The sequence below is a fragment of the Ursus americanus genome, chromosome 11, assembly GCF_024610735.1.
Source record: "Ursus americanus isolate L20-20 chromosome 11, mUrsAme1.1.p, whole genome shotgun sequence".
NCBI lineage: Eukaryota > Metazoa > Chordata > Mammalia > Carnivora > Ursidae > Ursus > Ursus americanus.
In genome coordinates this window covers 33,120,336-33,408,693 of record NC_142137.1, presented here as the reverse complement: position 1 = coordinate 33,408,693, position 288,358 = coordinate 33,120,336, and the positions used below count along the sequence as shown (strand labels likewise).

The 288,358-nt window shown below is 40.7% G+C and overlaps 4 protein-coding genes and 2 pseudogenes across 8 annotated transcripts; 2 read left to right on the top strand and 4 right to left on the bottom strand.

Annotated features, from left to right (window-relative positions):
* The first annotated feature begins 50,159 nt into the window (after positions 1–50,159).
* On the top strand, positions 50,160–50,719 carry LOC123792904 (ferritin light chain pseudogene; annotated as a pseudogene).
* A 24,840-nt stretch (positions 50,720–75,559) lies between these two features.
* On the bottom strand, positions 75,560–105,416 carry NUS1 (NUS1 dehydrodolichyl diphosphate synthase subunit). The gene is made up of 5 exons (XM_045798547.2): positions 104,838–105,416; positions 90,300–90,425; positions 89,238–89,387; positions 83,249–83,348; positions 75,560–78,360 (listed from the first exon to the last, which is right to left on the bottom strand). The coding sequence occupies exons 1-5, from the start codon at positions 105,250–105,252 to the stop codon at positions 78,270–78,272; spliced, it is 882 nt and encodes a 293-aa protein (XP_045654503.1). The 5' UTR covers positions 105,253–105,416; the 3' UTR covers positions 75,560–78,269.
* A 10,616-nt stretch (positions 105,417–116,032) lies between these two features.
* LOC123792926 (nephrocan-like) lies at positions 116,033–143,905 on the bottom strand. Of its 2 annotated transcripts, XM_087865419.1 has the most exons (5): positions 143,634–143,905; positions 142,006–142,138; positions 134,684–134,831; positions 125,039–125,940; positions 116,033–116,886 (listed from the first exon to the last, which is right to left on the bottom strand). In XM_087865419.1, exons 4-5 carry the CDS (start codon positions 125,938–125,940, stop codon positions 116,439–116,441), a joined length of 1,350 nt encoding a protein of 449 aa, XP_087721545.1. In that variant the 5' UTR covers positions 134,684–134,831; positions 142,006–142,138; positions 143,634–143,905; the 3' UTR covers positions 116,033–116,438. The 2 variants fall into 2 exon arrangements, with proteins under 2 accessions (XP_087721545.1, XP_045654378.2); XM_045798422.2 differs by lacking the exons at positions 142,006–142,138; positions 143,634–143,905 and having other exon boundaries at positions 134,684–134,978.
* Positions 143,906–144,048: 143 nt separating this feature from the next.
* On the top strand, positions 144,049–184,244 carry GOPC (golgi associated PDZ and coiled-coil motif containing). Of its 2 annotated transcripts, XM_045798544.2 has the most exons (9): positions 144,049–144,543; positions 163,760–163,924; positions 165,466–165,489; positions 168,854–169,029; positions 170,079–170,244; positions 173,664–173,759; positions 175,235–175,399; positions 177,874–178,054; positions 181,190–184,244. In XM_045798544.2, the coding sequence occupies exons 1-9, from the start codon at positions 144,256–144,258 to the stop codon at positions 181,318–181,320; spliced, it is 1,392 nt and encodes a 463-aa protein (XP_045654500.1). In that variant the 5' UTR covers positions 144,049–144,255; the 3' UTR covers positions 181,321–184,244. The 2 variants fall into 2 exon arrangements, with proteins under 2 accessions (XP_045654500.1, XP_045654501.1); XM_045798545.2 differs by lacking the exon at positions 165,466–165,489 and having other exon boundaries at positions 144,050–144,543.
* LOC123792994 (glyceraldehyde-3-phosphate dehydrogenase pseudogene) lies at positions 157,490–158,529 on the bottom strand (annotated as a pseudogene).
* A 4,787-nt stretch (positions 184,245–189,031) lies between the features above and the next one.
* On the bottom strand, positions 189,032–260,625 carry DCBLD1 (discoidin, CUB and LCCL domain containing 1). 3 transcript variants are annotated; one of them, XM_087865417.1, is made up of 17 exons: positions 260,452–260,625; positions 237,510–237,722; positions 222,412–222,546; positions 220,504–220,555; positions 219,709–219,759; positions 216,970–217,042; positions 210,744–210,877; positions 205,657–205,697; positions 204,443–204,652; positions 203,751–203,875; positions 203,328–203,475; positions 203,132–203,239; positions 201,236–201,320; positions 200,953–201,002; positions 199,937–200,056; positions 196,683–197,181; positions 189,032–193,024 (listed from the first exon to the last, which is right to left on the bottom strand). In XM_087865417.1, the coding sequence occupies exons 1-17, from the start codon at positions 260,528–260,530 to the stop codon at positions 192,928–192,930; spliced, it is 2,220 nt and encodes a 739-aa protein (XP_087721543.1). In that variant the 5' UTR covers positions 260,531–260,625; the 3' UTR covers positions 189,032–192,927. The 3 variants fall into 3 exon arrangements, with proteins under 3 accessions (XP_087721543.1, XP_087721544.1, XP_045654499.1); XM_087865418.1 differs by lacking the exons at positions 237,510–237,722; positions 260,452–260,625 and adding an exon at positions 223,910–230,029; XM_045798543.2 differs by lacking the exons at positions 189,032–193,024; positions 219,709–219,759 and having other exon boundaries at positions 195,170–197,181; positions 260,452–260,617.
* Between the last annotated feature and the right edge of the window lie 27,733 nt (positions 260,626–288,358).

Genomic DNA, 288,358 nt, shown 5'->3' with positions numbered 1-288,358 from the left:
CCATGACCAACACCAATAAAATAGGAAGGATTATTAGAAACTTTCATCAACAGCTTTACGCCAATAAATTAAACAACCTGGAAGAAATGGTTGCTTTCCTGGAAACCTATGAACTACCAAGACTGAAACAGGAAGAAATTGATTATTTAAACAGACCAATTAATTATGAAGAGATTGAAGCAGTGATTAAAAACCTCCCCAAAAATAAGAGTCCAGGGCCTGACAGATTACCGGGGGAATTCTACCAAACATTCAAAGAAGAAATAATACCTATTCTCCTGAAGCTGTTTCAAAAAATAGAAACAGAAGGAAAACTACCAAACTCATTCTATGAGGCCAGTATTACCTTGATCCCCAAACCAGGCAAAGACCCCCATCAAAAAGGAGAATTACAGACAGATATCCCTGATGAATATGGACGCCAAAATTCTCAACAAGATCCTAGCTAATAGGATCCAACAGTACATTAAAAGGATTATCCATCATGACCAAGTGGGATTCATCCCTGAAATGCAAGGGTGGTTCAACATTTGTAAATCTATCAGTGTGATAGATTATATCAACAAGAAAAGAATCAAGAACCATATGATCCTCTCAATTGATGCAAAAAGAGTATTTGACAAAATACAGCATCCTTTCCTGATTAAAACCCTTCAGAGTGTAGGGATAGAGGGTACATTCCTCAATTTCATAAAAACCACCTATGAAAAGCCTACGGCGAATATCATTCTCAATGGGGAAAAGCTGAAAGCCTTTCCCTTAAGATCAGGAACATGACAAGAATGCTCATTCTCCCCATTATCATTCAATATAGTACTAGAAGTCCTTGCAACAGCAATCAGACAACAAAAAGGGATAAAAGGTATCCAAATCAACAAAGAAGAAGTCAAACTGTCGCTCTTCGCAGATGACATGATACTCTATATGGAAAACCCAAAAGACTCCACCCCCAAATTAGTAGAACTTATAGAGCAATTCAGTAATGTGGCGGGATACAAAATCAATGCTCAGAAATCAGTTGCATTTCTATACACGAACAATGAGACTGAAGAAAGAGAAATTAGGGGGCGCCTGGGTGGCATAGCGGTTAAGCGTCTGCCTTTGGCTCAGGGCGTGATCCCGGTGTTATGGGATCAAGCCCCACATCAGGCTCCTCCGCTGGGAGCCTGCTTCTTCCTCTCCCACTCCCCCTGCTTGTGTTCCCTCTCTCGCTGGCTGTCTCTATCTCTGTCGAATAAATAAATAAAATCTTTAAAAAAAAAAAAAGAAAGAGAAATTAGGGAATCGATTCCATTTACAATAGCACCAAAAATCATACAATATCTCGGAATTAACCAGAGATGTAAAGGATCTATATTCTAGAAACTACAGATCACTTTTGAAAGACATTGAAGAAGACACAAAAAAATGGAAGAACACTCCATGCTCATGGATCGGAAGAATAAACATAGTTAAAATGTCTATGCTACCCAGAGCAATCTACACTTTCAGTGCCATCCCTATCAAAATACCAATGATATTTTTCAAAGAACTGGAACAAACAGCCCTTAAATTTGTGTGGAACCAGAAAAGGCCCCTAATCGCCAAGGAACTGTTGAAAAGGAAAAACAAAGCTGGGGGCATCACGTTGCCTGATCTCAAACTATACTACAAAGTGTGATCACAAAGACAGCATGGTACTGTCACAAAAACAGACACATAGACCAATGGAACAGAATAGAGAACCCAGAAATGGACCCTCGGCTCTTTGGGCAACTAATCTTTGACAAAGCAGGAAAAAACATCCAGTGGAAAAAAGACAATTTCTTCAATAAATGGTGCTGCAAAAATTGGACAGCCAAATGCAAAAGAATGATACTTGACCACCCTCTCACACCATACACAAAGATAAACTCCAAATGGATGAAAGACCTCGATGTGAGACAGGAATCCATCAAAATCATAGAGGAGAACATAGGCAGCAACCACTTTGACATCGGCCACAGCAACTTTTTTCATGACACATCTCCAAAGGCAAGAGAAACAAAAGAAAAAATGAACTTGTGGGACTTCATCAAGATAAAAAGCTTCTGCACAGTCAAGGAAATAGTCAAAAAAAAAAAAAAAAACTAAGAGGCAGCCCACGGAATGGGAGAAGATATTTGCAAATGACACTACAGATAAAAGACTGGTATCCAAGATCTACAAAGAACTTCTCAAACTCAATACACGAGAAACAAATAATCAAATCAAAATATGGGCAGAAGATATGAACAGACACTTTTCCAACGAAGATGTACAAATGGCTAACAGACACATGAAAAAATGTTCAAAATCATTAGCCATCAGGGAAATTCAAATCAAAACCACACTAAGATACCACCTTACGCCAGTTAGAATGGCAAAAATTGACAAGACAAGAAACAACAAAGGTTGGAGAGGATGTGGAGAAAGGGGATCCATCTTACACTGTTGGTGGGAATGAAAGTTGGTACAGCCACTTTGGAAAACACTGTGGAGGTTCCTTAAAAAGTTAAAAATAGAGCTACCCTATGATCCAGCAATTGCACCACTGGGTATTTACCCCAAAGATACAGACATAGTGAAGAGAAAGGCCATATGCGCCCCAATGTTCATAGCAGCATTGTCCGCAATAGCTAAATTGTGGAAGGAGCCTAGATGCCCTTCAAGAGATGACAGGATTAAGAAGTTGTGGTCCATATATACAATGGAATATTACTCGCCATCAAAAAGAATGATAACCCAACATTTGCAATAACGTGGACAGGACTGAAGGAGATTATGCTAAGTGAAATAAGTCAAGCAGAGAAAGACAACTATCATATGGTTTCATTCATTTATGGAACATAAGAAATAGCAGGAAGATCGGTAGGAGAAGGAAGGGAGGACTGAAGGGGAGGTAAACAGAAGGTGGAAGGAACCATGAGATACTATGGACTCTGGGAAACAAACTGAGGGCTTCAGAGGGGAGGGGGGTGGGTGATTGGGACAGGCTGGTGAAGGGTATTAAGGAGGGCACATATTGCATGGAGCACTGGGTGTCATATGCAAATAATGAATCATGGAACACTACATCAAAAACTAAGGATGTACTGTATGGTGACTAACATAACATAATAAAAAAATAGCATATGTAAGGTATCTGGGAGAACATATGTGGAGTCCCTTACCCACAAGTCATTTTAAAAAAGACTCCTCTCCTCTTCCCCTTCTCAAAATCATAGATCTAGTTTGTTTCAAAAAGCAGGATGAAAATTTGGATCTCCTAAATTTTCAATTAAATAAGGTGTATTTTTAAAAGTCAGGTAGTTCATTTAATTTACCCAAATAAGCCAAAGGTCTATGTTTATAACCACATGTTTCATTTGTTTGTCATTCGGGCATAATACTTAAACAATCTTTCCCTGTGAGTCCTAAATATTGAAACTTTCATTCTCATAGAAAATCCTTGATGTTGAGTTTGAAACAAATGTTTGTTGAATCAGAAAAACATTTTTATTTTGACAGGGTGTTTAAAAATTAATTATTATATCAGAGGTCTCAGAACTGCTCCAGCAGCCCTGAAGCCCTACCAGACCAGGATCCTCGAACATGTCAATAAACAACGGTGACAATACAGCCTAAAGGGCCACCCCACATGTTTGAGAACAGAACTCAGTAAACAGTCATTTTTCTTTTCAGCTGCTGAGAAAAGAAGAATATAATTTTTCATTCCACCCCCAGGACTAGATTCCAAATGCTAAGATGATTCCCAGAAATTAAAATAAAAACACCATGGACTCAAAAATGAATCACAGGTGATTACTAGGTGCCTCTAGCTTTGTGTTTCCTTTTTCCATTGTATACATGTCCGGTTTGTTTGTCTTTATCAAGTTGACGGCTCATTTAGATCTGATCTGCAGAACACCACTTCGGATCTCTAGTGTAATAAAGTGAAAAAGTGGAGAGTTGCATCTGTTTCATTTCAAGCCCTTAATATGAAACTAACATACTATCTGTGGTGCGTATTTCATGAATTAAGATGTTGTTCTTCAAATCGTGAAAAATATCGTTAAATGCTCCATTAGAAACTGCTTCCATGTTTTATATATCTGTGTAAGTCAGTGGTTCTTAACAGGTTGTGTGGGGGGAGGGGAACAATTTTGCCCCACAGACAACATCTGGCAATGTCTGGAGACACTTTTGATGGTAACAACTTGGGAAGGTGTATGCTATTGGCATCTAGTGTGTAGAGAACAAGGATGCTGCTAAACATCTTTCAAGACCCAGGACAGCCTCCCAAAGCAAAGGATTATCCAGCTCAAAACATCATTAATGTGGAGGTTAAGAGGGCCAGGTGTAAGTTTACATGTGTAAATCTGTATTTGTTTTTCTGACAATTATGCATTACCTTTGGGTTTATATCCATTTCTTCAAAATAAAAATGTTTTTTTTAAAAGATTTTATTTATTTATTCGACAGAGATAGAGACAGCCAGCGAGAGAGGGAACACAAGCAGGGGGAGTGGGAGAGGGAGAAGCAGGCTCATAGCAGAGGAGCCTGATGTGGGGCTCGATCCCATAACGCCAGGATCACGCCCTGAGCCGAAGGCAGACGCTTAACCGCTGTGCCACCCAGGCGCCCCTAAAGACATATCTTTAATATATGCCCATTTATGATGTTTCTCCACCTCTATACTTAACCAAAAATAAGTTTCCACAACAGTTTAACTGAAGATACAAAAACTGGCACCCCAGCAACTGTGGCGCTAGTAAAAACAATCAAATCTTTGTTGTTCCTGAAAGTAAGTGCAGATGACAGAATCCCGTCTGGCTGGTTGATAACAAGTTCTTTTAGAAATAGTACCTGGCTTAGAGACTATCTTAGAATGTTCAAGTCCTAGGTTTAATACCACACAGCGGGAAGAGAGAAGACAGGGGAAGAGCTGAAAGACACCACTGGACAAAACACAACGGTACTGCCTCCATCTATACCTGTGACTCCAAGCCAGAAACACGGCAGAACTAGGCACCTCTACCATCAGTCATGCTGGGAGGTACACCTGGGCACAGCCAGCACCCATGCTGCCCACTGCTACCTCTGAACTGACAGTAGGTGGGTGAGCTCGCGGAAAACTCGGTTTCGTGCAGCACCATAGTTGCTAGGGAATGTGAAAATGTAGATTTTAGCTTTGTAGTCTTCATGGTTCTAGACGTCAAGATAAAAGGGATTGGAATGGGAACTGAGCCAAATTATAGTATCTGCTATAGTCACCAAATTATTTTAAGACACATCGGCATTTTATTTATTTATTTTTTAAATGTTTTTTTATTATATTATAATGTTTTTTTATTATATTATGTTAGTCACCATACAGTACATCCCCAGTTTCCGATGTAAGGCTCGATGATTCATTAGTTGTGTATAACACCCAGTGCAGCACGCAATACGTGCCCTCCTTACTACCCATCACATTGGCATTTTAAAAACTATTTATTTTATAGCAGTCTAATTTGGTTCTAAAGCTATTCATAATCCTGTTTGTTGGGGGTGTTGCTACTCTTCATGTTTGTGTTCTTTCTACAGATGGGTTCTTTTCTAAAATATTAAACTTAATTGCCATATCATTTATTTATTCTATCAATAAACATTGAGTGCCTACTCTGGAACAAGCATTGTTTCATTCTGCACATACAGCTGTGAATTGAAAGAGGCAAAAATCCTTGTCCTCATGAAATTACCTTCCAATGAGAGCTCGGTAAGTCAATAGGATTAGGGACAGCTACATATAACAAAAACAAAATTAAACTGAACTGAGTTACAGTAACTTCAACAAGACAGCAGTTTGTCTCTGACATAAAAGAAGTCTGAAAATAAGAAAGACTGCAAAAACAGCCCTATTCTTCCCCCTTCCTATATCATCCCCTTTGTCATGTAACCTGTAGTTCGTCTCACTAAGGAGATGGGATCCATGTCTTGAATCTGAGCTGGCCTTGTGACTTGCTTTGGCCAATAGAACAGGGCAGAAGTGCTGGTGTTCCAGACCCTAAGGGGTCTTCATGTTTCCACTTGTTCTTTGTGTCTCTATCATTCCATGAGAAGGATGTGCCCGACTGCTGTGCTGGAGGGTGAAAGACACCTGGAGCAGAGGTGAGGCATACCAACTGTCTCGTTTGAGCCCAGCCTACACCAGTCAACTCTCACTTGGCCTCTAGAAGCCAGAGAGAGCCCAGATGAGTTGAACTCCATAGATGTGTGAGAAATAAGTGTTTTTGTAGACCATTGAGGTTTTGTGAATATTTCTTATTTGGCATTATTGTGGCAATAGAAAACCGATACAGGAACAAAGCAGTCTGGGCAGACATAAAAGCTGAGAAGTGTAGGGACCCAAGCTCCTTGTGTTCTGCAGCTTTGATCCTCAATTGGTGGCTTCTGTTTTATTGTCCAATATTGCTGCCGAGCCATCACATTGAAATCACACATCCCAGCCAGTAGGAAACCAACAAGGGGTGAAAAAGGAGACAAATGTTCCTTTTAAGGAAACTTCCTGGAAGTTAGTTATAGACACATCCAGCTATAAGGAGTGAGAACCAGAAATTGTAGTCTTTATTCCTATTGCCTAGATAAAACGTGGGGGTTCTATCGGTAAGGAAGAAGGCAAGACTACATTCTGGGGACGACTGGTAAGCCACCAGTGCCAATAAAACATACTGACAGAGGGGTGCCTGGGTGGCTCGGTTGGTTAAGTGTCTGCCTTGGGCTCATGTCTTGATCTCCAGATCCTGGGTTGGGTTCTCTGCTCAGCGGGGAGTCTGCTTCTCTCTCTCCCTCTGCCCTCCCCCCCCCATGCTCTCTCTATCTCTCTCAAATAAATAAATAAATTCTTTTTTAAAAAAAAACATACTGACAGAAAGAAAGTTACCTATTTCCCTATTTAAGGCTCTTACCAAATGAAAGCAGTTTTCTACTAAATGGACTGTGCAATCATAATAATAATTAAAGAAATATTAATATTCATAAATCCAAAATAGAATTTTTTCCTATGGCACTTTACTGCTTATGCAATTTTGCTTTTTGATAAAGGGACAAAGCCTTTTTTTCAATAATAGTTCCAACATTGTCCAACTGTCTAAATAATTCAGCTGGTGTGAGCAAGTCTTATAACAAAGCAGTGTTCGTTCTTATCATAAGTGGTCATTAAGCATAACAGCAGAGTCCATCTGGGCTGAAAGACTAGTTCCAAAAAGACATTTTGGGGTAAAAGGACGAGAAACAGGAGTATCGCTTCTGCACCTACAGGGCCACGGTTCACCCCCACACTGTAGATTTCACCTGGCAATAAGTATTTAACTATGCTTTTGAGTAAGGAATCCAACCATGGTAAGAAAATATATGCCAATAATTTAAACTATAATTTAAAATATAACTTTCCTATTCTTGGGTTCTTAATTCCCAAATAAAATCTTTTTTTTACGAAATGATTTTTTATTATATTATGTTAGTCACCATACAGTACATCCCCAGTTTCCGATGTAAAGTTCGATGATTCATTAGTTGCGTATAACACCCAGTGCACCATGCAATATGTGCCCTCCTTACTACCCATCACCGGTCTGTCCCATTCGCCCACCCACCTCCCCTCTGAGGCCCTCAGTTTGTTTCTCATAGTCCATAGTCTTTCATGTTTCATTCCCCCTTCTGATTACCCCCCTTTCTTTATCCCTTTCTTCCCCTACCGATCTTCCTAGTTCTTATGTTCCATAGATGAGAGAAATCATATGATAATTGTCTTTCTCTGCTTGACTTATTTCACTTAGCATTATCTCCTCCAGTGCTGTCCATGTTGCAGCAAATGTTGAGAATTCGTTCTTTCTGATAGCTGAGTAATATTCCATTGTATATATGGAACACAACTTCTTAATCCAGTCATCTGTTGAAGGGCATCTCAGCTCCTTCCACGCTTTAGCTATTGTGGACAATGCTGCTATGAACATTGGGGTGCATATGGCCCTTCTCTTCACTACGTCTGTATCTTTGGGGTAAACACCCAGTAGTGCAATGGCTGGATCATAGGGTAGCTCAATTTTTAACTTTTTAAGGGACCTCCACACTGTTTTCCAGACCAAATAAAATCTTAAATTCACTTGAGCAGAGCTGTATTTTTAGGATGTGAAATGAAATGTACAGATTAACTTTGTTTTACTTACCTACCCTGTGCGCTCATGCATGCACACACACGCACACACACACACACTGGCAAGAAATTGAAATTATTTCCTCCTCAACTCCACATACTCTTACAGAACCTGTTTGTATCTATTCTTCAGTCCTTGCAAAGTGAGCAGAGGGGCAAATCATTGGCTATTGCTAACTGAAACAGTGATAGACACCTAACCTCAGATGGGAAAATCATGTAGTTTTCACTTCCAGAATTTTCTAAATGAGACACAGCAACTCTAATCTCTTAAGTTAATGACTTGAGAGAATTTTGGTGGAGCCATTTCTAATCACAGGCCTGCTTAAGCATTGGATGTCAGCCTTTAGACAATAAAGAATGAAGCAAACAGGCAGAGGTATAAGAAACCATGAAGTTCAAGAATGACCGAGAGAGAGAGAGAAAGATAACGAATAGCTGTTTCTGATGACTTTCCTGGCTTCAGTCCCTCATGAAGACAGATCAACCAAGCTATTTGCATCTGGATCAAATTATTGTCTTCTTTCCTGTTATAAGCTCCCATGATCCACTATACAAGCTACTATCTAAAGCCATCTCTCCACTTGGAAATTGAATCACATCCATTATCTCCTAATCAAGGACATCGTTCCAGATATTATCCTCAATTTCCCCCACAACATCAACTTTTTCTTAATACTAAATCATTCCCCCAGTGCTAAAGCAGTACCTGGAACATAGATGTTAAATAAATATTTGTTGAATGAACTCACCAAAGGGGAAAAAGCATAGTCAACAGAAATCAGGCTTCAAGAAAGTAGATTGGAAATAGTGCAGGGAGAGGAAGGAATGGGGAGCAAAAGGGAAAAGCTATAACACTGGAGAAATATTTAGGATTGTCATAACCCAAGACACAGACCCACTAAAAGACTGAGATTTAATCAGAAGATGATAGAATGCTATTTCACTTCCACATTTTATCACAATACCAACAGGATTCCAATATAATAACAGTGGATTGCAGCTGAAAACTTCAGGCTCGTTCTGAGGGGGAGCACTTAGGGAAGTCTCAAGTCAAGAAAGGAGACAAAAACAAGATCATTAGAGGAATTTTAAGGCTCTGACACCTGTAGCAACAGCAGAAACTAATACAGTTCAACTTCTAGACCAATTAATATAAATCCACCCACTACAGGCTTACTCCGCATAGCTCCTATTATTTGATATAACATGTTCAACTTTTAGAAGTAGCCTAAAGAGACATGATGATTAAATGTAATGTAGTATCATTACATTTAAGGATGACATTCTGGAAAAGAAAACGGACAGTGGAGGAAAACTAAGGAATTCTGAATAAAGTATGTCTTTAATTAATTATATCTCTAGTGATTCATTAACTGTGACGAAGGTACCATAGTAAGATTATAATGAGAGGTACTGGATGAGAAGTGTATAGGAAATGTGTACGATTTTTCTGTCAACCTATCACTATTTTAAAATTTAAAAGCCTATTTAAAAATCCAAAACAGAAGATGAAAATTATTGTCAGTAATTGTCACTCAGCATCATATTGCTTCTTTCTCTATCCATTAAAAATATCCCTCTGGGCTCTGGGGATCACGGAATACCGACACACGGTTTTCTCACAAAGTGAAACATCCTAGAGGCAAGTGTCCTAACAAATAATATAAAATACTTCGTTTTTATAATTAACTTTCCTCTTCCACATCAACAAGGCATTCAGTAAGGCTGATAACGTCATGTAGAAGAGGAAAACCTTCTCTCACTTCTATTCTAAAGTCTAAGCTAGGCTTACTGGGGGGCAGGGGGAAGAAAAATCATTAATATTTACAGCTCTTAGCTTTGACAGTTTTTGGCATATTCTGTTATTTCACAGAGAATATTCTCCTTGGGGTGGAAGGTAGACGATAAGCGTCTATGTCGGATGTCTATGGATCAAGGCAATAGTTCACATTCAGGCAGACCTGTTTGGTTTCCATGCCAGGAAGTGGCATGTTGTTCTTTTGCCTTCCTTAGGCTCATGGAAAACCGCAACACCTGAGCCCCCACTGTTCTATTTAGCTCTGTTTTTATAGCTCAAGAAACATTTCTTAAGTGATTACTAAATATAAGCTAATAACCAAGGATGATTCAAATTTCAGCTTTGAAGAAGTTTATAACCAAAAGAGATTATATCATATACCTAAGAGCTATAACAAAATATATCAAATTCTGTACTATGTAGTGAGGGATGGAGAAGTAGATTCACAAATTGGAAGTATGTTTCCTGAAAGGTAACAGCTTCCATATTACTTAAGAAAAAAAAAAAAAAAAGATGGCAGAGACACAAGCATGTGAAAGGATTTAAGGTCACATTCATATGTGGTAAGAGGATAGTTCGAATTATCACAACCCAACTATTTCAGAAATGCATTTTCTGAAGTACAGACTCTTTCTGGCCATCCTCACTCTCCAACATTTCTCCTTTCTAATTGACAGCAAGCAGTATTGACCCCAATAGCATTCCCAGGAGTATTTTTAAGAAATAGCTGAAGTCCAGGCATCTCCAAAACAGCTTTTGCCTACAGCTCATGTTGGAACCTGGAAACCAGTTAAATATTCCTCACATCACTCTGCACGGTCATCCAAAATGCAAGCCCTTGGGATCATCCTTCTTTTTCCCTACCCTCATTTCTACCTAGCTGGCCTTCCACGTTCCCATCTCCTCACCTCTGAATTTTACCTCCACCTGTTCCATTGTGCCCTTTGAACCCCCAGATCCTCTGCAAATAAACTCCTCCTTCCTGAGTGCTTTTCCTCCTCCCTTTACTGTAAAGTCTGCCCTCTTGACTCCAATCGGGTCTTAGGCACTTTCTCCTCCATGCTCCCACATCCACTCCCTAAATTTACTCTACAGCTTATTACTTTGTTACAATTCTGTTTCCTATTCATTTTTGCATTCCCAGGACCTAGCAAAGGCCTTATTAAACATTAAATAAATGACTGAATGAACACAAGAACAATACCTAGCAAATGCAAATTTTTGTGGTAGAAATTGGTTTAGAGGAAGAGTTGATTGTATTTGGATTAGAGTTAATCAAGCAAAGCTGCAGCTCTCAGTTAAGTGACCTGGAGGATTCATCTATGAAAATATAACTTATATCACTTAACATGAAAAAAAAGAAAAGGTGATTAAATTTTCCCTTTTTTCCCTCCAACCCTCTTAAGTCCCTAAGGAAATGGAACGATATTGTCAGTTTGACAGCTTCTCTCTACGAACCTTCCACACTTACACATCATGATGACAATGCTGATGCGGTAAGGGGAAGCAGCAGTTTTCATAGCACCCACGTGGTCAGTAAGAGGCAATTCACACATTGGGAGGCGTAGCCCTGGTCACCTACTGCGCGCTGACAGCTGCGCTGCTCAGATGAGAATAAAGAGCCAGAATGTTCGCTGAGGTCAGAACTTCCTGGATTCATTGACAAATGGAGAAATCAAAAAATATATAAAAACACAAAACTGTCATATTATTTTCTTCAACAGAATTTGCACTTTGAACAGTTGTCCAGGGACAACTCAAAGAATTCAGTAATTCAATTCATGCTGGTAGGCATTTCTATTTTGTGAACTTTTCTGTATGAATGTTATATAATGATTAAAAAATGAAATGAATCTCATGGCTTAATATTACAGAACAAGGAAAACCTATTCTTAAGTCACAAGTCAAATTTACCATGAATAATTATATAAGAAGTAAAGGTCAAAGGGGAATTAGAGATCAATAACTGAACACGGAACAGTTTTTGACTTTTCATTCCAGCACTACTTTTTTTCAAAAGTTGCTGTAGGAATGACATTGCTGGAGGAAATAAAATAACAGGCAGTAATCATTTTGACAGTTGGGTTAGGAGAATAATTCCATGTTTCTTAGTCTTCCCCTAAAGTAGAGATGTTTTAGAAGATACTTGTTATGATCAGTACAGAACTTAATTTACATCAATCTCTCCCACGCTCAAATGCTTCTCTGAGCCACTTGAGAAATAGTACCAGAGAGTAAGATGCCCTGGGGTGAAAATATCACCTTTAGTATTCTTTAAGTCGATATGGAAGAATGTGGCTTGAATGTTCAGCAACGATGTGCTTCTAATACTGCACAGGGGAATTAGACTCACCCGCTCAGCCTCAGGCTGGGCTGAAATCCACAGGCCTTCCCACAGGGCGGGGTCGGAGCGTGGAGAAGCAGACAAGGGCATGTCGTTCCAGTGGGCAGAAGCTCCCAAGGAGAAAGGGAATGGAAGGAGTGGAACTCTACGTGCCTGGGTCCTCCTCCCAAACTCACCAAGCAAGTAAGATTGAACGGGAAAAGGTGAGCAGCAGAAATGAAGACAAACCAGAGTGACTTCCAGAGAATGAAATACAAACTGAAAAATGTTGGCTATTGTGCTAATTCATGTCCCCCAGCCAACAGGGAAACTCCAGGAGTTCGGAGGCGCTGTGCCCTCACTCCCAAAGGCTATTTGCTTCTGACTTAGGTTTTGTTACCACTTGTAAAACCTCCATCTTCATATATATCGAAATGGGCAATACCTATGCTCCTACTGGACTAAAAGCTCCCTGAATTCAGGCAAGGAATACATGTGCAGCTGTGCTTGTAACTACAGAGCATCCAGCACAAAGCCCGGTGTAGAGCGGACTCCAATATTAGTCACTGAACAAATGAATGAACGAGTGACTATCACTAATATCCAGGCACGACTCAGGAAAACCTCAGAAGTAGGGCCTGGGAGCTACCACCTTTGCCGGGGAGAAACCGATTGCTCCCTTTGTATGTGTCTTGTTAAACTTAGCTCTGCTTGGACCTAATCTCCCTCTCTCTCTCTCTCTCTCTCTCTCTCTCACACACACACACACACACACACAGTGGGACATTTGTAATGGAAGAACAGAGTCCCCTGTTGAACACGGCTTGTCTCATGACTGGGTAGCCAGGGAACTTTCCAGGATAAGGGACAGTAGGGGACAGGCTAATGAATGGCAAGCTATGTCTGAGGTGTTAGTGTACGAGGGTGTAGAAGATATGGAGGATAATTATGCAAATGAAGAGAAAAAAATTTAGCCAGGCAACAGCTTTTTCCATTTTTTTCCCCTTATGTAAATATATTATTTTTCAAACTATAACAGTATACAACACTTCGCAGGCACGAGAGGGAGCAGCTACAATTATTGAACACGAGAATGTATTTGCTGTAACACCAACGAGGTGGTTTAACACCATTTTTGACAATGGACTTTGTGGTCACACTCTTGCCAGTTCCAGGATCTCAGTTTAGTTGCTTCATCTCTCAAAGCTCAGTTTCTCATCTGGAGATTGTGAAAAACAATGGCTACCTGACAGAATTGCTGTAGGAGTTAAACCAACAAAGTACATGCAATGCCCTTAAGAAGGTTCCTGAAACACACACACACACCAGTGATAAATGGTGGCCGTTGTTATCCTGTATCTCCAAACACTTCGTAAACTGTCAATCACTAAGTAAACATAAGGGATTATTATCATTACTATTATTGTAGGAAATTTCACTGCTGTTTCACCGAAAGGCAACCGCTAAATAGAGGTGGTTTCATTGCATATCCATCTACTACATGGAAGCTAACAGCTGCACATTAATGGCCGCCTCACTCCCCAGTGGGGTGTGAGCAGTATTATAATAGAAAAGGTTATATCGTCACTAGGCAAATAAGGTGTGTTGCAGAGCAGAAAGTCCCATGTCAGATGTGTCTTCTCACTTGTCATCTAGTCATACTTGTTAAGTCAAGAGATACATATAAATTCATAACAATATAGGTGTTGTGATTTTGTTCTTTGTTTTTTAAAATTTCTCTCAAATCCGCGTTTTCTGTTTGATAGCTCTGAGGTTAAATGTTTAATGTGGGACATTGTCATTGCTGTGTACTTCAATATATTGCCATCGTAATTAAGATTTCAAGTGACTCTGGTTGTGAGGTGCATAGCCTCTGGTTTGCATAATGCACAATATATTCATTGTTGCGGCTTCCTTTGCATAAATCAATCTTATTAATATCTTATTCATCTTCTTGCCTTCCAGAGTCTTGAATCAAATTAATTCTCTGAAGCAAGAAATGTCAGGACTCAGGCAGCTAGGGAGATCTGCATAATTCTAGTCCGTTTTTCAATAAAATTTGTACTATAGGCGGTCACATGATTTACTAGCAAATTTTAACTCTGCTGCCTCTTTGTTTCTCTAGGAAACAAGAACAGAGATTTGTATCTACATATACTGTGCAGAGAACTGGAGTAAAAGGGTTAAAAAAAAATAAGAGTGGGCATCAAGCTATGACAGTGAATCCCAGCTGGTTCCTCTAACAGATATTCTAGCGGGAGTCCCAGTTTGAAAAGAAGGAAAGGGAAAGCATTGCCATGATGAAAACTTGAAGCAATGAATATTCTATTCTGTTAGCATAAAGGTGAGGTATCACCATGCTGTGAGTGGTGGCAGACCCTCCACTGAGGACTAAGCTTGACGCTGACAGCTCCCACCCTTGCTGGTGATGTGGAGTGAACTCGTAGGATCCCAAAACAGAAGGACTCCCCCAGCCCATTTTGCTTAGACACACCTGGGCCACGCGTGAAACCACAAAAAATCCCTCAGAAAACAAGGTGAAAATTGCTGAAAAGGAGAGAAGGTTGTCCTCTTTACATAGCTCCTTGAAAAGCTGATCATGACATCCGCAATCAAATAAGAGATGAATCTCTTCGCAAGACCCCGTTTTCTTATTCCCTACAGGAGGTCATGTGTACTTCTTTTGTTCTCAGCAACATGGTTGTTTCTCCCCGGTCAAGTCTGCTATAGATGTCAATTTTCTCGAGGGCTGCCATAACGAAGCACCATGGACTGGATGGCTTGAACAACACGGATTTATTGTCTCACAGTACTAGAGGCTGGAAGTCCAAAGTCAAGGTCCTGAGAGAACTGGTTCCTTCTGAAGACCATGAGGGAATGTGTTGGCTTGTCAATGGCTGTCTTCTCACTACGCCTCTTCACATTGTCTTTCCCGTATGTACCGCTAGGTATCCACATTCCATCTCTTGCTAAAGACACCAGTCGTATTAGACTGGGGCCCCCTAGTGACCTCGTTTTAATCTGATTACCGCTATAAAACCCTATCTCCAAATAAGGCCACATTCTGAGGTATTGGGGATTAGGACTTCAACATATGAATTTGTTGGGGGATGGAAGGACATGCAAATCAACCCATAGCAAAAGAAAGTTTCATAAACCTCTCAAACTCTAATTCTATATCCGGTGAAAATATGCTTCAAAAATAAGGATAAAATAAAGATTTTTTTTTCAGATAAAATAAAACTAAGGGAACTTCTTTGCAACCAGACCTTTATGTTAGAAATTGCTAAAGGAAGTTCTTTACATTAAAGGGAAATTCTACGTAGAAAGATCTACAAGAAGAAATGAAGAACTCCAGAAATTTTAAGAACGTTAGGTAGATATAAAAAGTATTTTCTTTTTTCCCTTAAATTCTTTAGAAACATGGTAATATTTATAATATATACAGAAGAAAAATATATGACAGGAGCACAAAAGAGTTCTACTGTAACAAGTCTCTTAAATGTTAGTTAAACCGGTACAATTTTGATTCTAAGTAAGATGTGATAAATAAAGGACGCAAAACATAATTCTGGGAGCAGCCACTGAAAGAATACAACAGTTAGAGATAAAAGAGAGGAAAAACGGGGGCGCCTGGGTGGCACAGCGGTTAAGCGTCTGCCTTCGGCTCAGGGCGTGATCCCGGCGTTACGGGATCGAGCCCCACATCAGGCTCCTCCGCTATGAGCCTGCTTCTTCCTCTCCCACTCCCCCTGCTTGTGTTCCCTCTCTCGCTGGCTGTCTCTATCTCTGTCGAATAAATAAATAAAATCTTTAAAAAAAAAGAGAGAGAGGAAAAACGAAATTGTAAAAAGTAATCAAACTACAAGAAGCCAAGAAAAGTGAGAGGTTAAGGGGTGGGAAAGGAATATAAAAACAGATGGGACAAATAGAAAACTAATAGGAGGTGGAGGGCTTTCACCGAACTGTAGCAGACTGTTTTCCATATAGACCCACAATAAAACACCCCAACTTCTGCAATGGGTCTGCGTCAGTTTTCCAGGGCTGCCATAATACCACAGACTAAGTGGTTTAAACAATATAAGTTTATTTCTTCACAGTTCTGGGGGCTTGAAGTCCAGAATCAAGGTGTCCGCAGGGTTTCCTTCAGGGAGACCTCTCCTTGGCTTGCAGATGCCCGTCTTCTCCCATTGTCTTCACTTGGTCTTCTTCTTTACCTTTTTTTTTTTTTTTAAGTAGGCTCTGTGCCCAACATGGAGCCCAACGTGAGACTTGAGCTCACAACCCTGAGATCAAGACCAGAGCTGAGATCTAGAGTCTAGATGCTTAATTGACTGAGCCACCCAGGCGCCCCTACATGGTCTTTTTCTTAAAGGCTCTGTCTCCACATACAGTCATATTCTATGGTCCTGGGGATTAGGAGCTCAACATACGAATTTGGAGCGACACAGTTCAGTCTATAACAGGGGTTTTGCCACTCAGATCAAGAGGCAGAGTTGTTTCTCCATCCCTCGGAATCTGGGCACATGCTGTTACTGCTTTGACTGACAGATTATGACAGAAGTAACGCTGTCAGCACCAGTCATGGCCCTGATCTGACCTGGCAGCGTGCTTACAATGGCATACGATTAAGCAATAGAAGGGGTTGAACTACCGATTAGCTCAACTTGGATGAACCTCAAAACCAGTATGCTGAAAGAAGCCGGACATAAAGAAATGCATATTTTATGACTACATTTACATAAAATTCAAAGACAGATGAAAGTAACTTAACTGGTAGAAGTTAGAACAATTAGAAATTAGTAATACCTTCTGTTTGGGGGAGAATGGTGTGACTAGAAGGAGCCAACGATGGAAGTTTCTTGATGATGGGAATGTCTGTAGTGTCGTTGGTTATATAAGTGAAGATATCTGTTAAGACTTATCAAAGTCTTATCAGTTAAGATCTGTAAATTTTATTGTGTGTCTTAGTTTAGGTTTTCATGGTTGTTGCAACAAATTACTACAAACTTAGTGGCTTAAAAGAACACAAATTTATTCTCTTACAATTCTGGTGTTCAGAAGTCCAAAATCTGTCTCGCTGGTCTGAAATCAAGGTGTCACCAGGGCTGGTTCCTTCTGGAGGACCTAAGGGAAAATCTACTTTTTTGCCTTTTCCAGCTGCTAGGGGCTGGCTGCCCACATTCCTTGGCTCTTACTTCCCTTCCGTCTTCAAAGCTAGCCATTCCAGTCTTTCTCCAATTGCAGCACTCTGACACTGACTCTCTTCCCCACCTAAAGGATCATTGTGGTTACACTGTGGTTACATTGGACCAATCCAGATAACCCAGGATCATTTCCTCACCTTAAAGTAGTTCATAGCAATCTTAATCCCATCTATACCTTAATTCCCTTGTCAAGTAACATTCACACGTTGCAGGGATTAGGACATGGAAATCTTTTGGGGGTTGGGAGGGGGGTAGGGTTGTATTACCTACCACATTTTATGTGAATTTTACTTCAATAAAGACCATTTTTGTAAAAGCTACTGAATGCCTATTATATGCCAGTCACTATTCTAGATCTCTCTATATATACACATACGGTTACATATTTATTTATTTTTGTGTGTCTTCCCTATTAGAATCGAAGCTTCTTGAGGACAAGGAGGTTTGTTTGGTGTATGAATTAGAACAGCATCTAGCACATAGTAGGAGCTCAATAAAAACTCATTGAATGAACGAAGGCAAACTCAGTTTCATTTATTTCTGATGATTTTGTGGATAATGTTGATTGAATGACTTCTTGGCAGACCTTCATGTAGATAAAATCACAAGAATTAAGAGTCTACAAACCCCAGTGAAAAGTATTTGGTTTTGAACCATTGAATGTCTGTATTCGAGTATCATCATCACCTAATAGGACAGCCTAGTCATAATGCCAGGAAGCAGAGAACAGAGCCATCCACAGAAAGAGTCAGTCTCTATAGTAAAAAATAGAATTTTCTCAGAACATAATTTGGTTCAGGAGAAATACTCAAGAATTTATTTCCTGATATATTTTGGTTATTTATATTGTTACTCCTTATGATGCTAAATTACATTTTTTTTCAAACTCAAACATATGGTGTTAGAAATGTCACCAAAAAGAATATATTTTCTTCTTATTTCTTAAGGTTTTTTCTAAAGGTTTATAAAAGTCGACACCAGAGAGCCTTATGTTTTATATCATCATTTCTAATATTTTGAAACAATCGAAGCCTTGGTTTCCTTCATAACTTCAAAACAACAGGCACAAACACATATTGTGTTTGAAAAAAAATAAAGACGTTGCATTTGACTGTGCTTGGCAGGAAATACAAGTGTTGCTTCTTTCTGCCCCCTCCTAACGTGTTTGTGTCCCTTAAGAAATAAATGCAGCAACAATATGTAAATTCACCGGCAGCTTCTGACTTCCCTCTTACTCTGGTTTGTGTTTCAAGTATCACCACTAAAACTCTGATTCTTTATAAGTTTGTCCATGAGAGAACAAATAATATTCCATTGAAGAGTTGATGAAAGATTGATGAAATTTATATTACAGAGTGATCCTAATTGAGTTAGCACGCAGACATACACTGCAATGATCTCTTACTTTCAAAGATCTACTGATCAAAGATGTCTTAAGATAATTTTTATCTTAAAATTTATATGACAGGTGATCTTGCCCAATATTAATGATCATCATAATCAGATCGCTTTCCTTTTTTAAAAAAATATTTTAATTATTTATTTATTTATCTGAGAGAGAGAGAGAGAGAGCACAAGCGGGGGGGAGGGGTAGAGGGAAAAGCAAACCCCCTGCTGAGGGGGGAACACACCCCCCCCTCCCTGCCACCACCAATGCTGGGCTCCCTCCCAGGACCTTGGGATCATGACCTGAGCTGAAGGCAGACACGTAACTGACTGAGCCACCCAGGTGCCCCAGATTTTTTCTTCTTAAAGCTTTTCTTATAGAAAAACTGGGTGTATATGTATTCCTAAAGCTTTCTGTGGAAAAAAACAATCAAGGGTTTTCATGTAATAGGCATCTGCTATGGAAGGAATGTTTCTGCTCCCCCCAAATTGTTTTGTTCAAGCCTTAATCTCCAATGTGACGATATTTGGAGATGAAAACTTTGGGGAGTAATTACGAGTAATTAGGTTTAGATAAAGCGGAGCTTCAGGATGGGTTTGGTGCCCTCATAAAAAGGGGAAGAGTCCTTTCTCTCTGCCCTGTGACGATACAGCAAGAAGACAGCTGTTTGCAAACCAGGAAGAATTTCCTTACCAGACATCGAATCTGCTAGCACCTTGATCTTAGATTTCCTGGCCTCTAGAACTGTGAGAAATAACTGTCTGCTGTTTAAGCCCCACAGTCTATGGTATTTTGTGACAGCAGCTCAAGGGGACTAAAACAGCATCTTAGTGCCTTGAAGACATAAGGACAGCCAATGGAATTTGGTGGGGCCAAGAATTTTAAAGGACACAGATACATTTAAAAGGGGGATTAAAGGGGCACCTGGGTGGTGCAGTGGTTAGGCTCTGACTCTTGGTTTCGGCTCAGGTCATGATCTCAGGGTCGTGAGATCGAGCCCCAAGTTGGGCTCACTCTCAGCATTGAGTCTGCTGGAGATTTTCACTTCCTCTCCCTCTGCCCCTAACCCTGTGCATGCTCTCTCTCTCTCCCCCTTTCTCAAATAAATCTTTTAAAAAAGGGTTGGGGGACTAAATGGACTGTATCCAAGGGGGAAAAAAAGAAACAACATAGAAATGTTGCAAAAACAAGTTGCCAGACCAAAAAGCAACTATAGGACCTCTGTGAGTAGTTCTGTGCTTGACAAAATTAACTTAGACTGGACAACTGATCTGCAAAAGTTCTAGGACATTGAGAAAGTAATAATAAGTCAGATAAAAATAATGGAAAATTTTTGTCTCATCGTAAGAGATTGATAAACAAAGTTAGTAAAGGACAGATAATTAACTTTTAGAACAGGAGACTTCTAGAGCCTTAAGAAGCCTAGAGATAACTTAATACAACTTTCCGAAGTCCTCTAATAAATATGGGCCAAGTCACAAAATAATGAGACCTGGGGTGGGGGTGGAGGAGTATTATAAAGAAGAAAGCATCCTTTTAAAACAGAAAGATGGCTAAAGAGAGGAGAAAAAGTGAATTCAAACTAGAAATTGAGGGCAAACTAGAAATTATGCAGAAACCAAAAGAAGGAATTCTAGGACAACCTTGCAAAGGAGTGAAAATGCATTTTAAAAATTTCAAAGAGAGATAACCAGGTTCAGATTCTGAGGGAACATCTCATAATCACAGAGCAAAGGGGGCAATCAGTAGATTTAAAGGCAAAAGCAACGTGTCTTTGGTTGTTGCTGGGAGCACTTAGCATAGTGCCTTGAACATGAAGACCACTCCATTTTTCTTAAAAGCAGACTCATTTGATATCCTTTTTGTTCTTGTCTTTAGAAAAAGGAAGATTTCCACTTTCAAACTGTCTTTTGAAGCAGAGAGATCTAAGATATTACACTGGATAATAATAATAATAAACACACTGATCTCCTACACCTAATCAAAAGACACTAAGAAGTAAGTTAGAGATAAAAAAAATAATAATTTGTGGTAAACTTTTGAAGAAACTCAAGAGTTTAATTGTAGGATTAATGACAAAATGAAACATATTCCACAGGACTCATGGCTGGAGGTCTGATGGCTTTGCCCGTAAGATTCAACCCCATGAAAGACTGCAGTGGAGACCCTGGTCTCTGAGGTCAGTGGGTCTCATTTCCTTACTAGCAGGGAGGGCCTCTGGACACACCAACAACATCCAATTGGGAAGAGGGAACCTGTTTCTCGTTAGGCAAAATCCTGCCTCACTGATTGAACGCTTCAGAGCACTTGCAGATGTTATTCCAAACGCTGGTCCGATACGAATTTGCTAAGTTCCTACTTGCACATATTACTTTACTAAGCTCTATGTATACAGTGATTTTAACACAAAGGCTCTTAATCTAGCATAAGCAAATCCCTACGACGTATTACATTACTTTGTCACCAGTCTGTGCCTTGAGCCTTTTGTCCGTTTGTTCTTTCAAACTCCACACTCCAAATACCTCATCCTTGAGCCAATAGTGTCAATAAAGTATCTGCAATAGTTCTAAAAAAAAAAAAATCCACATTGGCACCCATGCAGAGATTCAAAATGTTCACCCTTTTAAAATCATAAACCTGTAAATAACACTTATGGAATAGCTTAATTAATAATTGAAAAAAAATAAAAGTTCCAAATAAATAGTTTTCTTTGGGCATTGCAATACTTGCACTAAAAACAAAAAAGCCTTTCTACGCCTGAAACGAATGTAACATGTTGTGTCAGCGATAGTGCAGCTACAAAAATTGTTTTCAAATTGAAAATGAAAAGAATGTCTTTCTGACCTGTAGGCTAGAAACTCGAAAAGTAAAATAGACTTCCACAGTTTGTGGAAGCATCTGGAAGAATCTGACTCACTGAGCATTAAATAATCAAATGATTGTCCCCATTCCTTCTGCACATCACTAAGGACCGTTTTCAGTGCCTCACACCTACTGTTGTGATCATCCTTGAACCAGGATCCCTCTGGTTCAGGACTCACAGTAATAAAGAATGATTTCTTTGCATGAAGAAATATCTCAAAGTCATGTCTGAAGTTCTTTGCATACATAGTTTGTTAATATGCTTTCACACTATTTACGTGGTTTGGGTTTGTTGATGAAAACCTACAATCCACTTGAGAACCGCTCCTACAGCTTGAAGGGTTAATGAAAGATACAGAATGAAGTTGTTACATTCAGAGCAGGGCCTCCTGAGGTTGACAGCGACAATTAGAGAATTGAGGACTGTGGGTCTCCTCCCCACCACCTGGCTGCCAGATTGTATGTTACACAGAAATAAGTCAGACTGAATTGTGCCACATGTGCCAGCATGTCTTTACAGGCAGGTACAGAGATGGACAACCAGCTCCTGTAAGCTAGAGAGTCCTCCCTCAAAGTAACCCTGTTATGGACGGAAGGTTTGTGTCCTCCCAAAACTCACAGCTGATGCCCGAACCCCCAGTGTGATGGTATTTGAAGGTGGCGCCTTTGGGAGGTGATTAAATTTAACTGGAGTCATGAGAGCGAACCCCCCATGATGGAATGATGGCCTCATAAGAAGAGACAACAGAACCGCAGTGTACTCTCTCTCAGTCTCTCTCTGGCTCTCTCTCACTCTGCCTCTCTGTCTCTCCCTCTCTCTGGGTCTCTCCATCATGAGAGGACACAGCGAGAAGGCAACTATCTCCAAGTCAAGAAGAGGGTTCTCACTAGAGTTCAGCCATGATGGCAACCTGATCTCGGACCTCCCAGCCACTAGAACTGTGAGAAATCTGTGTCTGTCATAGCACCCTGAGCTAATTAAGATAACTCTTGGCTCTGACAAGTATCCAAAGCAGATCTAACAAAATCTTGAAGATGGGATCAATAAGCCTTTTGGTTTCCACTACAGGAGACACCAACGACTAAACGGAATTCTAGAGCTAAGGACTAAGCTAAGCAGCATTTTATGTGGTTGTACTTTCCAGCTGTTTGCTGGGTTCCTTTTTTATATATATGAAAGGATAAAAATGCCTGTGTGATCTCTCTAGCCAACTACACACCGTGAACACGACGCATTTCTCCAATGAAGAATTATTTGTAACATCCCTTTGGCTAAATAACAAAATCCTCTGGTGCAGATTTAGATAATAATATTTAACTAGCTACCTCTGAAGTTTGGACTCATTTTTCAAATGCTAACTTATCACTTTAAAGAAGACTATAAATTACATATAACAGAGACCAAGCTACTTCCATCTTTTTTACAAGGCTACCATTATATTAAAAATAAAATGTTACAAGTTTTCTGTACATTTGAACGGTTACATTTAATAAATAAGTCTTTTGATATAAAATATATGCAATAGAATATTAATTCACAGTACACTATAGTCAATGTGGTCTGGGAATGGGACACAAATGAAAGTTAGTGATAAATGTCATCTTTCAATGTTGTAACTATATCTCTGTGATATTCGTGAGGCTGATTTGGCAATGACATCAAAATCTGCAAAAGCCCTTAGTATGAAGAAAGTTAGGACTGGGCCAAACAGCATGACCCGGTACCATCTCTCTAACCCTAACTCGGCCTTGATTCGTAAAATTCCAAAGGTTTTGACGTTTTCCCCAAGAGGTCTGCCGAAATCAAGATCACTATCCTTTCCACCGAGTCATGCTATCCCTCGTGTGACAGCACAGTGCTAGGCTCGACTGATGTCACACATGTAGGCTGACCCAGGGCGGTGCTTCTGCTTTGCGCAAATATAGTCCTCTTCTCACCACTTATTTAGTTCTTTTTACCACTTATGAACTGGGAACATTTTACCTTTACTGCATTCAGGACCAATGTGAAAACATCAGGTAATAACAGAGTCAGGTAGTAATGGGGGAAATTCACCAAAACTGGATGAATTATTTTTCACTTAATTCACAAGTAGATTGAGGTGGGCATATTTTGATCACTCACGCTTTTTAATGTCTCCAGTGGGTTGTTAATGAGCTGCCAATCACTAATCCCCAGTGAATTCTTTGGGAGTTGTTATAACTAAGATTAAGGTAAACTTCATTGAAGTGTCAGGAATAAATCTTTCTCATTTCATAATGACTTTATAACCTCTACACATAGGCCACCATTCAGAATTGTTGCTATTTTGTTGCCTATTGGTAATTAAATCAAAATGCTAGAGAATCCTCTAAAAATGCCAAGTAAATGCTCAGCAACAACCTGGGACTCTATTTCAAACAGTATCTTAAATCAAAATCTCTAGCAACCCTACTATTTACAGAGTCTAGTACCACAAGTGTTCATTGCACTGTGTCTATCACAGAAGCCAGAGAATAATCAAGAGAATGGAGGAAAGAAAAGATGAAACAGAAAAAACACAAGTGAGTTTTCAGTTGTCCTCCAAACTAAAGTGAATCTTCTTTAGTTTCACAACCCCTTTCTACCCTATTGTCCTTTCTGGTTATAAAGCTCTTGGTTTGGTCACCCTCCTGGCTTTTATGAAAAGTTTACTAGACAGAGATGGAAAAGCAGCATATTCCTACTCAAATAGCCGCAGGTTTCTTCTGGTAGCTCTGGCTTCTTGTGGTTGCACAATCTAATTCACACATTTAACTGGACTGACTTAAACCCTGCCAAGCCCCACAGAGCAAATTTCCTCCAGTCCTCTTCTGGCTGAGGGTCAACCCTTGGGCTAGCAACATTTCTATCTGACTTCACTCTCCGTTGAAAAGTGTGTTAGAATCCACAGCAATTGGCTCACCAATTAGCTCCATTCTGGTTGAGATGTGTCCAGAGAGCTTATTAAAACAAAACAAAACAAAACAAAACCTATTACCAAGAACAGGCTAAATGTATTCTATTTTATGCCAGGGTAGGTCTGCTGCTAGGTTCAGGTACAATTATGCTATGTTAAATCATGTAAGATTAATGATTATTTCTTCTGGAACCAGTAGATTGCTTGGGGTCTCTCTCTTACCTAGAATATGTATGATTGGTAAGAGCTATTTGGCTTTTAATATTTAATGTGTATAAGAGACGTGGAGTTTTAGAAAACATACGTCCTTGAATTCACATTAAAGGAAACACATTCTCATGGTTTCCCTTTGTGTGTAGGCGTCAATTGCATCTTATGAAACCCACATCACAGAGCCCCTGAATGTTCGGTCATTACTATAGCGCAAATACTCTCCTGCTACAAATAGAACTGCAGACAAGTTGCTCCTTCCAACGCGTACATGGCAAAATATGAAAGAAACTGCCAGAAAATTAACCTTGCAGAGCGGTACGGTTGCTCCAGATGACAGTTGGCTGAAGCACTGTTTCCCTCCTACCCACTCCAGCAAAACCTCCTCAACAGCTTTCAGTGAAGTGACAAGAATCCTACAAAGACAGAACTAACAAAATGGCTCTTGTTTCAAAGGCCCATGTGGGGGGCAAAATTAACAGTCATCAACTTCAGTTATATGTTTAAGAACTCAAAGATTCGTCACACAGATAGAGATTCATAAGAAATCTACACAATGCACCTCCAGTTAATTTATGTGTCTGTATGTTCTGCGTTGACAAGGTGATATCTGTTCTGTATTCATAATAATTCAATTATATTCATAAAGTCATCATATTGATATAGTCTCAGTCATTTTCCTAGCCCAGGAAAATCGTCTTTCAGATCATTTACGTGACAAGAGAAGAAGTAAATACAAAACAGAGACAAGCAAACTGGGAACGCAGAAGTAAAAAAAGACATCTTTGACCTTCTAGTTCATAAGTGACTGCTATTTAACTCAACCGCATACGGTGCAAAATGGATCGCTGGTTTGAAATGCTAAGCGTGTAGATCATAGTTAAGAACAAGTGACATGACTCATTAATATAGAAATTAAATGTCAAATTCTTTTAAGTTTCCCATTTTAAATTCTGCTTTGAGTACTTGGAAACCACGAGACAGATTCCAAACCTCAAATATCTCATTTTCCAAGAGATGGGGAAAGAAAAAAATCTGAATTTCTACTCCTCCCTCCTTTGCAGAGGTACAGATTGAAGTCATGAGCAAGGAACCGAAAAAGATTTTCTATCGGGGGGACACTGGAATTTACAAACTATATAAATCAACTGAACAGACTTGAAATCTTTTTCAGATGATGCTAAATATTCACATGACAGCCCAAGGTCCCGAATGCTAACTGGCAAGGGCCAGTTCTACTAGATTTGCAACAGGACAGCGCCTCCTGCAGACCTGCGGATGAAATCGGCCTTCAACAGCAAGGCCTGGCGCAGGGGCCTCTGGGAAGACCGGAAGTTTTCCGCGTTCACAAATGAAACAGCGTTTATTGGTGCTTGCTAGGGAGTTATGACAGTGTCTACACAGCCAGCTGTGCATACATCGTACCTTTTCCTAGAAAGAAAGGAAATCTGTAGAACCATCAGCGGAATGATAATGGGCTTACCTCATTATCATGGGACACAGCCCAATCCTGCCTAGTTCAAGAGGGGAGAAAATTCGCTTGATAACTTGTGTTTTGTTATACCATCAACTCTGGAACAGTCATTCTTGGGATCCTCATACATGCTAATGTGACAGGTTACAAAAGTGCTAGACCCATAATAGCCACTATTTATAAAGCATTTATTAGGGTGTCTGGTACTATTCTATGTGTTTGCTATGTGTTAACCAATTCAATTCTCAAAATAACTTTATAAGGTAGGTTCTATTATTATTCCCGTTTTACAGATGAGGAAACAGAGGAATAGAGAATTTAAGTAACTTGAGTAACTTAAGTAACCTACAGTGACCTGTAGGATGGGAACTGAGGTGATCTGGCCCCACAGTCCCTTCTACACTGTTCTCATGGAGCCATTCCGTGACTTTTCTTTCTCAGCGCTGCCTCTGCAAATCTGTTGTCTCCTTTCTAAGTATACCCGGTACCCCACCCCCTACTTGAACGAAATCCTGGGCAGGATTCACAGCCCTTCTCCTAGAGAATAAAAGGCTTCCAGTAACTTGGAGACGTAAGAACAGCCACTATTAAGTAAATAATAGATGGAGTACAATGTAATGTTAACTTGGGAAGCTCCAAACAAGAATCTCCTAGCACCTAGCGCTTCTCCGCTAGTGGCTGTAGCAGGCATTGCGCCAGGAGAGGGGCCCAGTTGGCTGCTGCTTTGCTCGGCCTGCCAGCTCCTCCAGCTTCCCCACTAGCAAGTTACGGTGATTTGGAGGAAAAAGAAATCAGGTAAGGGGGAGCTGGGGCTGTGAGCTCTTGGAGAACTCCCAGTCACCGGATGACACATCTGCTGTGCTGTCTGTGTGGGCCATGCCCTCTGACTGGCTTTTTAAAACCCCTCTGGCTCTGAATCTCAGTAATCCACCTTCACAGACAATCGTTTTCCGGTTTTGATCTCCACTTCAGGCAGCCATCTTGAGCCAAGCCCTTTTTGAGGACTCCAGGTGAGCTCTCTCTCAAGTCCACTTTGGAAAAAAGTCGCTTTTGTCCCATCACTGGTGGGATTGCAGGTACTCCTAAAGCATGGCCTTCTGATCCGCAGCTACAGGCTGATTTCCGGCCTCCATTTGGCAGGAAATGTGAACCAGCCCTTGGGGTAGTCCCTGGAAGCCACTGTGACTTTGCCTGAAGGGAGAGGCAACACCCCTCATTATATCAGCACAACAGCCACTCTCTCAAGACAACTGTCTGGTTTCCAACTTCAGCGTCTTGGTGAGAGCTGCTTCCTGGTGCTCAGCCTCACCATTTGGGAATCTTGCTCAGAGGTCTAGCGTCACTTTTTGGAACATGGGCATAGTTTGCTTTTATTGTTTGAGCCTCAGCTGAAATTGAGACCAAAAATTTTTATTTTAACATCCCCTCAGGATTACATGAGAGAGGCAGCTAGACCTCATAGGAAGTACGGGGAAAAAATCAAGAGCCCCACGTTCTAGTCCTGATTCTACCAAGAGTTCGTTCTGCCAGCTTTGGAGTTACTTTTTCTATTTGAGACTCAGTTTCTACAGATGTCTCCATTGTAGCTTCCCAAAGGGCTATCAAAAGAACTCTAGCACTGTGAGCTACTAATGGTTGTTTCATGGGAATAGAAGGATTCCAAAATCAAATAAATTTGGATAACGATCATTAAGCTAAAGTTAAATTATGTTCCTTTCAACAGAATTTCTCATGAATATGCATGACAAATCTCCAAAGAGAAATGTTTTCCTAAATGTTTCCGCCCTGGGAACTTTGCTGCTGGGAGTGCTCCTTAACATCTCCTTCAGAATACAATTTTTAAAAATCTGGACTTGATGAACTCAAAGGACCCACAGCCTTGGTTCTCAATATCTTTGAAATCCATGATTTTATGGCCCCACCATGTTATGTACCCCCCCCCCCCCACAGGCCACTGCTCTGGGATATAAAGAAGTCACAGCTTAGCTTGGCATATGTGGTTGACTGGAAAGGGAAAGCCTTGCTTTGTGTTGCAGGTTGGGTTATCCAAAAGCAGATGCTGAGACAGAGTTGGCATAGAGGGAATTATGAAGGCTCAGCACCTAGGAAAGGGAGAGGAAAGAAGCGGTACTGGGTGAAGAGAAAAGTCTGTGATGCAAGCATGATAAAGCCTAAGCCGATCCCATGAGGACCTCAGGAGCAAATATTGCCCATCAGAGTCAGCTCACCTCCGGTGCAAATGTTCAGGTCTTTATATCCCTGTCTTGATCAGTTGAGCCCTTGTGTGAGGCAGCTGAGGCTGAAGGAGCAGTGAGAGGCTTTCTGCAGACATCTGGCAATAAACACTCCACTGTAAAGAATTCTGAGTGTTCAACACACTCTTGCTTACTCAAAGTGAACACAGTTGTACTCATCTGCTCATAGAGAGAAGAATATGGAATGTGGAAAGAAAAATCCACTTCCCTTTTTATTCTGGAAGGCACTGAAAGTGCTCAACGGGCTCCAGGGGGTCAGTAAGCTCTGTAAGATATGGGGTCTCTCTATAGTCAGGTATCCAGTTCCGAAAACAAAGGAGGACAAAGAGAAGCCACCCAAACTGCCATGCTGCATTCAGCTCTCGCCCGTCGTGGTGAACGGCTAGCCCCATTACAGAGGGCGCGCGTTCGTCCCTGGTCCTCCTCCTCTCTCCTCCAGTACTGGAGAGAGATGCTGAAATCTCATACACCATTCAAATGGAAGAGAGTGAATAATGTACCAAAAATAGGGAGAACTAACTACAGTACACCCTGCGGAGTACTTTTTGTTCTCTTTCATTTCTATGTTTATAGAAATTGGCTTAATGATAGACGCAAATTATTTATTACTTTACTTAATTAGAAGTCAGATTGACACAGGTGCCTACATAAAGGATCTAGGCAGTTCGGAGAGTGACTTATGGGAGTGCTGGTTTCTAAAGATAGGCAGAAAAAGTCGAAGATCACGCCAGGGCAACATCAAAGCCAGCTAGAGCTCTGACTTAATTATAAGGCCAGCTCCAAACCTAAGAGCCTTAGGGATCAAGGAAGGCACTAAGAAAATAGCCTCAGGTACTCACCGCCCTGGCTCAAGAAGAGTCACAAAGCCCCCAAACTCTATCTTCCCATGTGTTCAATCGAGGCACCCACGCTGTGAGTGCAGAAACAACTAGGCTGTCAACTCTTCATCCTGAGCTATTTATGGAAAACCAAAGGGGTAGGTGATGCTGAGTGAGCAGGTGGATTTGAGTAAAATATTTCCCTGGCTGCTTTAACTTATGCAAAATCCAAACTGAAGAAAGCAACATAATGCTAATTAAAGCTGTAGCTCAGAGTTTGCCAAAACTGCTGGCTTTGATGAATGAGCCTTTCAAAGCCTCCCAAACTCGTGGATGATCTCCCAGTCAGCATGCACCTCATTCAAAGACTCTAATCAAAGAGCTTTATTAAGTCACTAAGGGGTAATCCTAAATACTTTTAAAAGAATAATTACAAACAACTACTCTTTAAGGTTTACTTTTTTTAACCCAAAATATTCTAGACACTTGTACAAAACCTTCAAAAGATCTGGAACCACTCCAGACTTTCTTTTTGAATCATTGTTAGAGAAAATCCTGGTAACCTCTGCTCCCGTCTGGTGATTCTGTGAAATGAGCAGTTAGGATCTATGGAGGCATTCAAGGCATTTGACGACAGATCAATCCTTGAAGATCCAATGATCAAGGGATCCAGAGAGTTTGAATTATTGAGGAGTTTCAGGCCAATATAGGGTTATTTATTCTGGATCTAAGTGTGGTCTGTCTACATTTAGTTTACAGGCCAAGTGTGGGGGAACAACACTAGTGCTCATCAAAAGAATGCCCTCCCCCACACCCAGTTCCTTTACAGGTGGGTGGCAGCACGCTGCTGACTGCTTGTCTGCTGCTACAGCTATATGGTGGTCTGCACTGTGGTCTGAAAATATGCAGGGAATGATCCCAAACTTTTGGTACTGGTTGAGGCCTGATTTGTAACCCAGTATGTGATCTATTCTGGAGAATGTTCCATGTGCCCTCAAGAAAAATGTGTATTCTGTTGTTTTAGGATGGAATACTCTGAATATATCTGTGAAGTCCATTTGGCCCAGCGTGTCATTCAAAGCCCTTGTTTCCTTGTTGATCTTCTGCTTAGATGATCTGTCCATTGCAGTGAGGAGGGTGTTAAAGTCTCCTAGTATTATTGTATTATTATCAATGTGTTTCTTTAATTTTGTTATTAATTGGTTTATGTAATTGGCTGGTCCCATATTAGGGGCATAAATATTTACAATTGTTAGATCTTCTTGTTGCATAGACCCTTTAATTATGATATAGAGTCATTCCTCATCTTTTATGACAGTCTTTGGTTTGCTATAAGGATTGCTACCCCAGCTTTCTTTTGATGTCCATTAGCATGATAAATGGTTTTCCACCCCCTCACTTTCAGTCTGGAGGTGTCTTTGGGTCTAAAATGAGTCTTTTACAAGTAGCATATCAAGTGGGCCTTCCTTTTTTATCCATCTGATACCCTGTGTCTTTTGATTGGGGCACTTAGCCCAACTACGTTCAGAGAAACTATTGAATGATAGGAATTTAGTGCCATTGTATTACCTGTAAAGTCACCGTTTGTGTAGATCGTCTCTGTTCCTTTCCGGTCTATGTTACTTTAGGGCTCTCTCTTCACTTAGAGGATCGCCCCTTTAATATTTCTTGCTGGGCTACTTTAATAATCACAAATTCTTTTAGCTTCTGTTTGTCCTGGAAGATTTTTACCTCTTCTATTTTGAATGACAGCCTTCCTGGATAAAGTATTCTTGGCTGCATGTTTTTCTCATTTAGCACCCTGAATATATCATACCCGTCCTTTCTGGCTTGCCAGGTCTCTGTGGATATGACTGCTGCCAGTCTAATGTTTATACCCTTGTAGGTTATGGATGTCTTGTCCCAGGCTGCTTTCAGGATTTTCACTTTGTCTCTGAGATTTGCAAGTTTTACTATTACATGTTGAGGTGTTGACCTATTTTTATTGATTTTGAGGGGGCTTCTCTGCACCTCCTGGACTTGAATGCCTGTTTCCTTCCCCAGATTAGGAAAATCCTCTGCTATAAATTGCGCCAATATACCTTCTGCCCTTCCCCTTTCCTCTTCTTTTGGGATCCAAATTATTCTAATATTGCTTTGCTTTATGTTATCACTTATCTCTCCAATTCTCCTGTCATGATCCAGTACTTGTTTATCTCTCTTTTTCTCAGCTGCTTTATTCTCCATCATTTTGTCTTCTATATCACTAATTCTCTCTTCTGCCTCATTACCCTAGCAGTTAGAGCCTCCATTTTTTATTGCATCTCATTAATAACCTTTTTGATTTTGAATTGATTAGATTTTAGTTCTTTTATTTCTCCAGAAAGGGATTCTCTAGTGTCTTCTATGCTTTTTTCAAGCCCAGCTAGTATCTTTATAATTATTATTCTGAACTCTAGTTCCAACATTTTACTTATATCCATACTGATTAGGTCCCTGGCAGTCAGTATTGCCTCTTGTTCTCTCTTTTAAAGTGAGTTTTTCCATATTGTCATTCTTGCAGAAAGTGGCTCTTTTCTATTTGTAGACTTGCTGCTATTCTTTTCTTAGATCTCCAGTTGAGTTCGCAGGTGTTCAGGATGATTTAATAGCTATCTAGCTGAATTCCTTCCTAGGACCAAACAAAACTAGGATCTCCTACTCTTCTGCCATCTTGGCTCCTTCCTGAATATCTATTATAATGAAAGAGCTTTTCAACATTAATATAATCAAATTCATCAAACTTTTTGTTTATGCCTTTCATGACTTTATATTTAAGAAATATTTCCCTAACAGAGATTATGAAGATAGTCATCTGTATTCTCTTCTAAGAGTTTTCAAATTCTGTCCTTCATATTTAATTCTCTAATCTGCGTGGAATTTATCTTTAAATTTATCTAACACTATTAAATTGTACTGTCACTATTTAATAAGGCCCATGCTTTTTTCTGCTGATTTGTGGTGGTGTCCCTGTCATGTATCAACTGCTCATATGAGTATGGGCTTTTGCTGAGCTCTATTTTGTACCAGTCTGTTCATTAATCTTCCTGTTTATATCTGGAAAAAAAGCACCACCTTGTGTTACCATAGCGTTACAATTTATCTTCATATCTGAAGGCTGAGCCTCCCCTCCTGCCTTCTTCAAAATTGCTTTAGCTCCTCCTGGCCCTTAAATGAGAGGCCTCTTGGCCTTTTTCCACATGAATTTCAGGATCAATTTGTCAAGTTCCATGAAAAACTCTATTGAGATTTTATTGGAATGTTTTTGAGTTTGTAAGTTTTTGGGGGGGAAGAAATGACTTCAAGTATCTTAATGACAATATCAATTGTTTTCATCTATTAATACAGTATATACCTCTACTTGTTCAGATTTTTCCCCTTAGGTTCTTCAGTAATGTATTTTTATATTCTTCATGGATAACTCACACATATTTATTTCTAGGTTACCTTCAGTTTGTTGTTATTCTTGGAATGGCGTCTTTTCTTCAGTTCCTATTCTTACTTGTTTATGGCTGATGGGGCGATACAAATGAATTTTGTATGTCAATCTTGTATACAGTAAACTTGCTGAACTAGTTCATCATAGCTAATAATTTATCTGTCAAGTCATTTGGGTTTTCACCATATATTATGGAGTACAATTAGAAAATGTTATCTTTTCCCCTCGCTTTTGCTCCGTGTCTTTTGTCTTCTCACATTGGCTGGGACTTCCAGTAAAGACTTGGGTCAGAAAGAGGGAGGGACATGCTCCAAGTCACCCAGCTAGATAATGACAGATAACTCAATGTTGAATACCAAAGTCTTTGTTCCTTGTCCCTATATAAACATTTTTTCTCTGAAAGATATTTCCTCCTTCATCTTTGGTTAGATTATTAGATCAGTTTTAAATGCCTGTAAAAAACTTTTAATTAAGAAAGGAAGAAGGATGCAATCACACAAACATTAAAAGTAGATCGACAATGAAGTAGTAAAGTTAAGACAGCACTTTCTTACATTTTAGTCACCAGAAAGCTTCATACATGCTTCAAGTTATATTGCTTAGCAACAGCTCTTCAGAAATTTCAGTTTATCAACATGATCACTAAAAAAGAGAATAAGCTGCAAAATGAATTTACACAAGCTAGACACATTTGCATCTAGAAATAAATGAGTAAATATCTAATTGCGGTTTAAAAAATAGTCATTGTCATTTTTATAGCTATCGTTTTTGAGGCATTTGTAAGGCTAAATCTTCCCAGCATCGTTCTACTCTACTTTTCTCCATTCAGAGTTTCCCTGAATTGAAAAATAGGCAAGTTATCAAGAAAGTCCAGTCCTTCTTTCCTGCGCATCACCTGCCCGTGCTGTGTTCACACCCGGAAAGGGCCCCAGACTGGGCTGAGGGCTGAGCAGAGCGGGCTGCGTGCCCCAACGCTGCAGATTCGGCCTCGCTGCGCTACGGAGACCGAGAGAAAAGGACACCAAATGGCCCGGCTTTCGTTACCACTTTCAATGGCCATCTCGGAGTGTCATGTTCGTACTAAGGTACAAAGATGAACAAGGCTATTCCCCGCCTTCCATGGGCTACATGTCTAATGAAGGAGTCAGCCCCCCAAGCGCCCAGTACCGAGTGACAAGTACTCTAGGAAAGGCACACCTGCAGCGCCAGAAAGAGAAGGCACCACCTAACTCCACTTGCTTCCCCAGAAAGACTGGGGCCTGTGAGTGACTGACCTGCCACACACTGGATCAGTAATCTCCAATAAGCAAATAACTGCTGCAAACAAAAACAATCGAGCCCTTTCATATATAAAAACTCGCACGTGTGAAAGATTAACCCTCCTACTGACGACAGGCAAAGGAAGTGCTGAAGCGATTAACAAAGTATGAAATGCAAGTGGCCGATAAACCAATGAAAAGATGTTCAACCTCACTAATCATTAATTAAATAGCAAAACATCAGTGATATTAGCTCTCAGGCGGGCAAACATTCAAACAATTATTACCACTTGCAGTGGTAAAGATATTGGGAAAGGGGGTCATGTCATTTACTGTGTACAAGAGTGTAAATTGAAATAAATTTTCTAGAGAAATTTGCCAAAGGGTATTAAAATTTTAAACCACTACCCTTCAATACAGTCATTCCATTTCTTGAAATGTAGCCGCAGAAAAATAATCCAAGTTTATGAGGACGCAGGTATATAGGTGTTACCTGTGGATTTGTTTAAAACGGTAAAAAAAAAAAAAGTTTCTAAATGTGTATTTGCTTGATTAAATAAAGCATATCTACCCATTGAACTATTATACATCTGTTTTAAAAGATGAAGTATGGGGGCGCCTGGGTGGCTCAGTCATTAAGCGTCTGCCTTTGGCTCAGGGCGTGATCCCAGGTTCCTGGGATCAAGCCCCACGACAGGCTCCTTGCTCAGTGGGTGCCTGCTTCTCTCTCTCCCTCTGCCTGCTGTTCCCCCTGCTTGTGCTCTCTCTCTCTGTCAAATAAATAAATAAAATGTTTAAAAAAAAAAGATGAAGTATGTAACTTCTGAATTGAAAAGATGTTCAAGATATGTATTTTAAGTGACAAAAGCAGTTTATAAAACTGTATGTTAAGATCCCATTTATATAAATATATTATGCATGCATGCAAAACTGGAAGTCTGTGCGCTAAATAGCTAGTTGTGGTTGTCTCTGGGAGATGCGCCTACAGGGGACCTCCAGCTCTACACTTGAACGTTTGAATATGTAGTTTGCATTTTTGTCACAGAGCATATGTTACTTTTATAATCAAAACAAAACCAAGATAGCTCTCTTTAAAGAAGAGATGCTCCTTTTCAAGTTTACAGGATGTTTTTGAAATGGTATTATGTATAAATATCGTATCGTATGGAAATTGTTGGAATAATAACTTTTTCTAAAACTTATTAAAAGTGTACATCCAGTCAGGTTATCTGAGCAAAATTTCCAGCAGTTTCTTTGCCCATTCTCAACTCTAAAATATATCAGGGCTAGAAACATATAACAAGGTCTTTATTGTGGTTAAACAGAGGTCACAGTGTCTTTCTACGGGAAGCCTGTTTCCTCTTCTCCCAAAATATATGGTGTAAGCGTCTTTGTGGATTCATGTAATCCTATGAAATATTTTCATCGAAGAAGAGTGGCTTCACATGTGGGTGGTAACATCCAAGCTTATGTTGTTAATCAGTCTGTAGTTGAGATTTTTTTCCCACTTCATGTAATTAGCCATTAGGGCAAGCAAAACACCATCTTTGTGCCGAGCATGAAGCAGATTTTGAGAATTAAAAAAAAGACAGGATGACCAAAAAAAAAAAAAAAGGTTGTAAAGAGCCAATATTAAGAATAAAGAAATATAACTATCAGGAATATGTTCCTCGGGCTTGGGTGGGGGGGCCATTATTTGTAGAATCAATTACTGAGGCTGTGACAGCAAGCATGGCCTGTCTGCACCAACTAACAATAATATAACTGAAGTCCTCTCAGTATGGAAGTTTCTGCTGTCCCAACACAATTGTGCGAATAAGCTTATTTACCAGAAACACACCAGGGTGAGGAACCGTCACACTCCACATAATCTCCCTTTGCACCAGACTGATTCAGAGACAGAAAATATCTACCAATGGAGACAGATTCCTTTGTCGTGTATTTTAAAGCACAGTCAGGTACAGAAAGTATAATGAGAAAAATTGGGGAGGGTCACTCAAGTAGATACTACAAATCAGACTTGGTACAAATTGTCTCTCAAACTCTGACCAGGACATCATACTGCATCCAGACTGAATCAGAGTCAAAGCAGTACCACAGACTAGCCCTCTGAGTATGATCTCACTTAACGACGAGCCTGGAGGTCGGCACTTTTGGTGCGGGGTCATAACGTAAGAATGCTGCCTGCATATCTCCGTGGTTCTCTTGACCTGAAGGTTGCAAGATGGTCGCAGCAGCACCAAGCATCACAACTTCTCACAACATTGACAAATTCCAAAGCAGGAAGGATGGGGTGAGTCTCCTCTAGCAGGAAGGAAGATCTTTTCTAGAACCCCTCAGCTGACTTCTTATGTCATTGGCTAGACCTCTAAACCTTTCATTAGCAAAAGGGAACAGGATTGCTATGACTGACTTATTTCAGTCATGACTGGTCCCCTGAGGCTGGACAAGCTGTAGGCCAAATGAAATTAGATTCTTTTAGCAAGGAAGAAAGGGAACAACCACTGCATGGGCTATCCTCAGTGTGTAACACAGAAGATAAGGCTCCCACTTAATGGACATGACAGCCCTTTGACCACTCTGATGTTCAAAATTTCTCCACAGGTTCCCTCTCAAGAATCATTCCTGGGTATCTGTAGGCATATCCCCAGAAACAGCCCTTGTTTCAGGGAGACTTTCTAAAAAAAAATTGTTGATGAGTTAAGACTTTCCCCAAAAATTGTCCCCAAACTCAAAACTGGTGCTCTACTGAGAAAGTGGAACACATTTATCAGCAGCCTTTTGCAGTCTACTATGAAGTGGTGGTGACATTTGCCTATCGGGAAAGGTCTGTGGAGTTTCCCCGGGCTCCTCCTAACGTGCTCCTCTCCTGCTCTCTCCTGAACACCCAACCATCACCGCGGCTGGCGGGAGTAAGTGGCCATTTTCTCATCCAGTCCTCAAAGCAGACCTCTGGGTTTGTGTCTCAGGAGAAGAAGGCACAGCATCTAGTGACACAGACTGGCCCTGACCCAGGCAGTCTCTCAAATTGGTGGATTGGCTTAAATTGGTAATTTGGACCTTCATGTCCTTAAGAGGTATACCTACAGGCCAAGCCACATTAAAAATTCAGGAATGTAATGGCTATGTTTTTGTTGGACACTTACCTATGTCTGCCAATCACTAAGCTAAGAGCCTTATATATATATACACGCAGGTTATCTCACTTAATCTTGTACAAAAATCTTATAAGGTTGTTGCTGACATTTTATCCACATTCCAGTGAGAAAACTGAGACTCTGTGAGATTAACCTGCGGGTCATAAGTGGAAGAGCTGGATTCACTCAGATCTGTCTACAACTTACGTGCAGATCTGCTACACTTTCTTTTACTGTCAATGTGTACAAAAAAAACCCAAAACAACCACAACAAAAACAAAACACCTACAGATAGCATCATATAACTGCTCGCTGTGGCCACAAATACCCAGCAAAGTGAAATCCACAAGCACTCCCGACCTGTCTGCCCTGTGTCCTCGCCGGCAATCGGCAGTCCCTCAGGACAGAGATTCTGGAACTCTGGTCACCAGAATGTCCATGTGGCTTATTGGGCATAGCCCAAAGCTATGGATGGACAGAGGTTTGAAAGACATAGTTTTCAAAAGATGACTAAGACTTTGAACTCCATAATCTTGTTTCAGTTGCAGAGAATGGAAATCACTTTGGCTATTTTAATCAGAAAGAATTTTAAGGTAGGAAATTTGGTGCTTCCTGAATTGAGAAGGGCAGGGGGAGAGTCTTTAAGTGGAGGCTTCGCAATACTGCCTAGAGGGCACCTGGGTGGCTCAGTCAGTTAAGAGTCTACCTTTGGGGGCACCTGGGTGGCTCAGATGGTTAAGTGTCTGCCTTCGGCTCAGGTCATGATCCCAGAGTCCTGGGATCAAGCTCCGCATCGGGCTCCCTGCTCGGTGGGGAGTCTGCTTCTCCCTCTCCCTCTGCTGTTCCCCCTGCTTGTGCTCTCCCACTCTCTCTGTCAAATAAATAAAAGTCTTTAAAAAAAAAAAAAAACAAAGAGTCTACCTTTGGCTTAGGTCATGATCCCAGGGTCCTGGGATGGAGCCCACTCAGTGGGGAGCCTGTTTCTACCTCTCCCTCTGTAGCTCTCCTGCTTGTGCTTGCACTCCCTCTCTCTCTCTCTCTCTCTCTCTCTGTCAAATAAATAAAATCTTTTAAAAAAATAAAAGGAATACTTCCTAGAACAATTCTGCAGAGCTAGCCTGCTAGTGGAGAGGATTCTCTGCCATGCTCGGAAGTAAGATGTGTCAGTCATGTTCGATCAAGAAAAAAGATTCTTAATTTCAAACAGAGAAAATTTAATTTTTAAAATATTGTATTTATTTATTTTAGAGAGAGAGAGTGAGCATGAGCCAGGGGTGGGGCAAAGGGAGAGGGAGAAGCAGACTCCCCACTGAGCAGGGAGCCCGAGGAGGCAAGGCTTGATCCTAGGACCCCAGGATCATGACCTGAGTGGAGGGCAGATGCTTAACCGACTGAACCACCCAGACGCCCCTCAAACAGAGGAAATTTAATATAGGCAATCGTTGCAAGGGTGTTGGAACTGCTGGAAGGACAAAAGAAGAAAAATAATGTTCCCCGGAGAAATGTAATTGTGGGAAGCCATAACCGGCCATAGCTAGAGGAGCCAAAAAGGGAAAACAGCATTCCCGTAGCCCAGGATCAATGTGCCGCCGAGATTCCCGTGCAGAAACCAGGGCGCGTGCTCCTGCTCGTGCAGCCTCAGCCACTGCGGGCCCCACCGCTCTTCCTCCAAACCCTGAGAGAAGGATCGAATTCACTTCTCTATTCCCGCCTTGCCAGTCTCCTGACCTTGTCACTCTTTGGCCAAAGATAACCAGGAACCTGGTGGGGAGGGAATCTGCAAAGGGAGCTTGCCCCTACACAGAGCACAGAAAGTCAGGGGGCAGCGGAAGCAAAGAGGCAAATGACCAGCACATTATGGAATCAGAGAACGGCTGCTGCAGCCCTTGGCTCCAGGAAGCTCCTTCCTTAGGTCTGATGCAGGGATCAAGAAACCACTGCTTCTGCACCTGTTGGGTCCAGAGTCAGAGTGCACCTGCTAGCTCTGTACAGACAGAAGCTGCATGTCTCACCATCCTCCAAATTATATACTCTGTTCTTCTAAAGACACAGTTCTGAAAAATGAAAAGGCAAGCCACACACTTGAAGAAAATATTTCCAAAACATATATCTAATAGAGGGTTATTTTCTAGAACACATAAATAACTTTTACAACTTAATAATTAGACAATCAACCCCATTTTTAAAGGGCACATAAGATTTGAACAGACACTGCACCAAAGAAAATGTATGAAAGAGGTGAAGAAGAACAAGAAAAGATGTTCAACATCATTAGACACTAAAGAAATCCAAATTAGAGAATCCTCTACACAACTACTAGCATGGCTAATATTATGAAGCTTAAACATAACGAATGTTGGCAAGGATTAGAAGCAATCAGAACTCTCCTACACTACTGGTGGGTATGTAACTTGGTTTTACGACTTTGGAAAACAACTTGGTCGTTTCTTAAAATGGTAAACATACACATATAGCAATATGACCTAGTATTCCACTCCCAGCTATGCACCCAAAAGAAATGAGAGCATACGTCCACACAAAAATTCCTATACGAATGCTCACAGTAGCTTTATTTGATGGAAACCATGAAAATTCTCACCAACAGGTGAATGGATAAACAGATTTTGGTTTACAGATGATAAGACATTAGGAATAAAAGAAATAAACTTTTAATATATGGAACAACCTGGATGAACCTCAAAATAGTTGTGCTGAGTGAGAGAATCCCCTCCAGTAAAGAGTATTTTTTGTATGGGTCCATTTATATGAAATTCTAGAAAATTAATCTATAGTAACAGAAATAGATCAAAGGCTGCCTGGGGATGAAAGGTCAGAGGTGAGGGTGGGGGAGGGAGGAATCAGAAAGGGGCAGAAAGAAACTTTTAGGTGAAGGTTATGGTCGTGTTTATCTTAATTGTGATGATGGTTTCATAGTGTATACATACGGCAAAACTTAATCAAACTGTGTACTTTAAATATATGCTAAGGGCACCTGGGGGGCTCAGTCGGTTAAGTGTCTGACTCTTGGCTTTAGTTCAGGTCATGATCTCAGGGTTGTGGGATTGAGCCCAGCATCGGCTCCGCACTCAGCATGGAGTCTGCTTGGGATTCTCTCTCTCTGCCCCTCCCCCCACTCATGCTCTCGCTCTCTCTCTCTCTCTCTCAAACAAATAAATAAAGCTTTAAAAATAAAAAATAAAAGAATAAAAATTGTGTGTTTATTATTTGCCAATTATACTTCAATAAACCCTACCTATGAATATGCACATATATATATACGAACACACGTACGTATATAGGAAGAGAGTGAGGAAATCTTAGCAGTTGTTGAGTCTAAGAGAGTGGTGAGTATAAGAGTGTTCATTGAACTAGTCTCAACTATTTTGCATATTTGAAACGTTCCACGATAAAGAGTTGGGGAGGGAAAAGAAAAAGAAAAGAAAAGAACTCACAGCTGCTGAGCACACTACACATTATGCAAGGTCTCATCCGAAGCTGACGCTGGGCTCCTGCTAGGATCCCGCACTGTGCCATCTGAAAGCCTGCTGGGGGTGGGGTTGGAACCACCGAGTTCTTGCAAGAGAAGCACAGGGGTCCAGTGAGGAAGACCTCACCCCGAATAAGAGGGAGATGAGGTGTACAAATCTTGAATGCGCACAAATGGCTCAGATGTGCAAAAAAGTCAGTTGTTTTCTGTAGCTCACCTATTCTTTGAGCCTCGTATGTGACAAATACCAGGGGAAAAAGTTAAACATGTCAGTTAATGTTCCTTTCCAGTATAAAATAGTGTCTTTCAGGTAAACACTTGGTCTCTTTTGGATAAATACAGTTGACCCTTGAACACAGCAACACAGGTATGAGGGGCACTGACACCTACATAGTTGAAAATCTATATATAACTTTTGACTCCCCCAAAACGTAACTACCAATAATAGCCTTCTGTTGACGGGAAGCTTTGCTAATAACGTAAACAGTCGATTAACACATATTTTGTATGTTATGTGTACTAAACACTGTACTCTTATTATAAAGTAAGCCAGAGGAGGGGCGCCTGGGTGGCTCAGTCGGTTAAGCGTCTGCCTTCAGCTTGGGTCATGATCCCAGGGTGCTGGGATCAAGCCCCACGTCGGGTTCCCTGCTTGGTGGGGAGCCTGTTTCTCCCTCTCCCTCTGGCACTCCCCCTGCTTGTGAACTCTCTCTCTCAAATAAATAAAATATTTTTTAAAAAATAAATAAAGTAAGCCAGAGGAAAGAAAATATTAAGAAAATCATAAAGAAGAGAAAATACACTGAGAGTACCGTATAGTATTTATGGGGGGGAAATCCTCTCATAAGCAGACCCACATGGTTCAAAACCGTGCTGTTCAAGAGTCAACTGTACTCAGTTTTCAGGCTTTCTTTCCCCTTCATCTCTGCTCTTCTTCCAGGATAACAGAACACCAAAGGCAGCTCACAGCACCTTGGCAGTAGACAGAGAAGTTCCTGGGCCACATACTTCCTCCAAGGTCCTGAGGATTTCCTCGATGACCACCATTCTTCCTGGCAGCTGGGCAGCCACCTGCTGTACTGGGTTCTTACCAGTTGCTCTGTGGAGTAGCCGAGCTGTTTCTGCACCAGGCTTCTGTCACTAAAAATGGGGGAGTCCAAGCCATCGCCCCTGGGCTTCTACACGCTTATTCTCCCTTATCCCGGCCTCAGGCCTCTTCTGGGCTGCTCCAGCTCTCTGCTGGAGAACCGCACCGCCGGGCTGGGACACTCAGGGGCCGTCTGTGCACCGATTTGCAGGGCGTGACAGGAAGATCGCCCGCAGGTCCGTGCCTCGCTGTTGCAGTTCGTGGGCTAGTTTCCTAGAGCTGCCGTAATATTATGGCAAACCGGGCAGCTTATAACAACAGAAATGTATCTTTTCACAGTCCTGGAGGCCAGAAATCTGCAATCAGGATGTTGCAGGTTTGGCTCCTTCTGGAGGATCTAAAGAAGAATCTGTTCTGGGACTCTCTCAAAGCTTCTGGTGGCCACTGGCAACCCTAGGCATTCTTTGGCTTACGGCTGCATAACTCCAATTTCTGCCTCCCTCTTCGCAGGCTCTCTTCTCCCTGTATCTCTCTTTCCGTCTCTAATAAGGATGCTTATCGTTGGATTTAGGGTCCAGCCTAACCCTGGATGATATCATCTCAAGATCCTTACCTTAATTACACTAGAAAGAATTTTATTCCACATAAGGTCACATTCTGAGGTTCTGAGTGGACATATCCCTTGGGGCCCATAATTCAACCCTCTACCATGCTGAATTCAAAGCTTCTCTTTGTCTTGGCACCCTCCCAGGCTATGTTCAGTACCCTGATTCCTCTGGATCACTCTGAGAGTTTCTGCTGCAAACATACACCTCTCAAGATGTGATCCCAAGAGGGACAGGAGAAAGGCACCTGCTTCTTCTCCAGGCATAGGTTGAAAACCAATTAAACCATAGATTCAAAATGAATTTTAAAACAACAGATATTCCAAGTAAGCACTCAACAAATGGTCCCCATCATGACAATGTTGATAAGTATTGCTGTGATTACAATTATGATGTAAAATGAAAACCGAACATTGAAATCATCTTACATCATTGTATATCAAAAATAACCACCTTCGAGTTATGAACAAATGTAGTATTTCCAGCTCATATAAAAACGCTATTGATACCTGCCTGTGCCCGTTATGATTGCAATCAAAGATATGAAGACACAACAGATGAGATGTATAAGCCTGTGTTTTATAAAAACAGATGTCACAGTGGAAGCCTGCCATTGAACATTGGCTTATTATCTTCTGAGCTTCACATCCTAACAAGGATGAGAGTAAGCCTTCACAAAGGTGATAGTGTTCTGACATTAGTAATTATTATTTTAAGACCAGTAGCTAATGTTGTCTCTCAGGAAATAGGTTCAGTGACATTCAGTTTTTTCACTTTAGAAGAAAAGGACAAGATCCCTAACAGAAGACTCTCCCCACTTGGTTCTCTGCTCTTGCTGATGTGAAGTTATTTCCCACAACCATCACGATAGACAGAAACGGAACCACTCTTCTGTTCACAGACTATTTATTTGTTCACATGTTCATTAATAGTCGTTGAGCGCCTAACATGAGCAGGGCATTGGTGACAACCTGGTGAACTGGACAGGCCCTGCCTCATAGAGCTCACAGTACAGCAGGAAACACAGACAAGCAAAAGAGGGAGTGGGGATGAATCTTGCTTCTCATTCTCAGTGGTGAATAGATAGATAGATAGATAGATAGATAGATAGATAGATAGATAGATAGATGTTTCTTAATTTTTTTTTTATAACCTAGCTTATTTCCCATTTCCAGCCCCCATTCCCCAGAGTAACAGAAACTTCGTCCCAGCCCGCTAGAGACCTCCCCTTTCCATGGTTGCATATAATTTTGTGGCTGGGTCTTACAAAGTGTTGAGGCGTTCCTGGGGCGGGGGCAAGGCAACAACGTCCCTTGAGGCCACTTGAGGCTACCCAAGCACGTGCATCTGCCGAGACATCCAGCATTCCGTCTGATGCTTGATACCAGCCTACACAGTCACCACTGAGAAGTGACCCCCGACCCATCTGTGCAGATGTTTATGTCCAGCAGTTCTGCATTCTGGGCCTAAGCTGCGCTTGTGGGGATAGGAATCGTTCTGCCACATGGCGTTCTGGGACCCTAGACTCACTCCATACCTGTTCATCTGCTAGAGTTCTGCTATGAACCTGGGTCTCCACGTCTGTTCTCAGATTCCACAAACCTGTCTACATCAGGTCTTTCTGCCCCCCACCCCTCTTCTGTCACTAAACAGTCTGTTGAAGGTGTTTAGCCCGACCTTCCGTATGGTGATGCAGAGACCTACTTTCCTTCCATTTTGTGGCTTCACTGTCCTCTCCGTCCTTAGCGGCCTCTCCATGCAGCTTTCAGTGGAAAAGATGGAGAGTGGAGGACTGATTGGGGGTCTCTGGGTCCAGGTATGGAAGAGCAGAGATCACTTTTGTCAACAGTCCATGGGTCACATTTAGTTATGGTCTCATCTGACTACAAGGGAGTCTGAAAAAGTCAGCTAGCTGGGTGTCCAAGAGAAAAAAAAACAGGTTTTGGTGAGCACAATAGCAAATTCTGCCACAGGGGGAAGCCCTTCTCCCTCCAAAATGTTGAAGGAGCCTTTTGCCTTCTGTTCTCCACGTTGTTCGTCTGAAGCAATGAGCATATAATAGCTTCACAGGGAGGTTATGATAGATGACCCAGCCACACACATCATTTCAACTATTGTAAGTGCCTTGCCAGCAGAGGTATGGGATGCTCTGGGAGCACACATAGGCCCTGAGGTAATTCAGCAAGTGAAAATGGAGAAAAGACGGTGGCTGGGGCTGATGGCACAGAGCAGGTGTTAGGAGGCCAAAGCACTGGGTTTGTTTAGGACAGAAGAACGACAAGGCTGGAAAGATTGGGTAATGTGAGGCCTACTGATGACTTATATCACGTCATCTAATTAACGTGGCACTTAAATAATGCCGAAGTATTCCTTGTATTAAGGAGCCTTTCTTCACTAAAGATTTTTACTCTAGATATACTTGTCGGATGGTAGGCCTCACCCCATTCACTGGGTTGGTCACTTTCGAAGTGTGTGACATGGAAACCAACAACAGTTAAAATATGCCATTTTCAGGGTATGTGGGTGGCTTGGTCGGTTAAGCATCCTACTCTTGATTTCAGCTCAGGTCATGATCTCAGGGTTGTAAGATCCAGCCCTGCATTGGGCTCCACACTCAGTGGGGAGTCTTCTGGAAATTTTCTCTCTCTCCCTCTGCCTCTGCCCCTCCCCACCCCCTCTCTAAAATAAATAAATAAATAAATAAATAAATAAATAAATAAATAAATAAATATAAATAAATAAATGTAAGTATATAAATATAAATATAGTATATATATGCCGTTTTATGTAGCACTGCCTCATAGGCAGCCCTGACCAACAACCTGGAAATATCTGTTGAGGGTTCACCATACACCAGCATTGTCCGACCACTGAGGATAGCTTTAAAAAGAAAAACAATTCATAAACCAATGTCCTTTGCTCTTTTAATTTAGTTGTAGAAATACTGCTAACAATCACTTACCCTTTCTCTCACTGTTTCACCTGGATGGTTCTGACTACGAAGAAATCAAAGATGAGAGTAGACAGAGAAAGTTTTCATAGAAAAGGACACAAACCAGCCCAGAAAAGAGAAGGGGGGAAAGGCGTGAAGTAGGCTGCTAAGAATTGATACCGACTGAGACCAAGTCACAAGGCAACACAATGCAAGTAGACAAAAATGAGGTCGGAAAGCAATGAGGACAGATGAAGAAGAGAAAAGGAATTTGGACTCTGTCAACTACTTCGGAGTTTGTGCCAATAAGCCATTTATTAATCCACATCTTGATTTTGTAAGTTATAGGCCATTTTATAAAATTCTCAAATTGGGAAGTATAGAAAAGGGAACAGTTCTCAGTATAAATGCTATGGGTTAAATACCCTAACGTATAGGGGCGCCTGGGTGGCACAGCGGTTAAGCGGCTGCCTTCGGCTCAGGGCGTGATCCCGGCGTTATGGGATCGAGCCCCACATTAGGCTCCTCTGCTATGAGCCTGCTTCTTCCTCTCCCACTCCCCTGCTTGTGTTCCCTCTCTTGCTGGCTGTCTCTGTCTAATAAATAAAATCTTTTAAAAAAAAATACCCTAACGTATAAACAAAACTCTCTCTCATTTCTAACGCACACCCATGCACGTGTATGTGCGCGCACGGTAGCCTCTGACACACACTGTTTAAGAGACGTAGAGAATTCATTAGAAACCACAATGAAATTTTTAAGAGAAAAACTTCATAACAGAGAAATTAAATGCTAAATCTGTGATACTGCCTGGTCATAGCACGACAGAGCCTGGATAATAGAACGATAATGAGTTTTCAGAATCAACCATAATTGGATTCAAGTCCAGGCTCCATTCTGTGCTCTGTTGGTCAAATCAAATTGCTTAAGCTCTCTGAACCCCAATGTACTTATCTAACAGGATGAAAATAATCTCTTCCTCACTAGAAATGTGGTGAGAATTAAATGAGATAGCATCTGTGAGCACCCAGCACGGTTCTAGCCCGCCACACGTGATCAATGAATGCTGGTTCCCTTACATCCTGTAATGCTAATGTGGAATGATAAACGCCAGCCTTGCCATTTGGACCTTCACAACACAGCACAAGGCCCAGCGGTGGTTAGCCTTGGAAAGAAAGATACTGAGAACAGTCGGTCTGAGATAGACAATAAGGTGAGGAAGCCCCAGCAAGGATCACATGAATGACGGAAGGAGTTACTTTGCATTTCAATCATAAGAAAAATTCAAATTATCACCAATAGCATTAGCACAAGAAGGATAAAATGCTCTCATATAATAGGCTTGAACTTCTCTCTTCTTAAGAGTTTGAGAAATTAATTTTGTCCACTTTTTGCTAATCTCCCTTGTGGGGCAGTAAGAGATGTGAATGGGAAGGGCAAGTGAGCGAATGTTTTAACCACAATTTGGACAATAATTTAAAAGTTGGTTCTAAAGAAAGAGTCCTTTACTACTGTGCAGTTAATCTGCTCCCAAATACTTTGTCTGCCCCAATGACTAAAGGTGACCTCTTCCTTCACCGCTCACAGATTTGCACAATTTTCCCCACACGTGTGCCACCCCACCCCAGACACAGTCACTTAGCCCCTGGTAAGTGCAACATTTCCCTCTCAAACTTTAAATCAAATGACTGCAGGCTATGCAAGATCCAGAACAACACGTGCTAAATCACAATTTGTGTCTGGAACACACTTTGATGTAACGAAAGTACGGAGCAACAGAGAAACATTAAAAGATAAATTATGCCGTTTTACTGAAACGATTCAAATAGGGACGGGATTTGAGAGAGCACCCAAAATACAAAACAAGGTGATTTGGGAATGTTACATATGTCCATTTCCACTCTATGAAAAAAAGAATCTAGAAAGGTGGGCAGTGGCAAACAAAACTAATCTAAAGCATTATGAACCGGTTTGTTTTGGCAAAGCACCGAGAGAGGGGTAGTCAGTCAAGATTCATTAGGCACTCACAGTGCCCACAGGGAGGCAGCAGGTGCTCACAGAGCCCTCTCATCAGCTTTAGATTCTCAGAAACTCCTGAGGGACACTTCGTGTGTCTTGATAGTTTCTCCAGACTCTGAACAAAGAGCAGGCGGTATTATCTGCTTCACTCATTTCAAGCCTTCTCAAACGATAAACAAACCTACATCCCAACAACGAACAGGAGTGACGTGTTGGCGTTCGTCATTTACGACCTTCCTGCTCGGTGCCATCAGCCCTTCCATCCATAAACCCTTGAGCTCCTACTGTGCACCGACCACTAAGCTGAGGACCTTTAAAGACTTCACATTGCAGGGAGGAGCTGGACAGGTGAATAGAGAGATGCCATGCTTTCTGATCAGTGAAATGGGAGAGGTAACCATGAGCCGTAATGAGAGCAGGGGGAGTGTGTTTAACCCCAACTGGACAGTGGGGAGCTCAAGAGGACTCCTAAAAGAAATAACAGCTCTATCTAGCTTTTGTTGTTGTTGTTTTGTTTTGTTTGCGGAGGGGAGAGGGGGGACTAGGTTTTTAAAAGGAAGCAGGAACTATTCTAACAGGTCAGGGCAAGTTAGTGGTAATAATAATGGCTCAGGTAGCCAAGAGATGCTGGGGAAAGGCACAAGGCAAAAGCTAGCACAACCTTTAAGAGATGATATTTGGGGTTCCATCTAGCATGGAGTGGAGGGTACGAAGGGGCAAGGGTGCCAAGAGAAGTGCTGAGAGGTCAGTCAGGCTGAAAAGCCTTGTATGCCCTAAGGAGTGTGAATTTTAACCTCAAAGCAGTACAAAGTCATTGTAGGATTTTATCAGGGAAGTTCACAGTTTAAAGATTTGTATTCTTCTCACTGCAGTCAAGGTAGAAAATGCCACAATCACAGTGGTGAAACAGTTTCACTCCAGATAGAATAGGACGCTGTTCCCCTCTCTGTAAGTCCTCGAAGTACAAGCCATGCAGGAGAAGAAACGTTTGGGGAAAGAGGAAAAGAAGAGCTCGTTTACCACATGTCGAATCTATGGGCATGTGCTGCATCCCAGGAAATGCGTCCGCTCTGATTTATGAAAGAGGTTCGGGGGGGGGTGGAGATTTGGGACACAGGTGACTGTGGATGCCATGGAGTCAGGGCTAATGTTCAGCTGCTGTGCTCCAGCATGGCTCTAGCAGATGCTTTATGGCCAGAATCCGTTCCGATGCGTCAGTGGCCACCCATGCCAGGTGCTAAATATGGTGACTATCACCTCTATAGGGGATGATCCAGAATAACCACAGAAAAGGTTTGAGGATGGAACCGTACGAAATGTGCATGGGCTTACCAGAGGACCAAAGATGAAGGGGGGGGGGAGCGAGGAGGAAGAAGGAGAGGTTGGAGATTTAGAACAGTAAACACCAGGAGGAATGTTTCAAACTGAGAGACAGTAGTGTCCAGGGAAGGGGAGCGTATGAAGGAGAGAAGACCCTAAACACATTTATATTTTGATAGAGAAAGTAAGTAGGTAGAGGAAGGGTGATGCAACAGAAGAGAGCAGAGATGAACGATAGAATGACATCCTTAAAGAAATAGGAAAAGATGAGGTACAGAACCTTCTACTATATGGGTCTTTGTCATTAGAGGGGGAGGAACTGAGAAAGGATGGAGAGAAAGGATGGAGAGAGGGGATGTAGCAGAAAGTTAGGGAAGTTCCTCTCACGTTGCAGATGGCTAGAGTTTGAGCTGGGAGCTTTCAGAAAGGTGATGTGTAGGAAACTCAAAGAGAATGTCCTAGGTCGAAATGTGAAGAGCACGGAGGAAACCTAGCAGAGCTAAGCTGCAGAATGTATACTTACAGATCTCACCAAAGTTGAATCTTGTTTTTCTAATAGCTCTCTAGAGACTGGGTATAAAAACAGGAGGCAAGCACCTGGTTTGATTTAGCAGTGGAATTCTGCTGGAAAGCAAGAAAGGTGTCAAAGAATGTTATTAATGACATCATAAAGTCTCTACTTTGAGACACAGGAAAAGAGATGAGGAGAACAAGGAGGAACGGAGGATCAAGAAAAATTGGAGAATAGGCACAACCTGAGTATAAAAGTAAGAGGGCTAGAATAATAGGAAAACGTCATGGAAAAAATGCAGATCTTTAGGATTTTGCTGGGGTGGCCATTCTGAGTGCTGTGAGGTGGTCCAAAGCTGAAAGTGACTGCATGCTGGGGAGCGTGATAGCGCTGCGTGATGCAAGAACTGCGAAGACAGGGTGCTGGGTAAGCTGTCCACATCACAGCAATCCTCCCAAGCACCATTTATCCCTTTCTGTGAGTTTCCCATTGTGGTGTGCAGTTTACAGGCCTAGTCGCACAGCCTTCAAGTAAGCACCACTGCTGTGCATTACATGTGACAAACTAAGGGTCAGAGAAGTTAGGCCACTCGCCTCTGGTCACACAATTGGTAGTAGGCCGAGCTGTGTTTCAAACCAAGTTCTCTTTGATTCCAAAGCCCATGTTCCTTCAGTGATGGTGGGGCTTGAGTTGAAAAGGGGGACAATGAGCCAGTGCACCCAGCGGTCCCACGGATCTTTCTCTTGTTTTAACAGTATGTGGATGGAACAGACCCAGGGATGCCCCTTCTTCCAGCTTCTGACCACCCTCCAACCTTTTTCCAGTCTCAACCTTCAGAACCATCATCTCTGCCACCCCGTGCCTCCAAGACCAGCCAACACCCTATTTCGAGCTTAGTTCCTAATTACCCATCAACCATGAGCTCCCAGATTCGTCAGTATTATTCCTCCAGGGTGGAGGCCACGGTCAGCTCCCTGGTCAGCACACATCTGCGGGCCTCCTACACCTACCTCTCTCTGGGCTTCTATTTCCACTGCAAGGATTTGGCTCTGGATGCTGTGGGCCACTTCTTTCACCAGTCGGCTGAGAAGCTTGAGGGTACTGAGCTTCTCTTAAAGACGCAAACCCAGCACAGCAGCCACTCCCTCTTCCAGGATGTGCAGAAGCTGTTCCAAGATGAGTGGGTAAGACCCTGGACGCCATGGAAACCACCCTGGTTCTGGAGAAGAACCTGAACCAGGCCCTTTTGGATCTGCAGGCCCTGGGCTCTGCCTGCACAGACCTCCAGCTCTGTGACTTCCTGGAAAACCACTTCCTGGATGAGGGGGTGAAGCAGGTGAAGCATATCAAGGAGATGAGCGACCACCTGACTAATCTCCACAGGCTGGCTGGCCCCCAGGCTGGCCTGGGCAAGTATCTCTCTTCCAAAGGCTCACCTGAGCATGACTGGGAGCCTCTGAAGCCCAGCGGCCTTTGAGGGCTCCCTCTGGCATCCCGTTGGTGCCAGGGCTTGTGGGTGAGCCTTCCCCGCAGCCACCAGGCTTCCTTTTAACCACCTGGGAACCCTCTCCCAAGCCTTGAACCAAATGGAAACAATACAGCTTTTCGAAGAAGAAGGGAAGGGAGGAAGGAAGGAAGGGAGGGAGGGAGGGAGGGAGGAAGGAAGGAAGGAAGGAAGGAAGGAAGGAAGGAAGGAAGGAAGGAAGGAAGGAAGGGAGGGAGGGAGGGAGGGAGAAAAAGTGAGGGGAGGGAGGGAGGGGGAAGGGAGAGAGGAAAGAAAGAAAGGAAGAAAGAAAGAAAAAAGAAAGAAAAAAAGAGAGGAAGAGAGAAAGGGAAAGAGAGGGGCAGTGAGCCACAGCCATTACTGAGTGTGGGAGAGCGATCAGCTATGACAACTGTGAAGAAGAGAGAGCTGAAAGGGCCGAGCCCTCAGAGAAAGGCTTTTGCAGGAGCGAGCAGGAGTAGCGGTTTACTAGGAGTGCTGGCGATTGGAGAATGCCCTTCTGCCCCCATCCTGAGATGCTTCGACACAGCACACTGATGAGTCCTGTGGCAATCAGACCTTTCCAGATTCTAAGCAGAGTATTGGTAAGAAACAATCGTGTTGTCTCTAAAGAAACCTGAGTCCAGATTTGAAGGCCAAGATGAGACTGGATGGTTCATAAGCCTGACCATACGCTGCAAATTCCTGGCGTCCCCAGGTAAACAGAAGCGTTCAGGAGGACTCAGGCATCTGTCGAAGGAGCCTGCTGTGGCCCGAATGATCACATCGCCCAGGGCATGGAATGCTGGCTGACAAAAACCAGTCAGGGAAGCTATCGTGCTGGCTCCACAGGGAAAACAATGAAGGCTTTGGCCGCTCCGCAAATCCTCTCATCATTGAAGACTCTTAAGGGTTTTGCCGCTGACCTCAGTTCTCTTCATCGCCATCCTTTTGACTCCTGTGATCTCTGATTTTGTCTTCCGTCATGCTTTGTATTTGACTCATACTATCATTGTTGCATATATGTCATTAGTGAACGCCCAATAAATGGCTAATCCATCCTAACCGAGTGCTAAGCACCTTGCGGGTGCCTGAGAGGCAGTTCTTTGACTCTGGAGGAAACTATGCCAGCTTTTAATGCGCCATCGTGTTTGTTTTCCTCATCTCGTTAATATATATTTTCGTGGTTTACACATTGTCTTATATTTTCTTTTGAGAACTTGAAGCCAAGGAGGCAGGATGTGTCTGGGAGAGCTCCAGGGAGTCCTAACATAAAGCGTCCAGGAAAAGTGACCTCAGGTTGGCCTCAACTCTGCCCACCGTGCACAGACAACTGGGAGAAGGGAGTGGGCCCTATGGAATCTTCACAGACCTGAGTTCTCAGGCATGACCCAAAGGTAAGGAGAGTTTACAGGCCACTTTTGTTATTTAACTAAAGAGAAATGATTTGCTTTGCTGAAATAGAAATTGCATTTTCCAAAGAGCATTGAGAATGATTAATAACTCCATTGTTTCCCATCCCTTTCACGTCTGCCCGGTGTGACAGTATATTGTTTAATCAAGAAAATGTATCTCCTCTCTGAGGCCCTACCCAACTGGGGGATTCCAAAGTTGTTGACAGGCTATTTTTGAAAACTACCTGTCTGCTCATGAGGATTGATGAGCTGAAAGAGAGAGAATTCAATAACAACTCAATTTGCCCCCAAGCTCACAGTCCACTGCCTAGTCTCTAAATACCATGAAATATCTGGCCCACAGATATTACTGCTCGACTTCATCAAACAGATATATTATGAACCTTTTAATTCTCCTCAAAGGATTAGCTGAACAGCCAAACAGGTCATTTTCACTCACCTTGGAGAGTAATGGCAGAGAAGGCTGTGTTAATCTGCTTCCCACAGTAAGTCCTCAATTATATTCAGTCATTTGACAGAATGAACCAGAGGCTGTAACACAAGACAGAGCCTGAAGGGATCCAGGCAAAAGCTAATGGCAAATTCGCCTGTTGAAAATCATCAGTGTGCATACTTTGACTACCTCCAGCAGATTTGCTTTCTGTTTATTCATTTGTTTGTTTTTCAGTGGGCTTGACTCGTCTGAATTAGGCTCTAGAAGTTAGTAAATGTGAGGACCAGAACACAGGATGGAGGAGAGTGGGAGGAGAGAGGGGTTGATGTTGGAGAGGCTGGCTGGGGAGATCTGAACCATTTGTGCTTTGTTCAAAGCCGGATGAGAAACTTTGGGTGGGTCTTGAGAAAAGAGTCCTGTGATCTGACTGTTGAGATTCCAGGTAGAAGAATTTTTTCTTCTTTTTTTTCTTGAGGAACAATGTTTATTATCATAATTTTTACATGGTAAAAAGGAATTACACTGAAGCACAGTATATCATTTATTCTCGTAGCTTTCTTGTCCAAAAGAGACCGATACAATACCTTTATTTATTTATTTATTTATTTATTTATTTATTTATTTTACTATAAATTTGTTTGAAACAGCTTTCCGTTTTGCAGGGTGGAGGGACATTTTTACATCGAAACTCCAGCGATACAATGGTGGCAGTCATCGTATGAATTCTTGATTCTTGCGCCAAAGTGTTTGCTTTTGCCAACGCCTCTTCTTTTTTTTTCCCTCCCCCAAATGGAAGAAGCAAGAGAATTAAAAATGAAGCATGGAATGTATCATTATTTTTTTTCATTTTACTAAGATTTTATCTCAAACCCAAAAATATTTGTAACATTTTTATCTCCCAAGTCCAATAAACACTGTATTCTGATAACTAAAAATAGAAAGTGAAATTAGCAAAAACTCATTTGTTCTGGTCTTTTTTTTTTTTCTCTCAGAACTTCATGTATTGGAAAATAATTATGAAAAGGAATATTAAGTCTGGTGCAAGCATCAATAATTGTTCTGGAACTAATTCTACCTAACATGATTTAATAGGTTTTACAGAATTCTACAAACACCAATTTAAATTAGACACACCAAGATTTAAATCCATAAACTAACCACGTGGTTCCTTTAAAGTGTCGGCGCCGGTCCTCTCTCCATCATGTGTCTGCTCTCACAGTGAAGAAACATTAACAAACATCAGAAGTGACTGACTCTCAGCCCACAAATCTACATGGGTGTGTAAGACATATCCACTTAATGTCTTCTAAATCCAGCTAAAACCAACTCCGACCCCTCCCCCCACTCAACCAGAGAGCAGCAGAGCTCACCAGGTTCCTTGGCTGCCAACTTCTTTACTTGGGACATCTCTCCTGCCTCCCCGACCCTCTCCTTCACTTAAGAAGCGTTCCCCTCAAACCGGGGATGTACTGTATGGTGACTAACATAATATAATAAAAAATCATTTAAAAAGAAAAAAAAGCGTTCCCCTCTATCCCATTCTGTCAAGATAATCACTTCAATGACGTCAGACTTTCTAGAAAACAACGCCAGAAATTACAGTAGAGGTGACTTCAGTTTTTGCTCCTAAAATTAATTTCTCCTAAGGACTGGACTTAAAGGCTTCCTTTTAACAAACAGAATATAGCAAAAGTATGAGGGTGTAACTTTTATGATCGAGCTACGAAAGATTGCAGTTTATTGCTGTCACTCCCTGGCCCTCTCGCTTGCTCTCTGGGATAGAAACTGGCTGTCATGTTCTGAGCTGCAGTATAGACAGGCCTATGTGAAAAGAAACTGAGAGCAACCTCCAGCCAACAGCCAGTGAGGAACTAAGCCCCTCAGCCCAACAGCCCTGGAGGACCTGAATCGGCCGGTGAGCACATGAGGGGGCTGAGAGCGACTCCTTCCCCTCTCAAGCCTTGAGGTGTGACTCGAGCCCTGGCCAACGGGGGCTCTGGAGCAAGGACCCAGCTAAGCTGTACCCAGATTCGTGAGCTATAAATGCACGAAATCTTGGGTGGGTCCTGAGAAAGGAGTAGTAAGATCTGGCTTTGTTTTAAGATCGCTCTCCTGCTGTGCAGAGGGGGTGTTTGGGGGGCCGGAGTGGCCACGGGGGGCTGTTGGGAGGCTCTGGTGGGAATCCGCAGAGAGAAACGGCTGGCTCCCACCTGGACGGCAGCACTGGGAAGGGAGGGGTAGTTAGGCGGTGCAGGGCAGAAGGGGGGAAAAGGTAATACTAAATATTTGAATCATTTTTACAGAAACTGTGAGATATGAATGCTGTTGACTTGGATTAATTTGTTAAATAGAAGTAGTGAATATAAACCAGCAAGCATCGGTGGTGCCTTGTCGAAGCATGAAGCTGAGAGCCAGTGAGGGCGTCTTACACTGCGTACTGTGCCTATCAAATGTCACTTTCATTATATGTATTAAAAATATGTGTTAGTGAATGAAGAGTAAATGAAAACATAACGAAGAGATAGGTACACCACAGACAAAGACTTTGAGTAAGGGTATTTTGGGTATTTTTATAATTTTTTGATCTGGTCAAAAACTGAATAACTAGCAGTGTTTCAATAAGGTCTGAGATAAATGATGATATATGAAAATTTATACCAGGGTATAAGCAATATGTCAAATTAATTAAAAATGACGTGATTAAATATTTATTATTGATCATCAATAAATAACATTAAGACAGTAAAGTTGAGACTGAAAATGATGCAAATCATAACAAAAATTTCTCCTTTACTTTTTTTTTTTAAGATCCATTTATTTATTTGAGAGAGAGACAGAGAGTGAGGGGAGGGGCAGAGGGAGAGAATCTTCAAGCAGACTCCTCACTGAGCTCGGAGCCCTATGCATGAGATCACTACCTGAGCTGAAACCAAGAGTTGGACACCCAATGGACTGAGCCACCCAGGCGCCACACCTCTTTACTTTCTATTATTGCTCATAATCTGGATCTTACAGAAACAAGTAAAATGACATTGCAACTGTAAATGGGGCACCTGGGGGCTCAGTCGGTTAAGCGTCTGCCTTCGGCTCAGGTCATGATCCCGGGGTCCTGGGATCGAGTCTTGCATCTGGCTCCTTGCTCAGCGGGGAGTCTGCTTCTCCCTCTCCCTCTGCCTCTGCCCCAGCTTGTATGCACGGGCACTCTCTCTTTCTCAAATTAATCAATTAATTAAAAAAACAACTGTAAATGGTAATATTTGTTCTTTTCACATCCCAGGAAGGGCATAGCTGCACTTGGAACAAACATACCAGTGCTAATAAAGAGAAGTTTCCTCAAGTGACAAACAAGCAATGGGAAGGAATATGGTTTTTAGGTCAAATCAGACCTGCCCTGTAGAAGTGTGACCCTGAGTCAACCAGGTTGCTCTCATGTTTTTGACCCCATTTTTCTACGATGTTGGTGCTACTAATATCACTAATGGTCCGAGGAGTAGAGTAGCCAGATTAAGCATATAAAAATACAGGATGACCAATTACATTTTAAACTTCAGATAAACAATGAACACTTTTTCACATAAGTATGTCCCTGCCCCCAATTCTTATGATTCACTTGGTGGGGAAGAGTGGAGTTCCCCAAGGAAGGGCAGACTCGATAAGAGGGCTTGAAAGAGGCTGAAGAGAAAAACAGAATAAAGAAGCGCTCACAAGTGACACCCCGAATAACTAAGTGAACAGGCTTTGGGGTTCCTTGCTGAGGCAACCATGGCTCCATAGTTATGTTAAATCATCAACGTTGTGCCTCTGACTTTGCTGTGCTTTGAGTTGTTGACTTCAATCCACATCTAAAGCGTCACATTCGTTTTGGAGACCTAATAAATGTATTTTGCTTACCACAAACTTCCAGCAGAGGGCAGTAAAACGTCACTGAGGGAAAAGCTGGTATGAGGCAGGCACCTAATAGGAAACTGAGTCCAGCATTCAAGTCGAAAGACTTCAATGAAGAGATTACCTCCCCACCCTTCCCGTGTGTGGACAAGGCTAAGGAGACCAATGAGGGATATTGCACTTGGAGACTGGCAAGAGCTGGAAGCCATCACCCTTCCTAGAACCCAGAGCGCAGAAGGAAATGGTGCTCAGCGCATCCCGTGACCGCTGAGCTCGAGACTCCTTACGGGAGGTGGCGGTGTGGGCAGCCGCAGTCCCTGCCAGAGGGGCAACCCTGAGCAGGGAGGAGCGGGAATACCTGCTCCATCTCTCCCTCTGTCCATTCACTCTCCTCCGGTCTCCCATTGGCAGAACTCAAGTCTGTTGACAAGGGAGCCCACGTGATGCAGTCAGGAGCAGTCAGCCACCTGAGACACCGACCACGGCCGACTGGTCCCAGAAAAAAACAAAACAGAGCTAAACCAGGGCAGTGTCCTTTCCCGAAATTGTACAGAGGTACACTTTGGACCAACGGCAGTCTGCCTTTTGTTAAAGAAGTGCTTACACGTTCATCGGGGTTCCATAAATCTGGCCTGTGAAGTCAAGTATAGTGGTATATTTATTAATTAAGTACTTAACAAGTACGGATCAGTGCGCCAGATACTGGGGCGAGACAGACTAGTAGTAACAATAGTTCGCTTTTCTGGCTCACTCATGTTACAGGCACTGACCGAAATGCTTTACAGGAAATATTTTATTACCTCTTCATGTCAGCCCTCTCAGTTAGGCACTATTATTATTGACATCTTACAGATAAATAGCTAGGATACCTGGAAGTTAAGTAACTTGCCTATATCATGAGCTGCCCAGATGTGAAATCACTTTAATCTGACTGCAAACCTTGGTCCCTGACCGGAGGGAACCTAGTCCAGCAGCAAAAACACTGGTTATAGACAAATGGAAAAAAAAAAGGTTAGTGATAAATATTATGTCTACAGTAACTGTAGGGATTTATGGAACAAGATTGGTAGAGCAACTAACCCAGAACACAGTGGGGGAGAGGGCCAGGTGCTTACGATCTCAGCGATGGTGTCTGTCTTATAATTATAGCGTCAAATTATATTCTGCTTTGTAGCACAGCCAGTTTGCGTATAGCTCAGGTGCCTGCCTCAGGGGTCCTCAGCTCTGGCTGCATAGCGGATCACCTTACAGAAATGTCCTTGGGGCGCCTGGGTGACTCAGATGGCATCTGACTCTTGGTTTTAGCTCAGGTCATGATCTCAAGGTCGTGAGCTGGAGCCCCGTGTGGGGCTCAGCTCGGAGTCTGCTTGTCACTACCCCTCTACCCCTTCCCCAACCTCCCCCCCCAAATTAATTAATTAATTTATTTGAGTCTTTAAAAAAATGTCCTAGATGCCACACCAAACCATTTGTCAGTTCCTGCCAACAGACCACTGACAGTGTTTTTAAGTCCTCGGCAAGTGATTCTTCTGTGCAGCCAAAGGAGAGGTAAAAATGTATTACTCTAAAATCTCATATGAGTAGGAGTAGTGTCTTATTTATTTTACAGCTTACATATAGCTCAATATTTAATTGAACTAACTTGAATCAAATAGCTAGAGGGAATAATTCATGAATGGGAAGAAACATAACTTGGAAGGACTCAAATTAAAAAGGAGGACTAATTTCCTTTATCAATGCTCTTTTCTTTGAATCCGTAAAGGGTATAGGACCCTCGTAGGTGTCGCAATGAATTATCAGCACACACTATGTTCTCAAGAACCACCTATTCATCCACGAGTCCAGAAATTAACTGAGCTATTTCCAACTATATCCAACAGTAGGTAAGTCAGAGATTAAAAAAAAAAAAATCACAGAGGGGAAGACGCTGTGAGAGGTCATCACCAGCATGGGTGCATTCTGGCAGAGACACTGTGACCTAATAATGGTAGAAAAGAGAGCAGGGGGTGTCCGGACTACCTGGCATGGGATATAGCCCTGGGGCTGAAGAGAAACAAACCAGAGGGGAAGAAAATAGAGCAAGTAGGGTCATTCTCCTGTGCTCTGCGGTCCATTTCTTGACTTCCTAGGTTGGATTAACTTGTAGTGTGAATCCGGGTTGAGCTAAAGGATTTCAGGAACTTTAATGAAGTGGTGCATTTGCAAGCCTGTGATATCTATTTGCATGAGTTGCTCTGAATGGGAGAGAGAGGGGGTAGAGAACTTGTGCTTAGAGAAGCACGTGCTCACGTGCACAGGAGAGGAGAGAGGGAAGGAGAGGGCACGGAGCAGTGCACAGGTGTCAGAGCCCAGTGGAGAGAAGTCAGGGACAGGAGCCAGCGAGACCTGGGCTATCTTTGCGGGTGGGAATAGTTCCTCAAGTTCCTGAAGCCTGGGTAACACCCTCACCCCATCTCCAATACTCTTTGATTTAATGTAGGCAGAGTTAGACCCACTTTTTTAGCACAACCTATATGTGACAGGTTAAACTTTTCAAAAACTAAAATAAGCAAATGAGAAAATTGGGCTTCATGAAAAATAAAGCCAAAAATTATAATATGAAGGCGGAGTTAATAATAATACTTAATAAAAGTGGAACACCCATTTTGATGTTGAGCATCCTAGGAGCTAATGCGAAGGAAGAAACAGGATCTAGTGCATGAAGATGCACAGTGTTGATAGGAAAATACTAACTAGTAACTCGGAAGTACAACAAATTCTTTCCAGAAGCCCCATACCTGAATATTCTCAGGAGACACCAAAAGAATATTTTCTCTCCAATGAGATAGATAGATAGATAGATAGATAGATAGATAATGAAACCAATTCCCATACTCCAATGGAAGAATTCATTCCTTCCTATTTCATGTAGCGTATGTAATAGAAATGTGATTTCTCCAAATAAATTTCCCTTAAATCATGTGTCTTGCCATGAAAACAAAAGAAGAAAAAACGAACACACACACACACACACACACACACACACACACACACACATATATATATATGACTATACCCCTAATGAAATGCATGGACATTAAGGTGACCTCAGAATTTTGTTGCAATTGACTGATTTTGTCAAAAGCTATTTGATACTCTAACACTGGGAAAATAAAGGAAACATTAGTATTCACTGCACCAAGACGAACATACTCAAGATTTGCTGGTTTCAGTCTGATAAAGATCATCAGGAAATAAATCTGCCTTCATCAGAGCCAATATACTTAATAACCAATTTGTCAAAATTTGCTCATGTGGCAACTCTTTCTGAGAAATGGGATTTCCAACAATAAACCATGGATAGCAACAAGATTACTGCATCAAAAAATGGCCTTGTTTTGTCTTGTTTTAAAATAGTTTGGAGTGACATCAGCAAAATGGTAAGGTAGGGGTTTCCAGTGTTCATCGTCATAAAGATGGCATCTTAAATCACTGGACAAAAAACGGACCTATTGAGGGGCGCCTGGGTGGCACAGCGGTTAAGCGTCTGCCTTCGGCTCAGGGCGTGATCCCGGCGTTATGGGATCGAGTCCCACATCGGGCTCCTCCGCTGGGAGCCTGCTTCTTCCTCTCCCACTCCCCCTGCTTGTGTTCCCTCTCTCGCTGGCTGTCTCAATCTCTGTCAAGTAAATAAATAAAATCTTAAAAAAAAAAAAAGATGGACCTGTTGAAAATGTAACAATTGATTAGCCATTTGGAAAAAGAGGCGAGGAGGGAGAGTGAAAAACTATAGAAATAGTAGAAGAAAACTCGGGTGGATTCCTCTATAGATAGTGTTAAGCTACTACTGACTTTGTGGCCGTACGTCAGAACGATGACCGGCTTCCAGATGGTGGGTGACTGCCAGGAACTGAAACTGTGGTAAAATGAAACCACGGATAAACAGGGGCTACTGTACTTTCTTTTGCTGAATAATTTGAGAGGAACCTGCAGACGGAAGACACTAGATGCATAAATACTTCGGCAAGTTATCTCCTAAGAATAGAAACATTCTCCCACAGAACCGTAATATTCTTCTTATGACTCCCTGACCCATACCCACAATGCCCCAACTTTGAGTGGGCCTGGTATTTAAAAACCAAGAAATGGACAAGAGATGTGCTATGATTGCTGTCATTACCTCTAGGTCCTTTTAGTAAACAGAGCAAGAAAAGAAGTTTGCTTTATTTTTTTTAATCATGAGGCAAATCATGATATTGGTATTTCCAATATCAGTGGGTTGTTCTGCATCTTGCTATTTTGACTTCTCCTGGAAATATTTCTTTGCTGTTACATAGAAATCTTCCTGATTATGGCTAAATGGTACTGTGTGGTTTGGATGCTCCATAGTTAATTCCAGTCGCCCCTAGTGATAGATCTTTGGGTTGTCTAGGTCTTTGCTATTACAAATAATACCACCTATATTCTTGTTATTACAAAATAATACCTGGGCCATATTCTACTCGTGGAGGTAGAAGTAGGGGTATGATTGTGTGTCAAAGTGTAATGATTGCCAAATTGTATTCCAGAAAAGGACAATTTGTTTTCTTAGCCTATAGGTGACATAAGTAAGAAAGTACTATGCTTTCCATTGGCGTGATCAGGGCGAAAGGGGATGTTAATATCAGTCCTATCCCAATAGCGCAGGCTTGAGTCCAGGTGCATTTATGAGGGTGTGGGTTGAAGTATTTCTCCTCTTTCATATTCAAGGGCTGGTCTAAGTCCTATGTGGTAAGCTAGTGGCAAGATTTACCTGTCTCTCTCCTGATATAATTGGGACGTAGGGTCTAAGACTTGGGGTTCACTAGGAATGATTGCCTTAAGTACAAGGCATAGCCAGTGTCTGTGGAATTTTCATGTTCCAATTCCCTCTCTGGGAGCAGATCTCTAGGAAATAAATACGAGAAAAACTAACAAAGACCATTATGTTATCATTTAGTATTTATTTCACTATATGTCTATATAAAATTCTTAAAAATTTGAAATGGTTTCCAATGTAAGTCACCATCTTATCCTTTGAATCCAGTCAATGTGAGAAAATTATTTTTATTGTAACACTTGAATTTGAATGTTTTTAGCATGGAAAAAGAGAAAAATACAAGTTATCTCTAACAGGCAGTAAGTGCCTTGGATAGCGAATCTGCTTCCCTGTGGGCAAAACAGAGTGTGCTTACTGCAACTAATTTTCTGCACACAATATGCTTCTGTAAAGTTGCTGAATCTAGTTTTTGTTGTGTTCAATTGATCTAACAAACAGTAGTAGGTGAAACAATTTTGACAAATCAGTAAGGTATAAACTGATTCAGGATAAGAAATCAGAAAGGAAGACACTGTGGGGATCTGGTGAGGATGGTTTTTTAAGTAATTTCTTCATATATTTGAAAGTAAAATATAAATTAAAAATGAAATATTGGTAATCCTCTTTGTTTCATGCTTCCTAATTTTTCAATAATGTGTATTATTTTTTTTATAAATGAATACCTATATAGTAAATATATTTTATATTAAAAGAGCCAGGGTTTGATATTTTCTGTGTATGGTATGTATTTTCTTTTACTTAAACAGGGGTTTATACTTTTTATTTTTAAAAGTTCTTTTTTATAGTTTTGTAGTTTTCTTTGTAGTTTTTGTTGATTGGCAGTTTAAAAAAATCAAATGTGTTTGGTATTTTCATTGACTACAAAAGAAGAGACTTCTGTTTTTTAAGCCAACAAATTTGTAATTTATTGCAACAGCCACAGGAAACTAGTACAGATGGAAAAAATGGAAAAGTTACTAAAGTAATCATTAAAATGATCATGATGGGAGGAAATAGCCTGACTTGGTCAACGTAGGTGTGTCAACTGATGTGGGGTGTCAAATAAATTTATAAATAACCCATTTGTTTTATGGGGTAACTAACATTAAAATATTTATATAACCTGTAACTATTTATCTATACCATCTCTGAATTGATTCAAACTATTGCACTGATATAGACTTAACGTTTTTAAAACAAATTGCTTCAAAGGCAGAGTTCATGTGAGGCTGAGGGGACCGTGAATTTGGCTTTCTCGGTAAGGTACGTGTGGCTTGCCCTCAAAGGTCATTGAACCGACAAGCAGTTAGAGAAAATTACTTTTTGAACAACTAATTATAAGGCAGATGCCAGCCTCACGTTGCTAGGTCTGAAGTTCAAAGCTGTAGTGGATGGTCAGCACCGCATGTCTACGGCTGTGCACCCTCCAAACTTCTGCTCCTGCTTGGGATAAGCCTCCATTGGTCTCGATGGAACACAGGGTCCTCCCTCCCAGTATAGTTACCAAAATGGCCCGACTCTCCTCTTTTCCCAGGAGCCAGGATGTGGTCATATCACCCGGGCTTAGTTAATCAAACCTTCCGCCCAGGACTCTGACTCCTGAGTGACTGACATACACACAGGGACACTGAGGCATGAGTCGGAGCAGCAGGGGCGGCCATCTCTGCCCAAAGCTTCCTGCTTCTGCCCTTCATCACTGCATTGGTGTTCACCCATATTCCAAGTTCAGTCTTCCAGAATCTCACTAATGACAAGAGCTCCCAATATCCTTCCGATAAATTCCCATTTTACTCGAGAGAACTGGCGTCATTTCTGTTATTTCCAGTTTGGAGGTTTCTAACAGATACAATGTGGTCTTTCTTAGTATTTTCGTATCTGTCTTCATATCTTAATTTTTTCTTAGGAGTTCAGGCTTCGTTAATCCAAATAGTATTTCTAACTCAGAGATAGTGAAAGTACAGCCCTAAAATTATTAATGTTGATTATCTTTTCAAGACATACCAAAATGAATAAGGTACTTGAAACATCTACACAGGTCTTCGTGACAAGCTAGCAAGTGTTTTAACATCCTTATTATCCCTCAGGATAATTAGAATTCTACTTGATACTTAATCCATATAAGATAAAGGTGATAAGATATTTTTGTTGATTAACAAAACAATATAATAGATTAGATTTATTATCCAATAATGCATACTTCATACCAGTCATTGTCTGAAACATTAGAAACATATTATCTTATTTAATCCTCATAGTAATCTTATGAGACAGGTACCATTAAAATTCCTTTTCTCCAAGAAATTGGAGACACTGGGAAAAGATAAAACGAGGGGGCGGTGAGGAGGGCGGTCGACAGTCCTGTTATTCCCCAGTGCTCACAACTTTAACCGGTCAGTTTAGTAAGTCAGCTCTGTAAGACTTTCTGACTTCTCAGGAGCAACCAGGTCTAGACAATGCAATCACTGCAAGACTTTGTGTCCTTTATCTACAGTTTAAGTGCTCTCCAAACAGCACCAGGTAGAGATGGTATGGCTGGCCGAGCAGATGGAGATTGAAGTCAACTGCAGAATCTCAAAAATGAATCTGTAGTTTAACTTGCTACAGATACAACGATTATTTAGAAGTAATAGTAGTGTGCTATCTTCACGTATCATTTTTTTTTTTGAAGAAATACCTCCTTCATCTAGAAAATCATTTGGGATTGCTTAAGGCAATCTCCATTTTGTAGCTCAGCTGAAAACCATATGGAGACTCTCAATATAGAGGTGCAGACTAAAAATAAATTTTTAAGAAGTCAGTGTGGCTTGGGTTTCACGGTCAAACTGGTAGAAATAGCTGGCTTTTAAGGCCGTTCTGTCCTTGTCCCATACTTTGACCCAATGATAGTTGACCTCTGGGGGCCTATCACATCGGTGAAGTAGATTTTCTGAAGCACAGGCTATGATTCCAGCATCCTCCTGCTTCCTTGGAAGCACCCATCTGCCTCAGTTTCCTTTGTTCTTTCACTTTCTGTTCATTCTCCAATTGTCTCTTACCTCCTCCTCCTCCTGGCCCCAACTTTCCCCCTGGAGCTTATCCCGTGAGGTGTGTTGCCGTTGTTTACTGCCTCATAGTGAAGCACCCCCAGATTTACTGGTGGAAAACCAGAACTGAAATGCATCTGTTTAGTTGAGGTATTACTAGCTGGTTCCTTTATTATTTGTTCCTTATAATAATGTTCCAACTGATGGACATTTTGGTTGTTTCCAGTTTTGGGGCTACTATAAATAAGGATGCCATACACATCTGCTCCATTTCTCTTACACACATACACATACTTGCTGAGTCAAAGGGTAAATGTATATTTAATTTACAATAAATGGCCAGAGAATTCTGCAAAGTGATGGTATAATCCCAACGGCAATGATGAGAGGTATTTTAGTTACTTTGTATTATCAGCAACATTTGGCGTTGCCAGTCTTTTTGGCATTCTAATGGACATGAAATGATGTTTCACTGTAGTTTTATTTTTGCATCTCTTATGTCTAAATATGTTGGACACCTTTGTGTGTAATTATTGGTCATTTGTATGCTTTCTTCTGTCAAGTATCTTTAAGGCGTTTACCCATTTTTATAGCTCTTACATATAAATTCTGATACAAGCCCTATGTGTTAAAATTATTTTTATCCCATCTGTGGCATGCCTGTTCTTTTTCTTAATGATATCTTTTGATGAGCAAAAATGTTTAATTTGGTTAAATCCAAGCTATACATTTTTAATTTTATGGTTATTTTGGCTAAATCCAAGTTACACATTTTTAATTTAATGGTTAGTGCTTTTCTGTCATCTAAAAATATTTTAATAGTCTAAGGTCACAAAAGGCATTTTCCAACTTTTTTGGTAGATACTCTATGCTTTTAGTTTTTATATTTAGGTCAATTTCCATTTGAACTAATTTTGAAATTCCATTTTGAACTAATATTGTGTGAGATAAGGCCTGAGGTCCATTTTTTTACATATGAATATCCAGTTGCCCCAGGCATGTTTTTTAAAAAGACTATTCTCCTATTGAATTACCTTGGCACTTTGATCAGAATAATTGGCTATATATACACGTGGATTGTTCTCCAAGTTCATTGTTCTGCTTCATTGATCTTATTTAAGCTCATACCAATGTCATACTGTCTTGACATATGTACTTTATATTAAGTTTAAAATCACAGAGTGTAATTCCCCCAACTTTGTTCTTTTTCGAGCTTTTTTGGCCATTCTAGACCTTTTGTTTTTTCATATAAAGTTTAGAATCAGCTCTTCAGTTTCTGACAAAAAGTTTCCTGGGATTGTGATTGGAATTGCATTGAATCTACAGATCAATTTGGGAAGAATTCAAATCTTAAAATTTGGGAGACTACCAATCTATGTACATGGCATATCTGTCTATTTATGTAGATATTTGTTAATTTCTGTCTGCAATGTTTTGTGTTTTTTTAAGTGCACAGGTTTGCACATCTATTAAGTTTATTTCTACATAATTGATGTTTTTTGGTATGCTGTGCTTTCGCTAATTTCACTTATTAGTTTACTAGCTGTTTTGTAGATGCCGTCGTGTTTTCTTTATGTACAATTATGCCACTTGTGATTAAGGGTAGTTTAACTTCTTTCTCTCCCATGCTTGTGCTTCTTATTTCTTTTGCTTGCTTTATCAAACTAGCTAGGGCTTCCAGTACAATGTTAGACAGAGTATACATCCTTATCTTTTCTCCAGTCTTAATGGAAATATTGCAATATTTCACCATTGAGTATGATGTTGGCTGTTTATTAGATTAAGAGAGCCACCTTCTATTCCTTGTTTGCTGCAGGTTTTTATTTTTTAATTCATCAACTGGTATTAAGACTTATTTTGTTGTTATTCTCTAGTCTCTTCCCTCTCCCCTCCCCCTCTCCCTCCGCCTGCCCTCTCCAGGAAGATAGACCTCAGTATGTGATAGCTCAGGACTCCAAGACCAAGGAAAAGGAAGCAAGATCTTTAAGGTGCAGCCTTGCAACTTGCAGGGCGTCCCTTCTGGCACATACTGGTGATTAATCATAGTCACAGGGGCAGCCCAGTTTCAAGGAAAGGGGAAACAGACTCTACTTCCTTATGGGAAATTGGCAAGGGAACATTGTTTAAAAAGCATGTGGGGTGGGAACTATTATTACAGCCATCTTTGGAAACACAATCTACCATAAAATGTAAATTAAAACTACAAAAAAATTTCTCACTCATCAAATTGGCAAAAATCTACAAGTTGGCAACTGACTCTGAAGAAATAGGCACTCATATACTGCAAGTGAGAGGTGCCAAGAAGGGGAATTTGGCAATCATTACACTTTGACACACAATCATACTCCTACTTCTACCTCCACGAGTAGAATATGGCCCAGGTATTATTTTGTAATAACAAGAATATAGGTGGTATTATTTGTAATAGCAAAGACCTAGACAACCCAAAGATCTATCACTAGGGGCGACTGGAATTAACTATGGAACATCCAAACCACACAGTACCATTTAGCCATAATCAGGAAGATTTCTATGTAACAGCAAAGAAATATTTCCAGGAGAAGTCAAAATAGCAAGATGCAGAACAAACCCACTGATATTGGAAATACCAATATCATGATTTGCCTCATGATTAAAAAAAATAAAGCAAACTTCTTTTCTTGCTCTGTTTACTAAAAGGACCTAGAGGTAATGACAGCAATCATAGCACATCTCTTGTCCATTTCTTGGTTTTTAAATACCAGGCCCACTCAAAGTTGGGGCATTGTGGGTATGGGTCAGGGAGTCATAAGAAGAATATTACGGTTCTGTGGGAGAATGTTTCTATTCTTAGGAGATAACTTGCCGAAGTATTTATGCGTCTAGTGTCTTCCGTCTGCAGGTTCCTCTCAAATTATTCAGCAAAAGAAAGTACAGTAGCCCCTGTTTATCCGTGGTTTCATTTTACCACAGTTTCAGTTCCTGGCAGTTACCCACCATCTGGAAGCCGGTCATCGTTCTGACGTACGGTCACAAAGTACTTAGTACTACTTAGTGGTGGCCTAACCCCACATTACAATGCCTATGTCATTGTATGACCTCACTTCATCTCACCATATAGGCATTTTATCATCTTACATCATCACAAGGTCAGTCTGTGAGATTTTGAGAGAGACCACATTCACATAACTTTCATTACAGATTATTGTTATAATTGTTCTATTTTATTATTAGTTATTATTATTATTAATCTCTTACTGTGCCCAATTTATAATTAAACTTTATCATAGGTTTGTATGTATAGGAAAGCACATAGTAAATGTAGGGTTCAGTTCTATCCACAGTTTCAAGAATCTGCTGGGGGTTTTGGAGTGTATACTCCACAGATAAGGGGGAACTACTGTATATACTTGTATACACACCCATGGGCACACACACGGGCACACACACACGGGCACACACCCATGGGCACACACCCATGGGCACACACACATGGGCACACACACACGGGCACACACCCATGGGCACACACACACATGGGCACACACACGGGCACACACCCACGGGCACACACACACGGGCACACACACACGGGCACACACACATGGGCACACACCTATGGGCACACATATGGGCACACACCCATGGGCACACACACATGGGCACACACACACGGGCACACACACACGGGCACACACACATGGGCACACACCTATGGGCACACACACACGGGCACACACACGGGCACACACACATGGGCACACACCCATGGGCACACACACATGGGCACACACACACGGGCACACACCCATGGGCACACACCCATGGGCACACACCCATGGGCACACACACACGGGCACACACCCATGGGCACACACACACGGGCACACACACGGGCACACACACATGGGCACACACCCATGGGCACACACCCATGGGCACACACACACGGGCACACACCCATGGGCACAGACACATGGGCACACACCCATGGGCACACACCCATGGGCACACACACATATACTGTAAGTATGTATACATACATCTATCTATCTATCCACACACAAGATGGATAAATAGATAAATCCTGGAAAATATTTACATGAATCATGGAAAATATTTAGCAATTGTTGGATCTAAATGGAGAGTACATGGATGTTTGTTGTACCATTCTTTCAACACTTTTAAAGGTTGAAAATTTTTATTGAAAGTATTTGGGGAAATGTTTTTTGCTCTCAAAAAAAAAAAAAAGATGACCAATAATGCAATAATGTCCATTCTCTAGAAAGATTGGAAAAAGAAGGGGGATAAACTAGCAGGTATTAAGTACCTAGATAGATTAGGTATACTGTTTCACTTAAACCCATGGCCACACTTCGTGACCACTATGTTGTTACTGTACAGATAAGAAACGAGACTCATAGAGATTAGGTAACTTGCCCACAATCACACAGTAAAGTTGGTTTTTAAACTTTGGTTTAACTGGATCCAGAGTCCCTCCTATTTCTACTAAACCATCCTGAAGAGGAGGAAAAGTGGCCTAAAATGGTCAGGCAAGACAATGTAACGGAGATAAAACTTGAGTTGGATGCAACTTTGGAGATGAATAGAATTTGGAAGGGCACAGGCATGGAAGATGTTGTGACGTCCCAGTCGTGAAGTTGGCCGTGACTTATTTAGGTAGCAAGGAAGAGACCAGCCCACCAATAGACAGCGATGGTGTCATCGGTGCATAGATTAACTTTCGAAGAGTTGGAGAACTTGGACTTAGGTATCCAGGATTTTGGATATACACGTTGTAGATTGGAGGAAAGTGATATGAAAAGAACATTTTATTTTTTTTAAAGATTTTATTTATTTATTTGACAGAGATAGAGACAGCCAGCGAGAGAGGGAACACAAGCAGGGGAGTGGGAGAGGAAGAAGCAGGCTCATAGTGGAGGAGCCTGATGTGGGGCTCGATCCCAGATCACTGGGATCACGCCCTGAGCCAAAGGCAGATGCTTAACGACTGCGCCACCCAGGCCCCCCTGAAAAGAACGTTTTAGAAAGATGAACATGGTAGTTTAACCACAGGAGATCCCAAGGCATCAAGTTATTTTAAACAGTCTTTTGATCTCTTACTGTATGCCAAGCACCACATTATGTATGGCAAGAAGTAGAAAAATAACATTAAATCTCTGTTCGCAAAATACTTATAATTCATTAAAAATATTTATTGAGAACCTAGTATGTGCCAGGTGTGGGTTTAAGCAAGACAGATAATGTCCCAGCTCTCATGAAGCTTACATTTGAACAGGACAAAAAGAATACAAAAATTACTATATCATTGTAAAGTAATTCCAGTAAAAAGGAGGAAAATGCTCTGGGGGGGGGGTGGTCAGATGAGGACAAGATTGTGTCTAGTTTGAAAAAATGGACAAGACATCACAGAGGAAGTAGCACTGGTGAGACGGGTTTTGAAAGACAAAAAACACTGCGACAGGCAGAAATAGAAGGGAGGCATTCGAATTAAAAGCAACAATTTGAGCAAATGCAAGGAAGTAGGAGGTCGTTGCAGGTTGTTATGAGATAGAAAGTGGTACCTCATGGTTGGACTATTGGATGTTTTTAAAGAAAGTAAGAGGAAATATAGCTGGACACAATGCCTGGACTCCTATAGGACTCATATATAGGAGTTTCGAATGGCAGTATATAGCAGCTGAACTTACTGAGCAGAGAATAGGAGGCCTTAAGCTGGGGAACAAAGAAAGCAAAACGATGATTTAGGAAATTCTTCCAAAGCTGGTCTGTAGAAGACAGAGGAAAGGAGATGTAAGGCTGGATAGTTATTGGGAGTTTAGTGTAACAGTTTAGTGAGCAGACATAATGATTTAGAAAAAGTCTTGAGCATGGAAACTGAAAAGCCAGAAGTTTGGAGAATGAAGAATTGATCAAACTTAAGTGAATTGGGGGGCAAAGAAATAGTTATTACAGGAGTGCCCGGGTGGCTCAGTCGGCTAAGCATCTACCTTTGGCTCAGGTCATGATCCCAGGGTTTTGGGATCAAGCCCCACATGAGGCTCCCTGCTCAGCGGGGACCCTGCTTCTCCCTCTCCCTCTGCCTGCACTTCCTCTCTCTCTCTCTCTCCCCCAAATAAATAAATAAAAATCTTTAAAAAGAAAAAAGAAAGAAATAGTTATTATAAACGTGACTCTGAGATGTTGAAGAGAGGATGACTGGGTGGGTTTGAGATGAACTAGGGGAGACCGACTTCAGAAAGTGTGCGGGGGCAAGGGCTATAAGGGAAGACTGGGTGAGACAGGTAAGGTGTCTGGAAACATCACGTGAAGATGTTCAGCATGTGGTAGAATTAGGCACCTGGGAGTCTGTAGAGACCGTGGGGAGAAACACAGACTGAGTCATTTATGTAAAGTGGTGGTGGAAGCCATGAGAACGGGTGAGATGGTTCAAAGAACACACGTAGACATGAGAAGGGCTCGAAGACTGGTTTCCTTCCCCAGAGTGCTCTGTCTGTAGCGTCCCTCCCACGTCTCTGCTTCCCACGGCTGCCTGAGTGATCCGAGGTGCAGTTCTGGCCGTTTCACTCCCTACCACCTACGAAAGGAGAGGTTCAAGCTTTGAAACTCGGCAGTCAAGACTGAGTCCCTCTGGAGCCTCCCTATCATTACTTCCTACCTCACACTTTATATTCCAGTACCAACTGTTGGCTCCCATGCTCACTTCCTCTTGTTGTTCTTCCTGAGATGTTGTACTGGCCCGGCTGCCTTTGCCATCAATAAGCACTTCTTACGCAGCTCAGACACCACTACTGGGAATCCTTTCCCATCCCTCCACCCGCCGCACTGGAGTAGGTAGCCTTACTCCAGACTGGTGCAGGGACCGTGATTTTGCTTATCACACTGCAGCCCCAGCCCGATGATCCGTCTAGGTACCCATTTCCCACGACCGCAGCCTATCTTGACCTGTCTCTGGGATCAGAGTGCCGCCTTTTGTCATACTGCCACTGCACAAAACTTAAACAAATGAAGCATAAACCCCAAGTAAGTGGGAGAGTATAGAATCCCAGAAACTAGAAACGTAAAAAAAAAAAAAAAGCTTAACTTTAAGAATTGTAAAATACAATAGTAAGTTATTAGATTTGACATCCGTTAACTTTCAGGATGATTGTTTTAACAGAGCAGGTTGGCAAAAGTTAGATTTAAAAAATAGTAGAGGGGTGCCTGGGTGGCTCAGTCGTTAAGCGTCTGCCTTCGGCTCAGGGCGTGATCCCAGCATTCTGGGATCGAGCCCCACATCAGGCTCCTCCACTATGAGCCTGCTTCTTCCTCTCCCACTCCCCCTGCTTGTGTTCCCCCTCTCTCTGCCTCTCTCTCTGTCAAATAAATAAATAAATAAATAAATAAATAAATAAATAAACAAACAAACATTAAAAAAAATATAGTAGAGGGGCGCCTGGCTGGCTTAGTCCGTATAGCGTGTGACTCTGGATCTCTGGGTCTTGTGTTTAAGCCCCACGTTGGTGGGGAGCCTACTTAGAACAATTTTGTTTTTAAAGTAGATATTCATTCCTTAAACAAATATTTACTGAGCCCTTGGTATGTGAATAAAAATCTAACAAAAATTCCTGCCCCGACTGAGCTTACACCCTACAGGGAGGCAGGCTACAAAAAATAAACGTAAGTCAGTCACATGGTGTGTTAGACGCTGATAAGTGGACTGGGAGCAGGGTAGCGGGATGAGGAATCCCAAGGAAATAAGGAGATGGGCAGTTACAGGCTTTCACGAGAGTTAGTGGTGAAGGTAAGAGAGAGGCCATCACTCGAGGGGTTGGAAACCTGAGCACATGTGCGCCTCAGGGCGAGAATCCCCCATATTTAGCAGAGACCGGAAATGGGAAGGAAACAGTAATCCAAGTCCTGGAGAGAGGAGGAGACGGTATCAGAGCTACAGTGTGGCGGTAGCTGTGACATGGAGAAGAAATGTCTTTTCCTCACACAGGGTGAAGACAGACAGATTCTGAGACAAAAAGGAATGATGTTGACACCTAGACTGGAGAAGCCCTCCCCATGCCAGGCCTAACACCAAGTTTTAGGTCCATCTTTTTGGACAACAGGCTAGATCAAAAAAATACAGAGAATTCTTGGATATAATCACCAGTTCAGAAATCAAGGAGTAGTACTAGTTTATGCTTGATATCTGTTTCTTCTCTTCCCGTGACAAAAACTCACATTCCAAAGCACGCTTAACTTCGTTTTCCTTTTTCTGGGCCCACAGGAGTAGGCAGCAGGGAAGCCACGATTTTCTTTTAAATTAATTAAAAGCATCACCAATTGATATGCTGTGAGCATTGTGGCTGGCCTTACCCATCTGATAAGCTGAGGACCTCAGAGGACAGCGGATAGGGTCTGATTTTGCAAGCAATGAGATATTCTGCATATTTATGTGGAGATGAGCTTCTGCTTCCAAGGAACTCATAAATTAATATTTAATGAAATCATTTGCCTGGAGATGTTTTGTGCATTCCTGTTAATCCGAATGCTTTATATTGGTGTTGCATCGCAAACTCCAAAGTCGGTGACAGACTAGTCAGGACTGTTTTCACGTACACATATATATCCCACGTAAGCAGGTTTATTTCTCTGTAATCATCCCTCAGAAAAGACATCTTTCTCCAGGCCAACCAAAGTCTCTTCATGAGAAGCACTCTAATTACGTATTTGAATCACAGGTAATATTTAGGAAGATCACATTAGATTGAAGCCACTTCAATATTACTTTCAGAATACCAAAAAGGGCTACCAGATAAATTATTTAAAATATTAAGAAAAAAAAGCGGGTGCCTGGGTGGCACAGCAGTTAAGCGTCTGCTTTCGGCTCAGGGCGTGATCCCAGAGTCCTGGAATCGAGCCCCGCATCAGGCTCCTCCGCTGGAAGCCGCCTTCTTCCTCTCCTGCTCCCCCTCCTTGTGTTCCCTCTCTCGCTGGCTGTCTCTGTCAAATAAATAAATAAAATCTTTAAAAAATATATTTAAAAAAAGAAATTTAACAATGTTTAGTCATTATTCTTGGATATATGACCTCCAAAGCACGCATAGGGTATATTACGACAAGCATTCTCCAGAACAACGTAAGTGGTTCTAATGTGGAAATGAACCACCTGCAGGATGAAGGAAAGAAATTGCTAACTTGAGGTTTATACAATGGGTACTTTGAAGCATGGGATTTCTTGTAACATCATACGTGGGTAAAACATTTACCATTTTCAAAAAACACTGCTTTCTTTCAAATAAGCTTAGACAACAAGCTGACATGCTTTGGAAAACTGGTGTCTCAAAACGTCAAGGGAAAATGTGAAAATAATGGCTAGAACTCACAAGTAGGAAAAAGTTAATATGTGTTTTTCACACGCTTCAATTATGCACATAAAAGTGAATGTTTATTTCATTTCTCCAAACCATGATTTATAGATTCACATCTAAACAAGCTCGAATGGTTGTTTAAAATTGTGCTATAGCACCTTTTGGACGACATGCATCGCCACCCCGAGCTGGGCCTCTTTCTACTTGGTACCAGTAGTATTCCCCTACTTGTGACAGACAAAAATGTCTCCAGCTGTTGTCAAATGTCCACTGGGGGGTGTCGTCACTGCGGCTGAGAACCTCAGCACTAGACAAATGCTGTCAACATCTCCAGTTAAGTACCTCCCACGTTTTTCTTGATTCCCCATTTTCTAAATATCTGAAATCTAATTAAAATATTGGTTCCTCTCTGGTGAAAACAGTGGATTACTATTACCACTATTTACTTCTCCATTCTATTTTTTGTAAAAATAAGAAATTTAAGGCAGATATGCGTAACAGTTACCAAGGAATAACACTGCAAAATACACATTTATTAAAAAAAAAGAAAGTGTTCATCAATCCAAATCCGTAAGATGTAGCAGTTAAGTCAATCTTCATCGGAATGGAAATATGAGATACTCTGTACAACTATGCTGTTAATGACTAACCTACATTCAAATCTTTTCATTTAGCTCAGGCTTTCCTTCTCTGAACCAAACAGCGTTATTTTTTCCTTGTCCTCATTAAAGCAACTTAAATTATTACTACTGCTGATGGGAAAGTACAAACATGGTCAATAGCAGATGACCCAAGTAGTCTGATCTGGGAGTATATCTCATTTTTATTTTTTGTACTCATCTGTGTGTATGAATCCAGATGCTAACATTTATTTTTAGGTCCTGAATCTCTATAAGACAGATGGAGGGGAAAAAAGAGGAGTATAAACAAGAACTTGGACCAAGGCTAAATACTCATTAAGGGTAACTGAATGTGGACTTCAATTTCTTCCAAACATTTTATTTTCATGTGCTCATGTAATTGTTTACTTCCAGACACAATAACTAAATACAGAACAGAAGGCAAGACTCTCAATTTATAGTTTGTGGCTTAAAAAGAATCTCTTTATTAAGCCTGTTACAGTAGAATTCAATTTTTTCAAATATAAGTACAAAAAAATTCTAGGATTGTCACCAAAGTGTAACCAATGAGTGATGGTATTAAAGATTATTTTCCTTTACTTTTGCTTCTCTGAATTTTCTATTTTTTTTTACAATCAATGTGTGTTTCTTTTAAAACCGTAAGAAAATTCTTTTTGTACTCCCTTTTCCCACCAATTTTATCACAGTTTATGGTCTATCAAGTAGGATTCTTGGACAACTGCTGACATTAATCTTATTTCCTGGGTTTTATTTCAAACTATACTGAACTCTTCCTAGTTTTTGTTAAATGCATTTCTTATTAACCAAAGTTAAAATGTACCCTTTGAAAATCCTGATTTCAGATAAAAATTATGCATAGAAGTCAACTGTCTTGTAACTAGATACATAGAAAGTGAATATTCTATGCAATGTAAGACAAACCAGGGTTCTTACCTTTCTATTTTCTAGCTTAACAAGGACTGTCAAATTTCTTAGAAGAGTACACATATACATTTTTAATTTGGCTTTCCATATTCAATAAAAATCAATTTAGATTTTTATTGTGGAATTTTGACAACTCTAGCATGGCAAAGCTGAATTTTATCTTGCTGTTATCTAACAAGAAGCAAATACCATTAAGATTACAAATGTTTAACCTGGTAAAAATGAGAATATATTTCAATCAAGAACATACCATCCAAAAAACCCCCCCAAAACAGTATTGCTATCTATTTATGAGTTTCTCAGTATATTTCTGCAGGCCCTAAATGTTTAGAATAAATGTAGCATTCACATAATACTATAGTCCATGAAAAGAGTATATTCTTTTATTGTTTTTGTTCATACATGTTGTTTCAACTTTCAATAATAAAATTCAATAAATTTGATTCCTCAATCATAAAAACTTGCTTTACACATTATTTACATGTTGCCAAAGTCTACAGCCATACAAAACATCACAAGGATTTGACTCTATGCAGGGTACCATCACGCAGGAGGGAGCTAATCAAGTAACAGACATTCAAAGATTAAATTGTAGATACGCACAGTGTATTTGGCACTGTTCATCAACATCATAACAGCTTTCTCTCAGAGACAAGTATTCTTAAGCCTTAGCCCCAATATACTAGAATTTTGCTATTCACATCAAAAGCAGCTTTCAAACTTCGTTATAACAGTAATCAGTTTTTAAGAAACAAAATACAACCAGAATTGGGAATGGAATTCAAACACTCCAAGTGTTTGCTAAGCTCCAAGCTGCCATCCTTACAGTCGGTTTAATTTGATTTTTCCATTGTGGGGAGTGTCAAGAAGAAACAATGTAAAGACAAACACTTTGAGCGCACATAAAGACCAATAACAGTTCTCTTTAAGGTTATCAGCTCTTCTTGGGAGTGCAGAGCCCTGATGATGCGTAACTCGTGACGATTTTGGCAGGAATTACAGAATGACCAATGCCAATCAAGTTGTGGAGATTGATACCAGCAGTTAAATTCATGAAGAAAAGTATCTGAAATGCCTGTATCTGAATTCAGAATCCTTAGCAACTTGCTTTAAGGGTCTCTTCCTAGGACTGTAATAGACTCAGGTCACAGGTTATAGATTTACTTTGATGTGTAATACTAAATACTACATTGCTATGAAATGGAAGGAGAAAAGTGTAAAGACTCAACCATTAAACTTTTAGCAGCTTTGGCTATATCCCAGTGGGTAATCTAACTTCATTTTAACAAATATTAAATCCCTTCACTTCAATCAGGCCCATTAAATTTAATTCATTAAAGCCATACATATTCCAGAATGTTTATAAAAGACACATATCGTGTTTATAAAAGACATAAATTCAGTCCCAAACTAAGGCAAAAAAGCCTCAATAGAACACGGATCACAGTACGGGGGACAGAAATCAGAAATGGTCTAGTAAAGTTCAGAGATGTGCTACAGTTTCACACAAAACTTTCAGCAATAAATTAAGACTTAAAAAAAAAAAAAGTCTTACAATGTACAAAGGACTATGAAGTGCAAAGTAATGTCAATGGACCAAAATTTAGTTTAATCGTTTTATTTCAAGTGTAATTTTTAAAAATCATGAATGGGGTTTTGTAATCCAAAGTGGAAACATTTATTCTTCATAGCTTCAGAATATGACAAGCAACTTCAGACCTCACTTTCCAAACCCAGTGTTCTTTGCTATTTTTCAGACTTCTGAGTCCTGGTATTTAAGCTACTCCATTCTAAACATACAGTTTTAGACAACTATTTTACACTTAAGATTTTTCTGAAAACAGTCCATCAAATATAAAGAATGGTTTCTGTCCAAAGATCAGCAATGAGGGAAGAAATATTAAATACCTATCGAAAAATCATTTATTCATTTAAAAAATAACAGAACCAGTGCTATTCTCTGTCATGAAAGAGAACATGTAAAATTAATTTTAATTACTTTTGTAGACTTTGGTGATATTTTATTACCCACACAGGCCTCAATCTTACTTAAAGATCTTTTAGGCAAAGTCACCGTCCGGATTTACTGAGTAAAATGAGTAAAAATCCTGGGTACTAACATGGCCCAAAATGTGCTATTCCAAAGAGGAACAGGTTACTACTTCTGAAGAGCTGCCTTGATAACGTCCCTCGAGTGCTTATTTTAAATAAAAATAGTTAATGGAAATATTTTTTAAACCAACTTTGGGCACACACTGCCCACCAAACAAAAAAGGAAATCACTTTCTTTCCTATTTTAGGGTATTTTCCAGCTTCACTTTTAAGATTATCACCTTTTCACCTTTTTTTGACTGATATAGTATTTAAATTTTTTAAATTCTGCATTGCAATGTAGTGAGAGTTCTTTTTCAGATGATCTTCACAATCCAGAACACAGACACCAGAGCAACACTCGCAAGTCACACTGTTCAACTACAATGAGATGGAAATGGACGGATATCCGAACATAGGTATGCCCTCTGCTCCAAAGCTGATTAAGCTTTTAACATGTGACCATCACAGAACTCCATTCCTGTGGAGATCCCTCAAACGCAAAACAGTTCCATTTAATAAGTCAATATATTATTCTTAAAAATTAAATTTGGTCACTAGGAAAGACTGAACAAAAATTATTCCCTTCCCCCCAAAACAACCAAATAGCTCTAGTCACCCCCTCTGCTCCCCACAAAAACAGGGAAGTAGTGGAGGCTGAAACCTTGAAATCTGAAATTTCAACTTCTAAAACATTGCTGCTATTTTTAAACTGCAGGCCCACGTCTTTCCTTCTCCAATACTTCCCCCATTTATAAATTTATTTCCACACACACAGACACACACACACGCACGCACGCACTCATACTCACACATACTCTTACTCTCAAGTAAGACACTTTTTTGTGTTTGTTGATAAATTATGAGGATTATGAACTAGGTGTGTACAGGGTTTCATAGGCGCTTTGTAAACATCAGAGTCACTTGGGTCCTTTTCTCCAAAAGCCTGAAATCAAATTACACAACCAGGGATCACTACTTTCCCAGACGCTGTTCACAGGCTGCATATTGACGAAGGGCAGAGAAAAAGTCCTCATAACTGATGTTCAGGTGGGAAGGCAAAGAGCTGAAAAGAAAGCACAGAGGAAAAAAGGCAATTAAACGATATGCTGTGATTTGGAGGGGGAACCAGAAGGATAATAACCCAAAAGAGGTTACGAACAGAAGAAAGTAAATTATAAGCATGGAGTAGGTCAAACCTTTTCTATTAAATGACTGCTAAACTCACTGTGAAACAGTCTAAGTAAAAGACGATCTCTTTTTCTTTCCATAAAGAGGGAAGAGCAACCTGTAGTGACATAGAGATTCAGCACCTATATTAAAGCCTAAGTCTTAATTAATACAAAACTGGAGCTCTATTTATAAAGAATCTCACTCAAATTCATTTTAAGAACTCCTTTCTGGCGGGCACCAGGGTGGCTCAGGTCACGATCCCGGAGTCCTGGGATCAAGCCCCGCTGAGAGTCTACTTCTCCTTCTGCCCCTCTCTCCTTGCTCATGCTCTCTCTCTCTAATACATAAATAAAATCTAAAAAAAAAAAAAAAAAAAAAAAAAAAACCACACAAACTCTTTTCTGTCAGAGTAAAGCCAGTACTACTTGAACGGTCTATGAAAGCCAGGCTTAGCCCTGGCAGAAGAGCACAGCACCCTCCTACGACTGTATGTTAAAGCCATGTGGTGAGCAACCAATGAATGAATATTTATCTCTGCCAGTTCTAATTGCTTGAGGAGGCAATTACAGTGTCATGTGACAACAAACACTTTAAAGGCAGCATGAACGTACAGCCAGAGGGTTCCCCTTCAAGTATTTTAAAAACTTAATATAATTTTCAATAATTAACACAAACAATTCTCTAATTTATACAGCTTTATTATGAGGCTTTGGAAATTCCAAACTGTACCAGAGCCAAACACCTGGTCGTCAGAGTACAAGCCACATTCAGAGTTCCAGTCACACGCACCACAAAAAAAAGACTGAGCAAACCTACCATGAATGAACTCCTGGCCTGACCCTGTGGTACTCATAGCTATGCTTTCTTTATCCTTCCTTTTCCCCTCCCTAGCTTTACTGAAATACAATTGACTTATAATTTTTTCCTTTCCTTTAAATGCCCAAAATTCTGAAAGAAGTCTCCTTTCCCTCCATTTCCTTATTTCTGAATAACCTCTGCCCTCAATCTTTTATCCTATTCACTCTACTGCAGTGATACGTTCAACCTCACCACAGATCACTGCTACCTTTCTTGGAGCCCAACCTAAAAGGCACGTGAAATCAAACTCAGAAAACACCTGGAGAAAAAGAAACGAGAGAAACACACACCCCTCCTACGGAAACCTGGAGTACGGAGATGCGGGTTCTAATTCCACTTTCTTACAAGCAAGAATAAGAGCAATGCCTCTTCTCCCTTTTCCTCACCTATAAAACAAGGAGGTAGGACCATATGATTTACAGCTCTTTCTGACTCTACCACGCTATGTGTTCTTTTCTGCCTTTTGATTTGACAAACCTTTTCCCTGTCCGCCCCTGAACTTGAAGCATTTCTTTAAAGCCCAAAAGACCCCTTGGTACTGTGCTCTTCTACATACACTTGAGATAGTTCCTCTATTCTCACAGGTTCAACTATTACTACTTCCTAGGTACTATCAATCTCCAAATATCCATCTTTTGCCTTGACTTCTCATCCACAGACCAATTATTCTACATCTTCATCTGCTCTCCTAAGTGTTTCCACTAAACAGACTATGGTCTCAAAATCACCTTATCCTTGAATTCAACATTTTCTCTTCAAAAATCAATGTTCTCTTCACTTTCTAGTCTGCTCAGCGGGGAGCCTGCTTCTCCCTCTCCTCTGCTGCTCCCGCTGCTTGTGTGCTTGTGTGCGTACTCTCGCTGTCAAATAAATAAATAAAATCTTTAAAACAAAATAAATCAAATCAAATCAAATCAGGGGTCAGCAAATACAGCCCACGAGCCTGCCACCTGTTTTTGTGAATACTGCTGTATTGCAACAGTCACACACATTTGTTTACGGACCGTCTTTGGCCGCTTAGCTACACTACCCATGTTGAGTGGCTGCAACAGAGAGGAGTAGTTTTGAGACTGTACGGCCCACATAGTTACCTGAAAACAGTTACCACCTAGCGCTTCATACAAAAAGTTTGGCCAACTCTGTTCTAAATAAGCAATTTCATTCTCATCACTGTATGAACCCCTAAATCACAGGTACGGCCTTTTCACTTGTCTCTTTACCTCATCCTTTCCCAAATCCAATCTACTCTAGTACACAGGCTCGGTGTTTCCTACTTCCTGTCTAAACTGTTATACATATTCTTTCTGCTGGTATTTAAAAGCCTGCCCAGAATCAATACTCCCAAATTATCTGTTTTCACCTTACAGAGGTCACCCTTGAACAACATGGGTTTGAACTGCATGGGTCCACTTACACCCAGATATTTTTCGATAAATGCAGTATAGTACTATAAGTGTATTTTCTCTTCACTATAATTTTCTTAATAACATTCTTTTCTCCAGCTGACTTTATTGTAAAAATACAGTATATAATACATACAACACACAAAATTGTATTAATTGCTATTCAGTTAGGCTTCTAGCCAAAAGTAGGCTATTAGTAGTTAAGTTTTTGGGGAGTCAAGTTATATGCACACTTTTGACTGCACACGAGGGTTCCCCCCATAACACCCACACTGTTCCATCTAATGCTATAATGCTAAGTCTCTGCTCTGGTATGGCCAGTTCCCTCACTATTTCTTAAAAATGAGATATTCAGAACCACAAAAGGCCCCAAATCGCCAAGAAATTGTTGAAAAGGAAAAACAAAGCTGGGGGCATCACAATGCCGGATTTCGAGCTGTACTACAAAGCTGTGATCACAAAGACAGCATGGTACTGGCACAAAAACAGACACATAGACCAATGGAACAGAATAGAGAGCCCAGAAATGGACCCTCGGCTCTTTGGGCAACCAATCTTTGATAAAGCAGGAAAAAACATCTGGTGGAAAAAAGTCTCTTCAATAAATGGTGCTGGGAAAACTGGACAGCTACATGCAAAACAAAGAAACTTGACCACTCTCTCACACCATACACAAAGATAAACTCCAAATGGATGAAAGACCTCGATGTAAGACAGGAATCCATCAAAATTCTAGAGGAGAACATAGGCAGCAACCTCTACGACATCGGCCAAAGCAACCTTTTTCATGACACATCCCCAAAGGCAAGAGAAACAAAAGATAAAATGAAGTTGTGGGACTTCATCAAGATAAAAAGCTTCTGCACAGCCAAGGAAACAGTCAAAAAAACTAAGAGGCAGCCCACGGAATGGGAGAATATATTTGCAAATGATACTACAGATAAAAGACTGGTATCCAAGATCTACAAAGAACTTCTCAAACTCAATGCACGAGAAACAAATAAACAAATCATAAAATGGGCAGAAGATATGAACAGACACCTTTCCAATGATGACATACAAATGGCTAACAGACACATGAAAAAATGTTCAAAATCATTAGCCATCAGGGAAATTCAAATCAAAACCACACTGAGGGGGCGCCTGGGTGGCACAGCGGTTAAGCGTCTGCCTTCGGCTCAGGGCGTGAACCCGGCTTTATGGGATCGAGCCCCACATCAGGCTCTTCTGCTATGAGCCTGCTTCTTCCTCTCCCACTCCCCCTGCTTGTGTTCCCTCTCTCACTGGCTGTCTATTTCTGTCCAATAAATAAATAAAATCTTAAAAAAAAAAAACAAAACCACACTGAGATACCACCTTACGCCAGTTAGAATGGCAAAAATTGACAAGGCAAGAAACAACAAAGGTTGGAGAGGATGTGGAGAAAGGGGATCCCTCCTACATTGTTGGTGGGAATGCAAGTTGGTACAGCCACTCTGGAAAACAGTGTGGAGGTCCCTTAAAAAGTTAAAAATTGAGCTACCCTATGATCCAGCCATTGTACTACTGGGTATTTACCCCAAAGATACAGACGTAGTGAAGAGAAGGGCCATATGCACCCCAATGTTCATAGCAGCATTGTCCACAATAGCTAAATCGTGGAAGGAGCCGAGATGCCCTTCAACAGATGACTGGATTAAGAAGTTGTGTTCCATATATACAATGGAATATTACTCAGCTATCAGAAAGAACGAGTTCTCAACATTTGCTACAACATGGACGGCACTGGAGGAGATAATGCTAAGTGAAATAAGTCAAGCAGAGAAAGACAATTATCATATGATTTCTCTCATCTATGGAACACAAGAACTAGGAAGATCGGTAGGGCAAGAAAGGGATAAAGAAAGGGAGGGTAATCAGAAAGGGGAACGAAGCATGAGAGACTATAGACTCTGAGAAACAAACTGAGGGTTTCAGAGGGGTGGGGGGTGGGGGAATGGGATAGGCTAGTGATGGGTAGTAAGGAGGGCACGTATTGCATGGTGCACTGGGTGTTATATGGAACTAATGAAACGTCGAACTTTACATCAAAAACCAGGGATGTACTGTATGGTGACTAACATAATAAAAAATCATTTAAAAAAAATGAGATATTCATTCCTCACCTCCCAGATCTTCTTTCTTTCCCTGTCCATCATCCCCTACACTTACTTTTTTCTCTAATTATAAAAATGCTATCCATTTTACATGCCCCAGAGCAAGTCACATCTTTTTTGCAAAACCAACAACTCTGGCCCCCAGAGGTATCCCTCACTTCTGGTCTCCTATGACAATCTGTATCAATGTCAAATACTTGTACAACCATACTCTCTTGTGTCTGAGTCATTTATATATGTCTTTATCTTACCACTGATACTGTGAAATACCTGAGGGAAAGGACCAGTACTCTTTAGTCTTTGGGAATTCTCACCATACCTAGTACAGTGCTAGGCTCGAGAAACACTTGAATTGAACCAAAGTCAGTACACTTTAATTACTTACATAATCTCAGTCAATCTGATGTGCCAGGGAAGAAAGCCTAACGTGCTGTCCACAGGACCAAACTTCAATACTAAATCAGGATCAGGAAAACCAGCTGAACCTTAAAAGAAATACACAGGAATTTAACATGCATTACTTACAAATAAAATGACCAAGGGCAAAATCTTTTAATCAAATTGGCTTTTTAAGCTCTGAGTATGTTTCCTTCAGAAGGTTCATCTGTATGTTTCCAACCCCCACCTCACTGCCCAACATATACTTTAAGATATCTGTGTTATTTCCATATGTCAACGTTTTTCTAAAGACCATTTAACTGATTACCCGATAAGAAGGGCGCCCACTCCCATTCTAAACCCTTTCAACATAAGAGTTCTCCTGGCATCCTGGGAACCACACTGCTTTAGGAGCACAAATGCTTATAGAATCACTATGTTCATAGAATCATATAACTTCAGAGATGAAAAGGAACTATAAAAGTAACTACTATCCTCCCTTCCCCAATACCCCTCGTTTTATAGCTAAGGACCTAGAAAGACCAACTCCTAGCTATCCAGTATAAATGTTTTCTCCAGAGTCCCTGCCTAGGGAGGGAAAACACCATATACCTGCCTCAACAAAGGCATGGCCATTTGGTCTCACAAACTGGTTTCCATACAAGACCTGGTTTGAGAAAAAGACGGGATAAGGATAGTGCAACTACTTAAAAAATAAAGTAAAATAAATATTAAAATAGTCACTGGTAGAACACAAAAGATGCTATAATCCAAGAGACCCAGGCCCTAACAGTTTCTAATAACTTCAGTTTTGCCACTAACTTTTGGTCACACAACCTCCCCAGGGCTTAGTTCTTTCAATTTGTTAAATAAGGAGACTAGATTAGACAGGCCCATCCAGCAGAAATAAAGAATTATTTCCATAACAAAGTCTCTTTAAAGTCCACACTGGTAAAGTAAGGAGACTAAGAAGAAAATATATTCCTCGGGGGCGCCTGGGTGGCACAGCAGTTGAGCGTCTGCCTTCGGCTCAGGGCGTGATCCCGGCGTTATGGGATCGAGCCCCACATCAGGCTCCTCTGCTATGAGCCTGCTTCTTCCTCTCCCACTCCCCCTGCTTGTGTTCCCTCTCTCGCTGGCTGTCTCTATCTCTGTCAAATAAATAAAATCTTTAAAAAAAAAAAAAAAAGGAAAGAAAATATATTCCTCGGCCTGGTAAAAAGCAAATTCTCTTTAGTTAAAATCAATCAGTCAATCAATCAATCAAAAATGGCAAGAAGGAACTTCTCGCTAATGGTGGTGTGAAGGTGATGAATACTCCCCACAAAGAAACACATATTAAACTGGACAAAACCAAACATTTAAGGGCACTGGATACTGGCCAGCAGCAGACAGTTATTCTTTTAATAACAAGAGAGAAAAAAAGATGAAACACCAGACAGAGGTTCAGGTAAGAACAGTGGTAAGGGTCTTTGTCTCTCCTGCCTGGGAATAGTCCTGTTACCCCATGCCTCTACCCCCAAACAAACGGAGAACTACAGTTTTACCAGCATGAAGCTGAGAGCAAAACTAGCAGATTTGCTGCTTGTAGCCAAAAGATATGGACTCAATTTGGAACTGGAGATTTGGGGCCAGAGAGAGGGGGCAGTGATGAAAACGCAGGGTTTTGCCAGCTAAGAGCGGCAAACTCAAAAGTGAACAAATGAGGAAAATCCACAGCCTGTTAGCCTGATGCTGTAGTCCCAGTGAGGACAAGCAGTGTAATGGTCAGAAATTTACCAGGAAGATCCCAGAAACAAGGGCTGAGATTAGCTCTCCACACATCCATGGCTGACCAGGGAACTCCACACATGCAAAGAAGGAAAGAGGGCAAGGGAAGAGGGCAGCAAGAAAGCCCACTGAAAAGGAACAGCCAAGAAGACTTGAGAACTGGTGGCAACTCTGAATGCACTCTCACATCACACAGAGACCAAGGAAGCCTTACAAACTTCAGGGTTTGAGCACAATCAGTGTGCATATCATTGTCTGACACATAAAACTAGACAGACACAGGCAGTCAGACTAAAAAATAAAATTAAAAATAGAAAATTTGAGCAGAGATAGCAGTTGTTATCTTTATACACAGAAAACATGTTCTTGTATTTAAAAAATCTTAAGCCTCTGTAAAATGAACTACCAGAACTATTAAATGAATTTCAGCAAGGTGGCAAGATACAAAATCAATATTAAAAAACCAACAAATTTACATGAAAATGAAAGTAGCCAAAGTTGTTTAACTCTGAAAAAGAAAATCAAAGTTGAAAGACTTACCCTACATGACGCCAAAGCTTACCATAGTAGGTGCTTCAGTAATCAAGATAGTGTGGCATTTGAAGGACAGACAATACAGTCCAATGGAACAGAATAAGAAGTACAGAAATAAACTCAAGGATTTATGGTAAACTGAGTTTCAACAGAGGAGTCACAGTAACTCAAGAGAGAAAAAAAATGGTGGTAGAAGAACAATTGCTTTGGTTTACCTCACATCATTCACAAAAACTAAGTTGAAGTGGATTACAGATTTAAACTTAACAGCCAAAGTGATAAAAATCTAGAAGAAAAGAACTGTGACTCTGGGTTAGGCAAAGATTTCTTAAATATGACACCAAATGTGTGATCCAGAAAAGGAAAAAAAATGATAAATTGGATTTCTTAAAGATTAAACACTTTAAAAGAACTATTAAGAAAAAAAAGTAAGCCATGGATTGTGAGGAAGTATTCATTCATAAATCATACCTTACTACTGAAAAAAGATGTGTACCAAAATATATAAAGACCTCTTAAAACTCAATAAGGCAACAAACTACCCATTAAAAATAGGCAGAATGTTTTGAACAGATTCTTCACCAAAGAAGATACAGATGACAAATTAGCACATGAAAAAAGTTCAATGTCATTAGTCATTAGGAAAATGTTAATTAAAACCACAATGAGATACTATTACACACCCCCTAGAATGGTTAAAATTAAACACACACACACACACACACACACACACACACACACACACACACACACACAACTGACAATACTAAGCCCTGGTAAGAATTTGAAGAATCTAGACTCCTCTACGTTGCTGGTGGAATGTAAAAATAGGATAGCCTCTTTGGAAAATAGTTTGGCAATTTCTTAAACGTTAAACATTCACTCACTGCACAATCTAGCAACTCCACTATTAGCTATGTACCAAAGAAAGGACAACATGTCTGCACAAAGACTTGTATGTGAATGGTCACAAGCATTATTCAAACAAACCTAATGTACATCAACTGATCAGCGGATCGACAAAATGTACAATCATAAAACTGAATACTATTCACCAACAAAAAGTAATGAACTACTAATACATGCAACGTGATGAACCTTAATAATATGCCAAAGAAACAAAGCAAGACATTAAATTCTATATATGATTCCATTTATATATAATTTCTAGAAAAGACAAAAATATAGTCAAAAAGTAGATACGTAGTTGCCTTGTGCTGGAGTAGGAATGGTGATTAACTGCAGTCACAAGAGAACTTCTGGGGTGACAGGAGTCAGAGGGTTTGCTTCTGTTGGATTAGTAAGTTAACTTATGGACTGTGTACATTTTCACTTATTGTGGATTTACTACCCCTGAAGACAAAACATGGCCTCAACACTTTAGCACGTCTCCACAGGCTACCTGAAGGACCACCTTTGGTCCCTGCATCCTTTTCAGAACACCCTCATAAATTACTCTCTGGTTGAGGCCTTACAGAATCCAGGAAACAGTCAACACTCCAATAACCTACAATAACCCCTACAATGGTCTATTTTAAGTCTATTCATTCAGCCTGAATACTGAACACAACAGGCAATAAGAGAGAAGAGGATAGTAGAGTAGGGGAAGAAGTGAGTAGTCAGTGAAAATCAGGAGTTAGTTGAGACCACATGGCCAGAGACTATGGACTCTGGGAAACAAACTGAGGGCTTCAGAGGGGAGGGGGGTAGGGGAATGGTATAAGCTGGTGATGGGTATTAAGGAGGGCACGTATTGCATGGAGCACTGGGTGTTATACGCAAGTAATGAATCATGGAACCTTACATCAAAAACTAGGGATGTACTGTATGGTGACTAACATAATATAATAAAAAAATATTATTAAAAAAAAGAAAAGAAAATGAAAAAAAAAAGAATGGAGAGTCAAATAAATGAATGAGTTAGAAAATGCATGATTAATGAGTAAGGTAAATGGAAACTCTATGTGAATGAACAGAAAATATATGTCTAAAATTGTATGACTACAGAAGCTACCAATGGACATGAACTCTAAAGTACTGCCTTTCTTCAAAAGGACCAAGGATAATGCCAGTAAGAAGAAGGACCATAAAGTTAAGGCAAAAAGTTCCTAGGGGGCTCCAGAGAGAATAAGCAAATTAAAGACTTTTTTATAAATAAAGGGAAAAAAAACATATAATGTTACACTTGGTACAACATGAAAAATATAGTGAATATATCTGGTATCACATAATAGAAAGAATACTAAAAATAGAGCGATGAATAAGAATATTTTCTGGGAATGCCTCCTAAATAGCTGTTAAATTCAAACTTAACAGAGAGGTCAAACTAAAAAGACACAGTGAGAGGAGTATGATATTGTAATATAATAAAGAATATATATTTGGTCCCTGTCCAGGTTCCTGGCACAGAGTTCCTAAAATCCTCACAATTTCCTGAATGATAGGAGTGAGAGGAGTATTTTTCATAATAAGCCCCCTTCCACCATACCGGAGTTTATGTTAATGATGACTCTTGGTGGGCCTCTAGACCTATACACAGCTTTAGGACGGGAGCCAGTTGCCAGAGAAACCAATCACATGAATAGAAGGTTGAAACTTTCAGGGGTTCCTGGGTGGCACAGCAGTTAAGCGTCTGCCTTTGGCTCAGGGCGTGACCCCGGCGTTCTGGGATCGAGCCCCACATCAGGCTCCTCTGCTATGAGCCTGCTTCTTCCTCTCCCACTCCCCCTGCTTGTGTTCCCTCTCTCGCTAGCTGTCTCTAACTCTGTCGAATAAATAATAAAATCTTTAAAAAAAAAAAAAAGAAGGTTGAAACTTTCAGCCCTCCCTTCCAACCTCCAGGTAGGGAGGGGAAAAGAAGCAGAGACGGAGTTCAAACCCTAATAGGCACTGATTTAATCAATCAGGCTAACATAAAGGCACCTCCATAAAAACCCCTAAAAGACAGAGTTCTGAAAGCTTCCAGGTTGGTGAACACAATGAGGCGCTGAGAGGATGACTCGCCCAGAGAAGGCACGGAAGATGACTGCACCCGCCCCTGCCGAGACCTTGCCTTAGACTCTCTTACCCTGGACCACTCCTGAGCTGGAGCCTTTCCAATCAACTGGTAAACAGAAGTAAAGTTCCCTCCTGAGGTCTGTGAGCCATTCTAGCAAATGAGCAGATCTTAGGAGAGAATCATGGGAACCCCCTATTTATAGGCAGCTGATCAGGTGGCCTGCACAGGTGGCCAGTACAGGTGGCTGAGAACTGCACCTGGCATCTGAAGCGGGCGCAGTCTTGTGGGACGGAGCCTTTAAACCTGGAGAACCAAACATGGACTCTGGGAAGTTAGCATCAGAAGTGAAATGAATTGCTGGACACCCATGTGGTGTCTGGAGAACTGGAGAACTCACTGATGGTATAGGAAAGAATCCAGAAGAAGGCTGACAACAATATATTCAAGAATAGTCATCACTTCCTCCCCAAATCCTCTCATATCCTCTCCTTTACCAGTAAGTCCTCATGCAAGTGAGTTGACTACAAATTTCATTATCTCAAAACCATTTTCACATGTGGGTCTTTAAAATTTCAGAAACATTACAAGCATAACAACAACAAAATCACGCTTTATCGTGCAAATGGAACCTAGATGTTCTCCTTCATACTATACCCTGGTGGGACAAAACTATAAACACACACACACGACTTACTAAGTAAACTATTGAACATGTCTACATCCAAATCTGTGGATTTCTTTTGCTGCTGGGCTACTAATTGGCAAAAGTCCTGAGCAGCTCTCACAATATCTGCTTTTCCATCTTCTGGGGAGAGCACCTTCACTGCCGAATGGCAATTTAAAACTGGAGGAAAAAACAAACAAGTTATTAAATAAAACATCCTGTTCCAGACATATTTCAAAATCTGTTTCAAGAAATATTAAGACTAAAATAAAAGTATAGTTCTTATAGTAAACAAGAATCATTTAAGTCCTTCAAATTCAATATCAAAACATACCTATCTACTCTCCTCTAAAAGGCCTCACACATCACATTTGTGTATATATATATACACTGCCTTCCTTTTAGAGTGCTCAGAGACCTTTGTTATCTCTGAATGAATCCTCTAGAAAATAGGAATTATAGGCTAGTTTACAATTTTCACTCATTTAAAATGTCATCTACAATCATAGTACAGTTGGCAATAACATGAGAGAAGATCAAAATGAAGACTGTAGGGAAAACAATGTGTTTCAGTGGAATAGGTATTGTCCACCTTATCAGACTCTGACTCTAAGGGACCTATTTTATAACTGACAGGATTCTAGGTAACTGACAGCAATGCCAAATTCTTATTTATCGACATGCAAATTCTCTCTCGTCTGGTAGAGGTTCAATTATCTTATCTGTGACCACATAGAAAAACCAGTTTTGCCTCCATTTACATAGTCATTTCAGTATTCCTGATCTGTGTGTCCACTCTCTGGACTCTTTTTTGAACTGGTTACAAAATCTGCCTGGTTCCTGGTGGTTTATGAGTTAAATAAAATCTTTAACATGTGTTTTTTTTTTTTGGTATCTATGAAAATCATAATTTTATTTTTTTCTGAAAATCATCTTTGAACACGATGAAGAAAGAAAAGTCTAAATCTGATGATTAAAGATGGTGACAATAAAGACCTACAGGGCAAAATGAATGAACAAGTGATAGAATTTGCCTTGAAATACAAAACATATCTGCGTAAGTTAGATACTCAATTTTACACTCATGCTTACCTTGATCATCTTTGTCATTACTATTTGCAAACTCTGGTGAGTATTTCGAACAATCTAAGCCCAGAAGTTCCTGCTGTTGTTTTAAAATTTCATCCATCAATCTGGAATTATTTCTTTTGAAAATACCTTAAAAATAAAAAAAGCAAGTAAATCCCATCTAGGTTAACTTATCCTCTTCAACAATTAATGGATATTTGTTGTGAAAACAACACTACTCCCAGAACTGAACAAATTCCAAATGAAGCAGTGACTGACTGAACCTAACTAGAATCTAAAAGAAAAACACAACAAAATTTTGTTAACACAAGAGTCTGGAGTCAGGCTAATGTTTAAAAAAAAAAAAAAGAAAGAAAGAAAAGAAAAGGACAGGGTGATTACTTAGAGTCTGTATGAATATGATAAAATTAGACTGAGAAAGACATTTTAAGAAATCGTTTACTTGAAACCTTAATTTACAGATTAAGAAACTGAGACCCAAAGTCCTGAAGAGACTTGTCCTAGAATTTAAAAACTGCAGCAGTGATCTAGAGCCCTTATCTTCCTGACTCCTAGTCCAATGAACTTTCCTTGCAGATCCACTACGTGCATTCAACACTATTACCTTAATCTGATTAGGTTTTTTTTTTTTATGATTTTTATTTATTTGAGAGAGAGCCTGAGTGCACGCAGGGAGAGGGGCAGAGGGGGAGTCTCAAGAAGACTCTGGGCATAGCATGGAGCCCAACGTCGGCTTGATCCCACAACCCTGAGATCACAACCTGAGCTAAAATCAAGAGTCAGACGCCCAACCAACTGCGCCACCCAGGTGCCCCTTGATTCTTTTTTTTTTTTTAAAGATTTTATTTATTTATCTGACAGAGAGAGAGATCGATCACAAGTGGGCATAGGGGCGACAATGGAGAGGAAGAAGCAGGCTCCCCGCTGAGCAGATGGCCTGATGCAGGATTTGATCCCAGGACCCTGGGATCATGACCTAAGCCAAAGACGACGCTTAACTGACTGAGCCACCCAGGCGCCCCTTGATTTGTTTTTTTAATGATAAGAGGAACTAGTACAAATTATGTAAAATGTAGAGAGAATACACAAAAGTAACAAAACCAAAATTTAGTAAATTCAAAGCATGGAAAATATACTACATAAAACTGTGTTTGATCCTTCAACTGTGCACAGAAAAGTTAAAACTTTTAATTATTAGATTATTAGATAATTAATAATCATTGAGAAAGATGTGACAGAAGTTTAATATAAGGGAGCTCTAAAAACAAGTTGACAAGTTTTTAGCTGTTTTCAGAGGGGCAGCTTTCCAGGGGCCATTGGCTTTTTAACCTTTATCAAGTGTTCCTACTCTGCACTCTCAGTCAGATTTGACTTTAAAGCACTTCAAAGATTAACTGGGAGAGGGAACACAATAAATATACATGAAATAACACAGAATCTGCTATATACACATGTCAACTTGGTGGTATATGTGTAACAGCAGTCTCCTTTATTCAGTAGGGAAAGGCTTTGTAAAACAAGCAAGACTTGAGCTGAGCTGACTTGAGCAACTTAAAGAAAATGGAGAGGATACTGTTCTTAAGAAAAAATACTGAATACTCAAAAGACAGACAAATGTTGCCGGTGCAAAGGATTTAAGAAAAGGGGACAGACCTAATTTTCATTTCATGTTGTCTACCAAACAGGCAACCAACAATTTCTAAGCAATGTGGGAATGGTGGAAATTTATAACTTTAGGAAAATAACCTGACAACACTACAGAGAAAGTCAGGCAGGAGAGTACTCATAACTTGAAGAAGCAATGGAAGGAGTTCATTATAAAAAAACTGAGAGAATGAAGAGCATGACTTAATTAGAGGTGAACACAGAAAATTCCACGGCTTTAATCCTAGCTAATAGAAAATAATAACTTTTAAAGTGGGGAAATTCTAGCAGAGAACTGGTTTGCAGGAAAATAAGCTTAGTTTTAGACAGCTGATGATAGAATATTTAGGCAGGGGGTACTGAAAAAGTGATTAAGACACATGAGGGAATGACATTCAAAAGAGGTCATGTAAGTACCACGTGGGTAGAAACCTTAACTGTTCTGCTCACCAGGGGCCAGCACAGTACCTGGCACACAACAAACACTCAACAATGTCTGCTGAAAGAAGACAACAGGTCAGACACTGGCTGGGGGACTTCAAAAGACCTCTTTAGGGTACATGACATTTCAGCTGGCCCATGAAAAATTAGGAGAATACTACAGGGGCGGGGTTGGGAAGATAACCTAACACAAGAGGGAGGATGGAGATGGAGACATACATTTGGGAGTCATCCTCCTCAAGGTGAAAGTCAAACATACACACAAGAAGTGAGAAATAAGATCTCCAAAGGTAAGGAAGCACATATGGGGGAGAGCAGGAGGCTAAGGCTGTGGCTTATGTTCCCCCCCAAAACATATGATGTGAGTCCAACCTCCATCCTTTAGATTACTTTCCCAGCCCCACACCTACTAAAACTCTTCAGAGACCAGCTAAAATGTCACTTTCTCTCAAGAAGCCCTTCCCAATCCCCCAGCCAGATATGCCCCATTTCTCCTCGGACTCACCCTCGCTCCCTTCAAACTCCATAATAAGTAATATTCTACTTTTTATTATAATTATAACTTAATCCCCCTACTGAACTGTAGTCTTACTTATGAACTTGGGTCTTACTCATCTCTTTTCCCCTAAGGCACCTTCCACACAGCAGGAGTTCAACGTTTATTTAATAAACTGAATTATCAGTGCACAAAGTGCCACCTAACAAAACCTAAATGGACATGTCACTGAATGGGATTTTTAAGAAGTTTCCAGGAACCTCTCAAAATAAAAGCAGGCACTTCCTTAATGCACACAGGCAGAAATTCTGTTAAAAAGGAAGATTATAGAGGTACAGTTACGAAGTATCTTTTATAAAGATGTTCATAAAGTTATTTTAAACACAACCTTTGTCTTGGCTGATCTGGATGGAGAAATCAAATATACAAGTATAGCTTCCGGGAAGTGCTAAATACATAGACGAAGTACAGTATCAGCAAAATGATTCCTGATACCTCGCAGCTTGCCCCATCCAGAAATCTTGATTATATACTGTACCTATCTCACTTACCTATAAGCAATACTATCAACTTAAAATTTTCTTCAGGACTCAAAGTATACCCACACATATTTCATGTGATTTCAAGAAATCCAACAAGATGTAAGAGTGTCTTTGACTAAGATAGGCAATTCCTCTAGTAATATCATAGTATGATATTACACAAATGATATTACACAGTATTTATACTTATGGAGTTCTTTTTTTCATATCATAATTCATCTTGTTTGCCTTCACAGAATCTCAACAAAAGCCAAAATGTTGTAATAAAAGAAACTATCACAAAGTCATTTTATATAAAAGGAAGCTGGGACCACATTCATTCAGAAATAATTGACCCAAGGGAAAAACAATTGCAAATATATTTTTAAGAAAATTATACCTTACAGAATCCTTCAGTAATAGGCTGAAATAATTATTTTATCCCATCTTTTTACAGATGAGGAAATAGACTCAAAAAGGTCAAGCAATTTTCCTTGGTCAAGAGTCTTTTAAGACTTCGGCCTGAAATCCACGTCTCTTGGATTCTACTTATTCAGTTCAGTAACTATTTCTAACATTGATAAACTCACAATGCCAAACCCACTTTACTAATATACTCATTACATTTTGAATTCCCCTCCTCCAAAGTTGAACTCTATTAAATATATACAACTACCCTTTTTACAAGTAGGCAGCATTTTCTGAAAAAAAAAAAAAAAACTACGACTAGAGCTCTTTTTTAAAAGGCTTTTAAGAAGGTTTCACAGGGGAAGACATAAAAAGATGGAAAGATATTCCATGCTCATGGATCGGAAGAATTAACATAGTTAAAATGTCCATGCTACCCAGAGCAATCTACACTTTCAATGCTATCCCGATCAAAATACCAAGGACATTTTTCAAAGAACTGGAACAAACAGTCCTTAAATTTGTATGGAAACAGAAAAGGCCCCGAATCTCCAAGGAACTGTTGAAAAGGAAAAACAAAGCTGGGGGCATCACAATGCCGGATTTCGAGCTGTACTACAAAGCTGTGATCACAAAGACAGCATGGTACTGGCACAAAAACAGACACATAGACCAATGGAACAGAATAGAGAGCCCAGAAATGGACCCTCGGCTCTTTGGGCAACTAATATTTGATAAAGCAGGAAAAAACATCCGGTGGGAAAAAGACAGTCTCTTCAATAAGTGGTGCTGGGAAAATTGGACAGCTACATGCAAGAGAATGAAACTTGACCACTATCTCACACCATACACAAAAATAAACTCCAAATCGATGAAAGACCTCGATGTGAGACAGGAATCCATCAAAATTCTAGAGGAGAACATAGGCAGCAACCTCTACGACATCGGCCAAAGCAACCTTTTTCATGACACATCCCCAAAGGCAAGAGAAACAAAAGATAAAATGAATTTATGGGACTTCATCAAGATTAAAAGTTTCTGCACAGCCAAGGAAACAGTCAGAAAAACTAAGAGGCAGCCCACGGAATGGGAGAAGATATTTGCAAATGACACTACAGATAAAGGACTGGTATCCAAGATCTACAAAGAACTTCTCAAACTCAATACACGAGAAACAAATAAACAAATCAAAAAATGGGCAGAAGATATGAACAGACACTTTTCCAATGAAGACATACAAATGGCTAACAGACACATGAAAAAATGTTCAAAATCATTAGCCATCAAAGAAATTCAAATCAAAACCACACTGAGATACCACCTTACGCCAGTTAGAATGGCAAAAATAGACAAGGCAAGAAACAACAATTGTTGGAGAGGATGTGGAGAAAGGGGATCCCTCCTACATTGTTGGTGGGAATGCAAGTTGGTACAGCCACTCTGGAAAACAGTGTGGAGGTCCCTTAAAAAGTTAAAAATTGAGCTACCCTATGACCCAGCCATTGCACTACTGGGTGTTTACCCCAAAGATACAGACGTAGTGAAGAGAAGGGCCATATGCACCCCAATGTTCATAGCAGCAATGTCCACAATAGCTAAATTGTGGAAGGAGCCGAGATGCCCTTCAACAGATGACTGGATTAAGAAGTTGTGGTCCATATATACGATGGAATATTACTCAGCTATCAGAAAGAACGAGTTCTCAACATTTGCTACAACATGGACGGCACTGGAGGAGATAATGCTAAGTGAAATAAGTCAAGCAGAGAAAGACAACTATCATATGATTTCTCTCATCTATGGAACATAAGAACTAGGATGATCGGTAGGGGAAGAGAGGGATAAAGAAAGGGGGGGTAATCAGAAGGGGGAATGAAACATGAGAGACTATGGACTATGAGAAACAAAGTGAGGACTTCAGAGGGGAGGGGGGTGGGGGAATGGGATAGACCGGTGATGGGTAGTAAGGAGGGCACGTATTGCATGGTGCACTGGGTGTTATACACAACTAATGAATCATCGAGCCTTACATCGGAAACCGGGGATGTACTGTATGGTGACTAACATAATACAATAAAAAATCATTAAAAAAGAAAAAAAAAAGAAAAAAAAAAAAGGTTTCACAGGACTAACAGTTATTTAAATTCTTTAAGAATGATTTAATAAGAATGATTTAGGAATCTAAAATAAGTTTTTATAATAATAATTTAAAGAAGTTTATATTATGTTCTGTTGCTCTACAAGTATATCTCATGTACTCTCAAATTCCTAAGTGCAAACTACATGTAAATAGAAGAGATATATGAAAGAACTATTTTTAGAAACACACATATGCACATCTATAATTTCCATAAAAACCCAAAATATTATGCCAGTAAAACTGGATCTCAGAAAGGCTCCAATGTTTTCGGTATTTGATAAACATTAGCTGTGCACTTCGGAGGCCAAATGTAAACTTTTTATAGTCTTAAGAAATATCTATTTTAAATTCTAGTATTCAAATCTACTTACAACGCTCAACGTTAAGTCAACAAAGTAAGGTAACGTCCCCTAACCATTCATCCTAAACTGAATGTCCCCAACCTTACCATCATAACACTTCCAGTTTTTAGTATTTCCTAGTCTTTTATATTCTGGTTTATATGATCATGCATGTGTAATCCTGGTTTATATGATCATGCAATTGTGTACCCTGTTTTTTTCACTTGTGTAACATGCATCCTTCCTTAGTGCTAATCTCATGATTATTATAACAATGCATTATGTAACAAAAAAGTCTTTGCTATTTTGTTCAGCTCTCAAAAGACAAAAATCAATACTTTCAGAATTGAGATCATTACTACTATAGCTACTGCATATTCTCTCAGCATTTAGGTTTTCATCATATTCAAGGAAAAGAAAAATGCCGGTATAACTGGTGAACACAGAAATTAAGTGGAGTGGAAGAGCATTATGAGGTCAGACAGAGACGTAGGCAAAAGTGCAATACAAAGGGGTCTGAGGGCCTTAGTAATGAGCTAAGAAAACATTCCAAGTACGATGGGAAGCTGTTGGAAGGTTTTATTCAGAGTTCAAATGATGTTAACAAAAAAAGATCACCTTGCTGGTAAGTAAAGAATGGATTATACAGGAGCCAGAATATAAAAGACCGATCAGGTGGCTACAGCAATAATCCAGGTGAAAGATAATAACTCAAACTTAGGTGGCTGTAATGGACAACTAAAAGAAGTGTCCAATTTGAAACATATTCTAGAAGTAAGGCCAAAGAGGCCTGCTGATACATTACAGGTAGAATATGATGTAAGAGACTCACAGAGGACATCTAAGTTTTTAGTTGAGCAATTGGCTGGAAGGTACTAGTATTTTTTTTTTTAAAGATTTTATTTATTTATTTGACAGAGAGAGAGACAGCCAGCGAGAGAGGGAACACAAGCAGGGGGAGTGGGAGAGGAAGAAGCAGGCTCCCAGCGGAGGAGCCTGATGTGGGGCTGGATCCCAGGACTCTGGAATCACGCCCTGAGCCAAAGGCAGACGCTTAACGACTGAGCCACCCAGGCGCGCCAGTACTAGTATTTTTTTAAGATAAGAAAAACTAGAGAAACAGGTCTGGGGTGAGGGGGAAACTCAAGAGTACTATTTTGGACATGTTAAGTATCTGTGATGTCAAATAAAGGTGAACCTATTAGGCAGTGAGTTGGATACAGGAGTCTGGAATTATGGGAGAGATCAGGACTAGAGGTACAAATCTGGGTAGGAGCATTTAAAGGATATCTAAAGTGATAAGAGTGGAGACATCACCTGGGACAGGGGTCAGCAAACTACAGTCACACCCACTCATTTATGACTGTTTTTTGGCCTCACTGGCAGAATTGAGGAGTTATAATAGGGACCTCTAAGCCACTAGGCCTAAAATATTTACTAGTTGGACCTTTAAGAAAAAGCTTGTTGACCCTTGACCTAGGAGACAGAATGAACAAGAGAATGACAACGGGATACATACATACAAGCAACACAAAACTCTAGGACACCCCAACATTTAAAAGTGGAACAAATGAAGAGAAGCCAGAAGGCTCAGAAGGGACAGAGAACAAGACAGGAAGAAATCCAAGCATACATGATGTCATGGAAGCCAGGAGAGAAATATTTCAAAGAGAGTGGAATTAAGTATACTCTATCCACCCATCAGATTATATACTGTATTCAGGACCCTTACTGTAGCCTTATATACTGTATTCAGGACCCTTACTACATTAATTGACATTTTAGAATTCTAGGTTTCAATATTTAGTCTACTCCCTTCCACTCAAGCATGCATACATGCACTGGTAATACAACCATGACGTACATACTTTTTTCAAATTAAGGGAACCAAGTAAGAAGGAGTTTAATTAGACTAGTATTCAGTCAGCAAATCTTATCTGTATTCCTTAAACACTGCTTCTTTTAAAATTTATGTGAAATGAATAATCAACTCCATAAAATGAGACTTTTAAAGCACATATTTAATCTTCTTCTAAATCTGAAATTAGAATTTTTACCATGGTTATCCCCTCCCTTCTACAGAAACAGGCTTCAAGAAACATCTAACAGCAAGTTTTTATAAGGACAAGGAATGGGGCATGTGGGGGCTCAGTTGGCTAAGCGTCTGCCTTCAGCTCAGGTCAGGATCCCAGGGTCCTGGGATCAAGTCCCACATCGGGCTCCCTGCTCAGCTCCCTCTGCTGCTCCCCCTTGCTTGGGCTCTGTTAAATAAATAAATAAAATCTTAAAAAAAACAAAAAAAAAACAAAAAAAAAAAAAAAAAACAAGGGAAGGGAAGAGAGAAAAGTGGGATAAACATTAAAACAATCTCTCCTAATTATAAAGCATCTAACCAGCTATGGAATTAATGTAATACTTCCTTATAAATGCCCATCCTTCAAAATGGCCTACCTTTTATCCTTTTAAACTAGACACCTAAGTAAGTTACCTAGTGGTTACCTCATTTAATTTCTCTAACAACTCAATTACACCATCAGAGGCAATCTTCAGAGAAGAAAGCATATACTTGTGAAGCAATTATTTAAAATTTTTAAAAATACCATTAAAATTTTAATGACTAGGGGCGCCTGGGTTGCACAGCGGTTAAGCATCTCTACCTTCGGCTCAGGGCGTGATCCTGGCGTTATGGGATCGAGCCCCACATCAGGCTCCTCTGCTATGAGCCTGCTTCTTCCTCTCCCACTCCCCCTGCTTGTGTTCCCTCTCTCACTGGCTGTCTCTATCTCTGTCAAATAAATAAATAAAATCTTTAAAAAAAATTGTTTTAATGACTAAAGCAGTCATAACAAAACAAATCTTATAAGCTACTAAACAATTTTACTTTCAGGAAGAGCCCCAGGATACGTCACAGAACAAGATTACACTGGAATAAGCACGCTGTAGAAAGGGAAGGCACATGTGGGACAGTGGCAAAGCATAATGCAACAGGTGCTGTGCTTTCAGTCCCAGCTCTTCAGCAACAGAGAGATGTGAAATTAACAAACCACGTGGGCTTTCACAGCCTCAGGGTGCACATTTTAACAATGAGAAGAGCGTCTTCACAGATTCTGCTTCCCTGACAAAGAAATAGTTCAACACAGAGTAGGAGTTCCATAAAACCAAATTTAGTTGATTAAAAAGGTATGTCCTATGATTCGCAGGATTAACCTTTGTGTTACTGGTATGAAGAAAATTCTATTTGCCTTCAAATATGTTACAAATCATTTCTATTACCTGTAGTTAAGTACCACTTTAATTATGGCTTTAAGCTAACCCAACATAATTAGGAATAGTACTAAAAGTGACTGTATTAGTCACATTCTCTTACCAGCGGAAGTCAGTACAGCAAAAGGTTAAGCACAAAACCTTTGCAATAAACTCTAGTTCAAATTCTAAATCTGCTCCTTACTAGATATGGGTGCTTGGCTTTCTACTTGTCAGTTTCTCGATGTGTAAAACTGCTAAAGATTTAATAAAGAGCCATTCCAGTGGGAGGGAACATCAAGTAACCTAAACGTGGATGCAGCAAAAGGCATATAAAATAGTGAGAAGTAGGTTGGGGATGCTGGGAGTACATTGGGCAGGCATTTTTAACGCCAGTGTGAGAAAGCTGTCCCCAAAAACAATTTCAGACAGAGGCCTCTGTACACTGAAGTTTGAGGCTAGCACAGATTAAGGGATATTCTGCTACTTGCCTTAACTTCAAATTATTCATCCTTCATGTTCCTTTTCATGAGGGAGGCAATCTGGATAGGGTTTTAGTATTAGCGTAAATTGGAGTGATCCAGATTAAGGCATTTCCTGTTTGATAAAAACAGAGACACTCAGGTCCCACTCCAATTCAGTCTGATCTATAACTGTGTTGAATCTCTAGTTGTTTTTTTTTTTTAAGATTTTATTTATTTATTTGACAGAGAGAGAGAGCGAGCGAGCGAGCATAAGCACAGGGGGAATGGCAGGGTGAGGGAGAAGCAGACTTCCCACTGAGCAGGGAGCCCAATGTAGGGCTCAATTCCCAGACCCTGGGATCATGACCTGAGCTGAAGGCAGACGCTTAACTGATTGAACCACCTAGGTGCCCCTGAATCTCTATTTTTTATAAGCATCCCCAATGACTCATTCTCAGATGGCCCATAGGCCACATTTTGAAAAACAGCCCCACAGCAAGGTCCTCCGCATGGCACCAATAGAGCTGGGCAATAAGAACAGGTCCCATCACTGAAGACAATAATACACACCCAGATAACGTGGAGCTAAGCATACTTCAAGCGAGACCCAGGCAAGCATAGCACCCAAAAGCCCCTGAACTCCAGTTTTTGTGCCATCCCAATTATGGTCATTTCTTCAATTATAAATGGAGACAAGTTAGGCAAATCTCTTTACTAGAGTTCTGATCTTAAGAAATTCCTGAGAAAACAACTCCAATTTCTAATATATGAAAGAATTACTGGCAGAAATTATTATAATCAAAAAATATGGCAGGTAAATGAAAAAAAGTTCAGTTTTCCTGGCAGTCAAACCAAATACCGTTTTGTTTTTTTTTTTTTAGTCTAAGGACAAAATATAACCTAGACCCAATTATAATTAATTAGAATGAATACTTACTTAAACTCAAATTTTTATTTTTTTATTTTAATTTTTATTTATTTATTTTTTTAGATTTTATTTATTTATTTGACAGAGAGAGACAGCTAGAGAGAGAGGGAACACAAGCAGGGAGAGTAGGAGAGGAAGAAGCAGGCTCCCAGCAGAGAAGCCTGATGTGGGGCTCGATCCCAGAACGCTGGGATCACACCCTGAGCCGAAGGCAGACGCTTAAGGACTGCGCCACCCAGGCGCCCCTAAACTCAAATTTTTAGATGAAGGGGTATAGGACAGGGAAAAATATAAGATAGTACAGTAGCTTATCTCTAAGATGCCTGCCATCAATTCCCTGCCTATCCCCCATTCTTCCCATGCCTGGCTCCCTCCTCCCTTTCTGCACAAGCTATTTTCTCATGGAGAGGTGGAGTCAATTTCGGCATTTTCTTGACTTGGGGCAGACCCCTGACTTCTCAAACCAAGAGAATATAACAAAAGTAACACTGCAAGATTTCCTAAGCTCGGTCAAAGAAGCCTTGTAAGCTCTGGCCTTTGGCTAGGTGTTTGGGAACACTCTTGGAGGGAAGGCAACTACCATCTGATTACCCTGAGGTCACTATTAAAATGAGAAGTCCAAGCCAGCCCTGTAGAAGACTATGTGAAGACACAACCAACCCGCCCTCATTCATTCCAGCCATCACAAACCACGAGTAAGGCTTATAACAAGAAATTTTTATGTCCTAGCCACTATGTGACTGCAACCTTATGAGTGACCAATCCCAAAAAAGAACTGACCAAATGACCTGAGTCAACACATAAGTTGTTTTAAAATACTATGCTTTGGAGTAGACTACAAAGCAATAGAACAGTTGCCCAAACCTTCACCCCACCTCATTTCTCAACTTTTTCTTTACAGAAACTTACTTATATTTACTATTCCCAACACTACTTGGTGCTGTTGTTCAAGCCTGTCTAATAGGAATGCTACCAATAGGGAATTCCCTATTCACATACAGAGAGGGAGGGTGGGAGAGATGGGGAGGAGGCCAGGGGCAGGTGGGGGCGGTGGAGGATGGAGAACACTACTGTTCATGCTAATCCAAATTCTACCTATTTTTGCAAGGCCAAGCTCAAGTGTCACCTCCATCATTACAGGCATATGCGGGTAACCCTGCTCTACCAGGATTTTTTCCTTCCTTAAATGAAATCTCTGCCACTCAGCATTTATATATTAATTTTTAATAGACAACCTTAACTTGAGATATTTTAACTCCCTGAGAGACACAATTTCTTATACTTCTTTGTATCCCAGTGCTTTAATCCATAGTAAGGTACTCAATAAATGTGGCATTTGTGATTATTTTAAAATTAAATACCTATACAGAAATAGATTTAAATAAAAGTTTGTTTGGGAAAACTGAATAAACCTTAAGTAGCTAAAACTTCCCCTGAAAAGGACAACTTTTCTCATATATCCACACAGCTTCCTTCCTCACCTTTCAGGTCTATATTCAAAGGTCAGTGAAGCCTTCTTTGGCTACCCTATTTAAAACTGCACCTCCTCTTCTACCACTGTCTTCCAACATTCCTATTTCCCTTCCGTTTTATTTTTCCTCATTTCACTTATGATCTAACTTACCACATCTTTTACTCATTTAAAATATCTGTCAGGCTTCTACTAAAATGTAAGTTCCATGAGGATAGGGATTTTTGTCTGTTCTATTCATTGGTACTCTCATGACCAGACCAGTACCTGATATTTAATAGACATGCAATTCTCACTGTTGAATAAATGAATGAATCAATCAATCAAAACCAAGAATGGGTAAACCAAAAGTCTCTTATTTCAATGAAATTATCCCCGAAAAAATAATTAAAACTGCTTTTACAGTAGGGCACAAAGTACCCTAGGTCTAGTCACTGGAAATAACCTTAAAACTCCTTTCTGGGGCGCATGGGTGGCTCAGTTGGTTAAGCGTCTGCCTTTGGCTCAGGTCACAATCCCAGTGTGCTGGGATCATGCCCCACATTGTTGGGCTCCCTGCTCAGCCGGGAGTCTGCTTCTCCCTCTCCCTCTGCTCCTCCCCCTGCCAATGTGTGTGCTCTCTCTCTCACTCATTCACTCTCTCTCTCTCTCAAATAAATAAAATCTAAAAACAAAACAAAACAAAACCTCCTTTCTGTTTTCTGTCAATACCTGGTTAGCCTGACTTCTTCCTTTTCATTAACAATCATTTTTCTTTTAGCGAATGTGACACACTGTATTTCTGAACCACATCAGCAATTCATTAACAGGAATTACCGAAACAAGGAAGTGTGGCAATATTACAATCTGTGTTAGGAGGCACAGTCATCAAGTTCAACTGTTTAGCTATACATCCGCCTGCCCTTATGGAATGTAAATGTACTTGCTTGAAAAGAATCACCTATATATAAGGGATTCACTTATAAGTCAATTCGCCACATTGTTTAATGGCCTCAACTAATTCCCATTTCTGCTTCCCTTCTTTCTTTCCCCGGGCAATATTTCTATTGCATTGGTTTAAGCAAAGATTGTGTCCCTTCCTAACAGTCTTGTGATTTCTACTGATCCGCTGACTTCTTTGGGAAGTTGCATAAAATGTCGGCCCCTATTAAACTTTACCCTACAGGCTAAATCATCATTTGATGATGACAGGCTACTGATTCACCATATTCTTTGCTGACTGCAAGGAAGGTAACAGGTTGGTCAAAGATGAATACCCTCTAAGAGTCACTGTTTGACCTTGACCTACTCTTTCTGACAAAACTCCACACTTACATCCAACTATTTGACAAAGAGTCTAAGGAAAAAAATCAAACTGTAGCTTCCGTGGAGCATACCAGTAATCTACATTACGAACAGAGAATAAAACATTAGTTTCCTTTCCTTCACCCCAGTACATCTAAGTCATTGTTACCACATCTTTGTCACTAAGAAAATTACACTGCTTTCAAATCTGACTGAACCCAAGCCTGACAGAGCCTTCCTCAACCTTACCTCCAGCTTATAATTCAATGTCCAGCTGAAAGCCCATTTCCTCTGCCTGAACATCTCAAGTTCCTCCATTTGGGATTTCTTTCCCCCATTATCATAGTGGTCACTTACTCTCGACACTTCTTATTAACCATGTCACCTACGTAAGTGTCTACTCCCCATAAGCCTGAGAGTCCATGGAGTTAAATGCAAAATTACAAGGAATGTGCTTAGCACAGTGCTTAAGGTTTGTAGCCACCCACTTAAGTGCTGAATTCTTACACTTAACAAAATTCCCCATGGTGAAATTCATTCCCTCGATCAGAACTTAAAGAAGGGAATTATTCTATCAAGTACTGTGTTGGCCACTAAGGATCAAGGGCTGCACACTATCCCGGACCTCTGAAGACTAGGTACCTAGCTCCCCAGTCTCTCGCATACTTTTCCTAGGCCCAGTTCAAATGCTACCTGGCCCCAACCCCTCAGCTTATGCCTAAATCCTTCACAGCCTGACAGGGACTTAAGGGCAGCTCCTTGAATGTCTCTGAAGAAACACTGTGGTGTGACAAAGGGCAAATATGTGGAAAAGCACAGATGCTGGTGATCCTCACGTCCCTCTTTTGTGAAACGCGGGTATACAAATACCATCTACCTTACTGAGACATAATAAAGAATACTAAAGTTTTTTTTTTTTTTTTTTTGACGCATAGAAAACGACTGAATCGAATACAGGGGCTTAGTAGGTGTTCAGTAAATCTTATCTCCCTTCCTCGAAAGCGCTGGCACCGTAGTAATATGCACTTAAGGACCTCTGGACCTGACAACTGGAAGTGCCGGGAACGCGGCGGTGGGCGGCACGCCCCGGATACATCTGCCGGATGTGCGCTCCCCGCGGTCCAAGACGCCCCGGCCCCCCTACCCGCGCCGGACCTCACCTTGGTGGTCGTAGACGCTAATGTAGGAGATGCCTACAGCCATACACCACACCACGAGACTCGCGATGTCCGAGAAGCTGTGCTCCTGCTCCTCTTCGGTGACCACCAAGCCCATATGCACTGGCAGCTTCTCCAGGGAACGGCCGTCCGCGCGCCAGCGCAGCCGGCGGTGGGCGGCGGCCGGACCCGGCCTCCCTCGCGGGTGCCGGTGCTGACGGCGGTTCCTGCCGACAGCCGGGGGCTTGCGGAGCGTGAAGCCGAGCGGCGCTAGGACCGCGGCGGAGGCGGCGCGGCAGCAGCGCCGCCAGATCCAGTTCCAGGTGCCGAACCGAACGCGGAGCCAGGAGGTGAGCGTGCGGTGCAGACAGAGCAGAGCGTGCAGCACCCGCCACACCAACTCGTACAGCCCCGTCATACTCTCGTGGCGCCCGGGCGCCCTCTCCTCCCTCCCTCCCACACCCGCGGCGCGACGGCTTCTTATCCAGCCCTGCGGCCGGCGCGGGCCATCGCTCCACGTTCCCCCGCCCCCCACGCCCGAACCCCTTTCTACTGCCAACACCTCACCTCGCCCCCGCCGCCATCTTCCTCCTGCCTCGGCAGCCCCGCCCCCGCTAGTACATGGACAGTTCTGATTGGCCGGTGCGGAACTCTGACGCGGCCTCTAGGTCCGAAGATGTGGCCTAACCCGGCGCGGCGAGGGAGAGCGAGCGCCTGCGAACTAAGGGGGCCGGAGACCGAGCGCGCCCCCTAGTCGTGCGGAGGGCGAGGTGCAGACGCCACCAATCCTTGGCTGCAGGATCCCAAAAAGGTGCATGTCTTGGAGGTTGGAATGGGCGATTTCAGGGATTCCGCCTCCTTGGGCGCCTTAGGCGTCTTATACTGTCTCCTTTCATGGCCCTGCCAGAAGCGGTTTCCAAGGAGTAGAAGTGGCCCAACTGGATTGGAAATTACAAACGCCAGAAGGAACCTGGAATGGAATGTAGCCCGCAGCAAGTGTTGATGCTGGGGATCAACGAGGGTTCCCAAAAATAAGTCGTGCAGAGACAGGAGCGCGCCCCTTAGAGAGCTTCTTTGGTCAAACCTTGTACCTGAGGTCAATTCTTCCCCAAAGAGTGAATGAGGATCTCTAGTAATGCTCTTGAGACACAATTTTGCCTGTGTCATTCCCCTCTAAGCGGAATCCTTACAGCCTGTCCGTTACTTAATACATAAAAGGGGGTTCCAAGGCCTGGCAATCCATTCAGTTTATTCTTTTCTTCATTCAGCAAGTGATCACCGACAACCAGTATGACGGACCCTAATAACCATCATTTGGTGGAAATTGCGCGTGTAGCCACATCATGCCCTTCGCGCCTCCTAATGTTCAGCCAATCTGGACTACAACAGTGTTCCTCCTCCAGGCCAGTGCTGTACTTCCTGCAGCAGTCCTATCCCATTTCTGCTCCTTTTGCTCTCTTCCCTTTGCCTCAATTTCTGTTTCCCAAGTAAGTATTCCCCAAGCCCCAACCCATTTCCCAACCATCATCTCACTTGCCAAATCCTCAAGGAAAATTCCCTTGATTCCCCTAGCCAGAAGTTATTTCTTCCTCCTTGTAAATCTCACCATTCCTTATAAATTTCATGGCTCTATTTATAGGACTTTCCATTTTCATATACAGTTAACCCCTGAAGAATGTAGGGGTTTAGGGGTGCCCAAACTCCAGTCCCCCCAGTCAAAAATCCGAATATAACTTCTGACTCCCCAAAAACTTAACTACTAACATCCTACTGTTGACCAAAAGCCTTACCGGTAACATAAAGTTGATTAACACATATTTTGTATTTTATATGTATTATAATTTGTATTCTCCAAAAAGTAAAATAAGCTAGGAAAAGAAAATGTTATTAAGAAAATGGGGGGCGCCTGGGTGGCACAGCGGTTAAGCGTCTGCCTTCGGCTCAGGGTGTGATCCCGGCATTCTGGGATCGAGCCCCACATCAGGCTCCTCTGCTATGAGCCTGCTTCTTCCTCTCCCACTCCCCCTGCTTGTGTTCCCTCTCTCGCTGGCTGTCTCTTTCTCTGTCAAATAAATAAATAAAATCTTTAAAAAACAAAAAAAGAAAATGATAAGGAAGAGAAGTTCCAGTACTGTACTATATCCAAAAAAAAAAAAAGAAAAGAAAAACTACACAAGAGTGGACCTGCACAGTTTAAACCCTGGGTTGTTCAAGGATTAAATGTACATGTGGGCATATATATATAATACTATTGCATGTTATATGTAATATATATAAAACAATTGCATTTGTGTAATGCCTACCTACTCTTTGTTCTCTTAAGCCCCCTTCCCCTGGGAAACATCTGTTAACACCTTGGCTACATACCTTAATGTTTCAATCATTGTCACTTTTTGGACCAGTCCCATTTTTCTAAGACTCACTTCACTTTATTTTAAAACTGGAATCTCATGTCCATCTCAAAGTTCTCCTCCCTTTGGCAGTTCAGCCTGAGGAACCGAAGGCTAGGCAGCAGACACACCCTTCACATACTTCTACCTCTCTCGGTGGCCTCTGCACTTGCTTCTCTGGTGCCGGACAAAGAAGAGGGGGACGGGAAAGGCAGTGACCAGGAAAGGCTGCAGTCTTCTCCCTCACTAGCCAGCGCTGTTGTTTATGTGACTCCAGATGTTCTGCTAAGGAAGCTCCCAGGCACGAGCTTGCTTCTGAAATGCGGCTGTGGATTCCGAAGGACATCCCCTTACACACACACACACACACACACACACACACACACACACACACGGTTACATTTCTCTGGTGTACTCTGTGCCCCAGTGTTTGCTGCTTCTCTCAAGATTAAAGCCATCAATCTCATCTCCCCATGGCCAACTCCCAGCTCCGCAGGCACATGGGGGCTACAACTTTCGTACTTCCTTGAATTGCAAACTTAAGCAAAGGGGTTCTGGCCCCATCTCCATCTGACAGTACCCACCACCACCCCCAACATGCAGATCCTGGCTCCTCTCCTTAACTGTTTGGTTTTTTTCCTCCAAGAGTAACCAGAGGTAGATTAACAGGTCTCCTGGCTTAAAAATGTCCAGCCTCCTGGGGCGCCTGGGTGGTTCAGTCGGTTAAACATCTGACTCTTGATTTCAGCTCAGGTCCTGATCTCAGGATCATGGGATCGAGCCCGGCAATGAGCCCTGTACTCTCTCTTAAATAAATAAATAAATAAATAAATAAATAAATAAATAAATATTCAACCTCTACAAGGGAGTAGAGAAGGGGCCCTCACTTTCCTTCTTTGGCATCTTTCAGTAGGCTAGGGATGGAAGTGTCTGGTGGTTGCTCTCAAATTCTGACTACTTCTCTGCGCTTAGAAGGAGGTAGGTTTCCTGCACCCCAGTGTGTATGACAACAATGTCTACAATAGCCGAACTACGGAAAGAGCCCACATGTCCATCGACAGATGAATGGATTATATATGTAAAGGAATATTACTCAGCCATCAAAAAATGAAATAAGAGACTCTTAACTATAGGAAACAAACCAAGGCTCACTGGAGGGGAGGTGGGTGAGGGAATGGGGTAACTGGGTGATAGGCCTCAAGGAGGGTATGTGATGAATGAGCACTAGGTGTTATATGCAACTGATGAATCCCTGAACTCTACCTCTGAGACTCATAATACACTATATGTTAATTAATTGAATTTAAATAAAATAAAATTTAAAAAAAAGAAGGAGATAGGTTTGATGCCTTTTGTTTTCTGCCACAATTCTGGGATAACAGGAAAACATAATAATATCCTGTTATATATATCCATTCAATCCAAAGTTTTTGCACTTCTCTCTTTTCTAAAGGATTTCTTATTTTGTCATTTTCAAAAAAAAGTAGTGAATGTGACACTTCTAGGAATGTTAGGTGTTCATATAAATATAATATAAATTTTGGACTTCTTAAGCATAATTCCCAATACCCAAGTTCTACCAGGGGCAGAAAAATGCAGAAAGACTTCCACAGCCTCAGAAAGTTAGTAAGTCTCCAACATTATGGGGACATACATACTGTGTGATTCCAAGCATATGACATTCTTGATATGTCATATATCAACGTCCCTGCTATATCTCAGTCTGGTTCTGATGCTTGCTGTCTCTCTTCAAACTGGTTTTGCTTTGTTCTTTGCTTTTGCCTTTTAGAATGTGTTGTAATTTTTTTTTTTTTTAAAGATTTTATTTATTTATGTGACAGAGAGACAGCCAGCGAGAGAGGGAACACAGCAGGGGCAGTGGGAGAGGAAGAAGCAGGCTCACAACGGAGGAGCCTGATGTGGGACTCGATCCCGGTACGCCGGGATCACGCCCTGAGCCGAAGGCAGACGCTTTAACGACTGCGCTACCCAGGCGCCCCAGAATGTGTTGTAATTTTTACTTGAGGATTAGATGTACTGGGGCAAAGGAACTGCTGTGAACAGTCCTTTAGTAATGCGGAGGTGAGATGCAGAGGGCGGGGAGGGTTCTATAATTCCACGATCAGGTCTTAATCTTTCAGGTGAGCCTGTGCGCTGGTCTGTGAACTCACAAGTGTTTTCAGTTCCCTAACCCACCCCCTCTTATGTGGGCCAGGAGGGCGAGACAGGGCTGGAGTTGGGTGTTTCCCTTCCCCTAGACCAGATAAAACCCCAATATTTAGACTGTGGTAAAATAGTTTCCCTTGAGAGCACACCTGGTTGAGGACAGAATGCTCTGGCATATTTCAAAGGTTCCTTTCCACCTGCTGCTGCCAGAAGCATGTGGTGATATTTGTCTCTAATATCCACTTGAGAACCTGGGTGAGTTCCTGAAGGGAAAACGTATATAAGTGTGGGAGACCTTCCGTGTTTGCCCTCCCCAAACCCCCCCGGGGTTTTTAATTCTCAGACTTGTCCACTCTGAGCCTCCAGCAATTTATCAATTACAGTTCGGGTTTTTCTGCCATAGCACTGGTTCCTGCCCAGCTCTCTGCTCAGGGCTTTTGGCTCCAATAAATTGTGATTCTCTGCATTCAACTGTCTCTCTAATTTGGGGAGCGTCAGTCTGCCTTGTGACCTCACTTCTCTTGTGGATCAAAAAAGAGTTGTTGATTTCTGAGTCTGTTCAGCTTTTTTATTTGCTGTTACAACAAATTGATGGCTCCCAAGCTTCTTACATGATGGATCATAAACCATATGTCTACTACTAGTTTTTAAAAGTTTTGTTAGAACACAGCCATACCCATTTATTTATGAATTGTCTATGACAGAGTTGAGTGGTTGCAAAGAGACTGCAAGGCCCATGAAGTCTCAAATATGTACTCTTAGGTCATTTACATTAAAAGTTGGTCAATCTGGCTTAGATTGCAAAATTACTTAAACAAAAGGCACCTTATCCTGATTGGTTTCTAGAGCTATAAAGTACTTACATAAGTCTAATCTTCCTAGAATTCCCCCTCCCCCAAAAAACTATGTACTAGCTTTTTAAAGAAAAAAAAAAAGTCCCTTTCTCACAGAAACTGCTAAGCCCAAAATCAAAAAAAAAAAAAAAGCATCCAAAATCTTTGGGTAAATCACACTTTTGGGACAGTTCGGGTTTTTAAAAAGTCTGTAAGATTATTCCCTAGACTTGTCTTCTCATAAAGACACTAGTTAGTCCAAACTTCCTGAGTTCTTGCACTGTGTTATTGATCAGATACGTTTACTCCTGTGTAATGCTTAAAGTTAGGAAAAATGTAAAATTATATATTCAACAATTTAGCACTATATAAATTCTGATGAGCTTTTTATGTCAACATTAATTCTGATCTGTAGTATGTCATTTTAGAGAGTATTTCCAAGATCCTTAGTTGACTTTAACAGTTGGAAAGAATATCAGATCAGGTTAATTGATTAATTGGTATGAGTTACATAGAAAACTTCTAAGTAATATAGAATAGTGAAACATATGTCACCAGGTTATATATCTATCCACAGAGTAGATAGGTATCTTATGTGTACACTATGCATATATATGCACATATACACATATTGTTTAAACACACACATATATACACTAAAATATATCATAGGGTATATACATAAATGTGCATAGCTTGTACTTCATATATAAAAGGTTGACCAGGAGTATCTGCGTGGCTCAGTCAGTTAAGCGTCTGCCTTCGGCTCAGGTCATGATCTTAGGGTCCTGGGATCGACCCAGGATGGGTCTCCCTGCTTGGCAGGGAGTCTGCTTCTCCCTCTGCCCCTCCTCACAGTCATGCGCGAGAGCTCTCTCTCTCTCTCTCTCTCTCTCTCAAATAAATAAATAAAATCTTTAAAAAAGTAAGGATTGGGCAATTGACTATGTAAAGGTTAAATTTTTTTATAAGACCAAAGACGTCATAAACCACATCAAAAGAAAAACGATCCTAGAGAAAATGTTCGTAACATATCTGACAAAATAAAGGTAATATCCCTACGATATGAAGAAATCCTACAAATTGCTTTTTATAAAGACACCTGAATTTTTTTGAATGGCCAAAGTGGATGAATAGGTCATTAACAGAAGAGGAAACGCAAAGCCTAACAAATACATAGAAACGTGCTCGACTTCACAAGTCATCTTCAAAGTGAAAATCAAAACAATGAGATACTGTCTTTTCACTCATCAGACTGACAAAAAGTAAAGACCAAGGGTAAATACTGATGACCATATAGAAACAGGTATCTACAAACATGGCTGCTGACTTGATACATAGATTATAGTTAACAATACACGTAGCCCGAAAAACAGGGATCCCATTTTGAAATTTCATTACATTTCCAAGTGAACAATTATCATGAGCTACTATTCATATAATACATGGACATTGATTGTCTATCAGACAGTATTATTTTTAGTGGCATTTGTGAAATCTTTAAAAAAAAAAGTGGTTGGTAAATTAATCCTAAAGCAGAAATGAGTACTGTAAGCCTGAATAACGATGATCCAACACTGGGTAGGGCAGCTTGTAGGGGGTTTGTGTTGTGGGGAGAGCATAGGTGGGAAGGAATTACTATATGCTAGGTATTTTTCTGAAACAAAGATAGTTTGGGATAAGAACACTGTAGAGGCAATTGTCAGTGACTGTTTTAAAAGTTGAAGACTGGCTATTAAATAAAATCCTCTGTATTGGGATCCTAAAAACAGTGTTCTGTGAAAGCCTATAGAACAATATTCTCCCTTAGAAAAAGATGGGGAAATCCATCATACTAGCTCTTCCCTGTCAAAAAGAGATACCATCCAGAATAAAGGCAATTCTAGAGTTCAGAGACAGTGCCAGTAATGTTACTAAATCAAACTGCTAAGATAATTCATTGGGTGATACCAGTTCCACAAAGTTCATTCTTACAAAGCTATGCTTTGGGACTTTTAACCATTCCCTGAGGTTTCAGACAAATAAGCTGGCAAGAATCCAATTTTTAACATTTACTACACCATTATACGATGGAAAACGATTGAATTTCTGATTGACATGTAAAGATAGTAGTTTTTCATTTATGTGCACATTTGTTTAAGCCAATTTGGCTAAGAGTAAAATATCTAATTGACTAAATGATGAGTGACATAACTGAGCTGTGACCTCTGGCACAGTAGAGCTTAAAAAGGATAATGACTATTCTGTGTCTCAGGGCTGGTGAAATCTACATAGTCTGTATTTTAAAAGCATGAAAGCATTAGATGTCAACTGACGCCCCCCACCCCCACACGGTTGTTTTATAATGAGGAAACCACAATTTTTGGTTACAGTCTCAACACCAGCACATTATTTGATGAGGGAACATAATGAACAAATAGGGGGGGGGGGGGGAAATGACTTTTTTTTTTTTGAAGGACTTCTTTAGAGAAAGGAGAGTTCCCTGAGCATTGATTGCCCTTAGAGACATCTTTTTCATCTAAAACCAGGACGTCCATGAACCATGAAGTCAGGGAGGAGATTCAGAGGTGCAACAAGGCGGAGAATTTGAGACTTGTGAGCCCCTTGCAAAGGCATTAGCAGAAAGCCTACGCATCCGAAGAAGGCAAGTCCAGAGTTCCTGCTCTTGCATATATCGCATAACAGAAAGTTATAAATTCTGTGAGGAAAAACTCTTTAAAGTTTGTACATTTTTAGCATTTCCAGGTAGAAACTAAGAATGCTCCTGAACAAGACTATCAGCTCTAATAAAAGTAGTACTTTCGTGTGTGACCCTGTGTGTGCGCCAAAAAGGAGCACCCATGCCTTCTAGTCAGATCATTCTTTGCGGTTATTCATTCATTTTGGTTATTCTCACTCCCTTTCCCAAGGCTGAGTGGAAGACTTGTCTTTCATCTAAGAACAATCAAGCCTGTACAGGGGCAATATAAAGGCTTCAATCAGGATTTGTATTACAAAGGGAGCAGCCACTGGGAGGGTTATGACCAGGCAGTGGTTCAATTCTGACTTTTGGCGGGTCTAAGCAGGCATGCTTTGAAATGGGAGAGGGAAAGCAGCGAGAGAATAAAAACGCTTTCAGGAGGGACACATGCTGTCCGCTGTGTAATCGCAGGACGCGTCATTTACATATGCCACTGTGCGATTGGCATCTGGGATACAGAACAATGAATGTCTCCATTTAGAGAAAGAGGAAGATTTGCAAATCATAGGGGCAATTAAGAAAATGTTTTTCTTCCATATGGGTTTAATTCAAAAGAATTAACGCAAGGAGCGATTACTACAGTCCCCACTTTACAGATGAGGGAACAGTGGCGCTAAAAGGTAACATAGGAAAAACTAGGCTCGGTCAGTTTATCTCCCCTTTTCCTTATCTACCACCAAGGGATCCCTTTTTTCAGGCATTAAATGGACCCGTGTGCCCAAGATGACGGCCCCTTCTCCAACTCCAATGACACTTAACCTACACCTGCCTTCCGGGATCACGAAGCATGATCTCATAGTCTGTATTTCACCCTTCCTTCCAAGTTTCACCTGCCCTATAGCTCATTGGTGCCCTCTAGCGCCTTCTCAGATTAGTAGCTAAATACCTGATTTTTAAAAATCTCTACGTAAGTATAAATGTGTGATAACCGGGCCTTAAAGTTTCCTTACCCTTTCCTACCTTGTCCGCCCCCACCTTTACCTTTTCCTTATTTCTTTTTTTGTAAGTTTATCAATAAACTTAATCAAGAGCCCAAAACTGAGATAGATAGTATAAGTAGGTAGATACATACATACATACCTGCATACATACATATACATACTGTTATGGACTGGATTGTGTCCCCCAAATTTCTTATGTTAAGCCCTAACCCCCAATGTGATTGTATTTGGAGATAAGGTAATTAACATTAAATGAGGTCATAAGGGTGGGGCCCTAATCCAATAGAACCGGCATCCTCATAAGAAGAAGAGACACCATAGATCCCTGTCACTTTTTCCCTGTGTGCACATGCCCACACGCGCACAGAGGAAAGGCCACGTGAGCAAGAAGGCAGTGGTCTACGTGCCAGGAAGAGGGGCCTCACCAGAAACCAGCCCTGATGACATCTTAACCTTGGGCTTTCTAGCCTCTGGAACTGTGAGAAAATAAATTTCTGTCATTCAAGCACCCAGCCTGTGATATTTTGTTATGACCACCAAAGCAGATAAATTCCCATAGTTTATGGAACATTTTACTCTTCTGGACGCTGTCTGTGAGTAGAGTGTCCTAAGTGAATCTTACAGCAAATGCTGTAGTAGGAGTACTGGACGGAAGTAAAAAACCCAGATGCAGTCAAGTACTGGTTCTGCCACTTTCTCTGTGTATGAAACTGACTGCGACCTCACCCCTGAGACTGCGTTCTCACATCTGTAAAAGACTAGATACTTTCCCAAGGCCCTATTAACTCAGGAATTCTGATTATTAATATCCAGGCAATGGCAGTAGGTATAAGTTATTACTTATCACAAATCAATGGGCTTTCTTAGGATGGTAGGTCTGACAGATTACGAGAGTTGAAATCCACACAATAACAAGAAAAATCATATGCAAGTTCCCTTATTTCTGTTCTTCTGTTTTATGTAGTTGGGATATCTGTCTGTGTGCCAAGGAGTGCTAGTAGCCACAGTAAAAATCAGACTCTTTTCAAGGGATGTCCATGTCGTAAAGACTTTAGGAGAAGAAAATATGGACATAAAGCAAGTAATACAAAATCTGCATAAAATTTGAAAGCATGACACTGTAGAGAAAGTTCAGGCTTCTGGTGGGTATAGTACTCCTCTGCTCAATCCCTACTATTTACTTTCTCTGCCTTTAGGAGCATTTTGGTGGAAAACTTTCTAAAATAACTACCGCAACAGGTAAGTCTTACTAATTAGAAAAGAAGCCAATTTAGATGGGGTTTCAGATTTAAATGCTAGTAGATCATATACACCTCTATCCTCAGATGGGCAACTCTCAAAAGCATGCAGTTTATCAAAAGGAAGGGAGTGTGGGGATTGTGGTCCGCTCAGGGAACCCCGAATGTAACTCGGAATACAACTCTTCTAGGAAGGCCATTGTAGGGACATCCGCAGTACATAAGGTGCCAGTTTACACTTCCTTTTTTGGTTTCCCCTTGGTCTTGATAAGACTGTCAGACAAGACCTACTGTCCCTTAGCCAAGGGCAAACATGTGACCCGAGTTAGGCCAATTGGCCTCTCCTTCTGAGGCTAAGAATGTGGAGAAGAGGGAAGCTAACACTGATAATAGTGGGGGCTCTTCATTCTGCACAGAGAACCTCGAAGAAGCTGAGGGCCCCTCCATTACGTCCTTCTGCCTGGTGCCCTGGAGCAATTTTGATCCCTGTGCTTTCCAGATTCTTCAGCTTTTCCTTTGATTCTGTGAGCTATTCCCAATCTTTCCAATACTTTCTTTCCTGCTTCAGCTGGAGTCTGTTTCTGTTGCTTAGTCTAAAGCCTGTAGCGTAGGACAACAGCCACCAGCTTCATACACAGAAGTCATCACCTTCTGTGATAAAAAGAACTACTCTATTTGCAGGAACTTAACCGGATGGCAATTGTATTTGGCATCTTTATTTATGTAGATTTCAGTATAAGACACACATTACCTTTTAAGTGTAAAGAATCTTATGTCTTTTTACCACTGTCCCTTTCTCCTTTCCTCCCCCACCTCACCTTATCTTAAATCTCACATCATTCTTTAAAAAAAAAAAAACAAAAAAAACTTACAAAAAAAGTTTTGCATATCTAAATTTATTGTATATTTCTGCTTAAGAGATTGAGCACTATAAAACTTTTTCTGGTACACAGAGCATTTTTAAAGCGGTGAAACTATGCTGTGTGATACTATAATGATAGATACATCTCATCATACATTTGTCCAAATCCCCAGTATGTGCAGCACCAAGAGCGAACTCTAGTGTGAACCATGGACGTTAGGTGATGATGATGTGTCAATTCAGGTTCTTCAGTTGTAATAAACGTCCCACTCTGAAGGGGAATGTAGCAATGGGGGAGGCCCTAGAGGTGTGGAAGTAGGAAGTATATGGGAAATCTCTACACCTTACTCTCGATTTTGCTATGAACCTAAAACTGCTCTAAAATGAAGTCTATTAAAAAAAAGCTTTTCCTAAACTGTAAACAAAGCTCATACTTAATCTATTTCATAATCATAATAATCATCATCCATGTTGATTCTGATGCTGGAATGCTCTTCCGGTTTTGATTTCTTTTTGGTCTCTTTGTTTTTCTCGGTCAGTTGTAAGTGATGCTCACATTGTCTCATGATCTTCTTGGAGGACATCCAGCTCTCTCCTTGTTGTTCGGCTGGTGCAGCACATTGTCCTCCCCTCACATCCGTGCCCTTGGCCTTCAGGATCTCCCTTGCTCTTACGAGACTACAGGTGCAATTCCACGGATTTCCGTCCAGATACAGGTGTCTGAGGCGAGGCAACCCCTCCAAGACGTTGAGGTCTAAGGCAGAAATCTTGTTGTTCCTAAGGTTGAGAACCTGAAGCTGCTTTAGATCCTTGAGCTCTCTCTCAGCAATATCCTGGATGGCATTGCCCTTTAGGTCCAGCCTGGCTAAGGTCCCTGGAAGCCTGCAAAAGCATGGAAACAGGATGGGAGACGGAGCCATCACCACCATTCCATACCTACCAAAGCAACTCAGCTTGAGCAACACCAGCCTTCTCTGTACCGTTGTGCCCTGGGAGAAGCTAGAAAACAAGCTTCGTTTTGAAAAATTAAGTATATATGGGTCTTTAACCTTTCTGATAGGTCTTGTCTTCTAACCCTCTGAGTGTTCTGGTTCCTAGCCATAAGACTCTCTCATTTCTTGTCTTGTCAGACAGGATCATGTAAACAAATTGATAAGCAAAAAGTAGCCAATTTTTACTTGGCAAAGGCCATGAGTCCATAATGTATAGGAGAAGTAAAAGTATGGAATAAAAACATGCAAAAGTATGGTTCTTCATGAATATAAAAGGCAATGAAAAAATGATGCAACGTTTTATGTATGAAATTAGAGCAACATTTTGGTTTTAAATTTTAAAATTTATTCTTGCTGAAGGTGTTGTGAGGTAAGAACTTAAACTCTGTTGATTTAACTTGGTACCACCTTGGAAACAATTTGGCAACACGTATCCAATTTAAATAACATCATGCCTGGGGCGCCTGGGTGGCTCAGTCGTTAAGCGTCTGCCTTCGGCTCAGGGCATGATCCCGGTGTTCTGGGATCAAGCCCCACATCAGGCTCTTCTGCTGGGAGCCTGCTTCTTCCTCTCCCACTCCCCCTGCTTGTGTTCCCTCTCTCACTGGCTGTCTCTCTCTCTGTCGAATGAATAAATAAAATCTTAAAAAAAAAATAACATCATGCCTTTCAACCTAGGAAATAGTAGAAGCAAATAGAGACTTATTTACATATATGCTTGTCATATATTTAATTATATTTATACCAGCAAAAAAAGGGTAAAGACTAATGTCCACTAATATGGAAATTAAGAGATAATAGACTATTATGTGACAATAAAAATCATATATTTAAATAATTTTTAAAATACTAATTCTATGAATCAACTACATTTAAAAATAACAACAAAAAAAGAAAAGAAATGGTGTATGGCAAAAGACATATGCAAAGTAAAAAAGATAAATGATAAACTAGGGGAAATATCTGCATCTTATAACCCAAAGAGCTAATCTCCCTAATATGTAAAAGACTCTTAAAAGGTAAGAAGAAAAGATTTTAAAATGAGACTAAAAAATGGGCAAAAGGCATGAGTGGAAGTACATAAACAGGAAAAAAAGCCCTTAAGTCTTCAACCATACTCAGAATAGAGAAATGAAAAATAAAGCCACACAGAGATGCCATTTCTCATCTACCAGATTGGTAAAAACAAAACAGAACAACAACAAACAAACAAACAAACCTTAATCCTTAGCAATACATTCTGTGGGCAAATTCTCATAAATTGCTTGGTGGGACACTATGGAGCATGTCTTATGGCACAGACCCTATGGAGGAGATTTTAGCAAAGGCTAACAAAATAACTTGTGCATTTACCCTCCACCTAGCCATCTCACTTCTAGGTATACACTCTGAAGATATGACTCCATAAATACAGAACAGCATATGTGCATTTATTATGGTAGTATTTATAATAGCAAAATATTGGAAACTACCCAGTTCAACAGTAAAAACTACTATGTAGTCTTAAAAAAGAAAGGGACTCATCCCTAAGAATTATCATAAAATGATTTCCAGAAATATTGTTAAAGGGAAAAAAGCAAGAAGTGGAATAGTATGTATAGTATGCCAGTTTTTGTGTGAGAGAGAAATGAGAATACATATATATATGTATATTTGCTTATATTGAGTAAAAAAAAGAATGATAACCCAGAAGTGAATAAAAATGGTTACTTATAGGAAGTGTATGCATATGGTTTTAACTTTTGAATCATGTTAATGTTTCACATGTTCACAAAACAAATAAGGTAAAACAGAATCAAGCCCTAAAATTGAACACCAACAGAAACAAACATATCTAATTAATTAATCAAATGGTAATGTTGGTATATAACCACATAAAAGAAAGAAAAATTACTCGGACTGAATAACCTTCATGGATCTATCTAAGCCTTAGGCACTAAGGACAAAAGGATCTGCAAGGAAATTTCTCTCACCACGTTTATTATTCATACTGCTGTTAGTAATGAAATTTTGAAACCTTTTTAATGAATATTCTAAGACAAAACAAATAAGTAAATATAGTCATATCATTAAGAACCAAAATTTCATTGTAAAAGAAAAGATACAAATATAAAATAAGAAAAGCCCTCTAATGTTAACTATGAACTGGAGATGTTAATGTGAATTCATCCCTTTAAAAATTTATTTTCTGGTTGTGCATACTGGAAGGATCTAGAAGTAATATTACACCCAAATGGCAATGCTACTCCAAGAGCATGAGCTCACTGAGCACCCAGATTTTAATTTCAGAATTCCAGTTTCCACTTAAAAGAAGCAAGGCTTCCTAGAGAAATGACTGATTCCATGTCTGGGGCAATGTAAGCCAGAACATCTAAGCCAGAATGCAAAAGCATGTTCCAAGATTGATGGAACATCCATCACAATGGCTGCTATCAAAAAGCCAGAAAATAATAAGTGTTGATGAGGATGTGGAGAAATTGGAAGCTTCGTGTGCTGTCGGTGAGAATGGAAAATGGCGCAGGTGCTATGGTAAACAGTATGAGGCGCTTCCCCAAAACATTAAAAACAGAATTACCACATGATCCAGCGATTCCGTTTCTGGGTATATACACAGAAGAACTGAAAGCATGATTGGTCTCAAAGAGGTATTTACATATTAAATAATATTATACATTATTTACATGTTGTATACCCACATTGAATTCGCAATAGCTAAAATGTGGAAGCACATTGACGGATGAATGGATAAGCAAAACACAATATGTACATACAATGGAATATTAACTTTAAAAAGGAAGGAAATTCTGGTACATGCTACAACATGGATAAACCCTGAGGACATTACGCTAAGTGAAAAAAGCCTCACAAAAAAAGACAACTATTATGATTCCACTTATATGACATAACTAGAATAGTCAAATTCATAGAAACAGAAAGCATGATAGTGGTTTTCAGGGGCTGGGGGAAGAGGTAATGGGGAGTTGTTTAATGAGTGTGGAGTTTCAGTTTTGCAAAATGAAAAAGTCCCAGAAACCAATTGCACAACCATATGAGGTACTTGACAACACTGCATTAGTACAGTTAAAAACGGTTAAGTCAATTTTATGTGTATTTTACCACAATTTTTAAAAAAGAGAACTAATGGAAGCATGTCTCATGAACCCAGGGACCAGCTTGGAGAGGCTCCCACTAGAAGAATATGGAACAATTTGAGAATCAAAAGAGACTAGCAACTTTAAATGACTGCAACACACTGAATAAATAATAAAAATAAATAAATAAATAAATTTATATTACATTGGGTCCAATGTAATACTTGGGAAAAGTGGAAAAGGGAAAGAAAAATCCTCTATAATGTTAAATAGAAAAAACAGAAAATAAAACTGAATGATCCCAAGGACATAAAAACAAATTATGTCTAGACATGGGCTCTGGTTGAGCAATTATGGATGGTTTTTCATTTTCCAGCCCACAAAGTTTTCAACCTTGAATGGGTATTGCTTTGTAATCAGGAGAAAACTTTTTTTAACTGTGGATACAAATTTGAAAAATGTCATGCTAATGTCTATTGATAAAAAGTAAAAAAGAATTACAATTGTGAACCTGAAATTTTTTCGGCTATTCAACAGCTCCATATTAAGTGCTATTCTGTTTGTGAAGTATAAGAAGGGGGAAAGTTGTATAGAAAAAAAAAAAGGTCCTTGAAATACCATCTGGTTGCTATTTTCATAGAGTGTGAACGCACTGAACGTACATTCCTGCCTTTGAGTATTCAGTGAAATTTATTGTTGTGGTGCCAGTCATCCGATGCTTACACACTTTATATTTATATCCTAAGCTAGCCAGTGCATATACATATATAGTATTTGTGCTTTTGAGTATTTTATAGTCTTATTTATTTAAAGTGACTTCTCCTTAGCTGGAATAAAATTTACCTTAAAAAGTAAAGTGATTGACCAGGGAAAATCACTTCATACATTTTAACCATTTGATAGTTACATTTAATTTGAAGTCAGTCCCCAAGACAATGCAATTTGGTGCACATACCAACTGATATAGGGTACATCCCTCAAAGTCATACGGAAAAATCTTATGTATAGCTTTTTTTTTTTTTTTGCAAGAAAAGATGGATTATTAACAGAGGGTGTGGCAGTAAGCAAGATTCTATTGCCCTTGCAAGCATAAGGGAGAGCAGTGAGGAAAGATATGGTAAAGTAAACCAGAGAGTCAAGTCTACTAACTAAGACCTGAGTTCTCACTTTGGCCATTCTATTTTCCAGTACGTGACTTCAGGTAAGTTACTGAGCTTAAAGCTTCTGATTTTCCACCCTATAGATGAAAGTGCCCAGTACACAGAAATCACATAATAAATGTTAGCTAATGAAAATGAGAAAGCCAAGTTTCCTTTTATACAAATACAATGATCTGTTCTAGGCTGCGGAGCCAAAATTTGTACCTTTCTTCCTCAATTTTTTTTTCTTTCGTGTTTCGATGGGCATTTTAACTAAAATGACATTGTAAGAGAAATCACCAATATCCTGGTTTTGTGAACTGAGGGCAGTCATATATATGGCTTTGATAGAATTTGTCTTTATTAAGTCTGATTTATAGAGAAAGGTACCCCTGATTTTAAGACAAACCTGCTTCTCAAAATGCTATTTGTTCTTTGAGTCTGTTGCTTTTTAGAGTAAAAAGGGGTATACCTCATTTTACCAGTAGAGGGCACCTGAGTATAAGTAAGATAAAATGCTATGCCTGCTTTAGGTTGCAGAGAGCTATTCTGGATTTGAATGATCCAAATTGTGGATAAAGAAAAGATGATGTAACTTACAGTTGTTCACTGAGCTGCAGACTGGTAAAATAAAATGAAACAGCAAAAGTGAGACCCAGGTCTTGGGTGTTCTAAGTTTTTAAGTAGTACCAGGTATTGGTTAGACCAGAGTAAATCTCAGGGGCAGGGGATCATGGGGTGGCTAAAATTTCCTGGCTCTGGAGTTAGACGACCATGTTTCATCCTGACTCCCCCACTTACTGATGATGTGATTTTGAGAAGTTTCTTGATACCTCTCTGATACCTTAATGTTCTAATCCATAAAATAATAGTTTAAAAACGTGCCTACGTTCACAGGATTATTCTAAGAAGTAACGGGGAATAACACATGCATATAAATTCACTGCTGGGTTAGTCAGTACTTAATACTAGGTATTATTTTCTATCTCAGTTAGTATATTGAGGCAAATGTAGTAGATATTTGAATATCTGTGTACCTAAAACTGTCTGCTATCATTTCCTTGCTGAAATGTAGAATGGAGGATGGTAGGCAAGAGAAGGGATTTGTGACTTGTGGTAGGATGGTAACCACTAGCAACAAGTTAGGTTAGGTTAGCAACTAGCTGTGGATAGGTTGCCTGTGATTGTAGCTTATTAATACGAAACTGAATTTTAAAGTACAATTTTATGTATGAATAAGCCCCATGCAAATAAAAGTGTACAGTTTTAAGCTCATAAATTAAAGTCTTAACATTCAAAAATAAAAAACAGTATTGTGTTTTAATGTTTTATGAGAGGAAAATCAGGGAAAAACTTTTCTGGGCCATTCCCACTTTCCAATTCAAAGAAAAGCCTGGAAGCGGGAGGGGGGCTTGATGAGGAATTTAAAAATCACTTTCTACAAGGAACACATTGCTCTCATAGCTGGCCAAGTTCTTTCACAGAACAGACAGTTGTGCTGCTTCATTTAAGCCTCATAGGAAAAGCCCACTCTCATCTCATGTCCCTTGCTCATTGTTCTTGCTCATTGCTTCTCCACCCTGGCTACACATTAAATTCATCCGGGGAGCTTTTTAAAAATACTGATGCCTGGGCACCAATCCTGGATTGTCTGCTTTAATTGGTTTGAAGTGAGGTCTGGGCATAAGTATGCTTGTTTTAAAGTTCTCCAGATAATTGTAATATGGAGTCAGATTTGAGAATTATGGTTAGCTCAGGCTTGCAATTCTATTATACACTCCATTGGGCAAAAGCATTGTGCTTTCTGTAGTCACTTATTAAAACACACAAATGCCCTGGCAGGAGTAAATAATTAAGCTACTTTTCACTCATTAAACTTAGCAGGATTACTCAACCAAATGCTTTCTAAAAGCCACCTGAATAGAGAAGTCCACTGCGTTCACAACTTTGCCAAGGCTGTAGCAGCCCATTGGGAATCCCTGATGATAGCATTCACTTCTCAACCTATTTTATGAGGTTTTACTCTATACATGATTTTTTTTTTTCTTGGAGTAGGGGTATATAGTGTTAGAAAATAAGGCTTGAAACATAGTAGAGAAATTATTGAAATAACAAGTACTAGAGTCTTGAAACACTGCAGGCATGTTTTTTGCCTTAGGGCCTTTGTATTGGCTGTTCTGTCTCGAATACTTCTCCCTCCTTTCCCCCCCAAACAGCTTCACAGCTAAATCTCTCACCTCCTTCCAGTTTTTGCTCAAAGCTTACATTTTCATGAGAGTTACCATGCTTACCCTATTTAAAATTGCAGCTAGCCACCCCCACTCTCCTGAACCTGGTAGTCCTGCCCTTTGTTGTTGTTGCTAACTATAGCCCTTAACACCATCTCAGTGTTATGTACTTACACATTCTGTTTATTGTTACTACTTCCCTGCTGGAATTTAAGCTGTATAGAACAAGAAGTTTTATTTTTTATTGCACTGGTGTATCCCACGTGCCTGGTAAAGTACATTAATTGTATGCACATGCTTATGCCTTAAAAAAATGGATTAATTTCAAATAACCCTCAATATATATTTTAAAATACTGTTTTCCATTATAAAAATTACTTTCTGGTGTTTTGCATTGGGTACAGCTACCATACTATATAATAAAATCTTTTTTTCAACTAGAAAAAATGAACATCTGTACACATCAAAGATAATTTCTCCCTTTCTCATTGATAACAAAATGAAAATAAGTAAATGCAGTGCCATAGGATTCCATAGAAGCCAGAAGTTGGTATGTTAATTAGAAGCAATTTGATAATGATAATCAACAGAGCAAGGTGCCTTTCTTTTCCTATAAAGCACCAAAAGGAAAATGAATCCACTGATAGGCATGTATAATTAACAACATTCTCTTCCTAAGAGGGTAATAGGGTTTTTTTCTTCTACCGTTTTTTAATTTATCTATTTCATACATGTAGAACATGGAATAAGGTTTACATAAAAAAGGATCAGTTAATGTCAACATGTACTTTAGTTATAGATTATGACTGGGTGAGGAAACAGAACAGTGGGTTGGGCGCAGAGGGAGGGATATTTGGGAAGAGAAATTAAGTGTCAGAGTGTGAGGGTGTGTGTTTGTGTCTGTGTGCGCACGTGCCCATGTGTTTATGAGAGAGACAGCCAAAACACAAGGTGAGACCAACCCAGATGGACTCGCGTACCCACAGGCAGACCCACAGAGAAACAAGCAGAGCCCAGTTTAAGTCCTTTAAAGATCACAGTGCTGAGAAGCACATGAGGCTTCCAAATACACAATTCAAAGTGAATACAAGATTAGATTATACCCTTGTGATTTTTTTTCATAACTACTATTTCAACACTTATAAAAACACAAATATCTTACTACATTTCCCCTTCATTTCTTTTTCGTATCCTCGCTTTGCTAGTGGCTAAGCATGTACCTAGTCTGCCTGTTGCTGGATCCCAGGCCACATACTTAAAAACCAAAACACACTTTTACAGGAAATATCCCATATTACATGTGTTAGCATACTTCACTAAAGTAGCATTGCCTATTTTCAAACATAGATCTCATCTGCTGCTGTCTTATCCGACAGGCAAGATAAATTAAGTTAGTGTAGGATTTAGTTAGAGGGCTGGAGATTCCAAAACCCTGTCTAAAATCTCTACCCTTGAGCCCTAGGACAGCCTTGATCAGATCATTTATATTTGCGCTATTTTTTCTTGCTTGCATAGTGTGCTTCATTGCCCTGACCTTCAGAAAACGTTTGAAATAGTCACCATAAATAATAACTGCCACTCACCTTAGAGGTATAGACAGCAGCAGGTTCTGCTCCAACGCCAGGTTGGAGAGCTGGGAACACATCTGCAGGGCTCCAGCTTCAAACAAGCTAACAATGTTGTTGTCCAGAAACAGGTGTTTCAAGTCTCGGAGGTCCTGGAAGTCTTGTGCTGTAACCCTCTGAATCAGGTTGTCGCTAATGTCTAGTTTCTGTAGCCTTGCTGGTAGTCTGAAGGGCAACATTTGAACCTGGTTTTGGGACATCTCAAGAGTAGTTAAATTGGCAAGTATCTGCGCCCCATCGATGGAGGAGAGTGAGTTTGCTGACAGGTAAAGGTGGGAGAGATTCTCCAAGTGTTTCATATCTCGAAACCTTACCACTTTGAGCCGGTTTCTCTCCATTTTTAAAGAGAGCAGAGATTTGGGCAGATTAATGGGGATTTTTGTCAGCAAGTTACCACTGAAGCTGAGAAATTGCAGAGACTGGAGAGAAGTGAGGAAGCTAGCTGGTACAAGATGGAGTCTGTTATTCTCCATGCTCATACTTTTCAGGTGGGGAAGTGCCAGCGGTCCGGCGACAGATTCGATCCTGTTGTCGTCTACCATCAAACTCTGCAAACTGACAAGCGGGGAGAGCGTGCTGGGAGACAGAGAAGAGATCAGATTGTTTTTCAGTTCAAGGATTTTTAATTCCTTCAGTCCTTCAAAATCGGATCTGTGTAGGACATATATTGAATTGTCGTTTAGTTTTAACACTTCGAGACTGGCTGGGAGAATCCTGGGGACTTGTCTTAACTTATTTTTCCAGAGTTCCAAGGTCTTCAAGGTACTCAGAGTTTTGAAGGTGTCATTTTCTACAGACTCTGTTCCACTGGCCATCAGAACAAAATCTTCTAAAGCCAACATTCTGGTGAAGCTAGACATCTATAAAAAAGGCAGGGATGGGTCACAAAGAGAGAGAAGCAGTAAATTAAGATTATTGTGGAAAAAAATATTCTATACATTATCATTCAATACTAATGATACTGCAGATTTCTCTTCAGGATCTATTTAAAATGATCTCTTGGAAAAGGATGGAAACTCAGGTCCTGATCTTTAAAAATTTATTTGAGAGAGAGAGCATGAGTGGTGGAAGAGGCAGTGGGAGAAGAAGAGGGAGAAGCTGATTCCCCACTGAGCAGGGAGCCCAACACGGGGCTCGATCCTAGCACCCTGAGATCATGACCTGAGCCAGAGGCAGGCTCTTAACTGACTGAGCCACCCAGGTGCCCCATGACTTTTTTTTTTTTTTAAGATTTTATTTTTAAGTAATCTCTACATCTGATGTGGGGCTCGAACTCACAACTCCAAGATCAAGAGTTGCATGATCCACTGACTGAGCCAGCCCGGTGTCCCAGGTCCTGACTATTTTTTATTTATGATTGTTAACAGTGTAAGATATCAAAAATACATTAAGCACTTTCACACAGTATTGGTAGACATAATATTAGCCAACTTTTGCTGCATATTCTCTGACCCGGCAAGTTTATTTCTAGCCAGAAGTACTTACAAGTTGCACAGTGATTTATACAATAGGATGTTCTTCGTGGCACCATCTTCTAACAGCCCAGAATGGGAACAATCTGGAAATCTTTCACCAAACTATTAGCAGTTGCTAACTCAATAGTGTAAAATTACAAGAGATTTTTACTATATTCATTTTGCATTGTTTAGATTTTTTTAAGTTATAAATTACATTAAAAAATTTTTAAGCATTAAAAGTAAAAATTTTAAATGTGCTAGACACTGCTATCACTGGGATGGGCCTATTAGAGAAACATTTTCAGCTATATTACAGTTTGAAAAACTAGCCTAGCCTCTTTATTCCCTACCCCTCAATCTGCACTCCACTGATGAAAAAGATCCATGAAGAAACAAGCAGGATACATGTGTCTCCATGTCTGTAGAGCAAAGACTCCATTCGTGCATATATCTCAGACCTAATGCTACTCCTCTCCTTGATTTTAGAAATGATCAGATCTGTTATACTTTCTCCATGTGTTGCAAGTTCAAGCACTCCTATCTTTTCACATATCTGTCAACCTCCTACCTTGCCATCTATGTCTTTTCCAGGATGATGTAATCCTTGGTACTTGGTTCTTAGAGTAAGATCATCTCTCGGCAGAAAGAGGAATCGTTCCAAGTTTTCTTCAGCTTGACAAAGAGTCACAAAATTTTCAACCTGCTTTAGAATTCAATTGAACTAAAATGTTCAGGGCACAGAGCACCTGGGTGGCTCAGTTGGTTAAGCAACTGCCTTTGGCTCTGGTCATAATCCCAGGGTCCTGCAATGGAGCCCCGAGTTGGGCTCTCTGCTCCAAAGTGCTCCATGGGGAGCCTGCTTCTCCCTCTCTGCAGCTCCCCCTGCTTATGCTCTCTCTCTCAAATAAATAAATAAAATCTCTAAAAAAGTTTTTTTAATGTACAATTTTATGTCTTACTATCCACAGTTTTTAAATGTTTGATTTAATTATTTAGTTGAGCCCTTTTGTAAAATCAATGCATGATTAACAACTTCAAGGTGGGTTAATTTTACATCACATATATCCTAGGAGGACGTGTGATGTGAATTATGGTATATTTTAAAGATTCTCCTAATATGATACTCCTTTAGAAGAATCTCATGTTAAAATTTCCATAAATAGATGTTTTTAATCATAATAGTTTTGGCAGCTGCCTTGGTTTGTATATTGCTGTTAACGTGTGATATTTTCTTAATGATTTGTCAGATGTATTAATTAGTCCTAGTCCCAATAATAATAATCATTTTTTCTTGCACTTGTTGAATATCTACAAGTGCCAAGTACTTTTCTATATTGTTAAAAAAGAAAAACACAAGCCCCAAATGGAGTCATTTGCCCCCACCCATGACAGCAAACCAAGACTTAATTACTGTTTTAACCTCTCCTAAGACTGTGACCTTTTAACAGTCAATTTGAAATTTGCTGGTCAGCATTAGTGACATACCATCATGATAAAAACCCTGCCCTTCCCTTCTCCCCAAAAGGAACTTGACCTGACCTGATACCAACCTTACTTACTGTCTTGTTAATAACTCCCTTGCTCCACCCTCCTGCCTATAAATCCTCCCATTTGGTACAACTTCTGGGAGCATCTCTCTGCCTGCTAGATGAGAAGCTGCCTGATTCAAGAGTCACTTATTTATTAGATCTTTCAATGTACTCAGTTGAATTTTGTTTATTAACAGTACATTATCACAAATTCTTCTAATAACCCTGCAAGTTTGCTATTATCTAACTTGAAAGAGTTGAGAATTTCAACATGGTCTGTTGGACTCTAAACAGACTGAACTCTAAATTCTTTCTTCCTCAACTTACTATTTTCTATTGCATCTGGTCTACAATTACTATTTTCCAAAAAAAGACAAAATCTAGACACAAATCATAGAGATTTAGAAAAGCAGAAATTTTAGAGATTATCTAGTTCAAATCTCCCATTTAAGTGATGAAGAATTTCAGCCTCCCCCCGCAAATTAAAAGACCTGCCCAAGATTGTTCTTTAATACACTTTCATTCAAAGTGCCGTTTCTAGGCTTTCTTTCATATAAAGTCAGAAACGACTCTAGACAAAGATCTTCACTTCTTAGATTGCTGATCTCCCATAAGAACTTGGAGCTATTAATACTTCCACAAACCCTAAAAGACTGCTGAGTATGCAGCAAGTCTCAGGGGTGACATGGATCTGAATGGGCAACTTATTTGGGAACTAGACAAAGTATGGTATCAGACCGTCAATTTGTCTTCATTTCTATTCGTTAAGTGTACAGATTGTCCTAAACAGTAAACATAATTCGTGTTCTTAACTGAATCCAGTGGACAGTTGTTTTCTTTTATTAGGCATAGAGATTTTTCTTTTCTCTTTTTGTCAGTCAATGCAGATTACTTTTGGTTATTATTAATTAAAATGGTTACCATCTTCCAGGGGCGCCTGGCTGGCTCAGTTGGAGGAGCACGCAACTCTTGATCTCAGGGTTGTGAGTTCAAGCCCCACGGTGGGTGTAGAGATTACTTAAAAATAAAATCTTAAAAAAAATGGCTACCATTTTCTAAGTATTCACTATGGTTATCTTTATAAAGTCCTGTGTGTAAGCATGATCATTCCCTTTTTGGAAAGGGAAACTAAGGCTTAAGAAGGTAAAATAACTGGCCCAAGTATTCTTGCTAGCAAGTGGAAAGGTTGAGCTTCCAACTCAGATTTACCTTATCCCAACATACATATTTTTGTTTTAACCTTAGTGCTATGACATGCATTTGGCAGAAGAATATAGAATTCTGGCACCACAAACAGTGGGGAAGATACTCGCTGATTTTCAACTTTTCAGTTGAATTTACACAGCTGACAAAGGAAAATAATTCTGCTAGACCAGCTTTTTCCATTTCCCTGGACTGAGCTGAACTGTGCTCAGGAGATATAAAAAAAAAAAAAAAAAAAGAGAGAGATGCTTTTGCCCTCAAGCTAACCTGGAGGCTGCTGTGGGTTTTTTCAATGTGGCTTAAAAAGCAAGGCAAGCACGGCTTGGTGTTAATGATTAGGTATAGGAAGTTTAGCTAAGTATAATTCCTGTCATACGTTCTTACAGTTTAGTGAACCTAATATATATGTAGATAAAAGTTACAATAAAATAGAAAAAGTGAAAAAGAAGCAAGGCAAGTAAAACGAAGTAGAACAGAGAAGCAAGGCCTGCTGTCTTTCTCATGAAAGGCTTTGTTTCTGGTTTGTTCTTGGTAACCCCGCTGCAAACATTAGAGGGCCACAGACTTTCTTGGGCTGCTTATAGGTCCATCATCCACATGATAACCGAAAAACTCTCATAGTTACAGCCGCAGACCTGTGTGCACCAAGCCAGTAAGGAGTCTGTGAAACAATGTTGGAACTTCTTTTTCTGATCATCAATACTTGTTCTCTGTAAACAATTTTAAAATTCTGGGAAGTATGAAGAGAATATAAAAATAATCCATAATCCTCCCAACCTGGTGATCAACTCTATTTATTTATTTCTTACCCAGGAGGAATCTGAGGTAGCTTCTCCCCTTCCACAAAAGATGTAAAGCACAATCATTTTAATTGACTGCCATTAAAGACACTCCTATTTGTCCTCTAAATGTAAGAGCCAAAACTGTAAAACTCTTAGAAGAGAATACAGACATAAATTTTCATGACCTTGGGTTTGGTAAAAGCTAGCTTAGATATGATACGAAAACCAAAAGTGACATACACAAAGAATAGTAAATGGAACTTACTGGAAATTAAAAACTTCTGTGCTTTAAAGGACACCGTTAAGAAAATGAACAGCAACAACAAACAACCATAGAATGGGAGGAAATTTTCTCAGATAGTAGATCTGATAGGAGATTTATATTTAGAATATATAAAGGACTCTTACAACTCAATAATTAAAAGACGAAGAACCCAAATTTTAAAAAAATGGGCAAAGGATTCATATAGACATTTTCCCCAACAAAGATATGCAAATGGTCCATTAGCACACCAAAAGATGCTCAACATATTAACCACTAGTGATTTGAAAGTCAAACCATAGTGAGATACTACCAGATACTCACTGGGATGGTTATGATCCAAAAAAAGATGAGAAATGTTAGCAGGAATCTGGAGAAACTAGAACCATCATACATTACCCTAGGGATACAAAACAATGGAGCCACTTTGGAAAACAGTCTGGCAGTTCCTCAAAATGTGAAACATAGTTACCATATTGCCTGGAGATCTCAGTCTTAGGTATACACCCAAGGCAGATGAAAATACATGTCCACAGAAAAACTTGCACATGAGTGTTGTTTGGAGCATAATAGCCAAAAACAGGAAACAACCCAATTGTCCGTCCACTGATGAAGGGATAAACAAAATGTGGTATATACATACTATGGAATATTATTTAGTTTTTAAAAGGAAGGACATTCTGACGTATGCTACAATGTAGGTGAACCCTGAGGGCATTATTTTAAGAGAAAGAAGCCAGTGACAAGAGACCACAGGTCTAGGGGAATAGTTTGACTCCAGTTTTGGGCTTGTTATTTTGAGATGATATGCATATACGAAGAGGTCCAGTATGCATCTGGATAAGTCTGAAACGTGGGGGAAAGGCATGAACTAGACATTCAGTTATGGGAGCCATCATTACTTACATAAAGTGAAGTCACCTAAGGAGAGTGTACATAGTGAGAAACGGAATGGCTGAGGACTGAGACCCTCTGGACAAGCCAAAAAAATAAGGGGCAGTGGAGGAAAAGAAACCTATAAAAATGGCAGAAAAGAATGATCAGAGAGGAATCATGAGGACATAAAAGTGTGGTGTCATGGAATAAGAGTGAGAATTTCAAGAAATAGGAGTGAGCCAATGTCCTAGAGAGAACAGGTTTTTAACTGTATGGAGTAGGTAGAAACCAGATAGTGGTGAATTAAAGAGTACATAGGAGGTAAAGTAGAGACAGTAAGTACAGATTATCCTTTTATGGAGTTTTGCAAATAAAGAGAGACAGTAGCAGGAAGAGATGTAGCATTAAAATTATTCTATTTTAAAGATTTATTTATTTATTTATTTGAGAGAGAGAGAGAGAGAAAGAATGCAAGTGGTGGGGAGAGGGAGAGAGAGACTCTCACGCGGACTCCCTGCTGAGTGCAGAGCCGGATGCAAGGCTCAATCCCACAACCCTGAGGTCACGACCTACTGAAATCAAGAGTCAGATGTTCAACCAACTGAGACACCCAGATGCCCCCAAAGAATTTTATTTTTATTGTAATGAAAGGAGCCTATTTATAGGCTAGAACAGGGCCCTAGTAAGGAAAGAATAGCTGAAGATATGGGTGTGGGGAGAATGATGGAGTAAGTTCCAGGGCGAGGTGAGGAGGATGGACCCCAGGGCATGGGTGGGGGGCTGCCCTGAGTTTGCAGAATTGAAAGGAGACAAGTTAGTCCACAGTGAGCAGGAGTTGAAGGAGATCAAGACTAATGGCCTCGGTTTTGTCAGGATTAGTAAAATGGGAGGCCAACCATGGGTGAGAATGAGGCTGGCAGGGATTGAGAAGATCACCCAAACTGTACTGAAGTTCTGGAAGATGTGCAGGGAATGTAGGAAAGCCTGAAGAAGAACTGAAAGGACAGACGGGTGACACTGAAGACCCAGATGGGGTCAGAGACCTTACATTTGCAGTGTTTCTACAAATTTCTGGTTGTTCCAAACCATACATTTATATACACATACAAGAGAGGTTGTGTGATCCTCTCCAGCGGCACCCGGCTATCCAGATATAAGAGAAACAAGGGGAAGTGATCCCTCTGATCTAAGACTGAGGCTTTGCTGGATAGGTGTTGAGATAATTAAATTTGGGATGCAAAAAAAGGGGGGGATGGGAAAGAAGATGGTTAAGAAATAAACTAATGATCTGAGGAAAACATGGGTAGATGTAGGGTTAGAAGTCTCCATGAGGTGGCAAGACAAGTACAGAGTATGGAGGCTGAAAGCACAATAGATAATGACCAAAGACTGGAGGAATTCGAGATTTCCGAGTGGAGGAGTTTCAGGTATAATGATTATGATATCACCGAGTAGACAGCTGTGGTGACGGCACCAAGAAGCGGCAGGACTCAGCATGGAGAGCAAGACAGAAGCCAGGAGGGAAGGGGCCGAGGCACCGTATGAGACAAAGGAAGAAGAAACAAGGAGTGTTACAGCCCGACGGCTCCTCACAAGCAGGCAGTTTTACAGATGAATGGAAAAATAAAGGCCCTCATGTCTTGAGGGCAGGAACCGTGAATTTTCCATCTTTTATCCCTAGTCTCAAACACAGCATCCACAGTCCCCAACACAAGTTATATGAAGAAGTAATAGAAACATTTTTAATTGAGATGTATGTGTGTATATATTCATGGGTGTACACGTGTGTTTGTATGTGGTGTGTGCATGTATGTGTGTATGTATATGTAGATACGTGTGTATATACATATGTATATAATTTCTAATGCTATTAATCTGAAGATACTTTAACATATTTTTTTTCTTGAAATACAGGCACCTGATTCTGTAGAACATACATTATATTCACCAAAAACAGGTAAAATATAGTCATTTAAAACCTAAGGGTTTTTAAAAGAGATGTATTATGGCTTAGAGCTTTTTATTTCCTTCACAAAACAATCTTGTCTTTCATCAACGTCTTTGCTGAAACTGTCCTTCCGAGAGACAATTAACTGGGCTAAAGTCAGGGAAGTGGCAATGTCGCCATTCAGTGAACGTAAACCAATGACAAATGCACTCATTTGGTAACTGAACTTGATGAGAGGGAAAATTTCATCTTACTGGCTGCAAAGCAACAGGGTAGGATCATTACCGGGCTTAGTTGACACTTCAGCTCTTGGCATCTCAGGCCCTCAGAACAAATATTGAAGCATCTTGCCCTTTAACCAGCTGTCCTGCTTGAATGCTGAGACCTGGCGGGGTCAGACTTGCTCTCTGGCGTTAGGCAGTACTGGATTACAAGAGGAGAGTAAACATGTCCACAAGGCAATTTTGCTTACTGAGCCTTGAAGTCAATACCACGCCACATACTTGAAACTCTCCGTGTTTAGGCGCACCTACGTTCAAATTTCTTAACCAAATGAAAGGGGATGGTGTCTCTCTTTGAAGGGAAAGTACATCCCCCTGCTGACTCTGTGCACCTGCACCCCGGAGATGTATTTCCTTATCTTGGGATTTGGATCTAGGAGGGAAGAGCAGTGACTAGTAAAGACAAAATCAGCGAGCCATAGAATTTTCCAGGTAAAAGGAGCCCGGGATCCCCAATCTAACCCAACCTTCTTACTTCACAAAGGTAAAAAATGAGGCCCAGAGATTTTTTAAACTGCTTGCTTAAGATGATTATATCTCTGGCTAGGGAAAAATTAGGATAAGAACCCTTGTCTCTCCACATCTTCCAGAATATCAAAGGCCAAAAGCAAAAGTTTCTTTTTATTATAAAAGTCAGACAATTATATAGCACTCTTTGCAGCACTCTGAATAGGTATGCATAAATTAAAAAGTCACAATTAAAAGTTCATAGAACAAGTACTGCAAAAACGCGCCAAAACAAAAACACATAATTCGTCCATAGATGTTTCCACAAAGCCCCTGATGCCTGGCAGGTAGGTAGGGTCTGTTATAAATAATTCTCATATGCTGGGGTTCATCTTGATAGTCTTGCAATGCTTTGAGGATCACCTTTCTATGGCATAAACAAAACTACTTTTTATCCCCCGAAAGCACTCATTCTTAAGTATGCCATTTGCTCTCAAATTCTCTTTGTTAAGAAAGAGCCACTTCTTTACTTTTACTTTGCAACAACATAATTACATTTTTTGAAAAATAAAAACTGAAATAAAACATCATTCATTATAGATTCTAATGGTTTTTGATTGCTTCTTTAAAAAGAAATATCCAGAGGCATATACCCATCTCAGCAGTAAAGGGCAAGCAGATAGTTAGTGCCACGACCCAAGCTTGATAACCACCACTTTTAAGCGTTGATCATTTAAATGAAGCTTAACAGCCCCACAGTCGCCCCTCACCCAGCCTCAAAAAATAAGACTGTGGCAGCTTGACCGTAGAACGGTTACCTGGAGGTGTTGAATCTTGCTGTGGCTAATGTAGAGCTTCTTGGTGGTGGAAGGAAGAGCTGACGGCACGTCCGTCAGCCTGTAGCACTGCACCGACTGCCTGGAATCGCAGCTACATCGGCCGGGACAGGTAGGATGGGAACCAGCGCTAAGAGAAAGCAGAACAAGGGAAGCATAAAGCAGATGCATCTTCCACAACGGGGCCTCCCGGACAGCAGGCGAGTGTTTCGGTGATGTCGCACTCTTTATACCATGAAATCTGATAATAGAATCTTATGAATGTGTGCTCTGTCAATGTAAGAAGACAGGAAAGAAAAAATTCTCAATTTGCCTGGGTTAAAATGTTAGCAACCATTACAAAGGGCTTAAACATTGATAAGCTGCCTTAATATTTGTAGGTGAGCAAAACCCTCTGTTATTTATGGCTTGGGAGGCTAATCTGCAAACACCTCTACTATCTGTAGTTTCCTTGTTTTGTTAAATGTGACACCAGGGAATTAGAGGGAAAAGACAAAGAGCTGTTTTATAGTGGGCTATAAACCTTTGCATTTTCTGTGACCCTGTATTAAAACCATTTTTGTAGGCCTGCAATAGGCAGGTGTTTTCTTCTCCCATTAACCAGTGCGGGGAATGGGCAGGTTTTCTCTTTCTTATTGGTGCTCCAGTCACATTTTATTGCTAGGTGAAACCAAGGAGAGAGGTTTAGAGCCACAGATAACTTGTTCAGTTCATCTATCACTCGATCCACCCCACTATCATATTTTGACAATATTTTTGCCATTCAAAAATATTGTTGACTCAGATGGGAATGAAACATCAAAATGGGTCCCTAACCTTCATCTATTTGTCATAATGGAAGAAAAGGCCTCTAGCTTCTTCAGAGGAACTTGTGCTCCTGACGGCAGAAGGAAGGCTTCATTTGTCCCAGGCATGCCTTTGTTGAGGCTCTTCTACTCGCTGGGCTCATCCCTGCTGAGGAATTTAAAAAGCATTTCAAGCAAAAGATTATATAGAAAAGCTTGTTCCTGCCAGGTGGAAGACCTGAATTTCCCCACGCCGGTTGGCCTGAGCCGATGGCTGGAAAGAAACCCTTTCTAATATTGAAAAGCTTTTCTGATGTGCTCTTCAATCCACCTCCCTTTGCTACAGTTTTCATTTTGAAGCCAAAAGTTTCTTTGCTCTAATAATCAGTTCATTCTATTTCCAGAGTAAGGATTTCTATATGCTTTTCTCAAAAGACTTGTCTGCTCCTTTTCTCTGATTTTTTTTCCCTCTGTTTTCTTTTACTATCTGAGATAAGGAATGATAAGGGATTTGTTTTCTATCAATATCCTGATTTTCGACAAACTTGATCATTTATTTCTCTTGTCTAGTGGTAGAATTAATTTTTTTTTAATTTTAGAATCTTCAAATAGGAAAGTCATGCTCAATAAGAGAAAATTTAGGAAAAAAAAGAGCAAGGAGGAGGAAAAAAAGTCAGTGTTACTCTTGTGCCCCAATCAAACATTTTTCCAGTTTCTTTTCTCTGCCCAGACTTTGAAAAAACAAAGAGAAATACTCACGGAACACTTTTTTTTCTTTGGTGTTGCTAAAAGAGTAAATTCATGGCTACGTAAACGGAAATGCCTCCCAAGCCCTATGCTGTCATCTGCCATCAGTGACAGCTAATATTTCTGTTCCGTAGCACAGAGATGAGCTCCATTTCCTATCCTCTGTTGGTCACCACAGGAGACCCTTTGCTTTGACTGAGCCCTGAAATTATACTGTATAACGTTTTTTTCTTCCATGGTATTTCCATAGCTTTCCTGCAATTTTGGCATTATCTCTGTTCCTATTTTACACTGTTTTATTTAATCAGGTTGTAAACATACTCGTGTACAACTTTATATTCTGCACCTTTTACTATTATATTTTTCATGTGATGTTATAGTTTTCATAAATAAAAACTTAAATGTCTAAGAGTCCATCAAGAGTATCGTCCCAGTTTGATTAACTACTAAGTGTTGGATTTTTTGGTTGTTTCCTGACTTGAACATGACAAATATTTATAATTTGGAGCATAAAAAGTTTGAAAATGTTTTGAAGAATAAAAGCTCCATTTGTTCCCCAGGCCATGCCTATTTATTTAGAGTGAAGCTAAAAAGTCTTTTTTTTTTTTTTTCAGGTAGAAGGCAAAGTCTTATTGATAGCATAACCTGCAGAGAAAGTAAAGTATCAATGTACAGCCTGGGTGTTTGAGGGACCCGCATGTTCTGTGGTACCTTCTCCAGAGGCGCCAGGCCCCTCTGGGTTATGTTGTGCTAAGAAGCAGCCACAAAGTCTGCCAGCCCTGCACAGCTCCTGACATGATTTTGGCAGACTTGCGGAGTCTTTCCATGTTGACCAAGGGCCCCAGGTGTAAACTTCTCTACCTTTAGCTTGTGTTTTTAGGTCTTGAGTTTATGGATCCCTAAGGCTAAGTGTGAGACATAGATCTCACACTTTTGTCTTAGGAAGATTTAACAACACCTTATCTGATCATTATTGCTTGGCTTCTTTGGGCAAGGAGAAACCTAGTAAAGAAACACGGGTGTCTTTTTCAAGAATGGAAACTCAAATGATTCACCTAGCAACTGCTCAGAATATACCCCTGCATCTAGGTTTAATCTTTCAGCACAAGAAAGATTGCAATCTCAAAGCATATACTTTGCATTTGAATTTGGATTGAATTACATTTGTGTCTTTTGTTTAGAGGCTTGAGCCAGGATCCTCCCGGACTTGTTTTCTTCTGTTCTTTATCTTTATCCCCCCTCTTTGCCTCCCTTCATTTGTTGCTTTCTATAACCCAGTGGTTCTCAACCAGGGGCAATTTGGCAATGCCTGGAGACATTTTTTATGACAATAAAAGGTGGTCGTGATGGGGAGAGGATAGGCAGTATCAGGGACATCTAGAGAGTAATGGCCAGGGTTGCTACTAAACACTGTATGATGTACAGGACAGCCACACAACAAAGAACCAAGAAATCCAAAATGTCAACAGTGCCGTCGTTAAGAAATCCCACAATAGGGGCGCCTGGGTGGCACAGCAGTTAAGCATCTGCCTTCGGTTCAGGGCGTGATCCTGGCGTTATGGGATCGAGCCCCACATCTGGCTCCTCCACTGGGAGCCTACTTCTTCCTCTCCCACTCCCCCTGCTTGTGTTCCCTCTCGCTGGCTGTCTCTATCTCTGTCGAATAAATAAATAAAATCTTAAAAAAAAAAAGAAATCCCACAATAAATACAAATGTGTGTCTCAATTCAATGGATATTGGCCTTCCTTGGTTTATTAAAAGCAAACAGCTAGTTCCCATTATAGACAGGAAACTGAATTCCAGAGAAGTAACTGACTAACCCAAATTTTCCCTCACATGGGTCTGTAAGCACTGGCTTGTGATTCCTATCATAAAACTGACCAACCAAGAGCTAAATAGAAGGCTTTAATTTATGAAAATCTTCTTCTGAGTTAAAAGAAAAGAAATTTTAAAGAATCAAAAAATTATGAGTATGATTCTTTTTAAACTTGTTTCCTTCTTGGGATGCCAGGGTGGCTCAGTCAGTTGAGTGTCAGACTCTTGATTTCACCTGCGGTCTTGATCTCAGGGTCGTGAGATCGAGTCCCATTGTGTTGGCTCTGCGCTCAGCAGGAAGTCTGCTTGGGGTTCTCTCTCTCTCCCTCTGTCCCTCACCCTTGCTCTCTTTCTCCCTCTCAAATAAATAAATAAATAAATCTTGAAACAAACAAACAAACAGACTTGTTTCCTTCTTGAGAATATTACAAAAGAGCCTGTTTAAAGTAAGATAAAAAAATAATTTTTCTGTCACTTAACCTCTCTTTATCTCAATTTTTTCTTCTACGAGTGAAGATAAAATGAAGGGAAATAATCTCCATCCTACAGAAAGGAATAGATGAAATGAACTAAGGCATGTCAAGGGTGACATGGGTGAAAAGGAAGCCTCAGTATATGATAGTTGTATTGGTTCGGGTCATTAGTTACAAGCAATGAAAAACAATTCTGACTAATTTAAGCAGAAAAGGGAATTACTGAAAACTGGATTGCACACAGAATTGTGAAAACCTAGGGAACCAGATTTGGAAATGGCAAGAATAAAAGGAAGACTTTATAGCCAGAATCACAGGCAAAAATCACACTTTCATCTAGTGTCACCAAAGAACATGGATGCCCAGGTTTCTACCACCGAACCAGAAATTGTGTGTCCCCGCTGCTACTGATAAAGGATGTTGCTACTCCCAGTCCCATCTCTCCTCCCAACTAAGAATTGTCCCAAGCCTTGACTCACTGTCTCCAGGGTAAAAATTCCAGGTGGATTATTTTGGTTAGCTGACCCCAGATCATATGCATGTGCCCCCTGTCACAGAGCTGGGAGAGTGTGCTTGTCTGACAATTTCAGTTCGTTACGGGAAGAAGACTCTGTTTACCATATCCAAGTTACAAAAGGTAGGGAATTCTCTAAACAGAGAAAGGGGGCTCAAATATGGGCAGCCCCCCATGTATAGTGATGAACATCCACTATAAAAGTCTTTTCATCTTCATTACCTCTGAACGAGTTACAATCAACTGGGGCCAAACAAATTCCATTTCCAACAACTCTTGTGACATGGCTTTTGTATGATTGCTTCCCTATAGTTTTCTAACTGGTTCGTTTGGAAGACTATAAAAATTCTAAGGAGATAATTTAAGGTATTCTTATATTTGTTAATCTAAGTGCAAAAAAAAAAAAGATAACTAATGTTAAATGGTGTTCAGAATGCAATTTTTTGGGCCTCTTGTAGACTTAATCTATAAGAAACATAAATGAGGGGGAGTCTAGGTATGACCTGTAAAGTTAGACAATCTGAGAAATAAACAGTGACTTGACAGTGGATGAAAGAGGAAGAATCAATGATTAGTAAACACTGAGACCTTTGTTGATAAATGGTGGTTTTAGATAATGCTGAATCAAACCTGGAGTTGTGGGAAAGGGTAAATAAAGAATGTAAATCAGGTAACAAGTGGAAAAGCAGTTGTAGTTGGTCTTGAGTAAGGAAAAAACATAGTACTAGAGATTTCAAAAATTGTTTTGTGTTATGTTTTGTCTTTAGGTTTGGATACGCAACATAAAAATGTAGTCACTCATAAGTTTTAACTTTGGAATAGGTAAAATAATTCTCAAAGCTTAAATTATACTGGGTGCATTATTAGTCAAATCAACCAGATCATTGTTAAATAAACCTTTCTCTTTTGGTTGAGAAGAAATACTCCTTATGTTCACAAGGTGCCCTCTATGTAGACATCATCTTTGGCCCACCTCTACTGGGGAATTTGCATTTCTGCAAGTCACAACCTAATATGGAAGGGAAAAGCAGGGTTTGACACTCAAGACAAATTTTTACTCCAATTACATTACTCCAATAAAGACAAACATGTATTTTGTAGATATTACTAACTCCTGTGCCAATATAAAAATATGTTTAACTATGCTCTCCAGCAGGTATCAAAGCTATGTCTTGAAGAGTGACAGTTTTTAGATTCTTAAGTAGACTGTTGTAATATCTTAATTATTAAACTGATTCCACAAATACTTGCATCATCCCAACCATATTCTATGTTCTGTTTTAGGACCTGAAATTCAAAGATAAGTAAGATACAGTTACTGCTGCAAGGAGCTCACAGTCTAAGGGGCTCCAAAAAAATATGAGTGTTGTAGCAGGTGTTTGCTGGAAACTGAATGGTGATGGTATCTATAGCTCCACATGAGAAGAAAAAAGGAAGGTTTCCTGAAAGAGGTGTCTGAGCTAATCCTAAATCACTGTCCCAAAATTCTCAAGTTTTAAGAAGAGGGCAAACAGTTTTTCTATATGTATATAGAAAAGAAATTATGAAGGAGAATAAGGCTCAGAAATCACTTTTGGTTGCCCAGATTTACTTCTTCACTATGCCTATCTCGAAATTTCATATTGTTATTAAATGTGAATAAATATATTATAAATAATACATATGAACATGATATTCCAAGACTTTATCCACATTGCTCAAGTAAAATGGTAGTGGATTTTCCTTGGTTTTATTCATCATACAACTGTTTATAGCAACCAACATCATTTACTTTACCTTTTCTTTTTTCCTGGTGGGGTTACTAGAGACTAAATGAAATCTGCAAAGCTTAGTACAGGGCCTGGCACACAGTAGAGTTTAATAAATGGTAGTCTCCCTCTCTGGTCCAGAGTGGATCTTCTCTGGCCATTCAACACAGTGACTTGCGATCGAAGATGCTCTGATACATGTTTGAACTCTACACTAACCTCACAGCTTAAGTACCAGTACTCACCCAAGAAATCCTTAGCACCTTCTCTTTTTCACAGTTTCCTCATTTCCCACCCTATTTATTCTCAGAAATACCTTGTGGCAGAATTCTGGAGGGATAAGTTCCTAAAACAAAACTGTCACATTTAAGTTCTATTAGACATTTTTAATCACATCAGCATGATTCATGGAACAGTTATTGGAAGTTTCTGCCAATGCAAATGCAAACAGAAGCATCAACATTTTATTATTTCTAGGAAAACAAATCCCACAGGAATTGAGATTACATACAATTCCAAATTCTAGAGTAGGTCAAGATAAGTCAATTAAAAATAAATAAATAGGTAAATAAATAAATTTATCAATGGGGGTGGGGGAAGGCAATAAATGTAGGCAAAGCACTCTGACAACAGATGGCAGCACTTGAGTGTCAAACCCTGCTTTTCCCTTCCATATTAGGTTGTGACTTGCAGAAATGCAAATTCCCCAGTAGAGGTGGGCCAAAGATAATGTCTACATAGAGGGCACCTTGTGAACATTGAAATAGTCACATAGTACCAAGATATCAAGCACACAGAGATGTGGCAACTGCTACCTAGTGGGATCATGAGAAGGGACAACATGAGATAAAAGTATTTTGAGACGCAGAGAGTGTGATTTGTTGAAATTGTGAAGGTAGTAAACAGAACTGGAACTGGGTTCACAATCCTGAAAATGGGGTATTCACCAAGGATCAGAGCACAGGAAGCATAAACACTTAAAATGCATTTCAGCCATACCCACAAAGTATTATAGGAAGTTGAATGATATTTCTTTTTAAAGAAATTGAATGTATTTCCAAGGATTGTCCATACAAACTAAAGAGAGTGATAACAGAAAATGAGCATTATAATTACTTTTTTGGTAATATTTCTTACATATTAATAGATTTGTATATGGCTTATAAGTGGGAATAAATTATATATATATATTTTTTTAGAAAAACTTTTGGACAGGAGTACCTGGGTGGCTCAGTCAGTTAAGCGCTGACTCTTGATTTTGGCTCAGGTCATGATCTCAGGGTCCTGGTATCAAGCCCCACTAGGGCTCTGTGCTGGGATGGAGCCTGCTTAGGATTCTCTCTCCTTCTGCCTTCTAAAAAAAAAAAAGAAAGAAAAGAAAAGAGAAAAACTTTTGGATTGATTTGCCAATTTATTATGCTGGTAACTTATACAAAAAGAAATATATTCCCTCATCCCTCTATCTTCCATGATTAATAGCTAAGACTTTGGAGGAAGAGACCACTAGATTGAAATCTCACCTCACTTATTAGCTGTACAACTTTACCAAGATACTTAAGCTCTCATCTGTTAAATCATCTATTAAAAAGTGAATAATACTACCTCATATGATTTTGTGTCAAAGAATTAAAGCAAATAGCATAATGCTTTACACACAGTATGTATTCAACAACTGAAAGCTGTTCTTAATGTGATTCCATGTATGTGCTTCCCTCCAATTTTAAATTATTTACTTCAAATTCCTGAAAATGCATTGCTAACTATAATATGTACAGAGAAAGTGGCTGGGACCTTGGTAACTGTAGTGATGATGTTCTTGGAAATATTGCAGATGAAAATAAAGTTAATTTGGAATGAAATGAGAAAAGATGCATATTTTAGTTTTATATTATTTATTGTGTATTAAAACCTATGTGAAGGTGCCTATTTAAACTAAAGGCAAATATCTCACAGTTAGTTTTGCTTAGCTAAGTTTGTTGAAGCCAAAGGACTTTATTGACCAATGTTACTTAGTGTGCCCTGCAGTACCCAGAGAACAAACTAGAGCTATGATTTCTTATTCCTCAATGTCATTGCGTTGGCGAGGGGTACACAATGCAGGCTTTGGTGGTGATCAACTGGAAGAGTCTGTTCCATATCACAGGAGTCTATAGTAGGCTAGTAAAATTATTTCCTTAGGCAATGCAAGACAGACCATTCTCACCAGCGTACTCTGATTTCTCCTTCCCTTTCTAAGACTGGACTACTCTAGAAGTGAATAGGGCTAATGGCAAAGAGCAGTTTGTAAACCCTCCAAAGTACTACAAAATTCAAATACAGTTTGTAGCTGTGAGGGTTAAACTCACTAGCTTACGAGCTCTGCCTGGGTGAGGCTCACATCTCACTTGTGTGTCTCCAAAGCCTCAACGGGGCTCTGCATTCAATATATTTATCAATTTATGAATATTCATCGTTTTGTTTTTATGAAATGTCACTGTGGGAACACTTCAGTTGTTGAAATAAGTACACTTTTAAAAACAGTTCCTTTAGAAACGTATGACCTGTGGTGCAATATTAAGGAATACCAAGTGCCAATCACTTAAGTTAAGCATTTAACCTTACTACTGAGTGAAATAAATTTTAGAAACTAAGGCTTTGAGGTTAAAGAATACAACCAAATGGGACAGCTAATAGGTGACAGGGTGTAAAATTTGAACCCAGGTCTGCCGGATTCTTAATCACAAGACAAAAGGTCTCGCATAAATTCAGCAAAACCTGGTCGGCCGCTGTCCTTCAACGCGCAGCTCCAGGCAGTTTCCACCCGGAATTTAGTGTCTGGTTAAGCAAGAAGAGCCCGTATATCCACCCACCTCACCCTCCACAGGAACTGTAATGGAAAGGTAAAACGTGGCCATTGCGCATGCTCACACCGCCCTTCCTCACATTCCCTTCCCTGCCCCTGGACGTCACTGCAGCAACTGTCACGGAGGACTTTAGAACGGCTCCCGCCCAAGTGGGCGGAAGCCGTTCATGTCTGCGACGTGGACACCCCTCTCTTCCTCGGGCCTTTCCAACTTGGAAGCAAACACGATGCGTTCCCGTTTCTCGGGGATTCAACCAGGAGTTTGCCAGTTGTCAATATGGCCGCTGACGGGCCGGTCCCAAGCAGAGGCTGTTCATAGGCCAAGGTCGCATCCTAGCCCCGCCCATTTCATCCCTCCAGGTTGCGTCCGCCTAGGTCTTCGCTACGCATGCGCAGCGGGGGTGGGCCGGGAGGTGGGACGGCCCGATTCTTCCGTGTGCCACCGCCGCCGCCTTAGCTTCACTGCTCTTGCTACTCCGGGGCTGCATTGCCGGCGTTAGCCGCGCGAGGGGAAAGGAGGGGACTGACGGAGCGTGCGTGCGCGGGGGTCCCCGCAGTCCCAGCAGTTCCTCTCGCGCGGGTTGGGCGGCGGGGGTCAGTAGCAGTCGGGGGAGGCCCTAGACGGCGCCATGTCGGCAGGCGGCCCGTGCCCGGCAGGAGCTGGAGGGGGCCCAGGGGGCGCCTCCTGCGCCGTGGGGGTCTCCCCCGGCGGGGTATCCATGTTCCGATGGTTGGAGGTGCTAGAGAAGGAGTTCGACAAGGCCTTCGTGGATGTGGATCTGCTCCTGGGTGAGATCGATCCGGACCAGGCGGACATCACTTATGAGGGGAGACAGAAGATGACCAGCCTGAGTTCCTGCTTTGCGCAGCTTTGCCATAAAGCCCAGACAGTGTCCCAAATCAACCACAAGCTAGAGGTGAGCTGTGGGCCCTGGAGGAGGTGGTATTCAGCCCCAGTCATCAGATCCCATTTAACGCACCGGGGAAACGACCCTAGAAAACTACCCACTGGGGCACCTGGGCTTCAAATGTGACAGGGGAGTGCGTGTGTATGTATGTGTAAAGGAAAAGAGTGAGGCGAAGTTGTAGAAAAAGGGGTGTAGATCGACCTGTGGGTGTCCCGGGGTCCTGTCAACCACCTTCCTATTATCTCTATGAGGAGGAAACAGGAACTGATTACACCATCCTACTGTGCATATAACATTAACAAACCGAAGACTTCAGCTCAAAGATTGTCAGTCCTAAGAATATCTTAGCCCACCTTGCAACATTTGAGTGCTTCTATGGATTTTCACATTGATAAACTAGGTTTGTGTATCATCAGACAGAGTTTTGATTGTTTTTAACTATTTCAGATCAACATTTGTTTTTGCACACAGACATACTATTCCTTGCATGCAGGAACAATTTAGGGAAATTCTATCAGAGCTCTTAGGAAAATTTAGCGGGATAAACAGGATAGTATCAGTGTCCTTTTCAGTGTACAGTTGGTCTTTAAATTACAGGCAGATACCACCAGAGTACTCTACAATTTTTCAAATGACTTATAACATTGAGGTTTTGTTTGTCCTTTACTATATTTCGCAATTTGGATTTATTTGTGAGAGCGTGTGAAGAATGGTCATTTGCTTTAGTCTCTAATCTTGGTTGTGGTTGTGGCTGTGGGTGGAGTGGTGGTGGTTCCAAAAAAAAAACCAAAAATCCTACTACACTGTGCAGAAAGTTAAATTAATGCATTATTACAGTATTGAGAAACATGGGAGATTAACAATATTACATAAAGAGCATTTTCTAACTAGATAATTTAAGAGAATGAATCTTGCATTTTAAAATAGATAAAAATAGGATAATCAGTAATGTGCAAAGCTCTTTGAACATTAGGTTTCCTAAGAAATCATCATTGCTATCAGTTGTAATGACTGAGAGTACCCATTGGATTCAAATCAATATGAATATCAGATGTATATCCTCTCTATGATTAGTGGTTAACATTCTTTTTCTTCCCTGTCATTTAGCCATGAAAAAGGTGGTATAATTCATCTGTGATTAGCATAGATGCAAATCAGAAATTTTGTTGAAAGAACTGTTCATTTCTTCTATCCTTTTTGAAAAGGTTGGAATGGAAGTGCTGATAGGAAGCTAATCACTTCTTGTTCTAGGTATATGAAGATGTTTCTTGATTTCTTGATTAGTGGTTATTTCTAGAAGATAGTTTATTTTTCAGGTGGTGAAAATGCATTTAATGGTTTTTAGAAATAGTACTTTAGCTTTAAATAACAGAACAAGAGTAGCTTTTGCCACATGAGAACTTTCATATCATTTACAACTGCAAGTATCTACTGAGGATAAAAAGCTTTTTAAAAATGAAACAATATCTACCTGATTTTTTAAATGACCAAAGGACACTTTCAACAGTGATATTTTGATGTCAAATATAAAATCTAATTTTGGAGAAAGGATTATTCTGAGAGTAGGGGATGGTGCTCAGTCTTTTTCATCTTTATTTTAGATGAGTATTACAGAGCTTTAATAAATTATGTATGTTCTTTTTCTCAGAAATTGTAATTACATATTCTGACTCCACATCCTGGCTTAGGAGGTGGCGTTATTTCTCAAAATAAGGAACGCTAGCCTGTCATGATGTGAGCATATTTCTTCAACATGCTTGAAACCCTTGACTTAAAAGATCTTAGAAAATGGGGAGGGGACATTTTGTTTTTGTGTCTTTTTCACTTACATTTGACTTATCTGTTTGTGGGGGTTAATCTTTCTACATTTAGCAGGTGTTACAGTTTTCATGGAATCGGTTATGTACTGCTGAGGAGAGAGGTTCATTGTCAGTAGTGCCTTTCAAGGTATATCTGCTGTTGGATTATCTGCAGAATTTCAGAGGTTGCTTCATATATTATTAACAGTCACCTGAAATCTTAGAAAAGATTTTCATACTTTCTAGCTCTGTTTTATTTCTCAATAAGTGGATTGAGTTAGTTCTCTTGTTTTAAGGATATGGACATTAAGGTATAGCATTTGAGAACATTTATGGTTTGATATAACAGGTGTGCACTGAATTTCAGTGGTTTTAGAGATTAATACTTTAAACCATATTACCATAATAAAATATTTTTATAATCAAAACACAGATACCTCCAGTGATAACTTATATTTAAATTGGCCTTGAGTGTCTTTGCAGATTGCTCCTTCTTCTGCCCAGTTATTGTGTCTTTAGGTAACACCATGTTTAATATTAATATAGTAGTTAGGAAAACAATTTTAGCTGCAAAAAAAAATCATAGGTTATATTTTAAAATACAATGTAAATGACATCTATGTTATTGCTGCTTGCCATAAGTTATATTTGGGGAGAGGGCTATTTATAAGGGGAAGGGGAGGGCAAAGAATATCAATATATTGAGGTAGTGCCATTTCGAATTACTCACATCTCTCTTACTTGCCCTACCCACCTGCTTGAGAATTCCTGCTATGGTAAGCTACTTGGTGATGGCTGTGCTGGAGTAACAGGTACTGATTGGGACAGTAGTAAGAGGAGTAGTAGTAACAGTAGTATTAGCGTGTTGGAGGAGAACAAAGATTGAGAACCAGTACTTCAGAAAAACCCATCTCTCTACCTGGAAATGCAGTTTTCTGCCTCTTTACCGCTTCTCTAAAATAACAGCAAAACAATACATCTGTCACATCCTCCTTTCCGTCAACAATTGCTGAATCAGTATACATCTTTTTAAAGCAATTTACTGTTCACAGCCATCAGTGGAGAAACTTTTAACTTTGGTCTAGAGACATGTTTATAATGAACTAATGATGTACTATTCTTTTACTGCTTTAAAGCTGTCCTGGTTTTAAACAAGCAGTGAGGCCATGTTGTAGCATTGAACTTGAAGGTTAATATTGATTCATTATGTATTTATTGAGCACTAATTATGGTACCAGATGCTGTACTGGATATTTGGGATACAATGGAGAGCGAAAATGGACACAGTCATTTCTTTTACAGAGCTTGGATTCTATTGGTTAGTTAATTGGAATAATTTATCACATAAGTGTGAAATTCCAACTTTGATGAGTGTTATGAAAGGTACATAGAATAATGAGAGCCTGTTCTGGGGGATCAGGAAGGCTTCCTTTTGGAAGTGACTATTGAATTAAGACATAAAGGATAGGTAGGAATTAATTAGGCCACAAGATACAGGAATATCATTCAGTCTTCCAGTAGAGAGAACAGAAAGTGGAAGATACCTGTGACGGGAAAGTCCATAATGCACTTGAAGAGCTGAAAGAGAGTTGGTAGGTATAACGAGAGCAGAGGGCCAGAGAAATGAGATGCAAGATCAGTTTGAACAGGTGGGTAGGGACCATATCTACTTGATTTTATTGGCCATGCAGTAGATTTGGGGGGCTGTATCATAGCATTGGGAAATGTTTTAAACTAGATGGTAACCTCGGGTATGAGATTAGAATAGCTTACTTAAGCTAGGGTAAGGAGAGAGTTTTGGATAATGAACAGAATGAACACAGGGAATCACTTAGGGGGTTCTTATTCTGATCCATATGAGAGGGTAGTGAGGGTAGAATAGTGCAGGGTAGGAAGGATAGTGCAGGTAGGATAGTGGGATGGAGGCGAGTGTTCAGAACAGGAGAGACTTGAGAGGTAAAAATAAACAGTCTAGAAGTGGATTGGAATGGAGGGATGAGGGAGTTTAGGATGACTCCAAAGATGTCAGTTGGCTGAATGGGTAGATGTATGTGAGTTATTATTAACAATAACTATATTGCTAAACTTACTGATCAATTAATTACTAATGGCCAAACTCTTAAGTGTTTTGCTTATATTGATTAATCTAATTCCCATGACAGTCCTGTGTGATAGGTTTAGTATTATTATTATTATTCCCATTTTACTCAGAATTAAGTAAGGAACCTCCAGAACTAGAGAAATCAGTTTCTCCAAAACACAGGCATTTATGCCTGGTGGGGTGAAGGAGGAGGTCGAGAGAAAAGCAGGCAGAAAGAGTGAATGTGGCTGGATAGATAGCGGGAAGGAGGAGTATGGGGTTACGGGGACGTATTGTTATAAAAATTTAACGTGTTTATAAGCCAATGAGATGTATCTAATTGAGAGGAAAGCTGAATATTCTAGCAAAAGAGAGGGATAATTAGTATTAGTAAGGTTTCTGAACAAAGAGAAGATCCAAGATACATGTAGAGAGAATGGCCGTACGTTGAAAGGACAGCTGTTGTACTTTGAGGCAGAGGGAGACGGTGTTGAAGGAGAGGGAAACAGTGAGAGCAGAGGGTGGGAGGTTGAGAGTTTTTGTCTGATGGTTTCTTTATTCTCTGTAAAATTGGAGCCTGGGACAACAGCTGTAAGTGGGTGAGAGTAATAAGAGCTTGGAGAGAGTGAAAAGATTTGAAATAGTTAGGGAAGAGTGGGAGAGCCAGCTGGCCAGAGAAATAGGACTGCCAGGCAACCTTGGGGACTTACTTGGAGCTAGTTATCATAAATTCATGGTACAACCAGTCTGCCCTGTTGTGGGACTTTCTCCAGCAATGCTTACTTGGTTAGTAATAGGCACAGAGATGACAGTAATAATCCAATGCCATAGCAAGGAGTTTGGTATGTAGACAAGAGTGTTACTGAAACGAAAATGGTAATGGGGATGAAGAAAAGGAGAAAATCTTCAATTAAAGAAGTAGAAACAGGATTTGATAGTTATGTATGTACAGATAAGATCATAGCAAATTAGACTGGACCCTAAATCCAATGAGATAGTCCTGATAAGAGACACTCAGGACACACAGAGACACTGAGAAGAAGGCTATCTGAAGAAAGAATCAGAGATTGGAATGACATGTCTACAAGCCAAGAAATGCCAAGGATTGCTGTCAACCACCAAAAACTGGGAGACAGGCATGGAGGACATCCAGAAGGAACCAATCCTTGATTGTGAGCCCCTGGCATCCTGAATTGTGAGAGAATAAATTTTTGTTCTTTTAAGCCACCAACTTTGTGGGGATTTGTTATGATAGCCCTAGGAGACTTAGACCCTTTTACTGAAGTAAGGAATCCAGGGGAAGGAACAGGTCTGGCAGGAAAGATAATGAGTTGAATTTAGGAGATTGTGCATAGTTGAGGTCCTTATCCTTTCTTGCATATTCCTAACATAGTCTCCTAGTTGCTTCTTACCCACTCCAAACCATCCTTTCATTGTCAACATCATTCTAAAATGTTTCATTTTAACGGTTCATATCAAAAAAAGGGCAACTCTGATTCTGGTCACTCTTCTTTTTATACTCCCCTTTTACTCACTGGCTAAAATTCAAATTCTAGCATGGCAGTCAGTGCCCACCCAGTGTGTGTGTCCTTATCCCTTGTCACCCCTTTGTAGTTGCTTTTGCCTTTTCATAGAACTGATGTGTGTGCAGTTCTCTAAATAGGCCTCGCTCTTGCATGGCATCGTGACTTTAACATAGGCTTTTGTGTATAATGCCTTCTCTGTCCCCTTTGTCTACAGTATCACACACCCACTCATCTGCCAAGGTACCACTTACGTCACCATCTCTGAAGGCTGTCCTCACCCCATTTATCTCTGCTCTCTATAGGCAGAGGCTGGCAACACCTTTAACTCGGACTGTTAAATTGGTTACGTTGCGCTCTCACTAGTGGTTGCCACAGCTCTTTACCTCTAGAAGGTAAGCTCTTTGACGGTCAGGATGATGGCTTAGGTAAAATAATCTCAACATCAGATGCTTTGTGAAAGCTGACTTCAGGTAGGAACATTTTCTCTTCGTGAACCCATTTTGGTTTCTAACATTTGGTTGGTTTTTTCCCTGTTGTACTTTCAAACCTTATTGACTAGTGACATTCCTTTGAGTATGGCTATCCGGTTGACTTACATGTGGATTACAGAATTGGTGTTTTGCTGGCTCCTTTTTAAAATTGGAAATTTGAAACTCACACATTAAATACCAACCTTTCTGACCTATTTACGTCCTTTTCTCAGTTGTGAGGGGTTTTCATTTCTCAGACCTTTCCCTACTCTATATATTAGCTGATCTCCAGTCAGTACTGGGGTGAATTTCTCCTCTCTGACTGACCCTTTCACTTTTTTTTTTTTTTTAAGTTTTTATTTAAATTCCAGTTAGTTGACATACATTGTAATATTCGTTTTGGGTATACAATATAGTGATTCAGCACTTGCATACATCACCCAGACTTTCACTTCCTTTTTTTTTTTTCACTTCTCTTTGAATTGGGACATCACACATGCCTCTAAAATAGTGTTTATGACACTCTCCATCATAATTAGAAATGTCATTTTATCTCTTTATCAGACAGTGAAATTCTTAAGGGCAGAATTCATGTCTTATTCATCTTTTTGTCTCCGGATCCCAGCACACAGCATGTACTCAATAGATGTTTATTTGAATGAATAAATTGTTTGAAACACTTTTAGTGTTCTGCCATGAATCGTCCCAGGAGTACCAGTAATCATTCTATAATACAGGTTTCATGAGAGCCAGGCTGGTGTCTGTCTTATAATATCCATAGTGTCTAATGCAGTGTCCACCACATTGCTGAATGACTGAATCTGCAAGTTCATTAATTCCCTGTATGTAATTCACCAGGATATGATTTGTGAGTTAATGTTTCATGGTATTCCACTTGAAGAAAAAATTGAAACTGTGACTAAAATAACATTAAACATCATTATATGAGAGTATTGTGTATGGATTTAGTGTGCTTGTGACATTTTTAAAATAATGGGTGAGTTGAATCTCCTCACCCTACCTCCAGTTTGCTCATAGAGCAACTGAGTTCTTTAACATTAAAATGGAAACAAGAAACATTTCATGTTGTTGGGACTTCATTTTGTGGTTAACATCAAAGTAATTTAACTTTCAAAAACACATCACGGATTTATCTACTTGTTTCTATTTCAAATCCACCCCCATCCTAGTTCATTCACTTTGTCTCCTTTATTACACACAGCTGCCTTTTTTTGAGACATAAATTTGATCATGTCTTTCTGCCTAAAATTTCTCAATTATACCATGAATAAAATTCAGACTCCTCATTATGGCTGACAAGCTCTGTATAATCTGACCTGTGGATATGTCTTCAATGACCTATCTTACTATTCTTTTCTCTTGTTTTGTGTGGTCTAGGCACATGGGCCTCTCTTCAGACTCTAAGACAACAGTTCTCAAACATTTTGGTCTCAGGACCCGTTTACACTATACAAATTATGAGGTCCCCAAAAAGGTTTTTTTTTTTTTTTTATGAGTTATATCTATTGGTGTTTACGGTATTAGAAATTAAAACTGAGAAAACCTTAAATATTTATTGCATCAGTTAAAAATAGCAACAGTAAGCCTATGAGATGTTAATATAAATATCATTTTTAATGAGAAAATAACTTCAAAAAAAGAGTAGCATTGTTTTACATGTAAAAATTATTGTTAAATATCTGGCTTACCAGAAGGCAGCTGGATTCTTATATGTGCTTCTGCATTCAAACAGTTGTGATACAAGGTTTGGGTTATAGCCTAGAAAGAATGTTTGACCTCACCAGAAATAAATAGTTGGATAAGGGAGAAGTATTTAATAACCTTTTCAGATAGTTGTGGATATTTTTCTTTGATATTAAAAGGTAATTTCTTGGGGTGCCTGGGTGGCTAAGTTGGTTAAGCGTCCAACTCTTGATTTTGGCTCAGGTTGTGATCTCAGGGTCATGAGATCCAGCCCTGAGTTGGGTTCTGCGCCCAGTGGGAAGTCTGCTTGAGATTCTCTCCCTCTGCACCTCCAGTCCATGCATACTCTCTCTCTCTCACACAAAATAAGTAAAATCTTTTTTGAAAAGGTAATTTCTTAAAGGTTAGTTATAGTGTGTGGAGTCTAAAACTCTTTTCAGTGAAGTTTTCATCCACTCTTAGAATAAAATAATGTGTAGTCATTGAGTGACTCTTTTACTAAGTCATGGTGTTGACATTATGGATTGGTCATTTTGAAAATACTGGTTTGCTGAGTTATGCAGATTTTCTAAATGTGGGCACATCTCATTATACAATATTTTAAAAATTACATTTGGGGCACCTGGGTGGCTCAGTCGGTTAAGCGTCTGCCTTTGGCTCACGTCATGATCCCAGGGTCCTGGGATCAAGCCCCACATCAGCCTCTCTGCTCAGCGGGGAGCCTGCTTCTCCCTCTCCCTGCTGCTTCCCCTGCTTGTGCGTGCGCGCTCTCTCTCTCTCTGTCAAATAAATTAATTAAATAAATAAAATCTTTAAAAAAATAAAATAAAAGTCACATTTGTTAATATTACCAGTCTTATTAGAAAAATCTTTAAGTGTTTGGAATCTCTCAAGCTCATGGTGATGGATTCAGTTTTTCCAAAATTCTAATTTTCATTTGAAAACACAGATTTTTATCATTGCTGCTGGTTGTTTGCCTTGAAGTAACGGATTCACTTAATTATTCTCAAGAATATTTCCACTAAACTGAGGGCCTCAGAGGTGAGGGGGGCGGGGGAATGGGATAGACCGGTGATGGGTAGTAAGGAGGGCCCGTATTGCATGGTGCACTGGGTGTTATACGCAACTAATGAATCATCGAACTTTACATCGGAAACCGGGGATGTACTGTATGGTGACTAACATAATATAATAAAAAAAATTTAAAAAAAGAATATTTCCACTAAATACATTAATCTTAGTAACTGTATTTGCTCTTCTTTCAAGTAAAAATGATGTTCCATGAAAAAAAATGTTTGGTTTTGCAGCTCAAGCAATTGCATAAGTGCTTTTTCTTGGGACAACATGGTTTGCTATGCAGCATATACGCTTTACAGACACTTCCCATTTCATCACACAGAATATTAAAAAGACGCACTCAAGGGTTGAGACTTTAAAAATTAATAATTTATACTGCTTTATCATGGGCATTCTTAAATGAACTTTTTTTTTAAACTGTGAGCACGTAGTGGTGAAGAGAACACTGCATTGACTTGTACTAAAGTGCTATCATTTTACTCATCATTGCTTTTTGCACCGTTAGTACAAATGTCAGCATCGTGAAAAAGGCAAATAGTGTTTTATTATTATTAAAATAGTTTTGATCTTGTGGATGCCCTGGAAAGGTCCCACAGACCTGTGAGAACTGCTGCACTGATAGTAAAGGGAACACTTCCCAGAAGAACCATACTCTTCCACCCCGCTAATTCCCTTCTTTTTGTTTCTTTCATACAGCTTATGCTTTGTAATTATATATTATATTACTTGCTTGTGATGACCTTGGACAAGTTACTTAACCTCTCTGTGTTCCAGTTTCCTTCTCTGTACAAAAAATTGTCTCTCTCGAGGCTTAGCATGAGGATTAAGACAATTAAAATATGCATATGTTCAAAACAGTGCCTGGCGTCTAGTTATGCTATTATTACGTATGGCATTCATTTTCTTTACGTACCACCTCCTGCACAAGGCCACCATAAGCTTTGCAGGGCAGGACCCACATATGTTTCATCTACCAGTGTATCCCCAGAACCTGGCCAAGTGCTTGACATATGGTTGGTGGTTGATAAATACTTTTTGAACGAATGTATTTTAAAAATAAAAATAAGTTTGCTTGTCTTAAGCTGCAGAGCAGTTTGGAGAGATATGATGACAGATGAAGTTAGTGGTCCTTATGCTGAGATCGAGAGGAAATTAGAACAAATAGGTGGCGTTTTCTCACAGAACTTTTGTAAGCCAGATGAGCAGACTGTCTCAGCAGCCAACTTGCAGTCAAGAGGAACATTATTTCCTATCTCAAGGGGCGGCAGAGGTTTTTATATTTGACCTGTGAATATATTTTCTGTTTGGTCACAGTCTTTGTTTTAGAATAGGACTTCTTGGCTTTCTGTAATCTTGGGTAGTAGGAGCAATGCTGACCACCTTAGGCATACGGAGAAAGAGAAAACAGAGGGAGATTGAGTGTTAACTCATATTAGCTCTAAGACTTTGTTCTGCTATGTGGAAGGAGAAGAAGAAAAACCAGGGAATGGATCAAAATCCTTTTGTAAGCTACATTATCCCCTTGACTTTTGTCACAGGAGAAAAGGCCACGTGAAGAATATGGTTCTGTTCTGCTTCTGCTGTCGGGCAGGATCCTTTATGCAACAATTTCTGTGATACTTTCTTTTAAAAGTTTAGGTCTGGGAGAGAGAGTTTCACCAGATAAAATGGCATTGCTTCTTTTAATGAGACAAGGAGAATTATATAATATATAAAGGGTCTTCTATTTATAGGAAACTAGTATTAAATTTAATACACAAAAACAGTATTAGGATGATATTTTTATAGTGATATTGTGCCATGTCTATCTGTTTGTTTTTTACATTTATTTATCTTATGAGCTTTAAAGCCTTTTGGGAAGTAGGTGGGTATAGATGATCCATTTTAGATATTGGTATTAAATGGCATAATTGCTAGAGATTTAAATTCTAATCTGTCATCCTAAACTCCATTTCCAAACATAAAAAAAATATAGACGTTTAAAAGCATACTTGTTTCCTTTTAGTGATGACCTTTCGTACACGTACTTTAAGACAGAAGGTGTGGAAACGTTTATAGGTAAATGTGAAATTATATTTACTTCTTTGTCAGCAGCTTTCTGTGCTGTTGTTCATTACAGTTAACTGCTATTTGGAGTCAACTATTTTCTCTGTAATTCTTAAGCAACTTGGGGAATGTATGCTTTTGTGTGCATGCATGTCTGTGCCTGCGTGTGTGTCTTTTTGTGCATATGCATGAGCCCCTGTGTGTGTGTGGGGGGGGTTGCTGGCTAGATGAGGGTGTTCTGAGTCTCTTGCTTAAAGCCCTGTCTGTCTGAGATTTGGGGATGTGATCTCATTTGGAGCTCCTGCGCTGCTTTGTCACCATTTCCCTATTACTGCCAGGATTACGCAGGGTGTCAGGAGGTCTGCGTTTTAATGCCATTTGTAATTTGGGGCAACTCACGTAATCTCTCTGGTCCTTAGTTTCTTCATGTGCAAAATGAAGTTGTTTTACCAGATTTTTTTAGGTTCTTATTTGGGCCCTCTAAAATGTGTTACTGAAAGAGCTGAAGGACATGCTGAAACTAATGATTGATCTAGATCCAAGTTCCCTGCCGTGCAATATGAGGTTTGCTGGTTCCTTGTCTCAGTTTGATCTTCTCCTGAGCTAGAGGTTTTTGGGGAGTGCTTAAGGTAAACTAATTGGCATTTTTATCCATAAGACTGTTAAATAAAAACTAGTTTATGTTTAGAAAGAAAAAAATATAACGTGTATTTTTAGAAGAGAACATGGACAGAGGATTAAAGTCTAGACAAAGTGGAAAAATAGGAAACTTAAAATACAAAAATTCCTTTGATTTTGGTGCCACACAGTGGAATCCAGTAGTGACGGATTATTTTAGAGAGGAATTATCTTGTTGGAAAAGTTTGGGTGTTTGAAAGAGTGTGAGATGACAAATAGAAAAGTAACAGCTCCATTAAATACAGATAAGTGGGGGTGATAATGCTGTAATGTTATTTAGATAGACTACTTCTCTGTCTTTTTCTTTTTTGGGAATACTTCATTCCTACCTTGCGAAATATGCCGTAAATTTTCATCTGTCTCCACACTCCATTCGGGCTGGACCACACGCTGAGAATCACTGCTTTAGAAAATCTCATCAGTGGTTGATTTAATGGCTTGGGTGTAGTGAAGGCCGTGGTATTAAGTAAGGCCCGGAGACCCTCCTAGGATAAGATCATTTTATCCTTACTGTCGAGGAAAAGAATGTCTTGATGGTCAGCTTTGTTTTATTTTTTCTGTAAATGAATCTTCAAGATCAAATGTAGGAAAGTGAAAATTTTATCCCAAATTAAGGCTGTATTTAACATAGTTTTTAACTGTTTTTGGTTTTGCTTTTTAAAGCATTTTTGGGATATTGCTTGAAAATTTAAGTAAGAGTTGAAGGTTGAAATCAGCTGTTTCCTTTAAACTTTCAGTCTTTACTAGTTCTAGTGTTGCCAGGGTAAGACAGTCAGGTGAAAGATACTCAGGCTTTTTTATGATCAGACTGATTTTGAGTCTGTTACTTATTAGCTGTGTGATTTTGGGCAAATTGTTTAAACTCTGACTTCCAGTTTCCTTAACTATTAAGAAAAAACTTGGAGAGTAAGAATTACAGTTAATGTATGGTGTGTATATGCCTGCCATATGGTATATAGATACTTGCTTTGTGGTAGCTGTGAATATTGTTAGTAAGTTAAACATGTGTATTGTAGCTATAGAAACACATTCTTTCCCCTTATGGCCAGCTGCTTGATAACACTTCCACTGCCTTGCCCTGTGAGTAATTGGGTTCAAAGTGCTGTTTTGCTGCTGACCAGTTGGGTAGTCCTGGATATAAAAACAATTTTGATTGGCCTTGGTTTCATTATGAAAATAGTAATTGTCATAATCATAGTCTTTATGTTCTCTAAGATCTCTTTAACTTCTATAATTTGGTGATGTTAGGAATGTAACCATCAAATAAAATATGGAAATTTCTAATCTTGACATAAAATTTATCAATGACTGTTTTCTTAGCAACTGAAATGCTTACATCTTAGACAAGAAAAGAGTTACTTAAATATTACTAAATTTAGAGTAAATTTGAAATACTTGTTTGAAAAATAAAATTGGGCTTTGAATTTTATTTTACTTTATTTTTCTTGGTAGATACAATGTACTTTATTGATGTACATAACAAAGTAGGGCTCCCTAAGCCCCTCTCCTTCTTCAGAGGATTTAGGAGGGAAACTTGTTACGGTCAAGAGATTCTCATTGTATTGGGGGATAATTTGGGGCAAGGACTCTCCAGCAGCTGAGGGCTCTGTCTTCCTTTTGTGCTCTCACCGGGGCTGGTGGTCCAGGGGGCTCTTACTTCTTGGAGGCCACGTGGACCATAAGATCTACCACCTGGTTGTTGTAGCCAAATTCATTGTCATACCAGGAAATGAGCTTGACACAGTGGTCATTGAGGGCAATGCCAGTCCCAGCACTGAAGGTGGAAGAGTAGGTGCCACTGTTAAAGCTGTAGGAGACAACGCGGTCCTCAGTGGTGCCCAGGATGCCCTTGAGGGGGTCCTCTGATGCCTGCTTCACCATCTTCTTGATATCATTGTATTTGGCAGTTTTCTTTAGGCAGCAGGTCAGATCCATGACTAACATGTTGGGGGTGAGGACATGGAAGGCCAAACCAGTGAGCTTCCCATTCAGGTCCCAGATAACCTTGCCTCCATCCTTCGCTGTAGAAGCAGGGGTGATGTTCTGGGCAGCCCCTCAGCCATCACGCCACAGCTTCTCAGAGGGGCCATCCGCGGTCTTCTTGGTGGCATGGATGGCATGGGACTGTGTCATTAGTCTTTTCATGTTACCCAAGTTGTCGTGAATGATCTTGGACAGAGGGTCCAGGCAGTTGGTGGTACAGGAGGCATTGCTGATGGTCTTGAGGGAGTTGTCATACTTCTCATGGTTCATGCTCATCACATACATGGGCCATCATCAAAAGGGGCAGAGGTGATGACCCTCTTGGTCCCACCCTTCAGGTGAGCCCCATCCTTCTCTATGGTAGTAAAGATACCAGCGGATTCCACAACATACTCAGCATCAGCATCACCCAATTTAATGCTGGAGGGATTTCCCTTCTGGAAGATGGAGATGGGCTTTCCATTGATGACAAGTTTTCTGTCCTCAGCCTTGACTGTGCCTTTAAATTTGCCGTGGGCGAAGTCATACTGGTACACATAGACCATGTAGTTGAGGTTAGTGAAGGGGTCGTTGATGGCAACAGTGTCAACTTTGCAAGAGTTAAAAGCAGTCGTGGTGACCAGGTACCCAAGATGGCCCAATCCAAATCCCACTGGTACTGAACAAAAAGATGCAGCTGTCTGTTGAACAAGGAGAAACAGAGAGCCTGGGCTTCTCTTTGTAAAGAATTTTTACTTACTTTTTAAGTTAGGTAACCTCTTCAAAAATTATTTATCTTAATGAAGAGTCCATGTTTGTAATAGGCCACATTCAAAAGACCTCTGTACTACCCTGTTTTCCTTGCCCTTTTAAAATTATAATCATTTCTGACTTAAATATTAGTCTGCCAAATTAATTAATGAATACCACTTATGCCTTTTTAACTTCTTTGTTAACTTGTTTTACTCAGTTATTAATAACTCATGAAATTTTTGGTTTGAAAGATAAATCATATTGGGATGACCAGGCAGTATTCGCCTTTTGAAACATACTGCATACCCCTTGTCACAAAGATTTAATTAAGTAAACCTAATTAAACCTTTAAAGATTTAAAAAAAATTTTTTTAAGTTATCTCTATACTTAGCATGGGTCTCGAACTCACACAACTGCAGGATCAAGAGTCAACATGCTCTAATGACTGAGCAAGCCAGGCACCCTTAACTAAACCTTTAGATCTAACTTTCAGTTATAGATCTACATAGAGGAATATATTCCAGATCTGCATAGAGGAATGTATTAAACAACACTGTAAAGAATAAGATAAATACAGAATAAAAGTCACTGTAATGAAAAAAGAGGTAAGGGTTGTGATAGATTAAATGGCTTATTTTAAACTATTTCTGGGTATAGGTTCACTTTAGCATAAGCTTCATATTGTTCAAAAAGAGTGTGTATTATTCAAATATTTGTTTTCCTTTTGTGATTACTTTGTTTCAAAGACTATAAAAACCTATAGGTTTTTGAGTTTTTTATTCTTTTTGAACTAAGAAGGACTTTCCAGACACTAATTTTTTTTTTTTAAGATTTTATTTATTTATTGGACAGAAATAGACAGCCAGTGAGAGAGGGAACACAAGCAGGGGGAGTGGGAGAGGAAGAAGCAGGCTCATAGCGGAGGAGCCTGACGTGGGGCTCGATCCCGTAACGCCGGGATCACGCCCTGAGCCGAAGGCAGACGCTTAACCGCTGTGCCACCCAGGCGCCCCCAGACACTAATTTTTTTAAAAGATTTTATTTATTTATTTGAGATAGAATGTGAAAGAGAGAGAACAAGGGGGGGGCAGATGGAGAAGGAGAAGCAGACTCCCTGCTGAGCAGGGAGTCCAATGTGGGGCTGCATCCCGGGACCCTGAGATCATGACCTGAGCCAAAGGCAGACGCTTAACCAACTAAGCCACCCAGGCGCCCCAAGACTTACTTGTACTTTAAAGGAGCAGTCTTCAAAATGTACTGAACATTGTCAAGTAAGAGGTGATTTTAAATGTTTGTAAGTTTTTTGGTAGGCATGGTTTTTATTAAATGGAAGAAGATCTGTAAGACATATTTATCATACATGTAAGGTTTTTGTTTTCTTTTCTAAGTTTTTCAGTTAGGAGTATTTGTGAAAGACATGGTGTGAAAACTGTTACATACACTTTTAGAAGGCAATGGAAATGACGTTCTACTTTAATCTCTTGTGTATATTTTTTATATTTAGAGAACAGAGTCAACTATTAGCGTAATTATTTCTTTTAGCATTTGAATCTTTTTTTTTAAGTTGAAGTATAGTTGACACTCAATGTTACATTAGTTTTAGGTGTACAACATAATGATTCAACAACTCTATATGCTCTGCCATGCTCAGCGTTAAGTGTAGCTACCATCTTTTACCATACAGTGCTATTATAATACCATTGACTATATTCCCTATGCTGTACCTTTCATCCTGTGACTTACTCATTCTATAACTGAAAGCCTGTACCTTTCATTCCCCTTCACCCCTTTTTGCCCATTCCCCTGCTCTTAATGTGTTTGTGTGTGTGTGTGTGTGTGTGTGTGTGTGTGTGTTTGGAGGGAGGGGGAGAGAGAGAGTGGGCTTGCAAGAATAAGAAAAAAATAGATACTCCTGTAGAAAAATAGGCAAGAGACTTGATAGGCATTTCACAAAACAGAATATCCAGATGGCCAATAAAAATATGAAAAAGGTGATTAACCTTATTAGTAATCAAGAAGGTTTAATTAAAATCGTGATGGAATTCCACTGCATTCCTGCCAGAATGGCTAAAAGTAAAAAGATTGACAGTGCCAAGTGAAGGCAAGGATGGGAAGCTGTCAGAGTTCTCCTATGTGGGGGGCATGTTAGTTGCACAATCACTTGGAAAACTGGCCTTATTTATCAAGGTTTAACATATACATACACTGTAAACCAGCAGTTTCCCTCCTAGATATCTACTTGATAGAAGTGTATTGCGTATGTACAAAAAGACAGGTTCATACCAATATCAATTTAATAGTCAAAAACTGGAAAACAGCATAGATATCCATCAAAAAGAATGAAAATGATAAATTTTGGTATAATCATTTAGTGAACACTATATAATAGTGAAAATGAATGAACTGCAGCTGTACAAAACATGAATGAATCTCATAAACATAATCTTAAGGCAAAAGCCAGGCATGAGTGAATGCGTACCATATGATTCTATTTATATAACATTCAAAACCAGGCAAAACTAGCTGTGATGTTAGAGTTCAGAGTATCACTCTAATGGTTATGTCTGTGGGTGAAAGTGAAGGTAGTGATTGGGAAGGAGCTACAAGGAGAGTCCTTGAGCGCTAGTACTGCCCTGTTTCTTTATCTGGGTGGTAGTTCAATAGATACATTTATTTTTTGGAATTCATTGTGTGTGTACTTCTCTGATGTAAGTTATACATAAATGAAAATATTATAAAAAGGAATGAGGAAGTTCTTCTGATATGGAGCGATCTCTAAGAATTAACACAAGCAAGATGCAGCAGTGTTTATATTATGAAACATTTTGGTTTATATTTAGAGCATGCCACCTCTTTTCTTCTACCTCTGGTTGTTACCCAAGCCCCAGTCCTTGGCCATCTGTTTTCTCTCTAATTCAGTCTTAGGATATAAATTCCTGTCTCCATGCTTCTTGTGCCAACCCTAGTCCCGATTAATCACTTGTTTTTTTCGTTTTTTTATTTCCAACATTCCGTGGGATAGTTCCTGTTGATTATGTCATGGCTGACACAAAAATCAAACGTGTAAAACTGAACTCATCTGTCTTCCTCCCTCATGTCTAAATAAGCTACCATACTGATCTTACTATTTCCTTCAATGGCTTCACTGTTCTCTAAGCTTGAAATATTTGTCATTGTTGATCTAATTTTCCACTGGACATTCAGTCTGTGTTGCCAACAATTTCCTTTCAGCATCGTGAAATGCTTTGTTTTCATTTACTAAATTACCACGATCATGTCATTTGGAAAGCTACGATAGGGTGTTGGTAATGTCCCTATCTTCACCTTTCCTGCAAATAGCATGTTGCTAAAATGTCATTGGAAGAAAATGTTTCAAAGTTATCCAGTGATGATGGTTGCATTAACTCTATGAATATACTAAAAACTGCTCAATCGTACACCTTAAAAAGAGTGCATTTTATTGTAGGGGAATTATATCAATAAAGCCGTCATTAAAACAAAAGCAAAAATGTCATTGAGAGCATGTAGTGATTTTCAGTGGGCTTAAATCTCAGTTTTGGTCTTTCATCCAGAGCTAGTCATTTATCCAGCTTCACTTTCCTGTCCGGTCTTGGGCATTCTGTCAATAGAGGACTTCTCGGAGTAGTCGAATCTTCTTGATAGTAACATCTTCATATTTGTAGTAAGTGCTTTCATGCCTAAGATTAATAATCTTATGAGACTAGTCAAAGCCGTGGATATTATCCCTGTTTTAAAATTGGGGAAACCAGTGAAGACAGAGTGATTTATCTGGAAGCACAGGGCTAGTTTTAGAATTCATTTCAACTCAAGAATATTTCTTGAACATCTTTTATGTACTAGGTACTGATTGGTGCTGTTGGGATGTAGAGATGTATTTCAGTCCTTTGGTCGCTATACCCAGAGAATTAACCGAAGTTGCTTCTGGTTTCTTTCTGCCTCTCCTAGTCTTCTTTCCATCTCTAGACTGCTTTACTGCTTCTATTTTGTCCTTGTCACTTCAAAGCACTTCTGAACTCTCTTTCCCTCACTGACCCTCTTCAAACCTTCCTTTGCTTTGAATTCCTTGGGATGACCCATTCTAAATATATCTGTAACTTGCCACATTTTTCTTTAGTGGGCTTGCATTTACATCACCTCAGTTGATAAGAAAGCTTCTCCAAGACATATATAATTATCATCTATAATTTTAAATGTATTTTCCACACTTTTCTCATTGAGCCCCTTGATGCTTAGTATAATTATGTTGAATTAAATAGAAAACTCAGGCCTTTTCTTGAGCTTTAATCTATCGGCCAGTTGGGAAGACCAGACCCACAAGAAACACATCCCGTGCACAACTGTAAAACACATCAATTGTGAAAAATAAAAATTCAACTTGAATGGCTAAGTGGTTCTGAGGAGTTGTTCTGCTATAGCAGAACTGTTACTTACAGTTAATTCTGATATTTAGGCTCATTGTGACCTCAGTGGCTCCCACCTTAGCACCTAAAATAATTAACTAGTTAGTGGGTTGATTGATATGCACTAGTATTCTCTGGGGTGGCCACTTGCCTCTCCTTTAATTACCATTAATGTTAGTGGACCACTGTGGCACATATGTTATCCCTGAGGATGATGAACCATCTGATACCTTTATATTTACATAAACTTTGTAGGTAAAGGTGAAACAGTGAAAAGCCCTCTTCAAGTAGGCAAAGTAAAATGGAAGTAGCATTCTTTGTTATTAGGGTGATACTGTTTAAGGGGGTACCTGGCTGGCTCAATTGGAAGAGAATGGGACTCTTGATCTCGCGGTTTTGAGTGTGAGCCCTACACGGATGTAGAGATTATAAATAAATGTACAGATTATAAACAAACAAGCAAACAAACTTTATTTTAAAGAAAGAAGATACCGTTTATGGTGGAGTTGGTTCTCTTGCCACTCAAATCATCCTACCTGTGCTATTGAATTTATGACTATTTAGTTGGATGTCTCATAACTCAGTTCATCATTCATTCTGGTGTTCATCTGTTCATTTTAAAGGTCTCTCTGTGTCCTCTTTGAATAATTATTAGAGTCAAAATGAAGGAAATTAGCTTACTTGATGTTTTTCATTATTGTTTTAAAGGCCCAGTTGGTAGATCTGAAATCTGAACTGACAGAGACCCAGGCAGAGAAGGTTGTATTGGAGAAGGAAGTCCACGATCAGCTTTTACAGCTGCACTCAATCCAGCTTCAGCTCCATGCTAAAACTGGTCAGAGTGTTGACTCTGGTACCATTAAGGCAAAACTGGTAAGTAGTTTAGAAGGTAAATATACTTACGTGTATTGTAGACGGGGAAAAGGACAGTTTTTAATGAGGCTCTGAATATAGAAGGTAATATGTGCTTATTGTGGGAAATTCAGAAAACGCAGGAAATGTAAAGATCTTTATGGTCATCCACAGTCTCATTACCTAGAGGTGAGAAGTGATAATACCAATTGATAAGTAGTTGATACTTTGAAAATATCTATGTAAATACATTTAAAAGATATTTGTGATTATAACATGTAAACTTTTTTTTTTTTTTTTGCCGTATTGGATCAGTTAGGATTAAGTTCAGCTGCATATAACAGAAATCTAAATAACACTGGAATTATTTTTGAAGAGTGCAAATTATTTTTTCTCAAGTCCCGAGATAGGTAGTCCAGAGCTGATATGATAGCTCTATAGATATAACTAGGTATATCCCGGGTGCTTTTTGTTGTTGTGCTCTGCCATTTTTAGCTCATGGCTTCCGTCCTTAGGATTTCTTCATTCCAGGCAGCAAGAGGGAAGGATGAAAAGGGCAAAAGGACGCTTCTGCTGCATTAGGACGCTCAGGCTGCATTAGCCTTCTTTAAAGAACTTTTCACGAAGTCCTCCTCAGCGATTTTTGCCCATCCAGTTAGCCGTCTCATTGGCAATCCCAACTTGCATTTCAGCCTCTCAGTTGGTCACATGGCCACCTACAGTCAAACTGGAGTTCTGTTATTAAGGAAGAAGGGGAAAATGCAATTAGGTGCCAATCAGTGGCACATTTTTTTCTGTTGCTCTTATAAGCATTTTTCCTGCCACTGAATGTTCTGTAATGTTTGTATAATACTCAGTATAGACATTTTCCACAATTAACCTTTGCCCTCTTAATACAGGTTAAGTAGAATTTTTTTGGTCTCATTTCAGCTTAACCTCCTGTGTATTAAGGATGCACTATGTGCCAGATACTTTGTTGACCACAGGGGACACAGCAGTAAGACAGATACAGCTTGGGAGAGCAGGAGATGAAATGATGATAGTCATACATTTTTAAGTCATACATTTGATTTCAGTTCATTTGATTTGATTGGTTTCTAATACTGATGTTAGAATTTATTTAATTGAATATGTACATTCTCCTTAAACCGTTTAAATTCAGAAATTTTATGAATCTAAGTTAGTAATCTTGTTCTGTGAACTGAAATGAGTCAGATTTCTCGCTGCCTCTTTGGGATGTTTGATGTTAACATTGAGAAACAATGTACTTTTTCACTAGAAAAGAATTTACTTGAAGTTTTAACATTAGATCTGAAACAGGTGCTATAATGGAAAGGCACTGAACCAGGTAGGTTGGACTAATTTTGGTGAAACAAAAAGTTTCAATCTAACACTATGTAGTTATTATTGCTTATGGATTTGCAAATATATTTGTTCTAAATGAACTTTACTCAAATGATATTCAACATATGGGAATTTTCCTTAAAATAATTTTATACCACTAGATAAATTCATTTGTTTGATATTTTTCTAATTATCGAACTTTTTTCTTATATCTTAAGTCTGTCCCCTCTGTGGAGGAACTGGTAAGTATGTTGTTTCTGTTTTGCTTTAATATGTCATGCTGAAGTGTTCTTAGTGTCTTACTTGCGTATTACATGTTGTCACTTTGTATTTGGAAATGACGTTCATGATGATAGTTTTTTAATCTGCCTGTACCTGAAAAGTTCAGTTGGTGGCCCATTGCTCTTTTCTCACTACACGTTGTCAAAGATTTTTCTTTTGTTTGTGATTTATAACCATTATTTGCAGAACCCATCAATTAATGACAACTTCTGAGCCTTGTAACTTGCGCAAACCTCTATTTCAAAAGAGCAATTGGTTTTCCCACTTGAGTATTTGGAAGATATATTAAGCAGACCCACCTTTTTCCTCTTTTTCTATTTGAATTTATCCCCAGAGAAAGAATGTGCATGTTGGTTTCTTATCCACTGCATGTATTATAATTCTTTAGCAGTCTTGGAATAATTGTGTGGCCTTTGAAACAACTGAATTTTAAAACTCTTTACCAGAACTTATTTTAGAAAATAACAATATATAAATACTTAGTATTATCCTCACTATCCTAACCTAATCAGGTTCCAGTTTGTCTTATGGCTTTATTTCTTTTGAAAAAATACTGTTTGGCTCTCTAAATACAAAATGAGCTTCTTGCTTATTACCTATTAAACAGGTTAACCAAAGATATATATTTTTTCTTTAAAACTAAAAGTGATTAACTTCAGTTTTCTTCGTCCTAGTCATGCTTGCAAATGTTATTTTCAGGCCTGAGAGTTTGTCAGATTCATTAGGGGTTTGAATCGTGACTCAATATGTGTTTCTCAGATTTCATAAATATTGTAATAAATAGCTCATCAAAGTAATTGTAAGTAGATAATTCTCAACCTAAAGTTTATTTAGTCCATAAACCAAAGAATACTTGGTCTTCTGGGAACTCTTTTTCTGAAACAAACAGCATTAACTTCAGTAAATGTCATAAAAAAGATTTTTGTTCATGTTATCCAAACTGTGGGGTTTTTTTGGAGCTGATACTTGCTTTTAGGAAATAGGTTCTGAAATAAATTGCGATTTTAATAATTCCAAAGTTGATGTAAAAGGAGGATTCTAGATTATTAGTTCTTCAAATTCTTGAAAAACAGTGTCTAGAAATTATGGTCTAATGGTTATATTTTTTACAGAAGTTGAAAAAGACTGCTAATTAATCTTCCTCTATTTATAATAGTAACAAATATTTTTAATCAAAGGTAATAAATATATCTGCTGCTTGGTAATTACTCATTTTAGCTTGTTTATGTTTTGTGTGTGTACTGTGTACTCACTGCCTTGTATTTAAATATATCATATATTGATGTTTAACTGTATCATTTATTGATCTACTTATTGTCAAAACAGTAGACCAAAGCACATAGTTAAATCAGTACCAACATATATTCCAGAATTGTTAGAAGTTTGTTTAAATTTGTTTCTCAGCTTCTTAATATCCAGAATAAAAAGGGAAATAATTACAATAATCAGTACCCATACAATAGAAACAGTATCACTTGCCATTTGCTCAAGAGAAACATTTTTTTCTGGTGCTGAGCTAGATCTTTAGTCTCACAAAGGGGACACAGCGAACAGTGTCTTCCACATCTCGTCAACAAATACAGCCACATTTCACAAGGTTTGTAGCTTCTGTGTATCATGAGTCTGTAAAAGAAGTTCCGTAAGGCAGTGAAAACCCTTCTTAGGATAAATGGAAGTTTACAGTGTTTGGATAGTTTTCTTGATCCAAAAATAACACTTAAAATATCTATCTATCAGGGCCCTTATTCAGCTCTCAGAAGAGTTTTGTTTGGCCACAGAGTTGTGTATTTGAATTCGACTGCCTTTAGGCAGGAGTTTGTACCTTCCATTTCCCACTCTACTTCGTCCTGTATCGGCCTATGTGTTTTGTGCTTGGGTCCTAAAGGCATTTAACATTTGTCACTCCTGATTTATAGGAATAGACATACTGTACTTTATACTTTTAAGGTAAATTGAACATTATTTCTCATGTGTAAACTTGTGATAAAAATTAGATGGCAAAGATCTTGAGGTTTTATACTCTGGCTAACACCTGTAATTCACATATATGGACTATCTCCCAAGTGGGGCATAGGATGGCATCCTTTTATGAGAGCTAAAAATGGATGTCCATCCTACTTCATTGGAGCCAGGTGGGGCCTTGTTTTCCTCTGCAAACATTCGTTTTAACTTCATTCACTTTGACATATGGACAGATAGATGTATCAGATCCCCAAATTCAATGATAATCTACACCATAGATATGCTTAAGTAGAGAATTTTTTTTTAAAGATTTTATTTATTTATTTGACAGAGAGAGAGACAACAGCCAGCGAGAGGGAACACAAGCAGGGGGAGTGGGAGAGGAAGAAGCAGGCTCCCAGCGGAGGAGCCCAATATGGGGCTCGATCCCATCACGCCCTGAGCGGAAGGCAGACACTTAACGACTAAGCCATTCAAGCACCCCTAAGTAGAGAATTTTTTTAATGTGTAAATGTTCCAATGCATTGTTACCAGCATTTTTCCACGACCATTAAACGTTCTTTAAAAAATTAGAGTATCTGTTCTAATTTAAACAGTATAAGTTTCTTATAGTCCTCTAAGGTAAATTAGCTGTAGAATCTATCTGTGTAACTGAAGGATTTTGACTTGTTTACTGAATTGTTGCATTAGGGATGCCTGAGCGGCTCAGTCCATTGAATGTCTGCCTTTGGCTCATGTCGTGATCCCAGGGTCCTGGGATCAAGTCCTGCATTGGGCTTCTTGCTCACCAGGGAGCCTGCTTCTCCCTCTGCCTGCCGCTCTTCCTGCTTGTGCTTTCTCTCTAATATATAAATAAAATCTTTAAAAAATAAAAAAAATAATTAAAAAACAACAAAAACAACAAAAAAGAGTTGTTGCATTAAAGTTAATTAAATGTTTGGGTACAACCACCAGAGTGATTATTTTTATCTTAGTCTAGTTTCTTGAGTCATTTTTAGAAAGTAAACAGAGAGCACATTCAGTTATTCACTGAAGCCACTCCTATTAGGATATGATGACATGAGCTTAGAGAAGACTAATTGTCTTAGTATTCTCAGTGTCGGAGTATCCCAAGGCATGGAATTATCTTATGTGGAAGGGGTTCCAACACCTTCTGGTACTAGTTAAAAAGAATTGGATCCAAATCTTTGTTTGTGTGTTCCATTTTATAGAAATGAAGTGGTAACTTTTATCATATGCTTTCATTGTTGGTATTGTAGACTGTGTGCGCTTTTATGTATTTTAAGGAACATGGTCTGTTGCTAAAAAGCCTTAAAAGTATTTTCATCACATTGTGTTGGTTTTTTTTTTAAATTAAAATAGGAGAGAGAGCTTGAAGCAAACAAAAAAGAAAAAATGAAAGAAGCTCAACTTGAAGCTGAAGTGAAGTTGTTGAGAAAAGAGAATGAAGCCCTTCGTAGACATATAGCTGTTCTCCAGGCTGAAGTTTATGGGGCAAGACTGGCTGCCAAGTACTTGGATAAGGAACTGGCGGGAAGGTGTGTAAAAAATGAGTACCTTGTACTCTTAGGTAACAAATTGAATATTTAATGAGGTTGACTCTTACCTCTTGTGGTAAATGAAACATGAATCCTATTTTAAGAGTTATTTTACAGTTGGTTTTAGCTTATTGTTGTTAACTTAATATTGATAGCATTATATATTGCAGATTTATTTACCCATACTACGTAAGTATTTCTGGTTTACACACACACACACACACACACACACACACACACACTGATAGGAACTTACTTGGAAATGCTAATAACTTTAGATCTGCACTTTTCAGCCATTTCCTGCCTTGAAACTGTAAAAGGTGACGTTCACACGTGCAGCATGACTTCCATAAGGAATTCTTTCTGTGATCATTGAAACGTAATCTTTCTTGAACCTCCAAACACATTGGAATGACAGTGACTTTATCATAATAATACAGAGTTCTGCTTGCATTAATTTCTTACAGTTAATTATTCACAGACTTTGGTAATTTATTATTTTTGGTAAATACTTTTTTACTCATTGTTTTGACATCACATTAAGAACTGATATGGAGCAAATAAAAATAATTTAAATTACGTTGAAGTTCACATTTTCTAGTAACTTTTGCTGTATTTAAAATAATAATTTTGTAAAAACAATCATTAAAAGAAATGTTTTTGTACAGTTAGACTCTTGTAAAGTCCTAGTATTCAATAGTATCTAAGTTTGTTGACCTACCCTGATTGTGTGTAAGCCATGAAACACGTTCATTGACATTAGTCTCAAGAATTGTTTTTAGATGTATTTGAATTAAGTATATGATTAGAAAAGGTCTCATTCATTCTTTTTTAAAAACACTAGTTCTTTCTTGAAGACATCTGTTCTTTTCAGACTTTAGGTACTTTATAAATCTGAGAGACCTCAGGAGGTTCCTGAAGGTACTAGTTTTATGACGAACAGATTTATGCAAAAGCTACTTGTGTTCAGTAATTTTTCTGAATTCTCTCTGTCATAAAAATTATAATAATGGAAAACTAACTGAATTAACTCTTTTTTCAATATAAAGGGTCCAACAAATACAGTTACTAGGACGAGATATGAAGGGACCGGCTCATGATAAACTTTGGAACCAGTTGGAAGCTGAAATACATCTGCATCGTCACAAAACTGTGATCAGAGCCTGTAGGGGACGTAATGACCTGAAGCGACCAATGCAGGCCCCTCCAGGCCACGTACGTTTGCTTCATTACTGTTTCTTACTTACTCACCCTCTTCCTTCTTCCTGTAGTCAGAAGTCCTTTCCATGTTTTTTATTCTGATAGTATTTAAAACCATTATTTAAAAAGGGGAAGTGGAATTAAATGTATTTGGAACAGATACAGAAAGTTCTTGGTTGACTTGCCCTGAAAGTGGTATTTCTGAAAACTGAACTGTTGCTGGCAAATACATATTGCTCTGACTTTGGCTCATATTTTAGAATTTTCCTGGGTCATGATTAGGCATGTTTAAATTTTTTTTTTTAAGCTTAGCAGAGAACATGTAGTCATATTGATAAATTGCCAAGTGTTTTGGGGCTAGTTCTTAAAGGAAATTTTTGGTAACCAGATTCAACTCTAGTTTCTGAATGAACATTTCCACCTGTTTCGTCTTGAATTAAGATGAAATTTGAGATCCACGTCCAACTGTCTGCGTCTGTAGCCACCATTGTACAAGAGCTTTTCTATCTGGATAAATCTTTATTAAATTTCATTACTACAGCTGTCTGATAATATAAGCCTTTCCATAGGAAAAGCATGTCTGACTCCTTCCTGGTGGCTTACATATCTTAGCACCAGATAAACCATGGCCTTAAACAAGTTCAAGTATTTGTAGCCTCTGCGAAGATTATTGTAAGAATTGACATGTACGTGAAGTTGGTGGGAGAAGAGTGGGGATTGCAATAAGCACTTATGCCATTGTCTTCTCTGGCACATTGGGGACCATTGGGGACCATTAAATTTCCAAGCAGTGGCCAGATGGCAAAAGTTATTTCATGCTACCTAAAGGAGTGGGAACTTTTAATGTGATAATCAGGGGATTTTTTAATAAAATGGTGGACTCAAGATTTAACATTATTTTGACAAATTACTTTTGTATAGTGAAGAGGCTATACTAGGAAAGGGACTAACTGGAGTCAAGAAAGTACATGAGAAAGATACTATAGTATCTTGAACGTAGGGGAAGTATATTTGAAAGGAAGGGTAGGTTTGAGAGAATTAGAATCCAGAAGAGTTGGGGGCACCTGTTTGGCTCAGTTGGTAGAGCATGTGACTCTCAATCTCAGGGTCTTGAATTCAAGCCCCATGTTGGGCATGGAGCCTACTTAAAAAAAAATGAATGAAGAGGACATGGTGATTAACTGCTTTTGCTTATGTGAGAAGGAAGAGTGTAGGTTTTTGGTGTGGGCAGTTGAATGAGATGATGACATTCATTGATAAAGCAAATAGAGGAAAAGGAAATATGAGATTTGTTTTAGATATGTAGTATTTGAGGTGCCATTGGGACAAACAAAATATATCCAGTTGGATATATGACCCTGGAATTTAGGAGAAGTCTGAGTTGAAGAAATATTAGGTAAATCATCTATCTGTTATAACCAAACCACAAAATTGATTAAACAACCTAGGGAAGTATATAGAAAATAAAAAGAATAGGAGGCCAAGGATGGAAAGAAACTTCTATATGGAGTGAGGAGGGAAAAAAATGGATCACCAAGGGAGGGAGTCTGAAATGGAGCTGTCAGATATAATCCATCTAGTAAAGAAACCAAGGAAAAGAGGGTTTCATGAAGGGGGTAGTGAACAATATCAACTTTCTGCAAGGTTTAAGTAGGATAGTGACTAAAAAGCATACATTGAATATAGCCATGTTGGTTGCCAGTGCTTGTAAAGAAGACAGTTTTAATAAAGCAGGTGGGGGTAAAATCCTAATTACAGTGACTGGAATAATGATTGTGGGAGGCAAGGAAGAAGATATTGTAGGGATTAACTTTGTGTGAAGGTTAAGGAGAGATGGAGGGAAGGTGGTAGCTAAAGAAGAGGGTAGATAATTGACGTGTTTTTAATTTTGTTTTATGTTTTCACCTGGTCAGTATTTAAAGGTAGAAGAGGCTTAGAATTTATTTATATGCTGGACAAGGGAGGAGCTTAGCAGAGAACGAAAGAATAAAGGTACCAGAGATAGAATAATTTATGGAGCAAAGTCTTTTATTTAAGAGGTAGACTCCAGAGCTCAACAGAATGAAAAGTAATTAATGATCCAGTTGGCAATTTGTTTTTTTAATTCTACAAATTAGTTAAAATGATGTAGATCTTTAAAATTCTCAAACTCAATACACGTGAAACAAATAATCAAATCAAAAAATGGGCAGAAGATATAAACACTTTTCCAATGAAGACATACAAATGGCTAACAAACACATGAAAAAATGTTCAAAATCATTAGCCATCAATTCAAATCAAACCACCTTGAGATACCACCTTACACCAGTCAGAATGGCAAAAATTGACAAGGCAGGAAGCAACAAATGTTGGAGAGGATGTGGAGAAAGGGGATCCCTCTTACACTGTTGGTGAGAATGCAAGTTGGTACAACCACTTTGGAAAACAGTGTGGAGGTCCCTTAAAAAGTTAAAAATTGAGCTACCCTATGATCCAGCAACTGCACTACTGGGTATTTACCCCAGAGATACAGACGTAGTGAAGAGAAGGGCCATATGCACCCCAATGTTCATAGCAGCATTGTCCACAGTAGCTAAATTGTGGAAGGAGCTGAGATGCCCTTCAACAGATGACCGGATTAAGAAGTTGTGGTCCATATATACAATGGAATATTACTCAGCCATCAGAAAGGATTACCCAACATTTGCAGCAACATGGACGGGACTGGAGGAGATTATGCTAAGTGAAATAAGTCAAGCAGAGAAAGACAATTATCATATGGTTTCACTCATTTATGGAACATAAGAAATAGCAGGAAGATCGGTAGGAGAAGAAAGGGAAGAAGGAAGGGGGGGTAATCAGAAGGGGGAATGAAGCATGAGAGACTATGGACTCTGGGAAACAAACTGAGGGCTTCAGAGGGGAGGGAGGTGGGGGACTGGGATAGGTCGGTGATGGGTATTAAGGAGGGCACATACTGCATGGTGCACTGGGTGTTATACACAAATAATGAATCATGGAACATTGCATCAAAAAGTGGGGATGTACTGTATGGTGACTAATATAACAAAATAAAAATTATAAAAAAATGATGTAGATCTTTATGATATTTTCCAGTGAAAATAAACATTTTACTACTTTTATTTCTGGAAGATATTTGCTTATCAGTTAATTCCTAGAAGTAGTTTCATTTGTAATGTCCTACAGTTTAAAAGGAGATGAATCAATATTAAACTGACAAAAGCATGAGAAAATCATCCATCTGTTTCACTATATTAACAGAACAACTATTTTCATTTTATCTGTTAATTATTTTCCTAACACTTTACTGTGTATCCATTCCAGGAAATTAATGAAGATTTCTAAAAGCGAGTTATATAGTGTGGGTTTACTCTATTTGATATTTCATTTAAATAGTACTAATTTTTCTTCTTTTTTTTCTCCCCAATAAGGATCAAGACTCTTTAAAGAAAAGCCAGGGTGTTGGTCCAATTAGAAAAGTTCTCCTCCTTAAGGAAGATCATGAAGGCCTTGGCATTTCAATTACAGTAAGAAGTAGTGCTTCCAGTCTCCTCTTCTGTAGTTAACTAGTATAGTCATGCTCCTGTGTTGGGCATCCTTGGGACACAGAGTGTTCTGGATATATTCTCTAAATAACTAAATTTATTCCCCTGGGCACAAACACTTTTGTGTAAACTTTTTTTTTGTATGTAAATCTTCCTAATGACTATTAAGTATTACTTAGTGAAATTATTACTTTAGTAAGCATAATTTAGCATTTTCATTATGACTTGGGTTATAGTTTTGTACAATATGCTCTGATTGCCTCTAGGACCTTTGAGAATGGATATGACAGTTTCTTCTATATTAAATGGCTCCAGATTGTGTTGTTCCTTTCTCTCGAGTATGTGTTATCTTTCTCTTGTCTCATTTCTTTGTTGTCAGATTTCACTGGCGGTTGAGTCTAAATACTCTTCCTTTCTAAATTTGGTGCCTTTCCAAACAGTTGTCTTGGGCAACATTTCTGAGAGCAGCCTGTTATAAAGTACCTATATTTGAAGTCATTTTGCTGTCCTTATAGTGCTTTTCTCCAGAAGAATGAATAGGATGGCTTTACTCTGTCTTTCATTTGGTAATACTTAGATACTGCATAAGTTCATTTGCTTTTTGGTATTGCTCACTGTAGAAATTATTTTTATCATAGGAAGTTTACTTGATAGGTATTCATTGAACACCTGCCTACCTTTTTTAACGCACTGCCCTCAAAGAGCATGAATTTTAGAAGAAATAATACATATATATATACACATACACAAATAATACATATATATACACATACACAAATAATACATATATATACACATACACAAATAATACATATATATACACATACACAAATAATACATATATATACACATACACAAATAATACATATATATACACATACATGCACACACAAATAATAATGTATATACACACATACACACATACACACAATAATACATACACACACACAAATAATTATATCACAAGCTAAAAAGTGAAAGGTAGCAAATAACTGCATTTTATCAATTCTTGCATATTTTTTCACATTTTAATATCTCTGAAATTGAGATTCTTCTTGCACTCTTTCAATGATTTTTGTAGTACATAAAACAATGGTAAGTCTTATAGTGATTTAGATTTGATAAAATCTGATAGTGCTGTGGACTATTAATACGTAAAATATTTTTATGTTTAAAAGAGTTTAGCCAATTGTTTTTGATTTGGGTTTGGTTTTTTGTTTTTGTTTTTTTGGCTTTGGCATATGTTTTAGAAAGCACAATGTATGTTACTGTTTTATTCAGAGATAACTCTGATACTTGTAATAATATATTTACTATTACCTAAGTAGCAAATAATATTTTACTCAGCATTTATACAGGATAGATGCTTATTGAAATTATTTTTAAGAAGATATTTTATTGTTAGAATAGTCTCTGTACAAAGAGTAAACTAATTGACTGCCTTTTTTTTTTGTTAGGGTGGGAAAGAACATGGTGTTCCAATCCTCATTTCTGAGATCCACCCAGGGCAACCTGCTGATAGATGTGGAGGACTGCACGTCGGAGATGCTATTCTGGCTGTTAATGGAGTTAACCTAAGGGACACAAAGCATAAAGAAGCTGTAACCATTCTTTCCCAGCAGGTAAGTTCCCTTTATGTAGTTGAAATTGGATCTATCAATTGTTTCTTCTTGAATCTACTGAATATTTTATACTTCCAGTATTTGGGGCGTCTTAAGTAGTAAAGTGTTTATATATAGATACTAGTTCCCTTTGATTTGGGCCTCTTGTAGAAGACATTCAGCCAGATTTACTGAAAAAGATTTTGTTTGCCTTTTTCCACAGCTGTATAACTTTGAGCAAGTTACTAAAGTCCTCTGCTCTGCTACAGTGCCCTTATTGGAGAGCTGTAAGGATTAAGTATGTTGATTCATATAAGGTGCTCAGAACAGGACCTGGTACTCAGAAAGCAAAACATCAGTAATGACTAAAACACTATACAAATAAAAGGTATTATAGAAAACATACTGGTAGAAGCAGATTGGTTTTACAGACATAAATGTTAGAACTGAAAGAATCCTTAGAAATCATTTAGCCCAGCCCTCTTATTTAAAATGAGTACACTGAGGTTCTTAGGGATTAAATGATTTGCTCAAGGTTGCAGAGAGAATACATTGTAGAGTTGGGATTCATGCCCACAAGTCTTATTTGTTACCAAGTTTACTTAAGATGGGTTTTTTTGTTTGTTTTCTTTTTTTCCTTCAAGAAGAAGGTTGAAGAAATTAGAAAGATGTTGATAGTACATTGAGATGTTTGTTGGATCATCAGTGTAGAATTGAATCTCAAAGTTGAAGGTGAATTTACAGCTCGTTTGGTTCAACTACACGTTGTATAAATCTCTACAATATCACTAATATTTACAGGGTGGGGGACTTGTTGATAAAGTAGGCCATTCTATTGTTGTACATTGCTGATTTTTAGGAAGGTCTTCCTCATTTTAAGCCTAAAATCTGTCTCCATGACTGCCACCCACAGATCTAATTCTTTAATCTAGAACTTTATGGAAGACTACCTCATTATCCCTCTCTCTCCCTCAGATGGTATTTGTAAGCATTATCTACTAAGAGAGATCTCAGAATGCAACCCTAACCTCTTTCAGTTAGCGTTTTCTCAACCCAACTTGGCCATATCCAGTAGCATAAGAGTGAGATGAATGGCAGCTGTGGTAAAGGAAATACAAACAGGCAGTCACCAACTTTTAAGGAAATGCTAAGCATATATTAAAATTCTGAAACATAACCTTAAACTGCCGGGAAAGCGGAGCACCAAAGAGACTGACTTAGTGAGTGGCAGTAAAAAACGGCATGCTTTCTTTGGAGCAAAGGCAGGCCATAATTTTCAGAGTTGCAATTACCAGACTTGTGTGTAGTGATTGTAGTCTCTTATTAAATGACTTGGAATGTTTTTTAAACATAAAATAACCTGTAACTTTTTACTTGATCATGAGTTTTATTAAAGAATAGCAGTACAGGGGTGCCTGGGTGGCTCAGTCAGTTAAGCATCTGACTCTTGGCTTGGGCTCAGGTTGTGATCCTTAGGGTCTGAGATCCAGCCCACATCGCACTCAGCAGGGAGTTCACTTGAGATTATCTGTCTCCCTCTCCCTGTGCACTTCCCCTTGCTTGCACTTTCTCTCCCTCTAAAATAAATAACTCTTAAAAAAAAAGAATAGCAGTACAAATATTACATTTATTTATTTAAGTATTCTTAAAAAATTTATATATTTAAATAATCTCTATCCCCAACCTGGGGCTTGAACTTACAACCCTGAGATCAAGCGTCACGTGCTCTTCTGACTGAGCCAGCCGGTGCCCCCAAATATTATACATTTAGTCTAGTAGAAAGAGCAAGGACTTTGGAGTCAAATTTCTGTTTTTCTGTTTTACTTGCTCACTCATCATATTGGAAAAATTATCTGCTCTTTCCAGAACTCATTCAGGTTTCTCATTCATGTAAGAGAGACTATATTACAGTAGGGTTATTCTGAGGATTGAAGGATATAGTTTCACACAGAAAATAAAATAACAATTATAATAATTACTATTAACACTGTGGTACTCAGTGAAAGTTAAGTAGAGGCTCAAGACCTTTTCAGTAAGAAACAAGAAATCATTGTGTAGAGGTTTCTGGAATCAGTCAAGGAAAAGTTTGTGTGATGCCCTTGAGTGCAACTTTAATATCTGACTACTTAGATGGATTTGCTATGTCAAGTACAGAATGGCAGAATGACTTTTAAACTGACCATTTGTTCTAAAATTGTGTAAGTTGAGTAGTTAAGCATTCATTTTTAGTTTAGGTCTACAAAAGTACTAAGAGCTACTGTAATATTAAAAGGAAATTACTGAGGATTCATGGGGTTGGTCTGGACGTGATGGCCTCTGTGTGCTTTTCTACCTTTTGAGATTCTGGAATTTCATTATTTGTTGTCTTGAAAGGAGCTACATTTGAGGTCTGACTACTTCTCCTCATGCCTATCACTCACCTCAAGGAATTTGGAAACCCTTTTCTGAGTATAATTATAGTAACCTGACTTCCTCATTTTCTTTTTTCATTTTAGAGAGGAGAGATTGAATTTGAAGTAGTCTATGTGGCTCCCGAAGTGGACTCTGATGATGAAAATGTGGAGTATGAAGATGAGAGCGGCCATCGCTACCGTTTGTACCTCGATGAGTTAGAGGGGGGCAGTCATCCTGGTGCTAGCTGCAAAGACACAAGCGGGGAAATCAAAGTGCTGCAAGGTAAGCATCACTCTAAAAGTTATTATTAATGTATTTATTATTAATAAACATTTAACATACAAGATTTTAGATTTCTTCAGTAACACTGCTCTTTAATGATGGGAAAATCATCATTAACAGATTGAATAGCTCTCCTTTGCTTATAGTTTTATTGCATACCGGTCACTATGCCAAAATGTTACTGACATAGAAGTTCTCTTAGGTTCATTTTGGACTTTAAGACAAGTGTATTACCAGTTACTGAACTTCAAATGATCCTTGAAAAAAAAATGTCAAGTTTTCTAGATTCTGAAATAAAGACTGATATATATACCTTTTAGAATAGATACATCTTACTGACATCTTGCTTTGTTCATGCAAATTCTTCTCTCATAGTACAGTGGTTTGTGGACTAATATGAATATGGTATTAGACCATTGTCTTGCGATTATTATTAGAATTAGGATATGTGATCTTGAGGATTTTTGGTTTAGTTCCTTTGCTTTATTTACACATATTTTAAAGAAAAATTCTAGCCCTTTCTTTTACATAGAGCAGTGGTTCTTACCTGAGACCCTTCTAGGGAATTCATGAGATAAAAACTGTTCATAATAGGGGCACCTCGGTGGCTCATTCTGTTAAGCCTCTGCCTTCAACTCAGATCATGATCAGGGTGTTCTGGGATCGAGCCCTGTGTTGTTGGGCTCCCCGCACAGCAGTCTGCTTCTTCCTCCCTCCTGCCTCTTCCCCCTACTTGTGCATGCACACTCTCTCTCAAATAAATAAACAAACTACCCCCCTCCCAAAACTGTTCGCAATAATGCTAAAACAGTATTTGCGGTTTTTTCTGAGTTGATATTTGCACTGATGGTGCAAAAGCAGTGATGGTAGATACATGTTTGCCCACTATTAAAGTGGTACCACTACTAAATCGTTTCCTCCTTGCCATCTACTCAGAGTAAAAAAAAAAAAAAGAGAGAGAGAAGAAAATGCCAGTTTCATGAAATAGTAAAACTGTTCATTTTATTAAATCTCGACCCTTGAATACATGTCTTTTTCACACTGTGTGTTATGAGATGGGAAGTATGCATACAGCACTGAGTCTACATGCTGAACTAAGATGCTGGTCTCAAAAGAAGCACTAAGGGATTAAGTAGCTAGCTGAATTGGCCATTTTTTTGATGGAAGACGATTTTGACTTGAAGAACGACTGACAAATTACAGTTGTTCAGACTGTTTGGCAGCCATTTTCTTTAAAAGGAACAAGTGAGTCCATCACTTCAGGGAAACAACTGACAGTATTTATTGCCAGTGATAAAAATTTCAGCTTTTATGTGACAATTAGAATTTTGTAAAACATTTATCAATCACTATGAGCTTGACAGCCTTCCAACAGTAAACTTGTGTGGTAAGATTGGTGGTGATGTTAATAAGTGTGATTTTTTCTGATATAGGAAAAATGAAACATGTCAACTTGTGGAATTGCTACGTAACTCAGTGATCTGATATTTTTCAAATGACCAATGTGTGATGTTACAAAATCCTGCATGGGTAAAAGAGCCATTCATACGGCAAGATAGACAAGTGGATATTAAGATTATGGTTTCAGATTCTGTGGTGTCCAATTTTGGTATAAAACAAAGAAGAATATGGACAGTTATCCGAAAAGCCTATTAAAACTACTCCTCCCTCCTTCAACTATGTATCTGTGTGAGGGTGAACTTTTTTATATACTTGTAATAGATCGAGTAGAGGCAAATAAGAAAATCCAGCTATCGTCTATAAAGCCAGACCTTTATTTATTTATTTTGTTAAAAGATTTTATTTATTCACTTGACAGAGAGACAGAGCACAAGCAGGGGGAGCAGGAAAGGGAGAAGCAGTCTCCCCGCTGAGCAGGGAGCCCGATTTGGGGCTCAATCCCGGGACCCCAGGACCATGACCCAACCCGAAGGCAGCGGCCTAACTTGCTGAGCCACCCAGGTGCCCCTAAAGCCAGACTTTAAGATTATTCACTAAGACAAATATGTTATTTGTGTTAATATTTGTTAGGCTTATTTTCATTTTAACAAAGTAGTAATTTTTTTAGATTTCTCAGAAGTTTCAGTTACTAATATGGTTACATCAGTAACCCACATAACATTAATAAAGCACATGAACAAAACTCTTTAGATTCCGCAGTACTTATTAAGAGTGTGAAGGCATCCCGAAAACCAAAAATGAGAATTTCTGGCATAGAGTTATATAGTGATGAACTAGTGTTCTTATGGTAAGCCTGGATTTTATGAATTATCTACACGTAGACAGCAGTAACAGTTCTGTTTTCCCCATGCATCTTGAGCAAAATGATTTGGCAATATGTCAAAACTTTACACTGTTGGGCTGCTTTCCCTATGATTTCATTGTCTTTCACCCTTTCTACTATTTTTTGCCTGGATTAGAAGGCTTCTTTCCTTTCCTTTTTTGCAGCAGAGGCTAAAAGACTTCTCTGTTACCTGTGTAAATTGCAGACCACTTAAAATGTGACTCAGATAACCAAAATGTATGCTCTTATGATTTATTACTATTAATGGACTCAAATCACCAAAAATGTATCTATCGGTTATTGTTTACCACATGTCCGTACTTCATAGCTTACTAAATAGATGACATAATCAACTCTGATTTATTTGCAAGCCTAGTGTCTATTTTTTAGATAAACCAAAATCTGTTTTAAATTTTATCTGGACATTGTCTTGCCAACAACTTAGATTTTTAGCAATAAGCTAGCATGTGCCTCAGTGCACTTAAGTTAAATAATCTGAAAGCAAAATGTAAAAGAAACACATAGTTGACTGTTCATTATATATTTGTGTAAGTAGAATTAACTGAATTTTACGATTGTGTGTATTCTAAGTTTCATGGCAAGTATGGTAGGAAATTATATATAATTTTGTGATAGGTCCAATAGAGAATGTGAAAAAATCTGTATAGTGTTTGATATCTGCCAGAAGAAGGAAGCATCCCTTTGTCAGAAATTACTAACTTGATTAATTTGGGGCCCCATTATTTACCTCATTACTATTATTATAGTGGGCATTCCTTTGTCTTTGCTCAATAAAGTTACAAGACTTTTTTTGGATTAGAAAGTATCTGCTTTTTTTCTCTTTCTTTCAGGGTTTAATAAGAAGGCAGTAGCTGATGGACATGAAAATGGAGACCTAGGAACTTCCAGTGAAACTCCCGTCGAAGACAGTGCTTCCAAACTAGACGATCTGCACAGTCTGTATCACAAAAAATCCTACTAAACTGACTGTATCTCCGGACAAGATTGTTGATCAGACTCTTTTGAGTTTGGGGCACTAGGGAAACGGTGACAAAGACTATACAAGATCAAGGGAGGCTTGTAGCCTAAATGAAAGGCGGGTACCTCAGGGCTTCACGTGAACAATTCCAAATGCATAAAACTCCCTGTTTTCTGTGGTATACCATAATTAGCTATTGCATGTAAAGCGACTTTGATTTTCTTAAAATTGTAAAGCACCAAAGCATGTGTTTCCCAAAGGGGTATTACTAGGCTCTTAAGTACCAAATGAAGCAGTACTGTTTTATTTGGCTCCTTTTCCATTTAGTAGAAGGTCCGTGCTAACCGGAATTTTATAAGAAATAGCCTTTAAATACAAGAGAATAAATGAATTCATATTATATATTCCAGAATGTTAAGTGTGGTATTTCAGAGACAGAACTTAACTCAGTGAATTGCAGAAATGTAGGCTTGACTTAATTTTTTTTTTAACTAAAAGAATGGTTTTCGTTTTTTAATTTAATTTATTGTGCATCCCGATACCTAAATCAGTTCTTAATGATCATTTATTGTAATGAGTTTGCCTTTCAGCTTTATTCAATGCAGTACAAAATAGTTTTCTTTAAGCAATCCTTTATCAATCAATGCTGCACTAGAAATACTTCCTCAAAAGTTATTGTACATTGTACTTTCCTGGTTTTTAAAAGAAATGCAGATGAGTGTAAAATATCTGTCCTCAATTATGTTGATCTGTGTGCATGGTATTGGAGCATTACATTATTAATGTTTAGACTCCAGTGTTTTTTTTTCTGGGATCCACAAAAGACAGTTTTATACATTTTGAGTTGTTCATAAAGTTTGTCTTATTGTGATAGTCTTGGTACTTAACGATACATTTTTCTGGCAGTAAAAGCTCAGATTTATTTGTCAGTGAATTACATTGCGTCTACACAGCAGTTTTCTCTCAAAGTAACTTATTTGCCAATCATTTAAAAAGCCGAGGCACTGATGGGCAAGGTAAGGTGAAGACGTTTTGATACAGTAATTGTTTGGGTTGGCTTTTCATCTCAGTGTTTGCTTGACTAAAGTGCTCTCATATGCAAACTACGGATTTGTTAATTCTCTTATCCCAGGATTAAGCATGGAGGGCCTGCTCTCTTTTTCCTGCTTTGCAGGCCACTGTACCCTGCTTGGGGAAAGTGAAAACATTGCATTTAAAGAGGTGATAATTTTGCCAATATCACTGATTTTTTTAAAGGATATATGTTTAAGGGGCTATTAAGTGGGGGACAAGCCTACAAGGCTTTTAGAGTATTACCAGTATCTTCATGTCTAATATTCAGTTGTTACCTGATACAGAACACACTTTTTTGTCTTTCCTAGATGCATTATATATTTGTTCATAGGTATACTATACAATGTATATACTTTATTTGGTGGTTTTGCTATTTATAAGTTTTATGTTTTAACTATTGCTCATTTATGGTTTGTTTTGGGTGGTTTTGTTCATCTGTATATCTCCATGTTAGTTTGTAACAGAAGTGCACTTCATAGTGTATATTGTTACTGATATTAAAATACCTTGTAGCATAACGTTGCCTCCCAGCAAAAGCTAGTGTTTAATTGTACAACCAAGTAAGCTACATGTTATTGTTTGCTCCTGACGGGCTAGGCCTCTTAAAAGAAAAATGTCGTTTTCCTTATGCAGTCCCCCTACACCAAACACATACCCCAGGCATGACATGAGATCTGCAAGCTGGAGTTGAGCCAGTACATTCATTTAGCCAAAAAAATTTCCATTGCAGTGTATCTGAAAACATTTTTGTTGTGACGTGAAACCATGTTCTTGTTTTTTAAAACGCAGCCTGGGATGGGATGACCATGGTGGTTTGGTTTTGTTTTTTTCCAGACAATATTCTTTATCTACTAGATGGAATCCTTAGGAGATACTAGCTAAAACTTTTTAATTTCTGAAAACAATCTAAAAAGTCCATGAAGAATTTTTTAAGAGCCTTGAATTGGCATTTCCTTGGAGACGCTGTGTAATATGGATCATATGGGATGGTTATGACATAAACTCCTTTGAAGGGCTGAAGAGTAGAAGGAAAAATTCCCTGGGGAGTTTAAGATCGCCTAAGTCGGTTCCGTTTTCATTCCTGCTTCACCCTGGTTTGCAAAGGCGGCATGAGGACCCTGTTGCTCAGATGCGACTGGGAGCTTCCTGGCAGATGTTTAGAAAGCACCCAGTTAAAAGTTCATTTTAGAATATTGGTCTCTGGGAGATGAGCTAGGAATTATAGACTGAATGAGAAGCAGTTTGTATATTTTCATATTTATAGGGAAGAAATTCCTAACACCCAAGTTTCTATTAGAAAACCAAACAGAGAAGGAGAGAACTATTGCAGAGCCATTACAGTTAAAAAGGAAAAAGAAACATCTACAAATGCACATACAAACAGCGGAGCTGAGAAAAAACGTTCAGCAATGTGAGGGTTGTGTGTGTGTGTGTGTGTGTGTATTTACATGTTAGCCTCTAAAATTCTCTACTGTGGTATCTGTTAGGAATATGATGGAGCAACAACGTTTGAGTTATGAGACTTGTTAAAACAGGTGTAAGAGAAATGAAAGGTTGTGAGTCTCGGTAATTATAACTGTCAGAAGGTAACACGGCTTGTGCGTGGTGCTGGTTTTACTCGCCACACAGTGGACTTTGTTTTCATGTTAAGAAACAAAATGCATTGATTCATGTGTAAATCGCACAGTATTTGACATCTTTATTATGTACTCCACCATTCCGCTTGTTCAGTCTTCCACGTAGGGTTGGCCTCAGATCCATAGGATTTATGACAAATGTACTATATCTAGTTAAGTTGAGTTTAATATTTTTTTATTAGCCTGTAAATAAAGATGGCATCTTCTACATTAAAATGGTATTGATCTCATTTTTTAAAAAATAAATATTTTAAGTTTCTTTCACATTACATATTTTGGTTTATTTCTAGCAGTTTCTGTCATTTGTACTAACAGACCATCAAGTCCATGCAAAGGCTGAAACCTACTTACTATAGTGGAACAATTTTTTTTTTTTTTTTTTGGTAGGAATTAACTGTGTGATCATAGGAACTGTTTACTCTGGGTTAGTTAAAAACATGATGGTTGGAAGGAACTGTCAGGGCAACTGTGGGACCAGCGTTTTGCTGAAACTTAGCAGATGGCAAAGACTGTAGTCTCCTTGGATTAGTTTTGTGTTATAGATTTTGATAGCCCGTGTTCTCTAAGAGGATAACATTGAAACAAATTAAAAAACCGAATCTATTAGATACCATGTAAGAGGACATTCTTCCATTTTATCATCTGAGCCCATATAGTTGAGAAGTGCCAAAATAGGTGTAAAATAATTTTTAGAAACATCTGTAAACATTTTTCTGTTTCTTTGCTTCAGAAGTGTTACCTGTGGTCACTTATAATCCTAAGGACAAGGTATAAAATGTGTAGCAATGCCTTTGCTTTAAGGGTGTCTGAGGTCAAACAGCAAGAGAAACTTACACATGGTATTTTACTTAGTATTGATGAATACAAATCATATTTCAGAAAATTACTGGAGTTAGGAACATTCAGAAATACTTATTTTTTGTCACTGATTAACCTTGATTTAGGCCTCATACAATATGCTGTTTGTCAGCTTAAGCTCCCAGCTCATCAAGCAGTTTGGAAAAGTCTTTTCCCCAGAATTCTGCAAGGAGGTTGTTCAATTTATGAATTGTAAAAGATTATTTACATTTTCATTTTTAATCAGTGTTCTATTTTAGGTGGTTTTGTAACTTTTTTTTTAACTAAAAGTATTGCAAGTTACCATGCGCTGTTGGTGCTAAGTATTTGATACTAAATCTTTTTCAGGTGTGTTTTGAGAGCTGTGGCCCCTGTGGTAGCGGCCAGGAGAATGCGTCTCCCGGATCTCCAGCAGGAGCGCAGGGACTCCAGGCTCCCCACTTGCGGCACTCTGAAATCCATCCCGGCTTCTCCAGGGGCTGCCAGCCAGTGACTGGTCATGATGGGGGTATTATGACCCCTTGCCCTCAGCTTGAGGACTCCCTGATGGTCTTGCCAGGCTCCCACGGGATTACATTCTAATCTGAGTGGCTTCCTCCCCACCTTCCCTCCTTCAGTGGAGCTCATACCTGCATTAGGGTCTGGTTGCTTCCAGCTTCCCACTAAACCCAACTTCCTCTCTTATTTCCTCACCAGCATTGCTCCTAATAAATCTGTTACACAGCAGATCCCTTCTTGGTCTTGGTGTCTGCTCCTTGGAGGACCCAAGCTAACACAAGTGGACCAGGAGTGGGACGTGAGGAAACAGGTTAATAGATGAGGAACTGGCTCATCTCCCACCCAGAGGCTGAAGAGGTGACCTCCTAACCGGTAAGTGGTTGGCATGAGGTCACGGCTCAGTTTACTCAATATTTCATAGATGCTGTGCCTGAGCCTGTTATCCTTAAAAAGGCCTACCTACAAAGTTCACCTGTGGCTAGTATCCAGCAATTTGGATTTCCGGAGTGTCCCCGCCCCCCCATTCCCTAACTGATAGGTGGTTTATTGTGCCTGAAGCGTTTGTACAAACAATAAGATTTATGTTGAACACCTGTTTTCCTTCTGGGAATCTGGAATTTTGATACGTGCTAGGCAGAGACTGCCTGTGTGACTGAGCCCAATAAAAACCCTAGACTGCAGGCTTGCCCAGGCTCAGGCAAGCTTCCCTGGTGGACAGTATTTTATGTGTTACACATCATTGCTGGAGGAATTCAGCTCATCCTCTGTGACTTAATTAGAAGAAGACTCTTGGAGCTTGTGCCTGGTTTCCTCTGGACTTTGCTCATGTGCCTTTTCCCTTTGCTGATTTTGCTTGGTGTTCTTTCTCTGTAATGTCATCGTTGTGAATGCAGCTCTATGCTTAGTCCTGTGGGTCCCTCTAGCACCCCCATCCCCTCAGACAGTAACTGTCCCCATCTCCTCTCTTGGCTGCCAGGCCAATAATGAGGCTCAAATCCTAGCACAGCCTGGCTGTGGATGTGCTGGGCCTGGTAAGGGAGAAAAGAGATGAGACATCAAAAGTGAAAGAATTAGCTAGCATATACTGGCAGGTGACAAGAATGTGTTACTAGGATTGGATTTTGAGATGGCTTGATCAAGGACTAAACTCACTTGTTAAAGAATTCAGACTGGAAAAAATAATCCACACCTAAAACGTAAGGACACAGAAAATCTGAAAGTGAAATGATAAAGAAATTACACTGGGCATATATTCCCCAAAGGCCAGCCAAGATAATTATTCATATCAGAGAAACTAGGCTTCAAGGGGGGGAAAAAAAGCATTACCAGGGATAGAGAAAACTATTTCAATTCTTAAAGAATCAACTCACTACAAAATCAAAGTAATTCGAACCTTGTATATACTAATTTAAAATAACTTCAAATCGTATAAAGCAAAAATTAACAGAACCACAAGAAAATTATAAAAAGCCATCACAGGATTGGGAGGTTGCAACAAAACTTTGAAAGAATTTGAGAAGGAAGATTTGAACAGCAAAAGTAACAAGATTGCTTTAAAGTTCAAGTTAAGATGGTATTTGATTGTAAAAGACCTCTGGCTTATAAATAGGAAGATAGATGAATGGAACTATAAGAAGGAAAATTAGATCTACAAAATGTAAAATACACAAACTTGGAGTCTGTTTTGGAATGGTAATATTTGCAATCTGTCAAAATGCCAGCAGGGGGCAGCAGACCCCAAATATGGTATTCTACTTCTGCCTATTAGAGCTGGAAGGTTTTACAAAGATTGTCAAATAAAATACTTTGTATTGGGAGGATGAATAAACTGAGAGCTAGAAAGTTATATTCCTTGTCCAGGGTTACATACCTAGTAGGTGTCAGCCAGGACTCAAACCCCTCTCTTGATTCTACTTTAATAGGCCACATTCGAAGGGAGAAAGGGAAATACAGATGAAACTATCAGCTTTTCAGTCTTTCTCCCCCAGTCATTATTTCTGGGTTTTTTTGATGGTGCAAGGTTTTACGGAGCCTAGGATTGATTTAGTTTTGATTTTTTAAAATGATAGTTGAGCTGGATTTGAATTGCACCAGAAACTGATTTTCTGCAGTTGGGTGACTGTTGGATTGTAGGAACGCCTCACATTCCGTGGCAGAGGCAGAGCCTTGAGACGGGAGCATTCCCTCCCTCACTCTGTGTGCACAGGGGTCCCACGTTCTTCAGGGATATTTGTGACATTTGGGAAGGTGTCAGTCTCAGCATTGGTAAGGGCATTTTTACCTCTGCCGAGGGCTGTAACAAATGTGTTATCTGCTTCCGTAAGCAGAAAAACCGAACTAAAAACAAAAAGAATCAACTAATTTTCAGGGGAAAAAGACAATAGATGAACTGCTGGCTAAACTAGTAATGAAAAACGAAAGTAAAGGCAAATGTACAAAATAACCATAAAAACAGGGAACTGAATGGGTGATAAAAAACTATTTTGTTCAATTCTATATGAATAAATTTGAAAACTTTTCTAAGAATGTAATTTACCAAAATTGAATGAAGTTTTGGGGTGCCTGGGTGGCTCAGTCGGTTAAATATCTGCCTTTGGCTCAGGTCATGCTCCCAGGGTTCTGGCATTGAGTCCCGCATCGGGCTCCCTGGTCAGTGGAGAGCCTGCTTCTCCCTCTCCGTCTGCCCCTCCTCCTGCGTGTGCATTCTTTCTCTCAAATAAAATCTTAAAAAGGGGGGGGGGGGCGCCTGGTAGCGCAGTCGTTAAGCGTCTGCCTTCGGCTCAGGGCATGATCCCAGCGTTCCGGGATCGAGTCCCACATCGGGCTCCTCTGCTGGGAGCCTGCTTCTTCCTCTCCCACTCTCCTGCTGTGTTCCCTCTATCGCTGGCTGTCTCTCTGTCACATAAATAAATAAAATCTTTAAAAAAAAAAACCGAATGAAGTTTTAAAATCTAAACAGATTTCCAAGGAAAAAACTGTCAGTGCTGCCTCCTCCCCAAATTATCACAAATACATGCTGAATTTCACAGGCAACGCTACCAGATGTTTAAAGAGCAGATAATTTCAATGCCTAATAAAAGAACTAACAGTAGGAGAAAATGAAATTGTTTTTGTCAAGCTAATAAACCTGATTAAGATTGATACAAAGAAAATGAAAAGGCCTATCTCTTGAAAGAACATTAATGCAAAAATCCTAAATAAAATGTTATTGATGTGAATTCAGCAGCAGTTTAACAGACTCACACACCATAACTAAATGTTTACTGTTAGGATATCCATTGATATAATCAATCATATGGCTGGGTCTAGAAAGGGGTCCTAGGCAAGAAAATCAGTTGCTGTGTGTTTGTGTGTGTGTGTGTTTTAAGACTTATTTGGGAGAACGAGTGCACGAGCATACGGTGCGGGGGTGGGGTGCGCAGAGGGAGAGAGAAACTTAAGACACTCTCTGCTGAGCCTGGAGCCCAGTACAGGGTTCCATCCCAAGACCCTGAGATCACAACCTCAGCCAAAACCAAGAGTCCGGACGTTTAATCGAATGTGCCACCCAGGCACCCCAAAAATCATTTGCTTACAGATGCTGAAAAGTCATTGGTGAAAATCCAACACTAATTCTTGGTGAGGAAAAAAAAGAAATGAACGGATGTTTTCTTAATAATATACACCTCAGCAGAATCTGTTGATATCCCCAAGCCAGCATCATGCTGGGCTGGGAGACACTAGAAGCATTTACTATGGTCGGGGAGGTGCTGCCAATGGAATTAAATGTATCTATGAATATTGTGAAGGAGCTCACAAGAGCACTACTGGCAGACATGATCACACTCCCAGAAAAACCAGGAGAATCAACTAAAAACTAGAAACAAGGAAATTTAGTAAAGGAATAAAATATAAACAAAGAGGAAGAAAAAATATGTTTTAATATTTAAAAATATTTTTAATTAAAAAAATAGGTCTATAATAGCTAATACCAACATGGTACCCACCATGGGTCAGGCACGGATCTAAGGGTTTTACGTAGTAACCCTTGTAATCTTCACTGCAACTCCATGAAATATATTCTACCAGTATCTCCACTTAGAAATAAGAACATGGAGTCAGAGAAAGGTAAAATACTTTCTTGCTTACACAGTGATACCAGAATTGGAACACAGGCAGTCCAGTTGCACAATGTACACTTTTTTCCACTAAGGCCATACCAGGTCTTGATCTGTAAAAGGAGGGGGGCGGTACCATTTCTGATGGCAACAACAAGAAGAAAACACCTAAGCATAAATTTTAAAATGTGCAATACTTATAAGAAAACCATTTAAAATGCCCTAAAGGGATGCCAAAGACGGCTGGAAATGGAAAGGTACTGCGTTCTGGGTGTACAGCCAGCGCATAACCATGTGTAACCAAAGACTACATCAGACAGGAACGAACAGGAGTGGAGGCACAAACATGCCAGGCTACATCACCCGGGGCAGAAAGGGGACACGTAAGGAGAATTCTTCACACTTGAGATTTAAACAAGTTTATAGGCCAAGAGGAAGATAACCAGTTGAGAGGGAGAAGGTGAAGACAAGGGAGAAGGGAATTCCTAGAGCAAAATCTGAGATGAGGGAGAAGCCAATGGGGATTAGGTCACCAGCGAAGGTTTTGAGACCCTTTCCCACTGACACAGGAGGGAAGAAGAAAAGGACCGGCGTGGATGCAGGTTTTTGTGGGAGGAGGGATGGATAGGCAGGTACAGGGTCTGATGTTCAGGACCATGAGGGGAAGGAGTGTGGCGACATGCCTGGAACAGTTGCAGAGGGGCAGTTATCAAAGATCAGCTTGATAAGGTTGAGGAGTAAAGGGCCCCAGGGAAGTGGGGAACCCAGGGGTTGGTAAGAGCCCCGGTGTGAACAGTTACAATGTTTTCCTGCTGCCGTGATGGACAAGAGCAGGTGGTATGCTGAGGGGGACTTCTGTCGTTGGGGCCTCAAGGTTTGGGGTTCCTGGAAAGACAGCAGCGCGAAAATGCTGAGAACAGTTCATGTGCTGGATGGAAAGGAAATGCAACTTAAAAGGTTTGATGACTGGGCATCAAATATCTTCATGAGGTCAGTGCGTAAGTAGGATGAAAGGTGAGGAATCCGAAGAACAGGAGGTTTGGAGCAGACAGAATTAGCAAGGTCTCCGAGCTGGAGTTCTTGCCGACCGCAGGAGTGCGGCCATCCGCGGAGGGCAGGTTACCAGAGGAGACATCAAAACCCCGCCGGACGCTGAATTTCCAGTGTGATCACAGGGAAAGATGGAGAAGACCTTGAGCCAGGCAAAAGGCCTCAGTGAATGGAAGCATGGCTTGGGGGACATCAGCTGCCACAGCGGGAATAAGAGGGGGCAGGAGTATCGCGGAGAGGATTCTGCAAGCAGGAGAGAAAGTGAGAATGGGTGGGAAGTGGGTGTCGGGGGGAAGGTGTGCCTTGCCCCCTGGCTGCAGCCAGTGCAACTCTTGAAGAGAAAAGGCCACCTCTGCTTGAAAGGGACTCCAAGGGAAGTGGTGCTGGAGGACAGTTTAGACTTCACACTGGGCGGAGAGAGAGGAGTTAATATTTATTGCTCACCTACCGTACTTATGTACAGTAAAACGGATATAAATTCGTCTTCACAGCAGCCCTCGTATAATCATTTCCGCCTTAGGGAATAAGAAGTGGGTTTAGAAATCACCAATGTTAAAAAATAAACTGAGGCATTTTTAAAAACGTTAAATTTATTTGAGCATTTATAGATTCTGATCCGGTGGCGCCAGACCAGGAGTGGTTAGGAGCACTGCACCGAAGAGGCCAGGGGAAAGGCTTCGAGAACATGTAGGAGCAAAGAAAGGAAATTATCTGGTTGGCTACAGCTTTAATCCTAGTTGGCTCTTTGTCTCTGGTTGTCCCTAGCATTCAATTCCGAAACCTTGAGGCACTTCCAGGTTTAGACTTCGGTTTGCTCCTGTAGACCACCCGGCATTACAGCCCCCTGAGGCTAATGGCCTCTTGTTTGACGGAGCACCAATAATGTGCTTGAAATCATTTAGTTAAAGGCTAAATCCCAGGTTAAACCTGAGCTCTATATGGTTCTAAATCCTGCACCATCTCCTGCCTGCTGGGGAGGCATCACTCCCGCAAGATGAGATGAAAACCTGTCTGTAAGTTCCTAGGGGTGTTACGTAAAATCAAATCAGAACTCTTTTAAAGGCCCCACTTATCTCAAGAAATACAGGGAAATACCCGGGTATCAGAATTAAAGAAGATACTTTGAAACAGAGTGACCAGCACTGGCGCTGAGGCCCTGAGCATCCTGGGGGTGGTGGGAGGGTGCTGGTTACTCAGGTGCTGGGTAGGTAACCTCCTTGAAACGATAGGAGACGCGATTTGGGGTTCGGCATGACAGGGAGTTGGAACAGTGAAAGGGTGAACCCAAACAAACCTGCCCAATAAAACCGGCAACAAAGGATGAACGGCCCGGCGTGACCAGCGCAGTCAGCCCTGGGAAATGAAAACCCGGGGCCTGTGCCTCACACGCGGCTTTGGGTCTACATTTTCAGCACATTCTAGGAACCACCGACCCAAAAGTTAAACTAAAAACTGGTGCAGGGCTGATAGATTCCTAGTGTTAGTGTTGCCAGACTCAGCAAATAAAAATACAGGACATGAATAGTTTTTAGTATACATATGTCCCATATATTCCACAGAACATACGCAACGCTAAAAACATTATTTGCTGTTTATCTGAAATTCAAATTTAACTGGATATCCTCTGTTTTGTCTGGCAACCCTCCCTGGTGTACCTGACAGATATAAGCGCAAAACCACTCAGAAAGGCCATTATCATGAGGTTTTCACAAGGAGGGAAACGCCCTGCTACGGAAGGGCTCACGATAAAATATTTGAAACCATGTAAAGACGCAAACCACCATGAACAGGAGTCAGGAGAAACGACGACCAGGCCAGAGCCTCGAGAACTCGGCCCGTTCATTCACCGAGCCAAGAGTAACGGAGCAGCGCTGCAGGTGCTGGGGACCCGCCGGGAACACAACGCACACCTCCTTTCCTGGCGGGACGGGGTCCAGCGGGAGCGCCGGGAAACCCCGTGGCCGTGCCAGGCAGGGATCCATGGTACCCAGAGCAGTAAAGCAGGAGAGGAGAGCTGTGTGGGGAGGAACGCTCGTCTTCAGACAGGGAGAGGAAGGAAGAGCTCCGGGAGATGCGGTCGGAGCGCAGACTTGAAGTGAAAGCTTGAGCCGTGCAGATATCTGGGGCAAGAACCTTCCAGAAAGAGAGAGCGCGGCGAGTCCAAAGGTTTCAGGAGGGGTATGTCCCCGGCAGGTTCTAGCGACAGCCCAGAGGCTCCTGTGGCTGGAGTGGGTGAACAAAGGTCCGAGGGGTGGCACCGCGACGGAGGGGGCAGATCGCCCGTTTGCTCTGTCCGGTGCAGGAGCCAGCAGCCACGGGTGGCTGTCTACTTCTAAATACAGTTGGATAACATAAAAACTGTATTCCCCAGTCAGTCCAGCCACATTCCGGTGCCCGACAGCCCCAGCCCCGCGTAATTAACGAGTACCACGCTGGCCAGCTCCGAATGTGTCTCGTGCAAAAGCTGGACTGAACAGCGCTGCCAGAGCCTTCCACTGCACAGCAGCTCCTGCTCTAAGTGGGATGAAGAGAACAGAACAATCAGAGAACATAAAATGAATGTTTCAAATGATTAAAAGAAGGACTCAAAGCCCAAGAAGATACTGTAGAAAAAGGGCAGATTTGAAAAAGAATCCACAGACCTAGACATTTTTTTAAAAATTGAAATTAGAACCTCAGTGGCTCAATTAAGCAGATGAGATAAGACGGAATTAGTAAACTGGAGTAGAATACGGAATCTTATACAGTGTTCCATGTGGGCCAGGCAATGCTTGAGAAGCTTCCACCAGTCTTCACACCAGGCATAGGCAGGTGGATAGTATTGTCTGTCCCCACGGAACAAGCAAGGAGACAGGCACAGAGAGGTGATGGCTTCTCCTCCAGGCAATCTCCAGTCTGTGCACCCAGCCACTGTGCCACGTTGTCTCTCGGGAGTTTACCCAGAACTCAGCTCAGGAAGATAAAGGAGACGATAAATAAGAGGGACTAAGAGACAGGGACGGAAATGGAATGAGGAGGTCCACTGAACATCGAACAGGAATTCCAGGAGTGAATAAAGAAAACAGCAGAGGCAAGCAGTTAGCGCAAAACAGCTGAGAATCTGTCATGGTGGAGAAAGAGGAATCCTGGGATTCAAGACACAGGAGTCCCAAGTAACATGAATACAAATGAATTCTCAGGAACAAAACCCAGAGCAGTTTCAGCAGCTTCCGTGGTCAGTGTAGTCTCGTTTGTCAGAGAAGTGTTGCAGCCACAACGCAATCTTTGCCTCCCGATAGGATTTGATAACATAGAAGACACCAGACAATTAGAATGATCTCATTCTCACCTTATCACATGGACTCATGTTGCAAAACACTGAAAAAGGCATAGCGTTTTCCTGCTCTTATCCTCTACTTTAAGCTTGGCAGTGTAGGGTTTTATCAGACCTTTCCACTCAGCCACCCCATCTACACAGTGAGGCCACCCGGGGAAGCGCTGTTCCGAACAAAGTCCCGTTCTCTCTCCGTCCTGATTAGATCACGAGTACGGGGAAGAAATGTGATGGATGAAAATAACTTTAATTCACTGTAAAGAAGTCTATTCTTACAGACTAATATTTTAATGTTAGAAGGCTACCTGCAGCCCACTGAGGGCCTAGATTAGACAAACAGCCAATTATATAACAAAAACTTTGATAAATGTTGTCCCGACTAATTCTTTTTTTTTTTTTTTAAAGATTTTATTTATTTATTTGACAGACAGAGACAGCCAGCGAGAGAGGAACACAAGCAGGGGGAGAGGAAGAAGCAGGCTCCTAGTGGCGGAGCCTGATGTGGGACTCGATCCCAGAACGCCAGGATCACGCCCTGAGCCGAAGGCAGACGCTTAACGACTGCGCCGCCCAGGGGCTCCTGTCCCGACTAATTCTTAATTTGTAAGCCTTGGAGGAACCGCATTAACATCATTTTTACACAAGAAAAAACTGAGGCTAAGGCTATAGACAGATTGACTATACAAATGGATAATGGACGGACCATACATAAAAACAGAACTCTGACTTACAACCCACAGCAATAAGCGCAGGAAAGCAAGCCATTATCCACAACCAGCCCAGGAAGCAGCCTGCGAGAGGTCAGGTTTGCAGAAGCCAGACCAGGAAGCTGAGCAGGAATGTCTGCAACAGTCAACTCCAAATCACTAAGATTTGATTACTGACAGCTTCTCTAATTTCTGTCCCCACTTCCAACCTAGGGCCAAGCAAAGAAATCCAAATATGCATCCGTAACCAATTATCTAGTTAATCCAACCTACAGCTTCCCCAGGCCAGCAGCCTCCAATCAAGGCACAGCTGCAGCCCTCCTTTCTTTTCCACTATGAAGCTTCCCACCCCTCTGCTGCCTTTCCGCCTCTCTGCAAAATGCAAGTGATGGTGGCAGACTCCCCTGCGACAGCAAGCTTGAAGAGACTTCGCTTGCGTGGTTGCTCTTCATTTATTTCCAAAATAACTGGCTCGAGATCCCTCAGCTAGTGTGTGGCTGATGAGGGTCTGGAACCGAGACCTACCTAATTCTAAACCCAGCTCTTTCCACAGTAACCACTTGCTCTTTTAGGAAGGCTGAGCCTCTCACATGCCTTCAACAGCCTGGCCAGCAGGACACCAGTGAGAGGCAGGGGCACTGTGATTTGGCATAGTTTATTATTACAATTAGTATGCATATAAAACCATGTAAACTCCACAACGTAAACTCTTTATCCTCTAAAATAACCAAAAAAATCTGTGAAGTTCCAGCCAGCACCCTATTTTAAATATTTATAGTTTCACAGAAAGTCATAGTCCTACAAATAGAATCATAATGCATTTTTTAGGTAAAGGATTTTTTTTGGTCCACATTTTCTGTTAAACACACATTTTCCTCTTTGGCAAAAGAGGCAAATCTTCCATAGTGAACTCAAAACAAACAGATAAAAAGCAGTGAACATGAGGTACAGCTGAGGTCTGGGCTAATCTGGAATTAGAGACAGGCTGATTTTGTAAGAAACAAAATCAGTTCAGTTCCCAACCATCTCAGTAGAAAAGCTCTGTGTAGATTTGGCCTCGGTCCCTTTTGTAAGAACATATGTCAAATAACTTTGTGTTTCATAGTCACAATGTGTTATTTCCGAATAAAGTCATCAAAAGTGTGGGCGTGTGACCTCAGCAGTATTTTTAATCTGAGGTACAAAAGCATCTGACACAGTAATTCAGGCTGTCATCATATGCCACCTTCATTCAGTTTGTTGGGAAAGCAGTTTTGGTCGCCCCGGGCTTTGCAGACACTTTGAAACAGTGGATTTGCGCGGGAAAGCCACACAGGATCTGCTGGCCCCGAGGTGAGGAGGAAGCAAAGTGGGACAAGGCCAGTGCTTCCCGAGAGCCAGACCCCCAGACAGGGAGACCCCCCGCGGCCCGCAGGACCCTCCTGCCCTGGCCGGTGGGCGCCCTGACTGGCCACCGCACATCCCACCCCAAGTGGAGTCTAAGGGACCTGCAGCTGCCGAGGTGTGACATTGTGCTTTGTTGTAATCTACAATCATAATCGCTAACAACCACCGGGTGTGTTTCTCAAACTTCAAGTAATTTCATTCCTTCCAAAAGAATGTTAGCAATGCTTTTAGTTCTAGTTATCAAAGGAAAGGAAATGAGCCACAATAACAAGATTAAGTTTAAACAGACCTGCTGCAAACACATCAGATAAAATACTTAGAGTGAACATACTATTTACTACACACGTTTTTGCAACAGCTGCATTCTCCCACTTAGCCTCTGCAGAAGTAAAATCTGATAAAGCAAACTTAAGTTACTTTAATTCATGTTAAATACAACTCTGTACAGATTGCACATTTTACATCAAAGCAGCTCAATATCACAGTAAGAAATGAAAATACCATCTGAAAACTGTCATTTTCCTAGCCCAGCGAAACCCAACAGACTCTTGCCCTAAGGGCAAGAACAAAACCAGATGCACTACTTTGTAAACAGTATGAGAGGAGTCCCCAGGACTCCACCGCAGGATCCTATGAAATCGCAGGCACACCCCGGCACACACGCGCGCGCGCACACACACGCACACTCGACCCCGTCTCCCGTCTCCCTGGGCCGCACACAGCCCGCCGCTCGGTACCGCAGCAGGTTGTTTCACAGTGTGCTCACAAGAGAGCGGTCATGGCCGTGGGGCTGAGGGGTCGAAGGCAGTCTCCGGGGGCCGCGTAGGCGGCGCTGGCCGCCGGCTTCGCCCGCGGCTCCTGGTAGTCGGGGTGGGCGCGCTGCGCGGCCGGGCCGCCGGCGGCGGGCTGATCGTAGCCCGGGCGCTCGGCGGCGGGCGCGGGCCGCGGCGGCGTCTGGTAGGGCGCGCTGCCGGCCGAGAGCGAGTGCGTGTGCGCCGGCCCGGGCCCCGGCACGCGGTAGCCGCCCGGCGCCGAGAAGGTGTGCGCCCGCGCCGCGTGCCGCTCCACGATGGGCGTGGCGTACTCGGGCTCGGGGTGGGGCAGGGGCAGGGCGTACTCGTGGCGGCCGGCCGGCAGGGGGCAGTCGTAGTGGCGGCCGGCCTCGGCGCTCGGCGCCGCCTCGTCCGCCTCGGTGTCCATCGGGCGGAAGGTGGAGCCCTTCCTGGTCACGGTCCCGGTGCCAATCATGAGCGGAGGCTGGTAATCTGAAATCAGAAGCGCAGGAGACACGCCATGTGCGCGGAACGCGGACCCCGGGCAAGCCGGTGCTTGCGGGGGAGGAGCTCTGCGGCACCAACTCGGCCCAGTGCCGGCCGCACAGCGGGCAGGGTGCGCCCAGCGGGCGGGGTGCGCAAGCCCGAGGTGCAGAAGGCGCAGGTGCCACACGCAGGGCCCTAGGCAGCCTTACTCTGCGCATCGCAGGAACCTAGAGAAGGCAGAGATGACGCTTCCCCACACCGCGGGGTGCGAGGGAAAGTACCTCATGGAGCTCTCCAGCTGGCTCTTGAGGTGGCAGATTTTGGAGGTGGAGGTAGTACTATGAGGAACGGGAACGGTGATTAAAAACCTATTTGATGTGGGCAGAGTATGAGGGACATGGGGTGATGTAATGGAACACGAAGACCAGAATAGTAGGTTGGGGACTAATGATGATGGCAATGATAACGATAAAACTCCCATTTACTGAGTCCTCACTGTGTCGGGCACTCTTCTAAGATACTAAGATATCAATGAGTGAAGTCCTCAAAAAAAGTACAATGAGGTAGTGACTATACTCCATTTCACCAACGGGAAAAGAGAAGCAGGTTGAGATGAAGTAACTTCTCGAAGATCACACAGCTAGCAGCCAGTGGAGCCAGAAGTCGAACTCAGGTCCCAGGTGTGCGCTGTTAGCCCGAGGCTCCACCATGGAGAACACTGAGTGCCTTGCTAGCAAGTTTGGTTTACTTTTTAGAAAGCTATTGAGGATTGTAAAGAAGAGACTGGCACAGTTAGAGGTAACCCGGAAGCCGACTAAAGAGGGAAAGATCACAAAAGTGAGAAAAAAAGAAAAAGTCTAATTCACACACTAGGGATCTGGCAGCAGCCTTGGAAAGGCCACCCCTTGGAGACACGATTCAGAGAAATATATCACCAACAGTGTAGGGTGTGAGGAAAGAGAGGAGCCAAGGCCCCTTCCCAGATGTTAAGCCCAGAAGCCTGGGATACATAGTCGGGAAGCCACTTGAAAGAGAATGTATGGAGCAGTCATGGGGAGGGTGAGGAACGATGGATTCAATTCTGGACCCACTGAGGAACTGTTGACACTCACAGGTAGAGGGGTCCAGCAGGTGAGAATGGCTGACTTCTCGGGGACAGGGAGGGAAGTCTGCACTTAGCAGCTGAACAGAAAAAAAATGCAAGGAAGGGCTCTCTACTGGGCGCTCTGCAGCAGGGGATGGTGAGGCTGCTGAGAAGACAGACTGTGGCTAAGTGGGGGGAAGAGTGAGACCCAGGGGCTCCCACGGTCAAGATGCCCGAGAAGGACCACACAGTGGGGGAGGAGGACAGGCTGCACCAGAAGCTAAAGAACAATGAAAGGAAGAAGAGGCTAGACAAGGGGGTCTTCCCTCCCCTTGTTTTATCTACAAGGTAGCACTAGAATTGTCAGGGGTGGGGGTGGGAGGAGGAATAAGAAGATGGATTTTGGGTGGAGAGATGCTCTCTTTGCCCTGAAGCGGCTCCAGCAGCCTTTCCCTGGTAGCTTCCTGACTTTGACATGCACCACCTGGGGACTTCTGGGTCGGAAGGCCCGGGCATGGCCTGAAAGCCCCCATTTCTGGCAAGCTCCCTGTGCTGCTGGCCCTCAGAATGCACTCTGGGTAGCGAGAAGCTAAGCAGTGCTCCTCAGAGTGTGGTCTGCAGATGCCTACCTATCTGAGAACTGAGACAGGTCTGCAAAAAGACAAGTACACAAATTCAGAGCAAGTGTTTAGAAACTCACAGCAATTTGGAGGTAACTTTATGTCCACTGAATCTAATAAAAGAATTAGACTTTATATTTTGTATGTCTTTTTTTAAATGTCATTATTACTCCTAATTTATACAGTGGACGCTGAACAACAGGGGCTTGAACTGTGTGTGTCCACCTACAGGTGGATTTTTTTTCAGTACAGTGTAGTACTGGAAATGTATTTTCTTCTTCTTTAAGATTTTCTTAATAACATTTTCTCTCACTTTATTGTAAGAATACAATATATAATGCATAACACATACAAAGTATGTGTTAACTGACTGTTTATGTTATTTGTAAGAATGGAATCAACAGTAGGTTGTTCCGACCAGCAAAAAGCTATGAGTAGTACGTTCTGGGGGAGTCAGAAGTTACACATGGATTTCTGACTGTGCGGGGGGCGGGGGACGGCATCCCTAACCCCCTTGCTGTTCAAGGGTCAACTGTATTGTATTTTACAAAAGTATTAGTTCTTGATGGATTAGAAATAATTTTTTAAAAGGCAAAAACCAAATGGATCCTTCCCCAAGAACCGTTTGAGAAGCTTGACTCTCAGGGAGGGCTACTGAGGACACAGAGGCCATTCTAACACTGGGCGGCTTCTTTTATCTCCTAGCTCGTCTTCCACAAGGGCAGGAGCTGTGCTTTCCAGTCCCTCTTAGTGTCTTCACCAAAACCTTAGTGACAGATGACTTCAGGGCTTCCAGATTGTCGTGGTACCGGGGGCCACTGCTGTAGCTCCGCTCTAGCTCCTGTCGGTGACTGGCCTGGCGTGAACGGGCTTCTGAGAGAGACCTCAGTGTCCGTTTGCAACTCGGTGCAGAGTTAAGAAAGAGCACTGTGCACATCACTGACTTATGGGGCCCCAAGTGAACACAAGGGTTTTCACCTTCTTTCCCTCCTGGTCTCCCCCTCCCAGAGGCAGCACTTCAGACCCTAGAGCACCGTCCCAGCGGCTGCACGCTTACCTGCCATGTCACTTGTGATGAGGTCCAACTTCTGCGTCACTTCCTTTTCATTATCATAGCTGATGGTGAACTCGGCGGACTGGTGTCTGACAAAGGGATACTTGATCTGCTTCCAACAGTCTGGAATAAAGATAACACAGAACAAACTAGTATCTCAGAAGCCTAACGCACATTGCCCACGATGTGTCTCTCCATGAGTCGGGGGTCAGGCTGCCTCCTGCCGGCTGACCTTCCGTGTGAAACGCGTGGCCCCGGCTCCTCAGATACAGGTGGTAGAAACAGCATGCTGCGGTCGTTACAACAGCGAACACCGTTCTGACCACGCTTTCCACCTGCCTTCGGGATGTATTTGTGTGCCCCTCACATCCCAGATCATCCCTACGTGACACACGTGGGCATGGTGTCCTCTCATCTGCACAGACACGACACTCGTGTCTCAGAGAAGTCAACGCATCTGGCTGTCGAGAGCTTGCGGAGGTGGAGTCCCAAAGTGCCCCTAAGATTCTGAGGGGTCCTGCCCCCCTGTCCTCTCTCTGGGCCGTGGCTGACTCATTGCACGGGCGTCCTGTAGTCCTAAGGATTCTCTGCAACCCAAACCTGAACCCTGCCTGGTTCCTCTTTGCTCTCCCAGGATGGGAAATACCGTGGAAGCCTGGGGAGGCACAGTGTGCTGGACAATGTACTTTGTGAAAGTGGGGCTTTTATAACTTCTCCCGGGTGACCAGCAGTGGGGTGGCCTACACAGTGGCCAAAAAAAAAAAAAAAAAAAGAATGTTGATAAATGATGGGATAAGCTGAACAGAAGTCAAAGTAACAGGCCATGAAAACTCCCAACTAAAATAAAGAGGACACAATCTTCCTTTCCTTTTAGGCTTGATAACTTAAAGGCTATAGATCTTATTTTTTTTTTTAACAAGTAAGTGTGGTCACAGACGTCCTTGTGCTTTTAATCAGCAGATCCTGTCCCTTCTCTAAGACAGTATAAAAACCGTAGGAAGAGTTTTCTGCAAACCAACCTGTTTTCTGGGCCTTTGCTGATCCGTATGGATTCCCTTTCTTCTTCCTCCTACAGAGACAAAAGAATCCTACTTGAAAAGGTTTCTAAGCGATAAGTACTGTTTATAGAAGAATACGTGATACTTTCTACCCCTACCCAACTTATTTTTAAAACATAAATTAACATTTTATCTTGGCCAAAGTAACGCTGCTTTTCTACACCCAAAAAAAAAAAAAAAAAATTTTGGTTTTGTCATTATTTGCATAATTAGAGAAGAAACTTCAAAATGTCAAGTCACACACCTTCTAAGGACTGCAAAGATTCCCATTCCGGCAACCAGCAGGGCAAGGAGTACCAGTGGGATGGCAACCGCGGTGCTGTTTATTCCTAGGAAGGGGGAAAGCCACCACATTACAACGGAAACGGACGGCAGCCAGCGTTCACAGTCTGAAACTCAACACTAATTTGAAAGCTCTTCAACGGTTTAATATATGGGGAAGGTGAATATGTGCGAGGCATTTCCTGATCTCAGCACAAAGAGAGGATTCAAAATCCTGGCTCAAGTTTAGGAAAATAAATTTTATTTTTTCCAAAAAGGCAATTTTTGATGGTCCTCAGGGATTAACATTTACTCTGAGCTTGCTGTCTGGACAACATTAGACTCCAAAATCAGAATTGAGGGGAACGTTTTAAGCTGGGCCACCCAGCTGGCCCGGAGGTAATGAGCTCAGGGAACCAGCCCCCCAGATGGTGGGAAGCTTTGCCCGTGCACAGCAGCAGCAGCTGAGGGGAAAGGGGAGAAGAGCCCTGGGCTTCCGGTTACCAGGGCGCTGGAGCGCTGGGCTGAGAGGAAATGCAGCCTGATGACCTCGGACAGCATTTCCGCTCTGCTGCACAGAGCGCCATGTCTTCCTACTTTAAAAAAGGAAGTCACGTTAACAGCTAATAAAGCAGGCCCCAAGCTTATAGACACGATGCAAACTAAAGGAGAAATATTAGTTCGTCACCCTTCTTTATCTGTGATCCCTGAGAAGAAAACAAAGCAATGATCAGGAGTGGAAATGTGCAGTTCATGAAATGGGGGGCATAAGGACCTTCGAAAGGAACAAAAGTTGTAATTAACAGTGGCGTCGTTTACCAGAGTGGAAATTTGGGAAAAATCCAAGAACTTAAACATCCAACAATAGGGGAATGGTTAACTAAGTGATGGTATATCCATATGAAAAAATACTATAAAGCTATTAGCAGCTGTGTTTTTCAACTAATTAGTAACACTGGAAGATACTTATGATACAATGGTAAGTGAAAAACTATATGCTACAGAACAAAGTATGTGGTATGCTACCATTTTTTTCTCCAAGTTACAGATAAATATAGTTGATTAGATACAGTGGAATATGGTGATTGTGGATGCTAATTTATGACTTTTTTCCATACTTATAGACCTATAATCTTTCTGAATTTTATAAAATTAATACATAAATCATCTTATATTCTGAAAAAAATAAATGCACTTTTAATGTTTATTACTCCCTCCTACCTCTGTTCCTCCTCTCAGGAAGCCAAATTATGTTTCTGACATTCTTCCAGAGATACTGGAATGATTATCTATATATATTCATTCTTTATTCCCTTTTTAAAAAAAATATTTGTTTGAGAGAGAGAGACAGAGTGAGCACAAGCAGGCAGAGGGGCAGAGGAGGAGGGAGAAACAGACTCCCCGCTGGGCAGGGAGCCCGATGCAGGGCTCGATCCCAGGACCCCGGGATCATGACCTGAGCGGGAGGCAGACACTTAACTGACTGAGCTGCCCAGGTGCCCCTCTTCACTCCCTTTTTTGCACACATGGTAGAGTGCTCTACGGACTGTCCTGTCCTTTGTGTATTTTCTTAAGTTTGTCCCTTATCTCAGAGAGCTTCCTCTATTACTAAACACATTTGTTTTTCGCGGCCGCAGACTATTCCATTGTACAGAGAGCTATTATTTTCCCGTAAAATCTTTACGTGGTGTGTGAATACTACTTTCTCTACTTGCAATGCTGCGTCATTTTACACATATGCTGCTACCTCTCGGCCATCTGACTCCAGACATTCATACTGTCGTATGAATGCGAAATGAGTTTTTGTTGAAGCTACTGTAATAATCACGTGGAGTCCGGTCACGCTCCTGAGGAAACCACGAAACGGTAAGTGCCCTACCTGTGGGCATTTCCGGAGAGGGGACGGATTTTGTGATCGTCTCATCTTCTCTTTCAGTGGAACCGACAGTGTCTGGACTTGTTTTGCGGAACACCAACGAGTCATTACCTGCGACAGAGGAGATGGTGGAAGAATCATGTTAGTAACAACCATCTGGGACAGGGCACGAGCAGAACCGAATGACTCGCTGACTTGCCTTGTGAGATCCGGCAGCCGAAGAGCTCTACCTTCAAGGCTATCCTCTGGTGCCACGTCTGGGGGACAACCCGCACGTATCTGGCCACGATGGGAGGGATGAAATTATTCCTCACTGGATCCCGAAAATTAGAGTTGCCCTGAAACACCTGTAGAATCAAGTAACTTTTACCCGAAGAGGCTGGGCGTTCGCTCCTCCGTCCTTCCCACCCCAGTCCTACCCGGCTGTGGACACCAAAGCCAGGAACCCAGGTCTGCTGTGGCTCTGCAGACACGCTTGCTAGCGTAGATACAAGGCTTTGCCAACAAAGGCTGAGTTACCTAACGAAGGTGGTGCTGCAGATCTGTTTTCTGGAAACACACTGATAAAAATATCTTGAGACCCACTCTGCCACTCAGGTCTTTCCTCCAAAGTTTCTCTTACCTTTTCTTTATTACTCGCAATCCCTTTATAGGTCCTCCACTTGGAGTTGTTGTTTTTGAACCTCATCACGAAACTCTTAACATAAAAGTTGAAATTCGACTGTGTGGATCCTGTGGTCATAATTCCTTGTAAGAAAATATTACTGATAGGTTAGAGTTTAAAATACATATAGCTTGTATTACAACCCCAGGTTTCTTTTCTCTTTCTTTTCTTTTTTTTCCCTCACTTGAAATCTTAAATCATTTTATAGGCAAATTTTTCTTATTTGCATTTAGAAACCTGACCACAGCTGAGTGTTTCCACACTGACAACATGCTATAAAAAGGTTTCTGAGTGGCTCAGTCAGTTAAGCATCTGCCTTCAGCTCAGATCATGATCCTAGGGTCCTAGGATCAAGCCCCACATCGGGCTCCCTGCTCAGCAGGAAGCGTGCTTCTCTCTCTCCCTCTGCTGCTCCCCTTGCTCGTGCTGGCTCTGTCAAATGAATAAATAAAATCTTAAAAACAAAAAAGTTTCATCTAATCCATACCTCCACACTTACAACCTGCACACAGGTTCTTCCCATCAAGATGACGTGGAGGCTTGTCACGTTTAGAAAAGACACAGAGTACTCTGAGCTAGAGAAAGAGGCGCCTACGTTGCTCAGAAACATAATTTCAACTGCCCGGCATTTTGCATCTGTGAAACCGTACCTGTTATTTTCTTTTTCTCTCCCAAATCGGTCTCCAGCCACTCGCGCTGTCTGCGGGTCTTGCCGCTGTCCCCTGAAGCCCATGACGGGTCTTGGTCCTGAAGCTGGGCTTGGCCGGGAGACCAGTGAACTTGTTCTCCCGTCTCACTGACCCACTGCCAAGAAGCTCTGATCTGTGTGTCCGGTTCCAGACTCAATGATCTGCTGCAACCTAAAAAAAAAAAAAAAAAAAAAAAAAGCCAAGAAAGTATTTCAGATATAAACACAAAATGAAAGCAAAAAAAAAAAAAAAGTACTCCATCTCACGTAGAATTTCAGTTGACTTATTTTCATTCTGATATCAAATCAACTGTTTAATTACTAGTTTTTTTAATGACCCAGACTTTTCATCTGACTCATTTATGCTGTTGTCTCTTGCAACTGCTGCCTTTCTTCTTAATGGATCTCACTGAAGTCACATCCCCTATAAATGACATCTTTGTTCCCACTATTGACTTTCCTTTCTAGACTTCTAAATTCACCCTCATTTCAGCAAAGTACAATGTGTCTTAAAGGTTTAAAATGCTGAGGATTCTTCTCACTGGATCAGAGGGGACTCTATTGTCTGTGTCCTTGAAGAGGACAGACATCCGGGTGCTCTGAAGATCAGTAAATTGTACTCAACGTCATCCTTAGGACCTTAATTTTACCATGTCCAAGACAATGTGGAGGTTAGCAAATACAGGCCACACTCCTCTCCTGGACAAAGAAGACATATTCATACTGTTCTCCTGGAAATATTTTACTTTATGCTGAGAGAATATTTACACAGAATATATTTCGTGATGGAGGGGCTAAAAAGCCCTTGTTTCACACACTCATGTTCAATCACTTTATTCAAGATAACCACAAATCAAACTGTAATATTTAAAAGCTTTTCTTGTTAAAATCTAACAGAAAGGAGTTTATCTTCACGTAAGTGTCATTTTGAATTTTCATTCTTTTTTTGGCAGAAGTTTGAGAGAGCTTAGATTATGAAGAAAAAATATTTTCTACTTCATGCTAATTGAGTTACTGTCTCGGTATATTTAAGTTACAGCGTACTTGCTGCTGTGTGACCTGTGGGAAAAAAGAAAAATAAAATCCTTTAAACTATATCATCGGAGGGGTATGGGAGAATAAACTACCGCTGAAGACTTTAAAATACCAAATTCTTAAGGAAAGCAGGATCCTTACCATCGGAGGTAAAGAGAAATCGCTTGTCGGACAGGGAACCACTGCAAATAATAAACACAAACAGGAGGAGGTGAGTTGCTTCCGTGGATCGCACTGACTGACACAGCCCCACAGCCCAGGTGCCATGGAGCCTTCCCACACCTCATGGGATCCTCGCCGCACCCCAGCAAGGCTCTTGTCATCTTTGTCACTGGCGTTATAGAGAAACTCAGGCCCACTGAAGAGAAGCAACGTTCCTAAGGCCACCCAGGGCCAGGACTCTTGAGTCCCCGCTGTTGGGTCAAAATCTTGTGTGGTTGCCATCATGCCACATTGTGTGGGGGGAAGGAAAGTAAACACATACATTCCCAGGACCAACCTTAAGACCCAATTAATTAATACCTGGCAATGGAGGCGGAAAGAATGACTGCCCTCAATACTCCCTTCGCTTTAGTAGCCGCCTTGAAGCATCCTCATCGTTGTCAATAGTCAAGGACCATGGAGAGAAATGAAAAAGACCGGCCACTTCAAGAAGAATGACCATGTCATCTGCTCGCTGCCTTTTCTACAAGCTTCGCTCCTTCCCTGAGGGGGTCCTGCTCGGGGAAGCCTCAGCTAAGTCTCTCTCCAGTCACATTCCTCCCCACTGTAGCAACCGACACCAAGCTATGAACCATCCTGCTTCTGGATGATAAGGTGCAGAGGGAGAAAACTCATGGCATCTCACTGACCTTGCCTAAGCTGGGCATCACCCCTGTGGGACAGTCCGACTGCTGCGCTCGCATTAATCCCTGGGCCTGTGGACTCTAGGATTTCTACAGCTCATGGCACTTTCATAGGCAAACATCATATTGGCCTCGTTCTGCAGTTGTCTCCTTCCGTGGAGAAGAGATTCCTAAGGCCCAAGACCATATTTACCTTTTTGTAAATCCCTTATCAACTCAACAGTGTAAAACTACGTCGAAAATTTGGAGTTCTCGAGATGAATCTGACATGCATAGTGCTCAGTACAATGATACTAGAGAAATGCACAAAGACGTAGATGTCACTGTGGTGGTCAATTACTTTACACTCTGAGAGCACTGCTTGTTGTTTGAATGTTTAACTCTGAATTCGATCTTGCAACCGTGGACAGAGGGCGTACTGAACAGTGAAATCCACGGAGAGCCCAGAAAGAGTCTGGACAAGACTGTAAGAACCTTCCCATCAAAGCTCTGTGGCTGGTGTTGTTTAGAAGTACCAGGTAGTGCAACTCCTCGGAACGGACTTCTTCTCTCACATTCGTTGTCCACTCTCAAGCTCAGACTCCATGGCCCTGCCATTCCATAGAAGCTTCTGTAATAAGCTCTGCACTGAATACAAGGCAGGCAGCCAGCATTTCTCCCGTGAAAGTGCGGGCCCGCTGGGGTCACAGCACTTGCCTAAATTCACAGCTCGTGGCAAAACCAGGGTCAAGATCCAGCTCTCCTAACTTCTAAAGAAAGGTGCACACTGTTCACATCCAGAGTTTGATTAATTTATTTAGAGCCTCCATTTGACTGCTTCTTCCATTTTTTCTAACGTTCCCGCACTAAGTATTCCACTTAAAATTTTGCTCAAATAAAGCTACCTGGTATTGCAGTAACTCGGAGGGCCCCAACTCGCTCCTGCTGCCATGAGACACTAACGTATTTATTTTGTTTTGGAAAAGAGAAGTTAGGGAAAGAAGGATAACTGTGGAGTTAACCCGGGGAAGACACCGCCAGGGAAGGCTCTGCTCCTAACCGCTCTCCGCCTGCCTGGCTCTTCTCCGTGATCAGGGGAATGCGTTTCTCCATTGCCCTCTATTAAACTAAATACAACCACTTCGAGAATTCCATTGGTAAATGAGCCTCCTCTCCCAGCAATGAAGACACCCCTGGAGGCTGGGGTTCTGAGGCAGTCCCACATCAGGGTGAATGAATTCAGATGACTGGAATTGCCAGCCCTCCCAGAGGGCTCCAGAAGCAAGCAAGAGGCTGATGTAAACGGAAAGAAAACCTTCCCTGCTGGTGGTGCGAGCCTTCCCTCTCGGTGTGAGGTCAGGCTCTCTTCCTGATTCCATTCTGGTCTCCTCAAATCAAGGAAGTGACCCGACCCGGATGAATCCCAGAAGAAACCTAGATATTTACTTTGGGGACTCCTTCTTCCTCAGGGGCAGCGCTTCCTTCTGTGTTTTTTCCTGAACACCAAACAATCATGTGTGGGAACAGAAGTTCAATGACCGCGCGCACACTGCGTCCCCAACAGCACACCCGCACAGATAAACACAACTGCCCCCGAAAGATCTGGGAGTCGGGAGGGGTGGAAGAGACATGTCTGCATGTAGTTCACTCTTCTCTGCTCAGGACAAAAAGCCAGAGCAAAATCAGAGCTAGAAGATAGAAGGGACCTCGATATAATTCTAGACTTTCTCTTCCCATACCCCCCCAAAAATTGAACAGTTTGTTCAAATAACTACATGGGATGTGGACTCACACTCTTCGTGATTCATTCATGGTTGAGATTTCTGGACTCTTTGCATCAACGTTTAATTTCAAATTACATAAAGTGACTTCATCTGTATCAAGCCTGGAAGTAATTGAGAGCATCTCTACTCCTCTTCAATAGGTTAAATAATTTTTTTTGAAAGTAAAATAAAATCCTAGTAGTACAAGTTCAACTTTCAATGATTCTATTTTTCTACAAAAGAAGCATTGAAATGTTCACAAACATAGGCAAGAGATTCCAAAAAACAGATTTAAAACCAGAGGCCAATTCTTTGCTCCTATCTGGAGATGGGGCTCCCAACAAATCTAGGCCACAGCATGGCATCTTCCTGAAATAGTGCCCTGGTATCAATATATCGGACCATAAAAAATGTCAACAGAAACAGATCCTCAAATGTCAAGATCAAGCTGACACAGCTTACTGTGTCTAAGCAATCACTTTTCTTATAAATCAGGATATAATATTTATGTTCCAAAAACCTTGAGGCAAATACATAAGTGAAAAAATATATGTACAGACATATGTGTGTATGTATGTATATGTAATATATGCATGCGTATATTTATATATAGTACATATGTGTACAAGCATACATGTATGTATAAAATACATGTGTGTGTATATAAACATGAATTTCTAATACACACATATATAAATTTTATTTATTTGAATAAGGATTTTACTTTCTAAAGGTACTCTGTTACTAAGCTTTTAGATCTTACATTTGGGACTGATTTGTCTTTGAAATGTTCACATACTATGAAAAGAACACTTTGGGGCCTCTCAAAGCTAAAAGTCCTTTCCAGGGGGAAAGTGGCGGGGAGTCCTATCCGTAGCGAGCAGAGAACACAAAGACAGAGCGGTGAGCCTGCCCATCAGAGTGCAGCCTGCCCCCGATCTCAGTGCATGGTTGCCTCTTGCGGATTACATATGGCATCACCTGCGTGGCTTGTGAAAGACTTGGCCTGGAACACCCTCTCCCGTTACCCCACCTGCAGCCCCGACTCAGATTCTGCCTTCTCTCCTCAGCCACCCACCGGCCAGGGCCCTGGACGTGGGCATGGTGTGCTGACCACCTCAGCTCCTCTAGTGTCCCTCCCTGGGCCTTGACTCTGCTCCCGTGTCCCCATGTGCCCGGTTCCTGCCTTCCACCAAACCCAAGGCTTGCCTCCTTCACGAAGGCGACCTAACCAATTTCTCCCCCAACTTCAGTCACTGCTTCTAAATCCCCTCTCCTGTGAGCTTAACCCAACACCCCAACCCAGAAATGGGTTTTAGTCCCTATGTTTACTTAGGAGTTCGTCAACTGGTTCTCTGGAACTTAAGATACATTTTCCTATAAAAATAATATGATAGCTTGGAGTCAGAATCCCCATTTGAACCACAATATTGCTAAACTAAGCTGTAATATATTTAAATAAAAAGCAGAAGGGGAAGGAAAAAAATTACTGTATGACTTTCTCAAAATGACATCAGAGTCACTATATTATGCTAACTAGGGAACCTATCAACCCCCTTATGTGGTTTCTTTTCACCAGATGAGATGGTCCACACCCTCTGCGAGAACAGAGCAGGGAAAAGTGATTGTGTTCTTCCTGCACACAAGCAGGGACCACGGCAATGGCGGGGTGGGGGGTTGTGGGGGGCGGTCAGTGATCGGCGCACAGACGAGGGAGTGGTAGAGGATACAGGCCCTGACCTCCTTTTTCCTACTTTTGGATCCTGAAATTGAAATGCCTGTAGTCTCTGTCTTGTGCCATATTCTTGGGACCAAGACTATGTGACAACCTGTCCAAAACACCCGGGGTCATGGGAGCAGGAAGACATTTCTGAGGCAGATAGGGAGGGAGCAAGAGATAGACACAGCGGCTGGAGGATCACCGTTCTTTCACAAGGCACCCACCCAAAGAAAGCCCCCTCTGGCCCACTCCAAGCTGCCTGCTTCTATCGGTGGGCTCCTGGACCACGAGGCAGGCTTATATTTAGTTCTAACAGCTCTTGTTTTCCACTCCAGAAGCTGAGGAAACCGAAAAGCATTAAAAGCTCAGGTTGAAATGTTGAAAACAATTGAACAATTGACATACTTTTTTCTCATGAAGCTGAAAGAGCAGAGGATACCAGCAAACAGAGAGGTAAATGTTAACAAAAGCCCTTTTTTTTTTCACTTCCCAACTATTACTCATGACTAAGAGCTTGTCTCTAGGGATCTTCCGGGGAGCTTGGTAGTTCTATGGAGGCTAATTTTAGCTCCCCATCTCCTTCAGTACCTTTGGTAATACTGCAGATCACCAGTAATTTACTTAAACTGGAAAAACTGAAAACGGACAGCCTTTATTTCCTCCGACTAACGCACCTGAGAGTAGAAACACTCCTTTGCCCCAGAACTGCAGATATGTGCCACATCTGTCGGCATAACCAGGGAGCTTTCTTCTTGCTGCACTGACCCTCCACACCATAAATGCTGCTTTAAGCACGCACACACATTCTTCCCAGCTGACAAACCCCTGGTAGCATGTGCCCGCTGTCCCTTCAAAATTGTGAGCTGACTCATTACACCTTTCCGGTTACCTTCCACTCAGAACAAAGGACAAAGTACTTACTCTTTTGAGAGCACACCATTGGCCAGGATTCCTTCGTATCGACTTATCCCTTTGCTTTGAAGCACGCGGATCTGACCGCCCAACTCGTCTGCGATTACTCCCGCGTGGATGGCGGCTTTGCACAACAAAGAGGTCTGAAACACAGCAAGGCCATCACTCACAGCTACTCAGGAACACATTTAAATATGGTGGGAGGTTTCCGTTTTGTTATAACTTGTGGTCAGGATCCCTATCTGACCCATGACATTGGGACACTATAATTCATTTAAATAAAAAGTAGAAGAGGAGGGGAAAAACTATTATATATCTCCAAATGACTTCAGGGTCACATTTACGCCAACGTGGGCACCCATCCACTCGAGAGGTAAGTAGGTAATTCACAGTCGTGGCGCCGCCCCCCCCCATGAATAACGCCTCCCGACAGTCATGCCCCCATGTAGATCCCTCCCACTGACTGCAGTGGACCACGTAACTTGCTTTGTTCTGCTGCAGATGACATGGCCCAACCAACTGCCAGACGTGTCATCGCGGCCACCTTTGGCCCTCTGGCCCCACCTGAAGCACAGTACGACTGCAGGAGCTCTTCTAGGCAAGGGGGGATTAAGAACTGACCAGCCCAAACTGCTGACCCACAAACTCTACAGCAAATAACGCGGTGCTATTTTAAGCCACTAAATTTTGGGGTGGCTGGTTAAGCAGAAATAGATAACTCATCAGCTTCTGACATTTGGTTTCCCAGATACATGTAACAAGGCTCATCTGAGAATGTGAACCTTCCATATCACGGCTTCGTTTGATAATTAATTCAGAGATTGAACAAGGCACCAAAAACAAAAGAGTGATGTCAGCCACAGAACATTAAATGGAATGGAAAACGTCACAGAGGTCTTAGAGTTATGAGGATGAGCAACCCAGGGCCCACGGTCTCTGTCTCATTTCCTGAATCTCTTCTGGAAGGTCAGACAGCTGGCACCTGCCCAGTCCTCCAAGACTGCTGTCTGCAGTGACAAAGCGAGCAGGAGCACCTGACCAGCCGATTAGCAGGTGGCCCTGGGATTGGAATTGGCCCACTGGACATCGGGCTGGGGAAGGACTGGAACTTTTCCACGGGGTGCCCAGGCCCCAAGGTCCCCTGGGTACAGACTGTGTGGGAAGGTGATTAGGCAGTCAGCCCAGGACTGAAGAGCTGAGAAACATCATTTTCTAAATGAACTTTAGCAATGCTTCACTTCTTCATGAGGCTAATGCCAAAATGAGAAAAGCAGCTCATGAAATTGTGTCTCAATAACTGGACTTGGGAGTTTCTCTTCGTGTTAATGACAATGCCGTTGCCTTATTCTGCCATGGAAAAATTCTCTTGGATTTAGGTTACAATATCTGGGGCACCAAGGAGACCAACCATATTTTGTAATACTTGTGGTTGCCATGAAATCGAGAACTTCTGTGATCTTTGATTTAGGGAGTGTATTATTTCCTAAACTAGATTCGATTTGGGGGAATGAGTCGGGTTTGCAATAATGGCTATCATAGCTGAAAGAGGGGAAGAGTTCCTGATGGAGAAGAAACATGAACATCCTTAAAGACAGATGCACATACTACCCTCGTTGAATTTGGAGAAAAAAAGAATTAGAAGATGAGAAAAAGATAGTGCTCTTTAAACTAAATAGGCAGTGTGTGTGTGTGTGTGTGTGTGTGTGTGTGTGTGTGTGTGTGTGTTTCTGGAATGTTCTTTTCTTAAATAGGTTTGTTATAATTGTTTTAGATTCTTGGGGTACACAATGGAGCTGCCAGTTGTAATGGAAAAGCCCTGAATTTAAATTCAGCAATTTAGCTCATCATCCCAGCTTTACCTCTAATTCTATCACATATGAGTAAGTCATGTTACTGCTCTGGACCCGGCTCCCCAATTCCTCTGTACAATGAAAAGGCTGGACTGCATGATGTCTGGTATCTTTTCTAATGGGTGTCACCTTGTAATTCTAATGGGCACCCTATGTACCTACTATAGGGTCCATGCACGCCTGCCCAGCCCTCTTAGCCCCCAAATGAAAAGCAAATTGGTCCAGTGGTCTACTGGGCAGATAATCCCACTATCTCTGGGATCACTGATCTTCCTTGGAATTTGTTCTGGGGATGGAATGGTCTTTATCCAGGAGCTGTGCCTGGTGGACAGCTCTCACTGGACTTGGCATGTCCAAGGCCTCCTTGGTTACAAAAGGCCAGTTTCACAGGTCAACGAGCAATAGGACCTAATACCAGCTTCACTGGCCAAATTATGTTCCCATTTTCCACAGTAAGCAGTATTGAGGGACCCCAGTGGCATGTATATACCCTTTTTATGGAATTTGTTCAATTGCAGCTCACGTTTTTCCATAATATCCAATGTGGGCCATAGGATACAACTCCAAGAGAATAGCCACCAGATCTGGCTATTACAGTATTGTGATAAAATTATTATTCGTTTCCAGGATTGTTTAAAATCCCTCTCTTACCCAACCAACTTAAATAAAATTGATGTTTACTTAAATTGGGGCTTTTTGGTATCAATTTTAAAAATTTACTTTCACTGAACTTTTAAAAATTCCCTTTTGAAGAGCAGCATAATTTACACTTTGATTTTCTAGCTATTTTTGAGGTCTAAGCCTCGTTGAAATGTAAATATAGGAAAGCCACATCACTGGCCCGTGTTAGTGAACTGCCTTGGACTCAAATGAAATAATTTAAATATAATTCTTCAGGAAAAGAAATGCAACAGAGAGCTAGAAGAACACCTGCATGGCTCGTGAAATTGCAGGTTGATGGTGTGAAACATTTCTGAAGTTCACTAAGCCATAAAAGATGGCCAAACAGGATAAAATAAGACTGTATCAACTTTCAAAGCAGTTATCACATCATCCCAGAATTGGAGCATTTTCTTAAGTCTTCCTTTAGGAAAAGCCAACTTGTATTAAAAAGTGTAGACAAAATATTAAAATAAAGTTTAATGTAAAACTAAACGCTTGAGGTTGCATTTAAGAAAACATGAATAAAGCACATGTCTTAAAATGATGGTAAAATGTTAAATTATGGGGCACCTGGGTGGCTCAGTCAGTTAGGCGTCTGCCTTCAGCTCAGGTCATGATCCCAGGGTCCTGGGATTGAATCCCGTATCAGGCTCTTTGCTCAGCAGGGAGTCTGCTTCTCCCTCTCTCTCAATCTCTCTGTCTCTCTGACAAATAAATAAATAAAATCTTTAAAAGATAGTTAAATTATAAAAATATAATTCCACATTCTATCATATGAATTGTTCCTATGTTGCTACAGTCTTTATAATTACCATATTGACAAACTTTTCTTTACAAAAGTAATATGCATCCATTGCAGAAATGTTGGAAAATATGAAAAAAAAAAAAAAAGGCAGTCATACTGCCATCACCTGGAGACAGTCATGTGCCATTATAACGTATTTCCCTCTGGCTTTTTGTGGGTGTACAACAGGCCTGGTTTCTCCCCTTCTGCTAAACCACGAGCACACTCTGTGCACTGTCTTCCTTTATTTTATAGTCCTTCTTGAATATTTGAGGCGAATGGAGAATTTACTGGAGCAAGTTATTAAGGGATGTCTTCCACTGAAATACAGATGGTGCAGTCAGCACGCTTGGGAGAAGGTACCAAGACAGAAGCTGTTCTAGGGGCGTTTTATTTCTGGTTTTCAGGTGAGGCAGATCTCAAAGAGAAGCCCATCCTACTTACCTGGCAGGGTAAGCATGTATCAATATAGATGTCAAGGAGACAGAGTCACAGAACAACCTTTAAAGTTCTCTACTAACACTTCCTGATGGTCACTTTCTCCACCCCACAGCACCTTCCCAGATGTATACGGGCCATATCTGACAAATGGTTGTAACAGCTACACTTGACACTTCCAGGGACTAGAGCTCACCATTTCTTGAGACTTCCCATCCCATTTTACGCTCCTCAATTATTCCTTATACGCAACTGAATCTGGCTTCTCTAGAACTCTCATCCTCTGATCCTAGTTCTACCTTTTGGAATAACATAGAATGAACCAAAGCCTTTTCTGTCATTGTTCTTTAAGACAGCATATCTCTTTCCTGAGATAGAGCACCTGTTTCTTCAACTGCTTCTCTAGTAACCTGTTGTACGGATTCTGTCATCCTGATCTACAGAATATGCTTTGGTTTTGCAAAGATGATTCCAGAAAGGATGTGTTGCAACTGAACACGTTTCCGAAGATGAACACATCATGGAGGACAGACTCGAGGATAACCTCCAGGAGCCCCGCCTCCTAGCATTCCCCCACAATGTAATCCCTCTGCACGCAGGTGGGAGCTGTGGTCTTCTACTAATAAAACATAGCAAAGGTGATGGGATGCCACTCTCAGGATCACATTACGTAAGGTTGTAACCTGTCTTAGTAGAAAACTCCTTCGTTTGGAAATTCTCCCCGGGGGGGCTTTGAAGAAGCAAGAAGTGGCGTCAGGAAGGCCTAAATGGCAAGGAGATGAGGACAGCCTCCAGCCAAAATCCAGGAAGAAACTGGGGTCTCCCGTTCAACAATCCGTAAGTAACTGAATGCTGCCCACACCACGTGAGCTGAGAAGCGAAGTGGAGCCTCAGATGGAATGCAGCCCCAGCTGACAACTTGGACGCACCCCTGGGAGACTGTGAGGCAGAGAACTCAGCTAAGCTACCCAAACTCCCAACCCCCGGAACAGGAGAGAGAACACATGTGTTGTTTTAATCTAAGTTTGGAGTCATAAGTTACGTAGCAATAGATATCTCCTAAAGCCACCATGTCAACATATATGAAAAGGCACTAGTGAGACTTCTTTGAAAAGATTAGTTTTCAAAATACACATTCTCCCTCCAGATCAAGTCATTCTGGAAGCAAACGATAGGAGCCCAGCTAGTCAAACAGGAAAGCTGTTTGCTAGCACCTACAAATCATGTACTCAGATCTCCCAGGCAGGGAGCCATTTATTTACTTGTCCTAAAACACAGAGCTCTGTCAAGAGGAAGCAAGATAAACAACTAAAGTAAGAAAAAAAAAAAATGATGCTATCTCTCTTATCACACATAATTTTTAAGTTTCTTGCATGGGATGGAAAACTAACAAAGAGACTTTCTATTGCTGGGGGGAAAACTACACCTCAACTGTTTATTTTTCATAGTTAATTTCCTGAAGTCATTTAGAAATAGCTTGTGCCAAGTATATCTCAAACTGAGGTATTATAAATCATTTTAAGATTCAAGCAATTTATAGGCCAAATGAATATCCTATGTCAATCCTGTAAATAAAGACAATACATGCAAAAGAAAACAAAGAGCAAAGGAGCAAAATATGCTGCTTCCAGAATCAGGATGTATTAAAAGCAAAAATTAAAGCCAAGTTTGTCTTCCCCCTGCTGGAGGTGAAATTATCAATCTCCTGGAACATGCATGTTGTCTTCGATGCATGAAGACACACGTCAATAACGCTTAGCAAAGTTCCATCACTACACAGATTTTCACATTTCTAATAACTCAAGCCAATTCCCTTGTACTGTAAACTCAACTATTTTAAGTAGCAATGTTCATATTCAAAAATCAGATGCCAAAGTTCCAGGGATTGAGATCTGCAAATAGTAAGACATAAAGGGCTGTGTATCTGGAGACAGGACATGTACCTTAGACAAATGACTTCTTGTGAATGTATTTTTCTCTGGGAACCATGGAGGCAACCAGAGAGTCCCAGTCTGCAGAAGAAGCTGGGGTGCAAGGAAGGAAGAATTAGTGCGTAAGTGCGGTGCCGCTGGCTTCCCTGGTCCCAGACACAGTGTTGTTACTCTGTGATGTGAATGGTCAAGTCCTTGGCTATTACACGAACCAACTGAAGCATTAAAATAAAGAAATAAATTACCAAAAAAAAAAAAAAACCCAAAAAACCCCTCTAGATGACCTTTTCTAAAAAAATAAATGAATTATACTCATAGGTGTTGAAAATGGTTTTATTTATCATTTCACTTACACCATGCTTAAGTGGAAATGCTAAAAATAGGAATGCATGCATGAACAACCTTGGTCTTTATACTTATTATTTCATTTATTCTCAGAAAAATAGAGAATTGTGCATTTATCTACAGAGTTTTAGATCTTATTTAACTTGACTTTATGATGAATTTAGGCAGAACAATAAACACTTTTTAATTTCCTCCCTGCCCTAAAATTACCCTCAATTACTTACATCCCTGTATCCATCCACCAGATTTCCAGAAATGTCTCCTGCTATGTCTCGACAACCAGCTGGGCAGAATTTGCTGGAAAAAGAAAATAAAGAATTGATATTTTTATTAAATTACACTTAAACTAAAAAGTATAAATTATACTTAAATGTACTTTTTCTCCTCCACAGAACATGCAGGAGGGAACACGCTGTTTTATTTTTTTATTATTTAAAAATTTTTTTAAAAGAGTTATTTATTTGAGAAAGAGAGAGCACAGCATGCACGCATGTGTGAGCAGGGGGGAGTATCTGAGGAAGAGAGAGAGAGAGAGACAATCCTCAAGCAGATTCCCCACGGAACGTGGAGTCTGACGCTTGATTCCAGGACCCCGGCATCAGGACCTGAGCTGAAATCAAGAGTCAGCCGCTTGACCGACTGAGCCACCCAGACCCCCTGAGAATATGTTGTTTTAGTGACAAATCAGAAACCTGACTTGTGAAAACACAGCTTAATCTAAAATGTGAACCTGAAGGCAAGTTTTACACAGTAATAATTTGCTTTATATAAGGGCTCGTTATAAACTCTATTAAACAATGAGCTTCCCGAACGCATCTTAATTGATTCAAAGGTATCCAAGACATATTTTTAAATTTTAAATTATTTTTTATTTATTTACTTTCTAAAAGTTTATTTATTTATTTTAGTAATCTCTACAACCAACATGGGCCTTGAACTCACAACCCAGAGATCAAGAGTTACATGCCCTTTCAACTGAGCAGTCAGGCACCCCTCCAAGAGATATTTTTTTAAAATAAAGTTTCTAAACACTATACATAGCATGATCTTGTTTTTATAAAAAGATATGTTTAAAATACATAAAATAACAACGTGTTTTTTATGAATATAAAGAAGAAAAGGAAGACTATCTCTGGATTCTCTCCAAGAACAGCATTTTGAGAAACTTTCGCTTTCTGTGCCATTTGACTCTGTAATACCTTGATTCAGCCTACTAGCACTCACTCCCCAGTAGTAACCTACTGGAAACCACATATGTAAATTTAAATATTCTAGTAGCCATATTAAAAAGGTAGAGAAAAAAAGGCAAAACTAACAATAATATATTCTAGTTAACCCAATGTATTCAAATTTTATCATTTCTACATGTAATGAACAAAAAAATTGTCAACAAGATATTTCTAGTCTTTTTTCTTTTGTACTAAATCTTCAAAATCTGCAGTTTACTTTGTACTCATAGCACACCTGAACTTGGACCAGTCACAGTTTAAGTCCTTAATAGCCACCCGTGGCTAGTATTGGACAGTGATGGTCTACATTAGTTATAAAATGCCTTTGCAATCAGATAAAAAAGATACATATATTTTTTTTCTGTTTTACTGTGCTATAATTGACAAATTGTAAGATATTTCAAGTGTATATCATGATGATTTGGCATGTGTTACCCAACTAGTAAACTGACATATCCATCATCTTATATATATTAATATATAAATGTATATATTTAAGTATATATATAAACACACATACGTAACACATATATTTTTGGTAAGAACATTTAAGTTCCACTCTCAGCAAATTTCAGTTCTATAATAGTGTTATCTGCTATAGTCATGGTACACATTAGATTCTCAGACCTTTTTCATCTAATGGCTACATATATTGATCAAAAACATTAATAGCTCTGTAACAAATACATGACTAGTCATATTAAGTCCAATACATACAGACTAAGTAGACTCAAGTTAGTTCAATTTTGCTGTCAAATGAATTTAAGGTTGCACTAATCAGGTATTGCCACCAAATGAGTTATAAAAACTTTTTGAATTTTTTTTTAAAAGATTTATTCATTTATTTGAGGGAGAGAGAGAGAGAGAACATGAACGGGAGAGGCAGAGGGGAGGGAGAATCTCACGCGGACTCCATGCTTGGGGCAGAGCTCGATCTCATGACCCTGAGATGATGTCCTGAGCCGAAACCAAGAGTCGGATGTTTAACTGACTGAGCCACCCAGGCGCCCCACGACCTTTGACTTTTAAAGCTTTCTACGTTTCACAATCATAGATGAGGGAATGTGGACCTGTACCAGTCACCACACCTCATCTTACCTAAACACTACGAAACAGCTGGGCTGTAGCCTAGATGATCTGGCACCGTAATGTCACCCCGCGGGCCTGAGTATATTCTTCTCTGTAGGAGGACAGGAAATGACCGCTGCTGCCCAGAGGCCCTATCACCACTGAGACTCTATAGGTATGGCTGAAAAGATCTCAGAGGTTGGCAGTTGTCCATAATGAATAAATGGCAACTTTACAGGGCAAATGTAATCATTAGTTATTTTAATTTTTATTGTCTAATTATTTAAATTATTGGTTATTTTCTTTTTTGTTTCTCTACTAGACTTAATAATAGTTAACACTAGAATCGATTCTGCATTAAAATAATCTCATTTCTTAGGATGTCTGAGGTGGTCGGGACCATGGACTCCTGTGCCTGACTGTCTGCGTATAATGACGAAGTGGGCAGCCCTGGACAAGCTACTTAACCACTTTGTGCCTCTGTTTTCAGGGTAAGACAGAACCTACCTTGCAGGCCTGCTGGAACATTCACGAGGTATTTATATGCAAAGTCCAGAGAGCTATGACTGGCATGAAGAAAGCACTCTAAGGAGTTACAGCTGTTGTTAGTGGTGTTACTGACAGTCCCCTCTAGACCAGTGGTTCTCAACACGGAGTGAATTTTACCTGCCCTGGAAGACCTCTGGCAACATCTGGAGACATTTCTGGTTATCACAACTGGCACATAGAGGGTAGGGACCAGGGATACCGGTGAATATCCAACAATGCACAGAACAGAGCTTCACAACAAAGAATCATCTAACCCAAAATAACAACAGTGCCAAGGTTGAGAAATCCTGCTCCAGACTACTCTTACTTTATAGATGAGGAAATGTACATCAAAGACAGTAAGTAATTTTTCCAGTTAAAGTGAAGCTGGAATCAAAAATTTCATCTAGTCTCAGCAGGTTTCTCTTTGTGAGAAAGACAAAATGAACTCCCTCTGAAAGTGAAGGAATTATGAAAGTCACTTCCAAATGCTGGCCAGGTAAAAAAAAAAAAACACATTCTAGATTCTGCTATGGCTCATTGGCACTGTAGTAGAACTCAGGGGTCAGCAAATTGCAGCTCATGGGCCAAATCCAGGGGGCTGTTTGTTTTTGTAAATAAAGTTTTATTGAAACACTGCCTCACACATTTGTTTACATACTGTCCATGACTGTTTTTGCATCACAGCAGCAACAGAAACTATGAATAGATGCAAAAGAGACTGCATTGCCTCCAAAATCTAAAATATTTACTCTCTGGCCCTGGACACAAAGTTTGATCTCTGCTATATAAGAAACCATTTCAAGTATTCTTCATAACTTACAAATGATTTTTTAAAAATTAAATACAAATAAGGTACTTTATTTGATTTAATGTGAAAGAAAACATAATGTCCAACATATACCTGCCACACAGCTTGGACACTGTATTTACCTGTATTCTGTCTTCAAATAATGGTTAGCACGTTCCAAGCACGTTATTAAATCTGTCATAAATAAAGACAGTTGCAGTTAGAAGACTGAATGGAAGGACACTCATGCTCAAAAACAAAAAAACAAAAAAAAAAAGAATTTTAAATAATTAAATAAAAGAGGATTTTTTTTAAAAAGATTTTTTATTTATTCATTTGACAGAGGTAGAGACAGCCAGTGAGAGAGGGAACACAAGCAGGGGGAGTGGGAGAGGAAGAAGCAGGCCTCCAGCGGAGGAGCCTGATGTGGGGCTCGATCCCAGAACGTTGGGGTCACGCCCTGAGCCAAAGGCAGACGCTTAACGACTGAGCTACCCAGGCCCCCCATAAAAAAGGATTTTTAAACATTTTTAAAAAGATTTTATTTATGAGAGAGAGAGAGAGTAAGCAAGAGAGCACAAGTGGGGTGGGGGGGGTGGCGGGGAGAGGCAGAGGGAGAGGGACAAGCAGACTCCCCACTAAGTAGGGAGCCCAGTGTGGGGCTGGATCCCAGGACCCTGAGATCATGACCTGAGCAGAAGGCAGATGCTCAACCAACGGAGGCACCCAGGCACCCCCAAAAAAGGATTTTTAAAAAGCATTTATCCACTATCTAGTTATTATCTGAATTTTTCCGTTTAAAAATAAATCAAAACTCAGAACGCTGTCTTCAGGATTTAACCAATTTCCTCCATTTCTCTTTTCTACCACTGAACCTGGTTTTTCAGCAATTGTCCCGTGAACAATAACAGGAACTATTTCAAACAGAAAAACCAACACTGGTTCATTACTGTCCACTACATGCCTACAAAGATCCTATGTATAATAACCGCCCTCGGCAAAAGGAAAACAATTTCAAAAGCCTGACGTGGTTCATAGAGAAGGTTTGGGAACATTTTAATTTAGCAATTTAGCTAGCAGCATCTGAGTGACCGTGGAACCACATGTTTACCGAGAATACAACCTTTCCACTTTCATCAGTCAGGACCGAGGACTTAAAAAAAAAGAATGCTCTTTGGAATACATCACTGAATGAACACTCAGCAATGGGGAGGCTAAGATGCTGTGGATTTTAATGCATTTAGATCAACCGAGGATAGTTTCCAAAATATTCCACACTTGCGGCCATAGTTCTTTATTTCCTTAATATTCTCAGTAGTTCTTAGGGAGCAACATACAGTGAACACTGGTCCTGCTGGGGTCTGCTGGGATTGGCCAGATTTGATTGGCTGAGAGGGAAATGGATGGTGCACCCGCTTCCTAGAGCATTTCTGCCAGCTGGGACTGAGAGCAGAAACTCCGGGCACTTCTGTGACCCTGGGCAGACATGGAGCACATGTACAGTAATCACTCAGGAGCACAAGACGGCTGGACAGGAGGCCATGCTTTCCTCCCTCATCAGTTTTCATACTCCCCTTCTCTCCTCCTCAAGTGTCAGCTCCATGGTTAAGGCACACCATGATGGTGACTTCACACGTGACTCACACTCTCATGCGTCCCCCATGCTGGTACACTGGTGTATGTGAGTGGACGTGGGGGGTGGAAGGCAGAGGTCCCACTGGTTAAAAGGCTTGTGCCCCAGGCTGAGAAAGGTTGGGGGAGGGCTCCAGAGAATAACCAGACCTTAAGATAGCCCTAAAGATGCATCATCCAAGATTTCTATGAAAATGAGATTAACCCTCTTCCACATGGGTCAGTTGATCAAGCTAACATGCTCAATAACAGTATTCGGAGTTCAGATCTAACTGCTTATGAAGACATTGCATTCCTCTCTTCCTTCACATATTCTATACCCAATGTCACAGTTCTGTCCAGAGATGGTGATAAAAGTAGCGAGAAGAATTCTTAGATAGACACAAGTTTACAGATCTGGGTTGAGTCTTCTTCTGTACCTGGATGGTCACTGCTGGCATAGGTCAGCAAAAATCCCCGCCCCGAAATGTGGGATCCACTCTCAAAGCGAACAGTAACTTCGTTCGTGTTCAATAGGAGTTCTTTGGGAACAGGCATACTTCCACAATATGGTCCTAAAAACAAAGCACACTTTTGGCACATTCAAAATTTAGACCAGCACGAAGAATTGGTATATGCTATTTTTTTTCCCTTAAAGGTCAAATTTAGCAGACAACACATTGTAAGATTGCAACCTTTACCCAACTGAAATTTTGCTTGTTACTGGAACTGACAATTAGTGCCTAAATGTGGGCTCACTGACAAGCCAAGGTGGGGGGAGTGGCAAACTCTAGATAAGCAATGGGCTGGAACTAGTTAATCGTGAACAACCCAAGAGATCGGTTTCAGTTTTTGTAAAAGAAGACTATCAAAGGTCAAATACATTAGGTAGTCAAGAAAATGTTATCACAAAAGTGATATTCTAGGGGCCTCTTAAATTTGCTAGAAGAAACTCACGAATTTTCTTTTTTCAAGGAGGTTTCCATAATTAAAAGACTGTCCAACGCATGGTAACAATCTTATTCTCTTGAAGTTTATACATTTATCTCTCTCTCCCGGTACCATGCAATTTATTTTAACTTACAAAATGAAGTTTGTAAAAAAGCAGAAGAATTTCTAAAGGCTTTTGAAGTACTGTAGTACAAATTATGCAATTAAGAGTATAATACATCATTTCTAGAATAAGTTACTTGAAAAGCAATAGAAAGCTCCATGAACTTTCAAAGGACAAAATTAGATTTGGAACTAAAAAAGAAAAATAGACCTTCCTACTACTCAAGTTAAAGTTTAGTTTGTAAACTGTCATCTTGAAAATCATGTATGTAAGACATAATTCTAAGAAAATAGGGATTAGTAAGAAAGTTTGAAGACAGGTACTCTTCGTTAACTTCTCCCCAAATTAAACAGTATGGAAAGAGTCAACGGCAACATCAGGTAACAGTCAACAGTGACAGCAGTGTCGACAACAGGTTAAGGAAGGAGGAAGGAAAGAAAAAGATCTGGGAGAGGATCAGGAAACCAACTAAGCGCTCCTCTCCTGCTCTATGGGACCGGATTTCTCTTTTGTCCTGTCCAGGTCTCACATTTGGAAGATGTAAATGAATAAAAAGAAATGTTGTGTGTTTACCTTCATGCCTCAAATCTCTGTTGTTCCCTATTATTAAATTATAGTGAAATCCAAATTAAAAATGATGACTTGCCTCTTTAGAGATACTCATCTAATATAATTATTTACATGAAATAGTAGCAAACTGATTAGAATAGTACCTACCATATAATGAGAGCTGTAGAATTAGTTAGTAGTAAGTAGTTAAATAAATAAATGAATGAATACATTAAAACAAACAAATAAGTAACATCTGTGTTCCTTTTAGACTGCATTCCATGGGGTTAGAAACGTTCTATCCACCACTTTATCCCCCGCAGCTTATACAATACCTGGCATGTGGCGGCCTTCCAAATATTGTTAGAATTGAAATGAAGTTAAATGTTCTTCTACTTGCAACAGTTTTGAAAAGCCAAGCCTGATCATAAAGATGCAGGAAAGATTTAATCTTCGCATTTTAAAATATCATAAAGAAATCAGGAAGAGAAATGTGGAAAAGCAAGAAAGGAAAGAATCATTAGTGTAATAAATGCATGGATGTTTGTGAACTTTAACAGTGCTCACAGCATGGTAGAGAAGCAGTTTACACTAAGTCCATTTCTGTATAGTAAAGTAGAGTGATAAGCATTTTTTCAAAATTAAAGTGAGTGAGGTTACTGTACTTGACTTTTCAACTTAGTTTGTTATACATGTTTGAAATTCCTTTGTTCTCTACACAGAGATGTGAGGACGCTTGCTTTGCAAATCTAAGAATAAAAATGAAATAACTAGTAACTAGCTGCTACTGGTAAATCAGAATATTTTTCTAACCACATTTATCCTTTCCAAGAGGAAATAATAACGTATATACTCCTCTCCAAAGGGTGATAATGATACTAATCTCTCCTCCAATTTCTATAGCATTCCAATGAGTCCTAAGAAAAACAGTGAGATAAGCAAGTCTAAATTGATGGTAAGTGAGAACTTGTTTGGATTTTTTTAGTGCAAATATATTTGATATGTAACACTGTAAATTTAAAGTGTACTATATATTCATTTGATACATTGATATACTTTAATATGATTGTCATTGTAAGGATAAATAGCACCTCCATCACGTTACATAATTACTTCTTTTCATGGTTGTAATAATTAGGTTCTAGTCTCTTTGTAAATTTGGTGATTATACAGTTGACCCTTGAACAATGTGCTGGTTAGGGGTGCCAACCCCCGTGTAGCTGAAAATCCATGGATAACTTCACTCTCCAGAACCTTTTTTTTTCCAAGATTTTATTTATTTATTTTAGAGAGAGCACAGGTCCATGCATGGGGTGGAGGTCGGGGCAGAGGGAGAGGAAGTGAGAGAATCTCAAGCAGACTCCCCACTGAGGATGGAGCCGGAGGCGGGGGGAATTCGATCCCAGGACCCCAAGATCATGACCTGAGCTGAAACAAGAGTCGGACGCTCAAGCAACTGAGCCACCCAGGCGCCCCTCTTGACTCTCCAAATCTTAACAATTAAGAGCCTCCTGTTGACTAGAAGCCTTACCAGTAACACAAGCAGTCAATTAACACATATTTTGTACATTATACGCATTACTTACTGTATTTTTATAACAAAGTAAGCTAGAGAAAATAAAATATTAAGAAAATCATAAGGTAGAGAAAACATATTTGCGATACTGTATTGTAAAAACAATTCATGTGTAAGTAAGCTGCATAATTCAAACCTGCACTGCTCAAGGGTCAATTTCGATATTGTTGTCTATATTCACTATACTGTGAATTAGATGAGGCCATATTTACTACTCACTGCAAGCTTGTACCCTTAAATAACATCAACCTATCCACCCCACCCCACTGCCGGCCCCTGGTAACCACGCCCTTTTACTCTCTATTTTTATGAGCTTGGCTGTTTTAGATTCCACATATAAGCGCTATCATACAGTACTTATCTTTCTCTGTCTGACTTATCTCACTTAGCATAATGCCCTCAAGGTCCATTCCTGTTGTTGTAAATGGCAGGATGTCCTTCTTTCTCATGGCTGAATAATTGGAATTTTTTTTTTTTTTAGATTTTTATGGAACAGTTGAAAGGAATGGTTGCAACACTGCATATATCTTAAACAGAGAGATAAGCGTGTATGTCATCACGCGAAGCTGTCACGCAATACATATAATTTCCTACACCAAAAAGGCACATAAATATAGTAAAACTCTAATTTGGTTGTATCCTCCCAAAGTCATGATAGGAATGTAAATATTCCTCAAAGATAAAATGTAAACACACACACCGCTTTAATCACCTTTACCTCCCCAGGCACCAGTCTCTCTCCCATTCTTCCTGAAGTAACTGCAAAAATGTAACTAAATCCTAGACGGGAGAGGAGATACCCTCTCTGTATCAACGCAGCATTACACAAGCAGGAGGCAGCGGTAGGCCAGCGGGGAGGCTGCAATCCACTGTGGGCTGTGGCAAAACATCCAATTATTTCCTGTCTGAAGGCCTGACAGATAGATTCCTTTACACAGAATGGAAGTTAATAACTGCATTCCTCGAGTTAAAAGGGAAAAGAGATGAAAATGGAAAAACGTAACTGGCAGTGAGAGGGAAAAATAATGAACGGGAAGGCACTGAATGATCCGAACCAGCCTGTCCCAAGCAACGTTTTCAGTTTTCAGCCAAACTCAACGGAGGATTATAGCTTTTCTCATGACAAAGCCTTCCTCCACCCACGCCTGGCCACACAATACATTTCACTGTTAGACTTGCCATCACAGCTTTTAAAAAGGGGCGATACTTACATCTACACATTCCCAAAGAGCGGTCCTAAGGAAACCCAAAGGACAGCTCGGTGACTTCTAACTTAGATCCTGGTTATGGTCTCGGTCCCAGGCAGTGTTCCGGGACGGGTAAACCTGTCTCAATTCATAGTCAGGCTGAACCCCAGTCTTTCTGGAGGGGGTCTTAAGAACTGTAGCAGAACAGTAAACATAGGACTCCCAGTGCTGGATGATGTTTGCTTCACGACCGGCCATGCTGTGTGTTCTGCCGCGCTTGGACTTGCTAACTTCCACCTTCCCTCCCCTCGAGCCACGTCAGGAAGGCGGGTTCCTCGTCAGGAAGGCGGGTTCCATCTTACTCTGCCGTCCCCAGTTCCCACCGGACCCGGCCACAGCGGGAAGGCAGTTCATCACGCAGGCAAACAACTCAGGAAAAATAAGTACCCCCACCTTTTGTGAACTAAAATTGGTAGCCCTGGATTGTGGGAAGAGCTATCAGTGATAGCAAATGGAAGAGCGTGGTGGCATTTGGCACCACACGTGAGACGGAGACCTAGCAGACAATGCCCTGATTCCTCGGACAAAGGAAGACAAGGCCAGGAACCGTAGGAGCTGCCCTCGCTGAGCACAGTAGGCCAGTTCCTCTCAACACACCCCTTGTCTGGAGCTACTGTTCCATGAGCAGCTGAGAGGGAAACCCTTTATCTTTCCATGCGTGAATGAAAGAAAACTGTCCTACAAGGAAGAATAAACTGTCTGCCCCGAGCCAAGCCCAGAATCCTCTTGCTCCTCTGGCGACCTGACAGTCCATTCCGTACTGGGATTTATGCTGCTACGACATTCTCTGCGGACTGTGTGAGACGCCACATTACAAGGCAATGACAGTCTGGTTAATAACTGCTCCAGGCCAGGTCGGGCGGCTGTGTGCTTTTCATCTTGAAACGGATGAAACTAAGTTATTGTTTCGTCTGTGAGAGGGATGTGTTTAAAAAAATGGGGTGCATGCCATTAAAAACCAAAAACAAACACAAACCCAGAGACCCCTCCCCATCCTGACGCATACTCTCAGTGGTGAAAAACAGAGACCTGACTCTTGAGAGGTCTGTCATAAATCAAATTAAACAACAACAAGACAACCTCCTAAAAACTTTCATTAACCTTATGAACACCCTCTGAAACACACATGTAATTTCTCAGGAGAGATAAGAACGTGCTGATGAGCCTAAGCGGTCCTTCCAGGGAGTGTCCCCGCCACACGGCACACACCAGCCGCCAGGAAAGTGGTGGCTGGCGCGGCCCAGATTTGTCCTCCGAGGCGTGCTGATAAAGCAATCTGTAGAAATGCTGAAGCTGCAAATGCCTTTACACTCGTGCCTGTTTTCCATTTGTTTTCTCAATGCAGGCAAATGGCACGGTTTGTCCTTGCTCGCCAATTGCAATAGGGTCATCGTACAAAATTACAGAATTTTCAGGGCCATTTTCTTTGAAAAGGAGGGGAATTAGCATTAAAAAAGGATATTCCTAGACTATGCTATTAAAACGATAGTCACGTAAGAATGTAAGCGGTATCCCTGGAGAGTTTTGGTCTCTGGTTCCCAGGCAAAAATCAGTGACAGATGATAAATGAACCAGGCAGATTCCAAGACAAAGGTGTGGCTTTCCTTGGGGCCCCGGGACTCAGGTCAAGAAACGCCTTCACGCTAGAGCTCACAACCCACCTAGGCCATGACTTCTCTCCCAACAAAAGATGGCAGTTACTGAAACTAAATCCCGGTGTCTCCAGGGAAGGGTCTGGGAGAAAAGAGGAGGAGGAGGAGGCCCACAGATTTTTCTCCTTGGGGCTTATAGTATGTCAATGAGACACATCTTGGTTGGAAGAGTCTGGCCGATATAAGTCTAAGATGCTTTCTGAGTTCTATCATGGCATAAAAGATGAAACAAAACACAAACAAACAAATAAACAAAAATCAGTCCTTCTCAAGAGTGTCCACCCAAGTAGACCCAATCGGAGGAGAATGAATGTAATTCTGAAGCCCAAAACAACTCTGCACAAGCTAGGAATTTCTTTAAAGGCTATTTATTATTATCATTTTTAAAAGTTGTGAGAATTTTGCATTCTTCATAATATGTCTGGGAGACATAAACCACTTATAAAATAGATGCTACCAATCTTGTGTTTTTTCCCTATTTAGGATTTTTTTAAAAAAATCAACAGACAAGGCATAATGATTAGATCTTAACGCAGTATGCCAGATATGCATCTTTCTGAAAATTATCACAGCAATCTTGTTGCAATCAGAGTACTTAGTATCATTTCCTAGTTTTCCCATTTCTCTTATTCCTAGTGTAATAGAAATATTAATGGCTGGCTTCACATCGCTGTATTTCTAGGTCACTGACAATAGTTAAAAAAATATTGGGAGTGGAGGTGGAAGTACAGGAAATGGAAGGGAACAATTCTTGAACTTGCTTCTCTATCTCAAATCAGGTAGCAGACCACCACCAATTCAACCAATTTACGATTAGGTTCCTGTGGCAAGCTGGTTTCTTCCTATCCCTGACCACAATGCCTCCCGCAGCATTTTGACTAAGAAGCATTTCTCTGAAACCTTAAATTTATACTAGTACTCTTCATGGGAGTGATTTCTCAGAACTCCAGCTTATTCTCAGGATACCCCGGTGGGGAGGCCTGGAGAAGTTTCCATCTCTTCCAGCAAATGACAGACAAAACTATAGCTCGGGTTTTCTTACACACAAGCCACTGGGTCTGATGGTTTCTGGGACATTACAGGGTTTAAGAATTGGGACATTACAGGGTTCAGGAGTGGAGTCTCTGGAATCAAACGCCCACACTCACATCCCAGATCTAGGAAAGTGATAAGCAAGTTACTTGACCTCTTTGAGCTTCAGTATCCGTAGGTGTGGATGTTAATAACAGGCCCCATTCTCAGGGCTATCATGACAGTTAAATGGGTTAGTCTGAAGAACTAAGCCCCGTGTACAGCATGTAGTTGAATGCTCAAGTGTAAGAGCCTTCTACAGCACTTCATGGTCTTTTCTACAGAATAAGTAGGGTCCTAAAATTTTATGTAAATCAAGTCTTTTTGTAAATGCAAAGGAGATATTTATAGATTGAGGAATCTTACTAATCTCCCTACAGTGTGAATAAAGATACTTAATCTTCTGTGAAAATCCAGATTTTTTTTTAAGAGAGAGAGAGCACGTGTGCGAGCATGGGGGTGGGGTGGGCAGGGGGAGAGGGAGAGAGAGAATCTTAAGCAGGCTCCATGCCCAGCGTGGAGCCCCAAATGAGGCTTGAGCTCATGACCCCAAGATCATGACCTGAGCGAAATCAAGTCAGACATGTAACTGAGGCATCCACATGCCCCCAAAATGTGGATTTTTAAATGTACGTTTGCCAAAATCAAGCTACATGTAATCAGATTCATTAAATATTCAGTGAGCATCTGCAAATGCAAGAGTATGCTAAGCACCCAGGGATACTGAAAAAATGAATAAAATGCAATTCCTTGCTCAGGGAACCCTACATCTGGTAGAGAAACTAACATATGATCTCAAACTGAGATTGGTGCTCCAGTAGTAAAGGCTTAGAGAATCAGTTTAAGCCCAACAGAGGGAGTAACTGGAGCTGCTGGACATCAGAGAAGGCTCTGGGGCTCTGGGGTAAGTAGCAATGGATCGTGTGTGTGTGTGTGTGTGTGTGTGTGTGTGTGTGTGTGTGTGTGTGTGCATGTGTTGTGTGTCTGTGTTAGAAGGGGTAGGAAATGCAGGGGAAGGAAAAGAGACCTACGGGAGGAATACTGTCAATAAAAATACCACTGCATGAAGCTCTGTGTACGATGTGTTCAGGAAAAGGCACAGACATGGGGAGACTCAGAGATGAGGCTGGAAACGGGGATGGGGAGAAGAGTGAGTGACCCTTGAATGCCATGCTGACAAGGTTCTGCAAATAGGAGGGTACAATAAATAATTTTTGAAATAAGAAAAGAAAGAAATTATAATTATATTCAACAAGATAACCTTGGCCAGCCTGGCGGGAACAGAGACTGGTGAAAGGAGAGCGGGAAATACCAGGAGGCTCCTTCCATAAGAAATAGATACAAAGACATGGGCTGGCAGTGAAATAAGAGAGCCACACTGAACAAAACGACCTGTGAGCTTGGAGGATATGTGTTTTCTGCTCGTCTCACGAGGCTGGATGGAGAAAATCTGTCCCAGGAGCTATTTCCGGCTCAGGGAGCCCCTGCCACGTGCTTGGAACGATATGGGCAAACTCAGGCAACCAGGAACGCAGCAGGAGGGTAGGGTGCCCTGCTGCAGCTCAGCCTTTGCTTGGTGCAAGGTAAGTGTTCAGGGTACTGAGCAGGGACCAATGTGTTCTCTGCTCTTAGACCTCTTAGAGAAAGAATAAATAAACTGTGTGCAAGGCCACTGAGGAAGGGGGGAGGAAGGGGAGGTGGAGAGGAGTGAGGGTGATGATGGCTAACATTTGCTGAGTGCTTATTTTTTGCCAGCATCATTCTTTTTAAGTTATACATATGTGCCTCAATTATCCAAATACGGTAGATAGTACTATTTTGCCCACTTTATTTTTTTAAAGACTATTTATTTATTTATTTGACAGAGAGAGAGTGTGTGCGCGCATGGGGGGGGGCAGAGGGAGAGGGAGAAGCAAGCTCCCCACTGAGCAGGCAGCCCTACAGGACCCTGGGATCATGACCTGAGTCGAAGGCAAATGCTCAACTGACTGAGCCACCCAGGCGCCCTATTTAGCCCATTTTAAAGATTGGGGATTGGAGCTAGGGAAAGATGACATAATTTGCTCAAGGCTAAGCAATTAATAAATGAGCAGTACAATAGCAACTTGAAGGCAGACAGTCTAACTCCCGAGTCTGCACTCTTAAGCACAAATGAAAAATCTTAGCAGAAATGACAGCCTTAATCTCGATCCACACTGAAGGCCTGTTTTCACTGATCTGCACTGATACAGGTGGGGAAGTCTGTGGGAACGAGGTCCTCTGAGATCTGAGAAGCCAGTACCTGGTTCCCACCCAGAATCTTCCAGCAAGTTCTTCAGCGGGTCCAGGAACAACCCTGAGCCCCACGCATCAAGGGAAAGCCAACTTTCAGAGGAAACGGTCCAGTCAATCCTCCTGAAACATCAGGAAAACAGACATGACAATTCCCCTGGGGTCCCTGAGAGCAGGCCCTTTCTGGTCAGCACGACTGGAAACAGAACTTCACCATGGGATGAGTTTTAAAGTTGAGAAGAATGGCCTTCGGTATGAATTCACAGCCTTCCCTCTTTAATGTCATAAATGAAAGTTAGATATTTCATATTTTAAATGGAGCGATTTTGGTTTGACAGTGTCTAAATCAGCATCTACTTTTTCCCAAAGTTCAAGATAGTTTACTTTTATTTTAATGTTTATATAACTAACCTGCTATTATTTTACATCATGACTATAGAAGGCCAGAGACTGAGAATCAGTACTGAGGCAGCAATCGGGACTGTACTATAGAACAATTTTAAATCTGAAGATATATTACTTGAATAGATTCTTTGTTTAATTTTTTATTTTATTTTTTTAAAGATTTTATTTATTTATTTGACAGAGAGAGAGACAGCCAGTGAGAGAGGGAACACAAGCAGGGGGAGTGGGAGAGGAAGAAGCAGGCTCCCAGTGGAGGAGCCTGATGTGGGGCTCGATCCCAGAACGCCGGGATCACGCCCTGAGCCAAAGGCAGACGCTTAACAACTGAGCCACCCAGGCGCCCCAGATTCTTTGTTCTAATCTTCAAATTCAGGCTTAAAAGTGAACCTGTTCAATCCTACGATAGCGTTGGCTCCCTCAGTCAAATCTCTATGGCCTTATGTGTCCAAATATAAGGTGAACTTCCTCTGTAAAGAAGGTGCCACCTTAAATTTGCATTTTTTCCACAGTCTCCTGTTACACTGACCTCTCTGAACAATGCAGAACTGTTTGGGGAAGACAGGTGAAGTAACTTAAATGGATGTAGTTTTGAATGCCAGAAAGAGTCCACCTGAGGAAAGCGTGAAAAGAGAAACAAAGAAAACAATGCAGACTTAGTCCACATTCCTCAGGGGACACAGGACCTCACAATTTCTAATGCTGGAAATTTTTGCAAACAAGCCTTTCAAAGATCACTTTAAAAAGGGATAATGTTCTATTTTCCAAAAAAAAAAAAATGCATAAACTGAATTTAATCACAAGCGTACATCGAACCAACCCAAAGCAACAGACATTCTACAAAATAAATGGTTGGACTCTTCGAACCCATGTAAGAGACAAAGTAAACCTGAGGAACTCTCCCAGGTTAAGGCAAAGGGAGGAGTCATGACAAGGAAAGGCTTCCTGACCCTAGCTCGAATCCTAGAATATAAAAGGGACATTAATGTTTCTTTGGAAGGTAGTCTCAGCTTCTTTGGTCTCCTAAACAAAAACCCAGAATTCCCTAAGTTACAGTGAAAACAACCTCTACTAAGCAAACTATGACACTTATTAAAGACTTTTTTTGGGGGGGGGGGGAGATATTAGCACACATGATCTTGAAAGTCGGTATATATATTTTAGATCCAAAATGTTTTGTGAGTTTAAAAGTAAAATTTGTGTTTAAGAATACCTTTAAGGGGCGCCTGGGTGGCACAGCGGTTAAGCGTCTGCCTTCGGCTCAGGGCGTGATCCCGGCGTTATGGGATTGAGCCCCACATCAGGCTTCTCTGCTATGAGCCTGCTTCTTCCTCTCCCACTCCCCCTGCTTGTGTTCCCTCTCTTGCTGGCTGTCTCTATCTCTGTCGAATAAATAAATAAAATCTTAAAAAAAAAAAAAAAAGAATACCTTTAAAAAACTTACTTTGTTCTTAAAAAAACACATTTTCCAAAGTAAGGTTGATATACTTCGGCAACTTTGCTGCTTCCTGGCCGTTTCCAGGGTATTTTGAAAGGAAGAGTCAGTGCCTTCACTCAGTAATAAATATATATGTAATCCTTCTAACTGAAGTTGAATCTGAAATATCAACTATAATTACAATACCTGACAAACAGAAGACTAATAATCCCACCTTATCTGTATCAGGCCTTCTAAAAGCAATGAGATCGAGTGTATATTTTGCCTGATTACTGGGAAAGCTGGTGTGGCTTACACTTGTTTATAGTGCATTTTACTACCATGAATGTCGATTATAAAAGTATATCAACCAAACATTTAAAACAAAATTGGCATGGGGATGAATCATCACAAACGAACCACGCAATGATTAAAAGTGCACAACTCTTGCATAGTCACAATTTGTTAATGCAATCACATTCCAAGTCCTTCCATTCTTGGCAGAGCTTACAAACACGAATGCCAGAAAACATTACTCTTTTTCAAAACTTTAACTCCATATTCAAAATTCTGTTAGCGTTGAGTCTTAACATCTCTTGGCATGGGTTTTAATAATTAACTGGTTAATGAAAAAAATCGAGCTGGATAAACTACAACTCTTGGGCTATTTCAGCCACACATGGAAGGGTCAGAGCCATCGTCTATGGGGATTTCGAAGAGGTATTACACAACGCCCTTCCCCACCGCTGCCCCTCAGCAGGCACTTTCCGCCACCACCCGCCTGCCCAAACAAGTGTGGTGGATTCCCGGGGACCCTGCGCTAACCCTCCGGCTCTCCTCCTGCGGCTACACTGGCTGCAGACTGGCGTCCCACTCTCCCAGGGAACCCGGCAACAGCCCCGCAGCAACGCCCACCCTGAGCCTCAGCGCAGAATCACAGAATAACAAAGCACTTCTACCTCCTCCCCACCCCTTCGCAGATGCCTGCGCCCCTTAGGGAAGTTCAAAGTGACCAGGGGACTATTTTAACCAAGAGCATTGGTCTAGTTAGTGTTTTGGGTCAAAGGAAATCTATTTGTTCTGTATTAACATATGCTTGTTAAAGAAAAAATAGAAAGTAGAGAGGAGTTAAAAGTTCTAAAGCCTCACTTTACGATTCTGCTAAAGTTATGTTGTCTTATTTTATTGGAAGGTTTTTTTTCTATTGTTATAACATTAGCATACATTCATATTTTACCTAACACTATATCATAAGCAGCTTTCCATATTAATAGTCTTTTAAACAAATATGTGTTTAATATGCCAAGTAACTGTAACATGTTTTAGTTAACTGGTTCCTTGAACCAGTTCAATGAAACTTGTTCATTCACTTCATTAAAAAGTCATTTATTCACTGAATAGACCTACTACATTCAAATCACTGGATTAAATACTAAAAGTACGTGCATATGAACAAGTGGCTCCTCTCAGAATGCTCTCCAAAGCTACAAAAGACACAAACATATACGCAACACACACAGCATATGCATGTATACACTTTCTATATCTGGCCCTAAGCATTTAATTTTTAAAAAATATTCTTACAGGACTAAAGTATCCTAATTTTCTTTCTAGGTATTTCTTTTGTTGCTAATTTCTCTTACCCTTGTCTGCGGGGTTTGTCTTAGCATGACTGATCAGGAAATCTTTAAAGTAGCCACGAAAGAAAAATTCTGAGCATCATCAAATATTTTATCTTAAAAACATCCCTAGCCAAAAACATGAACTCCACGTGCATTTTAGACAAAACTGCTGTATGCTATAATATTGGGCTGAGAATCTGTTGTGGTTTTCTTTGAGTTGTGGGACTGGGACAGAGGAGCAGACATCTGGAAACAGAGGTCTTCGAGCCACAAAGACATGGATATAAATCCTTCTTTCATCCCTTAACTAGCTGTGTGATCTTTGGCGTGTTACTCAAAAACAGAAACAAAAACAAAAACAAAAAAACCCCACTCACTATGCTTTCGTTTCCCTATTTGTAGAGAGGAGTTAATAACATTTACCTTCTAGGTGGATGTAAGGGTTCCAGAAAATCTATGTAAGGGTCAATCATGTGCCTGGCATTACAAGAGATGCTGACTATGTTTACTTCTACAATGAGCACAAATTCTGTTTTTAAAAGATAAACCTAACTGGTATATAGAAAAAAATATAAAAAGAAAAATTAATTTACTTGGCTTTACTGCTACAGGTGAATTGTAATTCATTACTCAATTACTAGTAAAGGGTCTAAGTCAAAAATTCGAGAAATCTAGAAATGTGGAGATCGGTGCCCTGAAGCCGACCACGATCACCTCAGAACCTAGCTCCTAGTATGTTGTTAATCCTATGCTTTTCCTCTTTTCTGTATATTCCCGAATATACATCGGAGATGATGTAGTGAACTCGCGGTGTGGTGTGGGAAGGCAACATCCATTCTCCAATCCTGCTTTGGGATGATTTGCTCCCCCTTTCTAGTTCTTCTCACCTCACCTCTGATTTGAGAGAGGCTGAAAGCAACAGAGATGACCACTCTGGCGCTCTGGGGAATGGGTGGGATTAACTGCTCATCTTCCAGGGAAGTAGATGGTCCCGGGGAGACACCAGTGTGGGAAAGCAGTCTCTGGCCCCGCAGTGTTTTGCCTCACATCTTCCAGGAGGGCTCTGACACTCAACCCTCTCCTCTGAATGTGAATGACGTTTCCTGGCAGATGAGGGATTCCCTGAAGAGTGCTTCCACAAATTAATACACATGTGATCACCAGTAAGCGTTCCCAGGGGCCTTAAGCATCCCTTGAATTCCCATTTTTCCCATCTGTTTGTTTGTTTATGAAGATTTTATTTATTTATTTATTTATTTGAGAGAGAGAGAGAGAGTGTGTGTGCGTGCAGGAGAGAGAGCATGAGTGGGAGGAGGGGCAGAAGGAGAGGGAGAAGCAGGCTCCATGCTGAGCACAGAGCCCCACTCCGGGCTCATCCCAGGACCCCAAGATCATGACCTGAGCTGAAGTGAGATGCTTAACCGGCTGAGCCACCCAGGCACCCCTCATTTTTCCCATCTGAATCAAACTAGAGTTAAAAAGTTGCAACCAATTATATGGAATCGACTATCTTTAATCTGTCAGAGTGTTTCAGCCATCATTAAAACAGACATAATATTCCCAGGGATACAAAAATCCTCGATTTGTTTTCCCATGGGGGCCAGATAAGCCCAGACCTCTGAGTGGTCTCCAGGCCAGTCTGGGCCTCCACGCTGGGAGGAGGCAGCTGGAGAGAGGAAACACGTCTGCGGGCAAAGGTAAGGACAACATTGAAAGTTGTGTGTGTTTGAGAAATTGCCTGAGAGCCAGTAGGCAGACAAAATCGGTATCGTTTCTGGAGCTATATTCGAAGAGAATTTCCATAAACCTCTAACCTCAAAAGAACCTGTACATAAGATTTCGTCTTTATTTTTGAACTGTCTAAACCTAAGCTGTTTCCTTGGACTTGGGATCACAGGGTCACTGTCATGCTGATTTCAGACTAAGGTGCTAACTGCACACCCAAGCACACAAAAAAGGCCTGATTTCAAAAGATTATTTTGGAAACTGTCCTCTGCATCTGCTCTTCCCTTACCCAGAAAACTCTGACCTCAGACATACGCATACAGTCCATTCCCTCGCGTCATTCGGGTCTCTGCTCACATGTCCCCATACTGGAGAAGTCTTCCTGACCACCCCACATGAAGTAGTACGAACCCACTCTACACAGGCTCTACACAACCTCAGGATGCCTTGTTTTCCTTATTCTTAAGTTGTCTTTCTCACCACCTCTCCTATGATAGATGCACTTGATTGTCCACCTCCCCCCCCCCCCCCCCCCCCCCCCCCCCCCCCCCCCGGCAATGCAAGCTGCACGAAGGAGGAACTTGGTCTTTTCGCTGCTCGGTCCCACAGAGTTCCTGAATACACAATCGCAGCGCAATAAATATGTGTCACATGAATGAATGACTTGCAGATGTTTTAGCCAAGTGCCATACATCTCCAATTCTCTTCCCAGCAAAACATGAACTCAAACAAAGCTCCTGGGACACACACCAGGCTAAGGCTAAATCTCCTTAGATGTCTTTGTTGTAGCTTAGGAAGCAAGCGCGTCCATGTGAGCTGCCCTAGGAGTTTACAAAAAGCAAGCTTCTCTTCTAATCTTCCCAGGCTATAATACTCATCAACATACAACTTGCCCTCCCTCCCAAGCTTCAAATTATTTTATGCTCACAGAAACCTAGACCTCTTTTCTTACCATACTGATCGGAACTGCTGGTGAAGAGAAGGTAGTCAGAAGCACAGGTCTGGGATTCAATATCCAAATCTCCTAACCTCAGAATCAGTTTCTTCCCTTTTGGTACTTTGATAGTCTTTTCACAAACCGTGTGATTGGGGTAAGTCCCTGGATAATTCTTAGACGTCATTGTGCCACTGTCCTGATAGGTCACTATGTGCCCACAGCCATCACCTGGTAAAGAAAAAGAGAATGAAAGAAGTAATATTAATTCTTACTGAGGATTGACAGAGTCTGTATAATCTCCAGGTCATGTATGTTATTCCTTCTTTGTAGAGGGAAAAGCTAAAAAAAAAAAAAAAAAAAAAAAAAAAGATAGAAAAAAAAGAAGATTAAATTTTTTATTATTTCAGGTTATTTCATCTTGTTTCCCAGTTTAATCATCTGAATATTTCTGACCAAAGTGTTTCATATATTAGAATGGAAAGCCCTCAGCAAACGTATCATTTAATCATACCACTTTTTCTGATCATCTACTTCTCTACCCATGCAAACGTGCACAGTAGGTCCTCGGCATTCACAGATTTGCCATTTGTGGTTTATTCTAGTAGCAAGCCAATGCCGTGCAATAATTGGTGGTGGAAAAATAATGGCACTTACTTCCGAGGGTCACTGTATTGTTAAACAAGAGAACATTCGCCCTGTGCTGCTGGTTGAATCTGAGACACAGGCTGAGAGGAGAGTGAGAACCTGTCATATAACTAGGGGCTTCCAGCTGTTCGACATTCATGTCACAGTTAATGACAATCACAGACTGGAAGGTTCCTGACAGACCCAGGATGTCATTAGAGAATGTCCAGGGTCTAGTGCATTGAGCGCTTGGCACATACCAGACCTGGTACTGCTGGAGACAAAAAAGCAGCAATGGTGGCTTCACAGAACTCAGAGCAAAAGGGGAGATGGTCCCATGTTCAGCTAACTATGATACTGGGTGCTGCGTGCCATAGCAGGAGCTTGAAGTGCCGAGGAAGGCAGGAAAGAACCTATTCCAGTGAATTATCACTACTTCACTAAGATAAGAAATTTTCTTAAGACTTTTCTGAATAGGGAAGTTCATCAATTGACCAACAAATTGCTCCAGCAGATTAAAGTGACTAAGTCACTCACTCAAATACCGAGTGGCCTGCACAACTGGGTGGGCTGCAAGGGAAATGAGCATACAAACTGCTTTACAATCGCAAAATCCCTGTGGCTAGTACGGCTTCACATAAAGGCAAGAATTTCTGCCCTTAACTGGAGGGAGAGAAAGCAGAAATTGCTCAAAGAAGGAATTCTCTGAGTAACAAAACAAGGCCTCTGCATCCCAAAGTCTCCCACAGAGAAGCCCCAATTTGGGAGTAGTGGGAATCTAAAGCCCAAAGCAGCCTTCTTCCTCCTCCAGCCTCTTCCTGAGCTACAGGAGGACTGGCCTGGGGCTTTCCTTTATCTCACTCTTTTCTGACCCTGAGGCTTACAGCCCAAATGATAATGGAGGCTTAATTAAAAAAAAAAAAAATTGGCAGGGGGGCAGGGCATAGAACTCCAAAAAGCTACCCCATCTCAGCAGACAAGTCTTAGGATAGGAATCCACCCATATTCCAGAAACTGCCACAGATTCCCAGCAGCTCCCGCCAGACGGATAGATGGGGGATAAGAGTTAACTTTACCGAGAATACCAGCAGAAATGTAGATGGACACTAAGATAAAACTACTGGGACACCTGCACGTCTAAGGAGAAGCTGTGCAATTTATATGGAAGACTCTAGAGACCCAGAGATGTTTTTAAGAAGAGAAATAATGAAAGAAGTATTTTAAAAAGGATGATCAATCTGGATGGGCAATGCTACAGGACCTAGGATGTGGGGTGAATCCAGATCAGAAGAGGAGTACAAGGGCTAGGAATGAGGCAGCTAGAAAGGGAAGGGAAAGAAAAACAGGGAAATTCACAAGAAAGAAAAAAAAAAGCAATGGTTCAGGAAACAACAGGTGTTGGAGAAGATGCAGAAAAAGGGGAACTCTCTTCCACCGTAGGTGAGAATGCAAACTGGTGCGGCCACTCTGGAAACTGGTACAGAAGTTCCTCAAAAAGTTGAAAATAGACTACCCTGGGGCACCTGGGTGGCTCAGTCAGTTAAGAACCCGACTCTTCTTTTCAGCTCAGGTCATAATCTTGGGGTGCTGGGATTGAGCCCCAAGTCAGGCTCTACAGTGGGCCTGAAGCCTGCTTGGGATTCTCTCTCTCCCCCTGCCCATCCCCCAACTTGCACTTTCTCTCTCTCCTTCCCTCTCTCTCCAATAAATAAATAAATCTTAAACAAACAAACAAAAACAACCAGAATTACCCTACGACCCAGCAATTGCACTACTAAGTATTCATCCAAAAGATACAAACACAGTGATTTGAAGGGACACCTGCACCCCAATGTTTATAGCAGCAATGTCCACAATAACCAAAATATGGAAAGAGCCCAGGTGTCCATTGACTGATGAATGGATAAAGACGATGTATATACAATGGAATATTACTCAGTTATCAAAAAGAATGAAATCTTGCCATTTGCAACGACGTGGATGGAACTAGAGGGTATTATGCTGAACAAAGTAAGTCAGAGAAAGACAAATATCGTATGATTTCACTCATCTGTGGAATTTAAGAAAAAAACAGATGAACATAGGGGAAGGGAAGGAAAAATAAACTAAGATAAAACAGAGAGGTGGGCAAACCATAATGGACTCTTAACTCCAGGAAACAAACTGAGGTTTGCTGGAGGGGAGGTGAGTGGGAGGATGGAGTAACTGGGTGACAGGCATTAAGGAGGGCACTTGATATAATGAGTGCTGGGTGTTGTATGCAACTGATGAATCACTAAATTCTATCCCCTGAAACTAATACTGCACTGTATGTTAACTAACTTGAATTTAAATAAAATCTAAAAAAAAAAAATCGACAGACCTGGGTTTTGGTTTAGTGGGGAAGACAAGAAAAGAAAAAAAAAAAAACCCACTGAGATTCCAAGTCCAGAAATGACTGGAACACTAAGGCTAATAGATATCGAATGAGAAGCCCAGAGAGAGAGCAGGTTTGGGGGCAAAGGCTGTAAGTTTGGTTAAGGCTGAGGTGACAGCTATACTTCATGACATCTCTGGCAGTAAGTACAAAACTGTTGATATTTCAATGAAAATTATACTAGAGTGAAGCATATGGTGCAGAAGCACACAGTGCTCAGGGCTTTGATTTAAAATGTGAATTATTTGCCTGCTCGTAAAGGCTTTCATTAAAAAATCCAATTTACAGTTTCTCTTGAAGACTGGAAGACATGGCAACGACTCCAACAGGCATTCTCATCGGGCTAGTGATACAGTGGCTGCCCCTTTAAAGGAGAAAAATGCCCTAGCTCCCGGCCGCATCCTGGCCGCTCGTTTCTGTGACACGCCCCACCTTGGAAGGCAGTGATCTGGGGCACGCCGACAGGGCAACGCCAGGGTAACTAGTGTACAGTCACGCACACACATTGCACACGACCCTCTCCCAGCCACCAAGATACCCCCTGGTCAAACATTTAAATGCCTCTTTTCTTATTACTGTGAAATTCTCTGCTTTAATAAGAGAAGAAAAAGTGAACTCTTTCTCGAAAGCACAGCTAAATATAAAACGAGGCGTAATTATATGTGAATCAACTTTCATTGGATCATTGCAGTCTCGATTTTATTTAAGTGACATGTCATGACAAAAGAAAATCCCAGGGTATCACATTTATTCAACCCTATAATTATACTTCTTTCCAATCACTTTTACTCTAAAGCCCAAGAGGAAACTAATTTCACCCGACGATACCAGCAGAAGGTGAGCGGGTCTGTCTTCAACACTCCCATCATTACTTTGCCTGGGGGATCTGTGCCTCCTTGGAAAAATTTCTCTGTTCCATTAACTATCAGAATGATACTCTAGGAGTCTTTGTTCTGCCAAAAAACCTGAAAGGAACTGCTGAATCCTAATTTATTAAAAAGCAAGCTGTCATCAGAAGTTTGTAATTTCACCCCTGCCTATGGAAGGAGACTATTTATGGGGTTTTCTGTGGCAAGCACTAATATAATACATTTATTCCATGGTATTAACTACATCAGGAATTTTCACCTTATTGTCCTTCCACAGTTTTGATGAATTCAAAAAAACTAGATATAATAATAGTAATACTGGAAGGTTGCTAAGAGAGTAGATCTTAAATGTTGTCACCATAAAAAAGAAATGGTGATTACGTGAGGTGATGGAGAGGTTAGCTAATGTTACAGTGGTAATAATTTTGCAATAGGTAAGCGTATCAGATTAACACATTGTAGACTTAAACTAATGCAACATCATATGTCAATTATATCTTAATAAAGCTGGAGGAAAAAAAGGACTAGAAATCTGCCAAAGGGGAGAATGGAGAACTGGGTGGGAGAGAAAATGCCCACTGTACCACGGACTGTATAAACCAGATGCACGCAAATGATTGACAGTAGGGAAGCAATATTCCCATGACCTCATCCTAACGCTCAGGTAGCGGACTCTCATCACCCAACTCTAGTGAAGAATCACCAACAAGAAAGATGCCAAAAATTCTTTAAAAATCTATCAGTTCCTGTTCCATTTCTTGCATATCAATGTCAATTTCCTGGTTGTGATTGGCAAGATGTTATCATGGAGGATAACCAGGTAAAGGGTACACAACATTTCTATTATTTCTTGCAACTGTATATAATTGACAGTTATCTCAGAAAAAGTTTAATTTAAAAAAATGTGTTAGTCTGGTTAAGTTTGGCTGACCGGGGATGAAAACTAGGATGCTTTCATTTTCTATTTTATACTTCTCTATACCATTTGGATTTTGTTATTCTGTATCAACTAAACTATGCTTAAATAAAATATTATCCACATTTGCATTGAAAAGGTATATATGGAATGACAAACAATAAAGAAGGCCACTTTTATTCTAAAAATCTCTCTGTACCAAATTCATTGCCCACATTTCCTATATTTGTCTGAGGAGCATGGGGTAATATGTCTGAGGGGGGCTCCTTTACATACTCTAGCTTACAGATGAGAAAATACAATGTATATCGGCTTTCCTTAAAGCTACTTTACTGATGGTGGGGATTTAGCAATGGTTCTAGGATTTTAAAAACATTTTTATTTCTCTTCTTTATTTGATTTTGTAATAAATTTTTGTGTTTAATCTTAAAAAAAAACATCTGAGCGGCTTCCCTATCAGACCTCCCTTTGGATACTTCCATGACATTCTCCTATTAAAATGAACAGTTCCCTAACGAGAGGTAACTGACTCCTGCCATGGTCATAAACAGATGGAGAACCACTGGGTAGAAGGTTGAGGAAGAACTTTAAAATGCCAGTACCAGGTGTGTTACCAGCTAAACTCACTGATGGATCCCAGCATGATGACAAGTAAGGTCATCAGATACTATGTGTTTCCAAGCAGGATAAAATGTGCTCTATGCACCAACACCTATGAACACTCTTGCCAAAAAGCAAAACATGAATCAATAACTGACTCCAAATCTCATCAAGCCTTTAGGTCTAACTTCCAGGCTATAGGAAACCCACAAGTTTACTGACACCACAAGGAAGCCATTAGCCACATCCGGGCTGGGACAATCTAGGTGCAACTGACCGAGTTTCTTCCACGAGGAATTGTATAAAAGAAAGTATTTATTTCAGATTAAAAGAAAGTTAAATAAATAACAACCAAGTGAATTTTGTTTGGATCCTGATTTGAAACACCAACCTTACAAAACCACTTAAAGAAGGTAAGTAGGGGGATTGCTATCAGGGAAGAAGTATTCATTTTATTAGGTGTGATAATGGTATTGAGGTTATGTAACAAATGTCTTCTTTTAGGGAGGCCAAATGACATATTTGAGCTGAAAAGACATGATGACATGAAGTCTGGGATTTGCCTTAAGATCCGAGAGTAGAAAAAGGGAGGAAGCAGGATTTAAAAAAAAAAAAAGAGAAGACAGGGAGAGGTTGATGGTTGCTGTAACTACGATGATGAGGGTGTACAGGTTTTTAAATTTTTATTTATTTACTTATCTGACAAGAGAGGGAGAGAGAGAGCCTAAGTAGGGGGAGCAGTAGCAGGAGGGGGAGAAGCAGACTCCTCGCTGAGCAGGGAGCCCGATGTGGGGCTCGATCCCAGGACCCTGGGATCAAGACCAGAGCTGCAGGCAGCCGCTTAATCCACTGAGCCACCCAGGTGCCCTGAGAGTGCACAGGTTTTTTGTTTTGTTTTAAACTAAAATGGAAAGAAATGAAGGTCAGTCTTTAGGGCAAAAAATACAACCTTGGTGTGGAGGATTAAGCTTCACATGGTGTTGGGAGCCCTGATGGGCAGTGAGGGTAGCACAGGCGAGACTAGAGTCAACTGTCACCTACCAATGTCAAAGGAGAGGCCGTGGAAATAAGGGGGAAGGAGGACGCTTTGCCACAGGGAACTGTCTACTCTTCAAAAGTGGCTACGGTGCAATGTTTATCTTTTTCTTCCTTTGAACTGTAATTTAATTGCCAAAGGGCCAAAGCACATGATGACTAAACTATGCGTCATTTCCTCTCTCCTTAGGCTGAAAGCTCCTGTCCTCTGCAGGGTATGTGACACGTGGTCACTCCATGATGCACCGAAATCCTAGGGTCTGCTTGGAGCCAGACCTGGTTCGTGAGACTGACCAAACCCCGTCTCAAAACAACTTGCAAAAACAAAACTGGATGCAGTTTAGATTTTGAAAAAAGCTCTAAGTCCTCAGTATTTTATAGCTCCCCCAGTGATCGCTACCCACAATTTAACTATTTTAACTCTGAACATTTGACAACAATCTAAATTAGAAAAGGCTGGTCAAACTATGATATCTCCAAGCAATGTGATATTAAGGAAAAGTTAAAGTCATGTTTTAGAATTCTATTTAATTAAAAAACAGAATATCGTGTACACATATAGATATAAAGGGAAAATGTTTGAAGTGTTATGATGCAGGATTACAAGTGATTTGCATTTTATTTATACATTTATTTTCTAAATTCTCTACAATATGAAAACATTACATATAAATCAGAAAAATGATACAATTAAAAATACCAAATTTACCTAATATTTTCTGTTAACATAGGCTACTTTCAGCGTTAGCCTTAAAGTATAGACTAGAAGAAGTCCCTTTAAACCAAATCGCAGAAACTGTCATTAAAAACTCACTCAACAGGGGTGCCTGGGTGGCTCAGTTAATTAAGCGTCAGACTTCGGCTCTGGTTGTGATCTCGGAGTCCTGAGATCAAGCCCCATGCTGGGCTCCCTGCTCAGTGAGGAGTCTGTTTCTCCCTTTCCCTTTGCCCCTCCCCCTGCTTGTGCTCTCTTTCTCTCTCAAATAAATAAGTAAAAATCTTTAAAAAACAAAAAACAAAAACTCACTAAACAAACAGCTGGGAACTTAGTATAATGTAGTTCCCACTCAAAAGAAGCTCACAGGCAAGAGGAGAGGGTTATGTTAACAAGGAATTCCTGAGAGTAAAGTGACAGGTCCGACACAGAGTATGGGCTCAATATCAGTTCTCCAAATGCCTGAAAGCATATGTCTCTATGCTTTTAATGTCAGCTGTTCCAGAAGTATGGATATACAAGGTATTTTCTAAATAAGCTTAAAACAAACCCTAGACGCTTGTCTCCACACATCAACTGTTTATTTAGTCTACTCTAATTCCACCCACTACGAAAGGAAAACAATAACTTCCTTAAAAGACTATTTCCCTTTTGATAAGAAATCATGTTCCACTAGCAGAGAAGTGAAATTAAGATACACCTGGTAGGAACTAAGTTCTGTAATACTACAAAGCATGATTTAGGCTTCAAAAGAACACTTTCAACTGAATTGCACTTGTGGAAAATTGTTTGGATGATATGAAATAAATAGGACAAAAATTCCTATAGTTATTAACTGATCCATACAATAAAACAACAGACTTCAAAGTTTTTAAAAAATTATGACCCATAGTTAGAACGTAGGTTTTTCATTACAGTCTAAGTAAGCACACAAGCATATGCATGAAGAAACAGGAAAAAAAGTCTAATGTTATAATTCTTTCTATCGTATGTAACGCACTGCAATATGTCTTATTCCATTTCATTTTTTAAATTGAAAGCATGCTGGTTGTGTCAACTGAATTGATTTTACTGCCTATTGATGGGTCACAACCTGCAATTTGAGAAATAGTGCTCTGACATATCACAAGAGTGAAAGCATTTCTAGAAACATGATTTCATTACAGTTGGATCCTTGCTCTTCTAATATTCAAGTTATGACAGGTCTCAACGCATATACAATCATCCACGTGTGGGTGTGTGAACATTTCTTCCCATGTCTAAGATCAAGTGAGTGCTTGATGACTACAATCTTTTCAACCACAAAGAGGAGCCTGCAATTATTACAGAGTTCTTTGTCTGATGGCAACGTGAACCGATTTCCCAAGGTATTACTAATTTCACTGTCAGTCATACTCTCTCATACACTTTGCTTTTCTCCCACTATGCTTAACTTTTTTATGCTATGTGTTGCCTGAAAAGGAAAGGAAGAACCAGGACGGCAGGGTCTACGTGGTTATGTGAGAATAAAACCAGTAAGACAGACGTTATGATGATGAAACTTCAATTATTCAAAAACGTTAGTGTTCTCAAAAGGAAAACGGACAGTATCATGCTGATAGAAATTACGACAGACGCGAAGCACAAGACCGAGTTCTGTACGACTGTTGTAGAATCTCTTTAAACCTATTGTCACCACGTATGAAGCAGATGCTAATGATGAGACTAACGATCTAATGAAGATGATACTTTTGCCTCAGCAGATGAAAGATATTTGGCAGTAAAGTAAAAGGAAACATAAGGGACTTCTTGTCAAAAGTCTCTCCATGTATACTCTCAACACAGTGTTCCCTATCAGCTAAAAGTCACTTCAAATAGATACATCTGAATGCATGACAATGAAACAAGTCATTTCGAGAGGTCCTATCCAAGACTCCTTACATATTGTGAGACTCTTTACATCAGAGTGCAGAGACGTCAAAAACTGGGCACCTGGGTTCCTCAGTAGGTTAGGCATCTGTCTTCAGCTCAGGTCATGATTCCAAGGTCCTGGAACCGAATCCCATGTCGGGCTCTCTGCTCAGTGGGGAGTCTGCTTCTCCCTCTCTCTCTGTCCCTCCTCCCCACTTCTGCTCTCTCTTTCTCTCTCTCTCAAATAAATAAATAAAAATCTTTAAAAAAAAAAGACATCAAACATTATAATGTTCACATAAGAAGCATCATTTACACCTAACGGGAAAAAAAAATCTTGAAGCCTAATGTAATGCTACCCTTGAACGTGCTGTAAGTAAAAACCAACTGGCTCTTGGTTCTTGGTCACTCTCTAGTCCTGTGATTCCTAAGGAAAAGTTAAAGATCACTGACAGGGTCATGGGGGTGGGGGAAGAGGGTTTGCACACCTATCGCTTTTCTAATTTCATAAGTTATTTCCATATACTTGGGAGGTGACTGAGCACAATGGTTATGACACTGGGTTCCTGCCCAGTACTGACTGTGTGGCCTTAGGTGAGTCCCTTTACCCCTCCAAGCTACAGTTCATTATCCGTGATAGAGAGACAAGGGTAGTGCCCCACTCACAGGCTTATCATGAGCATTAACTGAGACAATCCTAGTAAAGTGCTGAGCATAGAGACTAGCATCTAGCAAGAATTCAAAATATTTTAACTGCCATATTTTAACTTAAAACTACTATACATAATAAAGTATCAAAATATTGCTTTAGATTTGCTGACTTTGTCCAAATTCCCTCACTCGTTGGCTCTACGATCATAAGAAATTACCCATTTTGTGCATATCAGTTTTCCTCATCTTTAAAAAGCCCAACAGCAACTGGGCATGGTAGAGACGAATGAGGCTGTGTTAAGTGCTGGAAAGTCTAAGTTGTCAGAAACTCTCATTAGAATGTCCCCAGCCCCCAGTATGTATCTAGGGCCCACTCACTGCTAGGTCAGTGTCTCCCACAGTGGGCACTGTGCGCTTCTGAGTGCTAGGGAGACTTCGAAGGAAGTCAAGCCCTCATCTCCAAAAAAGATTTGCAGATAAATAAGCTTGCAGAATCTCACCTTTTTCTTCACCAGAGGACATCTCGAAGCCCTTGCAAGTGTACAGTAAAGCTCTCACAGGAGACCCAGGTGGTCATATTCCCAGGGAACCCCTCCTCAGTGGGCATCTCCTGGGTAGAGCCGTTCTGTAGGGCCCACGGGTAGGCCAACTCCTGGGCTAGGCTCTCAAAAGTGGGACACACACAGAGAGCCCATGATGGGGCTTCCGGGATTACAGCTCAGATGCAAAGAAGTGGATGTTGGCCTTGAGAGCTCTAAGAACAGTACTGAAATTATACTGTGTGAATCTGATATTCAAAAGGAAGACTCTCCCCACTTTTGTTAAGTTACAAGTGCTTTGGGAAAATTGGTAACAAATCGGATGCCTTGTTTCAGAGAAGTTTCTTAATTTCACAGATAAAAAGGGGAAAAAAACTTGTTTGCGCAGCACAACGCGTTTAAGACAACTATTTTATCTCTGTCGAAGAGATGCTCAGGATAAGGGAGTCAGAGAAAAGCAGCCACTGACCTTTACCAGTCACGTCAGGACGCTGATGGAATGTCCAAGCTGCAATTGCTGGAGGTGAAGATAAACGCGAGAAACCTTTCCTGTATCTACAACGTGGTATACTTTCTAACCTTGGCTCCATGTTAAATACACATAGCGCCAGGGTTCAGATAAAGTGTAACCGGACGTTGGCTTTTCCCTCTGGAGTGAAAAAAAATCCAATATTACCAAGTATAGATAAAGTTAACCTGAGTTTTAGAAATTAAAACTATAAACATTTCTCTCTCTCTGTCTCGCCCTCTCTCTCCCTCTCTCTCTCTCTCTCTCTCACACACACACATACACACACACACACACACCTTTTCACTTTCCCAGATGTATTTTTCAAAACCTCAGTAAGAACCAAAATGTTACTGGGCTAGGAAAAAAGAACTCATAAAATTGTGAAAATGCTAACACTTAGCATTTACTAAGCTATATTGTAAAGGGTGTATTCGAAGGGACTTTATGTTATCTTCTTCTGACGATCATATTTGACAGATAATATTAGTTTCCTTTTTAGAATTCTGAAGAATTTCATTTATACACATACATCCAGACTGACAGACAGAGAGGAGTATCTCGAACATCCAAGAATACACCCCAGAGCTCACAAGGTAGGCCACTGCCGGTACAGCACGGGTGGAGCCCGCGCTCCCTCTTCACCCCACGCCCTCCTGTTGTTACCCCCGTTCTGTGCGTGAAGACATGAGGCTCTGAGAAGCCCAGTAACTCAGCCCCAGTGGCTGAGCTGCCATCTGAACCGCGCCTGAACTCCTGAGACCTCAGACATCAAACACCACGCTTAAACGCTGCAGCTGCTAAAGTCACCCAATGAGGAAGCGAGTAAACTGAGGCAGACGGCCCTACGACTTGCCCAAGCTCCCGCTACTGCTGAGCAGCATGACTAGTATCATAACCCACATTATATTTATTTTTTTATAGTCCTACTTTTTTTTTTGTCTCAAAATTAACATGAGGAAAATAGCCACGTTTCATTCAGGGAGTCTTGTAAAACTTCTGGGAAATTCCATCACCCTCTCTTTTTAATTATTTAAGCAAGCACTTTTTTACCACGCTACGAAGGGGCAGTCTAACGCGAGGTGACTGTGCCGCCTCCGACAAAGCCGGTCCGCTGTGCTCAGCACCGAGGCGGCTCCGAAGTGTGCTCTGTAAACGGAGGTTTCAGCAGATCAGAACGCTGTTTCTCAACCTTCTGCAGGCAACATGCAGGGCCTGGAACTTCCACATGTCCAAAAAGTTCTTGGTCATGACTATTCTGCTCATCCCTGTAAGATACACTCTGAGTAGCAAGAGACTTAGACAGCCCTTATTAATGAATCCCTGGTAATAGGGATCTTGCAGTGAACCTTTTTAAAAATGAAAAATCCTTGGCAAGAGAAACAAAAGCAAAAACGAACTATTGGGACTTCATCCAGATAAAAAGCTTTGCACAGCAAAGGAAACAATCAACAAAATTAAAAGACAACCTACAGAATGGGAGAAGATATTTGCAAATGTTTTATCAGATAGAGGACTAGTATCCAACATCTATAAAGAACTTATCAAACTCAACACCCAAAGAACAAATAAACCAGTCAAGAAATGGGCAGAAGACATGAACAGACATTTCTGCAAAGAAGACATCCAAATGGCCAACAGACACATGAAAAAGTGCTCAACATCACTTGGCATCAGGGAAATACAAACCAAAACCACAATGACATACCACCACACCAGTCAGAATGGCTAAAATTAACAAGTCAGGAAATGATAGATGTTGGCAAGGATGCGGAGAAAGGGGAACCCTCCTACACTGTTGGTGGGAATGCAAACTGGTTCAGCCACTCTGGAAAATAGTATGGAGGTTCCTCAAAAAGTTAAAAATAGAGCTATTCTATGACCCAACAATTACACTCTAGGTATTTATCCAAAGGATAAAAACATAGTGATTCAAAGGGGCACATGCACCCCAGTGTTTATAGCAGCCATGTCCACAATAGCTAAAACATTTGAAAGAGCCCAGATGTCCATCAACAGATGAATAGATAAAGAAGATGTGGTACACACACACACACACACACACACACACACACACACACACAGGAATATTACTCAGCCATCAAAAAGAATGAAATCTTATCATTTGCAATGATGTGGATGGAACTAGAGGTATTATGCTGAACAAAATAAGGCAGTCAGAGAAATATAAATACCATATGATTTCACTCATATGTGGAATTTAAGAAACAGATGAACAGAGGGGAAGGGAAGGAAAAGTAAAAATAAAAAAAATAAAATAAGATGAAAATTGAGAGGGAGGCAAACCATGAGACGTTGAACTCTAGGCAGCAAACTGAGGGTTGCTGGAGGGGAGGTGGGAGGGGGGCTGAGCTAAGTGGGTGATGGGCATTAAGGAGGGCACTTGATGTAATGGGCACTGGGTGTTAGATGCAACTGATGAATCCTAAATTCTACCCTGGTAACTAACGATATACCACATGTTAACTAAATTGAACTTAAATAAAGGATGTTTAAAAATTTTTAAAAAAAGAAAAATCCTGGAGATATTGGTTTTATATGGTTTTATTTTAATATCTATTCCTAAAACTAGAACAAGTCTATATTCCCAATTCTTTGACACTGATTTTCACTCTAAATTTCATTTATAAGTCTAGGACAGCCATTAATAAATTTTAGGACCTACATTTAAGCCAGGGTATCATTTCTGACATTTGGAAAAAAGTGTCAATTTAGGAATTATTTGAGCATATGGTGGAAAATATACAAAGAAATAGGATGAGAAGGTTTCTGGGAACATACATGTATGTACCATATACAAGGAAAAAGCAGTCAATGTTTACTGATCAGAAAACAGCAACTCTCAGGAAAGATATGACATCTTATCATGCAACTACTAAAGGATGAAACAGAAGAGCTGACGGAGGAGAAAATAAACCTTACAAAACGCCTATCACATTGCACAGTCCCCCAAATCACGCTGCCTTTGCACATGGCACATCCTGCCTCACTGAATGTATCACAATGCGATAAAATCATATGGTTGCCTACTAACTGGGATTTGCAAAGTCTTAATATTTCTGTGGCAAATGTGATCACCTCTAGGAAAAACCAAAGACTATCAATTTAAAGATGTGTGGCATAAACAACCTCCTGAAATTGTGTTCCTCCAAGGCTTCTTTTCTTTACCTTGCTCTCCCCTGGACACAAGCATCCCTCTAAGATGAAGGGCAGGAGACTATCGTAAGGCATCTAGGATGCTAAGGCGCATGCACCTGGTGTCCCACTCTAGACACTCAAAGTGTGTGTGCCCCGGGGAAATGATTCCATCTTTCTGAATCTCAGTTCTCCTCAGAGCGCTCCGAACTGTTGGGATTAAATTAGATGCGAAAACCACTTGATAAATCAAAATCCATACGAAGGTGGGGTTTTCCCTTTTTATTTACATAAAAAACTATGAGCGGACAAGCAACAGTCAATGGATGCTTAAACCACTGAATGAAATGTTGATGAGGAAGAGCAGTTTTACTGAGTAAGAGACTACTGTTCCATAGGTCATTTTCAGGTCATAAGGGGAAAAGGCAACTTCCAAATGGAGGGATAGAGTTGTCACTTCTTGAAGTCACTGAGCATTATTAGCGTGGTGAAAAGTGGGCCAATAATAACAATAATATATGCATCTTGAGATACAATTAGCAGCACAAGACGCCTTTGTGGTACTTTTACAAAAAAACATTTAGCCTGAATCCAATTAAGTCTTAAGGTCTAAGTTCACGTTTATGGAGAAATACAGTGGATAGGGCACCAAGGAGAAGATACGGAACGGAGAAGCCAGTTGGTTGAATTTAAGAGTGAGCTGTGTCACACGGTAGCTGATTTCCTGCCAGGAAAATAAAACCCATGTGGGCAGGGCTTAGTGGTTCATGACAGGTGACTGAAGAGACAGAACAGCAAACTGTAACATGTGGACGTTGTTTGGATCTTTCTTTGCACAAAGCAGCAGTAAAAAGACACGTTTAGGTCAACTGGGGCAATTTGAATATGACTTGAGTATTAGATGATATTAAGACGGCACTAGTAATACTTTTAGGTGTGCTCATGGCATGGTAGTAATGTAAGAGAATACTCAGAGACACAAATGAAATATTTGGGGGAGAAATGCCATTAAGTCTTTAATAGATTTTAAGTACCTCAGAGGGAAAACATTGTTTCTCTTAAGATCTTGGCCATATAGCACAGCAACTGTAGCAAAAAGGATGAAAAAGGGAAAAGAAAGAAGATGAAAAACAGAAAGAAGAAAGAATCTTCTACCCGCAAGGCAAGAGGGTCTCAAAGATCTTTAGATCCTTTGGAGCGAGTACCAACAGTCTGTACAGGGCCAAGTCTCGATCTGTAGACTATCGTCAATTTTAGTCTGTTGGCAAAGCAGGGGCTTTTTGAGGGGGGAAAAAAGGCAAATCATGGTCCATGTAATTCTCAAAAGAAGGAGCTTCTGTTCTAACCTCCTCAGAATGGAAGCAGTCCAATAAACAGATTTCATGTCTCAGTGGTCCTATGGACTAGCAAGTCTCAAAAGTTTCCTCCTTCAGACTTTAATCAACTACATTTCAATATGAGGTAAACTTGCTTTTGTGAAAAGCCATAAAAAGGCTGAATTAAATCCACTTAGCCATTTAAAAAATTAAGTGAGACCCCCCAGAGATGTTTATCTATATTTCCTGTAGGAAGTTTTATGCACTGGTAATTCAAATTTACTGGACTTCTTAACTTTTGACATCTTGTTCTTTGTCAGAAATAATAGTGAGGGGCGCCTGGGTGGCACAGCGGTTAAGCGTCTGCCTTCGGCTCAGGGCGTGATCCTGGCGTTATGGGATCAAGCCCCACATCGGGCTCCTCCGCTATGAGCCTGCTTCTTCCTCTCCCGCTCCCCCTGCTTGTGTTCCCTCTCTCGCTGGCTGTCTCTGTCTCTGTTGAATAAATAAATCAAATCTTGAAAAAAAAAAAAAAGAAATAATAGTGAAATAAAGTTTTAGGTTTTTTCCCTTTTTTCAAGAATAGAGTGCTCTATAAACAATCATTTAGGGGCACTTGGGTGGCTCAGTTGGTTGACTGTCCAATGCCTGATTTCAGCTCAGGTCATGATGTCAGGGTTGGGAGACTGAGTCCCGAGTCAGACTCCATGCTGGCGGGGAGCCTGCTTGAGATTCCCTCTCCCTCTGCCCCTCCCCTTCTCCCTCCCTCTCAAAAAAGAAAGAAAGAAAGAAAGAAAGAAAGAAAGAAAGAAAGAAAGATCACTTATATACAACTTTTAGGCACATCCACTAAACACATTTAATCATGAAATGGAGCCAGATTAGTTCTAATTTCCAAGGATTTTAATTTTGTGATGAAAGAGAGACTGTTCTTCTCCCTTCCAGTAAAATGTAAACATGCTGGACTTTGAATTAAAAGGCTACGATAGTGGTTGTGATTTGAGCTAGAAAATGATGACTATAAAACCATATAAAACAAATATGGTTATCAATAAACATAAACTCCAAGTAGTCTAATCATTGACAAGACTGACCCCTGTAAGTATAAATTAAGAATCTCATCCAAGAAGGACCAAAAACACATTTTACCTTTCTTTTTTTTTTTTTTTAAAGATTTTATTTATTTATTTATTTGACAGAGATAGAGACAGCCAGCGAGAGAGGGAACACAAGCAGGGGGAGTGGGAGAGGAAGAAGCAGGCTCACAGCAGAGGACCTGATGTGGGGCTCGATCCCATAACGCCGGGATCACGCCCTGAGCCGAAGGCAGACGCTCAACCACTGTGCCACCCAGGCGCCCCACATTTTACCTTTCTGACAGTACATTTAACGTAATAGTTTTTTCAAACATGGTATGGACAAGCAACGTCCTTCTGACTCCAAAAGCAAGCAAGGGTTATTTGAAACACACAAAAGACAAAAATCTTGACAACACCCATAGCTGGTTGGCCAAGACAAAAATTCCATTCTCCCATTAGATAATTCTCAGTAGCAATAAATGACTTGAAAATGAGTTTTCAGTTTAAAACCCAAGGCTAATCCTAAAAATAAATATAAATGTAGAATTTTTTCCCAATTAGTATGGTGAAAGCTTTTAATAAAATGTTAAGTTGAAAAAAAGCAGAATATAAAAGCATGTAGAGACTAGGTCGTAGAGCGCGTGTCCAGGTATTGTTTTATTGCTGTTCTTTACACCTTGCGCATATTTTATATATGTAATTTTGTCTACTTAATTTTTACTAGAAGAGAATAGTAGACAGTATGTAAGAGTGTGTGTGTGTGTGTATGTACATTAGTTGTGGGGATATATGTTGTATTTGTGTATGTGTATGTGTGCCAAAAGCTTGTCCTAAGTGGTTCTCTGTGCAACATCTTCCTTGCAGGATTATGATAGGTCAGTACAACATTATTTATCAATATCCTGCTTTGTTCCACAGCTGTTCTGCTTGTAAGCATTAGGAAACATGTCTGTGAAAGCAGTCAGAAAAGAAAGCCCTATCCTACGAGAAATAAAGCTAAAAAAAAAAAAAGCTCCCGTGTAGCTTTATAAAAATTAGGGAGAAATTGGTAAAACAAAATCACTTCGCTACTACCTTGTTCCAGTGTTATTCCTTGCAGCTTGTCCTACCAAAAAAAAAAAAAAAAAAAATCCACCTAAGCTAAAATTACCACATAGAAGACACAAGACATTTCTGTAAGTATTGGGTATAATTTCATACAGCATAAAAGCTCCCAGAAAGATAGTTCATAAAAGTTAGATTAATAGATCAAATTGAAATGGCAATAACAGTCAAGGCATAGATGACAATATGGCTTAATACGTTAATGTCACAAATGTCTAAACACTGTCCCCAGTGGTTTTCGTGGTAAAACAGGCCCTGGATGCCCTCAATGTATAAGCAGCTGGAGATCTGGGGGGACCACTGACTCACCCGGTCCAAATCAGTATACCACCTGCTCCAATATTCTCCAGACTACCAGCACCTAATTCATGGCAGCTTTCCTGGTGTTGTCTGCAAAGGAGTCTCAGAGATTCCCCAACTTTTCAGAGTTGAATTTAGCTATTTTCCTAAATACATAGAAAATGTTTCCTAGGTCATCATGATAGTCATGTATGCAGTTCTGTTTAAAACACCTTAGTGAATATTACCCTTCACCTCATTCTCTCAAACCTCAGCCACACCATGTATGCGTGGAAACAGGAAATACTTACCTAGAGCCCTTTCTCTACCAGGCACTGTACCAGGTGCTGGTGGAGACTATAAAAGGCTTCATTTCATCTCTACTTTCCCCCATTTTCCTCCCTCTCCCCCATAAAAAAACAAAAACAAGAATAAAAACACAACAAACAAAACAAAAACCTCTCTTCTTCACTGCCACTGAAAGGCAAGTTCGACAGTTGGAGTGCATTCAGCATACTAGGGCTCACAGGAGAACTTATTTCTACATTGGGCTAGAAATCACCATGTGGGTTTTTTTCCCATCAATTAAGTCTCTCCCACTCCCCCACCCCCAAGGCAAACAACTATTTTTTTATATATACAAAATAGAGAACAAACATCTGGAAAATGACATCAACATGACTCTTTAGTTGCAAAAAGGCAAAATTACACCATAGTCTAATGAAAGATAAAATCTGAAAATCTGGCAATATTTTTGCGTTTATCCTCAAAACCAAACTTCAAATATACACGAATGAATCACTCTAGTTTAAATCCATATTTTCAGACTTTTTGTCCATAAATAACAGTTGGACTAGACATATTATTTTATTACTTTGTCTTGTCCTGGGTTTGATTCTCAGCTCGAGTCAGCTCTGAGTCTGTAACAACAGGGCAGGAACTGCGTCTCCACTGCCTTCTCCCTCTCTCCCCCCCATCCTCTCTGAGCACACATCCCCTGCTGAGCACCCACCAAGTGCTGGCCACTGTTCAAAGCAAGCTCCTCATGGGCCTTACATTCTTGTAGGGGAAGACAGACAAATTAAATAAAAGTCTAAATGATATACTCTGGTGGAAGATGGTAGTGCTTCAGGGAAAACTGAAAGCAGGGAAGGGGGATATGGAGTCCCGGGGGATAGCAGGAGGGTTATAGGTGGTTAGGGCCGTTCTCCCTGAGAAGGTAACATCTGAACAAAGATTGCAGGGGGAGGGAGTCATGCAGATAATTGGAACAAGCATATTCCAGGCACAGGGAACAGCACATGCAAAGGCTCTAAGGTAGAAAAGAGTTTCTGATGTCTTTGAGAAAGAGTAAGAAAGCCAGTATGGCTGGGAGTATAGGGAAACATGATAGAAAATGAGTCCTAGAGGCAGTGGGGAAGGCAAAACAAAGGGCCCCCATACTTGTCAAATAAATAGTAATAAATAGTAATGAACAGGAAGATGGCTGGCATTTATTGAGCTTTTACTATGTGCTAAGTGCAATTCCAGATAGGTTATGTGTATTATCTCCTTAAAAAATGTAAAACAACTGGTTATTCTAATATGTATAGGGTTGACTTGATGCTTTAGGACAAACATAGTAGTAAGTCCAAAACTCTACAGGAAATATTTCCTGAACAAGTTTTTTGGTTTTGTTTTATTTTTCTGTCTTAACACGACTAAAACCTTTGTCAAATGTTGCAATTAATTTCACCTCCCCTTGCAGCTTAAAAATAAAGCCATAATTCCTATGTCAGATATCTAACTTATTTCCAAGTTACGTTTTCTATGTGATTTTTCAAGTCTGTTTCAGAACCACAAGGTTAAAGAGTTCAACTTATAGTGTAAAAAGTTAATATATACAGTTCACGACACTATTCAGAGTTCAAATCCCAATGTATCCTTTGGTTTGTTTAATGAATTCTTTAACGTACCTTCTTTCTTTCCTGAACTCTATGGTGCAACTTAATGTTTCTGAGTGTTACAAACTACATCTAGAGCCAAAGCATATGGTACATTTTGGTCTGCTGGTACGTTCCCTTCTTTCTGCTGTTCTTTTATTTGAAATATAGATAGACATGTAGAAATAAGCAAGCTGAGAGAGCCAGGCTTGCTAAACACAATTAATTAATGGAAGCACCAAAGAACATTCATAATAAACTTCACTAGACTCTTTATTATTTAGTTTCTACTAATTAGGAAATAATTTGAAGATATCTCCTAAACATGAAAAGATTGTTCAGTTTAACCCAAGAAACATTCATTGAGCGCCTTTGTCAGGTACTAGGACGATAAGGACAATCCCAGTCACTCCCTCAGGAACTTCCAGTTCAACAGGGAAGACAGTATCCCAGACTGCAGAGATGATGGAAAGGATGGGGCGATGCACACACTGATCCAGAAGGTACCAGAAAAAACTTGTGCTCACTTTTTAAGAAGCCTCTCCAAAACATCAGACATCCACTGTCCCATGTCTAGCCAAATATGCACGAGTGATGATTTAAGAACAGACCTTCTGATAGTAGCAAATTAGAGTGGGAAAGAATTTTTAAGGCAATTTTAAAGTATCCAATTCTATGCTTAGAAGTTTCCTTAGAGACTGAATGCTTATTTTTATTCTTCACTAATACTTAAATCACAAGGAGGCGATCTTTAATATACATATCTGAATATTTTGGTGAGTAGAGAATCAGGGATTTTTAGCACACATTCATCGCATGAATTAGGATATTTTGTTCTCAAAACTTTTAATCAAAGTAAGAAGACCTAAGTCCAAGCCTATGAATTTATACTAATTGAATTAATACTAAAGATCAATTTATATGTGATGTAATGTAAGATCAAAAGCCATGTGAAACAATCTGTGTTAATCTCTAACTTTAGTTAAGTTGCTCCAGAGGAGCAAGGCATAAGAAGCAGCAGAAATCAGACCAAATTCTGCTCATCAAGTCATGGCGTCTGGGGCCTAGCAGGCTATAAACACTAGAAGTGGCCACGTTTTAAAAAATAAATTGAGCAAAAGCACCCTCGAGCAAACAGAACCCTACAAAGGAACCAGTATAGCTTCTCCAGACTCTGACATAAAAAACTGGAATAATTTCATTGACTAAGCTTATAAATATTTAGATTAAATTATCACATTTGTTTCCTGAAACATAATCCAATGAATAAAAGTGTAATATTAAATTGTGACATAGATGGTAACACTTTATAATCCTAACATTATAAAATGTTTCCACCATCTCAAAGCAGATTAGAATCAGAATTACCTGGGGGAATTTTTTTTAAAGTGCTGATTCCCAGGCCCCACCCATTTGTAATTCTGATTCATAACATGGGGCTGGGGCTTTACAAAGCTTCCAGAGATAGTGGTGACGAGGCAAGTTCGGACCCAAGAAGCACTAGACTAAGCTGGCTCCAAGAATGATGAAGGTAAAAATGTAATCCATGAGGTCAACTTCTTACTGAAAACAGACTGTTATGGCTAGAGCTGCCCTCTTCTAAGCACCAAGACTGCTCATATCACTTATGACCACCATTTGACTATTGAGCCTATCTCAAGACCTAAAATGGGTGTGCCTGTTTAAATTTATGGAAACTTGCAAAATAAGTGACCAAGGGCTGATTGAGAAAACCACAGATGTGAAAAATATTCAAAAAAACCACCGACTATGGCTTCACTCGAGAAGTATCAGACCAGAGTTCCTGGAAGATTTTTTTTTTTTTCAGTAAAATGTCCCAAATCTAAGTTTTGCTCTTTTGTGTGATTGAATACCTCTGCCTTCATTGGTTCTTTTAACATCCGAAACACATAAGATGCTTCATAGAAACTCAAATGACATCTTCCGCCAGTCAGCTGCTATCAAGTCTCAAATCTGAAGCTCAGGGAGAATCTAAGCAATCACACTTGTTCCCAGAGAACCGCTGGACAAAGCACCCAGTCAACAGCCTAGATGACCGTCCAACATCTGAAACTTCCTTTGGAAAAATGGATGACAGTTGCGGCCCAGAGTAGGGCAGAGACACGTGGTCGGACCCATTCATAGATGTCCCATCTTCTAACAGTGACATGAGAAGCATGTTTTAAACGTTTAAAACGCCTATGATCAAAATCCTACATATTTAATAAAAGCACACATTATTTATTAAAATTTTACGATATGCGTAGCATTCTGTCAGTGCCAAGGCGTATTTTGCCTAAACTTCACCCTTAAAAAGCAAGCAAGCAAGCAAGAAAGAAAAGAAACTGGTATGTAAGCAAACTTAGGAACCAGTACTAACATTTTGAGTATCCGTGTTTCAGACTGGGAATGGATACGTGGTTCAGTGAAGAAAATGCCAGCATTTGGTTTCACTGTGATTCCTGGGGTTGGGGATGGGGAGCTGTCAAAATACTCTGGATAGTTAGTGCCATTAAATATCCTCGGTGGTATAGGGGCAAAAGTAGGGCAAGAAAAAAACAACTGAAAAAATCACAGAAAGCTGCCCTATCAGTAAAGAACTAATTTACAAGGATTTGTTGGGCTGGTAAAAACGGCTTATTACTTTAATCAGGTGGCTAGGCAGAGGTAAACTCGGTTGTGGACTCATCACGTCCAACCTGAAACCAAGGGCCACGTCCACAGAAACACCAGCCTGGTCCGGGAGTGGACTCGCTCAAACACCCAGGAAAGAGTCGAGCCATAGGACTCCAACTTGGGGCGCAAGCAGCACACAGGTGTGAAGCCGCAGAGCAGCCCTCCTCCCCAACCTCGGGAAACCTCTCCCCCCATTCCTACAAGCTGCAAACGCACACGCTAGGGTCTCAGCCGCGCGGGGAGGACAGGGGACCCGGAGGGCCCAGCCGCCCAAGTGCCGAGCAGCCCTGTCAAAGGAGGCTTGAGAGCAGCGTCCCCGCACACACGACCCTCCCCGAAGGCGGCCGGGGTCGTCAGCGCGCGACCCCTGGGCCATGTCCCTTCTCACCGGGCCGGCGGAGTCAGGAAGTCTGGAAGCAGAGTGAGCCCGGCTGCGGGAAAAGCAGAGAGAGCGTGGGGAGGTGTCAAGTTGCTTCTGTGGAGCGGAGAAGGAAGGAGTCGGGTGGGGGAACGATCGGAATTCTGTAACTTATTCTATACTCGAGCCGCCGTCGGCCAGTAAGAGCAGGACTCCGCGGGGTGCAGGCGACGACCCCATTTCCTCCCGCGCCGGGTCCCTCCAGGCCCAGCCCGGCCCGCCCCGCCGGCCGCCCTCCACTCACCCAGCTCGCCCGCCTGCAGCCGGGGCGGGGCGGAGACCACAAGCAGGAGGGCCAGGAGGCCGCGGGCGCCGGCCACCATGGCCCCTCCGGGCGCCAGCTTGACACGCTCGGCCTCCCCTCGGCGAGCGCAGCGCCTCCGCTGCCCCGGCCGGGCCGCCTACTCCGCGGCCGAGCGCGCCGCCGGGACTGGGCGCAGCCGCGGCCCCGCACCGAATCCCATTGGGGCGGCCGGGAGCCCAGCCCGGCGGGGGCGTCGCCCGCCCCGCCCAGCCCCGCGCGCCGGCCCCCAAAGGAGGAAGTCGAGGTCCCCGGCGGCGGCTAGTCTCGAGGCCGGAGGCGTACCAGACGCCGCCCGCGGTCCCCTCTAGGTACCCAGGGCTCCCTGTTGCTTTTTTTCCGCCGCTCCTCCCTCAGTGCACGTGAACCTGGGAGCCAGGAGGGCACCTGGCTTTGAGACCTGCCCCGAGCCCCGCTGTACCCAGGTACTCCCCCGAGGTCCTGAGCGCGCGGTGGGTGAGTGGGAAAGGCTGCTCTACACCAGGGCTTTGCCAGCCCCACAGGGGCGGGCATGCCAGTGATCGCAGCAATGGGGGACGCGAAATATTGTCTGATAGGTTGATGATGGTGACAAAATCCAGTTCAAGTCCTTCCATTCATTCATTCATTCATTCATTCAAAAGTTATTAAGGTCCAGCAGTGTGGCAGCCAGGCACAGTGCTAAGCCCTTGTGACACTTGAAGACGTCAAAAATAATCGGGCAAGTATATAATGCATATTGCAATCGGTGACATGATGAGTACTGGTGGAGCACATTCAGGAAGATCTAATTGGAAGGCGGGGGAGGAAACCGCGGGGGAGGAATCAGCCAGGAAAGGCTTCCCTTAAAAAGTGTCTTCTAAGCCATGACGGGGACGGTGAGTGGGACTTGGGAAAGCGGAAGGCGGGGGACAGGAGAACAGCCGCGGGGTGCGAAGGAGCTGAGGGAGGAAAAGGCCAGGGTGTATGGAGCATGCTGTACAGACGGTTACATGGCAAGAGGTGAAAGCCCGTGCAGAGAAGGGGCCGGAACGTGGAGGGCCTGGAACGCCACGTAAAGGATGCTTAACTTGATCCTCGGACCAGCGAGCAGCCACGGAGGATCGGGACACAGGATCTGATTCCCTGGGAGTGTAGAGAAGGACTGCGGGAAGGGCAAGCTGGAAGAGTGGAGAGTTACAAGGCTACTACCCAGTAATTGAGCAGAGAAGTGGCAGTGGAAATGAACGTGGACAGAGTAAATGTGTGCTGTAAAGACTCTTACATCTTCAGTCCGCTTGCAGTTCTCCGGCGCTTCCTGCACTGGGCGCTCTGCAGTTTTCTTGGGTAACATGCAGCCACAGTTACACCAGCAGGTGCGGAGAGGAGGTCTGGGAGGCGAGGACAGCAATCCCGCAGAGGGCCAATATTCGCCGGTCACGTGCTCTTTGGATACCCGGATAGACTCTGTTCATACCTGCATTCATTTTTTCCTCTGTCTTTATTTTTTAACTATGAGGTTTTTTTTCTTTGGCGCTTTGCTTTCTCAAAGGCAGTAGAGCTCAGAGGAAAGAACTTGGGCTTTAGAAATGAGGCTGCTCCAAGGCTGAATCCCGGATCAACCACTGACTAAGAGTGATTCTCTCCGGGCCTCAGTTTTGTTGGGGAGTATAATACCTAATCGTCCTGGCTGTCACAGAGACAAAATAAAATATGTATTAGAAGTTCTAGCATGGCCGAGGTACTCAATAAATAGGTTGATCATATTTGTAGTAAAAGTAAATTCATACCCATAAAAATATTGACCATTCTCACACAGAAAACATGAATGATACTTTGGCACATTGAATTACTGCCTAACTCCAGCTTTCTCTGTTTCTTCTTTCTCTTCATTCCTTGGAAGAAGGTGAGTTGGAGCGGCTGCTGCTGGTCTCTGAGAGGCTGCCCTCCAACAGGCGTGGCTCTGTGAGCGAATGAATGAGGCAAGACAATGAGAGTATTGTTTACCAGTGAGGAATTCACAGGGTGAGCCAGGTGGGCTCCCAGAGGTGACCTTTTCCATCTCAGGTAATACCTTCATGGGAATGAAGTAATCTGTTCTACACCAGGATCCAGAGCCACATCAGAGGCGAGATTTAGGATCTGGTAACAATGAGAAAACAAGAAGGCAAGCTAGATCCTGGTGCTTTCATTATGCCATTCCTTCTTTGAAAAAATAAAAGCAAAGCATAGTGAAAGAAAAATATGAAAATACAACAAATTGCCAGTTATAATTTCGAATATAATGAAATAAATCAATCTCATTGCATTGATGTAGTTCAGCATACAGACTTTTATGTTAAGCATGTGTGTCTGTTTTACTCTTGAGAGGATTCCATTATGTTTTTTAAAATCATGCATTATGGGATCTCAGAACTTAATGTAAAGTTTGGAGATTCTGTTAAAAATTATAGTTGTTAAGACCCCTTTACAGCATCTCACATACTAAGATTAAAGAACTGCTTATCATGTGAAACCTCTCTGGAAGTGTCTCTCACAGTGCAACTCCACATTTAATCCAGTCTTTCCTTATTTTGCATATCTTACTGCAATTTGTGTTTATATTTGCTAGCTCTTCTGTAAAAGTAGAGAACAGCTGGTCAGAGCTGCCTCGTTTTATATATAAAATATGAATTCTGTACTGCTTAGGTAGGACAGAACTTAAACAGAACTGCAAGCCTCATTTTATTCGAAAGTAGTTAGAAAGCTTTAGACTATGGTTCCGTTTGATAACCTAATCAATTTTATCCTTAACATATAGTGACCCTGATGTGACTATGAAGAAGACCAAATGGGATATAAATTTGAAACCTAGGTAGGCTTCCACTTCCTGAATGCTCTCCCTTTTCCAGTTCAATAAATTCAACTCCATAAATTTATTTTAAGCCTTTCTATATGCAAAACAATGTGATGGAGATACAGTGAAAATAAATACAGGTACTTCTCTCTCTCTCCTTTATTCATAATCTAATGACAGAAACTTCAATTATATAGGTTCATAAGTACAGTGATGGAAATCCAGAGTATTATAGAATCACAGCAGAAGGAAGGGTATATAACTGGATTTCAAAAGCCTAGAAGGGTTGGGAGGGATGAAGATTGGAATTAGAAGGAAAACAATGTTTGTAAAATGAGAAGAATTTCTGAGAAAGTTCAGAAATACAGATCACAGGGTGCTCATAGGAATAAGCCTAATTCACCAGGGCTGGGACAGTGAGCGTGAGATAGGAGTGGGAGCCTGAATAAGCAGTGGGAGGCAGGAGCAGGATCTGAGGGCACCCAGGGCAATGGGAAGCAAGGAAAAGTGGAGGAACTTGTTCAGATTTGATTTCTGGAAGACCACACTGGCTGTGGGGTGGAGAATGGATTGGAAAGAGGCAGAAAGACCAAGTAGGAGTTTGTGGCAGTACTCCAAGACTAGAGATGATGACACCTGCCTTTTGTGCTCAAAGGGGCGGGGGATCACTGGACCAGCAGCATCAAAACATCTGTGAACTTTCTAGAAAGGCAGACTCCTGTCCCCACTCTGCTTGGACCTCTGAACAGAATCTGCATTTTAATAAAATCTCCAAGTCAGGATAAAGCCGTTGGTAGATCTGAGAGGTAGAGGTTAGAAACACAAACTATGATGGAGTCTTAGGACATAGGCAGTGAGAGGGAAGGAGGATTAAATTCTGAGTGCAACAGCCCAAATAGTTGGTCTCACCCACATTATTTCCTGTCTCTAACTCCCTGCTGACTTCTGGCTGCTGGTGTTCATTAGGGTAGCTGTGTCGTCTAAGCTCTAGCACGGATTCTTAAAGGCCGCAGCTCACTGTGGCCAAATCTCACCTTCTGGTCCTCTCTTTTGCAGCCCCAGAAACTCAATTTTTGTCAATGTGCTTGAACTTGGGGATACCACTCCATGGTTAACTTAATCACAGAAATATATAAACCAGCATCAATGCCAATTTATTAATACCGAGAATTATAAAATGGTGACGGGCATTTTCTTCAGCTTGAGAACAACTTCGGCAGGTAGAAACCAACAGAGGTAGTTAGGCGAACATGAAAGAAAAAGAAGGCTGATTATTTTAGTGGTTCTAATGTTCGAAGGCAACAAGTAGGAGTACTGGATCCTTCCCATCCCTTACCCCTATTAAAGTAAAAAAAAAAAAAAAGATATTCTGACACTTATTCAAATAGTAAGGAAGACTTTATTTGGGAATATTGCAACAGGGTTCAAGACTATGGCAATAGGAGAGAGAGATCGATCGAGCTTCACTCTGAATACAGCAAAGATATGCAGGGATTTCCAGCCAACAAACAGATGGAAAATTATTAAGAAGAGACATCAAGGATAGAGTGATTCTTGCTAAAGCCACTTAACAGGGTTCTTGCTGAAGAAAGGTCAAGACTCATACATCAAAGGTGGAGGAGGAGAAACTTAATCAGATATCAACAGTGATCCAATATGGTGGAAGGTTCTCTCTAAACTGACTTAGTAGGCAGAAGAGAGCCCAAGGATGAGACCTCGTTGGAAAAGAAGCTCAGAGAAGCCTGACTTTAGTTTGGTCAAGGAAAGCGTCTTCATCACCCCCGTGTGGGTATTTCTGCCACCAGCACCAAACAGCTGGACTGAGCAGGCGACACCCTCTTCCAGTGGCAGAGATTATTAGTGGAGCACTGTCACACCTGCCTCCTAAATTAGCCTTGTCTAATTTCCATTTCTTCTGTAGATGTGCTAATGTTATAATTGGGCCGTCTCCATGTTCCCTCCTTCTGTTTCCAATTCTTTCTTTATTGATATAGTGTAACTTTCAAGGGGCAACCCTATTTTCAAGTTCTAGTTGCCTGCAATACATGTGCATAGTTTTAAAAAATCAATTTTGAAGAATGTTCGCATTCCATTTTTGTTTTCTGTGCTGTGTGTGGTGTGGGGCACAAGATGGGTAACTGCACAGTTTTTATTTTCTTTTTACCAAACCCGTTCAGTGGGGAGAGAGGAGGTATGGTGGGGCAGCTTCATTTGCCAGGCTTGCAAGAGCCCATCACTGACCAGTTGCTCATTTCCACACTCCCTATCTTGGTGTGAGGTGGGGGTAGAGGGGACGGTCAATGGTGGATACTGGAGGAGAAGTCCAGGCTTTGCTGTCATCACAGTACCCAACTGCAGCCCAGAGCCTTGGGCTGTTTGCCTGGGTGAGGAGGGGAGGGAGGCTCTCTTCCACCAGCCAGGGTCCTTGTGCTCTGGGAATATCTTCCTGGAGTTATGCAGGTCTGTAATAGCTGTCATTCAGAACCCCCAAGGTAAAGGCAGAGGGCCCTCCACTCACTCATAATAGCCACAAACTATTGACTTGAGTGTTGAAATCAGACCTGGCGGCTGAGTTTCAGGCTCAGCGAACAGGCTTCAGGTGCCATCCCTTTTCCCCGCTGGACCCTCCACCCGAGCCTAGAACCCAGGGGAAAGAGCTGGAGAGATTACTTGGAGAGCAAAGAATGAATGGGGAGTGGATAGGAGGAGTCAGAAGTTGCCATTACGGGTGGAGGGAGTCCGGGATACAGGGCTGCAGGGTCTCCCAATACTGAGGCTGAAACTGACCTTTAGACCTTTAGGCTATGACCACTAAGAGCTTAACAACAATTGGTCAGAGCTGGGGAAGCAGAGAGGAAGGGAAAGGAGAACTGAGCAGCCCCCAGCACAGCCCACCCCTGCCCTCAAATTTTATGCTCTTGTGATATTGGGACAGCGGGGAGACCCTGGCCAAGGATCAAGGAGAACTGGGTCTAGTCCTGGCTCCACAAATTTTGTGACCAGGTAAAAGTCGCTCCCTGCCTGCCCGCCTGGGCTTTAGTTTACTCATCTCTACAAGGAGTAGGCTAGACTAGACAGTCTGTGATACTTCCTGCTTGGACATCCAGGATGCTGTCTTGATGCTAATGTGAGCTGTTGGGGAAATGGAGGTGATCCCTTGGGATCTCTGGAAAGTATTCTTAGAAGCTAAAAACAGAAAACAAAAACTTTCAAGAAGAATCGGCCCCATCTTTGGGCCTGCGCACGTGACTCTCATGTACTCAGACCCGGGGCCTGAGGATTTCAAAGAACAGGCACGTGCCGTGGATGGGGTGGGAGCGGAGCATCCACGGACACCTCCCGGTGAGGACCGGGAGGGAAATCAGGAAGCTTGGGACTAATGAGGGCTCTCCATTCAAAAGCCTGGGCCATTTATCTCAACTTTTGCTAAGAGATTAGGTCCTGATTTTTATCTTCTTTCCTTCCCCTACATCCCTCCACGTGATCTGACTTTAGAGTTGGAAGAAAACAAAGGCTGTTGCAGAACCAGTCCATTTCAGCAGGAGATGCGTTTCTCTTAGGCAACACAGCAGGAAGACCGCGGCCCAGGTGGCTGGCCTTCCCTCAGATCCTTGCAGCCCTGTCTCCGCACAGCGGTTTGTAAATTCCGTGGATATCCCCATAAACATCTTGAATGCAGAAACTCGGAGAAGCTTAAAATAAAAAGTCCTGATGATGAGTAGGAAATGGGACTACTCCTATTAAAAACTAGTACCCACTTTTCTTTTCTTAAAGCCTTTTATCTCCTACCTTCACAAGCTTCATCTCAAGAAAAGGTCTTCATTTAGTTTAATAGGTGAAGGATCGAATTTCAGCTTAAGGGACAGGCGTTGCCTTTTCAAAGAGGATGTTTTCCCTAAAAAATCTAAATGTTTATGTCATATGATTTTTTTAAAAAGTTGTGATTCCAGACCACAGGGAGACGATCATAGGTTGGAAAAAAAGAGAGATAAAAATCTTGAAATTAAGAAGTTGAGTAATCTCTCCTGAGAACAGAAATTTCTAAGTAAACAGAGAGACTTTTATGGGTTTGATTCTGAAGTCTTCATTTAGACAACAATTCTCTAGTTAATGGAATTTTTATTTGAACAGAGAACATAGAATGAGATTGAGAGGCAGGTTAAAAGGAATCCAAAAGACTTGCCACTTTGTTAGCAGAACTGCCAGGGAGAGCCAGGCAGTCTGACAGCAGGCTGCCTCGTCTGGCCCTCCTCACCCCCTCCCTGCCCTTAGCCGCTCTGCTGTCTTCTCCAACTTGCCAGATGAAATCTTGAAGGATACAGGTTTGGCAGACTTCGGTTAAAATATTAGCTAAACAGTTTCTACCCTTTCCACCCTGCCAGTATGTGTCAGTCCGTAGCAGAGGGGCTCTTGAAAAACAACATCAATTCAACTTTCTCCGGCCAACATTTTCTGTCCCTACTTGAAGGCAGACCCAGTTGGCTTTATTCCTGCGGCGTACCCTGAAGACCAGAACACGCTCAACTCTCTTCCTCAGTCACAGTAGGACTTCGCATTACAGACCATTCACTAATTGATGAAGGGGAGACACTTGACAAAATTCAGCACTCACGGGGCATCTGGGTGGCTCAGTCAATCAAGTGTCTGACTCTTGGTTTCAGCTCAGATCATCATCTCAGGGTCCTAAGATGGAGCACCTCTTCGGGCTCTGTGCTCAGCAGGGAGCCTGCCTAAGATTCTCTCTCTCCCTCTGTCCCTCCTCCCCAGCCACCCCGCTCCCTGCTTTCTCTCTAAAAAATAAAAAGATTCTCTCTCTCCCTCTGCCCCTCCTCCTACCCCTGCTCTCTCTCAAAAAAATAAATAAAGATTTTTAAATAAAGGGGCTTCTGGATGGCTCAGTTGGTTAGGCATCTGACTCTTGATTCGGCTCAGGTCATGATCTAAGGGTCATGAGGTCAAACCCCACATAGGCCTCCACGATGGGCATAGGGCCTGGTTAAGATTCTCTCTCTCTCTCCCTCTCCCTCTGTTCCTCCTCACACCCCTGCCCCTGCTCTCTTGCTCTCTCTCTAAAAAATAAAAAAACTCTCTCTCCCTCTGCCCTTCCCACCCTGCTCTCTCTCAAAATAAATAAATTAATTAATTAATTTAAAAAATTCAGCCGTCACTCATAAAAATTACTCTGGAAAGTAGAAATAGAAAGTTCCTCAACTTCATAAAGAACATCTACCAAAAAACCTACAGCTAACATCATAGTTAATGTGAAACCCTGATGCTTTCCCACTGACATTGGGAACAGAAGAAGAATGTCTGCTCTCCCTGCTCTTCTGTTTTTACTCAACATAATGCTGACAACTTTGCCAATTTAATAAGGCAAAAAAAAAAAAAAAGGAAAATAAAGGGCATACAAATCAGAAAGGAAGATATAAAACTATTCTTGTTTGCAGATGACATGACTGTCTATGTAGAAAGTCCTGAGGAATCTACTAAAACTTCTAGAACACATAAGTAAGCTTAGCAAGATGGCAGAATACAATATAAACATACAAAAATTGATTGTGTTTCCATATACTAACAGTGAATGTGGATGTGAAAATTAAAACTACAATACCATTTACAGTCACTCAAAAATGAAATACATGAGGTAAGTCTGTTAAAACATGTATAAGACTTGTATGCTGAAAACTACAGAACACTGATGAAAGAAATCAAAGAGGATCTAAATAAGGGGAGAGTCCAACAGATGATGTGCTGGGGCAGCTAAACGTCCACAGGCAAAAAAAAAAAAAAAAAAAAAAAAAAAAGCGCCTCAATCCAGGTTTTCCACGGTATACAAAAATTAACTCAAGATGGGTCATGGTCTTAAATGTCAAACATAAAAGCTATGAAATCTTAGGAAAAAAAAGAAGAGAAAACCTTTGGAATCCAGGGTTAGATAGAAAGTTATACTTGACACCAAAAGCACAATCTCTGAAAGGAAAAATTGTAAGTCGAGCTACTTTAAAATTAAAACCTTTTGTTCTGGGGGAAAAAAATAAAACTAGATAAGAGAATGAAGAAGCATGTTACAGAATGGAAGCAACTCTAGGAAACCACGTATCTGACAAAGGACCAGTACCAAGAATGAAGAAAGAACTCGTAATATTTACCAGTACAGAACCCAAACAGTCCAATTAGAAAATGGGAGAGACATGAAGACACGTTCACCAAAGAGGATATTTGGATGATAAGTAAGCACATGAGAAGATAGTCGACATCATTAGCTATGAGGGAAATGCAGGTTTAAACTATGAGTTATCAGTACACACCTACCCAAAGAGCTCAATAAAAATGGTGACACCACCAAATACTGGTGAGGACGCGGAAAGCTGAATCACTCAGACATGCCTGGTGGGATTATGAAATGGTACAGCCAGTCTGGAAGATCATTTGCAAGCTGCTGCTGCTTCTTCTTCTTCTTTTTTTTTTTTTTTTTAAGATTTTAGTTATTTATTTGACAGAGGAGGGGTGGAGAGAGAGACAGCACAAGCAGGGGGAGTGGCAGGTAGAGGGAGAAGCAGGCTCCCCTTCGACCAAGGAGCCCGATGCGGGACTCCAGCCCAGGACCCTGAGATCATGACCTGAGCCGAAGGCAGACGCTTAACAGACTGAGTCACCCAGGCGTTCCTTTTTGCAAGTTTCTCAATGTACTAAACATACCACCACTCTACAACTTACCGATCACATTTCCCACAGAAAGGAAGACTTAGGACCACACAAAAACCCACACACAAATGTTGATACTATCTTTATTCAGAATAGTCAAAAACTAGAAACAACCCAGATGTCTCGCAGTGAGCGAATGGTTTCACAAAGAGTGCAACTTCCATACCACGAAATACTGCCCAGTGAAAACAGGGAACAGACACATGACAACTTGGATGAATCTCCAAGCCTCGGTCACAGGTCGTAGGATCTCAGTACTACACCATTCTTGAAATGACGAAACTGGAATGTGGAGAACACACCGACATGCACACATGGAGTCAATGTCAGTATCTTGCTTGTGGTGGTCCCGGTAGTTGTTTGGGTAAGTTGTTACCGTTAGGGAATACTGGGGAAGGAGTATACCAGATCTCTCAGTACTATTCCTTAACTGTGTGTGAACCCACTCTTGTCTCAAAATAAAAAGTCAAACAAAACAAAGCAAAGCTATTAAGGATAAACCTTACCCTGTGCCAAAAGTCCCACCGGGAGGGAGGGCCACAGTAAAAGACCTTGCCACTCCATGTCAATCTCTAGACTAAATCCATTTGGACCCTCACCTTCAAGATTTGGGCTTAGGCTTAATTTTTTAAAAAATATTTTATTTATTTATTTGACAGAGAGAGAGAGAGAACGAGCATGAGCAGGGGGGAAGAGCAAGGGGAGAGGGAGAAGCAAACTCCCTGCTGAGCAGAAAGCCTGATGCAGGGCTCGATCCCAGAACCCTGGGATCATGACCTGAGCCAAAGGCAGACGCTTAGCTGACTGAGCCACCCAGAAGCCCGAGGCCTTAGGTTTAATTTAGGGGAGGGGCTTGATTTGTGAGTTTTTGGACAGGTCCAGACAGCCCACTTCCTCTCTTCCCATTTGTTAGCTTACTGCAGAGTAATTTGGTTTATATTCACTGTAGGATAAGAGGAATATTTTTGTTCAATGTATATTGTCATTAATAAATCTGTCTGCCCGTACCACCCTAATACTAAAACAAAACAACTTCAATTGGAAGCAAAAATGTACTATTTTTATATAAATAAAATAGATTGTATGAATCTTCTCGACTTGGTTGTGTGGGAAACAGTGCCTGTGAGTGGCTTACCCTGAACTGTCCTAAGAAGTGTGGGTTCATTTAGAATTCAGAGAGAACAAAAGTACAACCATAAGGCAAAATAATTTAGGAATTTGAAAAAAATGAAGAATTTCTATTTGCAAAGGACGTACTGAACAAAATGTAGAGGTAAGTGAAAGACTAAAGGAAGATACTTACAACTCCTCCACAGACAAGGAACCAACATTTGGAATACATTTGTACCTACAAATCATTCAGAAAATTCCAGGGAATGTACAGAAAATGGGCAAAGGATATGACATACTACTTACAGAAACCTAAGCGGCTAATACGTGTGTCAAGAGCTGTCCAAACTTGTCAGTATTCAGAGAGAAAGGTGAATTTTGAATCGATGAGATACCAGCTGACACCCACGAGAATGGCACAAATAGAAAGGTAATATAAAATTTGGTGCGGATTTGGGGTAATAGGAGCCCTCTTGCAGTGCCGGAGGGAATGTAGATGGGCGCAGCCGCTTTAGGCGGTCAACTGGCTGCGCGCCATCAGACTCGGTGCCCGCAGCTCGATGAGGCAGTCGGGACCGTAATGGGACAAGCAAGAGGTTGTGGAGGCATCAGGACGCCCGTCACGTCGGGGAATAAGGACTGAAGTGTCGCGGTTGCACATCTCGGAGCACGACGTCACATTTAGAAGCAATGAACTTGACGTATGTATCATAGCACAGACAGGCCTTAAAAGCTTGGTAAGTAAGAAAAGTCACAGCATGGGACCATGAGTATGTACATTTATATAAAGTTTTAAAATATATACTCCAACAACAATACTTTTTACACAGTTGCATACAAACTCAAGAAAACATATAAGCTGCGTTAGCGTTGTTGCCTGTGGTGGGAAAGAAAACAGAGGTTGTGTATAGATAAATACGCAAAAGAGGGCTTTTTACGGACCCTTGACACGGATGAGACTTTGCCCTGGGATGAGTAGGATTAGTTCAGTCCTCCGCACCTGTGGTAACCAAAGGAGGACGAGATGAAGTAATGGAAGGCTGGTGGTACATGAAATTGAAGCTGTAAACATCAGCTCAGTAGAACGGAAAATTCAGAAAGATGCACTGGGAATGCACAACTCAGCTCTTCCCTTTTTTTCTTAGGAGGGAGCCCTCATCCCACAGGTCTGCTTAGGCTCAGGGCTGTTGAAGATCGAGTGGGAAAATCTTCCTAAGACTATAATTTAGTCAGTAGACCCAGTTGGGTCTCACACTTCCAACCAACGTCTATTGGCAAAGGTTCCAATTTTCCCCTATTACTCAAATTGTTTGTAGCTGGATGGGGGAGGGGGTACTATTTATTGAGATCACTCTCGGCGACTGTAGCGGTCATAGGCACATAAATGACCTGAACTGTGTTGTTTTTATTATTTGGCGACCTATTTTCCCACGATCTCACCCACCTAGATCAAGGCACAGCGTGGACTTGGCAAAGAGCAGGGCACCGACTTGAGGAGTAAAGGTAAATCACCCGAGGGGAATGAAGTCCGTATCAGGGTTTCCTATCAGAGCCTTTTGACTCAGCTTTGTGTGTAAAATTAAGTGTACAGATTAAGTAAGCTTGCTTATCAGGTTTCACTGGTTACTTTCACTTATTATTAAGTTCCTAGGGTGTGGTGTATTAGAAAAAAAATGAAACGGCGTGGGGGGGGGTGCTGCAGGCATTCTGGGAAAAACAGACCACAGAAGAGGTAGCAAGGGAGCCAAATCGCATATAAAAACCTTAGCAATGGTGAAGTGTGTCCTGCAGCACAGTAACTGATGTCCCTGACCCTTCGGACAAAGGTGATTCTGCTCAATAGATTCTGTTCAATTAGGTGAGAAAATATCTGCTGCAATTTTCATAGATTGTTGTTAAAAATAAAAAAGACATTTGCTGCAACATGGACGGCACTGGAGGAGATAATGCTAAGTGAAATAAGTCAAGCAGAAAAAGACAATTATCGTATGATTTCTCTCATCTATGGAACATAAGAACTAGGAAGATCAGTAGGGGAAGAAAGGGATGAAGAAAGGGGGGGTAATCAGAAGGGGGAATGAAGCATGAGAGGCTATGGACTCTGAGAAACAAACTGAGGGCTTCAGGGGGGGGGGGTGGGGGAATGGGATAGGCCGGTGATGGGTAGTAAGGAGGGCACGTATTGCATGGTGCACTGGGTGTCATACGCAACTAATGAATCATCGAACTTTACATCAAAAACCAGGGATGTACTGTACGGTGACTAACAATATAATAAAAAAACATTAAAATAAAAAAAATAAAAAAGATATTTGAAATGGTTACCTACAGCTGTTTGAAAAATTGCTAATATGCCACACCTAATTCTCCAGTGTTTGATAAATGAGTTATGATTTGATATTACTATTTTAAAATAATTAGTAGATTTATAAAATCAAGTTCTTGTACTCTTTAAAAATGTGCACCTTATTCCTCTCTGTAGTTATCTAAGCAATAAACCCAAGTTATTATTATGGGTTCCAAGGTCTTTTCAGAAACTAGTTAAACAGGTAAGTGCTTTAAACAAAGAAGTGTCTCCAATTCAAGCCATTGTTTTGAATGCTCTATTGCTTTACGGAATGTTGTGAATTTGCAATGTGTGTGTTGTGCAGTATGTAATTTAGACTTTGATCAGAGACACACAGTTAAATAGTTATCTGTAATAATTTGTGTTACAAAGATAGCTAGGTTTGCAGAATTGCTTTCCAACTTAGAATAATAATGACTTTGAATTTCTTCAATTCCAGTTTGAGGAAACCTTGACCTTGTGAAAACTGTGGCTGGCAATAATGTTTCCACTATGGCGATAACACACATCTTCTAGTGTCTGTGCTCCGATCTCTGCAGGCATCGTATTCATTGAGATGATTATGTCTTTATGTAAACTGAATAAGAAGGAATTGATATGAATATGAGTAGACATCTTTATAACACAGACTAGAAATCTTCTGGGAATGATTTATCACACAAACTCCAGAAGCCAAGCATAAACAAAATTTTAGATTACTTTTTCTGCTTAAAATGCAAGATGCAATTATTGTGAAAAGAGAAAACATTTCAGAAGCATAGCACAGAATGTCTTCTGTCTTCTTAATTTCTTTTCCTCACCAGATAACCATGGTTACATTTTCAAGTGTATTTCTTCAGAACTTCCAAAACTGAGCCTTGATTTTTGCCATGGGAATGTTGTTATTTAAATATAATTATTATATCCTGACTCTATTGGCCATCACATAGATACAAATTTCTAAATGTAGATAAAATTAGGTTTAACCTATGTAAAATTACTATCAAGATTTTGAGAAATCCCATTCTTTTGTCCAAGAAGAGCTGGTAAGGACTGTTTTTCTCTGTTCCCACAATCTTTTACTGGCTCAATTCAGCTTTGTGCAAAAATTGGTATACACTCAGTTAAAACTTACTTTTGCACTAGTGATATATTTTTACTTTTAATAACTCTAGGATGTTACTTTTCAACTTCTTTAATGTGTAGGGGAAAAGTCAGCTAATTATTTAGACTTTGATGAAAGCAATAGCTGCCACTGTCAAAATAAGAAAAGCTTTTGGGATGGTTAGTTCTTTTAGTCCTGGATGGATACAGAAGCTTGACAGTTGTCATATTATACTTTCCAGTAGATTAAAGAGGTTTATAACTGATCTCTGTTGATTTGTAACCAAAATTCTTGGCATATCAAGTGGGGATGGGCAAGTATAAGTAGAACAGTAATTTTCAATTTTATATTTCTAATTCTCAATGCTTACTTGAAGAGAGAAAATACCAAATAAATGGATTAAAATGTTCATTAAATAAATGGATAAATGGCTTTAACAAGGTTATAATATTTTCTCATCAACAATTGAAAAGATAAATGGTTCTAAGTTCATTCATTAATTCCTTCTCTCATTTGTTGTTTGGTTAGTGCCTCCAAGCATCCATCCATCTATTCATCTTTCCATCTACCATCCTCTCAAAAATTACTTTTTGAACACCTTCTCTGGCGATGGCATTGTGAGAGAATTAAAAAACAGACAAAAAACCCCCCAAAAATCAGTGACATCTCCAAGAAGCTAAGCATTAACATTCTAGTTAAAATTCTTAGAGTGGAGGGGCACCTGGGTGGCTCAGTCAGTTAAGCGTCTCCCTTTGGCTCAGGTCATGATCCCAGGGTGCTGATGTCGGGCTCCCTGCTCAGCGGGGAGTCTGCTTCTCCCTCTGCCTCTGTCCCTCCCTACTGTTCCTGTTCTCTCTCTCTCTCTCTCAAATAAATAAATAAAATCTTTTTAAAAAAAATTCTTAGAGTGGAGTTTCTGGGTAATGTTTCCAAAAAAAAAAAAAAAAAAAAGAGAGAGAGAGAGAAAGAGAGTTCAAAAAATGGATTTATATAGGCCTGAAGAGAATTACTTCAGAAATTAAAAGGAGAGGTAAAAATGTATATACCCTGTTCTGGAGGATCTTGATTATGCAGGTCTGGATCTGCCACTTATTATGAGTTCTTGACCAGATTGCTCTATTTTTCAATGCTGGATTCCTCATCTGTAACAGAGATATAATGAAACCTACCTCTCAAGCTTATCAGGAGTATTTAGTAAGATACGACACATGAGAGCCTCTGCAATTCCAAAGTATGATAGAATTCCAAGGTATTAGTCACTTTTAATATAACACAATGGGGTAAAAATGTTTTCAGAGGTATAGAGCCCTTTTCTTGGTTTTCACAAACACTGTTAAGTGCTAACGGCATCCGGTTCCAAGGTACTCAGTCAATTTTCATGAGTCAAGATAAATCTGTATCTAACTATTCTTTCTATTCGATTCAAGTGTAGGGTGGGGGAGGTCTGGGAGTAGGGAAGGATGGGCAAGGGAGGTGCCGGAATGTGGGGTGAGAAACCAGGACTGGGTAGTGAAAGAAGGTGGAGGGGTAGCTGTACAGAGTGGCTTTACCATGGATCGTCCTGTGCTCGTGATCCTGTTGGGGCTGACTCTCTCAGTCATCCTGAGAGCCCATGGACATTTTGAAAGTATACTTTAAAATCCTAGAATGTTAGCTCTAGAAGAGAATGCATGGTTATCTATTTTAATCTTCCCATTGTTGGAAGTGGAAGTAGTACAGAGAGGTTCAAGTGACATGATCAAAGTCACATAGCCTGGTGGTGGCAGGGACATAGGATAATTTGACATAAGATGGCTTGACATGGGCCATTTTAGAATCCTAAAAAAAAAGTACTCAACTTTTATCCTTTCTTATTTTCAAATAATGTGTACAACAGACTTTGGGTTCATCCAATGGCCAAATCACCCTGGTGTCAGCATCAGTGAGGAGCTGGGGTGGGTGGGGTCAGGTACACGCTGCCAACACATGTGACCAGCACTAGTACGTGGACCACACTTGCTTCTCCAAGGATGGCCCTCATTCTGTGAGAACTCTCTTATCTCTCCAGTAGGTTTCAGCTCACGTTTTACAGTTTCACTGTTTATGTTACAATATTTATTTATATTTACTTTCAATTAATGAATGTATTTGTCTGTCTAACAAAGGAAACTGTTCTAATTTTCACTTGGCATTCTAATGCGTGCCTTGGATGACTGTAGGTTTCCTGACAATGCTAGCCTTGCTTAATTGGCTATGGGTAAGACAGATGACAGTCGAGAGATATCTGGATCACAGTCTCACCTCTTAGTCTCAGTTCCAGACCATTCAGAAAATCCACAATTCAACGGCCTCATTTCTCTCAGTACTTGGTAACGTATTTATACTTAGAACTATCAAACACCTCTTCAATGTTGGTTTTGGCCAAACTTTATGCAACAGATTTTTTTAAAAAGTATATTTACAGCCTTAAAAATTATAAAAGCAATAGATTTATAAAAATTCAAGCAACATAAAAATGCATAGGGCAGCGTGAGGGAAGGATAAGAGTCAGGGATATCTTTAATAAAGAATAGTGTGGCTACTATTAAAAAAAACCCACAGAAATAACAAGTTTGGGTGAGCATGTGGAGAAATTGGAGCCCTTGTGCCCTGTTGATAGGAATGCAAAATGGTGTAGCCACTATAAAAAGTCGTATGGAGTTTCTTCAGAAAATAAAAAACAGAATTACCATATGATCCAGCAATCCCACTGCTGAGTCTGTATCCAAAAGAATTGAAAACGGGATCTTGAAGAGATATATGCACACCCATGTTCATGGCAACATTACTCACAGTAGCCAAGAGGTGGAAGCGAACTAAACGTCCATGGACAGATGACTAGATAAAGAAAACGTGACGTGATAGAGGCAATAGCTAACACGACTGAAGAAATCATATCGCAATGTATAAATGTATCAGATCAACATGTTGTATACCTTATGTTATATGTCAATTATATACCATGTCATATGTCAATTATATCTCAATTTAAAAAAAAGAAAATATAGTAATACAATGGAATATTATTCAGCCTTTAAAAAGAAGGAAATCCTATCATAAGTTACAACATAGATGGACCCTGAGGACATTATGCTAAGTGGAGTAAGCCAGGTACAAAAAGACAAATACTGCATGATCCCACTGTATGAGGCGTCTAAAGTTGTCAATCTCTTAGAAACAGAAAATGGAATGGTGGTTGCCAGGGGTCGGGGCAGAAAGGAAAAGGGGAGTTGTTGTTTAATGGGTATGGAGTTTCAGTCCTGCAAGATGAAAAAATTCTAGAGCTCTGTTGCAGAACAGATCACACTACTGAACTGTTCACTTACAAGCACTTAAGATGGTACACATTATGTTATGTGCTTTTTTTCTTTTCTACCACCATAAAAAGGTAAGTGAAACCCAGGTACCTTACAACAATAGCAAAAACCCCAGTGATTTTATTTTCATGGAGGGTAAGTATTCTGTCTTCATAGTTCTAGGGCTGGGGCTACAGCTGTCCAGCTGTCTAACTTGTGAGGGGGGACCTGTGTCATGCTGCCACTCTGCCTCTTGGGGTAGAGAGGCAGGTGTTTCCCAGACGAGCCACCGCCATCCGTTGTGTGAAGAGCCCAGGGATGGCCGTGTGCTATAGGATTCCATCCAGGCCTGGGTTCCATCCACGCTCCGCACCGCGTCGCTGAGTGTCCCAGCCTCAGCTTCTTCAGCTGCCCCTGTGGATAGCATCTGCTTTGCAGTGTTGGGAGGGTTAGAAGGCTAGCCTTGTTAGTAAAGCATTCCGTAAGTGGCAGCTGTTATGACTGACACCTTCAGGCCATTCCAGTTTGACATCCAGGGCCCCTCTGAATGCAACACAGACTCTTAGTGGTCCGAGCAGGCAATGCCAGGGGGAGTTCCTGGGGACAAACCTTGATGAGTTCAGAAGCCTGGCTTTGCATTCCAGAGCAGTGGACAACAGGCAAATTATCTTAATGGGCCTTTGAAATCTGTTATAAAGGTGAGCAACCACCCCTGTAAGAAACTTCAAAGACGCAGCTCTCAAAAGCATCATTCATATCAGAAGAGTGCTTGTTCTGCCTGTTCTATCAAACAGGAAGTTATTCTATAAACTTCAGGAGCTATTGAGAAACTCTGTAAGAAGGAAGTCCCTGGCCTCTTGAAGAAGAGAGAGTCATTGGGTCAACTAAGGAGCAACCCATCACTTCACATGTGCCAGGCAATATGATGTAGACAATGTATCATTTAGCACAGACAAGACATTTTTTCAGAAAAGCAGCCTTCCTAGTCCTAGCTATACGCGTAATGCCTCAAAGAATCTCTGCAACCCAGTGGATTGCGGTCCTGGAGGCACCTGTTGATATTAACACAGTATTACAAACAAACAAAAATGACTCTGTTCAATCTAATTACTATTATTTGGTGGTTATGGTTAGGAAAGTCATAGAAGTGGACATTTAGAATCTCAAAAGTTCTGGAACAGGATAAGTATTTAAACATATACTATCTTATTCCCTCTTAGATTAGATGCCCACTGTCTGTGTGTCTGAACTTCAGCAGCTCCACGATAAATGGCTGAGTCAACATGGGCAAACAGAAGACAGACAACTCAGATTAGGACCAAAGACTCCTAGAAAAAGACAGATTCCAGCATGAAGAGCCTCTAGAGATCAGACTGCTTTAGATTCCATTGACACTGTGACCTGACATCAAAAAGGACGAGACTGTGAATACATGTCCCTAGATTCATCTTTCGACTGCATTTTCTTTTTCCCCCTTTGCTAATTTATCTTTACTCAGCTTTTGAGTCTATGGTGCCTCCTTCTTAACAGAAGGTGAATGCTAGCCCCGCGTGCCAGTTAGAAACTATCACAGGACGATTGGTTTTCTCAGCAGTTTCCGTGTTTTTATGAAAAAGAAGGTGTCTTTTTCTTGCATGCAAAAGAAACTAGCCCACACTTTGCTTTACCCTTACCTTTAATGGTGTGAACAAATCATAGAACAGTTTCCAAATTTCAAGGTTGTTGCTATTTGTAGGAAAAAGCATAACTTTTCTTCCATATTCTTTTTCCTTTTTAAAGTAAGATTTATTTATTTATTTAAGGGGAGTGGAGGGACAGTGGGAGAGGGAGAGAGAATCTCAAGCAGACTCCCCGAGGAGCACAGAGCTGGAGGTGGTGCTTGATCTCATGACCCTGAAATCGTGATTTGAGCTGAAATCAAGAGTTGGCTGCTTGACTGACTGAGCCATCCAGGTGCCCCTCTGTATTTCTTTTTTAATGTGAATGCAGAAATACATGTAATTCATAAATATCAGGCCTGTAAACACTGGGTTTATGCTACTGAAGCCAATGCAAATGAAAGGTAATTGTTTTTGTGTCTATTTCCCAGAGAGGTAACTGTTGAGAACATTCTAAGAGGGAGTTCAGCATTCAGTAGAAGGTTGTATTAGAATTATGTTTTCTCAGTTTAATGGTAACATACTTGTGTCCAGATTGGGTATACACCATATTAAAGTAATTTCTTTCTTTTTTTTTTAAAGTAATTTATTTCTAAAAATCAAGTATTGAAACTAGTGAATGACTAACTTAAAAAATAAAGACTTGATATTATCCTTATAATATTCCTGTCACTCACCTAAATTTTAATAATCCTTGCTTAAGAAGAGGAAGAGGGGTAAAGTTATAATCTACGAAATGCCATGGGCATGTATAGTATCTGGAAACGTGACCTATTCAATGTTTTGTGTGTGTGTGTGTGTGTGTGTGTGTAAAAGGCAGAAAACATTGAATTTTGTGATTTCTAAGGCTGCTAATTCTGTAATTCTATCAGCTGCAATTAAAAAAAACTGAACACTTGAGTATCTCTGAACTATTCGATTAAATTTATATTTTTTGTCTTAAACTTATGGTTTGGGGACCTCAGTGGTTAACCATGAGGCTATTTGCCAGAATAGAACAAAGCCGTGGATCTCACGAGTAGTTGGTTGACCTTACTCATTTTCTTATAAAACCACGCAGCGCAAAGCAAAGATTCGGTTTTATTAACACAGCTTCTACTTCAATTCTATTTGGGTTTATGGGTGTCACACCGCCACCCTGTGGACACGAGGCTTTTCAGCTTTTAGGGAGGTCTTTTAATAATTAACTAGTACTCCATCTAAAAACTAAGCAGGCTTATCAATTGTAGCAAACGTACAGCTCCGATGGGGAATGGTGATAATGGAGGAGGCTGTGCACGTGTGGGGGCAGATGGTATATGGGAAAAATCTATACCTTCCTCTTTATTTTGCTCTGAACCTAAAACGGCTCCAAAAAATAGTCTTAAAAATGTCATATGCAAATATATATATATATATCTCTCCGGCATTTTGTATATATATGCTTAACCCTTAAAATTAGCATATGTGAAATTTTCAGACATTGTTCATTATGTAGAAATTAAAAGAATAATTGTTTCCCACTAAAACAAAACTATGTAAAGTGATAGTTACTGCATAAGCCAGTTTTAAAAACTATATCTTCACCAGAAACCATTAAACTCATCTCAGAAGACAGGCTTTTCTAGAATTGCTTTCTGAACTATGTCCCAGTCTAGGAAACCAGCTGTCCTGGTTTGCCTGGAAACAATAGTTTTCCCAGGACACAGCCTTAAGCTGGGAAAGTTCCAGGGAGACCAGGAAAAATGGATCACCCTAAGTATGACACACAAATTGCTGTCTTGCCTAGGGATTTTAGCCTTCTGCCTTTCTAGTAATTTGTCAGAGATTTATGGGAGTTCACAGTAACCTTTTTAGGGTAAAAGGAGAGTCTAATGAATTAAAAGTCAGTGGAGCCAATGTCTTGAGCATCATTATTCATAATCTCCCCAAAGTGGAAGTAATCCCAGTCTGTCAACTACTGAGCGGATTAGTGAATGTGGCGTATTCATACAATGGAATATTATTCAGCAGTAAAAAGGAATGAACCACTGACACGTGTTATAAAATAGATAAATCTTGAAGACAGTTTTCTGACTGAAAAAAAACCAGTCACAAAAAGCTACATGTATAATTCCATTTATATGAAATATTCAGAACAGGCAAATCCAGAGACAGAAAGCAGATTAGTGGTTGCCAAAGGGGCTCGAGGGAGGGAGAACGAAGGGATAAAGGATAGGAGTTTCTTTGTTGGATGATGAAAATGTTCTCAGATTGGGTGGTGGTAATGATTGCACAACTCTGTAAATACACTAAAAGCCACTCAGTAGCACACTTTAAATGGGTGAATTGTATGGTAGGTGAATCATATTTCAACAAAGGTTCTTCTTTTTTTTTTTTTAGATTTATTTATTTAATTGAGAGAGAGAGAGAGAAAGAGAGCAGAGGGAGAAGGAGAGAGAGAATCCAAGCAGACTCCCCGCTGTTGCAGAGCCCGATGTAGGCCTCAACCCCATAACCCCAAGACCATGACCTGAGCCGAAATCAAGAGTGGGACGCTCGACCAGCTGAACCACCCAGGCGCCCCTCCATAAAGCTGTTTTTTAAGAAAGGAAATAGATCCTTGCTGTCAGGCTTCTGCGGCAGCAGACTATCAGCAAAAAGGAAGATGATTGGTATGGAAATTTTGAAAAACCAATTTACATGTAAAAATTTCCATGATTAACTCCTCTCAGGTTTATAAACTATGGATCAATTAGCTTGTAAATGATTTAAGAGAGTAAAGAGGCCCCCAGTTTCCGATACAGCTTTTGCCTCTACGGACGGTTAGAGATTTAGCATCGGATACATCTGGGTTTGACTCCTGGCTCCATCATTTAACTGCTCAAGCCTCGGTTTTCTCGCCTGTAAAATGGGTTTGACCACATGTTTGCTGAGTTGAGTTGTAAAGAGTAAGGAAGTGTGGGTCTTGACGATGTGGCTGGGCTCCTGAGGTAGGATTCTCCTGGCTGTTGTTCGTGTACATTCTATCTTTCCTACTGTTGCTGTCAGCCCAGGTATGACCAAGAGTGGAGCCTTGGGGAAGGAGGGAAAGCCTCCCCTTTAAAGCCACGCAGCACTTTCGTCCTTGGGGGGGGGGGGGCTGCGGTCTGAGTATGTTGATGAGCTCCTCAGAGCCGCCATTCATCAGAAATTCAAATCAGTAGGTTGTCCCTGGGAGAGCTTTTCACCCCAAGCTCTGGGGGGGAGTGGGGGCTGCAGGTTTTCCTGGACCTGGAAGAGCAGCTCCTGAGGCCTGAGGAGGGACAGGGTATGAAGTTCTCATGAATCTTCCTCCCAAAGGACCTTCTCCTTTCTGCTCGCACTGGTTTGTTCTTCCTTCATCCTTGTTTTCCTGCCGCCAGCCATGAGGTGGTATTTTATGATTCATACCACTATCTTTTGCCTTCTATTTCAAATGTGATTGTTTCTGCCGTACTCCCACGCTTGGGCAATTAGCAAAGGTTTGTTTGTTTATTTGACAGAGAGAGAGCATGAGCAGGGGGAGGGGCAGAGGGAGAGGGAAAAACAGACTCTCAACTGAGCAGGGAGCCCAACATGGGGCTCGATCCCAGGACCCCAAGATCATGACCTGAGCTGAAGACAGGTGCTCAACCGACTGAGCCACCCAGGCGTCCCAGCAATTAAGAGTTAGTAACAAGGTGTTTCGGTTGCCCTTTTTGCACCTGTTCCTATTTTTCTCAGTACCATTGAATCGCCTTTCCTTACCTGGCTTCGCTAGACGTGGGTCCGTAAGGCAGGAAGCCAGTGCCAGCGGGGCACCAACCGTCACCGAGCTGGCACACAGGGTGTGCTCTTGGATGCCTACTGGAGGCGGGCCAGCCACTCAATTTATAACAATGGACCTTTGGGATGGGTGACAGACTTCTATGCAGTATTTGTCATGTCCCCTGTTACTGCCTCTTCCCTTCTCCTCCGTGATTTCTTCCCGCAATAGTCCCCTCAGCCACAGTCTCCGAGACAGCGAATCTCTGAGGGGACTAAAACTGAATATTTAAAAAAATGCCTTAGAATGACCTTAACTCAGATGCCTCAGACTCAGCGTCGTTGTACCACTGATGCGTTGTGCTTGAGTCAGAGGCTTTCTACAGAGTGATAAATGTTAGGGGACGTTGCAAGGCATTGCTGGAGAGGGGCTGCTGCAGGAGAGAATCAGGAGAGAAACAGTTAAATCCATTTCAGGGAGGGAGAAGTTCGAGGAAGGGCTCCTGGCCACCACCATCTATCCTGGTGCTCAGAATGGGAATTGGGGAGGGCAGTGCAAAATCTAGATCCTGGTCCTTCCACGGGTCAGTGGGAAATCATGCAGAACTCACCTGCAAGGCTCCAGGGAGCACAAGAGCTGACTATTTGAGCTCAATCTCATGGAAGGAAGAAAACTCAGATGAATAGAAAATTGACCTAAGATCAAAGCCGCAGAAGGAAACTGCTGAAGTTGTATTTCAAACAGGACCCAGTTTTGGAATTTGTATTTAGCTAAATATTGTATTTAGCTTCACAAAATCTCTGTGAAACCCAATGAAATTTTAAAAAATTAGTATAACTTAAAAGATTTCTTTTAGTAACAGTTATACTGATAGCTGATCTCTCTGTCTCTGTCTCTGTCTCTCTCTCTCACACACATACACACTCACACACACACACACACACAACACACACACACAGAAAGCCTAACACCATATGTATGGCTTTATAATGTATTTTTATTTTTTATTTATTTTATTATTTTTAACATATTTTAAAATAAATATTTATCGAACAGGTTATTAGATTGAAGCATATGAAACTGACATTTTTTAAGGTCAAGATGTTCAAATATTGCCCATTCCACATGGTTGAACCTATGGCCAAAATGTTCAGGAATCAGCAGTGAAAAGCTCTCCTATTCTCAAGAGATTTGTAATCTACTACAGAATATCGCTATTATACAAATAATTAAAGCGTAATCAATCAACAAATAATTACAAGTGTGCCAAATATAAGCAAAAACAAACAAACAAAACAAAACAAAACATTCAAGGAGCCACGGGACCATGTGATGAGAAAACCAAACATAGTCTCAGGGGTCAGTGAAGGTGCCTCTGGGAAAGTGAGATGAGGAATGGGTAGGACAAGTCAGATGGAAAAAGGAGTGAGTCTTCCAGGCAGTGAGGATTGATGAGGGAAGGCCCATGAGAAAGAGAGGAAACCAGAAGGACTTGTGGCTGATTGGAGGGTGATGTAGGGGAAAGAAAGCAGAGGGAGAGAAGCTGAACAGGTAGGCTGAGGAGATCTTCGTAAACATGTACATTTTAAGGATTTTAGATATTTAACCATTAGAAGGTAAACTGAGGCATATTAACACTTTTAAGAGTTTACTTGAGTAAATATAGATTCTAATCAGACAGTGCCGGACTGGAAGTGGTTAGGAGCACTCTGCCCACAGGAGTTAGGGAAAAGACTCAGAGAGAGAAGGTGTACAACCAAGCAAGGGAATTATTTGATTAAGCAGTTGCCTTATTTGGGAAAAGCCTAGTTGGCCGTTTATGATTGGTTGTCCTTAAGGTTTTGACTTCTTAACCTTGAGGAATTTACAGGCTTCGGTTTGGGTTTGCTTACTTAGGCAACTAAAGCGTTAGAGCCACTTCAGTCTAATTTTTAGCAATCCCAAGGGAAATGGGAAGGCACCAAAGCAGTTTAAGCAGGAAGCAACTGAGTTTCACACTGTGTATTGGTATAGAATTCATTTCAGCTGACTGTCTTGTTGACATTTCCAAGTGCTGCAGTAAGATCTGAACAGAAAGAAATGTCCAAAGTCTGAACTGGGACTGCAGTTCCCAAGCCCTGGGAGGGCCAAAACTGCACCTGTCGATCTAGACAGAGCATCCGCTCCTGATGAGGGCAGCGCTTGTCCTGGTGAACAGGGAGGCAGCTCTCCTACCACAGTCCTCCCAGCTGGGTCACTTGAGATTCATTTACAGGCCCTCTTGTTCCTCTGAGAAACTCTGACTATTCCATTTCCAGAGGAACAGATGGAAGTAGAGATTCAGGATGGAGATGGCATAAGGAAGACGTCATAGTTCTCTTGTAATGCACTTGAAATAAATCACTTGCAGTGGATTGCTTGGCTCTTTAGAAGAAACCTAAAAAGAACTGGGCCAGGGTTTTGGAGTGAATATTTCAGTGAGAATTCTGGAAAAATTCAACTGGAAAAGCAGAATAATGACCACTGCAGCTGATATGCTTTGTGCAATCATGCTACACTCAATGTTAGAACACACAGCCATCTTGGCTGAAGACAGTACACCGTGGTTGGGTAAGACTGCTTAATATCTGGGACAAATCTTACTAGTAAATAACAGCTCTGTGTTCCTGAGGCTTAATTAGAACCTATCCTTCCCATGTGGGTGGAATAAGCAACCAGGGAAAATATAGATTTCTTAGTTTGCATTTTTGACATTAAAACTTTTCCCATTTGATACCTGTAGTCATCACCCACAAACATTTTTGTATCCCCTGCAAGGTTCTGGTGAAGCAAGGGCTTCATTTTTATCTGTTATCATTTTACATTCTTCTTACATGTATTATAGTGTATCCATTTAGAAGGTCTTGACTAAGAATCAGACTAAGCAACTGAAAATGTCTTAAACGCAAACATGATCTCAAAGAAGTCTGGAAGTAGGTGGGCCCAGAGTTCATTCAATTTTTCATTGCTTTTTATGTTAAAACTTGTAATGGAGCAAAATGCTAAACTGGCATGAATTTTAAAGCCAAAATTGGAGATACAAAGAAAATTTGAGCCCATGAGAAACTCAAAGCTCAAAACTCGAAACCTAAGTCCAGCAATGGCCATCATCCCCATCTAACTCATTAATTCTCCTTTGCTGTCAGGGTTCTCCCAGGGAGAAGTTTCAAAAACACAGGGCAGGGAGATCTTGAGAACATGGTGGTCTTCGTGATTGCAATAGAATAGACCAGTGAGATCTAGTCACTTTACACATGTTAAAGCGATTTAAGGGGATCAACTTTTCACAATTCTAGAGACCAGGAAAGAACAATCTGATTAGTTATCTAATGACGTATCTGTAGTTAAATAAGAAAACCCAAGTTCAAGTTCATAAGGACAATTTTAGTTTCCAAACCAAAGCTTAGTATACTGCCCAAACCCTATTCAGTCTTCAACCTCTATTGGTAATTCCTTTGAAAAATAGGTAGCATATTTCACATATTCTGAGAAATACCTAGTACAGTGTAAATATTTATTTAAGGAATATTACTACTACAATGGATAATAATGCACTTAAAATATTGCCATTACCCCCAAGAACTTTATTAAAATAAAAAAATTGAGATATGATTAGTTACAGCAATAACTGGAATGCAATCTCCTGTAGTTTAGGGATTACTTCTCTCCTATGTTTGATTATTGTTTTTGTTTGTTTGTTTGTTTTTGGCAGGGGGTGGGGGCTACTTAATATTCAAATTGAGAGTGCTAAATAAAATATATCTCCTCCTAGAACCATTCTAGTTAGATATTCCAGTCCAAAGAGATGAATGCTTATGGTCCACTGAAAACATTACCTAGCTAAGGGCAGTTTAATGATAATGTTAAGGTCAAGGTCAAGGTCAAGGTTATGGACTTTAGGGTCAGATAAATATAGATTTTTGTCCAATTCTTCTATGTCCTATCTGTGCAAACCCAAGAAATTTTTAAACTTCACAGGCCTCAGTTTTCTCAACTATAAAATGGATACGTTAATTATTATTTTACTGTGTCTTAAGAGAATAGAATGAGATAATTAATACACATGAACCACTTCTCAGTGTGTGGTACATGAACACTACTCATTAAGCGTGGGTTAAGAGGATGCGCCCTATGTCTGTTTTACAACAGCTATGATTGTGTCAATCCAAAATGCGTGGTAGAAGAAAACAGGACCCTTCTGAATCATATATGTATTTCAAAACAGGGACATTGAACTGAGATACATAACTACAAAATTTAAACAGCATATCTTCAAAACTCTAATTGCCAACTCTCTTTTCCTTAATGATTAGCTTTTAAACAGGAACCCTGGTTTAGGCTCCCAAAGCAGTTCACCTCCCTCTAATCAGGCAGGGAACAGCACGCACGCTTGCTCCGTGATGTTGCGGCTCTGCGTAGGTCCCTGTCTCTCCGCGTTCTGCTACTAATGTTCTGAGGCCTGGGGTTTGAACTCACCTCCTTCTCCAAGGCCAGTCTTTGAAATAGGAAAGTTAATATTATATTATTTTAAATTATGTTGTTAAATATATGTTCACGAATACTAAATTACACTATTTAACACATTTAATAATATTTAAGTATATTATATATTATATTATTGTTACAATTAATAATACATAATAAATTATGTTTTAATAATAATGAATTAAAATATTTTAAAAATTCAATAATTAAGAATTTAAACATAACAGCTTAAGAGTAATAATAATTTGAATAAATATTCATTATTCTAAATGTAAAATTATATTATTATAAACCCCCATTTTAGAGGGGCTTTGCAGTCATTTTGCATTGTCAAATTTCTTTCTTTGTAGCAAAGGACACAATTGGAACCTTTGTCTGCCATGTGTGTTACAATATTTGCAAACGCAGATCAGGTGATTTAATGAGGAACAGCAGACCTTTGCTAAATCCGAAGTCATGGTTTGCTAGTTCTTCATTCTCCCTGAGTTTAAATAGTGTGTCTGTCATCATTATAGCCATAAGAACTTCTTCAAGAAAGCACTTTGCTCTCAGCTGTAATCTTTACTTGTTAGTGATCAAAGTACTCTCATTGAAAGTAGGTGAAGAGATTG

Excerpts from the sequence above, each read along its gene's own strand:
- NUS1 (XM_045798547.2), bottom strand. The coding sequence starts at position 105,252 with ATGACGGGGCTGTACGAGTTGGTGTGGCGGGTGCTGCACGCTCTGCTC. Across the intron at positions 89,388-90,299 it reads TAATGACAAAGATGATCAAG|TTTTAAATTGCCATTCGGCA; the intron begins GTAAGCATGAGT and ends TTTTTCCTCCAG. Across the intron at positions 78,361-83,248 it reads ATCAGATTGACTGAGATTAT|CTCTTTGCCTTCCCACCTGA; the intron begins GTAAGTAATTAA and ends CTTTCTTTTCAG.
- LOC123792926 (XM_045798422.2), bottom strand. The coding sequence starts at position 134,872 with ATGCATCTGCTTTATGCTTCCCTTGTTCTGCTTTCTCTTAGCGCTGGT. Across the intron at positions 125,941-134,683 it reads GCAAGATTCAACACCTCCAG|ATGTCTAGCTTCACCAGAAT; the intron begins GTAACCGTTCTA and ends CCTTTTTTATAG. Across the intron at positions 116,887-125,038 it reads CTGCTGTCTATACCTCTAAG|GCTTCCAGGGACCTTAGCCA; the intron begins GTGAGTGGCAGT and ends ATGCTTTTGCAG.
- GOPC (XM_045798544.2), top strand. The coding sequence starts at position 144,256 with ATGTCGGCAGGCGGCCCGTGCCCGGCAGGAGCTGGAGGGGGCCCAGGG. Across the intron at positions 163,925-165,465 it reads GTACCATTAAGGCAAAACTG|TCTGTCCCCTCTGTGGAGGA; the intron begins GTAAGTAGTTTA and ends TTATATCTTAAG. Across the intron at positions 175,400-177,873 it reads TAACCATTCTTTCCCAGCAG|AGAGGAGAGATTGAATTTGA; the intron begins GTAAGTTCCCTT and ends TTTTCATTTTAG.
- DCBLD1 (XM_087865417.1), bottom strand. The coding sequence starts at position 260,530 with ATGGTGGCCGGCGCCCGCGGCCTCCTGGCCCTCCTGCTTGTGGTCTCC. Across the intron at positions 203,240-203,327 it reads CGGCTGCCGGATCTCACAAG|GTAATGACTCGTTGGTGTTC; the intron begins GCAAGTCAGCGA and ends CCTCTGTCGCAG. Across the intron at positions 197,182-199,936 it reads CATCACAAGTGACATGGCAG|ATTACCAGCCTCCGCTCATG; the intron begins GTAAGCGTGCAG and ends TTCTGATTTCAG.